The sequence below is a fragment of the Macaca nemestrina genome, chromosome 7 (genome assembly GCF_043159975.1).
Source record: "Macaca nemestrina isolate mMacNem1 chromosome 7, mMacNem.hap1, whole genome shotgun sequence".
Taxonomy (NCBI): Eukaryota; Metazoa; Chordata; class Mammalia; order Primates; family Cercopithecidae; genus Macaca; species Macaca nemestrina.
This window is the reverse complement of record NC_092131.1, coordinates 81,773,766-82,031,330: the sequence shown is the minus strand read 5'-3', so window position 1 is coordinate 82,031,330 and position 257,565 is coordinate 81,773,766. Positions and strand designations below refer to the sequence as shown.

The window sequence follows — 257,565 nt, the reverse complement described above, 5'->3', positions numbered from 1 at the left end:
TGACATCAATCAAAACAAAGGAAAGAAGATATTTTAGGAAACGAGGGGGTAGAGGAGCACTCTCTAAATGTCTTCTTCTCTAGATATTCAAGAGCAGAATAAAGCATTCCTTTCCTAACAAACAAACCTCACTGTCCTTATAGCATGTTGTCTCTCAGATTACTTAGAAAGTAAAGGCCACAGTTCAGGACCCGCACTTAACATTCTGTGACCAGTAAATGCAGTCATTTCCATATTCCATTTTCTTTCTAATGCAAAGGGGCTAAGAAGAAAGCATGCCATCAAGCCTGGAGCACACAATCTACCACCCTTCATTCTCATCCTATTAGCTAGGTAATGGTGTTTGTTATGTTACTTTTATGATCCTACATGCTTTATTATTCCCATTCCATCATATAAAATTGAGGTGATTACTGTACTTACATTTTTTATCTCATTTTTCTCATTATTAGGTTGGTGCAAAAGTAATTGTGGTTTTTTTCCATTACTTTAAATGGCAAGAACAGCAATTACTTTTGCACCAACCTAATAGATATTATAAATGTTCCCATTGGGATAACAACTAGATTTTGAGGCCTATTGAAGAATTTTGTCCTTTTCTGTGACCTGATTGGAAGATGGGAGATGAAAGGATGCTGATTTGAAAGAGAGCAATGCACCTGGTATGCAAAAAGAAGAAAGGGGGAAAAAGTACTTTTTGTTAAAAAAATATATATATATTGTTCTGTTCTTGTGCTTGTCTTTGCTGTCCAGCATGCTACACGCAAAAATCATATAAAACAAAGTATCTCCAAAACACCAGTCTCCATTGCCCACGTGACTCTTCATGGCAGTTCTTAAAAAATTAGACTTTAATGGAGAATAAAATACTTCACTTTGCAATGCATGAGGTAGAGTGTAGATGGACTGAGTAAAGATGTAATAAATCTGTGTAATTTGTTCTGCCCTTGGAAGGAAAGCTCTCTATTGAAAGTAGAAGATATTAAGTCCCTAATCTCAGAGAAACTTCACTATTTTTCATTAAGAACAAAGATATGTAAAGGACAAAGTAGGGTGCTTACATCAAGAGATGGACTATTTGTTCCTTGTTAATTGTATTGCTCATTCCATCAGCATAATTAGGCACCTTTCAAAATGCTGTGGCTGAGCCTGTTTTGGTCTCATGATGACCGAAAGGAAAATATGGAGAGAAAAGGCTGAGGGAGAAGATAGACTTGCTATGTCAAGCTGGAGAGAGAGAATGAGAATGATACCATGATTTCAAGATATTGAGCACTGATTATTTTTTAATATTCCAGGTCATTTGGCAACACTTGTCCTAGCACTACCAATTGGCTGCTGCTACCTTGCTTTTATTAAATAGTAGCTATATAGAGGGAAGTTCTTAAAGAGAGATGCAATGGATCCTAGCATATTACATACCATGCAGTGCCTAACATCATCGGAGAGCATTATCCTCCAAACAAAACACATTCCTAGACATGTCACTTTGCATGTGGAGAACTTGATTTTGTTATTTTTAATGGAGTAAAATTTTGATAATGAAGTTACCTCTCTCATATTCATCTGCTTGCTATTTTCCTTTTGTTTTGAAGCTTTTAAGTGAACTTTTTCTTTTTGTAGAATCTTATCAAAGTGGAAAATATGGCAGTGAAGGAGTCAGAAGATATGGGTCTGAACGGGGCAACATGCACCGAAATCTCTTCATGATGGAGAATTTCCCTCCCCGTTGAATTTACTTCCCACTAATAAAAGAAAGGAGGATGTAAGGTCATTGAAAAGTTGATTCACAAGAAAACATTTTACTTTTAGTCACTATCACATGGGTCACACGAAGAAGTGGAAGAAGAAAGTCTGCATTCCCTGAGTGCCCTATAACTTTCACAGAACTGTTTTCCAAGTGTCTGTTATGTAAATAAACTCAAATTAACTAAATTGATCCAATGATGCATATATCATAAACAGAAAGAGTACAGGAAAATGTCCCATTCTGTGCCCTGTGTTTCCCCATCTCGGAGGCCAAACTTTGCCCTTGAATGAGCACAAACACCTCATATCTAAATGACTCACTGTCAGATGCTGGCTCCAAGTCTATTAGATTATCATCATGTCGTCTTTGTTTTTGGCAGTGTTTGAAAGCACCTCTAGCAGCTTTATTTGAACACTGTTTTCATACCTAAAAGCTTGAATCTATAAAACAAACACACAAACATTTATAGACATCTTTATATCACTTCAAATTGTTGTGATTAGTGTACACACTTTGAATATTATTACTTAACCTCCAGCTGATGTTTAAAAAGTAACACTTTGGAACAAGGCATTCTCCAAATGTTCTATTAAGGATGCTGTTTATTTATATCAGTGTATAGAAAAGTACAGCTGTACAAAACATAAATCAATGTCAAAAGTAAAAGGCATTAAAATTCATAAGGTTCATTTTCCGACATCCAGAGCAAACTGTAGCTGAGAGTTTGTCACAGACTTAACATCAGCAATAAAATTATATAACTGCTGATGTCACATTCTTTGAGGTACACTCAAAGGCATCTAAAATTTTATAGCTTGGTTTTGCTTATTTTAAAAATGAACATATATTACTCTTAATTTTGTTTCTTATGATACCTAGAAGACCTGAATATAAAAACAGCATCAGAGGAGAAATAATTTGCAGTCCACAGAGTTTTAACCAACATTAAAAAAATACATACATATGCATCCATTTTGCTATTGATCAGCAAACCACAGGAATTAGTGTTGGTTTAACATCTATTAAGGGAAACAGTACTTTCTATCGCCAAATTAAGAAGGGTTATTACTGAGTAAGGAAGAACTAAAAATGAGTCTTGCAGCTACTGATATACACTCTCGGTTAGCTAATATTTTGTGTTGGCTTTCAGTTAGGAAAGCTAGTGCCATTTGCCTCGTGATTTCTGAGATCTTGATTTCTTTTTAAATATTTCTCTTGTTTGGGAGGGTATTTGTTTTTCCTGTTATCTGAAAATGTTATTTTTTCCCTTCAGGTTCAAATTTCCTTGAAGGCAAGGACCATATAGCCACATCTGCATGTTCCCAAGAACCTGGAACACACTTGTTATTGTTTTCTTAAGAGGTGGAATGGTGACATTTGAACAAACACAGACAGTGAATAACAGTGAGCTGTTACTGTGGAGGTAGTCTAAGGTATATCAGCACATTTTCGAGTTCAAAAAGGAGTAATAGCCACCACTGCTTACACTGTCACTGTGGACCAGATACTGTTCAAAACAAGTTACTCATGGAAACTCTAACCATCTCAGCAGTTTTACAAGGTAGGGACTATTATAATTCCCATTTTACAGAAGCAGAAACTGAAGCACAAGGAGCTTTTGTAGCTTATCCAAGCCACACCGCTGGTATGTGGTGCAGCTGGGATTTGAGCCAGACATTGTGGTTCAAGAGTTCATTCTCTTAAGCACCACTTTATATTACCTTGCTCAGAGATTCACGAGTGTCCAATATGAGGCAGGAATTAAGTATTTTGATCTCCAATGTCTTTTCCTAAGACAAAAATCTAGCATACATTTTGTAATATACTAAAAAGTATATGTTCTTGCACTGGAAAGAACTGCAGAATAATTTTTCCTTTGGAAGATGCACATACTATACCCATTTCCTTTTCTCATGGGACTGTTAATATTTTTGTGAGAGGTTTTATGTAAACACATTATACACATACTTGAAAAGCTATATTTCAGTGGCAAAAACTTCGACTTTATGTGTGAAATTACTAAGGCCTCACAAAGAACCTGAATTCAAACGCCTTTCTTAAGCACGTAAGAGAGACAATAGAATTTTGGAGGAGAGAGAGGCAATTCACCCACAGTCATTACATAATTAGCCAAAGCAGGTTTCAGTTTTTTGTTTCCTCCATTTACTATGTAGCATTCACAACATACAGCTCTGTGATTATTAATGTAGTCATAACGCTCCGTTTCTTATTCTCCTTGGCTCACATCTTCATAAAAATGACAACGAAGGAAGACTGCACAAAGCACAATTCCCTTGTACTAGGGCGCATCCTGCGGCTGCATCCTGCGCAGGAGATGGACATGAAGGGAACTCAGCTCCACCAAGATCCGCCTGCATGACCAGACCCCGATGCGGGCATTAGAGACGCGCCCGTGGAATGCAGCCTAGTCTGACTGAGAACAACGCTGTGAATACAAATGTGTCTAAAATGGCTGACTCTGTACAAGAGTAAATAAGAACCTTTCCAGCTTTTCATTTAGTCACAAGATCAGGAGGTCTCGTCACCCCAAACAGAGTAGAGAATTGAGGTAGTTTTCCAGCTGAGCCAGGCAAAGTAGGAAGATGGGGGAAGGTGACTTTCCCAGCAAAGACCTTCCTTTTTAATGTTCTTTTTAAAAGAATAGAGCTCAGACTGAACTAATCCCCCGTGAATATATGCCTTAGGAAATAGTTTTTATTAATAGCTGAATATTTTTACTTTCCTACCCAGGCACCCAAATATTAGGCTTATGGTATTTAGTTGCATGCATATATCATTGTGTCAAAGAAAAGGGGGGAATCCAGCCGTAATAAAAAATAATTTATTAACTTTTCCAGGTCCTATAAATGTAATAAGCTACGGGTTTCTGCTCTCATTGCAGATTTCTTTTAGAAGTATATTTATAAATATGAGCTTATAATATTTGTGAATAGTTTATCGGTAAATACAAAACAAAACATCTCTGATGCACATAATCCACAGAAACATGGTTCGGGTGACTACATGTCAGTTAGCCATGCTATTTGTTTTGTATCATTTTACTCTCAACCAGTTCATTTCTTTCCCCAAGAGAAATAGCTGAAGCTGGTTTATACTGCTCCATAAATGTTGAGCATTGATGTATTCATTTTCTGAACACAAAATAACAATGAATTTTTGTCACCCTCCTTTTAAATCATACTCCCTGTTCTTAACAGTATGTTTTATGTTGTTGTTGTTGTTGTTAGGATGCAAGCTTATTTTATTCTTTTTCTCAATAATAATAACCACAAAGTATAATCTCTGTATAAATATAATATTTCTTCTCCATAATTGCGCATAAACTCTATCCTACCTGGAAACTGCAGCAAGCAGAAGAATCACTATAAATGCTGGCCTCAGGGAATCTACGATTTCTACAAGATTTAAGGTAGAAATATTCAGAGGCCACGTTACTCAAACAAGACCAACCATTTTTTTGTTAGTTTTTTATTTTTCTTTTCTGCAAAATATTACCTAAAGGTAGCTCTAAGCACTAAGGGATTGAGGTTTCTATTTAGTCTACAACTGAACTAACAGGTTTTTGCTACCTGTGGGTATCAACTTGGGATTTCAGTTAGTTAAGCAGTTTTGGATCTAAAATAAAACACTTAAAGGACCAGTGAAAATGTAGATGGCAAGAAATCTGCAGACTGTGGACCTTATTTATTTATTTATAAAATTTACTTTTATTAGAACAATTTTAGGCTTACAGAAAAACTGTCAAGATAGTATAGAGAATTCCCATATATTCTGTACTTAGTTTCCCCTTCCTGTCTGGCTCAAACCCTATCTGTGTCCCTCCTTTTACATAAATGTAATAAAACCTAGACATTGTTATATTTCCGTGTTTCCTACTGTGTCTATAGGTGCTCATTGATGCTATGCCCTAACAATTATATATGTATTCTATATATATACACATTACATGCATAATATACATGTATATATTACATGTATGTATGTGAATGTGTTGTAGATATGAAAATTGATATTTTGTATTTTAAACTGGGGAATAGAAATCTATAGCACTGCCCTAATAATGCCATCCCACTTGGCTTAAGAAACCAAGAATGGCTTTGAGAGGTGAGAGAGCCCAAAGAAAGCTGGAATCTGTCCAACTTCTGATGAAATTTGACCCTCTAGGGGGAACCACCAATAGGGTAAAGGATGCCACCTCTACTATGAAACCTACACTACAGGCTGCGCTCTTTGCATTAATTCTGTATGTATTTCTAAGGATCAAGGATAGTGGAGCATGGTAGAAAGAATTTTATGATATTATGAAATGTTTCAGCCTCTTATCTTTGAAATATAGGGCGGGGACTAAATAATCTTTAAAGTCCCTTCTCAGTCATAATATCGTATGGGGCAGAGGTAAAAGGAGTGCTTTATATGGATAAAGAAAAATTCTCATCAATCTGGATCCTTTTGTCCTGTGCATTATCAAAAGAAAGACAAAAATATAGAATTTGCTCTAAGCCATGTTTATTCTAAGCTAATATAAAATTGAGAAGTTTGATTAAAAATCAAACATGTTGAAAATACTTAAAAGTATAATGGGCTGTGGAGAAACATTAGAGATTTTTTCCTTAAAAAGAGGTAAAAGTCTTTGAATAACATTTACTTAATAAATGATTTGATGTTTCTTTCATCAAAATTATTGTTTACGCAATTGTCTTTTCACTATGCTGTTCTTATATTTCTTCAAACATTTTTTGCCTATTGAGGCACTTTAATACGAAACGTCTTTGAAGACTTTTCTGAAAACATCATGGTTTATATGCAAGAGACAAATTTAAACATTTTCTTGCCTTTTCTTCAACCTTACTGAAGACAATAGCTCTGAGTAATATCAGCCAGAGGGTGTTCTATTTCTCCCTCACCATTTGTCTGTGTTATTTTCCTATTAGGAAAATAAACAAATTCCAAAACTTTTGTTTCTGTGTCCAAGACCCTGACTGTGCAACAGGGAGCATTAAAAAAATAATTAAAAAAAAAAAAAAAAAAAAACCTAACTGACAAACAAAGTTACCCTGAGGATGTTTGCCCACTTTTATTTTGTCCTTAGTCTGGTTTTACGGATCTGTAGTCTGAGCTTCCACAATATAGTTAGAGGCAGCAGAGGTACTATATGCATGATTTTTACTTGTACCTATTTCCCAATTCCAACTGTTTTTAATATATTCTCTTGATAAAAGTTTATCCCTTCTTTTCAGTCAGGCTTTTGCCTGATTTGATAGAGAGTCCCTCTGGCTCATGTTGAAATTGAAATGTATATCTTATTGTTTGCCTATATACCCAGATGTCCAGGCATCGAGTTTACTTTAATAAGTGAAATATTGAAAATAAACATAAAGCTTTGGGGATGCAGTTGCAAGGGACAGGATCAACATTACTACATTGGAAATGGTCAACATAGGACAGGAAATTGCTATATCTCAGGAGCAGATCCATGGGCTTCCCTGAACACATCTCTAGTGATTTTTTTTTTTCTCATTTCATAAACTTTTGACAGGCTCTAGGCAGCAAATGTTCAGTATAATAAAGTAGCACAGCAGTGTTGTAAAGAAGAAAAAACGTAGACTTTGGGGTCAGATTTGAATTTTAATTCAGGTTCTGCCATTTGTAAGACTTTGTGATTTAACCTCCCTGAACTTAACTTTTCTTACCTGAATTTTAATGTGCACCTTGTGGAAACATGGTAAACATGAAACCAAACAACGCACTGAGGAGATATTAGTAAGATGCAGGCAATATGGTAGGCCTTAGGACTGTAACAATGAGTAAGAAAGACACTGTCTCTGTCTTCATGGTATTACAGTCCAATGGGGGGGGTTATAATTCATAAACAGGCAATTATACATTGTGATCTACAGGAGCTGAGGTAGGAGTATATGGGAACGTAAAATAGGGTTAACTAACCCAGACCTGAGTGATTAGCAAGGTTTGTTGAATGCAGGCAGTGATAGCTAAGCTGCTAATTAAGAGAAAGTAAGAAATACCCATGTATTTATATAAAGTCCAGCATTGTACTTGGTTCATTATAATAGTTCCATTGACATTTCTCTTTACCTTCCCTTTTTCTATGTTACCTGAAGTCCTCTTAACAGATCCTACATAATGAGTTCCATTCATTGATTTTAAAAATATTTGTTGAGCACCAATCTACTGAGCCTAGTACTAGTGACTAGGGATGTGCCTGTAGACAAGGAAGCAATGCTGCCCTTTGGGAGTTTACTATCTGATGGAGTCAATACACCAAACCCTAGAGACAATTACCATTCATCTGGAATGTGTAAATAAGGTTAATCTACTGGGTTCCTTAGAAAGTACCCAAAGACATCCATAATTTGAGAGCCACTCTAAGAACCACCAGTGATGGAACATGACTTAATGCACTGACAACAAAGATTTTGATCTATGTTTTAAAAATATCTATTCTAATTTTTTTAAAGAACAATGTTAGAAGGCTTAGAAATAGTAGCATCCTATACTTCATTGCTTTCTTGGCAAACATGGGTACAATTCAGCCATTTCCTGGAATCATACTCATTTTAAGGGGAAAGTTAAAAATAAAATTAGGGTAGTGGGTAATTTTTTATTATAGAACCTTTTTTTTTTTGTACAGATACAGCTAAAAAAGGAAAGAAAGACTATTTTCTTTCTTTCTTTTTTTTTTTTTTTTTTTTGAGGAATACCTATTCTGATTTTCTAGGTATATTAATTTGCTGCAATTCACTGCAGAAGCTAATTTTTATTTTTTGGAATTAATTGAGCTGAAAGCTGGACTCATGACAGCCTATCCCCTCAGTGGCCAGCACAGAAGCTGAGGACAGACGGCCATTTCAACTTTACTAGCCTGACATCCTGCATAATCAATGCATGTCAGCCACAAAGACTGGCTGCCTATGCTTCTGCCCATTTGCAAGTTGGCTGAATGCCCACTCACAAATTGGGATGCCAGTTCCACTAGGGCACCAGTGTCAACAAAAGATCACTTCAGACAAGAAGCCTGCTCAGTTTTGCCAGAGCCATCATTTTGTTTAGGAAACAAAGAAAAAGATTTAAGGTGGTTAATCCCATATTGCTGACAAATGGCTATACACATCCCATCATACCTTTGGCCTTAAGGGACGTTTTATTTAATGACTTAATGTAATCTTCTATATCCTTTAAATTTGATTTTCAATGTCTGCATTTCAAACGAGGCAAAAAGGAGACAGTATGTCAATCCTGAGAGTCTTTGGCAATGTCCATTTTCTTTATTCCCATTATATGCATTAGAGATAGAAAGAGTAAGCAAAGCATTATTACATGCAAAATGTCTCTAGACACTAATTAGAATGGTGAATAGTGCACCTAACAAAATGCAAATATATTCTTTAATATTCAATTAATACAGCAAATATTAGTAAAGTGCCAGGCACTCAGTAGAGATTGGTGTCTCTGCCTAAAATCTCTTCTCTTCCAATCAAGCCTGCACACTTGCTGTCTTATTAATCAGTCTCACTAAAGCATGGTTTCCATAGTATTAAACCCACACTCAAAATACTTTCAAGGTTTGCCACTGACTATAAAATAATTTCAAACATTTGACAGAGAAGTAAAGACCCCTTGTTGAAGACCCCTCATATTCTGGCCGAAATCAAAGTGTTTATTTTCATAAATTCTTGTAGGCTCCCATAAAACTAAACTGATTATTCCAAAATTTTCTCCATCTGTGTCTTGACCTCATTGCATCTTTGTATTACCCTATCCTCTCTCTACATGTCGAAATTCTTATCATCTTGGCAAAGATCAAAAGTCCCCTCAGCTTCCCCTAAGTTTTTTTCAAGTTATATTATGAGGCAGCACCAACCAGGTGCTTTTACAAAAGTTTCCTTATTTAATCCTCAATTAAAACTAAAAAAGTAGACATTATTATCCTTAATTTTCATATAAGCAACCAAATACTGAGAGAAGCAGAGGACTCACAAGGTATCCAATTGATGATTGGCCATGTTTATGCCTGAACACAGGCTGTCAGAGTTCTGTGATCTTCCACTATCAGGCTTCCATCTTCCTTACGGAGCCTTCCCTATCTTCATCCCCTACAACATGTCCTTCTTCTGAACATTTATAAGATTTAATTCATGCCATTCTTGAGATTTTAATTGCTTTATAACTTGTATTATTCAACAGTTCATTAAAGATTTAGTGAGCAACTCAATCATTTTAATGGAAACTGAGGATGATAATAATGGCAAGAAAAAAAAAGAGAAGGAAAGGAAGAGAAGAACAGCTAGTCGTTTCTCATCTCAATATATGTGTCAGAGCTGTACTGAGTACTTTCATAGACTGTCACCTTGTATCAGTATAACAAACCTCAAAGAAGGTATTATTATCTTCAAAATAAATATGAGTTGCTGCCTTATACTAGAAGTGGAAAAAAATTAGTTGGAGCTGAGGGAACTTTCCAACTTTACCAAGATGATAAGAATTTCAGCACTTAGAGAGAGGATAGAGAAATACAGAGATGCAATGAGATCAAAGCATAGATGGAGAAAATTTTGAGTAATCAGGTTAGCTTTTATGAGATAAGGAAACTGAGGCTCAACAAGGACAAGCAAATTTCCCGTTTGTGTAAGTCACATAGTTATGGGTGATGATTCAAATCTATTCATTCTTTAATTCATTCAACAAAATATCTGACTGCCTGCTCTGTGTCAGGCTCTCTTCTAAGTGCTCAGTACCCAAAAGTGAACAAAATAAGCAAAACTCAGTCTTAACGAGGAAAGTGATCCTAGTAGGGAGGATCAGCCAGTGAAATTGAATATACAGTATGCAAGATGACGAGAGGGGGCATAAAAGTTGAGCAGAGTAAGTGAAGTCAGAGGTGGAGATTGGATTTGCAGTTCTAAATGTCATGGTCATTGAAGGCTTCACTGAAAAATGAAGTTTGAGAAAAGATATGAGGAACTAAGTGTAAAAAGGAGAAGGGCATTCAAGCAGAAGGAAGAGTCACTACAAAGGCACAAGGTGGGAGCAAATTCACCAAAAGTAAAATGGATAAAAATAACACAACCTGGAAATGTATTAATTTGCATGAGGAACAGGTTTCCTCAGCATCCAAAAACCAACAAACAGACAAACAAAAGCTTGCTAAAATGTTAAATACTATTTGACAGCTATGTGTCAAGTACTCTTATAAGGGATTGACATGTATTTATGTTTAAGGCTTACAAGAAACCAATGAGGGAGGTACTATTATTATTACCACTTGAGATGAGAAAATGTGGTAAGGCACGATTAAGTAGCTTACTCTTGGTCACACAAGTTTTACAAGCTGGAGGTGAAATGCAGATGGAGTTTATTTTGCATATTGATCAATATATAAATATATTGCTTATATATTGATCAATATATAAACATATTGATTGTATTTATATTGATCAGTATACAAACATATTGATTATATATTGATCAATATATAAACATTGATTATATATTGATCAATACATAAAACCTATTGATAATATTGATTATATAAGATATAATTATCAGTACATGTTTATACATGAACACATAACTAAATGCATATTTTATGTATATACATTTTAATAACCTTTTATTACATTTACATTGCCAAGTCATATCTAAATTTACATGTAAATACTTATACCCATATATATAAATGTAAAGGAGCTGTAGCAAACTGATTATAAAAATTGTCCCAATAGTCCACCCTTCCCTTTGCAATATGACTTCAGAACTTCTACCAACAATAAGGAGAGTCGAGCTTTCCTGCTCTTTGGTACGTGCTTTGATAAACATAATTCAGTGAAATTGACATTGTGCTATTTCCAAGTCTAGAACTCAGGAGACCTTACACACTTTTCCTTTGTCTCTTGGAATGCTGGTTCTGATATGAGAAGAATAAACTTTGGTTAGCTTGCTGCAATATGAGAGATCATGAAAAATGAGACAAGTCATCCAATCGGAGGTCATCCTAGATCAGCCAGGCTACAGGAAGCTGACCCCAAAAGCCCTGTCCATTAAGGACAGATACAAAAATTAGCTAAGCCCAGCTCACATGAGAAGTATTGTTTCATTGTTGGAAAATGAGATCAGCCAAGTCCAGCGCACATGAGAAGTATTGTTCAGTTGTTCTGTAGACCCATAAACATGAATAAATTATTATGTTTATGTCATTAGATTTTGAGAGGTTAGCAAGAACTAATTAATATAGGAATTTTTTTTGAATATTGGAATTAGAGGGATTTTAGCATCATATCTGTTTTTTTATTTGCTTATATTTTCATCAATGAACATTTATTATATCTCTGAGAAAAGTTGAATAAAATTCCACAGATATGTTCCAGTGGTGGGAACTATAAATAATTTCTTAAAATATACTTTAAATAAATATGTACTATTTTGAAAATATATTCACATCTCTACAAATATTAATCATGCAGCTTCTATGCACCAGCATTATGCTAAATGATGGGACTAAATAGTGAAAAAACAGCTCCCTGAAAAATTATTATCATGGCAATGACTGTAACCACAAAAATACACGTTTCTTCCCCCCCAACCACCACCCCCACAAAAAAAAAGTCACCTTATAAGAAACCCAACCCAGTCTTGGGGATTCCGATTTAAAAATTAATTTTTAAAAAATATGTGTGGTGGGAATAGTGAGGTGATGGTGTCTTAGAGAATGTTGATGGAGAGGCTACTGTAAAACAAACAAACAAAAACAAAAAAACAGGGAGTGGGTAAGGATGGAAAAAAAACTTTGAGTAGACAGTAGGATATTTGGAGGAATTCATTTCAGATGACATAGATTTCAATAAAAATCTTCAGGGTGCAGAACTTCAAAAACAGCATATTAATAACAGTATCTGAAGAAGAAAAGAGAATGTGGAAGGATGGTATTTGACTAGAACTCTAGATCAAAATGTTGACAGATATTTTATGTGATTTTGTCAGTATGGCTAGAAACTTTTGCCAAAAAAAAAAAAAAAAAACACACAAAACAAAACAAAACGTACAAGCTCAGACCATCTCTCAGACAGACCACACCAGGAATGCACTTGAGTCCAGACTTTGGTACAGTCATTCCCTGGTACCACCTTTCCCACATTATAGAGCCCTTTCATCGAGTGTCCAGCAGTCCTCTTGGTCTCTTTTCTTCTTTCTTTTCTTCCACCTCACCCTTCCCAGTGTCTCAGCTTCAGCCTGATGCTGTATGTACCATGTGCAGACATTCAGTTTCTACTTCATGCTGCTGGCCCTTGAATTCAAGTTAGTTAATCATATTAGTACTATATCTTCCTTCACATTTTCCCAAGGAATGGAGTTTGCAGGGGGCAGTTTCCTCTTCCTACTGTTATGTGCTACTGCTAGCATACTTCTGAAGCAATGTTACAACATTCGCATCACACTTGGAGAGAGAGTAATGACGGGGAAGGGTGACAATAGAAGCAGAGAAACAAGTATTATTCCTCTTGTGGGAATGATTAAAGTGGTCAACAGAGAAGAGCACCCTATCTTTCCATGCCTATTAAAGGAAGACTTGGGACATGTCCTCTCCTGGTTATGGGTGAATCCTATACATTTTTATTTGCTTCTCCTTTTTGTGCCCACATACAACATTATGAAAACGGGCGAATCTCCTTTGAGTAAGTCATTGTTTATATTATTGGTATCCAAAAACTGGTCTAGTACTAGAGTGGAGCGAATTCACTTTCCCAGGTGCATAGCAAATAATACTTATTCTAATTTTTTTTTCAGCTTGCGTTTTATTTTTCACCGTTTTCCCCTCTGTAACGCAGTAGTGAGAGTAATAATGGAGTGTGCCTACTCAAGATTATGTCAGGGACTATTCAGAGCTAAACACAGACAGTGGGTGCTATGGTTTGACTACGTCCTAGCCAAAATTCATGTTGAAATTTAATACCCAATACAACAGTATTAAGAGGGGGTGCCTTGATTAGGATTAGGCCATGATTGGGATTAGCACCTCGAAAAAGACCTAGAAAGAACTAGCTAAGCCTTTTTTGCCCTTCCACCTTCTACCATGGGAAAGCGCAGCAACAAGAAACTATCTTGGCAGCAGAGAGCCTTCAACAGACATCAGTCTGCCAGCACTTTTATCATGGATTTCCCAGCCTCCAAAACTGTGAGAAAAAAAATTTCTGATCTTTATAAATTACCCAGTCTCTGGTATTTCATTATAGCAGCACCAACAAACTTTAAACAAGTCACTAAACTGGGTTAATCTCAGATTCATGTGAACAGAAGGAGAGAAGCAGAATGCATATGAACAGCAAGAGAAAATGGACATCTGGACCACTTCTACTGTGGTGAGTAACCTCTGGTGATAACTGGATGCCACAGATTTAAAATAGCCAGAAGCTCCATTGGCATGTGTAAACTCTAAGCTGCCATAAGGCACAAAAGAGTTGTACCAACCAGACAACAACAATCAAAGGGGGGTTGGAGGTGGAACAACTGAAAGCGACTGGAAGATCACTTTTATTAAGAGCTGGGTGGCCACGAAGAAGGAATCTAATTAGTGGTGAGGGATTCACTTCTTTTAGGGCTGTTTGATGGGAAAGAAGCTTCTAAAGAACTCTTGAAAACTTACAATTATACAGTAAGATGGACAAATATGAAGGTTTGGATGGAGTGGCTCATTCTTGTAATCTCAGCACTTTGGGAGGCTGAGGTGGGGAAACCGTTTGAATCCAGGAGTTTGAGACCAGCCTGGGCAATATAGTGAGACTCAGTCTCACTATTAATTAGCCGGGTATGGTAGTGAATGCCTGTAGTCCCAGCTACTCAGGAGGCTGAGTGAGCCCAGGAGGTTTAGGCTGCAGTGAACCATGTTTGTAACACTGCACTTCAGCCTGGGCAACAGAGAGAGGACCTTTCTCAAAAAAAAAAAAAAAAAAAAGGACAAATATTAGATTCAATCCCACTGGCAAAATTAGATCCTAAGTGCAAGTACATGCAGTTTCATTTTACTATTCTCTCTACTCTCTTGTGTGTTTGAAAGTTTTCACAAAATGTAAATGAAAAATAAACAAATTATTAATCAATAGTAGCTAACAATAGCAAAGAAAATCTGTCAGTTTCAAAATGTTCTCAGTGGGGCATCAAGTGGACAGATGTACTCCTCAAATCCCCACCGAAGTGGTATTTTTTTCTTAAAATAATATTCATTGAGAAATACAAAAGCAGCCCCCATTTTGAGTGGACCCACTTCTATAATAGAGTATTGCTGCTTTTTCTGTTAAACTGGAGGGTTTTTTATACATTTTAGCATATTCTCTGCAAATATATTCATAATTTTTTCATAAAGAAATAGCATGAGCAATACTGGTTTTCAGATGAGCTATCTATGGAATTAATCTCTCAGCCTTTTAGAAACCTATCGTGAGAGGCCTGCTTCCTCTTTTTAATTTGTGATCTTTCCTGAGACTCTTATACAGAATGTAACTCACTTGTGTACACTTATATGGAGTGATAAAGAAAGGATTGTTACACAACTAGATATAATTTTGCATCCACTAAGTCAAAAGGTGAGACATTTCAGATTGCTGGCAAATTTATCATTGCTCCTGACATTGTACATAGTTTGAATAAGAAGGCTCTTTTTGCTTCAAACTGTTTAAAAAATGAAAAAGGAGTTAGCAAGACCAAAGCAAATATTAATTCTTTTCTGTTTCAAATCTTTTTCAGGCATGTATTGATTCTAAACCAACTCAGCAATTTAATTAGAAATACAAGATTTTCTCTTTCCCTTAGGTTCAGATCAAATTTACCATTTTTTCCCTTATATTTTCTTATGCTGAAACTATAAACATCAGCAAAGGCCTGAACTCCCAGGTATCCTTTAATTTAATTCTGGTGTAGTTATGATCTAAATATCAGAGATGATAACCCAACTACTTTGCTCCACCTCAACTTGCCCCAGGGCAAATGATTGGTGAGGATGTGTGCACAAGGGGAATAAATAAAGCTGAAACTCCACAGACTCCACAACCATCGCCACTCCCAGTCATTTACCGGTATTTTCTTAGAAAATCTACCTGGGGAATGATGAATGAGGCATTTAGAATAATTTCTATTCATCAGTCCCAATAGATCATTTTTGTTTCTTTGTAAACACAATTCAATTTTTTTTAGAACTCTTAATTAACAGAAAAAGAAAGGAAAAAAGTTGATGAAATGAATTCAAACAGATATTCAATTTTGAAGCAAAATATAAAAACATACTTGATTGTATTTGGGGGTGCTCTAACTAAAGCTGGGCTAATTACTGTGGGTTTTTGTTCAAAGGCAAAACATTTTATTTATCATAGCCTAGGAATTCATAAATAGTAGAGCAGGGAACATATTTATCTAGTGACTTGAAATGGCAGAAGGAACTCATGGTCAAGGAAGGCAAGGGACTCTTGGGTTGCTGCCAATAGGAGGCTGTGAAAGGCCGGAAAATACATTGGTAACTGGGCGTTTGCATCCCCTGGATTCAACACGACCAGATAAAAGCATATGACTATCCACAGCAGTCAGGCCAAGAGACCGGAAAAGGGGAAGAAGGTTCCAAGTACAAATTGTACTCATTTATTTAATCCAGTAAGCCAATCAGACTATAATATGTAGTGCATCTTTATTACTTCCAGATGTGCATGTATTCTTCCCCACGTTGTCAACATGATGTCAGATCACAGAGGATTCCAGTCTAGTGACTGCTTCTTGCTTGTAGTAAACAGTAACTGCATAAGACTGTTTCACCAGCAAGTACAAAGAGGAGAAAAGGACATTGCTCAGAATCCTACAACACATTAAATATTAATCCTATAGCCTCACGGTTAAGAAAGCAGACTCTGAAACCACATTTCCTGGTCCCACGTCAGAACTCCAAAATGTCCTACACTTAAGCAAGTTAACCAAGGTCTCTTTGTCTCAGCCTCCTCATCCGTACAGCAGGAAAAGTCCTACGAATACACCACACAGGATTGTTCTGTGGGTTAAATGAGCTGTTACAAACAAGGCCCTTAGAAGTGCCTGACTTACAGTGAAATTTCAATAATCGTCTTTATGGTTATTGCAAATCCTCCTCATCACTTTTGTTCTCCTGCCTCTTCCTTTCAGATATCAAACTAGGGAGGTGAAATGCATGAGACCTCCTTCCCCAGCAAAGATGAATTTCACAAACTTTAAAACATCTAAGTAGATATTATGGTTCTCCAGGATTAGGCATAAAGAAAAAGAGCCTAAGAAATAATAGAGACTTGAAAAAGCACAAAGAAAGCCTCAGGGAGCAGAGAAGCCTGGAGGCAGAGAGAGAGACATCCTCAGTGCCAGCAGGAATTAGAAAATAATATAAGGAGAGAAACAACTGCCTAACCAGGAGCAATGTGGAAGGAAACCTGAACCATCCGCATGGCACCAAAGCAAAGGCAGTTGTTATTTTTGCTTGTTTATTTTGAAGACAGTTTTTTTTTTTTTTTTTTAAGTATGAGTGAGAGTGGGAAGGGGTGAAGTAAATTACTAACTTTTGGGTTTTTTCTTACTCTTATTTATTTCTGTTTGAGAATTTGCTCCCCATTATAATTTTTCAGGAAAATAATGGCCACCCTCCAAAAAAACCCACACAAACAAACAATTCCCAAACCTGAAGAATGTTTGCAATTGACATATGGACAAGACAATAGAAGAAACAGCACAGGAGGTCACAAAGCTGGAATTTCTCTCTTATTAAGCCATAACTTATAAAGTAAATGAAAATTGAGCTCACATTGCTCTTCCTCTATTAGTTATTTTCTGGAAAGCACTAGGGCAGGAAATTTTAGCAACTAGTTTTTTTTCTATGTCAGAGAATATTCAAAAAAGTTTATTATTACTTGCTTTACTTCTCTGTTGAACAATAACCAATGATATTTACATCCTTCCAAATAATTACCAAATATCTCACAGAACATCTGGAATTCTGCAAAACATGACAAAATGAACGATAAACTCAGAAAACTTCCCTAAAATGAATCAAGCCCCTCCACTCCTGTCAAAACTGTTTACAAAATCTGACTTTCCACCAGACATAGCATCTCTTTTCATTTTGTTTTCCTTAAAAGAAGAATTTTAGAATACCTTTAGCCAGTGTGTTTTCCATGTTTTGAAACAGAATTCCAAATAAATTTCTCATGAACTAGAACCTTTATCAGGCACTTGTAAACACTCCACATGTTGACTGATCTAGTAATTCACCCATGACTGATGGGCCATTCTCTACAGTTCATTTGTAGCTTTTCTATAGTTAAATTAATACTAACTACAAACTTAGCAGTTACTTGTAATGCACGTTATCTTTTCTCTACTATGCCCTCAATACCTTTGAAAATCTCACACACGGGATAGAATTATATAAGAGGTTCAGGACTGTAACTCCAGAAAGTATGCATTCAATTGTCTGAATTATGCCCTAATTCTCTTTCTTTCCTAATGCTCTATAAATACTACATCCCTGTGAAACCAATCATTTTTTAAAATACAAATGAAAAGACATGTGAGGAATGTTTCGTATTTGTGTACTTAAATAAAATATTTCTCCTTAGCATCCTGCATTCTTTCATCAAGAAAAGTATTTAGTCAAAATAAAATTTTACATCACTAACTCCCTCAGCAAATAAACTACTTTTAGATCCCCAAAGTGACTTTTACTACCTATTTTTAAAAATACTCTTTGACGTGATAAAAACTGTATCTCAAAGGAGCAAGGGCAAATTAGCCTTTGATTAGAAAGCAAATAAATCATCATTCTTTCTTTAAATCATCGTCCGTAAGTAAAAATTGATGTATACATTAAGATTTTTAATGTATTTTTCTTGAAAATAATAACAATAATGTGAAACATATATTTTATAGTTATGTTTATCCATTGAATCCACTGTGTCCCAAACACTGTATGAGGCATGGAGTCTCAAGAAATGAATAAGATCCAGTTCTAGGCACTGGTGAGTTTCCAGTATCACAGGAGAGAGAAAGAAAATCAACCATCACCATATGGTTTGATTAATTCTGTGCTAGGGGAACATGTGGGACATCATAGAAGTGGGGCACTCAGTTCAGCTTCAGGAAGAATTGGGGGTGATTCAGACCAGTTATACAGTCAACAATTACTCAGCACTTACTGAAATATTTTCCTGGAAACAGGAAAATGTTCTTTAAGCAGAGCCCAGCAGGCTTTTATTTAGTTATCTACATAAAAGGTAACTATATTGATAATGAGGGAGTACAGAGATTGAGAGAAAATTATATGCAAAGGCATAGAGGAGAGAATATGCAATGTTTAGGAGACTCTAAAAATATTATCATGGCTGGATAATAAAGTGGTATATACAAGAAGAGTCACTGTATGCATGTTCTTTGATGTCATCCTAAGGATTCTGAAGTTCATCTTGAAGGAGAAGGTCCAGATAAGCCACTTATCAATTTATTGCTGTTCAGCTCCAAATCCACCCTTCTTTTCCCTGCTTGTGATATTGGAGCATTTTTCTTATGCCTTATTACTAGAGGATGCTAGAGGGTGATAAAGGGACCCCGTTCCCACATTCTGGTGTACATTTTTATGGCAGGATTCTGACTACTTCCGAGAATGGCTGTCTATAGAGTCCAGCCAGAACATCTCAGCGAACTTCTCTGTCATGCAGTGGCCCAAGTTCACACCCTTCTCAGTGAAGACTGAATATCAGTCATGGTAGGGGCACAGGACCTCTTCCAGATTTGTTCTTATTCTACTTGAATCTTCTTAGCAGCGGCCACTCCCTATCCTCTCTAGATCTCCTAGTCCAATAACTCTAATCCTCTGTTATGGTTAATAAGTCTTAATATTGGACTATTTTTGTTCAAATTACTGTATTTATGTTTCCTAATTAGTTTCTGAATTGACTCAGAATTGGTACTGAGAGAGGTCCCAGGAGATAGATCTGCAAGGATATGATCTGGGAATTGGTTTGGTTTTGCCTCTGGTCTTGAGCTGAGTGCTGAGCTCCTCAACAATGGGAAGTGGATGTTACTAATCTACGGCATGCAGTGGCATCACAAGTACTCAAGTTGTCACCTGTGGTTGCTTGTGATGAGGTGCCAACTGAAGCATGTGCATTGGGAGTCCAAATAACTGCAGCACTTGACCCTATGACAGTAATCCAAGGATTACTAAAGAATTAGGGTGTGTGATGAATTCTCCTGAGTGCACTAGAGTGCTTAGAGAAAGACAATGACAAGCTCAGGTCCTTTAACTGTCAGTCAAGGTTTGCGAACCAGAATCCCTTCTTAATTATAGGTATTAGATGCTATCACTGAAAATCAAAGGTAACATTTATTTGTGTATGGTTTTATTAATATTATTTACAACAACAGTTGAATTCACAATATCACAAATTTCTTTTGTGAATGTTAGGATATTGGTTGGGAAAGCATGAGACCTTAAAAGTCTGACTTGTGATATATGGTTGGACTCAAATGAAACTGACGTTCTCTAATCCCAAATCGCTTTGAATCTTCTTTGCCGGTGAAAGTAATTGCCCTACCTCGTCAGAGGAGACTAGCTTTTCTGTGCTTAAAAGCCCTGTGATCATCCCACCTGGATCAGATATATTAAAAGGGGATACTCATTCTCCTAAATACCCTCCACCTTGCAAATTTCTCATGCTGCCACTGGACCCACAAGTAGGTTGAAATCTCAGCATGCTCAAGGTGGGAGAGGTACATGCTATGATTGAGGATAAAATAGCTTACAAACCAAATATGTTACTAGACTTTGCTTACATATATTGGCAGAAACCTGAAGAGTATGGGAGTAGATTCTAAGGGTGTTAGAAAAGACCAAGGAGAGTGAAAGGTAATGCTAGATCTAACTGAATTAATTGATATATCTGTACTTACTAGAGACTATGGATTTAATGTGTTAGCTCTCAAGCTGAAGATGGCTCTAACAGCTTAATTGGCTGGTTAGCTAAAATTTGGACTCAATGATGACCAGCTGTTAATGAGCTCAGACTGCTCTGGTATAAAGTATAGGAGGGAATCTAAAGTCTTGAAGATACATGTGCAACCTGCATACCCATCGGCAGCTACATTCCACAAGAAGACCCGGGAAACATTTCTTCATTGAAGCATTGAGAAATACATTAGAAAAGAGAGAATCTGCATCATGTAGAACTCTATGGATGTTCTTTTTTATAGAATAGGTATGACCCTAGGGGTGGGACTCTGATTAATCCCTCAAGTTTGAGGGAAGATATTGGTGTAAGAATGTAGGATAGAATGTAAGTGGTAAGAATAGAAAGAAATCAAATAGTAAGTTAGGCCTGTAATGCAAGTGAAAAATTTACAAAAGCTTAAACTAAGGTAGGAAAAGTGAGGATGGAAAGAAAGAAATGGATGCAGAAAGTAATTGGTCAGTAGACTACATACTACTTAGACTTCCATCTAACATAGGAATGAGAAAGAATGAGTCCAATCTACTTCCACTTTTCTCATTGTCATTAGATGATGATGGGAATCATGTTATGATTCAGAATAATTTGAAACAAAAGAAGCAGAGTGTTTTAGAAGAAAATTTGTTTTGGGATATTTTGAGCTTACAAATTTAGGTAGAGTTGGGCAATTGTATATGCAGATCTGGACATGAGAGAAATCTGAGCTCAAAAAAGAGTTGTAAGCATAACTACTGTGTAAGTCAAAGCCTTAAATAGATGTGAGATCATTTGGATAGACTGTGTAGAAAGGACAGAAGAGAGGGCAGAGAAGAAACCCCAAGGAAACTTGTATTTAGCGGGTGGGTAGAGAACAAGAAAACCAAGAAACACGGAGAAGGGGCAACCAGAAATGCAACTGAAGAAACGAGAGAGCTCAACATGGGGTCACCAACAGTGAAAGCACCACAGAGATGCCTTGAAAGAATATTGATGACCTTAGCAGGTCACAGAGGACAGGGGACTAAAGACAGATTTTAGTGGGTGAGAAGTGACCAAAAGGTGAAGAAGTAGAAATGCTGTGGTAGACACCGTGCCCACACTAAAACTATTCTCAACCTTCTTCTCCCTTACCCATCTCCACACTATAAGCTATAACACCAAATATCTACTCTCAGAATCTCCTTTGCAAATAGGGATCATTGCTTATAGGCAATAAACTCTAAAGAGAAATCTGCTGTGAGTCTTTAGGGATATTTATTTTTTCTCTTAAAGATAGTCACTGAAGAGGAAAGGGGACAAGGTATGGAGGGTGAAGAGCACTGGCTATATTCCTACTTATGTATTTGAATTCAGCTGTGATGTTGATGCTGTGGCAGCCGTGTAGCATTATGAGGTAACAAATTTACATAGTAAACGAATCATGTTAAGGATGGCAAAATTGTAAGATGGAAAAAGAGTGTCAATCCTTAAGGACACAAGAGGCCAATACAAGCAAAAATTTAACTCCAGATTTTTTGGTTTGTGAAAAGAATAAATCCTTATTTGTTTTGCCTTGGCTGTTCAGGTTTTTGACAATTTGCAGTACAAAGCATTCCTAGAGACCCTCTTAAAAATCTTTTTTTGTGAGAGTAAACAGGACAGCAACTGGGACATAGGACTTGAAATTATGGGAAGGTGTTTTGCCTTTTTTGTTTGAAGATTTGGGTATTTGTTTACATTTTATTTTTTATTTTAGGAAGAAATGTATCTGGGCTAACTTGTAAGCTGAAGAGAAGAAATCAACAGAGAGGAAGAAAATGAATGTATAGGAAAGCAAGATAATGCATGATGGAGAAAAGTCTCAGATAAGACTAAGTGATGGACAGTAAAGGTAAAGAGATTAGCCTCATATAGATAGAGAGAAACATCTCTTCCTCTAGGGTACAGAGATAAATTTGGGGAAAAAGTAGGAAAGAAAGGCAAAGGGAAGCTGAGAGAATTGTCATTTTATTACCCTGTAATAGTTCCCAGATCAGCCAACCTTGCTATTCAGTTCTACTCACCCTGCCTAGAAAGTCTTTTCCACTCTGCCCAGGATCCAAACCAGTTCCAAAAAATCAAATCTCAGTTAGACTAGGGATGGATTAATTTCTCACACCTCCCTCCTCCCCACAAGCTACTTTGCAGTTTAGTACAGGATTTAGTACAAAAGAATAAATCTACTAGTAGAAATGAAGGCAGGCATTGGGAAAAGTAATTTCAAGGACCTTCAATCCAGGCCTATAATAGGCAGTGACCTACTTACCCTGCAGGTAAGACGAGTCCTGCCAAAAGACTCAGCATGTGCTTCTGTACTGTCCAGGAATTTAGAAAGGTGATGTGAGATCCCTGGGCAAAAGATGCAGTGTCAGAACAAGTTTGACTTTCATTATTTGTATCTCTGGGTTATCTTTGGCTGCAGTGATTTAGTATTCTAAAATGAAACCTCAGTAGGACTATGTAAAAATAAAACAAAATTTAAAAAACCTGACTTTTTGTCTACAATGAATGTGGGAGCAAAAAGTCAGCTACTGCTGAACTTTGCTGCTCACCTCAATTGAGTCACTAAGTTTGCACACTACTTATTGACCTTGAGGTTTAGCAATTGCAAAGGCTGATTTGATCAAAGATGGAACAAACTGTCTTATATTCTGACCTCTAGTAGTCACTTTGTCTCTTTCTAGATTTTTAGCATCATAGCAAATGACCCAGTCTTTCACATAGCTGGTAAGTTCTCCATTGTAATTCTCAGGAGCAGGTTTAAAAACAATGCAAAGCTTCAAGCCTCTCCTCTTGGCTGGTAAAGAACTTTCAGGGAACCAGAATCACTGCTACCATTCACCCTCCTATCCCTGGAATTGGCTTCAAAGGACTCTGTAGCCTCACATTAAACAGGTCTTAATACACAGCTCTTGCAAGAGGGTTCACATGATCTTATGAATTATTATTCATGGATGGGCTGTTTCTAAGCCAATTTAAGGGCATACTGTACTTTACAAAGCCAAAGCTCACACCCTAAGCGTCTACCCATTCCATTCAATTCTAAGCATTATTCAGTGCTTATAAAGAGGAAAAAAAAGTAGTGATGACTCTTTATACCCTTATTATAGACTCCAAGGAATAAGTGGGTGTTTAGCCCCATTTTAAGAAGGCAAAGAGAAAGCTGTTAAGTGCCAATTAGTAAGTTAACTTTCTCAGATATAGTGCCAGAGCCATCACAACCTCCCCTGTACAAAAAGGAGAAAGTCAGAAAGCCGAGCATGTGATATGAGAAAGTTTTCCTGAAAGGAGATGTGGATATTACTAAGGACTGACAATGTTGAATTCTGTCTGAGCCCTGTGCTCTTGGAAAATAGCTACGGTCAAGAAGTGCTCCCACGCTTTTGTGTTCTAGGAAATGGCTTCCTCTAAAGAAACACCCTTTCCAGGATGACTTGGAGAAGACTCTCACAGATGACCACCTTGTTTACCAATGACAAGGATAGACACAGACCCTCCAAATTCCCATTCATATTACCTGAACTGTTTGTCCTCACTGGCCAATCTGGACAAAATACCCAGTAGCCTAATTCATTCCAACTTCCAGGCTTCTCTCCTCTCCTCAGGACCCTGAACTTTGAGCGACCTTCAGCCTGTGCCTACATGGGAATATGGAACAGTGCCTCCTCAAAGACCCCCTCCCGAAAATTAACTCACTCTAAATGCATTCTCTCATCAACTGTACAGTCACACTACCTACTTGTCCCACGTCCCCCCGTCATAGTTCTTCCTAGCCTTGTTTATTTCTCCCTATAAAAAGTCCTTGAACACATGACCTTCGAGATGCTTAGAGACCTTCTTGATTGAGCATTTTCCCTATTGCTTAAGCCCCTCCTGCTTTTGCAAAGGTCCTTCTCCCGCATTGCAATAATTGTTTCAAATAGTCTCTTCTTACCTACGTCTAGATTTGTCTTTATTTGGCAAGACTTAGTTTAGTTGGCTTCATGTCTTTCTTCATAGAGAGCAGGTTAATCTGCAACCATGTTGCTAAACTAAAATCAAGGCCCAGAAAGGTGAATAATCTGAGGGAGCATACTCTACCTCAAAACTCAAAGAACTTTGCTGTCTGATATAATTTGTGACTAACTTTGTACTGAAAAAGATAGTACGATATAACCTGTGCATGTTATGAAGCTGTCACATAATACAAAGCAGGGGGAGTGAGGAGACAGTGTGATAAAGTGTGTCACTTAGCAGGGCAGCATGATATAGAGAGAACCATCCGTGGCCTGCAGATCAGGCACCCCACGTTCCTGTCCCACCTCTACGAAATGACCTTTGGAAGATGACTTATTCTCTTTGGGGCCTCTGTAATTTTATCTGGAAAATGAGGGGATTGAACTTCATGATCTCTAACCTCCCTTCCAGCTCTAGAAGTCTATGATTCTAAAACAATTTAGAGTAAATCATAAAGATAAACCTTCAGGCAGTCAGATCAGCAAAGGTGACTGCAAAGAGGGCTACATGGTGTTATGGCCAGGGCCGTAATGAGATTTGTAATTAAATATAACAACATGGGGTCATAATCAGATCTCATGCTTCAGAAACCACATTAATCATGATAGGGATCAGGCAGGTCACTCTCCCCAGAACGCAATGGGGACCTTGAAAAGGAAGTGAAATGTCCCTTTCCCTCTCTAGCACCAAGCACTATGCTTTAGAGGGAGAAAACCCAGGCCGGGCCAGGGGACTCAAGCTTTAATTCTGCACTGCACTTTAGTTTCCACCTCAGTATATGAGAAATTTAGATCTATGCTCTCCAACTTTCCGAAAGTATCTCTAAAACATAGAGGAAGCTATTGCCCCGAAGCCTGCCAAAACATGTCAAGTTTTTATTTTCTTAAAAAATGAGTTAAGTATTTACTCCTACTCCATATTCTATTTGAGTCTGTCTCAAACTTAAAATATTTAAAATAATTTATCACACTATAAAACTAATAACCCATGAAGACTCTAAACTTTGGCTTGCAACTTCAAGACACCGAACTGAGATGGGTGGTAGGTATCTGCAAAGAGCAGATGTAGGTGTACCCCGGCTAGACCCTTGTAGAATTGATATTCTATGATTCTTAGAAATATTCTTACTTTTGTACTGATCTATCTTTTATTAGATCATAAACTTTGGTATGTGTGGCCGGGGGTTCAGTGAGAGGGCATTGGGAAAACAGCTATTGGTTAGGATGATAAAAAGGGAGCAACCCTGGAAGAGTGAATGCCAGAAAGAAGCCCTTTATAATGAAAATGTTGATTCCTAGGAGAAGGGAAAAAGAAGGAAAAGCAGACATAGTGAAGCTTCAGACTCCTTGGGGCTCAGATCAAATGCAGCAGATCCGCCAAGCCTGAGGCCAGCCCTGAAGGACAGAGACAATAAGATGGCGCAGCCTAATAAATGTCACAAACCCCGCTCTGTCTGATTCAAAACTAGCATTTTACACAATGCAGTTCCATCTATATTTAAAATGATGTGATTTAGACACATTTAGTTCACGCATTCCCCTACTCATACCATTAATAAGGCCACTTTGATGGCTCACAACGAGCTACAGCTAAGATCTAGCCCTGCAACTACCTAGGTCTGTACCCATGTATTGAAAGACCCTGTTACGAAAGTGAAGTGGTTGATAATTGAGCTGCCCTTCCATGGGTCATCTCAGTGTACCCTATGATTATCTGAACCTGTTCTCCCTGCCTTCAAGATTATTACATCATCTACCCCTCCGATTTAAAACTTACTTAGGACCCACCTTAAGATAGGGAAATGAAGTTGAACAAGGCACAGTTCCTGTCCTCTAGTAAAATACAGAAAGTTGAACAGCTGATTACAAGCAGTTCAATTTAATAGAGGTATAAACTCCTTCTACTCTTGCCTTAACTCTGGAGCAGAATTAGCAAAAACAAGATCCTTCTGGATGCTTGCTTCTGTGAGAAGGTGGATGCTAGCTTAGATTCAGCCTGAAGCTCCTGGGGTGACCCTGGTACCTTATAACTGTGGAATCTACTTCAAACTGCCACAAGCTAGACATCATAGAGATACTTGGGAGCATTGCAGTCTACCAATAATTTGATATTCATTGGTTGAAATATTTTAAATAATCCTGGTACTACTTGAATGTGTACAGTATTGTTCAGGAATTGGTTCAGTATAAAAATTGATATAATGTCACCTCTGTCTCCCAGATTTTAAGGTCAGGATTCAGCAAATTCAACCTTCCAGAAGAGCCTTTAAGTTTGAAGAGAAAATGCTACCAAATCCAGTGAAAACAGCTATTGCAAAGATTATAGTCTCCTGAGATACAGATGCATTGATATAATTTTACATACTGTATTGGATAATCTTGGTATTTTCCTAGGTGGAGCAGACAGAATAATGGTCCCCCAAAGATACCGATATCTTAATCCTTGTAACTTGTGAATATACTATGATACTTGGCAAAGGGGAATGGAGATGACAGAGGCAATTAAAGTTGCTAATCAGCTAACCTTGAGATAGAGTGGTTATCCTAGATTATCTGCTGAGACCATCATAATTACAATGTATAAGTGGAAGAGGGAGGCAGAAAAAGGAGAACTAAAGAAATAGAAGCATGAAAAGCCAATATTGCTGGCTTTGAAAGTGGAAATGGAAGATAAAGAATCAAGTAATGGGGGTGGCTCCCAGAAGCCGAGGAGTAGATTATTCCCCAGTGCCTCCAGAAAAGAATACAACCCCCACACAATTTGACTTTAGCTCAGGAGACCCATCCAAACTTCTTAGCTCCAGAACTGTGAGTTAGTAAATTTGTGTTATTTAAAGCCATTAAGTGTGTGGTACCTTGTTACAGTAGCCACACAAAACAAATATACTAGTTACATTGAATAGAGAGAAAAGCAATTGAAGCAGCCAACAACAGCCCAGGTAGAGAATAGGGAGTCATAGAAACCAGAAGCAGACCCACAGATGGCTGAAAAGATTGCCTAAAGAGAGAAGGGACTAAAACCACCAATTAGGAGAAAATCATACTGTGGGGAGACCACAAACCACAATAGCCCTGAGAGAGAGAAGAATGTGGAACCACAAAGTAGTCAACCACAGAGCAATGGGAGTTCGTTAAAAACTAAACCAGTCCTGGCCTAAAACAGCTGCCTCCGAAGGCAAAATTTAATTCTAAGGTTTACTGTCTTATGTTCCTAAAACTGATCAAGTCAGCATGAAAATGTTAAACTGCATTCTCTATGTTCTTAGAAGGAAGGAAACTGTAGATTATTTAGAGTTATTTTCTCTTAGTTGCCAGAACCAGCAGTGTTTCTATGTCTTATGTATGTTAGCCTGACTATGATTCTCAACATTTTATCTGACCATAAGCCATTTGCATGCATAAAAACCAAACATTAACAATAAGTTATTCTTAGTGTGGGGACCCACTAGAAAAAAAAAAAAAGTAAATTCAAATGTCTGTGAAGGCAAGGGCATGTATAGCTTGAAAAATATCTTTGGTTTCCACGACATCACTTTTTCTTAGTCATCTCTTTCCCACACTGACCATGTCTCATTTTTCTTCCCCAATTTCCTTTACTCATTACATTTAGGTTCTCCCAAGTTTCCTATCTCCAGATTTTTTCTTCCTTCTTCTCGCTATATGCTATGTAAAATCTACCAAGCTGGTGTCTTGGTAGCCACCTGTACATGACGACTACCTGTACTTCACTACCCCATACACGACGATGTTCCCAAGCCTTCTCCCTAACTCAGAATTTTCTTCTGAGTTGCTGATCTGCATTTCAAGCATTTGAGTGCCCAGTAGCATGAAAAACTAAAAATGTGCCTAAATAAAGCTTATAATTTCTACCCTCATTTCCCTTAAAATTCTATCTAGTCCTTTATTCTTTACTTCATTTAATTGGAACACCAGCCATTCATTTGCTCAATTCTAAGAGCTGGACAGTACGTCTCTTTGAGCTGCACAGTCCTGGCATTGAAACTACTGGTAGCAGAGCCCTTTTCTTAGGACTTACATGCACTTTATGATGGCACTGTTGTGACTATTATCACTGCTTAACAAACATTTTAAAACCAAGTGACCAAAAGCAACATTGTATTATGACCATCTATTCTTTGGATTGGGAATCTGGAAAGAGGACAGTAAAGACTGTTTGTCTGTCCTTCATGGTATGTATGGCTTCAGGAAGATTCAGAGCTGGGGATAACTTAATAGCCCTGTGCTGGCACCATCACGAGGCATCTTCATTCACACTGTAGCTATCTTTGGAAAGCATAATCCGCAACAAATATCACACTTTTATGAATCTTTACATACCTGTGGCATTTGTCACATTGAAATTGTTACAGAAATTTATACTCATCACAAATTTTAAATTATGGCAATTATTGGAGCCATTGCCAGGTCTTGTCAATTGATGCATTCATTTAAAAAATACATATATATTATACAGTTTGAAAAATATTTTGATAAATATTTTTTACTTTTTTTTTTTTTTTTTTTTGAGACAGACTCTCACTCTGTTGTCCAGGCTGGAGTGCAGTGGCGTGGTCTCAGCTCACTGCAAACTCCACCTGGAGGATTCAAATGATTCTCCTGCCTCAGTCTCCCAAGTTGCTGAGATTACAGGCACCCGCCACCAGGCCCGGCTAATTTTGGTATTTTTAGTAGAGACAGGGTTTTGCCATATTGTCCAGTCTTAAACTCCTGACCTCAAGTGATCCACCAGCCTCGGCCTCCCAAAGTGCTTGGATTACAGGTATGAGCCACCATTCCTGGTTGGTAAATGTATTTTTGATGTATTCATTGTAATCTTATGTAGGTTTTTTTTCTTTGTACTTAAAAACATTGTTTTTAGAAAGATTCCTCAGATAGCCAATGGAATTTAGGCACAATAAAATGTTAATTCTCAGTGTTACTTGAATGAGTGAATAAATGAATAGCAGAAATAAAATATTGCCATTTAAGTGGTAATTTCTAGCTAGGTAAATTTTTAAAACGCAGATCACTGCACTTCCCAAGAATGCTGAACAAAATGGTGATACTCTTTTGGGCTAAAAATGCATTTTATTTTGTCTGTTTGGGTTCATATTTCATTAGTGTTTAGGAAATCAGTAAGTATAATTAGGTAAAATTAAGCAATAATTAAAACAATATATTATGGTTTCTGTATTATAACACTCTGAGCAGGTCTGATTCCATGCATCGAATCAAAATAAACAAACAAATGAACCTAGAGAATGTTCCTTTAGTCCTGCCTTTCCCATATGAGTTCTATAAAATGCTGGTTCTCTTATATATGAAAATAAAAGGAAAGAAGGAAGGAAGGGAAGGAGAGAGGAAAGAAAGGAAAAGAAAAATGTTGGGGTGTTTGCTGGTCAAATTAGATGGAGAAATACATGATTCAACCAAGCATAAAATATTTCTTTGTAACTGGACATTCATGTTGATGGTGGGTGTCTGAGAAGAGAGAAGACAGAGCACAGTGTCTTCCAAGCCTTCCTTCTCCTGAGCATCACGTTTTATGGAAAGACTGGTCCAGTCCAGTTTCCTCATGATGCGCCTACAGAAACCAAGGTCCAGAAAGGCAAATGACATGCCCAAGGACAATCAGCTGTGAAGAGCAGGGCCAAAACTGGAATCTGTCTCCTGGTTTCCAGTCAAAAGCTGTTTCCACTTTCCCACCATGCCAAATAATTAACAGTGCAGGTGCCTCCTTGCATAGAACAGAGTAATATCAATAAATCAACAATGTCCATATGTCAGTTGCAGACTGATTGCTGGAATAAGTAATCTGAACGGGCAAGAATGATGAAACAGAAATAATCCTTCGTAGTTTTTCTGCCCAAGTAAGAGCTACTGGCTGACATATTTTAGGTATGTAGCCTCTCTTTGAGCAACATCTTCTTTTTTCCTTCCTCTATTCCTGAGATCCCTATAGGATTTGTGGTGGGATGAGATTTGGGGGCTTCAAGCATGTCACTTGGCAAGATGCAGAGCAGACAGCCAGTTATATGGCTGCACAGAAAGCGAGCAGTGGTAATGAGTTTCTCCTCTGCCTTCTGAGAAGTCAAAGATGAGAATATGACCTGAACAGCTGACTTGGAGTACCATCCTGCAAGATTCATTACCTTTAGGTGTGAAGTGTTGCTTTGTTTTGTTTTTCATTCACATCTACAGATTGCAAAGATTTTCTTCTCCTTTCTCCTCTTGAAATAATCACTTCTGTCCAGGTGCGGTGGTTCACACCTATAATCCCAGCACTTTGGGAGGCTGGGGTGGGTGGATCACTTGAGGTCAGGAGGGAGACCAGGCTGGACAACATCGTGAAACCCCATATCTACTAAAAATAATACAAAAATTAGCCACATGTGGTGGCACGTGCCTGTAATCCCAGCTACTCAGGAGACTGAGGCAGGAGAAACGCTTGAATCCAGGAGGTGGAGGTTTCAGTGAGCCAAGATCACGCCACTGCACTCCAGCCTGGGCGACAGAGCGAGATTGCCTCAAGGAAGAGAAAGAAAAAGAGAGAAAAGAAAAAGAAATACCAATTTTAACATAGTAAAGCACAGAAGAAACCTATGGGATTGTTAATTTGACTTGTGGACAGTCTGTATATTTTAAAAATTGCACATCCTGACATCCCGAGGGCAGCCTCCTTCCCTTCTTTTTTTTTTTTTTTTTTTGAGACAGAGTTTTACTCAGTCACCCAGGCTGGAGTGCAATCTTTGCTCAATGCAACCTCAGCCTGCTGGATTCAAGCGATTCTCCTGCCTCAGCCTACCGGGGTAGCTGAGGTTACAGGCACCCTCCATCATGCCCAACTAATTTTTCTTTTTTTTTTTTTTTTGAGACGGTGTCTCCCTCTGTCACCCAGGCTGGAGTGCAGTGGTGCAGTCTCGGCTAACTACAAGCTCCACCTCCCGGGTTCACGCCATTCTCCTGCCTCAGGCTCCCAAGTAACTAGGATTACAGGTGCCCGCCACTACGCCTGGCTAATTTTTTGTAATTTTAGTCGAGAAGGGGTTTCACCATGTTGGCCAGTCTGATCTTGAACTCCTGACAGGTGATCCACCCGTCTTGGCCTCCCAAAGTGCTGGGATTACAGGCGTGAGCCACCCCGCTGGCCCCTTTTCTTCTATACCCCCTGAATCTAACTTATGCATAGCTAGTAAGAGCTTAAGAACTGAGAACTAGCTAAAGAAAATGAGGCTTCTAGGTAAGGTACAAAAGAGGATCAAAGATTCAGAGGCCATGAGAGAAGAAGAGAAACAGGTGGTCCAACAGAGAATCTCCACAGCCCTGAGACAGTGGAGGCAGCCAAGAGTAAGGGAAATAGGGTGGAGGGTCAAGGGAGGGAGCTGAAGAAAGGTGGCATGCAGACTGTTTGAGGCCTACGTGTACACACTTGAATGACTAACAAAATAGGCCATTTGGGTTACGAATTGCATCGCCCCTTCCTTCCAATTATGAAGCACAGTGTTAGAATGACGGTATCTTGTCAAGGAAATGGTATGACAGTTTTCAGATACTGCAGTCATCTCATTCAATCTGTTCCATTCTTTGCTTCTACTGCAGCCACTTTTCTTCAAACTTTAATAGTAAAGGAGTATGTGATTGGACTGCAAGGTAATTGTCAAGGGACTCTTAGAAATTCTCCTCAGAGACAATACAAAATAGTCGACCACATCCCAACAGAAATACCAATTTTGAAAAAGATGTGTGGAGAGGAGGATAGTGAGACAATTTGAAAAATAAGCTAAATTAACTGACAAGTTTCCTGGCCCCAAAGAAAAGGAAGAAAAAAATCTATATATACACACACACATACACACACACACACACACACACACACACACACACACACACACACTCCCCAACTAAAAAGAACATAATCCCTAAATGTGAAAGCCATCCAGCCCACACTGCCGGGGTGAAGGGGAAACATATTAGCAAAAACAATAAAGAAAACGATTCTGAAGTGCTGACTGTTCCATAAAGTAAGTGAAAGCAGAAAGCAATTCAGGTATAATTTTCTTGAACAGGAAACAACAGCCAAATTTTTATTCAGAGATAATCCGGTCTCTACGAAATCCTTCTTTCACAAAATCTTCTTTTCCCCACCTTTTAAAATGGGTGACTGGGAACTATCCTTCTGGAGAAACTCAGCAAGATTTTTCGTTTTGCCTTTTTACAAAGGAAGTCAGCTAGCTCAGAAACCGCCCCGTCACTGACGGGGAGGCAAAGGACTCCCGGCGGCCAGGCCCTGCAGCTGCATTGGTGGGTCTCCATTTAGTTTGTCCTTCAAAGTCCGGAGAATGATTATTCCATAATTCTCTCACCTGATTAATTCTTAACTATGAACATAATTACACTCTCCAGAAGGTAAATCGGTCTTATAAATCAGTCGTCGCTGACAGTTCAGTATGCGCAGCGCGAACGCCCGGGGTTGGGGAGCTGAGCTGAGGGTGGGTGTTCGCCAAGTCGCCAGTCCCCTGCGCCCCCGCCCGCCGGTCCCTTCTCCGACCCGAGACCCCCGCCCGCCGCAGCCCGACTCTGGGGCGTTCGGGAGGCGGGCCTGAGGTTTGCCTAGGACTCGAGTTCTTTTCAAAGGAAGGCGAGAGGGAGATGGGGAGAAGGAGACTTGGCGATTTCTCTATTAAAGTCGCGCTGAACTCTAGCCTTCTGGCAAGCCGCGGCAAGCCGCCAATTTGAAGTGTGTGAGCTTTAATCTGCTCCTGGCCTGATGGGCTCCCGTGTCCACAGGGAGCTGGGAGGCATCCATTACGCCGGACCAAGGAGATGGAGCGTCTAGGAAATATGTTAATGCCGGAGCCCTCCCCGCCGGCCCGCCCCTGCCCTTGCCAGTCTGACAGCCTCGGAGAAAGTGACATTTCGGGAGAGTGTCACTCCTAGCAGGGCTCCCAAAATTCACTCCTATTCATTGCATTAAACATATGTTTTAAGACTTCAGTGATCCATTCATTTGTTTAAAATATGAGGTTCTTTTTGTTTTGTTTGTATTTGTAAGTCCAGGATGGGTGGGTTTTGTGCACAGAAAAACCCACTTAACTTCGTAAACAATGGCTTCTAAATTAACACATGAAATATTAAAGTTATACATTTTAAAATTAGCTTTTCTTAAACATCTGATTTCTACATATAAATCTTCTATTCAAAGTATAGCACATTCAGCAACAATTTTTTAGGAAGGCTGGCTAATATTTGGTCCTACTTAAAAACTTTTTTTAAACCTCTTCAAACATTTTAAACCGAATTTATCAATTGAGTATATCCTACTGCCTATTTAAGTTTCTCAACTATCTGATGGACAAACTTTCCTAGCTACTTTAGTATAATAGCTTTTACAAATTAATTACATAGCATGGTGAACCCCCAATTCTATCAAATGTCCAAACTGAAAGTACAGTTGGTAACATGTGAACTAAAATGACAAGTATGAATCAATTACCCAATTAACATGTTTAACTGGAATGACAAATTTACCTGTTATTCTAATAGGTCCAATTCTCTTCCATACCATGATACTTAAAGTATAAAATATACTCATATTTCTTAATAATAAAATATCGATATTACATATTTGATTTCCTTAAATATTTCTACACTTATTTCTAAATCTTCCTCAAGCTAACAAAACATCTTTTTCATTAAGAAAACTAAATATAGTTTGGTGATTGTCTTTCTAAAACGATGGCGTCAGCTTGCTGAGATTTCTTAAATAACGAAAGGATAACAGTCATACTTAATGGTCTGCAATCCTGATAGGAAATAAGGAGTGCTATTTATAGTAGCTATAGCAATAATTCCAAAATCTAAAGAAGATGGCACATAGCCCACATCCTTTGGTCTTGAATCATAGCATTACCTAATTTTCAAATTAGTTTAGTTTGCATTTACATTCAAACTGACTATAATACTCAAGTGAATACTTTCATATATTTTACTTCTAAGTTATGTATGCCTTCCAGTTGTTTAAAAGTTTAGCCTAAAGCTACCTCCTTACATATTTTAAGTTTGGCCTAAAGGCTTCTCCATACATAGTGAACTGTAACCTAAGTGGAGATGTAAGCAGACTGATACCTACTCTTTTGTCAATCACTGAGTTTCATCCAGTCAAAGGTGGCTAACAGTTCAAGCCCATATTCAAATAAGGCAAATGTCTAGGTGTGCCAAATCTGTTTCTATATCTCACTGCCATTTTCTGTACCTAACTTTCCTTTTTACTGTTAAAAAATGTTTTTTCTACCACGTGGTAGCGCCAGAGTCTCTCTGAACCTATTCTAGTTCTGGAGCTGTCTGATATGGGAATTGTTCTCTGCTCCATTAAACTATTAAACTTAATTTGTCCAAGGTTTTTCTTTTAATGCAGTCTAAACCTATAGTTTTTAAAAGACATTTTAAAAAGGCTTTTTAAAAAAATTATAAAGAACTTCAAACATACACAAAATAAACAACATATTATAATGAAACCCTGATTTCTCCATGTGTCAATCACTGTGTTCCAATAACCATGGTGAATCCTGCCCCATTCATACATTTATCCACTTTCCCCTGCGCTGCTTTATTAGGAAGCAAATCTTAAGTACTTTATCCTTTTATCTGCAAATGAATAATGAGGATTGCTTTTTAACACAATCAGTTACCATCACCACACCTAAGAAAACTGACAAATTTAATATTATAAGATATCCAGTGTTGAAATTTCTTATTCTTTCATAAATGTGAGAAAATTTGTTGTACAGTTTATGTGAATCAAGATCTGGACAAAAAAATCCACACCTTGAAATGGTTGATGTTTTTTAAAATCTCTTCTAATCTGTAAGAACCTCGTCTAACCACTTTTTCTTGAATTTGTTTATTGAAGAAATTAACGGTTTGTTCCGTAGTTTCCCTCATTCTGGATTTTGCTGATTGAATCACATTGGGGTAGATTTACATATTCTTCATTCTCTATCTTCTACAAATTACAGTTTTCATAAGACTACTTTATAAATATTGTATCCATCCAAATAGAAGTGCATAATGCCTACCTCTTTGTTCCTCTCTCTGTTCCCCTCTCTCTCTCTCAATTTCTATGTTACTAGAAACCACAAATGACCAGTGCCTAGATCCATTAATTCTTCTGTGAAAAAAATTACTCCTCATCCACTATTTGGTTACCTAGTGGTATAGTTTGCATAAGAAAACAAGATAAGCCTTTAAATTGTTACTTTATTTACCAATTTTCAAACTATTGACTCAGTATAGTAACATCCTCCAATGATGATCAATTAATTTTGTGTTTGCTTTTTCAATATGAATAAATGAATTTAAAAATAAAAGACCTGCACGCTGGGCCGGACACACAGGACATGCTTCCGGCAGAGCTGGCTGTGATGCATGTTCTGTTCCATTCAGCATGTGCGTGTGTGCAGGACCTGGCTCGCTTCGCGCTGAGATGGCTGAGCAGTCAGACAAGGGCATAAAATACTACACCCTGGGAGAGATTAAGAAGCACAATCACAGCAAAAGCACCAGGGTGATCTTGCACCACAAGGTATGTGATATGACCAGACTTCTTCATGAGCATTTCTGTGGGGAAGAAGTCTTCAGGGAACAAACTGTAGGTGATGCTCCTGAAAACTCAGGATATCATGCACTCTACAGATGCTAGAGAATTGTGTAAAGCATGTATCATTGGGGGGCTTTATCCAGATGACAGATCAATCACAAATCTTTCAGAAATTCTTTTTACTACTGTTGATTCTCACGCTAGTTAGTGGACCAATTGGGTGATCCTGACCATCTCAGCACTCACCGTAGCCCTGAGATATCACCTCTACATGGCCATATCTCAGAAGCCCATGAAAGAAAAGACTGCTTTGGACAAAGGAGAAAAAAAGTCAATGTTAACTACTTCGACTGAGAGAAAACTTTACCTGAAATAACAATTTTAATATGTCTGTTTCCCTTTCCTCTTACATTAAAAACAAAAGAAAAAGAACTGTTTTATTCTTTCCACTCTTGAATAAGTGTGCCTTCTTACTCATCAACTTTATTTTGATCTTTCTTCACTACGTAATTTACTTATCGTAAGTATGATCTTTTAAAAATATATCTGGCTTTAAAAATACACAAAATACGTAAAAATGAAAGAGGTACATAGCCCTGCTTTCAGGTGGCTTGTTCTCCAGTGAAAAGTCATAACTTCAAGTTTGTGCAGCCCATCATTCTATGCTTCCAAAGTCCTGATTTTAGGAGATGGTTAACAGGAAGACATCGAGGGAAATAACCTTTATGAAACTTTCATATCTTGTGCTGTAGAAAATTTTTAGAAATATATTTAAGATTGTTGTGTTTGGGTAAATAAATGACAATTTCATTGGTGATTGTTATGTGTCAGCATTGGCTCAAAGTATTTTAATTGTATTACACATATTAACTCATTTAGTTCTTATATTGCTGTATCATCCCCATCTTACGGATAAAGATACTGAGGCACAGTGTAGTTAAATAATATGACCACTTTCATCTACTGTATAAGTAGAGAAGTTGAGCTTAAGATTCAGAGACTGAGCCCATAACAACATGTTTTGCTATTGAAACTTACTTCGGTGTAGAAATTTCAAAAATGAAGTAATTCATCTATATTTTGAATAGCAAGGAACTTAAATCCCTGCACAGCTTTGAAAAAACAAATAAAGCAATTCACACAGACCAAGTACCAGACCAATCAAAGAAATTATTTCTAGCAAAAGAGAAAATATGAGATTATTTAGACATAAAATATGGAACTTTGACTTTCGAAGGTACAGAACTAAAACATTAAGAACTTTCTGAACTCAAAGACATTTGGAAACCAGCAAGGTAGGGTGGAAAGTTCAGTCAGAATCAAACATACCTAGATACAAATCCAGCCTTAACCACTTACTAGCAATGCATCCTTGGCTCTTACTAACAACCCCAAACCTGTTTTCTTTCCCTGTAAAATGAGAAACACAATAATCTTAAATCTTAATATCAATCTCTTCAGTTATTTAGTAAATTGCTAAATGGCTTCCTATAGGCATTCAATGAATGGTCATTTCTGATTCTTTAACTTATTCAGTGTTTTAATATTTCATTTTACATATTTTTCAGTTAACCACTTTTTTTAAACTCTTCTGTGTAAAATTAAATGAACTTGAATGAGTCCCTGGATGTAAGCTTTGCTTCTTTTAACCAAAGAATAATTATTTTTGTCATCTTAACCTGGGCTAATTCTTTCAATTTCTGCTGAATCTCCTAGGAAATAGGTAGGGGAAAAATACTAGGCAATATAACTTTCATTAGATGACAATTTGGTGTGACTATAGGGAGTACTGAGCAAAGGGGGAAAACTAATTGTATAGAGAAGTCTAATTCAGAGAAAAGAGGCCTGTTTCGAGTCCCTTCATCAAAATTATGCAGTGATACAAGAAGAAACTTCCATGTTTCAAAGCAGAAAAAATGGAAATGTAAGTTTTGACACAGTCAATAACAGAGTTACCAAATTCACTGGCCAGTGGTACACATGTGCAATTTATATTTCTTAAATCACATACACATTGCTATCATTGGTGGATGTATCTGTCCCTCCAAAATCCCTGTGTTGGAACCTGATATCCAATGTGATAGTATGAAGAGATGGGGCCTTTGGGGAAGTGATAGAGTCATGATGGCTTCGTCCTCCTATATGGATTAGTGCTCTTATAACAGAGGTTGAAGAGCGCACTCCCCACCCTGCTCCTTTACCCACACCTTCCACCATATAAGGATGCAGCAAGAGGAGCCATCCAGAAGCAGAGAGCAGCCTTCACCAGACACTGAATCTACTGGCAGCTTGATCTTGGACTTCCCAGCCTCCAGAACTGTGATAAATAAATTTATATTGCTAACAAATTATCCACTCTTAGTGTTTTGTTTTAGCAGCATGAATGGGCTGAGATACACTGAGACGCACACATACATGGCACACTCATTTGCAGTTCTCTATCCTCTAAGTAATGGCTAGTATTAGAATGTTGACCCTTTGCTCCCTGTGCTAGTCCTATGCACTTACCATGGGCCACTGGTATCAATAGCAGTCCTTAATGCATTTTCAAGCCAAACATGGCAAGTCCTTAATGCACTTTCAAGCCAAAAATCCAGAATATATGAACATTGGGCATGAAATAGTAGGATGAGACCAGGATGGACACTGTGCCTACTGAAGATAATAATAAGGATTTGCTCAAAACACTCAGGTGCAAGAAATGACACATCTTCTCTATTAAAAAAATAAATCAAACTTTGTGTGACTCTATGCTTCCTGTTGCTCAGTTACAAGATACTTAATTCCTGCCAGAAAGCTTGAAGAGAAGGTTTTTATTCTGAAGTCCAGGGTTTCTACTGAGATTCCAATTGTCCATGTCAATAATGACAATAGTCAATTTAGATGAAGGAGACTCTACTCCGTATTTGTCTAGTTTGGGCTGAGGAGATTTGTCATTATTCATTCATTTAATGGATATTTACGGAGCACATACGATGTGCTAGGCACCATCTTGGAGATGAGTATTTAATAAAACAGACAAAAATCTCTTCTCCCATAGAGATTGTCTTTATTCTCTATTTCCCTCTGTTCCCCCCACCCCAACCCTGCACCTCTAGAAATTAAGTAAAGAATAATCAATGCTAAGGGGAAGTAGTGAAGCAGGGAAGACACACAGAATCAGAGTGAGAGGTTGACATTTTAGAATGAATGACCAGGGAAGGCCTCACATAGCAGGTAAATAAGACTGAAGGAAGTCAGGGAATTAGCCATGTGGCTCTAGGGGAAGAGCAGCCTGTACAGAAGAAGCATAGAGCTTGAAGGCTATGAAGAGGGAGCAAGCCTGACTGTCAAGTACTTGGGAGGCTGGTGTGGCTGAAGGGAGTGAAAGAGGGGAAAAGTGATAGGAGGTAAAATCGGATTTTAAAAGCATTGGATAAGAGAGAGTCATGCAGTCTCTAGGCAGGGACCCTTAAGGTTCTGGAATGAAAGTGGGATGTAAGTCTCAGTCACCCACTCACTCTCCACCCCCAACAGTCTCCCCATTCCAGCAGTTCTGCCTGAAGCTCTCCTTCTTTCTCATGGGTCAGCTTCTCCACTCAAAGTACCCAGTCCATTCTTGCTCCCACAGGGAAGGCAGGGCTCAATCTCAGTTAATCAGGCTAGAACCCTAAAGAAATCCTCTGTGAAGTGCCAGACTCCTCTGTTTTCTGCATGAAGGGAAAGGGCCATTTAAAATGGCCCAAAGCAAAGAAGATTAGATACCCAGACCTAATCCCAAAGGAAAAGGAAGGGGAGGTAAACATTACTCTCTGTGGAAGTGAGAACACAGAAATCAGCATCTCACCAAATTTTTCTAGGGCCCTGGGTACACGGCGGACTCTGAGGACAGTGTCTGCTATACAGAACGTCACTGACCATGGCCTATGGTAACTACTGATTTACTCTCTATGTCACCATCTTTGAACTGTCAACTCTATGGGGGAAAAGACTGAGCTTTATTTAATTTTCCATCTCTCACTACTGAGACATAACTTGCAAGGTCAGTGCTCACCAAAATGTTGTTAAATAAGTGAAATAAATGAATGACAGGAATAATCAATAAATATTCATGTGCTTTGTAAAAGAACTGATTGCTCATGAAAGCCAATGCAAAAGAGAAGGCAGCCTGATATGGCACAGCCCAGCTTGAATGACCACCTCCAAAGTATCATAAGGGGTACTGTGTCAGAAACTACTGGTTGTTCCCCAGTATCCATTTTCTTCTTCTTATAAAGTCATATAATTTTTAGCAGGGCCCAGGAACACTCAGAAAAAAAAAAGTATTCTCAGCATCCCTGGCATCTTAGTGTGACCTGTGGCCATGTTCTGGCCAAAAGGATATTTGGATGGATGTGAAAAGTATGTGTGTCCTTCAAGGAAGGAAAGTGTAGCACTTCACAGTGGTTGGGATGAGGATATGCCATGAGCCACTTTGGACCATGCTGAATGAATAGTACCCTATGGCTGACAAAGCAAAGGGAGAGGAGACTGTATCTCTAATACAGTGAAATCTTTAAACCAGCATTGGACTTCTTATGCCTAGACTGTAAATAATCATTATTATGTTGGATCTCAATTACAGAAAGTGAGTCCATATCCTTATGAACATTGATGATTATTCAGTTTCCTACTTCATTAAGATTGAACCCCCAAGCAGAGCTTCTTGCTAAGGTAAGCTGAAAATAAACATTGAGAATGTTTAAAAGAATTTTAAAGCCATCAAAATGAATAATGATTTAGAAGAGATTCTGATGCTTTTGTTCTTAATTTGCCACAAGAGAACTGGAAAAATATAAACTCTGAGTTCTGTCTCATATGAATTAAAATACACTACCGATTATACATTCTGCAATTCTTCTTCAATTTGGCAAGATTTGTTGAGTTCATAAAAAGCAATGTCCATTTCCCCACTCTACCTCCTATTTGCTTTTATTAAACAGCCCTGTGGATTTGTGTTGACACAGAAAACAAAGGCAAGGTCAAACATTATGTGGTAAACTTAATCAGTATGAAAAACCAGGATAACTCTGAGTCTGGTAGATTCCATAGTCTAAATATTTTTCCCAATTTATTTCTCCTCTGCCACCCCACTGCCAGTGCCTCTTAGTTTCCTTAAAGTAAATTTATTGCCTCTAATCCCAGCTCCTTCCAATTAAGCCATTGAAAATCAGAGTGCTTTTTACAAAATGGAAACCTGACGATATACTTTTGCTGCTCAAACATATTCTAAAGATCCCTAAAATCTTCAAGATAGGGCTCTAAATCCAGAAAGAACAGACTTTTGTGATCTGGTCTCTGTCCCCTCATCTCCTACCCTATTGATATACTCAGTATTCCACAAATTTCTTACCGTTATTTCCATCTTCATGTTTTTATGTGTGCTCTTCCAATTGACATGAGCAGTATCTCTCCCAGTATGTCTTATGATAATTTCCTATTCTTCATCCCCTTTAAAATGTTTCTCAGATTTTCCCATGGTAATCATTCTTCTAGCCTGCTCTCAATGCATCCTCTCAATACCTATGCAATGGAATTTAAACCGTACTGTTTGTTTCCTCTTCACTAGCTTTTACTTGCTCTTGAGGGAAAGTGTCATGGGTCTATATCTCTCCATCTCTGGCATCTCGCATCCTTCCTGCCATAGAGTAGCCACTAGGTAAATGCCAGATAAATGAATGAAACCTAATTATACAACCTTTTCCCCATCTCAAAAATATCTTCCATTTTTCAAGTTTGTATTTTGACTTGAAATATGTGGAAAATTGACTCAACTCTCCCTTTTAACTCAACACTGTTAAGTCAAACCAGGACAGTTCCAGAAAGGACAGAAGGCATCTACAAAGGGCCCCTGCCAACACTGATCACTTAACCAACTGAGAAGGGTGCCTGTTTGAAGGCAGAGCCATTGCCTTTACTATTACAGAAACCCAAATTGGAACAGAAGGATTTATGTGAGCTCAGAATTCATAATAATGACTGTTAATAACGCAGCAGAGGAATACAATCAAAATTGTCATAGTTACATGCAAAATAACAACTTTAATTGGCAAAATTAAACTTCTAATAGCCAAAGCTCTAGCAAGGTGGCTGAACTCCTTTTGGAGCCAAAGTGACTTGGATAATAGAAACTACATCTGATGTATTTTAAGGTCTTCTGTTACCATATGTGCTCCACTCGCTGTGACAGATGGGTATTGATATTTTTTTCTCAACTGCACAAAAGCTAGCTGAAGCATATGCAAAACTCTTAATGGCATTAAAGTTTTGCCAATTAAAAACATGTTCAAGCATTTGATACAGTACTTGATACCATGTTTTGCAAGTTCCATTCTGAATTTTAAATCATGATTTTTATTACATTGTTTGTCAAGCTAGTGTGACTAAAACAATTATCACATGGGTCATTTTTTAGCCATTTTACCATTTTGGCACCTGTCAGAATTAATGATGAAAAAGTAGTAGAGTCACTAAAGAGTTACAGAAAAAATAAAATATTGTTACAAATAATGTATATGAAAAGCAACCATGTTGCATGTTTTCAATGTGTCTCATATATTACTAGAGGTAAGCAGATTTGAGGGGGATACAACTACACCATTAACATAAAGGTAGCTCTCTCAACTGATTATTCAAAGTTATTTCTCTCTTCCAAGTAACCACAAAACTCAGAGCAATTTCTATTGGATGAAATGATTTTAAGACATTGAAGTTTTCTATATTGTCTTAGTTAATCAGTTTCTGTTTTCTGTTTGTTTGTTTCATATCAGCATTTTAAGGGACTTTTAATTTGCTCCCTGCTCCTTCAGCTGGGCTGTAGATATAGTTCTCTCTCTGGATGTTTGAGATCTTGAGAAAGACATTTTACCTTTTGATCATACTGTTTTTGCAGTATCTATGAGTATGTATTTAAATGAGTCAGTGGACTTTCTCCTAAAGATAGTGGAAACTTTCAAATGGGTACACTTGCTTATGTCAATATGGGTGCTTGTGTTTTTGTTAATTGATTTCATAAACTTCCCTTTACCAATCTGCTACCTCTTTTGTAATGAAGTCAAGCAGATACTAGTGGAAAGGAGGTAAAGGAGAGGAAAAACAAATCAATAAGGAAGTTTCAAAATGAGTTAGTATTAGATTGATTTTAAATTCCTCCAGAATCAATCAGGTACACTTATTGAAGAGATGCTTGGAGTTAATTCAGTTAAGGAAACATGATACCCCAAAGAGGTTACATCCATAGTTGCCTCAGAAACAACGGACAGACTCCAGGATTAGAACTGCCTACTGATTCCTATAGTGGAAATAGTGCCTTTTTTCACTACAGTACAGGACACTACACAGCACTGCCTGATGGACACTGCTATTCTGCCTTCCAAATGGCACAATCGCTTTCTGGATCTATACAATGCCTATCTGTTACCTGGGGGCAGATAATCCTGATGATAGGACCCAAAAGCCATCTAAATCCAACAACAACAACTATAAGAAGGGGGCATAAAAGTATCTGGTTAAAAAAAGATTGAACTTTCCAGACTGGGACATCACACTGTTCTCTGAGTAGGTTTGGTGATGTTTAACATTTGTTAGGGGGAACAAGTGGCTACCCTCCAAAATCCGTTTACTGCAATGATTAGACATGAGCAGAACAAGAGAGGGAAAAGGGGAACAAAGTTTCGTGTTATCCAGTCTCGTACCAGTTTTGCAGGCAATGTAGACTCAGTACCTCACTCTCTGCTCCACGATGCACATCACTGAGTTGGTAAGCTAGAGTTTTTATAAAGATCAAGAGAAATTTTCATTTCATTCTAGCCATGGAAATGCCGCCAAAATCTGAAAGCCTGAACTCTGCAGGAATGAGAGAACAGTTGGCTTCTGCATCTGAAATAGACTCTGGCAATGGTGTGAGCATGTAGCTAGGTCGCATTTTGCAAAATAGAAGCCATTATCTTTAGCATATCAACCAGACAGAATTAAATTGTAATTACATGGAGACATCCAAAAGCAAGCTATTTTGTCTTCAGTTAAATTCAAAGAAGTGTAATCGAGATTACCAATTTGAAAAGAAGTTTAGACAGGCAATAAATGTGGCTAGAAGAAACATGGAATTAGAAATTTAAAAACCACAGTCTGAATTTTAAAGACTGGTAAATAATATTTCGGAAACCCAAGTAATGCGCTATATCAAATTTTTACATCCCTAGATTACGGAAAAGAGATGTGAATTTTCTGCAAGTTTCACTGATTTGTTAACCAACTTCTTTCCTTATCACAGAGTTTCATTTGCTTTTTAAGAAGTAAATATGAAGATACTCATATTCCTAAAATGTTGTAAAGAGTCATATACTGTTAGAAAATCGCTTACCCAAAGAAACAGATTAATGCCACTTTACTCTGCAGTCCTCTTTAATATGGGAATTAGGCCTCTGCTGTGGGAGAAAAATATTTTTAGAATAGATAAAAATCGGGTCAGTTACTGAGGAGACTGAAAAAAATAGCCTGTATCTATTTAAGATGGCCAAGAAAAAAAGGTAAAGAAAAGTTCACCCACGAGCACATTTCCCAATAATCAAATCATTCCTGAGGGAAACTTCAGTGGTTTTCTGTTTCACAACCACTTGATTAGATTCTGATCAAAGGAGCTAATAGCTAGTTAACTTTTAAATCTTAGTTTAAAATTATAACCCACCAGACTTGAAAGTAAACTGCAAATTAGGGATTTTTGTTTTGTTTTGTTTTGTTTTGTTTCCACCTCTTTCAGCAATCTGATGAAGTGGTCGTTCTGGCCAAGCTAAAAGGGGAATCAGCAATTCCCCTTCAGAGAAGCCCTTTTTCTCCTTTCAGTGCTGAAGATGAGCAGCCTGGCTTCTTCCCAAGGTGCGTTGCAACAATAAAATATGGTGGCAAAGGCATTTTCATGAAGATTCTTTACGAAGTCCAGTTAAATATGTGTAACATACATACATGAATATAAACTAGTTAGTCGAGAGACAGAAACTAAATTCACCTTGAAAAACAAATGAAATCAGGTAATATGAAAATATGAAAGATTCCAGAGTAATTCTAGAGTAATTTTAAATGCCGTGTTATTCATTGTATGGCTAATATGAACTTCATATCCAGAAGAAATTGGGGTCTAATGATTTCCATACACATTTATTTTTGTAAATGTCACAAATATGGCAATGGACAGAGCAATGTCTGAACAATGTGCTGACATTTTCTCCTAGTTCAGGTGCCTCTCAGCATCCTCCACTTTAGTAGCCTCTGTCCAGAGCCTTTTAAATCCAACTGTACAAATGAAGAATTTGAATGTTATTTCTATCAAAGAGCTTGAAATCTAAGAACAAATACCTCCCTTTCTGCCACTTAGGTTACACAGAGACATATATTTGGCAACACTTTGATAGATCCAGGCACCGTTTTCCTTACAGATAAATAACCCTAACCTCCCCTTGACTAACCTTTTATAATTCATGTTTTTTTTTCTTCTATTTATTCCTCAGTTTCCATTTGCACTCCATAGCAAATCCAAGTTACTAAATGCAGCCAGAAGGCCTTCCATTTATCACCTCTACCAGGTCAGTCTGAATGTGTGACAATTTATAATGCTACCTTTAACTAAACAGTGAACATTTGAAAAAGATAAGGCAGCTGCCAAAGCTGGCCATTATCCAAGATAGTGAGATAGTCAGTAGGAGAAACTTGGGTTTGAGAGTATCTTCCAGGAGCAAAATTTCCTATAAGCACTGGAAAGAAAAACCCATGAGATGTGTATGTCAGTTCACCATGACTATGTAAGCCTTTCTGAAAACAAACCAAGCAGGGAACTAAAAGCAGCCAGTTTTTTATTTTTATTTTTTGTTCATATTCGTAAGTCTATCAAATAGCTTAGCTAACAAATGCATCGACTCCTCCTCTGGCTTGGGTTTGCATTACATTTGGCCTTCACAAATACTGTCCAGATGTTGGCTAAATTGTGTCTGCTTTCAACAGAAGGTCAATAAACTGAGAAAACTGGCTTTGTGTTTTCTACAAATTTATTGATCCAAATCCTAGTAATGAAATTAAACCACAGTAGGGATAACCAAGGCTTGAGATGGAGGAAAAGAGCCGAATATTTTTCTCTTGTCTACTCCAAGCATAACTATAATCTCTCCACAAATTAATTTACATTTTGGAGAGGGCCAATGGTTGTCAAGGAAGAGAAGAGGAAGAAGAAAATGATGGTGGGGAGATTAGGGTGAGAAAAGAACAAAGAGAAGGAAGTGTGAGAGGCCAATAAAAGGATGAGATGCAAGGTAAAACTAGAACAGGCTAAATAATAGTGGCTACTCACCCTCAAAACAATTACATAGGAGTTCCACTGCTCCTCATGCCCCACTGTCGCACATGTACACACTCTATAAGGTGTAAGACTGCAATTGATGTAAGTAAAGTCCTGTATAAGTGCCTGTGTTCCATTTTCTTAACTCCTATAGAAATAATCAGGTGTTTTTCTCACCTACGATCTCAGTGCTTAGGATTCTAAAGCTTGGTCAATGAGTCAGAGAGATGTAGTATCGCAAGACATTTTTGGGCGTCATGTAATTATCATTAAAATTGTCCTGATTCTTTCAGATTACCAAGGAGTTATTCAATATATACTATCTTATTATGCCAAATGTCATCTTGCAAAGAGAAATGTACCATGATGTAATAACTAAGACACTAAGAACATCTGACTTGGCTTGAATTTGGTTTTTAAAGACTTATAAAATACATACAAAAATGGAAAAATATTCAAATTATTCACAGATAGTCATACTTTGTAATGACTTTCTTAATGTAAAATATATATGATGTAAGTTGCACCAGGCTTAAAGAGATAGTATGTGGAAAAGATGATAAAAGTGTTATTTTATATTTGATTTATTTGAAGATCAGTCTACCACAAATTTCATTATCCTGAACAGAGATTGAAACCAGAATTACATGAAGAAAACCTTTCAGCTCAACTAAAGGAGTCATAAAATGCAAGATTTTACTCATAAAAACGTCTTGAAGCCAAGAGATTGCATTCGCTTAGAATTGCTTGAAACACATGACAGCCAATTAGAAGCAGGAAAAACCCACAAACTGATAGAAATGAGAAATAGCTGTTTAAAGAGAGACCTAAGGGGAGAAAAGAAGGAATAAAACTATAATCTGGGCTTCTCTGGAGGAGAAGAAAATAACCTCAAGACCCTTAAAGGTTTCTGAAGAATAATGGTTTTTAGTGCATTTTGACAATATTGAATGATGAAGAAAATATTTGATATTATCAGTTATATTAAAGGAAAGATGACATTTTGAAAATAGTTTTATTTTAAAAACTATCAAAATACACTGTTGATGCTTAAATGGGTGAAAATAGTGAGATAATATGAATAGGTATGAAAGAAAAGGAAATGAAAAGAGCAATCAATCAATCAGATATTAGAGGATTACAGGTACCGAATGCAATAAGTGAATCCAAAAATGCCTCTTCTCTTGTTTCACTGAGAAGAGAACGTCCTGATGGAGGCAATCTTAAGTACAATATCGCTTTGTATATAAAGCACACATTGAATCCAGGGAGGAAGATCAAAAATGAAAGTGGGAAGAGAATGCATCTTTACTCTGTTGAAAAAAATTATTATCCCCTCCACAAGAGAAGGAATGCCTGGTTGAAAACAACAGTAGACTAGAGGAGAGTGCAAACAGTTTGGAGTGGTATGAGATGAAGCCTGAGATGCCAAGTAGACACAAGACCTTGCAGAGTCTTCTGGGCATATTAAGGGCATTTAATCTTAATCTCCTAAGTAAAAGGAACTCACCAAAGTGTTTTAAACGGGGAAGTGACATGACTAAATATGAATTTAAAAAGGCTTATTCTGGAAGTAGAATAGAAAGGGGTATGGGATTCTGGGAAAGAATCCAGGAACAAATGGATGGTTATGGTGGCAATGGAATGGCAATATGGAAAGTGATGGTGAAGGATTGAATAATGTAGCTTAAGTGCAGAGAAGAGTTAAGAATGTGCTTATGTTCTGAGGTAGTAAGTAGTGCCTCGTATTAAAATAGTGGACATAGAGATGAAGTGAATGTCATGGGTTTAGTTTTGGATGTGATGAGTTTAAGGAAGCTTTAAGACATCCACGAACTAATGTAGGCTGTTGGACAGACAAGTCTAGAGCTTAGAGAATGAGTTTGGGATAGATAGATAAATGTGTTCTAGATACAGAACCACAGAAATATTGACTATGGTTTTTCTTAGGATGACTCTTTTCCTTCTGTACCATAATTCAGTCACAGTCCAAAAGGATAGTAGTATTTTAGCAGTCTGCTTAGAACTGGCAGCTGCTATTACATGAAACAATCAGAAAATCCTCTAAACTGAAATAAGAATTCACCAGGATGAAATGCATCTCCATTCTGATGAATTTTAGGTTATATTGCAACTGGGAATCTATAGACCTGTGAGAAAATTTATTTTTTTGGAATCTGATATGGTACTTTATTATCTCTTTTGGGCCCAGTCTTACATGTCCTATAGCAGAAACCACTGTTTGTTGACCCAAGGATTTCTTATCCTTCTTTGTTAATAGAACCAACTTATTTCTATCTTCAGGGGAAGGAGACTCCCTCTCTACTTCTTGCTTAGTCTAAGGCAGTAATTGGCTTAATAATGCTTTTTTAAACTCCTAATATTTTTTACCATAACTAATGAAAATAAAAACCACTCAACAAGCTTATCGTTACATATTCTTAATGTATATTAATTCAAGAAACACTGTGTTCACTTTGTTCCTAGTGTGAGATAAGTGTATAGTAAGCCCCATGAGGCAGGACTGTGCTGTATTGGCCAATGGCCCTCAATAGGCACTCAATGATTGCTACCTGAAAAGAGAATGACCAAGTGGGATTTCTGCGTAAGAAAACTGAGGCTTGTCATTCACTTTAGAAAAGAATCTGAAGGCTTCTGGAAAATATTTTCTTTCCCTTGAGAAGCAGATACCAGTAAAAACTATCTGCATTTTATATTTCTGGACAATACTGTGTCTGTATTGACACCAAAAACTGCTGCATTTATTAAGTTCTAGCCTGAAGATAAAGGTGACACAAGGAAGCAGAGTTAAGAGAGTCACAAAGAAGGGAGCTGGAGCCCCAGCTTGGAGTCCCATACCTGTGTAAGCTGCCCAAGTGAGATAATAAATTTCATTATTGTTCAGGTCAAGTTGAACTAGTATCCTGTTATTTGTAGCCTTAGGCATTCTATCTTACAAAGTACCATTTCTACTTGAAAATAACACACTGTTAGGCATGACTAACTTTGTGAATATGTCAGATGACATCTGGTTCATGAAACTTATCCCAAAGTTTTGGAGAGAGTATTCCAGTGTGCTTTAAACTATTAAAACCAAAGAGCCACAGTAAACTGGAAGAGATAGGAATTCTGTGTCTTATCAGACTTTTCTTTCATCATTTTTACGCATATGATTTATCAAAACAGTTGAAGGAACTTTCAGGGGTTTTTTTCCTGCAAGGATTATCAGAATTAGCATCATTATTATAGTAAACCTGCATGATGTACATTATCATGATGTACACTAGTAAGATGAGGTGGTCAAGGTCCCTATAAATCAAATTATGTCACAGACCCCATCATAGAGTATATTTCTCCATTGGAAGCACAGTAATAGTATTCATCTGCCCTGCCAAGTGAAGGCAAATTTTAAGGATTGATAGACACACAAATAAAGGGGTTAGTGAAATCAATAACTATGTCCCAAGTGTCATGATTTTTATTAATTTAGAGTTAAGGAAATTATTTCCAGAATAGAAGCAGCATTAAGGTCAACCTTGATTACTATATTTGTAATCCATGGCTGTTCCTAGATGCCATCAAGCTTTCTGTATTAGCCAACATGAATTTAATGGGAAGGTGATAGAAATCACTATGTGCAACAGATTTATTTTTTAATGGACCCTGTACTCCACCCCTCTCTGTAGCCACACTCTTTGCCATATGACTTCATAATTCTTATTAAAGATACATAGTTGCTTTTCCCACTCTTTAGCTCTGGGATGGTCTTATGACTTGCTTTAGCCAAAAGAATGAGGCAGAAATTATGGTATGTCAGCTCTGAATGTAGGTCTCAAGAGAACATGTATATCTCTGCTTGCTTTCTCTATTGGTCCTTTCCATTAAAATATGTTTGTGCTAGCCAGGTGGAGGATGAGACACATGGAACAGAGTTGAGTTGCTCCAGTCAACATCCCAGCCTAAGCTATTTTAGATCAGTCCCAGACATGTGAGTGACCATAGCCCAAATCAAGAGTCACCGAGCTGATCCATACATTTTCTTGAGCTATGCAAGCTGACATCAGCTGAACTCAACCAGGGCAATTGAATCTCAGATTCATGAACAAAATAAGTTACGATTATTACTTGGCACTGAGATGTTGGTGGTCATTTATTATAGGGCATTATTTTGCCAAAGGTTAATGATACTCCATGCTTCCCTTTGCAAGCCTTTTATATTAGTGATGATTTCCACAATACACCATGATTATAGAATTTGTTGTTTTTGATTCTATAATGTAGTACTCTACTTGTTATGCATGGAGATCTTGAAGATCCTTCTGTTGAATCTTCTTACTGTAATAGCCCTTATCTTAGAGGTCAGTTTGTTAGAGGGATGATAGGGAGATTCTGGTAGTTGCCTTTAATTTCCAATCTCAACTCTCTCCGTACTGCATAAGGCCTACAACCTACTGATTGTGGCAAAGGTATCTCAACTCAACATGTCTGTAACTATAGTCATGATTTTTTAAGTAAACTTGTTTCTTATCCCTTATTCCCTGTCTCAACAAGTGTCACTACCATCCTTGCATCCTTTGCTCAAGCCTGGAAATGAGTATCATTTGAACTCTTCATCCATCTCGAAATCTAGTTAATCATAAAATGTTATGGATCATCAAAAAACAAACAAACAAAAACCAAAAATCTCTTTGCCTCTCTCCACATTGAATGCACTACCCTAGTCTGAATAACTTTAACCCATCTGAGTTACTACAACAGTCTCCTAACTCACTAACTAATGCAAATAGGTAATTCAGTGGAAGGATGTGGCCTCACCACTCAAAATCAAAGGCAACATTTCAGATACTAGCTCAGGAATGACAGGAACCAGAGCAGCTCTGGAGATCCAGGCAGTAGACATAGCAGTGACTTGTCCTTGGGTAGCACAATAATGATATTCATCTGCTCTGCCTTTTTTACTTCTTCTTGTTACTCTATTCAAAATATGAAGCTAAGACAGAGAGTCTGACTGACTTATCTTAGGACACATGCTCACCACTGCCTAGAAGAATGCAAGGCACCTAAACTGACTATTCCACCTAAAAGGAAACTAAAACCCTATTAACAAAAGAACAAGAGACCAAATGCTGCATGACCAAACAACAATATTGTCAATTCCTCTGGTAAATCTGATTTTTCTCAAATCTTCTCATTTTGTCAGAATTTCTGTAAAACTGTGTTTATACCTTTATCACAGAAACCTGGCACTACAAGAAAGCTGCAAATGGGTGTCGCAATTTGACATCTTCCAAGATCATTTTCTAGTCTTATAAACAGTTTCTGCATGTTGACTGCAGAAAGACTCCCTCCTGCCTCAAGGTCATATGATGACTCTGTTTCCTAATGTACATCTAACCAGGACTAAGATTTTATCCAGCCTCACTTACATCCCCATAATTTTCCTAGTGAGCAGCGTTGCCTCTGTATAGCATGGATTGTTAGCTTCCCATTCTGGAATATGGAATGGAATCTTGTTCATAAAAATCTGATAATCAGTTCTCAACATCCTACACATTCTATGCAGGTTTATGGAAACTCTTTCTGCTATAGGTAAAGAAAATGTGTTGCAAGAAATGGAAGCCCAACTCAAAAGTAGCTCAAATGAGAATGCAGCAGATATGTGTGGATGTAAGAGTTAGAGGAAAGATTATTGTAAGAATAGATATATGATTTCTCATGGAAATGCTGAGTAATCCGAGTTCAGAAAGTGAGCATCAAGCCAGCCCATTGGACCTCAGCAGCAAAAATGTATAAACTCATTCGTGTGCTTCACTAATATATCTCAGATGCTCCACACATGTGTGCCAATTTCATCTTCTATCAACTGAGGCAGACCTTGATGTCCCTTTCCAAATTACTTAAAGATAAATTTGGCTGGTTCAGGGTTTTTTGTTTTTTATTTCTCTTTTGTGTTTCCTTCCAAGGTGTTGCACAGTCTATAGATGAACCACTTTAGGCCAAGTGTCTATACCTGATTTAGTCTACCAGATGTACAGCATAGGCAGAAACACTTCACAGAGCTCTAGGAGGTGCAACTATGGTAGACACTGGTGATTGCCTTCTCAACAGCCATTTCTTTACTAACAGTCAATGTGCCCCAAACAGGAAATTTTGCTTGAACTAAGCTAATCACAGTGTACTTTGACAGTAGCTAGCTTGGGCATGTGATCCAGTTCTGCCCAATGAGATGTAAGGGGAAGTCTTCCAAGACGACTGAAGAAGATGTTCTGTGATACAAGGAGATCCTAATAAAGAATTATCTCTTTGTTCTTTAACTACATGTCGCAAAAACTGTAAGATCTACGGCCAAAAAGGGAGAAGTCTGAGGACTAAAGTGATATTTCGATCATATTGAACAGAGCTTGATTTTTGATAATGTTTTCTATTTACTGACTTAATCTACAAGTCTTCTACCAGGACACTTCTTGTTATATAAGACAATAGTCCCTATGTTTAGCTACTTTTAATTGCATATTCTATTTCTTATAGTTTAAAAATCTTGTTACAGCAGAATTTCTGTTTTCTAGGAGCCTGGGTAGGAATGGAGCCCTATGACATGTCTAATGCAGCAGGATTAAAAAACGGTGCTTTGTTGTATGTCTACCTAATTATGATTATCTCCACCTCTTTGGAGATGCATGCACACCAACATTTTGGATTTTTTAATAGGGGCTGTAAATGATTAAACCATTCATTAAGATGAAAATCATTAAACATAATTATTAATGTCTTCTAAAACTTAATCCCTAATCTTTACCTTCATTTCCTAACTCACTTCTCTTATTACTATAAGTGAAGGATATGTACTAAATGTGATATTCTACAAAGTCTAAATATTAGATGCTGACAAATTCTGCTGTTGAATTTATTTTATCCAGTAGCCTTTGAAATCACCTATATTTTTTGTCCAGATTCAGAATGCTAGTGAGCATCAGAATCATAAAGAGAAGATTCTTATGGAAATATAGGAGGTTATCATGTCCTCCTTAAAATGGTTACCTTCTTTAAGACAGTATCTTCACATTTGTACAGGAGTTATAGCAAATTTTAAATTATATTAAAAAATTAAAGTGCAAAAATAAGAAAATATTGATTATCTTTTCTGTCTTATAAATGGAGAAAATGACATTTTAAAAAAGTTATTTTTCTGAAGTATACAAGCGAATTTTCAGAACCTCTTTATCTTATAATGTTTTGCAATGAATATTTTCTGAAGTAATGTATAGTGGTAGATAATTGCAGATGAGTCCCATTAGTTTTTATTATTCATTTTTTGGTCCAGGTTTAGGAGCATTGCAGATATATTTTGATTCTCCGATTTTTATTTATTTCTACCAATTCACCATCCTCCTCACTACTTCCCTACTACCACACAGAGAGGTATCTTTTTAACTTACATAAATTTATCTGTAAAAAACAATTTTTTAACCAAATGTGTTTTCTGCTCTGATAGGGGTGTGGCCATTGCCTAGTTTACTTATTTAGAACCATATACATACATGGAATTGATGAGTGAAAATAAGTATCCCGAGTTAAAAATCCACTTTAGTAATTTGATCAAATTTTTACTAATATGGTAGCCCCACCTCCCACTGTAAATAAATAGAAAACTGTATAAATAAATATTAAATGCAATATTAAAGTTGCTTTTTCTATATAACTAATAAAAAGCAAACAGGCACAACACAATGTCAGGGCTATACCTGAACCCCCTGTATACAGAATAAAACAGAGAAGAAGTGCTTTTTTTGTGGAAAAGGTAATTACAACATTTCTACCCAGTATCTGAAATGGCCCAGGTAAGCTTGCCTAGAACCAAGGGTAGGGAAAATATAGCTTCCAAGAAATTAATACTGCAGACCAGCAGTGCACATAAGTCTGAGATTCAAATTTATTATATCTACTTGATTTGGTCTGGCAAAGACTGCTTGGTAGTCACCCAACATTCATTCTCCTCTTATTCCTTACAAAAAAACAAAAAACAAACAAACAAAAAAAAAACACCTATGTTAATGGGGTTGGGAGTGTTCTCAGTTAATATATAAATTTTTCAGATTCCCTTGCATCTAGATAAGTTCTTATCACTTATACTTATCATTTATCACCTGATAACTTACCACTTGCTAAGTTCTGGCTAATTATCTATAGTCAGATGTCTTTGAAGTCTTCTTAAATGGCAGGTAAATCTATTCTTTTTCCTCTCACTTTCTCCTGCTTCCACACTTAAGAACAGATGACATAGTTTGACCTTTAAGAGTCAAAGAATGTAAGCCGCGTACAAGGCTGGTGAAATGGAAAGAAAATAAGACCTGAGGACTTCAAGATGTAGAGTTAGCACAGACTTCCCACTTAGAGTCCTACTTACAAATGAATTTTATCAAAAAAAAAAAAACCTACCTTTATGTCTAGGTTCTCTAATAATAGCAGCAAAATCAGTTACCAATTATTTTATATCAGATTAATAAACTGAAAAATTTACATAAAAGTCATTCTTAGACCCTTACCAAAAGCAAAATAGAACAGCTTTATAGGAAAGCATTCACTATTCTGGACACCAAAAGTTTCTGAGCATGCACACACACACGCACACACACACACACACACACAGAACAGAAGATCTACTAGGAGTCTACAGTCTACTAGGAGAGAGGGTCAGCAGGCAAAACAAATAAGAAATTGAGTACCCAAGACCTGATACTTATACAACAGTAAAATTATATAAAAATTTTAAAAGTTGTAATCATATAGAGGTTACAAACAGAATAAAAGCCATAATCGAAGAAAGCAACAGTATTATTTAAAAATGGAGAGTTTGAAACACAACCAAAGAAATTTGAAATGAAAAACTTAGCCACTGAAATAAGCATGCTTACACAACACACACACACACACACACACACTAGAGAGGTTAAACAACCAACTAGTCAAAGCTAAAAGTATATTAGGAAAGGATTTGGCATGTAATACAAGCGATAAAGAACGGGGAACATGACAAAACCAGGAGGAGAAATAGAAGAAAAAATAAAAAGGTCCAACATATATTAATAGAGTTTTTGGAAAAAAATGGCTCAGGAGAATTATTGAGATGCAACATTTGAAGAAATATTTGTTAAGCAAGTTCTAGAATTAAAGCAAGACCTACTGAAGTGCTCAAAAAAAGCAACATGAAGACACAGTAGAAAAATGTAAAACTACCTAGCTATAATGTTGTGAAACAGCAGAACTTCAAAGACAAAAATAAAAATATTAAAAGCAACCATAGAAAAATGCAGAATACCTAAGTAAAAAATCAGCAAATCTTGGAATAATATCTTCTCCAAAGTACTGAGGAAAATAATTGTCAGTGTGGACTCCATTACTTAAAAACTATTCAAGAGGGTCGCACACGGTGGCTCGGACCTGTAAACCCAGCACTTTGGGAGGCCAAGGCCGGTAGATCACCTGAGGTCCGGAGTTTGAGACCAACCTGGCCAACATGATGAAACTCCATCTCTACTAAAAATACAAAAAATTAGCCAGGCATGGTGATGGGTGCCTGTAATCCCAGCTACTCAGGAGGCTGAGGCGGGAGAATCGCTTGAACCCAGGAAGCGGAGGTTGCAGTGAGCCAAGATCGCACCACTGCAGTCCAGCCTGGGCAACAAGAGTGAAACTCTGTCTCAAAAAAACAGAAAAAAAAAAAAAAAAAAAAAAAAAAAACTATTCAAGAGGAAGAAAAAAAGTTAAAACATATTTAAATATAGACTAAGATATTTTACCATTCACAAACTTGATGAAATAAAAAATTTAGGAAAGAGATAATAGAAACTAGAGAGATAGCTGGTTGCAAGAAGCAAGGTAAGCAAACATTGATTAAGCAAGATTGATAAGCATGTTAGTATATCTAAATAGCCATTGGATGTATTGCTACTGCTAATGACTAATTTGGTAACCTTGTAGGGAAAATGAAGATGTGAGATCCAAGCTGAAGCTATTTTTCAATTGCTTGGAAACAACCTAGAGATAAGAAATTTGGACATTTTAAAGTCTAGTATGATTACTTACAAATTTAAGAGTAAACACACACACACACGAAAGAAATATAAAAGCGTAATATCTATCTTCTAAATCAATAGAGAAAAAATATAAGGATAGAGAAAAAAATAAAATTCAGGCTGGGTGCAGTGGCTCGCACCTCTAATCTCAGCACTTTGGGAAGCCGAGGCAGAGAGATAGTTTGAACTCAGGAGTTCCGGACCAGCCTGGGCAACACAGGGAAACCCCGCCTCCACAAAAAATATAAAAAGTAGCCAGGCACAGTGGCGTGTGCCTGCAGCCCCATTCACTCCAGAGGCTGAAGAAGGAGAATCGCTCGAGCCCCGGAAGTGGAAGTTGCAGTGAGCCAAGATTGCGCCACTGCACGGCAGCTGGAGTGACAGAGCCAGACTCTGTCTCAAAAAAATAAAAAATAAAAAGAAAGAAAGAAATCTAATTCATTAGAGGTCAAGAGAGAAATAAAAGGAGCAAAAAATTAAAAGCATGACAATATAAAAAATTATAAAATAAGATGAAATGGTAGAAATATTTCAAATACATCTACAAGCACAATAAATATTAATGGATTAAGCTTGTCTGTTAACAGATTCTCAACTTGAATAAAAATAATATGAATATTAAAATGTATTAATTTTATAATAGACACATAAAATAAATGACAAAAAAGATTGAGAGTAAAGATCAAGGAAAGAGATATACCAGAGAAATAGTACTTAGGAGAAAGATGATGTGGCACTATTAATATTGGAGAAAAATAGGCTTTAACATTAAAAAATTATTCTCAAATATGAAGGTGTTATTACTTAATAATAAAAGAACAATTTACCAGAAACATATATCAATTCGGAACTGTATGCAACTTACATTATAACTACAATATATATAAAATATTGATTGACAGAATTTTTAAATTAATTTTAAAAATTGACAAGTATAGCTTGAGCGATCACATTCAGGGCACTGACATGTCTGGGAAGAAATGAAGGGAATAAGACTGGAAAGAATACAAGGAGCCTTCAGTTCTAGTTTTAACTTTTACTTTAAAAAAGCGATCAGAGGCAGGGCATGGTGGCTCATGCCTGTCATCCCAGCACTTTGGGAGGCCGAGGCGGGTGGATCACGTGAGGTTGGGAGTTCGAGACTAGCCTGACCAACATGGAGAAACCCTGTCTCTACTAAAAATACAAAAAATTAGCCGGATGTGGTGGCACACACCTGTTATCCCAGCTACTTGGGAGGCTAAGGCAGGAGAATTGCTTGAACCTGGGAGGTGGAGGTTGCAGTGAGCCGAGATGGTGCCATTGCATTCCAGCCTGGGCAACAAGAGTAAAACTCCATCTCATAAAAAAAAAAAAAAAAAAAAAGGCGATCAGAAGCAATGTGGAAAATGCTAGCAGTTTAAAAACTCTGGATGGAATACATAAGTATGTGTTACATTGTTCTCTGTAGCTTTCTATGTTGGGAATACTTCACGTACTTCAAAATTGTATTCAAAATATAATGAAACTAAATATTGTTTTCAATATCACCCTCTGAATTGAATTTTTAGTCTTTTTTAAGTCTTATTTTCACACAATTGTAAAAATATATGCTACATTATAAAATAGTCTAGTATTCATCTCCTATGTTTTTTCCTTTTTCGTATACCTTCTTTAAAAAATGAGAACATAGCTCGCTACCTTTCCTTGGAACTTTAAAAATTGTTGTTCCTTTCTTTGCTCCCCTTTTCCTCCTCTTCTTCCTTGCTTTTCTTCTTCCTTTATCTCTTCCTCCCTCCCTTGCTTCTTTCTTTCTTTCCTTCCTTCCCTGCCTTTTCCAAAGGAATTACAAGAATTCAAACTCTAAATTTTTCCCTAATTCTTTTCATAATTGTTAGAGTTCCCAGATAAGGAACAAGAAGGCCAATTAAATTTGAATTTTAGATAAACAATAAATATGTCCCACATATTGCATAGAATATACTTATAATGAAAAGTTATTTATTTTTTATCTAAATTTCAAATTAATTGAGAGTCCTAGGTTTTTATCTCAGAATTCTGTTAATCCTAAAGACTTTATCATAATTGTAGTTTATTTTCATGGATCATCTTTCTCACAAATATTCCCTAATTCTCAAATATAAATACAAAATAGATCTGATAGCAGGTCTTCTCATCTTAAATCTGATGAAAAAGACTATCTATCAAGGTAGACACTATTAAGCTATATACTATCTATTAAGGATACTAGTATCCTCGTACCAGTACTGTTATTAAGGATGCAATTTTGACTGGTTTAGACACAAATTAATTGGATCTTAAGTACAAGATTGCCAGAGCTGGTTTTAGGTCCTTGTACCTTTGTTTGAAGCAAGTTGTACAAATACTGTAAATTTTACTTTTTAGTCTTTGCAAGTGAATTAATTATTTGGCTTTTCATCTAACTTGGCTTCAAATTTTCTCTAAAAGAATAATTTATTTCTCATTTGTTGAATTTGTCTTGTTTTGTCTCTTTCTCTAAGGAAATAAAAATCATATCTCAGATTATCTTTAAAACGTACCATGGTTGCATTTTCTTTCAGTCAGTTGATTTCAGAATGTGATCTTCCAAAGGTTCCTCCTTGGTCCCTTACCATCTATCTTCCTAGCTGAATTCTTTCCTTAACCAGTTCTCTTACAGAGATTCTTGGTTACTGAGCATCATGGAAAAGAAATATCACTGAAAGATTTGAATAAGAGCAACAGAATAGGGAATCATTACCAATTGATTCAATGAACTAAGGAAAGACCGATTCAAAGAACAGGTACAATAGTTGTCATATGAAGTATCAACAATTTGCAAAGAAAATAATAGCAGTCCTTAAATGGCTAAACAGAAGACAAAAAACTAGCTTTGGGGTTCTGTATCTCTCTTTCCAAGTGAATCATTTCACCTTATTTTTGTAGATGTGTCTTGTTATGTGCCTTTCTTAAAGAGTACCACTATTTGCTTTAAATTGCCTATAACTTAAGAAAAATAGAAATCACTACGTTAGAGTTGTGGTTTCCTGTATGCTGCTTCTCCTTTAAAATATATTTTCTTTTTGCAATAAACAAATGCTTTGGTCTGAATGTTTGTGACCCTCCCCAAAATTGTATGTTGAAATCCTAACCTCAAGGTGATAGCTTGGGAGTCGGGATCTTTGGGAGGTTATTAAGTCATGAGAGTGGAGCTCTCATGATTGGGGCAGTGTCCTTATAAAAGAGACACTAGGGGGCTAGTCCGTCCCGTCCACCATGTGAAGACACAGAGAGAAGGGGCTGTCTAAGAACCAGGAATCCAGCTTCCACCAAACACCAAATTTGCCAGCACCTCGATCTTGGAATTCCCAGTCTCCAGGATTGTGAAAATAAACTTTTGTTGTTTATAAACTACCCAGTATATGATATTTTGTTAGAATAGACCAAATGGAGTAAGACACCAAATAAAATAATAAATTTGTTACAAATAATTTATTTTCAAATTGGTTTTTGTTTATGTAGACTAAACAGTCTAAAATAAGAACCATATGGTATTTGTTATTCCTGTGTTGTTTTTCTTTTTGCCTTTACAAATTTCTAAATCTTGTTGTAAGATCAAATGTATTTATAAATAAATTAAAAGAAAGGAAAGAAAAGAAAATAGAAAAAGTAAAAAAGTAAGCAACCACTTATAGTGTATACGTTATATATAAAATAAAATTTTTATAAAATTACATATACTGTCTATTTTGGATTTTTTTCTTAATATATGAAAACCATTTTCCTTTTCCATGAAATATTTCACCACATTTTTTCAATAGTTTCCTAGTACTATATTGTCTGTTAAAAAATGAAAGCTTGACTTTTTTGAAAATTTCTTTATCCTTTGAAACTGTGAGCTTTTATCTATAAAATAGAATTTGTGGGGAGAGAAAGGCAACTAAGGCTGAGCTATGATGGAGTGTCTATGAAAAAGAGTATGTACTTGTCAGTGTAACTAATTCTACTGAGGACTAGAGGACAGTCACAATGTGAAACTATGTTTTACAACTCCAGGGATAAAAATCAGTGAAAGGAAAGGTGAAAATGATGAAAGTCAATGTGGTGACACTGTTAAAGATTTACCTCAATGTGCCTTTGTTGGTAGAACTCACTGTGCCCTCTGCAAACGGAAAAAAAAAAAAATTGATTCCCTTTATTGCACTCATCTGTCATAGATAATACCCTGTACAAAAAGGTGGAAGGAAGTGGTGAACTTATAATAAGTCTGTGTACACACATACAATAGGACGGCAGTCTGGAAACCCAGCAGGCCTGGGAAATGAGTGGCTGTCATAAAGAGGACAGTGACACTCAACTGAGATCAGTAAGCATGAAGCTCCAAAGAGAGGGGACAGCCAACTTGATCTTTCTTTGTGTGCACACTGTTGAGTATGCCACATGCACCTTCAGACTTGGTGGGGCGTCACAATCAATTGCCAGACAAATGCAACCCACTCTGCCACCAATAGGAGGAAGTAAACTTGTTGTAGCCCTTTAAAGCAGTCCACAGAGAATACATCCCTCCTGTAATAATGATAGATGGAGCCTGCCTCTGTCTGACCAAGGGAGTATATTCCAAAGCTACTGAGATCAATGCCTGTGTGTCAGATGTTACTCTTAAAAGCAAAATTTCTAGAAATTTGTGAAGACTAATTCAATTAGGCAATGTCTATAACTTTTTAGCAATCATTACAATAAAGGGACCAGAATGGTTTTTTTAATGAATTTCCCTTGTTTTATTCTATTATGATTCAGAAAGCACTGATAGTTTTATTTTTCCCTTTCAAACTCTGTATATTGCATATGTACTTACTTTAATGGCAATAAGTTATGTTAAGAAGTTTAACTGCCAGACAGTAACATCTAGCAATGCTAATGCATTGTCTGGTAAATGAAGTAGTGCTAAATTTTCAATCTTTAAATATTTTCTTTCCCTCTGGATGGTCAACTTTTCAGCCTGTCTTAGTCTGTTTGGGCTGCCATAAAAAATACCTAGACTGGGTAATTTCTAAACAACAGAAATTGATTGCCCCTAGTCTGGAGACCAAGAAGTCCAAGAGGCAGGAACCAGCAAATTTAGTGTTTGGTGGGGGCCTTTTCCTCATAGATGGAGCCTGCTTGCTGAGTCTTCACATGGCAGAAGGGAAGAACAACCCCCTTGGCCCTCTTTTATAAGGGCACTATTCCCATTTATGAGGCCCTCATGGTCTAATCACCTCCTAGAGACCCCAGTTCTTAATACCATTGCATTAGGTATTAGATTACAATATATGAAAATCAAGGGGAGGAGAAAGCATTCAGACCATAGCACAGCCTGTCACCTAATACTCATGTGTATGTCACTCAGCACTCCCACCTAAATCCCTACTAACTCCACTTTGCATCATTCTGAGACCCTCAGGCAGTCTGAAAACCTCTGTAGAGTCTTCATAGATGTTTCATTCTCTTTGGAGTCTTCATACATGAACAGACCAAAAGGTGGATATCTGAAATATTTTGCAAAAACGGAATGGTGGGCCCCTCTCTTTAAATTGCTGTCATCTTCTCCATCATAGAAGCTGCTTACTCTCCTCCATGTCTTTTTGATGGGTAGAGATTCACTTGATCTCCCTGTGGAGGCTTTCCTCAAGGAAAACAATGTATTCCTCTCTGTGACAGCCCAATATCATTGACACACTGTAATTAAGATATTCCATCATAATTATTGATGAGGAAATACCTGATTTTTCAGAACTGCACACTCTATTTCTTGTACAAACCACGTTTAAATGTTCAAGCCTGTACTCCACCAGAAAATTTGACCATTTAATACACTGAACATTCCTTGACCTTCACGTAGTACAAAGCAAGCCAAAGAGTCTGAATTTACAGTCACACAAAACAAGATGACAAATCAGATATAATTTTCTTCCTTTTGTTTTTGAGGAAAATGTTTAAAATTCTAAAAGAAAGGTGTTTGGGGAATGCTGTTGTCAGAGAAGCAACAGAGGATACATTTATCCAACCTATCATCAGGACAGGGCTCCTTAGAGAGGCTGGTATAGAGGCAAGGTTTTGATAAGGGAATACATGTGGCTCTGTAGACAAGGATTAGAAAGCTATTCTGAACATAAAGTAGAGCCATCCTTTGACAGGAATAAGAGAAAAGAAATAAAAAGGTGGCGAGGGTGAATGGTTTCTCTTTACCCCTTGAAGCTCTCATTGTCCACCTGACAAATCATATCTATCCCATTTTCCAAAGCTCTCCTCAAGGCTCAGGAAAACAACTGAAATCAACTCACATTATTGTATCTGTCACACAATGAGCCTCTCTTTCCCCCTAGATTGTATCTTACAGTTTATGCAAAAGCTAATTTAAGTTTTGAACTGACTAGTTGGAGAACAGGCATACTTCGTATTTTGTGGGTGTGTATATCACATTTGTGAACATACTACATGTTAGGTCATGTGTACACATGGGCTCTGGGAAAGACAGGGCTTATATATAGTACTCTGAATTTTTAGTAGTTTCTGATATTTTCTGATGATGTAAGTTTGGGGCAAGTTATTTATTCTCTGCATGTCTCAATTTTCTCCTTTGTAAAATAAAGGTAGTTAAGCTTATGCCAAGAATGTTGTGAGGATTAAATGAGATCATGTTTGGGCAGCCTTTAACACGTTGACAGATAGTTAGCTATCGATAGATGGTATTTTTATTATTGTTGTTTTCTTGTCAAGATGGAAATTCTCCTCTCTTAAGGAACTTGATCATGAATGATGAGTTCGGAAAATATAATGGTGGGTTCATATTTTGAACACCAATTATTCATGACTTTGGAAAAGCTACTAAAATGTACCTGCTTCTTCCTGGAAAAGGATAAGGTCAAGATATGTAGTTTGAATATGTGGAAATAGGTATATATATATCATCTAATATTGTGAAATTTTTATATTTCCAGTTGGTTCCTTGATAATTTTATTATTATAAACCTGGAATTAGGACTCTGGATATTTAGTAAGTACCCATTAAATAACAGTACTTTAACCTTCAAGAAAAACAGTTTTAAAAAGTGACTTTGATTTAATAAATTGGAATTTCCCTTTCACACTTTGCACACGATCAGTGATCCTGTTTCCCAGATGCTTTGCAATCAGCCCCTTGACCAGGAAGGCGTTATTACTGCTCAGTGAAGTTTGATACAGGAAGACTATTTGGACAGTTTGTGCTTCATTAATACAAGTTTGGTTTGTGAAATCCCCAAGCCTTGTTTTACAAGTCTTCAGATTAAAAATTAATTACAACAATTATCAACAAATATAAAAAGTCAAGAAAATAATGAAAGCCCATCTGTCTGTTTGGCTTTCGAAAGCATAGCACAGTGGCAACAACTGAAAACTACCATATTTTACAGTAAGTTCTAAAAGTAATCCACCATGTATAAATACTCCTACTTCTTTTATAAAAAGCAAACTAAATTATTTCTCAAAACAAATGAACTTTTCATCTATTTGCATAATGCATTCTTATCTCTTAAATAGAAACTGGTCATGTAGCTCACAGAAATTCCCTGGCATAGAAATTTTTGAGATCGTTGATTATTGTTCAGTCCCCATTTGAAGATATCTTGTGCACAAGTACAAGCAAAGCCCTCTCAAAGACTGCTTCTATTGTCATTAAACTTCTAGGACATTTTGACTGTATGTAAGGCATTATACATATGTGTACATGGGAGGAGAAATATGCTAAAATAGATCATTTACATAAGATTAAATCTAATTATATTTAAAATGATCATTCATTGACAAAGAGTGATAATGTGTTCTTTAAACCACCATTGTTTTCAAACGTATTTTATCTCTGGGTATCATACATTTGTCATACATATAAAACCCATGAATATCTAATTTTCCTTTAAATAAAATGAAATAATAAATACAATAAAGATACAACTGAAGAAATAACTCTTTTGTAGTCAGAGAAAAAGTAAAATTTTTCAAATCAGTAATTTCATGGATTTTGTATTTATTGCCAAAATATTCTACTTCCCCAAAAGAAATCCTTTGAATATTAAAGAGATGTAATTAATGAAAAGGGAAACTAATAAATATGTCAGAAACAATTTACTATTAGTTTGTATGTATTCCAAATGTCTCAACCAGAATTCAAATTAACTTTCAAAATTAGATTATTAAGTTCAAAAAAAGATTGTCCTCACAGTTACAGAAAAAATTACCACTGGTTTCTAATATCTAGAAATCTAACAACTTTTTTTAAAGATGTTGGCTTAATTTTCAAAGAAATTTAAGTATTGATCAGTGTAACATCCAATTGGCTAAATATGAATTAATTTTCTACATGGATCAAATATAGACTTTTTAACTCACAATTAATTTACAATAAATATTACCTAAATTGAAGTTTTAAAAACTGAATGGTACAGTGTTAAAGAACTAGTGAGAAAAGCAAAAGAATGGCCAGAAGGTAAATAAGTTACCCTGAAAAATCCTCCTGCTAAAATACAACCATAGTTTGGATAAATTAAAACAAATTTGGTTTTTAACAAATTGCTGTGTTTGCTAAAATAATGGAAATTTCTAAACTGAGAAAAAGTAGCTAGCTGAAACTTGAGCAGAATCAATAAGCAGTAGAGGTAAATGGAGCAGGGAATTTTAAGGGAGATTTACCTTGAGGCAGATGCCTTCATCCGCTCTGTCATCCAGGGACTATGCCTTAGGGCTCTGGCAAGATTGGGGCAGAACTTGAAACTCTTGGTTAATCATAAATTCATTGAAAGGAGCTAAGTGGTCCCATACCAGTATTGAGCCAGGAACTTGCAGAATGCAAAACTTCTATAAAGTAGAAGGTGTCCCATTTATGCCCTCAGAATTCCTGCGAATTAGGTTCAGTAAGACATGAATCCACAATGAAAATGAAATAAGCAAACATAGAAATGAGCATCTATAAGTGATGGTCAACAGAAATAAAGACAAACAGAATTAAGTAACCCTGCCCAGGCATAGTGGCTAACTCCTGTAATCTCAGCACTTTGGGAGGCCAAATCAGGAGGATTGCTTGAGACCAGAAGTTTGAGACCCGTCTGGGCAACATAAGGAGACCCCATCCCTACAAAACAAAAAAAAACAAGTAGCCAGGTATGGTGTTGCGCTCCTGTAGTCTCAGCTGCTTGAGAGGCTGAGATGGGAGGATCACTTGAACCCAGGAGGTGAGGCTGCAGTGAGTCATAATTGCACCACTGCACTCCAGCTTGGGTGACAGAGTGAGACCTTGTCTAAAAAAAAAAAAAAAAAAAAACAGATAATGTTTGATTTTGATTTCAGAAGTTAAAACTGAAATGGAATTAAAATTATTAAAACTACCTGAAACAATGGAAAGTTTGAATAGTTCTGCAGTCATTAAATACATTTATTTATTCAATTAAAATTCTACCATAAAGAAAGCCCCAGACCACGGGGATTTTACAAATAAAATCTACCAAACTTTTGGATAACAATAACAATTTCACATGTTTTCCCTCTAATTATAGAAAGAGGACCCTCTCAACTTGTTTATGACATAAAATAATATAAGGAGAAGATTAAGAAGAGAAAAAGTCACCCTCATTCATGAACACAGATAGAAAATATTTAAAAGTTCTTTGCAAATAAACCTCCATGGTATATTAAATGAAGTTGAATTTACACCAGAATGTTTTAGACTGATAAGATTTCAAAATATAATGCACCACAAGGACAGAATATAGGAGAAAATTCAGAAGGCCATCTAAATACCTATAGACAAAACATTTACAAAATTGAACACCCTTCATTATAAGAAACATGTTTACAATGCAAAATGGAAAAGAGAACATTCTCAATCTGATAGAGGGGCAGACTAAATATCATTCTTTTTTTTCCTTTGAGACAGAGTCTCACTCTGTTGCCCAGGCTGGAGTGTAATGGTGCAATCTGAACTCACTGCAGCCTACACCTCCTGGGTTCAAGAGATTCTCCTGCCTCAGCCTCCCGAGTAGCTCATATTACAGGTGTCTGCCACCATGCCCGGCTAATTTTTGTATTTTTAGTAGAGATGGGGTTTCACCATGTTGGCCAGGCTGGTTTGGAACTCCTGAGCTCAAGTGATCTGCCTGCCTCGGCCTCCCAAAGTGATGAGATTACAGGCGTGAGCCACTTCACCCTGCATGAATATCATTCTTAATGAAGAAATCACAAAGAAAAATGTTGTTAACATCAGAAACAATGCAAAAATGCATCTTACTATCACTTCTATCCAACACTGTACAAGAGGCCTTAGACAGCAAAGTAAGAAAACAACGAGAAAAGACATAAAGAATGAAAAGAAACAAACAGAAATAAACTTATTTCCTAATTACAGATGTTATACCTGCCTATGATTGTCTACATACCAAATCTAATCTACAAATTGATATAATTAATAAAAGAGCTGCTGAGGCCTCAACAAGGTAATTAAATATAGACTGAATAGAAAATATAAATTGCATTTTCTATGTACTAACCACCAATAATAACAGAATAAAAAACATCTCTATCAGATTCTTCAGTAACTCACTCATAAATCTTATTCTCAGTAAAAATGTCTTTGATTACTTTATTTAAAACTAACACCCACTACCCAGATCACTACTACCAAGATCACCACAATTCTGCTTCCCTGTTTTTTCTTTTTGATAGTTCTTTTCACTGTTTTATTTATTTTGTGTATTATTCATCTCCCTCAGCTAGAATGAAAAGTCTATGAAAGAAAATTTTTTTTTCTGTTTTCTTTCTTAATGTTTTAAATGACTCTTTCCTGGGACCCAGCACAGTACGTGACACATAACAGAAATTCAAAAAGAATTAGTTGAATAAATGAATATATATACAAATGTATATGCAGTATTTATAATATCAACAAAATATAAAGTACCAACTAATTTTGTAGCAAAAGATGAAGAATCTTATAGAGAAAATTATACAATTTCAAAAGTAGACATACAAGTGATGATCTATACCAAGTTTACAAATAGATGTTCTCAATATTGAAAGATATAATGAATGTCTAAATGAATCTTGTAGATTCAAGGCAATTTTAACCAAATTCCAGCAGCATTTTAAAGAAATGTGTCTAATTTTAACATTTCCACGAAAGATTAAAAGCTTATGAATAGCCAGAATCCTTCCAAAGATAAAAGAGGACAGAAGATGATACAGGAGCTTGCCTTTTAGATTAATACTTTTAGTAAATATGTCTTGTGATGAATATAGAAAAGTTGACTAGTAGAATAGAGTAGATAACTCAGAAATAGCTCATTACATACATGGAATATTAAAATCTCACATGTGATATTAGAAATCACTGTAGAAAAAGTGAACTATCCCAAAAATTGTGCTGAAACGTTGCTTTTCCAAATTGAAAAAATACATAAAACGAGACCTTTCTGTTTTCATTATACACAGAAATATATTCCAGAAGAATTATAGATATAAATGTGAATGACATATTTTAATACATATAGAATCATATATAGGAAAACACATTTTCACCTTTAAAAATGGTAGTTTGTTTTTTTTTTTTTTTTTTTTTTGAGACAGAGTCTTGCTCTGTTGCCCAGACTAGAGTGCAGTGGCATGATCTCAGCTTGCTGCAACCTCTGCCTCCTGAGTTCGAGCAATTCTTCTGCCTCAGCCTCCCCCATAGCTACAGGCACATACCACCATGCCCAGCTAATTTTTGTATTTTTAGTAGAGATGGGGTTTCACCATATTGGCCAAGCTGGTCTCGAACTCCTGACTTCGTGATCTGCCCGACTCAGCCTCCCAAAGTGTTGGGATTGCAGGCGTGAGCCACCGCACCCGGCCCTATAAATGGTAGAATTTTTTAAACAAACCCACAAAAACTTTGAATATGAAAAATATTTATGAATGCAATATAAACCAACAACTTCTGTTTATCAACAGATACTACAATTAAAGTGATCATTTATGTCATATATTAAGAGAATAAAATTAATAACCTCATACATGAAGAATTACAAATCACTGAGGAAAGACAATGTTATAATAAAAAATAAAGGACAAAAGAATTGATAGCCATACTTTAGTAGAGGAAACAATAATAGTAAACAATCAAATAAAAGGATGCTATACCTCATTAGTAATCAGAGAAATATAAGTTAGGATGCAAAGCAGATAATATTACACTCACTAAAGAGACAAAATGATAAGTATTGTTAGGTTATTGTTAGGTTGTGGAGTAATGTGAATTCTATTTTAGTGTCAATAAATACATAAATTGGTTTAATAATTTTGAGAACTAGTTTAGTATAGATTATTTGGTAGATTATTTGGTTCCTGGGACCTAGAACAGTATGTGACACATAATAGAAATTCAAAAAGAATTTGTTGAATAAATGAATACATATACAAATGTATATGCAGTATTTATAATATCAACAAAATATAAAGTACCAACTCATTTTATAATTAAAGATGAAGAATCTTATAGAGAAAGGTAGACGTACAAGTAATAGTATAGATTATTTAGTAAATTTGATCATATCCACACTCTAGTACTCATGAATTCCACTTCCAGATATGTGATCTAGAAATCACTTGACATGTACCATAGACATCTGCAAAAATATTCATAGCCTTATTGTTAATAATAATAACCCAAACTTCTATTGACTGGAAATCAATAAACTGTGGTATACTTAGCTAATAAAATGTTATAAATAAGTTAAAGAAGAGATAGTTATAAGCAATAAAATGGATAAGTCTTAGTAACATAGTGATGAGAGAAAACAAGTTCCAAAAGACTACATACAATATGATACCATTATTATAACACTTTGTCTAAAGTAAACATATTTAAACTATGTATTCTGCAGCATAACTCACATATGTGGGACTACAGAAGGTCTAGTGTATCAAACAGGGAAGGAGCATACAGATGATGCGATGGTATTAGTGATGTTGACATTTAAAGTTGGCTGATAAATTATTTTAGGTATATTTGAAAGTTTTATTACGCTATTATATACATTATCAAATATTACATAGTATAAAAGAAAATATAAACAAAACTCCAGTAAAAAAAAAATATATATTTTTCCAGTATTCCAACAATTGGAAAGTTACGTAAATATTTTTATTTGTTAACATTTTCTAAAAGATACCAAACATCAAGTTTTAAGAAACTTTATTTTATTATGGGATATATAAACTGTGTAATAAGATAAAAGTTGATATCTCTCTATTATTTAGACATGATTAAAGGAATTAGAAATGATTTATTGAGTCTTTTAAAGAAAAATATCCTAAGGAAGACATGATTTCATCACCAAAGTTTCACCTTATGAGTTATGGAATACCTTAGGAAGATCACTGATTTTAAGATAGTTGTACATATATTTTAATAGAAAAATGAAGTAGTACTGGAAATCAAAGTTAAGAAGCAATGTGGGGATTTTCTTTAATAGCCCCTTATGTTTTTGTAAAGGTAGAAGGATTGATTGCATTAAACATTTTTATTATTACTGGTTGCTGGCATCTGAAATGGCCCCATTGTAAGATAAATTCCATAAAACTTTGGAAAAACAACAACATAATTATAAAAGATATGTGCAAATGATCAATGAAATAACAAAGTCAATTATTCATACATTACACAGAATCAAAGTGCATTATCATATGCAGCAGAGATTCCCAGTATCTTAAGTTGCAGGAATGACTCCAAAACAAACAAATACTGTGGAAAAAATTTACACAACAAAATCATCATACAAATGCAAGTAAAATAAGGTATCTCTCAGCTATACTCTGTGTAACTTATACTTTGTGACCCTTGGTCTCCTCTTTCAATATAATCTTGAAGCTACAGGAAACCAATCTTTTATTTCTTTGTTATGAAAATCACACCAAACTAAGCTTTTTTTTTTTTTTTTTTTTTTTTTTTTTTTTTTTTTAACCAAACAGTAAAACCAGCTTTCTTTATTTTAATTCTGTCTTGGTACAACTTCCTTCCTTTATCACATAGACAGTGGGTTCTATAGCAACCTTTTCCCCACCTTTTGAATGATTGAGCCTCTGGGTCAAAGAGTTGCTCCTCTTGCCAGATCCACTCCAATTAAGAACCATGGCTCTTTTTATGAGCAAGGCTCTTTGTTATGTGAATAAAATGGTGACACTATAATGTAACTAATAGATGATATTTTATCATACACGGACATTGAGATTGGGCTGGAGAGAGAACAGACCAGAGTAAGAGAATTTTAGAAAGGATGTCATGTTTTGAACAGAATACAAGATTATGTTTCATAAAGAGTTCTTCTTAGGGTACAAGATATCTCAGAAGATGAATAAAATAAAGAGAAAACACAATAGAAAAACAATCAAGCAATAGTTGTGCAAGAAAAATGTAAGTTCCAATTCACAGCATAATAAAACAAAGTGTTTACATTGTCAGTATTTGTAAAAAAAGAATTCAGTGTGCTTTAATGCATATTATCTTACCTGTAGAAAAAAGTAAATGGAAGATTCCTTTCAGATTTTTTTTTTTTTTTTTTTTTTTTTTGAGACGGAGTCTCGCTCTGTCACCCAGGCTGGAGTGCAGTGGCCGGATCTCAGCTCACTACAAGCTCTGCCTCCCAGGTTTACGCCATTCTCCTGCCTCAGCCTCCCAAATAGCTGGGACTACAGGCGCCTGCCACCTCGCCCGGCTAGTTTTTTTTTTTTTGTATTTTTAGTAGAGACGGGGTTTCACCGTGTTAGCCAGGCTGGTCTCGATCTCCTGACCTCGTGATCTGCCCGTCTCGGCCTCCCAAAGTGCTGGGATTACAGGCTTGAGCCACCGTGCCCGGCCTCAGATATATTTTTGATAAAGCATCACAAAGGACATTCAATCAGATTTTGAAGAAAGGAACATACTAAAAGGCAAATATTTATGCATTCAGAGGCCTGCTCCAATTTTTACAGGAAAAAGGAAATATAGATAGTAATGGAAATTTTATTTCCAAGAAGAGAAACGTATAAGACAGAAAAAGCACAACAGAAGATTGATTTGGGAGCAAGGAGGCAAAATGAACTATAGCAGATGTAACATTGAAAGCTTCTTCCTCCCAAAATCTTGGATGAAGGAAGACCAGAAAGAGCAACTTCACAACAGGTACCACCAGCCCTTTCTAACACTGGCTGTATGTACTTCTGTAAAAATGGCTATGTGTCAAACAGTGGAGAAATATAATCATTATTTTTAGAAATTTTTAGACATTTTCTATTTCCTAGCTGACTATCATAATTTATTTCCCACAGGGTTGTTCATCATCCATAAAAATGGTGTAGGATTTGTGAAGCAATCTTGAGTTTCTATCCTATGGGACATTTTAGTGTAGAACCAGAAGAAACGTACAGTGATTTCAGTGATTTGATTTGATTTTCCTTTTATTCAACCTGGAAAAGAAAACTATTTGTTGACAAATTGTATTGAAGACACTTAGCATAGAATCATAATTGCAAGGGCTTTATTTTTAATCTCCTGAAAGCTTAAAAATTTGGAGGTCGTTTGATAGCTTAAATGCTATCAATTAGTCTGTGGTGTTCAAAAAGAGACAGCCAAATACTGCAAGGGAAATGGGGTGGAATGGGGGTTTACTAGAAGAATGCAGCTGAGAGTAGATTTGATTTTTGCTGCATTGTGCTGTAGACTCTGTCAGAAGTAGATCTTTGTATTTTGCCTGAAAAAGCACATAAATAGCTGTGACACTGGAGATTAGAAACGAACCCCCATTGCTGCTAAAGTGTTAGTTTGGATTCATATGCCAGGCAGATTATATTCCTGTAATTTTTGTATGAAATGTTGAGCCTGAGAAAGCAAGTTGTTAGCAAGGGATTTTTCTCTAGTCCCATGGAACTAATATTCACAGGGCCTTAAGTAATTTGCATTTGCAAAATTAGACTACGTCAATGCATTATCAGTTGACTGGTCTTTTTTTTTTTTTTTTTTTTTTTTTTTTAAGACAAGAGTCTCGCTCTGTCACCCAGGCTGGAGTGCAGTGGTGCATTCTCAGCTCCCTGCAACCTCCACCACCCTGGTTCCAGCCATTCTCCTGTCTCAGCCTCCCGAGTAGCTGGGATTACAGGCACTTGCCAACACATCCAGCTAATTTTTTGTATTTTTAGTAAAGACAGGGTTTCACTGTGTTAGCCAGGATGGTCTCCATCTCTTAACCTCAATATCCGCCTGCCTCGGCTTCCCAAAGTGCTGGGATTACAGGTGTGAGCCACTGCATCTGGCCTATTTCTAACACAATTGCCAAGCTGCTTTTACCAGTTGAAAATAGTAAAAAGTTAAACAAAACCACAAATAACATACAAACATAACTGAGTGCAGTGCCACATGCCTGTTGTTCCAGCTACTCATGAGGACAAGGTAAGAGGATCTCTTGTGACCAGGAATTTGAGCTCAGCCTGAGAAACATAGCAAGACCCTCATCTCTAAAAAAATTAAAAGTTAAAATAAAAAAAAATACAAACAGAACAATGGAACAATGACAATAGAGCGAGTTATCTATTTTCTATTTTCTTCTGCTATTTTTTCTCAGAAAACTAGGGATAATTCAGGAAGATTTTCCAAATTTCTGGGTGTTGAATCTATGTCAATCAAAGATGGTGGTACTTTGTGTTGTATTTATTAGAATCTTATTCCACTGTTCCCACAGAGCTTTAAAACAAGAGAAAGAGAACAGAGTAAGCAAACTTGCGCTTAAATTCTGGCTTTGTCTCTGTCTCTTCTCAGCTGGAGCATCTGGGATAACTTTTTTCTCTAAGCTCAATTTTCTTATTTGTAATGTAGGTGTATTCATCTGTTCTTATGCTGCTACTAAAGAAATACCCAGGACTGGATAATTTATGGAGGAAAGAGGTTTAATTGACTCACAGTGCAGCATGGCTGGGGAGGCCTCAGGAAACTTACAATCATGACAGAAGGGGAAGAAAATCTGTTCTTTCCATTGCAGCAGGAAGCAGAAGAATGAGAACTGAAGGAAGGGGGAAGCCCCTTATAAAAACTTCTGATCTTATGAGAATTTACTGACCATCATGAGAATGGCATAGGGGAAACCACTCCATGATTCAATTACCTCCCACTGGTCCTTCCCACACCACCTGGGGATTATGGGAACTATAATTTAAGATGAGACTAAAATAGGGACACAGCCAAATCATATCAGTAGTGTAGTAAATAATATAGGCTAGATATGTAGCCACTGTATTTTGTGTACAGTAAAAGCTGATATATACAATGTTTTTAGGCTTAAAATCAGTGTGCTGTGTTAAATTTTCTATTAGGGTAAATACAATACCTTCTTAAGATCATAAATACTCTAAGCATTAAATGGGAAAAAATGATTAGAAGCTAAAGACAGACTAAGATGTATTTGGTTGCTAATTGGGTGGTATATGTCTAAGAGTGATATTGTCTGGTTAATTTCAGTATCAATTGTATGGCTGTAATAGCTAATATTTATTGTGTACTTAGTCCTTTAAATGTATAATGTAGTATAAATTAAATCAACAAATCCTCAAAAGAACCTTAGGATGTAAGTACTATTAATATCTTGTTTTCACATAGGAAGAAATGGAAGCACCAAAATGTTAAGTAATCTGCCCTCAATCTGGCAGCGACTGAGTCCATGCTTGAATTCCAATCCCAGTAGGCTGGCACCAGTCTGGTAACAACCATGCCCTATGACCTTTCCATGTATTTTTCCCAGTACAGATTAGATGCATATCGATGATGTACAAATTGAATAATCACACTTCAGGTGGGTTCAAATTAGGATGAAGATTAGGGTTACATCTAAAATGAAGTATTTTCCATATATTGCTATGCTTCAATTTCTGGTGTGGTATCAGCAAATGTTTAACAGTCACCTTTATCGGTTTTTAAATCTTATACTAATATTGAGCCAAAAAGATGAGAATATATTTTTTTCTGATATTTAAGAGTTCACAATTGGGAGGCAGGGTGTCTCACATCTGTAATCCAAGCACTTTGGGAGGCTGAGGCAGGCAGATTGCCTGAGTTCAGGAGTTCAAGACCAGCCTAGGCAACATGGTGAAACCCCATCTCTACTAAAATGCAAAAATCAGCCAGGTGTGGCTGCACATGCCTGTAATCTCAGTTACTCAGGAGACTGAGGCAGGAGAATTGCTTGAACCCAGGAGGCAGAGGTTGCAGTGAGCCGAGATTGTGCTGCTGCACTACAACAGCGAGATTGTGCTGCTGCACTCGCTCTGTTGCCTAGGTGCAGAGCAAGACTCTGTTTCCAAAAAAAAAAGTTCACAGTCGACTCATTTACTTTGAAGTCCTTGGGGGATTAATAATTCCCCCTTGAGCTCAAGTGAAAGTCATGCTACTTATGCATGAGTGTCATCAGGTAATATTTAGTCTGATTAACTGGTGACTGAAAGGCTGATGGATAGGAAGAAGGAAAGGGTAGGGAAAGGGTGGGAATGGACTGTACCCATTTCGAAGAAAGGAAGATGAGAAGAGGGATGATTAAGAAAGGATCCTGGGAGTAAGGCATCCATAGGCGAAAATCCTGGAGGACTTGGACAACATGATATTTTGGGACATGGTCAGTGTCCAGCAGTGTTTTATGCCAGGACTATACTGTATGAACTATGTACAAGATATATAGTATGCACCCAAAGACCAATGGGATACCACCACCCCCCAACATGCCAGTAGAAGGAGCCCACCATTTGAGGAAGTTTGAGATCAGTTATCTCTCATTACTTGAGAATATTAACTTTTCCAAGGGAAGACATTTCTTTCTCTTTTCTCTTCTCACTTTTAAAAAAAGAAGACGCGCACTTTCTTGATGGTTTATATTGAAAAAATCACTTAACATCACCCTCCATGCCCTACCTCATTCTAGCCCCTGCCTGAAAAATCAGAATGAGCTCCCCAAAGTGGGGGCATAAAACAGCGTTTAGTAAAGCCACCTTCTGAGGGGACACTGAAAAAGGAAATCAACAAACATTTTGAATGGTCTTTATGTCAACATTCATAAAAGAAAACTAACTAAAATTAACTAAGTAAAATGTGATAGCCTTTTAAAATTAAAATTCTAACTAAAATACGATGGTCTTTCCTATGTCTTAGCACCATCATTAAAAATGGGAGTTTGGTCTTAGCAAATACTCAAGTTGAAAGATAAATGGTAAAACATTAGTGGTCTCAGTATCTAATGATAAAAAACCAAGACCAAATAATTAATGCCACTTTAGTACGACTATGTTCTGGCCATTGGGACAGAGCTGTTTAATGGTCTAGGGAGACAGCAGCTATGTTTTAGATAACAGAAACACGGGTAGTACCTTATTTGTATGTCATATTTTCCATTTCAGACTTTTTTGTTATTCATAGTTGGGTTAGAGTATGATCCTAAGATTTCAATCAATGTTAAATGTCTCTGAATAAGTTAATTTGATTTACAGGGGGTGGAAATGAAACAAAATTAAAGATCTGATATGGTTTGTCTATGTCCCTACCCAAATCTCATCTTGAATTGTAGCTCCCATAATCCCCCTTTGTCATGAGAGGTAATCAAATCATAGAGGTGTATTTTTCCCTTGCTGTTCCTGTGATAGTGAATAAGTCTCATCAGATCTGATGGTTTATAAAGGGCAATTCCCCTGCACACACTCTCTTGTCTGCCACAACATAAGATGTGTTTTTGCTCCTCCTTCACCTTCCACCATAATTGTGATGCCTCCCCAGCCATACAGAACTGTGAATCCATTAAACTTCTTTTTATTTATAAATTACTCAGCCTCAGTATTTCTTCATAGTAGTATGAAAATGAACTAATATGCTAAATTGGTATGGACAGTGGAAGATATCCAAAAACATGGAATATTTTGGAACTGGGTAACAGGCCGAGGTTGAAACAGTTTGGAAGGCTCAGAAGAAGACGTGGAAGATGTGGGAAAGTTTAGAGTTTCCCAGAGACTTGTTGAATGGTTTTGACCAAAAAGTCCAGGAGAGGCAGTCTCAAATGGAGTTGAGGAACTTACTGGAAACTGGAGCAAAGGTGATTCTTGCTATGTTTTAGCAAAGAGACTGGCAGCATTTTGCCCCTGACTTAGACATGTGTGGAACTTCGAACTTTAGAGAGATGATTCAAGGTATCTGGCAGAAGAAATTTCTAAGCAGTAAAGTGTTAAAGAGGAGACTTGGGTGCTCTTAAAGGCATTCAGTTTTATTCATTCACAAAGATATGGTTTGGAATTGGAACTTATGTTTAAAAGGGAAGCAGAGCATAAAAGTTCAGAAAATTTGCAGCCTGACAATTCAACAGTAAAGAAAAACCCATTTTCTGAGAAGAAATTCAAGCTGGCTGCAGAAATTTGCATAAGTAAGGAGCAGCCAAATGTTAGTGCCAAGACAATGGGGAAAATAATGTCTCCAGGGCATGTCAGAGGTCTTCACAGCAGCCCCTCCCATCATAGACCAGGAGGCCTAGGAGTGAAAAATGGCTTCATGGGCCAGTCCTAGGGCCTTGCTGCTTTGTGCAGTCTCTGGGCTTGGTGCCCTATGTCCCAGCCATGGCTGAAAGCAGTCAATGTACAGCTCAGGCAGTAGCTTTAGAGGGTGCAAGCCCCAAGCCTTGGTGGCTTACGCATGGTGTTGGGCCTGTGGGTGCACAGAAGTCAAGAATTGAAGTGTGAGAAGCTCCACCTAGATTTCAGAGGATGTATGGAAATGCCTTTTTCTTTATAAATTACCCAGTCTCGGGTATTTCTTCATAGTAGTATGAAAATGGATGAATACAACACACTAACACAAACCAATGCAACATTCTGACCTTAGACAATTGGTTTTTTAATAGCATAATAATAATCCTCAAAAAGCAGGAAGGCCAGTTGGTTGCAGTTAGTCTTGTTTATTCTGAGTTCTGTTTATAGGATACAAAATGCAAGGAGAATTGGACAATTATCCATCTGATTTGATCAGTGTAGACAGCCAAACCAGTTAATTCAGCAGGGAAATAGAGCCCTGACTAGCTACACTGATCAAATCAAGAGAGTAACTGCCAGATCTCCCTTCATTTTATGCTGAGTAGATGCTGCCTTGGGGAATGGCTGAGATTCAAAGGCTCTGACTGTTTGAAGTCCCCCTAAAGTCTGTTAATTGGGACTCTTTGGACAGTTACAATTGTACAGCCTGGGTTGGTTGGCTAACCAGTTCTCAGACACAATAAATTCAGCTACCTTAAAATGGCAAAAAAAAAAAAAAAGAGATCTTTATAAAATAATTATTATAATAGACTGATTTTACTGTTAAAAAGGAAATAAAACAAACTTGCATTTGGAATAGTTGTAATTCTTTCATTTGGTAAGGCAGCTGGGAAATGTAAAAATGAATTTTTCAGTTCAGAGTAGTGTTTCATGTCTGAGTCCTGTAAGCACAGGGTCACATGATAATTCCTTCAGTCAGCACCAAGGTTTATTAATATTAGCAGTTAACAGAAGACTAAACAACAATTTTGGGAGTACATTCTAACTTTATCCCTAAAAATTAATATGGTAACATTTTTCAGGAACATATCAAATTATTTTTCAAAGAAACTGTCTTCTTCATAAAATAACAAGAAGAGAGAGTGAGCAGACAGTGCTGGGTAGAAGTCAACAAAGTTAAAGAAAGATGTTCAGGGTGAATGAAACTAACAGAATTCAATGCAGGTAGTTGACGGGCCATATGTCTGAGTTTATTACCAAGAATAGTTAATTCTAGTACAAAACACAGATTCCAGTCAAGAATTGATTAGACTCTTCTTTGCATATTTGGATGTTCACACACACACACACACACACACCCACACACCACACACACGCACTCCCTCTGTTGCACTCAATTTTATGCCCTCATTTCCCTCAATATTAATACCACCAAAACAAACACATATAGTAGTTATTTAATTAAACTCTGTAAGTCTTCATGCCCACTAGATTATTGGGACAGAGGAATGGGTAACTTTGATATAATCTTTCCTGGATGATTTCCAATGGAGGTGGTATTTCTGTGTACCTGAATAGTAAATTAGTCCCTATTACATCTCAGAAGGCTTGATCAGAACTGAATCCACTCCCATAAAATAGCAAAATCAAACAACTATGTTTATTCATTTGCAGTGTAGTTGATCATCTCCTAAAGACTATGGGACTAATTCAACTTCACCTAGAATCTGGATATATTTAAGTTATTTCCAGAGTTTCTCAGTGTCAAAAGGAGTAGAAAGAGAAGCAAGAAGAACCGAGAAGAAAAATGGAAGGAAGAGAAGGAATAAAGGAGGGAGAAAAGGAGGGAGGGAGTCAGGAAAAAATAGACAAAGTAAGAAAAAAAATGTTAGAGAAGGGTAACTTCTCATAAAGGAACAAATTAACCATTCATTTCACCAAATGTTTATTGAGCACCTATTAAAATTCAGCATTGCTTTAAATATATGAAGCATATAAAGGATACAATAAAGCATAATTTATACCTGTCTATATAGTATTTATTAGCCATACATTTTCATTTCTTTAATACAACAACCCAGTGAAATTATTATTATTACCATTGTCATTTCATAGATGAGAAATTTGCAGCTCAGGGAAATTAAATTGCTTGAACAAAATTGCTCAACAAACTTGCTTACAAAGTTGATTAAAAAATGCATCCTGATTTCAAGGAACCTTCACAAAGAATTAACTAGCAATGAAACTAGTAACACTATGGCATTAGGAAATCTGACACTATGAATGAGTCCACTATGAGTATGGACTTACCAGCAATAAGATTTCAGAAGCAGAAAAGATCCGTAAATATTTTATGCCAAAGCCAGGGCTTGAGGACAAGCAATAGAAATGTCTGGGAATAGGATAAGCAGATAAAGCATAGAAACCATTTTGGTTAAGAGAAATACTGTGAGCAGAAGTGCTGACTAGTTCCAAATTTATAACACTGGAGGAATGATTTGCTAAAGTTTTCTGGGAGTGAACGGTAAAAGGAATAAAGGGTTAAAGAGATTGTGCTTCAATATCTAGGTGATGGATAGGCATTAAAAGTTTTGAGCAGGGAATGGACATGAAGAAAATTGAGTTTGGGAGAAGGTCAACTTGGCCACAGTCTGCAATATATATTTTAAAAAAGAAAGAGATTAGAGGCAGAAGTATTTGTTAGGAGACTACCAGGATATGTTTCCCTAAAGTAATCGAGACTGCCCTGAGGATATTTCCCTAAAATAATGGAGTTTTCCCTGTAGGCTTCCTCAAGCAGGGATGGAGGGTCAGGGAGGATAATTCAAACTTACAAAATTATAAAACTAGGAGTTTATTTTATGAGATTATTCCACCTATTCTGTAATAGTTTATATAAGAAATATCGCATTTATAAAGGCCCCGAGAATTCACAGGTATTATGAGGGGAATCAGTATTCATTGTTAAAAGGTGTGGAAGAACTGGTGGATGAGGAAAGAATAAAAAAACTAAAGCAAGGCAGCACTCCCAGCTACTCCAAGGCAGAAGCAGGAGGATTGCTTGAGCACAGGAGTGTGGGGATAGAGTACACTATGATCACGCCTGTGAATAGCCACTGTACTCCAGACTGGGCAACATAGGGAGATCCTGGAAAAAAAAGAAAAAAGGAAAAAGGCAGGAAGGGAGGGAGGGAGGGAGGGATGGAGGGAGAAAGGGAAGGAAGGAAGGAAGAAAGGAAGGGAAGGAAGGAGGGAAGGAAGGAAGGAAGGAAGGAAGGAAGGAAGGAAGGAAGGAAGGAAGGAAGGAAGGACGGAAGGAAGGAAGAAAGGAAAAACTAACTAAAACTAGAACAAAACAAAGAAAATCCTGCATTTAACAGTGTAACTGGTGACTGAGAGATGTGAGAAGAGTCTGAATGTAAAATCCCACAGAAGGGGAATCCTTTCACCAGAAGACTAACAGAAGCAAATAAAGGAGCATGACATGAAGACCACAGGGTATGTGACCTGACACCCAAAACTATTGGAAGATGGAGTAGGCTCCCAAGGGAAGCTGAGGAAATTTCATCAGCCAGGACATTTAAGGTGAGCCCGAACAAAGCTCCAACCATCTGCTGAGAGAGTAGCTAGGCCTCTGCATGAAAAGACAGGATGGTTGCACATTCTGCAGATGTATCCCAGAACTTTAAGTAAAAAAAAAAAAAAAAAAAAAAAAAAAAAAAAAAAAAGACAAGACAGGATAGTCATGTGTCTCATTCCACCTCTAATATATTTGACTCCTCATTGGTTTAAATTGAACATGAAAATAACATTTCTCATGCTGACAGCACTTTTCATGTCTCCCAAACAGGTAGAGTACTCTCAGACATATATACCCCTTTCCTCAATCCTCATAAATGCTGTTTACATTTTTATCACCTTCTCAAAGCCTCAAGCATCCCCCTTATCCTTTACTGTTGACCTGGCCACCTATACCTATATTCAGAAAATTAATTTCTTTCCTTCTTTCCTTCTTTCCTTCCTTCCTTCCTTCCTTCCTTCCTTCCTTCCTTCCTTCCTTCCTTCCTTCCTTCCTTCCTTCCTTCCTTCCTTCTTTCTTTCTTTCTTTCTTTCTTTCTTTCTTTCTTTCTTTCTTTCTTTCTTTCTTTCTTTCTTTATTTCTCTCTCTCTCTCTCTCCCCCCCCACTCTCTCTCTCTCTCCCCCCACACGTCCCCTCCCATTTCTCAAACACAAACACACACACACACACATTCCTTACTTACTTCCTCCTTGTGGCACACACTGTTGGTTACTTACCCAGTCATCAATCATTTTCATGCCTACAGAATCCAAATTTTTTCAGGGGCTGGGTAGTCTCAGCCCAACACAGAGAGGACTCATGCTGCAGCCTCAGTAGGTAACTCATGGTTGGTAAATGCTATGATCATTCAAATTATTCTTCCAAGTGATAGGTTTAATAATGGACATGGGTCACAATTCTGGTCAAAGATCATTAGCAGAAGTCTGTTAGGAAGTTTCTGGAAATGTTTCCCTTGTTCTTCAAAAGGGCACAGTTCTAACTCAAATTAAGCTATGTGTAATAGGATAACCAAAATCTAACAAACCCATTGACCTCTTTTCAGTCCTTATCCAACTTGGAATCTTCTGGCTTGGACTTGCTTGCCCACTCCCTCTTTCAATGTCACTTGCTATTATTCTCTTATTTTTTCTGTTTCCGAATCTCACGATCCTTTATGACTTTTTCCTCCTATGCTTATTCTTTGTATGTTGTTGCTTATCAGATTCCATCTTTTTTATTTATTCCCTTCTTTCTACTTTCCATGACCTTTTTATTTTTAAAAATTATTATGATTATGATTATTATGTTTATTATTTGAGACAGAGTATTGCTCTATCATCCAGGATGGAGTGCAGTGGTGCAATCTTGGCTCACTGCAACTTCCACCTTCTGGGTTCAAGTGATCCTCCCACCTCAGCCTTCCAAGTAGCTGGGACTACAGCTGGGTGCCACCACACCCAGTGAATTTTTGTACTTTTAGCAGAGACAGAGTTTGCCACGTTGGCCAGGCTGGTCCAAACTCCTCTCCTCAAGTGATCTGCCCACCATGGCCTCCCAAAGTGCTGAGATAACAGATGTGAGCTGCCACACCCAGCCCTTTTCATGCTCTTTTAAGGTGATCATCTACATATCCCTGGCTTCTACAGTGATTATATTCTCATTCCTTCTTTCTTGAGTCCTGGATCCATACTTCCTTCTAGTTACCAGATATTTTAACGCAGATTTCATGAAAGTAACCCAGTTAATCTTTAAAATAAATCCAAATTAGATCTTCCTATTGCTATTTCCAGGTTAATTTTACAACACGAATAAATTGGAAACTCTGGACTTATTTTAGACTTCTCCTTCTCTCTCAAATCCCTGCTTCCAATCAGCCAACAAATCTTATAAATTCTGGCCAAATTGTTTACTGAATCTCTTTATGTTTTGTTAATATTAATGCTGCTTTTCTTTTGGTTGAGATGTTTATTTTCAACGTTAAAAAGTGTGCCCTAAAGTAACAGGTTCAGACTCTTCAAGGTGCTGATGATGTTGCTGAGACACAATCCTATTGGAAGTCGAACAGAATCATATAACACTGATGTTATCAGGGTCTTGTTAATTTCATTCATGGTATAATCTTGAATAATTACCTTTTGCCTCGAGAGTCAGAAGTCTTCAGTATGGTAAACAGAGATTTTTAATTTGATAGCCATTTTATCCACACAGTGCTCTGAGATGATCATAGACACATTTTCACTACTGTATTCTACAATTAATCAAGATCAGGAGGCATATGTTAAGCAACAGCTGTTTTCTGTGAATAAAGTAATAAAGCACTTTTATTCATACAACAACATCCTCCCTTCCTGCTGCTGTACCTTTTCTACATCACAAGCCCCAAAATAACCCTCAATGATATAAAAATGTATTATCTTGTATAAACAAAAGAAAAGTCATTGAGCACATCTTCCTCTTATATGTTATACACATATGCCAAGAAATAATTACAACTCTGAATATCAGTGGTGTAATCCAACAACACATTCACAATCCTGGAAGACTAGCCTATTTTATATAGAATGTTCAAGTGACATTTAAATCAATCTCATACAGTGAGAAGGAGAAAATAATTCTAAGTACAATGAACAAATAGGATAACAACCCTGAAGTAGGGGTGATCTTGTTAAAAAACAGGAAGAGGGTCAGAGTGGCCACATAGTACATCATTAAGAAAGGGGCAAGGATGAAAGTTTAGGGAGGAAGACAGGAACTCCTTTAGGATCTTTTGGCAAAATAAGAATGCGGTGTTTCAAAGTAAGAGTGTAGCAGGGGTGTCGTAGGACAAAATTTGTCTTTTAAAGGTATTATTCTAAGCTGCTTTGTGGAGAAGAGACTAGAAGAGGGCCACAGAGAGACAATTAGGAAATAACATACAAGACAAATTAGAATAGTTCAATTTAAGGTCAAAGCAGTGGAGGTAGTGGGAAGGGTTTGGATTTAGAATAACATTTTTTTTTTTTTAATTACAGCCACATTTGATGAACTGCATGGAGTTTAGAGAAGAAGATAAATCAAGGATATTTCCTAGTTTTCAATCTCATAGTTCAAGTCTGACTGGAATTTCTTACAAAAATCTCAATTTCAATGTTTGAACTCTGATCTGTTACATTCTTTCCTAAACCAGCTCATCTTCCTACACTCCGTTTTCCAGAACAGGCTATTCTATGGATCCATCTACTCATGTTAGAAACTTGAGATAGATCTTTGACATATTCATTATCCCCGACATGTCTGTCACCATTAGCACCCCCTCTAAATCTAATCAATTACCAAGCTCTGTCAATCCAAATTCTAAAATATCTTGAACCTATCTAAGCCCTGTCAATCCAACTTCTAAAACGTCTTGAACCTATCCACTTCTCACGTGTCTACTAAAAGCATCCTGGTCCAAACTACAACTATCTCTTTCCTGGAAATGTAGACTAATTAGTTAATTTACCTGCATCTGATCTTCAACTGCATATATTAATCACACAGGAACCAAAATGATCTTGTTAAAAAACAAAACTCATTCAGAATATTTTTTAAAATCCTTCAGTGGCAGCCATTTGTTCTTGAATGAGATCTAAACTTTTTTTTTTTTTTTTTTTTTTTTTTTTTTTTTTTTTTTTTTTTTTTTTTTCTGGAGACGGAGTCTCGCTCTGTCGCCCAGGCTGGAGTGCAGTGGCCGGATCTCGGCTCACTGCAAGCTCCGTCTCCCGGGTTCACGCCATTCTCCTGCCTCAGCCTCCCGAGTAGCTGGGACTACAGGCGCCCGCCACCTCGCCCGGCTAGTTTTTTGTATTTTTTAGTAGAGACGGGGTTTCACTGTGTTAGCCAGGATGGTCTCGATCTCCTGACCTCGTGATCCGCCCGTCTCGGCCTCCCAAAGTGCTGGGATTACAGGCTTGAGCCACCGTGCCCGGCCGAGATCTAAACTTTTTTAAATGGTCTACAAAGTTGTGCAATATCTAGCTACTGTTCACCTCTCCAGCACTACCTCATGCGACTCTGCCACCCACCCCCAATGCTCCAGTCACATGGACATACTTCAGTGACTTAAAGCCCCATACCCCTTCCTGTCTCAAGGTATTTGTGTGTACAGTCCTACCTTCCTGCCTGAAAACTTCACTAATCACACTCTCCCTTAAGATCCCAGGGTAAATGTTGTTTCTACAGGGAAGAAATTGCTATTATATGTTCTCCTAGCACCCTCTATTTTTCCTTTATCACACTATTAACGATGGCAGTTATCTTTGTGAACATCTGTTGAATACCAGTGTGTCTCCCAAATCACTCTAAGTCCTATGAGGAAAGAAAATGTTCCGGCTTACTTTGCTATTGTCATTTTCTTCTCTTCTTCTTTATTAACTGTTTCTATTAAGTATATAACAATATTGGCTTTTAAGTCAAATGAAAGTCATTGAATATTTTTAACCAGGGAACATTATGATTCAATGTGTATATTAGAAGTCTAATTCTCCAATTCCTCTGTGGGGAATGGCCAGGTAATCTAGATGGAGTGTGGTGGTGAGGAAATTAGAGACAGGTGAGGAAGTAGGGAGGAATGAGTCTAAGATAGGCATGAGTGGTGATGAGTATGTGCAGGAGGAGTAAAGGGTAGGTACAAGTAATCACGAGGAAAGATAGTTAGGCAAGATTTTTTCATGACAATCTAATATTTCCACTAAAATCTGACCATGAAGGCAAGGAGAAAAATGAGAAAATAGTTTAACAGGGATGTAGAATCAAAGGAGGTTATAAAGATAAAAGATGCTAGATTATGTCTTCATACTTCTTAGAAATGATCTATAGAGAGGAAAAGTCTGATGAAGTAAGAGTCAAAGAGGGTAACTTAAAAAGCAAGTTCCTTAAGCAGGTGAATGAGGATGGGACCCAGAGTACAAGTGGAGGAATAGATTCCTCCATAAAGTACATGCAGCCAGCTTCCCTGTCACTGGAGGGAAGGAGAAGGTGGTTGCAAGTGAAAGTTAAATTTGGTGATAGAGAAATGAAGCCATTTGCATTGATGTCTTCTAATGTCTCAATTAAATATAATGTGAAATCACTATTTCAGAATGAGAGAGGAAACGTATGGAAGCTTTGAGGAGAAAAGATATAAATAGTTTTGTGATTTTTTGTTGTTGTTGTTCCTGACAGTAGGAAATCTACTAGGGAAACATACTTGGAATTCCAGGCAGTGTTAACTGACTGAGGATTGTGAATATGAATTTAGAGTAAAATTTTTCTTTTTCTTTTTTTTTTTTTTTTTGAGACGGAGTCTCACTTTGTCGCCCAGGCTGGAGTGCAGTGGCACCATCTCAGCTCACTGCAAGCTCCGCCTCCTGGGTTCACGCCATTCTCCTGCCTCAGTCTCCGAGTAGCTAGGACTACAGGCGCGCACCACTACGCCCGGCTAATTTTTTGTATTTTTAGTAGAGACGGGGTTTCACCGTGTTAGCCAGGATGGTCTCGATCTCCCGACCTCGTGATCCGCCCGCCTCGGCCTCCCAAAGTGCTGGGATTACAGGCGTGAGCCACCGCATCCGGCTAGAATAAAATTTTTCAACAGATAATTTTTTCCAGCAAGATTTTGCTGCTTTTGTGCAGGTATAGAGAAGATAGTTAAGTCTATTGAGGGTGGTATGTTAGAAAGTGATTGCAGTAGGAAAGGAGGATGACAGAGTTGAGGGCGTCCATAAAGAAGACTTTATAATGATGTTATAGAAAAAAATGAAAGCAGAAAGATGTCAGTAGGGTCAATGGATTGGAAATCTGGATGAGATAAAAAATTGCTGGAGTGAGAGAGCTTGAATAAGTAAGCAGGAGAATTCAGGGATAATATTGTCAGAATTGAATGTTTGATATTGATATTGAAATTTAGAGGTGGTTCAATTTCTCATGATGACAAGATGCAGGGTATGGCAAAGAAATGGGTGAAAAGGATGCAGTGGGTGAACAGTAAGCAGAAATATGCAGAGTGCAAGGTATTGGATAGATCATCCAATTGCATGTTGTGATTATGAGAGCAATGACGGGATTTGGAGCCACAAGAATGGCTGTGAACCAGGATCAAGGTTTCAAGAAAATAAGGAAATATCCCAAGTCTGACACAGCAAAGAGGAGACAGGAAAAAGAATATAGCCATATTGCATGCATGTCAAAGAAAGAAGCAAGTTTGTTTTGTTTCATTTGTATCTTATTTGTTTTGTCTTATTTTGCTAGAGAGTAGAGAAGTAGTGGTCTGGAACTAAAGTGTACCAGGTAAGCCAAACAGACATAAATTCTGCCTTGGTGGAGCAAATAATTAAATAAATAAGTCTATAAATTACAAACTCTCACAAGTGCTATGAAGAAACAGTACAGGCTACTGTGACAGCATGAAACACAGTGACCAAACTGATCTGTGGAGTGGGGGTAAGCCCTGATGATGTGATATTTGAACAGAGATCCAAAGGATGAGAGGGAGTTAGGGAGGCAAAAGATGATTGAGACAAAAGGTAATTGAGTTTTTAGGGTAGGTATCACAGAAAAACAAAAGGTCAAGAGAATGAAGGGACATTTTGCATTGAAAGTGACAGACACGATGGATCAAGGAGAAATCTGAACCATCAGGAGAAAACGAGTTAGTCTGGAAACTAGGGCTGGCACTAGATTTAAGGAGAGGGCATATGGAAAGTAAGCACATGAGAAAGCTATTCGAGACAGGAGGTTGTAGCCAGAGATTCTTCTTCAGAAGTATGAAAGTTAAAGATTTTCATAAGGTCAAAGATTTGTCCCTATGAGTGGGTTGTGTGAATGAAGACTTCAGATGGATGAAGCTCTATATTCATTAATGGTTTGGCTAAACTGTTATACTTAAAAATAATATTATAATTCAGATGCAAAAGTCTCCAATAAATCTGGATACTAAGTGTGAAATTACAGCAAAAAGGAGGGAACAAAAGAAGTCTTTTGTATGAGGTTGAAGGGATATATTCTGGACAAATTATGTAAATTGCACGATATTTGAAAATGAACCTCAGTTTCACTGCATGCAAAGTAGGAATAATAAGCCCTGTCCTGGATAGCTTTTGTGAGGCCAGCTATAATGTGAACCATGGCAGAGTACCCAACCTCTAGAAGAAAATAAAAAGATAGTTATATCAAGTATCATATTAATGTTAATCAATATAAATAGTTACTGGATATATTATTTATTATCTAAAGAAGGCCTCTCCTTTATTTAGCAGCCTAACAAATATAGAATTTCTATACTTATGTGTATGAGAAGAAAGAGAGCAACACTAGGAAGAATGCCTATCATGTGGATCGTCAGTAAGTTTCAAGGACATGGGTAGTTACAGAAGCAGAGCTGATATTACAACAGGAGCAGGGTGGGGTAGGAAGTGTAAGAGAGAAAGAGGGCTCACAATTCTTCAGTAGTGCCCCTCTGAAAGGTACAGCCCTAGGAGGCTCATCAACCAGCAAGTGTTGTCATTTCCCTGTCAAGAACTTTAAAGGGCAAAAGACTTTGCACAAAGTGACGGATAACTCAATAGCACAGACAAGACCAAAGATCCATGGTCATTGTTGCCTCCTTTACTACTGTATCTACTGGACCATATAGTCTCTCTTGTAGGTGTTTTGTCATTGGATATGATATCTCCATTCTTTGTAATATGAGTGGTTCAAACTGAGGTTCTTGGGTTCAGAGTCCCAGCAAACACTGCATATCATGGCATTCTTTCCTGTAAAACTCACTGATATGGTTTGGTGCTGTGTTCCCTTCCAAATTTCATGTTGAATTAAAAATCCCATTGTTGTGGGAGGAACCTGGTGGGAGGTGATAGGATCATGGGGGTGGATTTCCCCCCTGCCATTCCCATGATAGTAAGTGAGTTCTCACAAGGATCTAATGGTTTAAAAGTATGTGGCACTTCCTTCCTTGCTCTCTCTCTCCTGCTCCACCATGGTAAGATGTGTTTGCTTTCCCTTCTCCTTCTACCATGATTGTAAGTTTCTTGAGGCCTCCTAGTCATGCTTCCTGTTAAGCCTGAGAAAGTGAGTTAATTAAGCCTCTGTTCTTCATAAATTACCCAGTCTCAGGTAGTTCTTTATAGCAGTGTGAAAGCAGACTAATACAACCAGCATGTTGTGAGCTGAGCAAAGAGGTGGCCAAGCCATGAATTAGGATTGTAAATACCAATCAAGAGAGATTACTGATCAGCCCAGTTCTCACATATTCCTCAGCCCTGGCTCCTCTGCTGTGGTACTTGGAACCTCACAGTCACTTTGGGGTGATCTAGCCATAGTTACAAGCCCTTGCCCCTCACCTGGAATTTTAGAACCCTGAACTGGAGGATAGCCATAATTCATAGGGTTACTGTTAGAGACAACAGCTAGCTTATAAGGTAGCACTCTCCCTTTTATTTGGAAGCCCACTTTAGGCAGAGAGTAGTGACGCTCCAAAGGCAGCATTCACTCCTCCTGTCTGTAATATCCTTAGCTATTATCGCAATGAGTATAGCATTTTAGGGGGTAACCCACTGATACAGTCGTGCTTGACTCTAAAATGTACAGTAATGAACTGCAGCAGCTACAGTGCACTAAATCAAAGATTCCTAGCACAGAGGCAAGGGAATGGGAAGGGTAGTGCCTCCTCTCTGTAAGTAGATTCTTTGCCAGGCAGCTTGCCTGCTACCTTAAAAGTAAAATCCTATTATACCTGTGAAACCGTGCTGCAAAGGGCAGTGTCAGAAAACCAACACAAAGGAATGTGGGCAAATTCCTGGGATGGTAGACCACCAGGCAGAGCTTTCAGGGACAACAATTATCCCATCTGTTGAATCTCTTGAAAAACACTAAAAACGTGCAGGTCATTGCATACGCCCTGGGCAGTCACCAATGTGTTTTGGGCAATCCCTAAAGGCCAATCAGAGTGACAAAGCCACATATATTGCAGAAGCTTTCACGTTTTTAGTCCAGCTAAAGATAAACGTAGATTGAAAAACAAAACCAGGTTTTTGTAGACCTAAGCAGAAGATTTTAGAAAATTACTGTGATTTCTACTGAGTTTATAAGAGAGTCCCTATGCAGTAATGAACAGGGATGATTTGGAGCTAGTAGAAAGTGAGAAAGTAAAATTACTATTATAGACGCTCTGGGAGCCCTGACTATATTAATGCAAATTCATTTTGGAGGTTGCTAAATTATTTACATAGTTGTGGAACTTGTAAACTTATTTCCTTATTTTCTTTATTAGGGTTCCCTGAAAATCAGAGGGGTAGCAAGCAAGGAGAAGTAGGTCAGAACTTCTGGTTACCATCCATATTTCGACAAGGTAGAACGAGGAGAAGTCCCCAGCAGGGTGACCCAAGGAACCAGAAGGATTATAATCATCATCTTTCTTCTTCTATGCCTTCCCTTTGAAATGTTCAGTAGTCCAGACCACAGTAAAAAGGTGAGGCAGAACAGGATCCAGCTACAGAGATCATATCTCTGCCTTCAGGGAAAAGAGGAGAGAAGTAGCCAGGTAGGAGCATAGGACAAAGAGAAAGAGAAAACTTCTCCAAGCAGTAATCTTCCCTGCAGAACAAGGGCCATGAAATTGCTATTCTGCAGAAAAATCCATTTTCTTTTTTTAACAGAAATCATCTAACCTCAAGGTTAGAGATGAAAGCAGGAGAGAACTGTCTGTTGCTCTCTTCCTTCACCAGATTCTCATCTCAAAATTATTATTCTATCCTTCTTTTCTTCTCTCTCAGTGTTTAAGCTGATTTGTTAATAACTTGTCAAGATGTCGCCACTAATGGTCAGAATAAAAAGCAGGTTATTAATAAGCTTTACCCTTTTTAAAGTTTCCACAAATTCACACAGAAACATGATTACTTATGCCTAAATATTTCAGATTATAAGTCAGTTGTCCACTTCACAATAATGGCTGATTTGTAGATGGTCTTTCCTACTTTATCTCCAATGCCCTTATTGGCCCTGAGGGTTTTTCATAATTTCTGCCAATTATTTCAGGTTTTGTTGTCCAATCATATCATGGGGTTATATAGATTTCATGAGGAAGCATCCTGAACTTTTTCTTCTGGTAAACCTAGTCATCTTTCTGGACTCACTTCTGGCTCCATCATATCTCTAGCACACATCTTCGTAACATGATCTCTGTGAATGCTGTGATTCTTGGACAAGAGCTAAGATCTTATTAATTGTTTCAGCTGTTTTCCAGGATATTTTGTCACTTAATTTATACCACGGTATTGTATTTCTTAGGTGTATTAGGTTGTTTGAAGATAGATCAAAAAGCTAACTTTATTTTATATTCCTATTTTAACAAAGCCATCATGACATGCTTCTACCAAGTTTAGATCTTTAAATTGCACATTCATGGTATGTTGACTACAGTGTAATGATGCTTATTTTTAATAACACTAGGAAGATAACTTCAGGAAGTTCATATTCTGTTCTTTCATTTGCATTGAAATTGAATAATTCTCAAGCTGACTAAAATGAGAAAGGCTAATTTTCTTCATGAGCAATGGACCGTAAACAACATTTTTATAAACCACTGTCTTGGATACAGAATACCATGAGTTTAAAAAATAGTCTTCACTGCTGAGGAAGTGGGTCATCATTATTTCTCTTATTTCAAACATATCATTGAGAGTGTTATTCAGTAGAGTACATCGATCTGCAGCACTGTAACCAGAGATGTGGTGCCTGCCCTCCATAAGTTTATGATGGGCTAAAGAAAGGGTGCACACAGATGATGAAGCACAAATTCCAAAATTTAGTTAGGATTATCTTGTGAGCTAAGTGGTAAATCTCAGAGACCAGTAACTCAACCAAATGGGAACTCCAGGTCTCCTAAAGCCCAGTTATACTCTCAGATAGCAAACCAAACTCAAATGAAAATAAAGTCCTTAATATTTAAAAAAAAAAGTAAACTGTAAATTTTTGGATAGCATGTTCACATGTTTAAAAATAAAATAATGTAAAAATATATAAATCAAGAGCTCCTATTCCCATTTCATCTCTATTTCCTCCTTTCTCACTCACTCTATTAGTTAGCACTTTGATTCGTTTCTTAAATATTCTTTCAAAGTTTTCTTATGCAAATGCAAGCAAACTCAAATATTTCACCCTTTGTTACACAAAAAATAGCATACTATGGACAATTCTTGTACTTTGCTTTTTCCACTTGATAACATATGCCAGAAATCTTTAAGATCAAGATATAGAGAAATTGTTATCCTTTTTACAGCTATGTATTATTCCACTGACAATTCATGGAATGTGTGGATGTGCTGGTTTATTTCAACGAGATCCAATCTGGATTCTAAGTTACGGTTAAAAATATAATCCTAAATTTTGTTAGGTAAGGCATTTACAGCAACCACACTTCTTTGGTGTTTCAATGATTGTGGAAAAAAATTGATTTTTGAGGCATAAGGAACTTTTCCTTTTATCTGGGCTCACTCAAAAGTCAGCTTCAGAAAGATAATCTAGACATCTCAAGAAGTTGACACATGCTGGTCATTTGGTTGTGTTTGTAAGCAGACTACTTTTTCTCTAATCTGGTTTAATCTTGCTGTGTTGGTACATGTACACACAGACACAATGCATGTACTCCTTCGAGTCTTTAATTCACACATATTAAGGGGAAAGGTGATGGGTGATTGGTGATGTAGGTGGTGACAATCCCTATGAAGAATCAAGGATACCGCAGTTCTTTATTTCTCCCCAAAGCAGCTGGCATGTTGAAGTTATCAGACCAAATCAGGCTTAAGGGACATTAAATGTCAGGAGAGCAGACCTGCTATAGAAAGCTGATGGGAGCTGCGGGAAACTTTAGTATCAAATGTTCTCCTGTATAATAATAGGCAGCAGCATCAATCTCAGAAATGCTGCGACAAATGTCAAAGAAAACCTTCCCTGTATATAGATTAAAGTTGCAGATAAAAACAGAGGACCAAATCAAAGCCCTAGTGTTCCTTTTTTGAAACCACCCTGCCAAAAATGCAATTTCTGAGTTATCAAAAAATAGAATCTCTCAAACAGCATTCATAAAGTTTCACATTTTGGTTTTATCACAGAGGCTTATATTGAGAAAATGCTATTTCTTCCTTCCCTCCCCTTTCAAGGTTGAAGCAGCATCCTATCTTCTCTAACAATGTTTACTTCAGAACCACAAGCTCAGAGACAAGCAGCACTGTGTTTTGCAGAGCCAGAGCGCCACATGCCAATGTGTGTTTGCCATTTCCTAGGAAACCCCTCTTTTCAAAAGGATCCAGGAAATAAACTTTTTCAAGTGACCTTATGAAGCCAACATTTGTGACCCCTGAATAAGATTTCATCCAGTGAAGCAATTTAGATTGCTCCATAAGTACAATGGAGTGTCAATGGAGAAATCTCAGTGTAAACGCCTAAACAGAGTTTAGATTAATAAGGCTTGTTTTGGATGTGACAATTCAAACATTTACCATTAAGAATTTGATCTATCAAGTAGACGGTTAGGCTGGGAAAACGTCCCTTTTTTTTTTTTTTTTTTTTTTTAAGGGAAGAGACAATATTACAAAAAGAAATTTTCATCAGCTATGGTTAAGGCACACACACACACACACACACATACACACACTCATATATACATGCAAATACAGACATACACACGTGCTTAAATAAATAAGCTGTTGCTCTTGGAGGATGCCTGCTGGGATAAGGTTAGCAATTTGCCACAGAGTTCAGAGTAGGGAATGTCTGGGAAACAGAGTCAGTGACTCTATTCTTTCTACCCTTTTAGCTACTAAACATGACCCTGTCATGTTTCCCTGACAAGTGATGTTCAGCATAATGTCATCTCCCCTTGACCATCCTCAAGAATGTCTTGCTCATTCATTGACATATCTAGACAACTCTGCTTATGGAGGGGCTCTCTGTACATCTTTTTGATAACCTGCATGTTTATTATAGAAGACACAGTTACAGGAGTTTTCAAAATAGCAAAGCATTTATGTTTAGAGAGCTTTGTATTTGATTTTCTTATGTTTCTCTGAGCTATGCTATTCATTTCCTATGCAATCTTGGGAATCTCTTAATCTTTCAAGTGACTCTGTTTCCCTTCTGAATACTGTGTGGACAGTTTTTTGAAGATAAAGATTCTTGATATTATCACTGAGATCAGAGTGGTTTCAAAGGCTCCTCTCTTCATCTTTGATAAGTGGTCAACAATTGATACCACTTATGAAGGATTTCTTTGCCATATTCTGTCTCCCAAGTTGCTTGCAACTTGGATAATTGTTCTTAGGGCCGTCAGGTTGGCAGTGATACTTCAGATATCAAGTCTTTAAGCAAACTATTCCTTAGCTAAGGGATGCTGGGCTTAATATCTAGGTGCAAGGATGATCTGTGCAACAAACCACCATGGCACATGTTTACCTATGTAACAAACCTGCACATCCTGTGCATGTACATTGGAACGCTCAGGAACAGAATAGCTCTTTTTACAAATCAGTAGCTTCTTAGTACCTGCCTAAATTTATTGCCCCTTTTCCTCATATTATGTACAATGTCACTTTATAGTTTCACACTCTACATGTAATATTAATCTGAATTTATATCAAGTAGTTCCATTACTTTTGGTCCTTAACTTTATTTCTATAGCCCCATTTCAAAGATTTGCAGGTTTCCCAAAATTACATCATCAGTGTCGTTCAAAGCAAGAACTCATTAAAAAAGAAGCTCAGGCTGTGCTTCGTCTTAGCCAGATATCCTTCCAGTTTTTCCTCTTCTAGATAAGAAAAAAGAGAAACAACAAATTCAAGGCTTTTTTTTTTTTTATCATGGAAAAATATATTGGTTTTACACATCTTCCAATTCAGGCAAAGTTTTGTGGGTGATGATACATTTCACAGCCTTTTCCTCCACCATTCGATTTTTTATTTTTCCCACTTTAGAATGTAAGCGTCATCAGGGCAGATATTTTGACCTTGTTTTTTCTCCATGAAATATTACAAGCAATTAGAGCAATGCCCAGCACATATAGATACTCGGTAAGTATTTGTTAAATCAATGAATGCCTTTCTCCTGTAGAGTTTTCTTCATTTAAACCAGCAGGTTCTCAAAACTTTAGGGCCGAATCTTTTATTCATTCATTCCTGCATGCATAAATATTTACTGAGTGTCTGATAGGTGCCAGACATAGTTTTGAGGCCTCCTGTGATGTTAGTATGATGTTCATGGAACTTTCATTCTAGTGAATCAGCAGACAACAAACAAGCAAGCAAATAGATAAAAAATAAAAATTGCAAAGTATGATTGGAATTAAAAAAAGAATAAATGGCTGGTCGCGGTGGCTCACGCCTGTAATCCCAGCATTTTGGGAGGCCAAAGCAGGCGGATCACTAGGTCAGAAGGTCGAGACCATCCTGGCTAACAGGGTGAAATCCCGTCTCTATTAAAAATACAAAAAATTAGCCAGGCATGGTGACGGGCGCCTCTAGTCCCAGCTACTGGGGAGGCTGAGGCAGGAGAATGGCATGAACCCGGGAGGCAGAGCTTGCAGTGAGCCGCGATCCTGCCACTGTACTCCAGCCTGGGTGAAAGAGCGAGACTCCATCTCAAAATAATAATAATAATAATAATAATAATAATAATAATAATAATAAAGTGCTGTAACAGAGAATAATGGGAGTGCTTATGGTCAGACTTTCAGGAAATCATTTGTTTCTCTCTTGTTTTTTTTTTAATTTTGACCTTGGGATATTAAATGAGAGTTCCCCCTTTTTTTCCTGAATCTTCTCAATAAAATAGACTGTTTTCAAAAAAAGTTACAGACTAGTTTCTTCACTAAGGCACAAACTTTGTGAGCCATAAAAAAAATCTTAAATTTAAAGGACATGAACTTAGTTATACACTCTAGATTAACTTAAGGGAGATAAATAGCGCATCTTAAAATAACTGTATCTTTATGCAATAAACAATTTTATTAGTCATAACAATGGTGTAAATAGAATTAAAAATGGCAAATTCTATAATGCCACTCAAATTGGTGTTTTTCCTTTTATTGTTCAGATTCTCAAGTAAAGTTTCTATTTGTTCCTTTACTTCTTAAAATGGCCCACGTCCCTCATTCCTCTACAATCTGAATTTCATCACCTTACAATAAGTAACCTTTCAATAATCACTGTCTCCCCTCAGCATAATACCTTTGAAATCCACCCAATGTGTTGCATGTATCAGTAGTTTATTCCTTTTTAATGCTTGAGTAATATTCTATAGTATGGAGGTACCCTGTTTTGTTTTGTTTCATTTTTAACAATTCATGCATCAAATGAAGAACAACTAGGTTGTTTCCAGTGTGGGGTCATTACAAATTAAGTTGTTATGAGCATTCAAGAACAGATTTTTGTGCAGATAATTTTTCATTTTTCAGGGATAAATACCTAGGAGCTTCTGCTGGGTTATACGGGAAGAATATTGTATACTTTTTAAAGAAAATGCCAACCTATTTTCCAGAATGGTTGTACCTTTTTACATTTCCACTGCCAGTATATGACAGATCCAGTTTCTCTGCTCACCTCGTTGGCATTGTATTGTGCTGTCAGGATGTTTTAAATTTTAGCTCTTCTAAAAGGCATGTGGCAATATCCATTGTCGCTTTAATTTGCATTTCCCTAACAGCTAATGATACTGAATATATTTTCATGTGTTCATTTGTTATCTTTGATGAAGTGTGTAGTCATGGCATTGCTCATTTTCTACTTGAATTGTTGATTTTCACTGCTGTTTTTATATTTCTTTACTTATTATCCATATGTGTCCTTTGTCAAGCCTCGTATGTATGTGGTTCGCAAATATTTTCTTTCAAGGTGGAGTATCTAGTATTTTCATCCTTTAAACAGGATATTCTACAGAGCATAAAGTTTTAATTTCGATGAAGTCGAATTTATGGATTTTTTTCATTTATGGACCATGACTTTGATGTCCTAAGAACTTTTTTTCACCTAACTCTAGGTTTTGTAGATTTTTATTTTCTCCTGTTTTCTTCTAAAAGTTTTATAGATTTATCATTTGCTTTTAAATCTATGTTTTATTTAGAGTTAATTTTTGCGTAAGTTGAGACATTTAAGTGCAAATGAGGTTTTTTTTGTTGTTGTTGTTTTTTCTGTTTTGTTTTGCCTATGGACGTCCAATTGCTCCAGTACCATTTGTTGAAAAGACAATCGAAGACAATCTTTCCTTCACTGAATTACTTTTGTAACTTTGCAAAAAAACTTTTTGGCCGCATTTATATTGTTCTACCTCTGGGTTCTCTGTCCTGTTCCCTTAGTCTGTGTTTCCATCCCTCCATCAATCCTAAATCATGATGATTACTATAGCAATGTGATGTCTTAAATTTGTATACGGTGATTATTCTCATTTCATTTTTCTTTTAAAAATTGTTTCAACTGTTATGGTTCCTTTTATATTTTTAAATACATTTTAGAATAACTTGCCTATGTCTACAAAAATTACACTGGGAATTTTATGGAAATTACATAAAAAACTATAGATGAATTTGAGGAGAACTGAGGTCTTTACTATGTTAGGTTTTCCAATCTATAAACACAATGTATTTCTCCACTTATTTTGAACTTAAAATTTCTTTCATTAACACTTTACTTTTCAACATATAAGTCCTGTATATAATTTATTATATTTTATCTAAATATTTAAATACTTGAATAATTATAAGTGATCTTTTATAATGTTTTAATTATAATTTCATAATTAAATAATTTTAATTATAAATTTATATTAAAATTTTTGTTTATTGCTAGTATGTAGAAATATAATTCATTTTTTATATTGATCCTGTATCTTGTGACCTTGCTGAACTCACTTGTCAGTTCTCGGGGGGAATTTTTTTTTTTTTTTTTTTTTTTTTTAGGTAGATTTCTTGGGACTTTCTGCATAGACGATTATGTCATTTTCCCATAGGGACACACTGAATCTTCCTTCCAATTTGTATTCCTTTTATTTCCTTTTCTTTCTTCATTCTGCAGGTTAGGACTTCCATTACCATATTGATTAAGAATAGGAAGAGAAGAAATCTTCCCTTGCTCCAGATATTAGGGGAAAATATTTAGTATTTTGCTATTAAATATAATGTTAGTTGTAAGTGTTTCATATATTTTTAAATCAAATTTAGGAAGTTCCTTTCTATTCCTACTTCGCTAAGAAAATGTATCAAAAACGGGTATTGAAGTTCATGAAAAGTTTTCTTTCTCTATCAATTAATATGATAATTGGACTCTTCTTTATCTTGTTGATGTGTTGGATGACACTGGCTGATTTTTGAATATTGAACCAGCTTTGCACTTCATTGTGGTGTATAATTACTTTTACATGTTACTGAATCACTTTTGCAAAAATATTTTGTAGATTATTTTTGAGTCTGGGTTCATGAATAATATTCATCTGTAGTTTTCTTTTTTGTACAGTTTTTCTGCTTTTGGTATCAGGCTAATACAGGTCTCAGAAAGTGAGTTGGAAAGTGCTCCTCTCCTATTTTATGAAAGCAATTGTATAGAATTGGTATTAATTCTTTAAATATTTGGTGCAATTCTGCAGTGAAACCATCGAAGTATATCTAAGATTTCTTCTTCTGGAGTTTTAACTCTATAAACTCAATTTTTAAAATAATTATTTAAATTATTTCATGTTGGGTAGATTTTTTTCTTTGTATTGTATCCATGTTGTTTAGGTAGAAGGATTCATTTTATATCATATATTCCTACATAGCTCCGAAGAGATACCGCCTTTAATTTTAAGATGATACAGATTTCACCTTTTAAAATTGTCTAGAAAGAAAGTAGAAATTCTCTCCATGAATAAAACCTTCAGAAGTAAACCAGGTAAAATATTGGGAAAACAAACCCTCTCTTGAAAACAGAAGCATTGTTAACAAAAGGTTTGAAACTAATGAAATACATTTTGCTGACAACAACAACAACAAAAAAACCTCAGTGAAAAATACCCTGAATTATGAGCACTACAATAATCACAATTTTAAAAAATCTACATTTCTCTTAAAGACTAGTTCCTATTTGCTGGGTAGTTTCTGTAAACATATATATGATGTCTATTGGTAAGCAGTACCATGAATATCTCACAAAATTTGACTTAGAAGACCCTAATAGGTAAAAGATGGATACCCAACACTGGTATAGGAATAGGTCCTGGGGTCCTGCCTAGGTTGTTCATCAAAAGCTCATAGAATCAAAAATAAAATAACCTAATCATCACAATTTGTACATTCTTAAGTAAAAACAAATAAAATTTCTTGAAAAGTACAGAAGCAGCGTTAGTCTAAAAAGCATCTGGTCCTCCTCTAGATGCTGTTTTGTTAAAGTCCTGCAAACAGGACCCAGATTTACATAAACATTTGAAAATAATCAAAGATCAGAGTCAGCTCAAATACCAACTCAGGCAAAGGTCAATTTCTCTCTTCTTTGCTTCAGCTGAAAATCAAAAAGGACTAATTTTACTAGTATCAAAAACATTTTCCCTCCTTAATAACCCATGTGACCAAGGCCAAATCAAATGTAATATTTGCTTTTACATCAAAAACAAAGTGAACTTTCATAAATCAGATTTTATGCAGTCTATAGTGTAAAGAACCAGTGAGAGAGATTTATCTCAAAATCCATAAATTGAATGCAAACTCACAAAATAAATTAAATCAAGTATGAAAGAAAATCAGCATCTAGGTTTATGGGACAATAAATATGTAAAAAGGTGGAAAAATAATACAGCAGGGCAATCAAAACCTCAAGCAAAAAGGGTAGCAAGGAATGTGTCATGAAGAAAAAAAAATGAAGTGAGATGAGAAGAAAATTGTATTAGAATAATTTCTGAAAGAATGGAATTAAAATAATTTTCACATTGAATTTTTACATAGAAATGGGGAAATAGCATGACATGCCTTGCAATATTGCAACAGGGGTAAAGTTTCTGAGCAGTGATCTCCATAGGGCAGGGTCCCTTATTTGTCCTCTGGAAATGAAGCTTATTAGAAAATGACTTTATAGCAACTGTTATTTCAAAAACATGCTTTGCAAAAATACTACGGTTGAAGAAATGAAAACTGTTCCAAAAGGAAGGTGACAGTTACTATTAGCTGGCTGTGTATTACCGAAGTTTTGACTTATGCTATTGTTCTGACAGATGCAGCTAAAGTGGCAAACCTTATCATAGTTTATAAGGAAACCCTATGGAACAAGAAAAGAGCCTGAATTGCCAAGATAACCCTAAGTAAAAAGAACAAAGCTAGAGGCATCAAGCTACCTGATTTCAAAATATTCTACAAGGTAACATTACCCAAAACAACGTGGTACTGGTACAAAAACAAACAGACCAATGAAACAGAATAGAGAACTTAGAAATAACACCACACACCTACAACTATCTGATCTTCGACAAACCTGACAAAAATAAGCCATGGGAAAAGGATTCCCTATTTAATACATAGTGCTTGGAGAACTGGCAAGCCAGATGCAGAAAATTGAAACTGGACCCCTTCCTTATACTTTGTACAAAAATTAACTCAAGATGGATTAAAGACGTAAATGTAAAACCCCAAACTATAAAAGCCCTAGAAGAAAATCTAGGCAATGACAGTCAGGACATAGGCACAAGCAAAGATTTCATGATGAAGTCACCGAAAGCAATTGCAACAAAAGCAAAAATTGACAATTGAGGTAATTTAACTAAAGAGCTTCTACACAGCAAAAGAACTATCATTACAGTGAACAGACAACCTACAGAATGGGAGAACATTTTTGTAATCTGGTCATCTGACAAAGGTCTAATATCCAGAGTCTACAAGGAACTTGAATAAATTTACAAGAAAATACAAAGTCCATTAAAAAGTGGGCAAAGAACATGACCAGACACTTCTCATGACATTCATGTGGCCAAAAAAAAAATTTAAAAAGGCTCAACATCACTCGTCATTAGAGAAATGCAAATCAAAACCACAATGAGACACCATCTCACACTAGTCAGAATGGTGATGATTATTAAAGTCCAGAAACAACAGATGCTGGCGAGGTTGTGGAGAAAAAGGAACACTTTTACACTGGTGGGAGTGAAATTAGTTCAACCATTGTGAAGGACGCTGTGGTGATTCCTCAAAGATCTAGAGGCAGAAACACCATTTGACCCAGCAATCCCAATTCTGGGTATATACCCAAAGGAATAGAAATCATTCTGTTATAAAGATGCATTCATGTGTATGCTCATTGCAGCAGTGCTCACAATAGCAAAGACATGGAATCAACCCAAATGGCCATCAACAGTAGACTGTATAAAGAAATGTGGTGTTTATACACCATGAAATACTATGCAACCACAAAAAGAAATGAGATCATGTTCTTTGCAGGAACATGGATGCAGCTGGAAGCTATTATCCTCAGCAAACCAGTGCAGGAACAGAAAATCAAATACCTCATGTTGTTACTTACAAGTGGGAGCTGTGTTATGAGAACATATGGACACATGGTGGGTAACGACATACCCTGGGACCTGTCAGTGGGGAAGGGTAGGAAGAGAGAAAGCATCAGGAAGAATAGCTAATGGATGCTAGGCTTAATACCATGTGATGAGCTGACCTGTGCAACAGGTCACACTTTTACCTCCGTAACAAACCTGAACATTCTGCACATGTACCCCAAACTTAAAATAAAAGTTGAAGGAAAAAAAAGAAAAAGCAAGGAAGCCCTCACAACATCCTGAGAGCATATATCTTTAAGGAAAAATGTATTTAGTGGATGTGTGTGTGGTAGCACTGCAGAGGAGACTGGTGATACTGACGATATATAAGACAAAAGAAGAATGTGTAGTTTAGTCATTTTATGGTGTGTGTATTTGGAAAGGGGGTGGAAAGAGAAAGGAGAAGAGAGAAGAAGAGAAAAATTAAGTGGCCTTTGACACTGCCATTCTAGACTCCAATTTTCTATGGCAATTAATATCTATATTAGTATGGCAATTGCAAGACAACATTCGTTCAATAATAATAATAACAGTTAACATTTTTGAGCACTTGTCAAATGATAGAATGTGTGTAAACATTTTTGAAACATTATTACATCTACTTCTCAACCCTACAAGGTATGCCTTTATAGATGATGAAACTGAAGTCTTAAGGAAGTTAAGTAGGTTGTCAAAGTTCACACAGCTAGTAAATAGCAAAGTTAAATTTAAAAATCCCCTTTATACCACTGTACTATACTAGCCTAATATATTTGTTGGCTGTCATTTAATAAATAATCTAAATTACTTATTAATGTTATTTTTTATAAGAATGAGGGCTTTTTTTAACCCATGTAGATTAAAGGCGGTTTCAGAACAGTAATCAGACTTACATTAGCTTTGTTTCCTTATTTTTAAAATAAGGTTATACTTGATTGCAATCTTCAAGACTCTTTCAAGATCCACCACTAAGTAGTCTAGATTTATACTTTGTAAAACACTCAGCACTAGGAGAGCTGCCATCACTATAATAGGTGCTCATAAAGTATTTGAAAATGGTTGTTTAATAAATGAATAAATCCTCATTTAAGGAAATGAATGTCATAGTATCAACAATCACTGGAGTCTCCATTTGGCTTGAGTAACTTAAAACATTTAAAATGTGCTAAACTTAGTAGTTTTAAACTTCATAAATGAATGAATCTGAAGAGTATTTTATCAGATGCCTCTTCCAATTATTTTAAATTATACTACTTTTTAGCTTCCTAATTTTTAGCTTCCTTCTGAGTTCAATTTAATATCTCCAAGTCCACCTAAGATTCCCAGTCCCACCTAACATTTTGAAAAGGAAATAACTCTCAATGATTATGGTATTTCAAATTATATTATTTTTATTATCATTATATTTTGAATCACAAGAATTTTACATAATGAGATATCATTATGAGATATCATTACATATGAGATATCATTTCAAATAGCAATGCTGAAAATTCCAAACCATTCTCTGTTATGCCAATGTATAACATCTTCACATTTTATCAAATATTTTTAAATCACATAATATTTCCCTAAAAACATTTAGGCATGAATCATTTTATCCAGTACTCTCATAATTCAGTAATGAAAGCTCTCCCAAACTATGCTGACTTGTTAGTCTTATATTCTATCTTTGATTGTGAGAGAAAAATACATTTACAACTTTAAAAATTTCTGACCACTTATTTAGGTTGAATAAGCATGTAGCAAATTCAAAATTGCACAATTTTATTTATTTGTGCCAAAATACAATTCAAAGATAGAAATAAGTGGAAAGTTAGGTGAGAGGTTCTGGGCAGCAACAGGAACAGAAGGACAGAGGTCGTACTCATGACATTCTCTCATAAAGAACAAAGTTTTAAATTTTAGAATAAGTTCTTGAATAAATATTTACCAATAAAGCAGCTACATCTATAACCATATAGATGGATTAACAACTTCTTAGGGTATTTACTATTGTGTGGAAACAGTAGAGGCATCCAAATATGTATGAGTCTTGAAAATTTACAGAAGTTGTGTTACAGAGATCAACCAGCTAATAGTAACTTACAAAAGACTTAAGGCCCTACCTAGGCACTTGTTTAGGCTGGAAGAAATTGAGAAATAGCATATATTTATATACATATATTTATATTTGTATATAAATTTATATTTGTATTTGTATATTTATATTTGTATATAAATTTATATTTATATTTATATATTTATATTTATACAATCATTTATATTTTGCCACTTAGATATATTTTACCATTTGTGAGATACTGTCGACTTCCTTAAATTCAAGAAGCTTTGGTTATAGCTATGTAGAGATTTTTAACTCTAGGAATCACCAAATATTCCCATCTAGCAAGTGTAGCCAGAGTTGAGACACAGCAATAATCCATGAAGAAACAGAGAAGTATGATTCAGTGAAATTGATCATTCTATTACTGTAAGATATTGCAAATACCACAGGACTGAACAGAATATGGATGACAAGCAAATAGAAATGCCAAGTTACAAAGTGGAAAAGGAAGTAGGACCTTGGGGGTCTGTGATGTTTTAGGTCTAGAGAAACCATGGGAGGAGACTGAAGAAGTCAGCAAAACAACGGAAGTATTGTACAGTGTTGCAGGTTGAAGTAGCCTAGTGACTGACCAAGTTGGGTACTTTAAGCATAAACACATTGGTTACCCAAGGATTAAACCAGACACACCAAGAAATTATGTTTCTGTCCCCAAAAGCAGAACCCACATAATTCATGGCAGTGAGAAACAAAGTTGACGCTAGATCTCAGTGTCAGAAGACTGACAATGAGGGAGACTGTCCTTAGTAATCAACAACCATAACCGTTTCACAAACTGAAGAGATTTGATATTCATTCTTGCCTATACATCACCAAATTCTGGCAGCTTTCTCATGCCCATAAAGTTAAAGGTGCAGCAACACAAGAATCTACCTACATGTAACAGGTCATTTTGGATTGCTGAGGGGGAAATTGCTGGAAGTCTGAGAAAGAGGAGACAGCGCCCTTGTGGATTTCTCTTTGAGTGGCAGCAGCTCCCTTGGTCAATACGAGTTCCTAGGTTCAAAATCAGAGGGATTGACTTTGCTAGTTTACCACACCCATTAGTACTGACACTGCTACTTTGGGAAAATTCTCTATAATTAGAAGCATCTATGTATGATTGCAGTGCCATCAGTTTATATAGGCTGGTAGTCTTTTCCAGCTCTTTTGGAAGTTTGAAATATACAATAAATTATACATCAGTAAATACAGATTCATTATGTAATTATTTGAAAGCATCTGAATGATGCTGAAGTCCTGGGCACTGTTTTAACTTTTTCCCTTTTAAAGATCTGCAGTAATTAATTTTGACATCTTGACTTGCTTTTGCATAGGACCAATGCACAGGCTCAGCTTTCTTCTCTAACAGCTCCTGATAATGTGGGAGACTACTATATTTCAGGAAAAATTTTAGGGAAAGTTTGTTGAGGTTGGGCCATCCAAGTCAAACAGCAGACACTGACATTCAATTATCTGAAAACTTTAAATAACTTCACATTCTAAAAGGCTTCTGATACTATCACACAAATGAAGAAAGTGTTAATTGGTATTAAAAAATTAGAAAGTAGCAGGCCAAGGATCTAGCAGGTCTTTCAGGAATTTAACCTAGTCTGGAACTGATTCCTTATATTTTTACTGGGCCATTTTATTTATCGAAACCTAGGCTCCAAGAAACCTACTTCCTAAGCTGTTTTCTTAGAAATATGCCTATCTTCTGTAAGAAAATCTTTTGGGATGAGAGCTAAGAAAATGAAAGAGAAAGCAGGAATCAGAAAGCAAAAAAGACATAAGTGAATCAAAGAATAAATACAGAATCAGATAAACAAAACAGTTGAAGTCTGGAAAATAAGAAAGCCCAAGCTAAAAGAAAATCTCTTTGCCAATAAAAATCCAAAATAAAACTCCCAAGGCTTATTCTGAGATTCAAACATAAATATTACATCTGTGGCAAGGAGCAGAGCATTATTAAAATTTTAATATTCTAACACAATTTCTCTCTTCTTCCAGAATACCTAATTCCCATTTCTCTTATTACCTGCATTTGAGAAGTACATTTTTTCTAAGTCAATTTACATTTTTATAAAAATGATGTAAAATACCTTTTCTTTTCTTTCTCTCTTTTCTTTTCCTTTTCCTTTTTTTTTTTTTTTTTTTTTTTTTTTTTGAAACAGGCTCTTGCTCTGTTGCCCACACTGGAGTGCAGTGCCACAATCATGGCTCACTGCAGCCTCGATTTCCTGGGCTCAAGTGATCCTCCTGCCTCAGCCTCCAAAGTAGCTGGAACCACAGGTATGCACCACCAAGCCCTGCTAGTTTTTAAAAAGTTGTAAAGACAGGGGTCTCCTTGTGTTGCCCAGGTGGGTCTCAAACTCCTGGGTTCAAATGATTCTCCTACTTCAGCCTCCTGAAATGCTGAGATTATAGGCATGAGTCACTGGGCCTGGCTTAAAATACCTTTTCTTAAACATTTGTTGGAAAAATGTTTTAGAGGAGAGGAGCTTTAAGATAATAAATTGTGTTTATAATCAATCAAAAATTTCCTTTTCAAGTGAATAGATAATACAAGTTAGATGTGTCTACTGGCTATTACATCAAAATGATTAGAGATGGTGAGAGGGTACTTTGGAGGAAGAATACTTGGCTTTGCTTTTCAGTAGTTGGATGATGCCAGGTCTTTCTAATATTTTAGGATTTTTTTTGTAAAATTAGAATAACAGTAAATTCTCATGTTAGGTTTAAATGAGGTAATAATTGCCTACTATCTGACAGGCAGTAAGTGCACAATGAAAGCTAGATGTTAATATTACTATTGTTATTATTATCATTGTTTGTATTATTGACATGGTTAAATAGACAATGCTTTTCTAGAGAAAAAGGATAAGTATATAATTTTGATTCCTCATATTCTCCACTGATTTACCACTGAATCACCACATCAAACACTGTGATTAAAAAGGCAGAAAAACCTGGAATGAGAATGGGGAAAATAAATTTGCCTAGCAACTATTTTACTAATCAATATTTCCAAATTTAATTAATTGTACAGGTAGAGTGAAGCAGTTGAAATTAAGTAAGGCTTTTTTTTTCATAAATCGATTGTTTCACTAAAATTTAAGTTCTTTGAGAAACTGTGTGTCTCATGGGACTAAACATGAGACTTACATGGCAAGACATAATGGGACATAGAATGATTGATTGTTTCCCAAATTCAAAATCCTCTCAACACTTTAGTAACATCAAAGTTAAAGGAAAAAAACAAAATCCCCATAATTAAATTTTTATTAGAACTAAGATATTCTCTAATAGAGATTTTTTTTACCTGGTAAAGTATGAAATACTACATGCATCTCCAAATGAATTGCTTCTTTGGTCACATTTGCCTATGAAATTGGGTATATTTAATTTGGATAACTTTATTTCCTGGGAGTTCTGCTCTAAAAACTTTCTAGAACTGAGAAAAGACATCTATTGAGATGTGAAATAAAATACAGAGAAGAAAGACAATAAAGATAAAATATATTTGAGAATAAAGGCAGGAAAGTAGACTATGATAAGGATGACAAAGAAGATCAAGGCCTAAAGATAAAAGGTCATTTTGTTCCAGACTTAATTCATATTGCATAAGTTAATGGTAAAATTCCAAACCCATCTGTAGGCATATCACAGACATGCCAAAGGATATGGCAGATTTTTAATCAATGGAATTCTAATATGCGTTAAGCTCTATGCTCAAGTTTAGATCATTTCAGATGCAAGATATATTTCCAGCAAGATCTCTTACCAAAAGCAAAACATCTGCTAAGAGCTTTCCATTTTTGCAACACCTTCTTTCAACAGTTTCTATAATTTCCAAAAAAAAAATACTAAGCAGAGAATACAGCTAAATGAGAACAGCTGCATGAATTCAGTTTTTGAATCTATTCTTTCATTTCTCCCTTCTGCCCCCATCACAGTTCTTAACATTATGTGGAATAAAAGAGAAAGAAAAAGTAAACACAAGTGAGATTAAGAATGTATTTTATACCAATATCCTTTAAGCTAAATTTTTTGCTCTAATAAAAATAAACAGGACAATTTTAATGAGTCACCAGTTTTCTAACCATTTTATAATTACATAGTTTCCTACATAAAAACCATCTGAAATACATAGTTCCAGTAGATTTTATAGAATAGAGGGAATTTGTAGGTGAGGAAAATGACGTACTTCCTAAGGACCATTTGGCAAGTCATTAACATCTGGGAAGGGATGCTCAGAATTCTTGATTCTCAAGATCATGGCTAAGTTCCTGATTGCTGGTAGAGAAGTTTCATGTGGCTGTCTGCTATGGGCTGAATTGTGTTTCCCCAGAATTGACATGTTCAAGTCTTTAACCCCAGTTAACTCAGAATGTGACTGTATTTGAAAACAGAGTGTCAAAGAAGTAATAAATAAATAAGGTCATTAGAAAGGGCCCTAAGTCAATATGACTGGTGTCCTTATTAGAAGAAAAGATGAGGATACAGCATACTCAGAAGGAAGACCATAGGAAGATTCGGGGAGAAGGTAGCTATCTACAAGTCAAGGAGAAGGGCTTCAGAAGGAACCAGCCCTGCTGATACTTAGACATGATCTCAGACTTTTAGTGTCCAGATCTGTGAGAAGTTTATTTCTGTCGTTTCAGCCTCCCAGTTTGTAGTACTTTGCTATGGCAGCAGTAGCAGGCTGGCACATGTCAGGCTAGTCAATTCTTAGTTTTTTAAAGATCAATGATAGTACATAGATTAGCCAGATTCTTTATTTTTTTTCTATTTCTATTTTTTATTAATGTATTTCCTAGAAACTGAGTAGAAATAAAAAGAAAAACGAGTTTAGTAAAAGATTTGTTGTGGGGAGATGATTTAAGAAAAAATATCTATTGTTTTCTCTCCTTGAATTCCACCTGGGAAAAGTTAGGTGTTCTCTTCCCTGTACTCCTATTATGGCACTTGAAGTATTATATTATAGCTCTGTTCTAGATTGTGAACACTATGCAAGTAGGAATTCTTTTTATTTTGTATGTCTATAGATGCCCCCATAGTATCTGGGACAGTCCTAGGACCTCGAACAGCTCTTGACACATACTGGACATTCAGTAAATGTAAAAGGTGTTCCATAAATATTTTGTGAATCAAGGGACACTAAAACAGTGGTAATTTCCCTCTCTTTTTTTACTGATGCAGAAACAGAGTTTAAGTGACTTTCCCAAGATTACCTTAATTTTGGCTTTTGAAGCAGCCCAAGAAACCACATTCTTCTTTTCTTGACTTCCGAATGCTTAATGCAGGCAAAGGAACCTGAAAACAGAGAATCGAGTATCACCTTCATTATTATGACTAGACAAGAATATGATATAGAAGTACAACAACCACTATATCAACCACTAGAGACAGCAGTATAATAACCACTAGAACATGGTATAGTGGTATAACAACCGTAAAATTAAAGAGACAGTCTTAACCAGGCACAGACAAAGATTGATTGGCTGGAGCTCTCACCATGTGAAACATACAGCATGTGGGGATGGGACAGAAAGCCTGTTCCTTGGCAGCTGGGTCCCAAAGAGGGGAGAAAAGATGAGAGGAGGGGGCTTTGAAATGGATGAAAAGCATAAGCCATTTCACTTCTCCTAGAGAGGAGTATGCAAAGGAATAAACAATCAGAAAAGTTGTTCTAGTGAAGTACCCTCTGCAGGAAAAGAAACACCAAAAGCCTAGAGTAGGTGTTTCCCAGCCACCTCCTTTCCAACCAGTTTGGTACGCCCAGCACTCAGACGCAAGGCTTCTGACAATATTTGCCTTCTCAGAGTGACTCAGCAGAATCGAGGATAAAAAGAATGTCAGCCTAACCTGAGTTTGGGCCTCTATCTGGAGTCAAACTGAGGCTATGTAATCATCAGTCTTTCACAAACTTTTTGTAGCCCTAATATAAAAGCTATATTATAAAGCTCCACATTTGGCACATGGTAGAAACCAAATAAATAGTAAAATGTTCATTTTGTAAAAATACTACCAAAAGAAACAACCTTGGAGAATTTCTGATTTGGCACAAACTTGAAAAGGAAGAGATTTGAAAATGAGGGCTGGCATTAAAAGGAATGAGATCATGTCCTTTGCAGGGACATGGATGGAGCTTGAAGCCATTGTCCTCAGCAAACTAACACTGAAACAGAAAAACAAACATTGCATATTGTCATTCACAAGTGGGAGCTGAACAATGAGAACACATGGACACATGGCGGGGAACACCACACACTGGGGCCTGTTGGGGTGGGGGCAAGGAAAGAGAGAGCAACAGGAAAAATAGCTAATGGATGCTGGGCTTAATACTTAGGTGAGGGGTTGTCTCTGCAGTAAACCAACATGGCACACATTTACTTATGTAACAAACCTGCGCATTCTGCACATGTACCCTGGAAATAAAAATAAAAGTGGAAGAAAAACAAAGGAAAAAAAGAGAATGAGGACTGGGAATGAGTGAGATAGAGGTGGAGAGGGAGTAGGGAAAATAAATATTTTTCCTAAAAGATTTTCAGCTGTATTTGTGCAGCTGCTTTCTGTTTTCAGAAACAAAAAGCAAGAAACATTTGTTCTTTGGGTTATCAAATATTTTTTCCAGTTAGCCCTCAGTACAATAGTAAGGAAATATTGCCTATTACCAGTGGTGTGCTAGCAAATGTTAAACAGCTGGTTCTTAGGGTAGGAGAAACCCTGATTTGTGGTATTTGCTGACTTCTGTGGTATAAATATTCAAACCATGATCCATTTCAAGCTCCTGTATGACATAACTCAGCTCACAAAATTCCTGAGAATTTAACAATCAGCTCTCACAAGTCAGTACAAGCCAAGTTCAGGATACCACTGCCAACAACCAGATATGCCAGGGAGAGGAAAGCTCCACTGCAAAAGGAACAGGTTGCCACCGAAGGTCTCAGCTGTGTAATAAACCAAGTAAAACAAGACTCTGGAGTCTACAGAATTAACCAGGAAACACACAGGTCTCATGCTTTGTTCAGGACATGGACTAAGTTCTGGCACACTTAAGGACCAGATCTAGGCTCAGGCTGTGGGGCAGTCTTATAGCCCCATATGATTTTCCATTTTCAGATGTTTGAGATAGGAAATGATTATAAAAAGTTAGAAGGAGCTACACAGGGACAGAAGCTCTCTCTGCCAAAAATAGTAATATTGATCTCAGTTACTACCTTAATCCTACTAACTAGGAGTTTAGTTATTATTTATCAACTTCTATGTTTGCTGGATGCTAAGAAGAGTTTGACAGAGATAAGGAACTTCCAAGGTAATTAGTACAAATATATACTGAACAGTTCCCCTGACCACCTACTGTGAGTGATAAAACTTATAATTTATATCCAGTGTGTGTAAAATGACTAAATGCAAGCATCTTCCATGTATTAAAGGCTTATATATGCACAGAGGCACAGTATGAAACTTAATTGTAATAGTGCTTTTTTGGTTCTAATTAAGTCAATTGTGGATCTCTTTGTGGGTGCACGTGATTTTCCTTAGGTAGTTAATTAGAGGCTGCCAATTTATACCTGTGTCTGACTGAGCACAATGGAGAGGAGGAAAGATAAATTAAGATTGGAAAAACGTCAGATGGCAGAAGAGATTACAAATGCTATTAAAGATTTAGCAGTATGAGGGCATAATGGGCTGCAAACTTTTTACAGTTCTTGGACATTTGTATACTAAACTACTATTCTTATACTTGGAAACATGATAAAGAATACAGAAGTTAGTTGAGAAGAGAGTTTTCGCCTCCTTGTAATTTGATAATGCACTATCTTCCTAAACAGCAATGGATTTTGTGTGTGCTCATCTTGCTTAGAATATGGTCAATAAAGTCCTCTTTATTTTTTACAAGTCTTTGTATTTAGCCTTCCTGACATTTACTTTTAGGGATTATTCTACTCTTTCGAATGCCCACCTTCCATCTTTTACATAGGTGCCTTCTAAATCCAAACTTGTCAGAGATTTCCTGTGCCGTTACAAGGACTTATATAGGTGCCTGTGAAGGGACATTTTAAGAGGGTTTAGACTTGTGAGTTCCTTCAGGTCACAGAGTCACACTCATAAAACCTGAGCTTTGGAGCTAAACTGATGGGTTCAGATCGTAACTCCAGCCTGGTTGCCTAAGGATGCTGTAGCAAGTGATTTAACCTCTGAATTGTCATTCTTCTTTTGTGATTTGATGATGATAATATGTTGTGATATAATACCTGTGAATTTTTAAAAAAACATTAAATATTTTTGCTTAACTATGTAAGTACAGCTATAGCTCAGTATCAGGAGCAAAGCAACTGCTCAACAATTATTAATATCCACCCTTCTGTTAAATTTTTCAGTCTATATTTCCACAACCTAGCACTATTCAACCTAGAACTGATAAAATATCTGATATGATAACGACATATCCTTTAATAATCAATTGACAAATCTCTAACAGTCTATTACTTAATATTGCTTAGAAGGAAACCTAAGGTAGTAGTTTCAAATTTGAAGGAGAAAGGGTGTCTGAATGCCTGGGGGGATTTTGCAAAGATAAATCCTCCCCCTCCACAGCCACCTTCAAAGGATCAACATTGATCTAGGATATCAGTTCTACTAGTTGTTTTCTCAGCCCTCTGAGGAAAGAAAAAATTATCAACTAAGCAAGGCAATAATTTATAAGCTATTTTGATTGTAGCAGAATGCAGCTTTTGAGTGTGAAGCTCTGAGTGCTGAAGTTTATGCTACAGCAGAATCATATTCATTAAAGAAGGATCACATATGTCTCCACAAATAATTTATAGATGTTTTTTAATTCAACGTTATTATATTTTCCACTTTTATTATTACCCAAATATCTCTATCAGGTCTCTATCTTCAGGTATTTTCAAGGAAGCATGCATATGTGTGTTTGTGTGTGTGTGTGTGTGTGTGTGTGTGTGTGCATGTTTTAATGTATTCTCCTTTCCTGTTCCTTGGATCTGCTTTTTAAACAAAACATTTATGTTTCTGCACTATGGTCAAGTGTCCCAACCCAAGATTTTGTTGCTACCTACCTGATGAGAATATTTAGCATATTAAACTTAAGGCACATTTTATAACTTATATTGTACATTGACATTACCCTTCTCTGAAGATATTAATGTTGCTCTCGAATTTCTTCTTTTATTCTTCTGAGAAGCACTGCTCTGCTCTTTTTATGATATAGCCATTTTATGATATAGCCATTTACAACTATATGGTAAGTTTTACAGTTTTCTCTAGTTATTTTTCTTCATTAATGATTTGAATGCCTTCCCTTCAAATTCTATTTTAAAGTTATTTTGATCAGAACCGTATTTTCCAGCCAAACAATTTCTTTTTAAGTTTATTGTTTGGGTATCCTCAGTGATAATTCAGAATACAAAATTCTGATGTTCTAGGCTCTTCTCAACATTCTCATTTATCTACTAAAGTCACAACCTGAATATAAAAAAGGAAAGAAATTGAAGTCGTCTACTTCCTTCTCATCTTTAACTTTCTAATTGGACTTCAAATTTACCAGAGAAATAAATGAGAAAAGTTCTCACAGTATCATGTAAATCTGCTAACCTGACTAGAAGTCCATTTGTAAAACTAGAGTTTTACAAATTTCCCTGGGCTCTCCAGCAAATCTCAGATATATGTTCAAGGAATACTACGCTCACCTTTTAACAAGTCATCTCAGGACTGAATGCAGAGACCTTTGTGTGCCTCTGCAGGGAAGACGTCTTTTGATGTCAGTACCTGTTCATTCCATTTGCAAGTCCCTGTAAACCTTCCTTATTATTTTCTGATTCTAAAAAACAGACTCAGTGGCTCAGAGCTTCTTTTTCTTCTCCTTAGCCACGTTCTTCCATCCAACAGCCACTTGACACTGGTCTTGATTGTTTTTCATCTTCACGGAGGAAGTTGTTTTTATTCTGCCTTTTTGGATTATTTATCACATCCTATCTGGAAGTAAGGTTACTTGCACTTATAAAAAAGCTGCAGCATGGAGGATGGGTCTCCTCTCTTTTATCTGCTTATCTAGCAGGCCGACTTACTCATATTCATAACAGTGGGATTATAAATCTTGGGATTTCTGCCTGAGTCTCTAGCTTATTGGAAGGTTTACCCCACTTGTGAATATTTCTTAAACTTCTGCATAAAAAAGGAAGTGGAAATATGTTTAAATCTCTTGCCTCCCAACCAAAAAAAAAAAAAAAAAATCACACCACATACACTGGGGAAAGTATTTGACAGCAGCCAACCACTCCATCAATGCACTGAGGGAAACAGGAAATTTGCCTCTAAAGACTGGTCACTTAAAAATAGATAAGATGTTGCGTTATGCAGTTTATCACTGGCACACAGCCTGGAATCTAAAAGAGATACGGCTGTGGACAACTAACACTTCATTAAAAATTGAAAACATATTACTCACATTAGTGGTGAGTTCCTTTTGAATACTTATCCTGGGTGTATAAATTCTATGATAGTGATCCCACTGAAGCAGACTGGGGTACATTTTGCAAACCAGGGAAATTACGTGTGCTTTTTATGATATTCCACTCTCCCACCCCAGTTACTTATAAGGTAACAATAACCAGGAATTTGAAGCAATGATTTGGAAAGAGCACTTACGGCTCTGAGAATAGCCAGACTAGCAAGGTTACAGACACCTGATTTGCAGATGCTGTTAGATTTTAAAGAAGCTTTTTAAGAGAAGCTTTCTGTTAGTTGACATGCATTGCCAGAGATGTGATTTTTCTCTCTTTTTCTTGGCTACTGTTTTAGGGTTTATACTTGGCATAATCTAATCTGATATTAGCCAGAAAGAGTACTGAAGAGAGAGACTTTGCACTATGAACTCAACAACAAAATAAAAACAATAGCAGTGTCTCAGGGCTGTTTTCTTTGAGATTTATTGGGCCTTATTAAATTTGGAACCAGTCAAGAAGAATATAACAGCTGTTGTGAATTTCAAACAAAGGCAAAACAGTCTCTTCTCTGTTTTCCTCCTTTGTAGTGTCCCTGTAAGCTGGTGAACTCTCTGGGCAGGATCTGTCTTACTTATGCTTACTCACTGGAAAGCATGTTTACGTATAAAACGTGATATCAGTAAGAAAAATCCAGGAAATTTGTTTTACTTCTCATTTCAGGGCACTTAGGAATAGCTTATAAAAAGGAAGCTGAACTATGAAGCTTACAAAAACTGATTTCCACAAAGCCAAATATTTTGGAGCTGTTTTCCATGGTATTTCTTCTCTCCTCCACGCACCTAAATCTTTACTAAAGAATTCTAAGAACAGATTAAAAATTGCAGGAGTGATATGTAGAGATATCAGTATTAATTTGAGCTTGTGCCTCAGGAAAACTGAAAATGCTAACGCAAGCTCCTGGTTATTTATGTGAAAGCAAAGCCCAGGATGCAATATGACTTTGAAATAGTAAACAAAACAACAGACAAAAAAACCCTCACGGTACAAATTGTTTTTATTTTGAATATTTTTTAAAAAGGGAATATTCGGTATGTGATCTAAGATCAAATGGAACTCACCTATAATTTTAGCCAAAGAACATGTTCTTAATTCTATTAGCACATGTTCCTTTTTAGTAATGTCTTTTCAGCAATAAATTCAAGAAGTTTAGTCTAAATATGAGAAAAATGAGTTTATTTGCCACATGGGGTATCTACAATTGTTTTTAAAAAGGGCAAGAGGACTTGAAGTTACAAGTGGAATCTGACTACAAGAATTAGTACTCTTAAACTGCAAATCAGACCCCGCATATTGTGATGGTAAAAGTAATCAAAGTCATTTCATTAGACTTGTTTTTTAGGAATATTTAGGAGATGTTTTATGTTTGAGTTTATTTTAGTGCAATCCTATGGGTGTTGTGTCATTGTGTCAGTCAGGTTCCAGTCAGAAGACAGACGTCACACCCGTTATTTTATTGTATTTATTTTTCTTTTAATTTTTATTTAAGGTTCAGTGGTACCTGTGGAGGTTCGTTATAGGTAAATCTGCATTGAGGGAGTTTGGAGTAAAGATTATTTTGTCACCCCAGTTATAAGCAAAGTATCAGATAGGTAGTTTTACTATCCTCACCCTCCTCCCAACCTCCATCCTCAAGTAAGCCCCAATGTCTGTTATTCACTTCTTTGTGCCTATGTATTCCGGGATTTAGCTCCCATTATAAGTGAGAATCTGTGGTATTTGGTTTTCTGTTCCTGCATTAGTTTGCTAAGGATAGTGGCCTCCAGCTGCATCCATGTTTCTGCAATGGACATAATCTCATTCTTTCTTATGGCTGCATCGTATTCCATGATGTATACGTTCCACCTTTTCTTTATCCAGTCTACCACTGATGGGTGTTTAGGTTGATTCCATGTCTTGGCTATTGTGAAAAGTGCTGCAATGAATATTGATGTGGATATGTCTTTATAATAGAATGATTTACATTCCTTTGGGTGTATACCCAATAATGGGGATTGCTGGGTCGAAAGGTAATTCTGTTTTTAGTTCTTTGAGGAATTGCCATACTATCTTCCACAGGGCCTGAACTAATTTACACTCCCACCAGCAGTGTATAAGCATTCCCTTTTCCCTGCAACCTCACCAGCATGTGTTATTTTGTGACTTTTTAATAGTAGCCATTCTGACTGGTGTTAGATGGTATCTCATTGTGGTTTTGATTTGCATTTCTGTAATGATTAGTGATATTGAGCGTTTTTATATGCTTTTTAATCACATGCATGTCTTCTTTTGAAAAGTGTCTGTTCATGTCCTTTGCCCACTTTTTAATGTAGTTGTTTCTTGCTTATAAATTTGTTTAAGTTGCTTACAGATACTGATATTAGGTTTTTGTCAGATGCATAGTTTGTAAATGTTTTCTCTCATTCTGTAGGTTGTCAGTTTACTTCATTTATAGTTTATTTTGCTGTGTAAAAGCTTTTAAGTTTAATTAGATCCCATTTGCCAATTTTTGCTTTTGAAGATTTAATATAAATAATTTTTAGCCTAGGTATTAGGTAACTGTAAAGTTAAGAAGAGAATGCTGAGGCATCAAAGAAATTGTAATTGCAGGAAGCAGCTACTACCCCTAGGATTGTGGGAGAAAGCAGATGAGGTTAGCATTATTAAAAGTTAGAAGTTTGGAGGAGGAGGGCCACCAGAGAAAGGGGACTAAGAATCTCTGAGGAGGGGTGTCCAGCCATCTGGTATTGATATCGCCAATATTCAGAGGAGAGACCCTGTGTAAGTGGAATCTAGACTTTGAGAAGGGAGCACTTGCCAGCTATGCTGATATCTTTGAGGGTGTTCAATAAAGCTGCTCTGGGGCGTTTTGGAGAAACAAAAAAATTAAATACTTGTGCTATTAGAAAAACTTTTGCTTCCAGGGTGAGGAAACATTGCTAGGGTAACAATAACAGACACAGTAAATAAATTCAGAAATAGAAAATGATCAAGAAGGAGCTTGTCTCTTCCTCCTTTCTCCTCCAGCCTCCTACTCTCTGTCTACTCTTTGTCCTACTGTACTCTCTGTCTCTTCAAGTCAAGTCCAACATGAAGTCAAATAACAAAACAGAAATGCAGAAATTGCAAAACAGAAATTTGGCTGTGTGTCCCCACTGAAATCTCAGGTTGAGATGTGATTGCAAGTGTTGGAGTGGGGCCTTGTGGGAGGTAATTGGATCATGGGAGTGGTTTCTAATGGTTTGGCCCCATCCTGCTAGTGCCACCTCATGATAGAGTTCTCACAAGATCTAGTTGTCTGAAGGTGATAGCATCTCTACCTTTGCTATCTCTCTCTCTCCTGCTCCACCATGGTAAGACATGCTTGCTTCCCCTTTGCCTTTTGCTATGATTGTAAGTTTCCTGAGGTCTCCCAACCATGCTTCCTGTATAACCTGTGGAACCGCAAGTCAATTAAACCTCTCTTCTTCATAAATTACTTAGTCCCGGGTAGTTCTTTATAGAAGTGTGACAATGGACTAATTCAGGGATATAAAAATAAAACGCCTTACTTTTTATCCAGATAATGACCAGATGGCTCTAAAGTTTAGTTTTATTATATTTAAGAAAGAAAACACATTTTTACAGAGCCAAAAGTGGGCATATAGCCAGAAGTTACAGAATAGTTTGGGAATTTTCTATACTTACACTGTTTATATCTAAAGTTGCAGGATACTCTGTCTTCTTGATAGATATACTTCTACTGGCAGAATAAAATCATCTTGAAATGATATGACAGATGCTCGACAATTCAGTCACACACAGAGGTTCACACTCCAAAAGCAATCATAGAAACTTAAAGCGTGATTCATGCTCAAAGATTGTAAATATCCCCCGATTTTGTGACTGTATTTCCAGCAAATAACTCTGCAATTCTTCAGTATCCATGGTTCCATTGATTGTAGGAAAGTTTAGCAATGAAAATGAATGGAATCTCCAATGGGAACTGGCCCAATTCGCATGAACCATTCAAGTGTGAATGTACTCACTTCCTAGAACAAATCAGCAATGTTCTTGTATTTTTCCCTTCAGTTTCAACTTTATTGTGTTGAACTACTCTATCATATTGGTAGAAAATAAAATTTTGTGAACCATTGGTGAGCCAACATGTTGGAGGTCTCAGAGATATCTGTTTCTAAAAAGTATCTGATCTGAGAAAGCAGCTCAATGAATCTCTACATCAAGTTTCAGTGAGTGTGTCACTTATTAAACTATTGCCTCTCAGCACCAAAACCATGTGGCCATATTCAACATTGGGATACTCAGGCTGGGGACAGAGAGCCAAATCATATCATTCCACCCCTGGCTCCTTCCAAATCTGATGTCCATCTCATATTTCAAAACACAATCATGCCTTCTCAACAGTCCCCATCAACAGTGATTCACAGGACCACAGACCATCTCAAACTTCTAAGGCTAGACAGGTTTCAGAATTCAGAAGCTTTCTGATTTCAGGAAAATACTGTGGCAGATATATTCAAATGATATTTACTGAGATCAATATAGTTATGTGTCAATGCAAACTAAATTAGGATTCATTACCTTTTATTACCAGATGAGTTACAAGGAAACGTTTTAATTTTTGGAACATGTAAGGTTTGGGAATTATGAATAAAGGTTTCAGACTTGTATGTTATTGGCCATTGTCATAAATAAACTACCTACATATCAAAAAATTGCTATTTCCAATCATGTAACTTTTTTGACTTCAAAGTCAAAGAAAATTTTATAAATGTAATTTTTTTTATATACTTTAAGTTCTAGGGTACATGTGCACAAGGTGCAGGTTTGTTACATATGTATACATGTGCCATGTTGGTGTGCTGCACCCATTAACTCGTCGTTTACATTAGATATATCTCCTAATGGTATCCCTCCCCACTCTCCCCAGCCCACGACAGGCCCAGGGATGTGGTGTTTCCCTTCTTTTGTCCAAGTGTTCTCATTGTTCAATTCCCACCTATGACTGAGAACATGGGGTGTTTAATTTTCTGTTCTTGTAACTGTTTGCTGAGAATGATGGTTTCCAGCTGCATCCATGTCCCTACAAAGGACACAAACTCATCCTTTTTTATGGCTGCATAGTATTGCATGTTGTATATGTGCCAAATTATCTTAATCCAGTCTGTCATTGATGGACATTTGGGTTGCTTCCAAATCTTTGCTATTGTGAATAGTGCTGCAATAAACATACTTGTGCATGTGTCTTTATAGTACAGTGATTTATAATTCTTTGGATATATACCCAGTAATGGGATGGCTGGGTCAAATGGTATTTCTAGTTCTACATCCTTGACTAATTGCCACACTGTCTTCCACAATGGTTGAACTAGTTTACATTCCCAACAACAGTGTAAAAGTGTTCCTATTTCTCCACATCCTCTCCAGCACCTGTTGTTTCCTGAATTTTTAGTGATCGCCATTCTAACTGGTGTGAGATGGTATCTCATTGTGGTTTTGATTTGAATTTCTCTGATGGCCAGTGATGACGAGCATTTTTTCATGTGTCTGTTGGCTGCATAATGTCTTCTTTTAAGATATGTCTGTTCATATCCTTTGCCCACTTTTTGATGTTGTTTTTTTCTTGTAAATTTGTTTGAGTTCTTTGTCGGTTCTAGATATTAGCCCTTTGTCAGATGAGTAGATTGCAAACATTTTCTCCCATTCTGTAGGTTGCCTGTTCACTCTGATGATAGTTTCTTTTGCTGTGCAGAAGCTCTTTAATTTAATAAGATCCCATGTGTCAATTTTTGCTTTTGTTGCCATTGCTTTTGGTGTTTTAGACATGAAGTCCTTGCCCATGCCTATGTCCTGAATGGGATTGCCTAGGTTTTGTTCTGTGGTTTTTATGGTTTTAGGTCTAACATTTAAGTCTCTAATCCATCTTGAATTATTTTTCGTATAAGGTATAAGGAAGGGATCTAGTTTCAGCTTTCTACATATGGCTAGCCAGTTGTCCCAGCACCATTTATTAAATAGGGGATCCTTTCCTCATGTCTTGTTTTTGTCAGGTTTGTCAAAGATCAGACGGTTGTAGATGTGTGGTATTATTTCTGAGGGCTCTGTCTTGTTCCATTGGTCTATATCTCTGTTTTGGTACCAGTACCATGCCTTTTTTTTTTTTTTGGTTACTGTAGCCTTGTAGTATAATTTGAAGCCAGGTAGCATGATGCCTCCAGCTTTGTTCTTTTGGCTTAGGATTTTCTTGACAATGCGGGCTCTTTTTTGGTTCCATATGAACTTTAAAGTAGTTTTTTCCAATTCTGTGAAGAAAGTCAATGGTATGGCATTGAATCAGGAAATTATCTTGAGCAGTATGGCCATTTTCACGATATTGATTCTTCGTAACCATGAGCATGGAATGTTCTTCAATTTGTTTGTGTCCTTTTTTATTTCATTGAGCAGTGGTCTGTAGTTCTCCTTGAAAAGGTCCTTCACATCCCTTGTAAGTTGGATTCCTAGGTATTTTATTCTCTTTGAAGCAATTGTGAATGGGAGTTCACTCATGATTTGGCTCTCTGTTTGTCTGTTATTGGTGTATAACAATGCTTGTGATTTTTGCACATTGATTTTGTATCCTGAGACTGCTGAAGTTGCTTATCAGCTTAAGGAGATTTTGGGCTGAGACTATGGGGTTTTCTAAATATACAATCATGTCATCTGCAAACAGAGACAATTTCACTTCCTCTTTTCCTAATCGAATACCCTTTATTTCTTTCTCCTGCCTGATTGCCCTGGCCAGAACTTCCAACACTATGTTGAATAGGAGTGGTGAGAGAGGGCATCCCTGTCTTGTGCCAGTTTTCAAAGGGAATGCTTCCAGTTTTTGCCCATTCAGTATGATATTGGCTGTGGGTTTGTCATAAATAGCTCATTATTTTGAGATACGTTCTATCAATACCAAATTTATTGAGAGCTTTTAGCATGAAGGACTGTCGAATTTTGTCAAAGGCCTTTTTTGCATCTATTCAGATAATCATGTGGTTTTTTTATTTGGTTCTGTTTACATGCTGGCTTACGTTTATTGATTTGCGTATGTTGAACCAGTCTTGCATCCCAGGTATGAAACCCACCTGATCATGGTGGATAAGCTTTTTGATGTGCTGCTGGATTCGCTTTGCCAGTATTTTATTGAGGATTTTTGCATCGATGTTCATCAGGGATATTGGTCTAAAATTGTCTTTTTTTGTTGTATCTCTGCCAGGCTTTGGTATCAGGATGATGTTGGCCTCATAAAATGAGTTAGGGAGGATTCCCTCTTTTTCTGTTGATTGGAATAGTTTCAGAAGGAATGGTACCAGTTCCTCCTTGTACCTCTGGTAGAATTTGGCTGTGAATCCATCTGGTCCTGGTTTTTTTTTTGGTTGGTAGTCTATTAATTATTCCCTCAATTTCAGAGCCTTTTATTGTCTATTCAGGGATTCAACTACTTCCTGGGTTAGTCTTGGGGTAGTGTAAGTGTCCAGGAATTTATCCATTTCTTCCAGGCTTTCTAGTTTATTTGCATAGAGGTGTTTATAGTATTCTCTGATGGTAGTTTGTATTTCTGTGGGGTCGGTGGTGATATCCCCTTTATCATGTCTACTTGATTCTTTTCTCTTTTCTTCTTTATTAGTCTTGCTGGCGGTCTATCAATTTTGTTGATCTTTTCAAAAAACAAGCTCCTGGATTCATTGATTTTATGAAGGGTTTTTTGTGTCTCTATCTCCTTCAGTTCTGCTCTGATCTTAGTTATTTCTTGCCTTCTGCTAGCTTTTGAATGTGTTTGCTCTTGCTTCTCTCGTTCTTTTAATTGTGATGTTAAGGTGTCAATTTTAGATCTTTCCTGCTTTCTCTTGTGGGCATTTAGTGCTATAAATTTCCCTCTACACACTGCTTTAAATGTGTCCCAGAGATTCTGGTATGTTGTATCTTTGCTCTTATTGGTTTCAAAGAACATCTTTATTTCTGCCTTCATTTCGTTATGTACCCAGTAGTCATTCAGGAGCAGATTGTTCAGTTTCCACGTGGTTGAGTGGTTTTGAGAGAGTTTCTTAATACTGAGTTCTAGTTTGATTGCACTGTGGTCTAAGAGACAGTTTGTTATAATTTCTGTTCCTTTACATTTGCTGAGGAGTGCTTTACTTCCAACTATGTGGACAATTCTGGAATAAGTGCTATGTGGTGCTGAGAAGAATGTATATTCTGTTGATTAGGGGTGGAGAGTTCTGTAGATGTCTATTAGGTCTGCTTGGTGCAGAGCTAAGTTCAATTCCTGGATAGCTTTGTTAACTTTCTGTCTCGTTGATCTGTATAATGTTAACAGTGGAGTATTAAAGTCTCCCATTACTATTGTGTGGAAGTCTAAGTCTCTTTGTAAGTCTCCAATGACTTGCTTTATGAATCTGGGTTCTCCTGTATTGGGTGCATATATATTTAGGATAGTTAGCTCTTCTTGTTGAATTGATCCCTTTACCGTTATGTAATGGCCTTCTTTGTCTCTTTTGATCTTTGTTCGTTTAAAATCTGTTTTGCCAGAGACTAGGATTTCAACCCCTGCCTTTTTTTGTTTTCCATTTTCTTGGTAGATCTTCCTCCATCCCTTTATTTTGAGCCTATGTGTGTCTCTGGACGTGAGATGTGTTTCCTGAATACAGCACACTGATGGGTCTTGACTCTATCCAATTTTCCAGTCTGTGTCTTTTAATTGGAGCATTTAGCCCTTTTACATAATGTAATTTTTAATTAAAATCTGTAGCATGTTTGTATGTGAAAGGGGAAGTTAGTTGAGAGTCAAATATATGAAAAAAGTAAAAGTAATAGATGTTTTAGGAACATGAAAAATGAAGAGGAGGGAGTTTTATCTATTTTTTCTTTCAACTAGAATTTACTAAGTGACTTCTACATGCCAGAATTGTGCCAAATGTAGACATTCCCAAGAGAAATAAAGCATAGTTCTTATCATCTAGAAGCCATTAATATAGCTTTAAAATGCAATAAAGTATACAAAATAATCCTACAATAAAAATTCATAAAAGTACAGTAGAACAGAAAAAAGGAAGTAATTGCTTCTTTTCCAGAAAAGAGTCAAAACATTTCATTGACAAGATGATGCTTGAAAAATAAGTAGCTATTTTTCAGGTTGGGATTGGGGAAACTGAAAGGAAGGAGAAGATTACTTTTAGACAGAGGAACAATTTGAGCTCATGCACATGATTGTGAGACTATGAGTCACAAGAAATGTTTTAACAGCCTAGATGGAGTTATTTTAATGAGTATCTGTACAAAAACCTTTGAAGTGCCTACTATGTGCCATATACTATGTGCTATGGTGGTTATTGGGCACGTGTTTTCCTGGAGCACTTAAAATGTGACTAGTATAACTAAATGAATTTTTATTTTTAAAATGCTTAATTCACTTAACAATAGCAGACACATTATATTTTAGCAAATAACATGTTTTTATTAAATAAATTGCTTTTCAAACCACCTGGAGAAATCCCAGTCCAGGATTATTGCTATCATTCTGGTTTATGCATGTACCAGTTGCTCAAGGTACCCCTGCTCCAGCTTAAACTTTCAACCTTTCCTGAAAAACTGGATTTAGGCTATTGGATCTGTCACACACTAAGGTGACTGTAGTTTTGCCCCTCCCCTGGGGAAACACCTAGTGTGTTGTGGTGTATAAAAGACCAGGACCAGGCCAGATTCCTTAGTTCAAGTTACACTCCAAAACTCCCCAGGGGATCAAGATGAAGTTAGACTTCACTTGGAACCATTCTTACTTAACTTTTAAACCCTTTCCAACTTGCTTTCTCCACTCTCTTACAGTTTTCTCTTAAGCATACTCCCTTAATAATTCTCTTGCTCCCAAATGCCCATCTCAAAGCTTACTGCTAGTAAATCCAACCAAATAAAATGTGTGAAATTTGGTATAGCTACAGGCGATCCAAGAGGAGATGTTAGATTAATAGCTGGATCTTAATTTGCATGCCCAGAAATGAGATCTGGGCTTGAGATACAAATTAAGTCAGTCAAGTAACCATGAAAATTTGGCATTTAAATTTAGGAGAATTTATGGCATCTTTTGACAAATTTTCAAAAGACAAAGAGAAGATGGAACCCCAATAAAAAGTTGTTAGGTAAAGAAAAAAGAGCTAACAAAGGAGAATGAAGAGTGACAAATGAAACGGGTAAAGAATCAGAAGATGATAGTAGAATAAGAAAGTTAAAGAGGGATATTTTCAAAAGGAAGGTGTGGTCAATGTTACAAGTGCAGTTGGGTGGTCAGATAACAGACAATCCAAACAACAATGAACAGAGAAGGCACTATTGGATAAGGAAACATGCCGGTTATTGGTGGCATTTTTAAAGGTAGGCAAATACTGTTTGCAGGAAAAGGTTTTGGAGAAATTGACCATTTAGGGAGGAGAGAAGTGGAGTATAGGAGATTGATTCCATAGAAAGAGATCTCAAATGTGAAAAAAAAAAAAAGAGTATATAACAAAATGAGTCACAGTTTTTAAGAAAATCAGGAGATTTGGGATCCAGAGCACAATACTATACTGAAACAGAGCCCAACGGAAAATCATGACTCAAGGAAAAGTATAGATTTGGTGGTGGGAAAATTGGGGAGACTCCTCTGTTGGCTATTTTAATGATATATGAGAGGAAATTAGTAGCTGACAGCAGTGTACAGGAGGGCACAAGAGAGGTTTGAGTAAAGATGAAATTTCAAAGATTTGGAAGGTGATTCTACTTTCAAAGTTAACAAAATTGTCCAACAGTATGCAATGCCAATTTGAGATCTGAATTAATGTGCTAATCAAGTAAAATCAGTTTGTCTGGTAGTGTGTTGGTATGATTAATCTATGTTGGGTATTTTCTAAGAAAGTCCAAACACAGGAAATGAGGAGTAGGAATAAAAATAGGAAAAGGGAAAAAAAGAAATAAAAATCAATGTAAATCAATTTATGATAGTATAGGGAAAAAAATTGAGCTATTTCATATTGTATGACTTATATTTTCCCCATGAGGGAATAAGTGGTCTAAAAATTGCTAAATGAATTCCATTATTAATATGAAAGAATAGATTATTGCTAAAATAATTTTATAATTAATGTTAATAAAATGAAACATACTGACAATATAATGTAAAATAAAAGGGGTAAAGCACGGCTGCTTATATAGTTAGAACTCCTTTATTTAGCATATGTATAGATAAAGACCTAGAAGAAAATACACCAAAATGTTTACTGAATGATGGGATTTTATACTTTGCATTTTTATCTATGTTTCTGGAAACTCTTGCTGCATTAAAACTTACCCACAATTTAATGGCATAAAACAACAACCATTTGATTATACTCATGATCCTATGGGTCAGAAATTTTGGAAAGGCACATCAGTGGTGGCTAGTATCTGCTCCATAATATCAGGTACCTCATGTGAGGAGACTTGAACAATTACAGGTGTCTGGGATGTGTTGCCTAGGTCTGTATTTCTGGGTCCTTGCTATGATTTGATTGCACATAATCCTCCAAAATTCATTTGTTAAAACTTAATACAGAATGTGATAATATTAAGAGTTGGAGTCCTTTGGATAGTAATTTAAGTCATGAGGGTTTTACTCTCATGATTTCATGAATGGATTAGTACTCTTATAGAGGAGGTTGAATGGATGTTCCAGGGCTTTTTCTTCTTTTCATTTTTTCCCTCCACCATGTGAAGACACTTAATGTGTTGTGGTATGTAAAAGACCCTTCCACCACATGAGGATGCAGCAAGAGGCACCATCATGGCAGCAGAAAGCAAGCGCTCACCAGACACCAAATCTGCTGATAACTTGATCTTGGACTTCCCAGCCTCCAGAACTGTGAGAAATAAATTTCTGTTGTCTATAAATTACCCAATCTGAGGTATTTAGTCATAGCAGCCTGAATGGACTACACAGACCTGTGATGCCTACTTTTTCATATGGCATCTATTGGAAATGGAATATCTAAGACGGCTCTCAGGCTCACATGTCTAGCACCTAAGCTACAATGGCTGGGGAAGCAAAGGACTTGCTGCTATTGATCTCTCCCAAAGTGGCCTATCCTCAAGTGTTGCTTAGACTTCCTTACAGTATGGAAATCACAGAATAGCCAAGCTTGTTCTAGGAAACTAGCTTCTTCCAGAGTAATTGTTATAAGAAAAAAGACAATAGAAATTGCCAGTCATCTTAAAGGGCAGGCTTGAAACTGGAATAATATTACTTTGGGCATATTCTGTTATTTAAAGCAGTCACAGACCAATACAGAATCAAGGGAATGAAATAATAGACTTTACCTGTCAATGGAGGATGATATGTGCATAGAAGCAGGGGAGAAAATGATGGTTATTTTACAGACAAGGTAAGAATTAAAGCATTTTAAGCAGGCAAATGATGAATTCAACTTTCATTTCATGAAGAGATATTTTATTACTCTGTAAAAGACAAGTCAGAGGAAAAGAAAAATAGAACTGGTGAGAACATTTAGTAGGGTGTTACAGTAATGTAGACATGTGATAATGATGGTCTGCAAAAATGCAGTGATAGTAGAGATATAGAGAAGAGGATAAATTTGATGAAAGTCCAGTTTTTCTCGTGGCAAATAAGTCTCCATAGTTCTTACTTCTATCATATGGATTCATGGCTCTGCACTCCAAGTCATCCCTTTATTTGAAGAAATGGCCTATGTTTACAGATAAGTAACTGTCATAACTAGATTTTTGCCTTCAGAAGCTTGGAGGTCTCAAGCATTCTACTCATTCTAAAATGTTCTGTCCTTCAGTCCCACCTGATGGTATATTTACCATTGTAATTTTCTGAAAATCACTGTGTATTTCCTATAAATATTATTAGGATATTTTCCATTAGACAAAAGCCACATCCACAAAAGTCTTTAAAGCAGGCCAATCTCTATCTTGTGCCAAAAATCAAGGTACTATAAGATAACATCCTTAAAATTATTAGAAGACCTTTTTCTAGTCAAGAGAGTGTAGAAGGCATGCCCTTAAGATATTCAAAAGTTATTTTCTGTCTAGTTGAGGGAGCTTAAGAAGCATAGCTTTAAGGATGACAGGACTTTTTATTCATCTGAGTCACTTTACAAGATATTGCCTTAGATTTTTCTGAAGTCTTAAGAAGTGATCTTACTGCTTCACACTTAAGATCTTCATTCTGGGGCTATCCTTATTGGTAGAACCCTGAATTTGAGTTTTTTCTTGAGTCCATCTCTTTCTTTGAAAGGTTTTTAATGAGAAAGGCCAGGGATGAGACACAGTTTCATTTTCTAGTCCAGCAAGTCCTGACTCTCTTTTATTTCCTCTAAATTCTGTTTTGAAAAACTAAACAGTTTCTTCTTTAGTTCACCTCTCTCTTCATATACTTTATCACAGGCAGATAGAATAAACAGGCTGGCTCTTTCAACATCCTGCCCAAAAATTTTCTTAGCTAGATCTGTGTGGTTGTTAGGTACTCATTCTCTTTTCCATGTTACTACAGGTAACTGTGTTGCAGACTTCTACCACAGCATAACAAAGGCCATCTTTTTACCAGTCTCCAGTAAAAATTCTCTCACAGTTCTTCAAGCATTTATTAAGATTCTCCTTAAGATCTTTTCCTCTTTTCCATGCTGCTAAATCTCAATTCCAAGGACAGAATTTCAGGTTTTTGTTTTGGCAGCACACCACTCCCAGTGTCAATGACTGTTAGTTACATTTAGAGTTCAATGTTAAAAAGCATAATATTATATGAGTAACACGGAATTGGCATTTATTATAGGGATTAGACCTTACATAACAGTTGGGAGTTCTGAGGAAATAATGGTGAGGAAAGGGATGGTTGGATGTTCACTAACCAAAAATCACAAAGGAAAGTTGAAAAAAAAATTGTCTGAGGGAGGTTGCTGCCTTGGCATCTGATGGTGTTCCAGAAGTCACTGTAGGTCAACAAGGAAGAAAGATAGATACAGAACAGGGAAGAGCGAGGACAAACTGGAACATATGGAGACTAATTGGAACCCGCAACACAAATAGTAACCATAATCTCTCTCTCTCTCTCACCATATCTAACCCCAATGTTACAAATGGCCTGCAGATAAAGCTGGTGCAGATTGCTATAAAATCACACACACACACACACACACACACACACACACACACACACACGTGACTCAGGACCCAGAGAAGCTGAAGAGGGAGATCCGGCTGCTCCACACTGACCAGGTGAATCAGCTTGCATGAACTGCAACAGCACTTACAGCCCTACACCCACTTGGAGCACAGGGTTCAGTACATATTTTTTCTATAAAATGCAACACAGTAAAAACAGTTTAGGCCTTACAGACTGTATGGTTTTTCTTGTGGTCACTTAACTCTTATCATTGTAGCACAAACATGGCAGAAGATAGTACATAAACAATGTGACTGTGTTCCAGTACAACTTTATTTACAAAACAAACAAACAAAAAAAAAAGCAGTGTGCTGAATCTGGGCCATGGGTCACATTTTACCAACCATGCTTTAGACTGCAATGACTACCATTGCACATTCATAGTCCAAATCCTGCTCAGATTTACCTTGTAGCCCACTCTGAACTTGAATCATACAGGGAGGAATATTTTGGAAATTATAGTTCCACGTTAGGTATGTCGATGCAGTACAAAGGCAACAAAGCATGTTCCCAAATTTCTGCAATTTTCATGCCTCACTCCTATAGTCAACAACAACAGCAGCAACTCACAAACACCACAAAAATACACTAGTAGTATGTAGGTAGTGCCTATTCAGGCCTTTAAGGCCAAGAGGGTTTTGGTAAATATTAACTAGCAGTCACATGCCTTGCAGGATTGAGGAACTTTCATGAGAATGTCACAAGGATGATCAACTCCTTCAAAGGACTTAATGTCTTTCACAGGATAATTCCCTCTGGAATAATCAACTGAAAAGGTAATCCTCAGTTCAAAGATTTTTGGAGGATTATATTTTACCTCATTCTGTCCCATATAATGTGTATAATTCAGAGTTTTTAAAAAATAATTTTTTAGTAGTACAACCCTTTCTTCAGATGAAATCTTAATCAGAAGTGGGAATAAATAAAACATAAAGCAGCACTTCTACTTGGAAGTGTAAAGAAATAAGAAAGATAAAAGTTGAACCCCTCTGGTTGAAACAGAGACCGAGGAGTATTTGCATTACAAAGGTGGCTATTCACTACAGACCTTACCGTTTTTCTTTTTTATATACTTTAAATTTTAGTACATTAAGGTACATCTACAGGTTTTTGTAAGCACTATCCTCAGCTTATACTGTATACAGAAATCTCTTTCACCAATGAGTACAGGTAAGAGAAAACAGGTAAGGAAAAATACAAAATACAATTTCGGGGGCAAAAGTGATTTGAAGTCTAAAGAAGAAAGTTGTCATAGTTTTTCCTAACACTAACATCATCATTTGTTCTGATAGCTAAGGCTACCTTGATATCCTGGGAGACCAAGGTAAACATCTTCTTTTATCCAGATTTTTATTATCTTGAAAAAAGGTATCAATTTTAATGAAATCTCTGCAAACCATTATTCCTTGTAATCCCTAGACACAATGGGTACGTTAACAACATTGTTGAAACAAGAACCATCCTTTTTTGAAAATGTTTCAGATATTGCTACAGAATGCAGACGTTCTCCTGAAAAAGCTCCTAAAGATCTGAAAATTATATCCCCACATCCTCTAAGCACTGAGTAGATATGCAAGACAATTTGTTTGATTGATAGGAGAGAACTATTTCAAATGCCAGTGGGTAGCCTTCCAGGGAACAAGACTACAACAATAATGTTTTTCCCCCTACTGCTAATGGCTAATCCTGGCATTGAGCCCTTGGCTGCTGCTCCCCAACGTGGGCATCCTTTTAGGGAATGTGCCTGCCACAGCTTGCCTCAGATTGATACAGTGTCAAGATGCAGAGAAAAGAAATAAGTTTAAGAAAGAAACAACTGGACTCTATCAGCATTGTGTTCATTAGTGTGCAAGGTGGAGTCAGCTGGAAGGACAAATAGCTTTTTTCTCAGACAGAAAGTCCATTTGTTCACTATGGCACATACCAGCTTCTGAAGACGAAACAGCCTAACGTCCTAACTCCCATCTATGTTTAAGAATAGAACACACTTCTCTTTTACAGATATTTTTGTTTTTATCTTTCTGAACCTTGATCTTAACAGGAATCCTCAGAAATCAAGGACAACAAAATATCTTAAACCAAAGTGGAGTTTATCTACTTGTTCATACCCTATGCTCATATAGTTGTCTGGACCCTAAGATGACACTGATGATGGCAGCTGAGATCTAAATGTACAAACATGGATTAAGGGAAAATGCCCTGCTTCATGATTCAACAGCATATGAACAAAGATTGCCCTTTGCCTCATAGCTATAGTTGCTATTTGAAAATCTTGGTGTGCAGGATTTGACTGTGCCTCTTAGGCTTAGAGTTGGCTTGAAGCCTTTTCTTGAAAAACCAAAAATAAATATAATAACTGCCACCCAAAGTGGTAATGTAACTCAATAAAGAATATGATAAAAGGGACTACAAAAATCCTTCTTCTAAAATGGCTAGTTTTCTAAAGGAGGCTATGCAATATTTTCTACATATTGATATGATGAGTGTAAGATTAAACTTGGGTCTGTTTTAACAGACACTAATCAGGCAAATTTAATACATGTTTCCAAAAAATATAATATTATACATTTCTTCAGAGTTTCAAATATCTGCAAGAAATTGTTAAATAATCTAAGGAAAAAATTAACTTTTCAAAATAATATTTTCTAGGTGTTTTTAAAGGTTAGAAAATTGGTACTTGTCAAATAAGAATAGGTAGAAAAATCAGAAACATGCACATCACTCAAAACCATTATAATATGTGACTCTGGCATTCTTCCATCCATATATAATTAAATTACATTAGGCATTTATTGAGGTACACTATATACCCAGCATTGACCTAGATGCTACAAATAGAATTAGAAATGACATTTATTTGTTGCCTTCAAAGTGGAGCTCAACATTTAATGGATGAAATAGAAAGCATCAAAGATTGAATGCAATATTAAAATTCCTGTTTGGTTAGGCTCACTTGGTAAACCATACCATGGACAACCCACATTTGTTATTATGGTACATTTGTGCTAACATGTTAAAAACATCATGTGATAAGTAATATACAAACAATGTGAACCAAGTGCCTTGGCAATGTATTGGTAAGGCTTTCCAAAAGTGAGAACAACTGAACAGGGGCTGGCCCAATGAATAACATTTACTCAGCTTAGAAGGAAGAGAGGAAAAACTTGGAACTGCATGATCTATGGAGATGTGAGAGTACGTCATGTCTGAAGAAAAAAAACCCATTGTTTAGAAATATATAACAGCAATAAGGGAATGTGAGGTTAATAAAAGATTACAATCATACCATAAAGTAAGACCAATTTACTGATATAATAAATTGATCTTCTGAACTTTGTGGTTCTATAATTGACAATGATACAGTTCTTTGTTCCATTCAGAGTTTTTATTTGCTATCTCAAACTCCAGCATGTTTTATTTCCATTTCACAATAAAGCAAACCATAAAGGCTAACCTCATAGCTACATATCCTCATTAATATATCATAAACTTTAGCATACATTCTGAAGCAAAGCATAGCATACGTTGAAAAAAATAGGAAGAATTTGAAGACAACAGTTCATGGACCATTATAGTGTATTTCTGTTCAAAAGGTTAAAATAAAACGAATATTAGGTGGAGGCATCTTTGACTGGGATAGCAACAGTGAAATGGAAAAGAAGTGACAAATAAGAGGAGCACTTTGAAGTAAGAATCAAAATTAGTGTAAAGAGAAGTAGATGTCCTACATTCCAAATACTGGGAGAACAGAATACCACTTGCCATTGGGAAAACTGAGAGAGATAATGTTGAGATGAAGTCATCTGTGTCTACTGTTTTGTCACTTGCCAATCTTTCTTGCTTGGTGGCTTCTAGTTAGAAGGAGGCACTGGGGGAAAAATGGAAGGTGAGTTGGGGTAAAAGATGCTCTCTGTCTCAAGCCTTCCCTTCGTCAGCATCTTTCAGCACTTCAGTATACACAGGGCAGATTCTCTCCTCAGTCCTAGAGCCAGTGTATCATACCCCTTTAGCAATCTTGGACCCTGGCTGCCCAGATCTCCCTTGGCATCTCTAGCACTGGCTTTACAATACTTGCTCTGTGGTTTCAGAACTGACTAGGTAGTGCCTCCCTGAGTAACAAGCCCTTGCTGGCACTCCAAGTAGCACAGCATGGGGTGTTCCCAGCCTCTTATAATGCCAACCCTTCTCCCTTGTTACCCCAGCCTTAAGGATTCTAAAATAGCCGTATCCTACATAAATGTCTGGATTACATCACCTTCCTCTTTTTGTTCTTTCAGCTCTACAACAACACATTTGTTCCTAGTTACTTATATTTAATCACCTCTGTTTGAAAAACAAAGCACTATTTCTCCTTTATTGACTAGACCCTAAGTTAGCCAGTGCTTGTTACCGACAGTGGACCATGGAAATAGTCACCAAGATAGGATTCTTAGAGTGAGTTGCTGAGCTGTGTGAGTTTAAATGCAGGGATGTCATAAATTCCCCTAGAAAATATGAAACTAGTAATACACAGCAAGTACTGGAATAACGATTTCTTAAATTATTAACTGAGATTACTTGAGAGTAAACTGCCTACAAAAGGTAACAATATGGGAGAATAATGGAGTGCTGCACTTAACTATTATGGTAAGGATGGTGATTTTAAATACTGTGGGGTAAGGTGTTGCTTCTGAACAGCTTACAGAAATAAAATTTAAAACACAAGGCTTTAAAATTTCCACCACAAGGTGTGGTCAAAAAATATCCATAGTGGCCCTACAAGAACAACTTATTTATTTGTTTTCACTACACAGCAGGAATGGCTGAAAATCAGGTTAAAAATCTAGTTGAGCCAGATGCTATATTATAAGCTGAACTCATACACTTGCTAAGTATGTTATTTGAAAGTAAAGGTGTTGATTGGAAAAGAAGATACATACTAAGACTTCAAATGGGGATGTTTGGATAGTTGTGGAAGAATCTGAGATATGTGAGCATCTTTGGCCAAGTAAAACAAATATCTCCCTTGAGCAATAGCAAGATGGCCCAATAGGAACAGCTCCAGACTGCAGCTCCCAGTGACATCAACACAGAAGGTGGGCAATTTCTGCATTTCTAGCTGAGATAGACAGCTCATGTCATTGGGACTGGTTAGACAGTGGGTGCAGCCCACAGAGGGTGAGCAGAGGGAAGGTGGGGCATTGCCTCACACAGGAAGCAGAAGGGGGCTGAGGAATTCCTTCCCCTAGCCAAGGGAAGCAGTGAGGGACGGTGGCATGAGGAACAGTGCATCTTGGTCCAGATACTATGCTTTTTCAACGATCTTCACAACTTGCAGACCAGGAGATTCCCTTGGGTTCCTAGGTCACCACAGCCCTGGGTTTCAAGCACAAAACTGGGCAGCTGTTTGGGCAGACGCCAAGTTAGCTACAGGAGCTTTTTCTTCATACCCCAATTGTGTCTGGAATGCCAGCAAGATAGAACAATTCACTCCCCTGAAAAGGGGGCTGAAGTCAGGGAGCCAAGTGGTCTAGCTCAGTGGATCCCACCCACACATTGCCCAGCAAGCTAAGATCGACTGGCTTGAAATTCTCACTGCCAGCACAACAGTCTGAAGTCAGCCAGGGACATTTTAGCTTGGTAGGGGGAGGGGCATCCAATATTATTGAGGCTTGAGTAGGTGGTTTTCTCCTCACAGTGTAAACGAATCTCCACGAAATTCAAACTGGGCAGAGTCCTCTGCAGCTCTGCAAACCTGCTGTAGCCAGACTGTCTCTCTAGATTCTTTCTTTCTGGACAGGGCATCTCTGAAAGAAAGGCAGCAGCCCCAGTCAGGGGCTTATTGATAAAATTCCCTCTCCTTGGGACAGAGTACCTGGGGAAGGGGTGGCTGTGGGCACAGCTTCAGCAGACTTAAACGTTCCTGTCTGCTGGCTCTGAAGACAGGAGCAGATCTCCCAAAACAGCACTCAAGTTCTGCTAAGGGACAGACTGCCTCCTCAAGTGGTTCCCTGACCCCCATGCCTCCTGACTGGGAGACACGTCCCAGCAGGGGTCAACAGACACCTCATACAGAAGAATTCTGGCTAGCATCTGGCAGGTGTCCCTTCGGGACAAAGCTTCCAGAGGAAGGAACAGGCAGCAATTTTTGCTGTTCTGCAGCCTCAACTGGTGACACCCAGGCAAACAGGGTCTGCAGTGGGCCTCCAGTAAACTCCAGCAGACTTACAGCAAAGGGGCCTGACTTTTAGAAGGGAAACTAACAAACAGAAAGGAATAGCATCAACATCAACAAAAAAGATGTCCATACAGAAACCCCATCCGAAAGTAACCAACATCAAAGACTAAAGGTAGATACATCTACAAAGATGAGGAAAAACTAGTGCAAAAAGATTGAAAATACCAAAAAGCAGAACTCCTCTTCTTGTCCAAAGGATCACAACTCCTTGCCAGCAAGGGAACAATAACCAGTTAGCATGTTAATGACAGGATCAAATTCACACATAACAATATTAACTTTAAATGTAAATAGGCTAACTGCCATAATTAAAAGGCACAGACTGGTAAATTGGATAAAGAGTCAGACCCATCAGTGTGCTGTATTCAGGAGACCCATCTCATGTGCAAAGACATACAATGGCTCAAAACAAAACTGGACAGAGAATGAGTTTGACGAATTGACAGAAGTAGTCTTCAGAAGGTCGGTAATAACAAACTCCTCCGAACTAAAGGAGCATGTTCTAACCCAAGCAAGGAAGCTAAGAACCTTGATAAAAGGTTACAGGAACTGCTAGCTAGAATAACCAGTTTAGAGAAGAACAGAAATAACCTGATGGCTGAAAAACACAGCATGAGAACTTCGTGAAACATACACAAGTATTAATAGCTGAATCAATCAAGTGGAAGAAAGGATATCAGAGATTGAAGATCAACTTAATGAAATAAAGCATGAAGACAAGATTAGAGAAAAAAGAATAAAAAGGAATGAACAAAGCCTCCAAGAAATATGGGACTATGTGAAAAGACCAAACCTACATTTGATCGGTGTACCTGAAAGTGACAAGGAGAATGGAACCAAGTTGAAAAACACTCTTTAGGATATTATCCAGGAGAATTTCCTGACCTAGCAAGACAGCCCAACATTCAAATTCAGGAAATACAGAGAACACCACAAAGATACTCCTTGAAAAGAGCAACTCCAAGACACATAATCCTCAGATTCACCAAGGTTGAAATGAAGGAAAAAAATGTTAAAGTCAGCCAGAGAAAGATTGGGTTACCCAGAAAGGGAAGCCCATCAGACTAACAGCAGATCTCTCTGCAGAAACCCTATAAACCAGAAGAGAGTGGGGGCCAATATTCAACATTCTTAAAGAAAAGACTTTTTCAACCCAGAATTTCATATCCAGCCAAACTAAGCTTCATAAGTGAAGGAGAAATAAAATCCTTTACAGATAAACAAATGCTGAAAGATTTTTGTCACCACTAGACCTGTCTTACAAGGACTTCTGAAGGAAGCACTAAATAAGGAAATGAAAAAGCAGTACCAGCCACTGCAAAAACATACCAAATTGTAAAGACTGTCGACACTATGAAGAAACTGCATCAACTAAAAAGCAAAATAACCAGTTAGCATCTTAATGACAGGATCAAATTCACACATAACAATATTAACCTTAAATGTAAATGGGCTAACTGCCATAATTAAAAGACACAGATTGGTAAATTGGATAAAGAGTCAAGACCCATCAGTGTGCTGTATTCAGGAGACCCATCTCATGTGCAGAGACACACAATGGCTCAAAATAAAGGCATGGAGGAATATTTACCAAGCAAATGAAAAGCAAAAAAAAGCAGGGGCTGCAATCCGAGTCTCTGATAAAACAGACTTTAAGCCAACAAAGATCAAAAAAGACAAAGAAAGGCATTATATAATAGTAAAGAGATCAATGTAACAAGAAGAGTTAACTATCCTATAAACATATTCACCCAATACAGGAGAACCCAGATTCATAAAGCAAGTTCTTAGAGACCTAAAAAGAAACTTAGACTGTCACACAATAATAGTGGGAGACTTTAACACACCACTGTCAATATTAGATCAATGAGACAGAAAATTAACAAGGATATTCAGGTCTTGAACACAGCTCTGGACCAAGCAGACCTAATAGACATCTACAAAACTCTCCATCCAAAATCAACAGAATATACATTCTTCTCAGCATGATAGCAAACATATTCTAGAATTGACCACATAAGTGGATTAAAACACTCCTCAGCAAATGCAAAAGAATGGATATCATAACAGTCTCTCAAACCACAGTGCAATCAAATTAGAACTTAGGATTAAGAAGCTCACTCAACACCACAGAACAACATAGAAACTGAAAAACCTGCACCTGAATGACTACTGGGTAAATAGTGAAATTAAGGCAGAAATAAACGAGTTCTTTGAAACCAATGAGAAAAGAAACACAATGTACCAGAATCTCTGGGACACAGCTAAAGCAGTGTTCAGAGGGAAAGTTATAGCACTAAATGCCCATGGGAGAAATAGGGAAAGATCTAAAATTGACACCCTAACATCACAATTAAACGAACTAGAGAAGCAAGAACAAACAAATTTAACAGCTAGCAGAAGACAAGAAATAACTAAGATAAGAGCAGAACTGAAGGAGACAGAGACAAAAAAAGAAAAAAAAGAAAAATACTTCAAAAAAATCAATGAATCCAGGAGCTGGTTTTCTGAAAGATTAACAAAAGAGATAGACTGCTAGCCAGACTAATAAAAAAGAAAAGAGAGAAGAATCAAATAGACACAATAAAAAATGATAAAGAGAATATCACTACTGAGCCCACAGAAATACAAACTGCCATCAGAGAATATTATACACATCTCTACACAAATAAACTAGAAAATCTAGGAGAAATAATAAATTTCTGGACACATTCACCCTCCCAAGACTAAACCAGGAAGAAGTCGAATTCCTGAATAGACCAATGACAAGTTCTGAAATTGATGCAGCAATTAATAGCCTACCAATGAAAAAAGCCCAGAACCAGATGGATTCACAGCCGAAATCCATCAGAGATACAAAGAGGAGCTGGTACCGTTTTTTTTTTTCTGAAACTATTCCAAGCAATAGAAAAAGAGGGACTCCTCCCTAATTCATTTTACGAGGCCAGCATCATCCTGATACCAAAATCTGGCACAGACACAACAACAAAAAAAGAAAATTTCAGGCCAATATCCCTGATGATCATCAATGTGAAAACCCTCAATAAAATACTGGCAATCCAAATCTGGCAGCACATCAAAAAGCTTATCCACCACAATCAAGTTGGCTTCATCCCTGGAATACAAGACTGGTTCAACATATGCAAATCAATAAACATATTCCATCACATAAAGAGAACCAATGACAAAAACCACATGACTATCTCAATAGATGCAGAAAAGGCCTTCAATAAAATTCAACATCTCTTCATGCTAAAAACTCTCAATAAACTAGATATTGATGGAATATATCTCAAAATAATAGGAGCTATTTATGACAAACCCACAGCCAACATCATACTGAATGGGCAAAAGTTGGAAGCATTCCCTTTGAAAACCAGCACAAGACAAGGATGCCCTCTCTCACCACTCCTATTCAACATAGTATTGGAAGTTCTGGACAGGGCACTCAGGCAAGAGAAGGAAATAAAGGTTATTCAAATAGGAAGAGTGGAAGTCAAATTGTCTCTGCTTTCAGATGACATGATTGTGTATTTAGAAAACGCCATTGTCTCAGCCCAAAATCTTCTTAGGCTGATAAACAACTTTGGCAAAGTCTCAGGATACAAAATCAATATGCAAAAATCACAAGCATTCCTATACACCAATAACAGAAAAACAAAAAGCCAAATCATGAGTGAATTCACATTCACAATTGCTACAAAGAGAATAAAATGCCTAGGAATATAAATTACAAGGGATGTGAAGGACCTCTTCAAGGAGAACTACAAACCACAGCTCAAGGAAACAAGAGAGAACACAAACAAATGGGAAAATATTCCATGCTCATGAATAGAAAGAATCAATATCATGAAAATGGCCATACTGTCCAAAGTAATTTAAAGATTCAGTGCTATCCTCAGCAAGCTACCATTGACTTTCTTCACAGAATTAGAAAAAAAAACTACTTTAAATTTCATATGGAACCAAAAGAAAAGCTCGTATAGCCAAGACAATCCTAAGCCAAAAGAAAGCTGGAGGCATCACACTTCCTGACTTCTAACTATACTACAAAGCTACAATGACCAAAACAGCATGGTACTGGTATCAAAACAAATACATATAGATCAATGGAACAGAACAGAAGCCTCAGATATAACCACACATCTACAACCATCTGATCTTTGACAAACCTGACAAAAACAAGCTATGGGGAAAGGATTCCCTATTTAATAAATGGTGTTGGGAAAACTGGCTAGCCATATACAGAAAACTGAAACTGGACCCCTTCTGTATACCTTATACAAAAATTAACTCAAGATGGATTAAAGACTTAAACATGAGACCTACAACCATAAAATCCCTTGAAGAAAACCTAGGCAATACCATTCAGGACATAGGCATGGGTAAAGACTTCATGACTAAAACACCAAAAACAATGGCAACAAAAGCCAAAATTGACAAATGAGATCTAATTAAACTAAAGAACATCTGCACAGTAGAATAAACTATCATCAGAGTGAACAGACAACCTACAGAATGGGAGAAAATTTTTGCAATCTATCCATCTGACAAAGGACTAATATCCAGAATCTGCAAGGAACTTAAACAAATTTACAAGAAAAAAAAACAAACAACCCTATGAAAAAGTGGGTGGAGGATATGAACAGACACTTCTCAAAAGAAGACATTTATGCAGCCAACATACACATGAAAAAATTCTCATCATCACTGGCCATCAGAGAAATGCAAATCAAAACCACAATGAGATACCATCTCACACCAGTTAGAACGGTGATCATTAAAAAGTCAGGAAACAACAGGTGCTGGAGAGGATGTGGAGAAATAGGAAAGCTTTGACACTGTTGGTGGGAGTGTAAATTAGTTCAACCATTGTGGAAGACAGTGTGGTGATTCCTCAAGGATCTAGAACTAGGAATACGATTTGACCTAGCAATCCCATTACTGGGTATATACCCAAAGGATTATAAATCATTGTACTATAAAGACACATGCACACATATGTTTATTGCAGCACTGTTCACAATAGCAAAGATGTGGAACCAACCCAACTGTCCATCGATGATAGACTGGGTCAAGAAAATGTGGCACATATACACCATGGAATACTATGCAGCCATAAAAAAGGAGGAGTTCATGTCCTTTGCAGGGACATGCATGAAGCTAGAAACCATCATTCTCAGCAAACTAACACAGGAACAGAAACCAAGCACTGCATGTTCTCACTCATAAGTGGGAGTTGAACAATGAGAACACATGGACACAGGGAGGGGAACATCACACACCAGGGCCTGCCAGGAGGGCTAAGGGAGGGATAGCATTAGGAGAAATACCTAATGTAAATGATGAGTTGATGGGTGTAGCAAATCACCATGGCACATGTATAGCTATGTAACAAACCTGCGTGTTCTGCACATGTATCCCAGAACTTAAAATATAATAATAAAAATAAAAACTTCCATTACTGAATATGAAGACTAATCATCCATTGCTTGAAGATCTTGTAGCAACTTTACTAAAGGCGGTTGCCTTGCAAAGGGATAACTATTTTCCTTGCAATAATCTCACCATCCATCATTACTTTCATACCCATAACTAGAATCTGATTACTTATTCCCCAATGAGAACAAGTACAAAATCTGACCCAGGAAGAGATAGCTTGAATACTAAAATATTAGCAAGATTTATCTAATTTATATCAGCAGACACCTGAGGAATATGGATAGGAATAGATTCTAAGAATGTTAAGCAAAAAAAAAAAAAAAATTAAAAAATGGAATACAATATTGCATTAGGCCAAAGTTTTTACTCTGGGTGCACTTAACTGAGACACGGTAATTAATGTGTTGGCTTAAGCAACTAAAAATTGCTCTGATAGTTGGCTTTGTCGGTTGACTAAAGTAGGGCTCAACAGTGATCCATATTCAATGGCCTATATTTAAAGTTTGGATGATGGAACTTCCATAACATAATGTAGGGGGAGGAATCTCAAAACAGGCAGATGAAAATATTAGCAGGGATTTATGTATGTGACCCATCCTATTTCCAACTATTTCTCTAGAAGACCCAAAAGGCACTCCATTTTCTTAGGCATTGAAAAATGCATTCATGAGAGGAGAACCAACATGAGTGGAAAACTCTGTGGTACCTGTTCTCTGAAGGTTAGGGATGATAATGGGTGATATCTCACTGACCTGAGTTCCCTAATTTCAATGAGCAATATAGGGCCTCAAGTGCCAGAGACCTAATGCCTTCAAAATATGAGCACACTTAGTGTAACAGACAGAGGGGAACAATCAGATAGCAATCAGACAGGTATCTGTTTTGACAGGGATCATTGATGGTAGCTAAATGCCATGGTGTCCTTAGAATGAAATTAATGGATTAATTGTCAGTTAATTAATTTATATCTGGAAATTAATTAATTGATATCTAGAAAAACTCTAGGAATCCCAAATTCTACCGTGGTTCACTAGTCAAAGCAGGAAATGATGATGTTGGATGATATACGGAATTCTGGCATGGATTTTCTTCACAACGTGCTTAGGTATCCATGGTTATTTCCTCAGTTCTAGGCTAAATAATTCTGATAGGCTGGTAGAATCCTCACACTGACACCATGACCTGTGGAGTGAGACACACCAGAATAGTAAACCTAAAGCAACATCATATTCTTATGGAAATTTCCAGGATTATTGCCATCATAAAACTTGAAAAATACAGAATTGATGATACTTACAAACTCTCAACATTCTCAGCTGTGCAAAAGGCAGATGAGCATTGGTGAATATCTGTGGATTATGACAAACTTAATTATGTGGTGATTCCAACTGCAGCTGCTGTTTCCTATGTGGGATTTTAGATATGGGTCAGGCCTGAGGAAATCAATGCAGAAATTGACTGTGTTGTTTTTCTCTATGCTGATTATAAAGAACCACCAAAAGCAGTTTTCTTTCACTTATGACAACTCTTTGTCATTATCTCCACTTCAAGGACCTTAGACACCTTGACACTGCACAGATATATTAGTAAACTCAGCGGTATCTACCTGAATTAAACTATAATTGTTGACCTATTGTATTCTTTGGAGCAGCTGAAACAACATTGGATAATCCATTTTTTAAAGGTTTGGTAGAAAGTGAAGTCATGTGAGATACTAAATTGGCTACTTTATTTTATTCACAGAAATTAGTATAATTTTTCTTGCTTTTTACTGATTTTTGGTAGATTATACATTTTCACAAGATCATTATTTTATTATTTTGTATCTTTAATTTTTATGTCTATTATGGGTACAGAGGTGAATTAAAGTCTTCTGTTTCTCTATCTCATAATTTTTGTTTTATGAGGTTGAGATATTTGGTTCATGGATATTCAGCACTACCGTTTGCGAATGATTCTCTTTAATGTTATAAGGTGCCCTTCTTTAATGTTACAAGGCCAGAATTCTGCCTTGACAAGTAGATACCAAGCATCTCCATTTTTATTTTTGTTTGCCTTTGTCTTCTATAATTCGGCAATTTTTAGTTCTCAACCTTTCTAAATTGCTTTGTTTTAGCTAATTATATATAGATAGAAAGTGTATTTCTACATATTCATATAGAGTGTTCTGCTTTATTGAAGAAATCTTTCTGAAAATACACGAGCTAAGTTCATTTGCATTAATTGATGTAAAAGATATTTCTGACCTTATGTCTACGGTGTAATATCACATTACTTTTTTCTTCATACAATTTTTTAAAAGACAAATTAGTGGTCTCATTTCTTTGCTTTATGTTTTGTGTGTAGTTCCTCTGATAGTCATGAAGGTTTGACTTTTTGACAGTAATTATTTATGTTTTGAATAATAATAAAATAGTATCCCATTTTTAGTTTTGCTTTCTTCATCTGTTTTCTACTTTATAATTTTTGTCAATATTAACTTTATCAATACTTACATTTGTACTTTTAAATACAGCTATAATTATATTATTTTTTTCAGCCTTGAATGATTCTTTTGACTTCTAGCTAACAGAGTACCTTTGTAATTAGTGTACTTATCTCCCATTTCCTTTCTTCCTTCGTTCCCAATTTTAGTTAGCTGTGTGATTTCCACATATATAGGCATATAACTTTCACATTCTATTTTGTCCTAAATTTCATATTTGTCTGAATCATGGTTTTATAGTTACATATATTCCATGCTCCCCATGAGTTGTTTTGCTACAATTTCCCCCAGCTCATCTCTGGGTTGAAATTAATTTTCTTGTAGCTTCCTCAACAAAGACTCTTTGGAAAATGATTCCTTCATTCTTACATGTTCAGCACTGTTTATCTTACATGTTCAGCATTGTTGAATAAAAAATTCTTGGCTCACAACTTCTTCCCTTGAGTATTCTGCAGCTCCTTCTCCACTGTCTAATGCTGTGGCAAAATCTATGGACAGCTTTATTTTTACCTGCTAGTAAGTGTCTTGTTGTTTTTATGCTACTGCCCAAAAGAATCGTTGTTGTTGTTGTTGTTGTTTTTCTTTTCTTTTCTTTAAAGTCCAGGAAATTTACTAGGCTTGGTCCCAACATTTAATTTTCTGGGTCAGTTATTTTCTGGATGAAATGGGCCCTTACAATATGTATATTCAAATTTTTTGTCCACTTGTTTTTTGTTCTTTATCTTAGGAAAGCTGTTTTGAGTTATATCTTGAACTTATTGTTTGTTCCATTGTTTTGATTTTATTTTTTATACACTGTAGCTATGCATCATTTGGATATCTGTTGCTTATCTTCTAAAATGCCTTTTGCTTTCTCATCCTTTAAAACTTTTTATTTAATTCTGTGTTATTTTGATTTGTTAGCTAGGCTGTTTTAGGAAGCTTTTAAATGTATTTTTGTATCTATGAATTATGTCTGTCCCCTAGTTTTATGAAAGATAGAGATTGTGGGACTTTGTTCATTTTTTTAAAATTGTTATTATTTTTAACTGATTTCCAAGGAAGAAAGATGGTGTCTTAGTTTCATGTTTGTATAAGAAGGTCCTCTAAGTATTCAAATTAAAATCAGAAACAAGATTAGGCTGCCCTCTATCACCACTGCTTAAAGTTTTACTGTAGATTCGGGCACATAGTAAAAAAAGGGGGAAAAATGTCACAAAGATTGAAAAAGTAGAAATAAATTATCATTCTTCACAAATATTCACAAATGTATGATATTCTTTTTCACCAAAAGGAAGAAATATATTATTTTTCTACATAGAAAACCCAAATTAATATATAAATTATTAAAATTAATGAATTATAAAATAAGCTAGCCAAAATATCAATATAGAAATGTCAATTGTATGTCTGTACCACAAAAATAAACAGTACAAAGTATCATTCAAAAAGTCTGCAGTAGCCACAAAATATTTAAGGTACCCAGGAATAATTCTGAAAAGCTATAAAGCAGTAAAAGACTTATATGGAGAAAAATTGTAAAACTCTGTAGAACAATATAAAAGAGATGCTAAAAGGAAATTGTATGCTCTTCATGGTTAAAATGATTCAATACCAAAATGAGGTCAAACCTGCCACAGATTGAGCTAAAGATTTAATATGATTAAGGGCATGGCTGGATTTTATAAGGAACTTGATAAACTAATAGTAAAATGTATATGAAAAGGAAAAAGAGTCCATTAGCGTCAAGGTGATCCTGAGGAAGGAGAAAAGGGTGAGTTGCCCTACAAATTACAAAGATATGAATTTACACTGACACGGGAGAGTATGATAATGGCATAGGGCTAGACAAAGGCAGGAAACATGACTGTGTATATACATTTATTTTATGATAGAGGTTGCATTGTGAATCACTGGGTAAATAAAAAAGTATTCAATAAATGAGGCTTAAATAGTTGATTGTCCATAAAGGAAAAAAAAAAAAAAAAGAAATCTACTGGACTTCTACTTTAGTTCCAGATAGATTAAGACTTACATATGAAAGTATAACTTTTTTTTAAAAAAGTAGAAGATAATACAGAAGAATATTTGTATAACCTTAGAATAAAGAATGACTTCCTAAATAAGACACAAAACTACTAACTGTAATAGAAAATTAAACTATAATTAAAATTTAAAACGTCCATTCATCAAATGACATCATCGAAAGAGTAAAACAATAAGCCACAAACTGTTAGAAAAAATTTGCACTCATTTAGCCATTAAGGATTTATTCTTATAAATCAATAGAAAGGGATAATTCCTATAGCGACATAGACAAAGCAAATCACGGAAGACTACAGACAGTATACAATCACTTCTCATAAAGCTCTAAAACAAGCAAGAGAAAATAAGTCCTGTTTGGGGCTACATATATTTGAATAAAAACTTTTTTTCATGAAAGGGAGTAAAAAAATTCAAATCAGCATAGTGATCACCTCTAAAAGGAAGAAATGGAGATGGATAAAGTAGGAGTACATGGATGAATAAATTCAAGGATTTTATCATTTTTAAATTCTTTATTTGGGTAACAATTTAATTTTTTTGTAATTGTTTAAGGAAATCTTTAAAGATTTTCTGTATGTTTTATAACCAAATTTATATCCTTAAAATCAAGTTGATTTTGGAATTATAATGTAAAAACATAAAAATGCATAAATCATAGATAGATAGGTCAGCAAATTATCACAATGTGATAATATCCATTAACTACCACCCAAGTTAAAAAATAGAACATGGCCAGGCACAGTGGCTCACACCTGTAATCCCAGCACTTTGGGACCTCAAGGCAGGAGGGTCGCTTTAGCTCAGGAGTTAGAGACAAGCCTGGGAAAAATGGTAAGACCTTAAAAATTTAAAAATTAGTGGGTGTGGTGGTGTGTGCCTGTAGTCCCAGTTACTCAGGAGGCAGAGACAGGAGAATCCCTTGAGCCCAGTAGTTCGAAGCTACAGTTGTGATTATGTCACTTCACCTCAACCTGAGCAAAAGAGCAAGACTTTGTCTCTTGAAAAGAAAGAAAGAAAGAAAGAAAGAAAGAAAGAAAGAAAGAAAGAAAGAAAGAAAGAAAGAAAGAGAAAGAAAACATTATCACGCACACACAAACTTTCTTACCACCTTCACTTTTTTTCCATAGATAACCAATCTCAAATATTCTTTTGCAAGAGTGAAATTTTACATATAAAATATCAGAAAGAATTTTAAGTAAAGAGACTATGTTTCTGTTTACATCAACTGTTTATAGGAAATGTTCATCTTCCACCAGATAAGAAATCGTATATAGTAAGGAAAGAAGGGGACACCTACTCTGCTTACAAATAAAACTGCTACACCCTCACAGCCAAAATGGTGGTAAAAACTAATACAGTGCCCTAACATTTCCCAAGAAACTATAATGATAGTTTAGGCCCAAGAAAATCCTCAGATCAGCTCCAAAACACTTTCTACTTGAGAGTTCATCAGTGTTTGAACACAGTTGTACTGTGTCCCATAGTTTTCTCTTTTTTGATCTATCTATGAAAGTCCCTTTAGCCATTCTTTATGCAAGTTCCATTGTTTGTAGAACTGTGCCATCTGGATGTTTCCCTCTGGGTATATGGCAATTTGAAAATGCCCATCCTAAAACATGGTGCCAAGAACTCAATCCAATATATCAGCTGTGTTTTCACCATTGCAATATCCAGTGGGACTATTACCTTCTTGGCACTACACTACTATTAATGTATCATAAAATTATACTGTATTATGCTGTATACTTTTTTCTTATTATTTATTTATTTATTTATTTAGTTTTTGAGACGGAGTCTCGCCCTGTTGCCCAGGCTGGAGTACAGTGGTGTGATCTCGGCTCACTGCAACCTCCACCTTCTGGGTTCAAGCGATTCTCCTGTCTCAGCCTCCCAAGTAGCTAGCATTGCAGGTACGTGCCACTGCACCCAACTAAATTTTTTTATTTTTAGTAGAGATGGGGTTTCATCATGTTGGCCAGGCTGGACTTGAACTCCTGACCTCATGATCTGCCTGCCTCGACCTCCCAAAGTGCTGTGATTACAGGCACGAGCCACTGTGCCCGGCCCTGTTTTTTATGTAAGACTTGTAACTGTACTTACTGTTGTAAACCACCAAGTCCATTTTCACATAAATTCTATCATGATTTTTACCTCTTATTGTGTTCTTATTTCAATAATCAACTTATTTTCTTCTGTGTTTGGCCTTGTTTCATTGCATTGTTAGTTATCATTGATAGTTTAGCCTTCAGAGTTTTGGTTTGGGAGACAGACATTGAATCTTATACCTGTATGGTGACTGCTTTATGTATTATTTTATTTGTGTAAAGTCTGCTAGGATAGGACTGGGATTATTGTTCTCATTCAAATATTAGAGAAACTAAAAACCAGGAACATAGATAAACTTGCCCCAAATTTACGTTTATTAAGTGGCAAACCCTACACCTGAGCCAAAGCATTTTGAAACAAAGGTTTCTTTTCACTGGCCTAGACTATCTCAAACTCGATAGTTCTAGGCAAATAAAATTGAGCTTTAAAAAATCTCATTTATAATAAGGATCTAGAATGAAGAAATATGCCCTGAGATGAGAGTAGTTTGAGGACAGAGCTTGGCAGAAGCAAACTTGAAGTCATTCCACTTTCATAAGTGCTAACAAAATTGGTGATTCCAAGAACCATGCAAAGAGAATTCTAATACACATTTTGATAGGGTACACCACAACACACATGTCAATGGAAATAATTAGATCATCCTGGATTCAATTGAGGAAATTGTCAAAGGTTCACAGCCCTCTTTACTTGTAATGCAACACACATGCTGATGTTTCTAGCCATTGCAAAAAAATAAAGTAGGCTGAGGTTAGGAAGTCTCTTCCGGGTGTACTGGAAGAAGGCCTGCGACATCATACATCAGATTCCTCAGAGGCTGTATTAAAAGGACCACACAACAGGAGTAGTGTTCTGTAGCCTTGTTCAGAGGATATGTCTGTTTACAAAATATGTAACAAATAAGGTATTCAAATATCTCAATTTGGAGACTTTACAGCAGATGGGTATGAATGATTGTAATGATCTTCAGATGTGACTTTATCAGTCATCATGGAACCAAAGGTGACAGGTGGTTCTTTAAGTTAAAGAAATCTAACTTGAAAACCAAATTGTAGTAATTAAAAAGAATCGTAGTGCACTAGAAAGGCCAATAAATAGACACCAATGTGTGCCCTTGGTCAAGTTATTTCTCCATTCTGCATCTCTGTTTAGCATTTGTAACATTAAAGTGTAAACAAAACTAAGCAGAGTTATTTTTTCAAAGCAAAGCTGCTATAAACCTCACAATACATGCAGATAAAACTGATGTAAAGAGGATGGAAAGACAATACCTCCATGGAATGCTAAGGTACAAAAAATAAATAAAAACTGAAAAACTACTGGAATAGTTTCATCTAGCTCTAATATCACACTGCTTTCAGTAATTGAGAGTGAGTTTAAGTTCTGTAAGCATTCTATAATTGAGTATGAACTAGCAAAACCATCCATGGTTAGTGTCAGATTTGTATTCAAAAAGCAATCTCTGGCAGGTATGTGTATTGAAAAAAACACACAGCAGGCAGATTGGAAACTTCTGTCGAAGAGGCAGAGACCAGGACCTGAACCGAGGAAGCAGCTTGTCCAGAGAGATAGCCTACCTTTCCCAAGAGTATTTATTCATTTCACTCATTGCAATGCTCCTCTATCTACCGTGTGTGTGTGTGTGTTTCTCGTATTATCGGCAAGTCTCTAAGCCAGATTTACAAGTTCATGATTTCTTCTTGGCAGTCGGGGAGCTTTAGTGCAGTTTTAGGTCCACAGAAAAATTGGAAGGATGGTTCGGAGAGTTCCTATATATCCACCCGCCCCCACACATTGGTAGCCTCTCCATTATCCCAATCCCTCACCAGAGTGGTGCATTTGTTACAATTGATGAGCCTACCTTGATACATCATAATTACACAAATCCCACAGTTTACCTCAGGGCTCACCATAATTTCTTTTTTAAAAAATCCTAAAATCAAAAACAGAGATAACATATATTGCCTTAACCTGAAATTTCAGTAAACACCATGGCTAAATACAAAATTAGCTTCAGATTCAATCAAACCTAGTTTCACCAAACACATCTGACATTTTTTCTCCTAGAAAAATGGATTCCTTCATTGTTTTATATTTTTTAAAGAATCATGAAAAAGCAGAACCAAACATATTTTGATTACCTCTCTGATAACCAGAATTTTCAGTTAACAAAAATATTCTAATTTTGATGGCTTAAAAGAGAAACAAAAGAGAGAGAGAATAAAAGTTAGGATGTCCCAGCTCCATTCACATTGAGTTTTCTGCTTGGTTTGAAACATAAACACACTCCAGCATATTAACTTGAGCCCTCACTGTTTGCGTTTTCATGATGCCTAGAGGAAACAATCGGAGCCAGGATTTGGCCAGAACTTACATCTGTGAGGTCTCAGCGATTCACATACACCAAGCTTCAGAAAAGACAAGAGGGATCTATCTCCCCATCAATTGCCAGGAGCATTGGCAGATCCTGTTTAACACCAGCAGGACCACCTGGACCCCTGAGAAGGCCCATTTAATTAAGACATTAGCTTCTAACATACTGAACAAAGCTTCCTAAATTCATCCGCTGACAGTGAAATGCGGAATTCCTCACTGAGACATGCTGAAATCCGATTTCAGCTCCCTTTTGTGTAGAGCAACCTGCACTGCGTAAAATGTCAGCCTACCCTTGCTAACTTCGTTAGAGGGAGGGCCAATAACAACACTCAGCTGATTATAAAAGAAAGTGAAGAGACTCTGAATGATTATAGAATTCTTATAATGTGCATAGTGTTATTATGGCACTCTGCCCAGGGCTCGTCAAAGATAAATGAGGTTTGAAGAGTAGATTTTTTTATGCTAAACTTAATAGACATTCCCTTTCTTTTCTTTTCTTTTTTTTTTTAAACTGGCAAGGGAATGGAAAAGACATCAAAGCAGTTTTCCTATAAATCTATACTAAAATGAATTTCAGAGTCAACTTTTCTGCTTTTATTACTTATCGTGTTTTTATTTTTGGGGGAGCTGAAAGGGAACATAATTCAATGTCTTCCAAGTTGCTTTGGAGAAATGTAATAAATCCAATATATATGGAAAAGTTTATAGAGGTTTTTTTTGTAAGATACATACAACTCTAAGATCTTCCTCTGATATTAAAATTGTTTCTAAAAATTTTTCTTCAAAGTTTTTCATACATATTTCACTAGATTTCCTAGACACTTAGTAATTTATTATTCTGAATTCCAGTGACAGGAGAAGAGGTTTAATATTTTGACTATATGAAACTGTTGTCTTTTCTAAAATGCTATTTCTAAAATCCTCATCCAAACTTTAAAGTACAATAACATCTCTCATTTCAGTTTCTATAGCTAAGAATTCGGAGAGAGTGTCCATTAATATTGCAACATCAGCCTCTGAATGTGCTCCTTGTGTGTGAAATTATATTTTTATGACACTTCTCTGGTTTTGTTTGAATCAGCTCTATTGAAAATCATCATGAACCCAATTTTTATTCAGTAACTGCCTCTCAATACACATTACTCTTGTAACTGTTAAAGATTTGTTGGTTCAGCTTTTCAGGCAAGGCTCTTTGAATGCACAAGAGGTTTGCCACAGTGTGCTTATGACTATGTCAAAGTTAAACAAATGCAAAGTTGCTTCGTTTCATCAGTAGTTAAATCTCATTACAAAACAATACTTTAAGAGAAAGTTCAAAGTTTACAGTTCTGAAAAAATGGGACTTAGCTGTAGTGACATAGTGCTACTTCCAAATTATTAAGCTAAAACAACTATGGATTCCAAGCAAATTTTCTCTGGGGGGAAGGTAGCCTCAGAGCCAAGATAAACCCTTCTGACCAGAAAGTCTTGAGTAACGATTCTAATTTTTCCACTGACTGAACACTGGGTTCATCACTTTATAAATGGTTCACAATATATAAAATAAATACAAGCTACCACACACAATTAACACCTAAAATCATTAGCCCTCTTTTATCTGCTATACTCAAGAGAATGTTGTTTGTACTAATTGGAAGAACCATGGGTAAGAGACAGACATGTCTCCAGGTTTTCTTCATTTACCTAAATTGCAGTTGCCTTACACAGTAGGAGGTAGAAATTAGTAGACATGGGTGAAAACAGTAAAACTCCAGGGCTTTACATCAGAAGCCAAATCATAGCACAGCAAGGAAAATCTTAAATAGATGTTAAGGAATTGAAAAACAGGTATGCCTTTGAAAGCCAACCTTTCCTAAATGTGCAGGAAAAAGGTTGACAGACATTCGGTGGTGTTAATGGTATTGAAAAGATCCCAAATTTAGAAGACTTTTGCAGATGTGGCTAACAGGAGTCTTTCTCTGTGGACTAAACACAGTATTTCACAGCCCTGGCTAAGTATTAGAATAACCTGGACAGCATGTGAATTAATTGATCAGGGTTGGAGAAGGATGTGGTTTTAAAGCTCTCTAGTTAATGCTAATGTGCAAAGATGGGGAAGAAAACAGATTGGAAATAGTGCAGACAATTTTCAAAATGTTCACATTCAGAACATAAAGTTTGCAGGTTCCCACCACCTCCACTACATAGAATAGCATGCCTTTAAAAGAAGAAATAGTTTGGGCAGAGTCCACGGAAAGAAAATGATTGCATCAGTAGACTGAAATCTGTTGAGTAGTAGTAGAACCTCTCCTTTTCATGTAATATCCACCACACATGGCAATGTTACAAAATTTAATACATTAAATTAGATAGGCAGGTAAAATATATTGCTTTGATTGTGTCTGTAGCTTCTTCAAGACAACATCCCCTGGGTAGCAGGAAAAAAAAAATAATGGAAGTGTAAGCTTAGTCTGATTCAAAAATCAAATTTGTCCTCTTATAGTAATGTATTTCTTAGAGAAAAGAATCTGTTTCACAAATACCTTCCTTATTTCCTGCTTTATTTCCCAGGATCCTAATCAAACATCACATGGCATGTACCTGTGAGTTTTCATAACATGAAACAAAAGTAGACGAGAGCTTGTGTCATCCTGGTTCCGCAGGCATGCACGGATAGTATCATCTGGTCTATGGCAGGACAATACACTGTCTGCTGGTTCACTGGATACCATGCTTGCTTTGATGTTCGCCTATGACCAGTAAACCTTCTGATGTTACATTGGCCAACTCAAGCGGACTTGACTTCTTTTTCAACCTTGCTTCTTGGGGACTCTTCAGTATCTGCCACATCATCCACACAACGTTATGGTTTCATGATCCAGCCCTCCCTCCATCCAATGCTGTTAGCCTCAACTCACCCTGCCACACATTTTAGAAGGTGGCAATTCTGCCATCTCTTTATCTTTTTCCTGAAAAATATGATAATTTGATATTCAAAAGATATCTTTATATACAGTGTGGAATGATAGACAGTGTGGAATTTCAGTCTATGGTGGGAGGGTATGGAAGGGATGAGAAATTACTTAATGGGTACAACATACACTATTTGGGTGATGGATACCCTAAAAGCCGAGATTTCACCACTACAGAACATATCCATGTAATAAAACTACATCTGTACCCCTTACATTTATACAAAAAATAAAATAAGATGTCTAGAGTTGGAATGAAATATAATGGCATTCAGATATACTTGATACTGGAGGGCTCTAATTTCATCACTTAGCTGCAAGCGTCCCTCACTCATCCCTCATTTATTCCTGTGTTGACTCTTTTTTTAAATTTTTTTTTAACTTCTCCTCTGCTTTTCCTAGAAACTTGAAGATATAAAGCCTGATCAAAGTTTATCCAATTGAGTAGGAAAAAAGCAAAAAGAAATTGCCTCAGTTTTTGTTTGTTTGTTTGTTTTCTCTTCCACTTCACTTTCTAGTTCAAGGGTCAAAGAACCACGTCAGGACAAAGCCAAAAAAGGTCGGTGTGCTTGAGACCCCAGTCTCTATATGAGGAACGAAAGGTTGCTGAAGAAGTGAAAGGTGCAAAGTTCGAAATTCAGAAGCTACCACATTGTTGACCCGTCTGGATACTTAAAGTTATTCATTTAGAAATGGGGGAATTTGCTTACTATTTTCTAAAAATTTTATTTTTGGAAGAAGTGGAACTTGTAACATTGAACACTAAAATCAAATGACTATTAGAATGTTCAAGACTATAGCTCTTAAAACGCTAAATAGCAGAGAAAAAAAGCTATAGTCCTGTAACTGCTTATCTGTGTAATATTAAATGGTAGTTTTCTAAAAATATTCATTTAGCCTTTCAGAATGCACTTACAATTTTGTAAGATAGGTATATAATAATCAATGCACATGTATGTGTGTGTTGGGGAGTGAAAGAGAGAGAAGAAATTTATTCTGGCTGAAGAAACAAAAGCTAGATTGCAAGATCACTCAATGAGTCAACATCACAGTGCAGATGAAAATTCTACATATTTACTTATTGAAAATCACCCTAGGGTGCAGACTGGAGCAGTAGGAATTAATTAGATTACACAAAATAGAACACCGATGACCAAGAACAATTCAATTCAACCGAAGATGAATTTTTAAATATCTCTCATTTTGCATTCCAAAAATGAGTATAAAATCCATTTGCCCAACTAACGCAAGCAGCTAATGTCTTTCATTTTTGGGGCTTTGGTCAGTGACTCCATTTCTCCAGCTATAATTTAGAAATTCTGAGAAAAGAGGTTCTTTTCTCCCTCACTGGACCACAGAACAAAAGTATTGATAAATGTAAAATACCATTTGACATTTCACCTTTCCCAGATAAAATTATTATATATCATGATATATATTTATGTATTTATGTATAGATATGTGTGTTTGTATGTTTTTATATCTCCAAAATACTTTATGACCTGAGTTTGTGAACCTCTCCAAGTAGTTCCTACGTGCCATGAACTTGCTTTACCTCTAGACTGTCTATAGTTCTATGCTGAAAATATTTTAACTGTGAAACTAGCCACAGAAAGTTTACAAAGCTACCAGATGTTTCCGTTTATCATTGATAGTGACCTGAATGAAGAGTAAATTGTACTCCTTGTCAGATTCTGCCTTTTGATGTGTCCAACTCTATCTCCCATTCACCAGAAAACAATCCTAAGGGAAAGACTAAGGGAGGAAATAAGAAACAACATGACCACAACACGTAATATTGCCAAAGGGTCCGTGAAGTTTCACAAGCATACTATTGTTTTCCATGTCCACCGAGAAAAAAAAAAAAAAAAAAACACCCAAAAAAAAAAAAACACAAAACACACACACAAAAAAAACCCCAGCAATATCTCTCTGTCACAAAAATATATATATATAAATATGGTTCAGCATTGTGGGAGATAATTTGATCATCAAGTCAAGAAAGCAGAGGAAGATCTGAGTCAGGGGAGTCATGGTTTCTCCATCCTAAGAGATTAACTATTAGCTCAACTGCCCTTGAAAGAATGGATTTAGATAGGTCAGATGTTTCCACATCACAGGAGGGAGTGTGAATACAAGGCCTTGAGGTCATTTCAACAACTCTTTCCCACTATTTTTATTATCTCATTAATCCTGCCAATTTCCTTATGAGGCTTTCATGTGGTATTATTAGATCTATTTTGCTGGAGGGAAAAACCCTAGGAAAGGTGCAGTGAAATGATGTGTTTGAGGTCATGTGAGTTATCATCCAGGCCTGGAATTAGCCACCTATGCACTTTTCAGACTGATTTTAGTGTCTGTGGCCCCTCTCATAACAGAAGTCATGGTATGCTTGGACTCTAGACCCAGTTTTCTCCAAGCGGATCTATTTTTTTTTCCCAAAAATACTAATGTATTAGAAATTAGTCACATATGAGTAAACCTCATGCATGGCTCCCTAAACCAATTAACATGTCAGCTCTAATATACTGTTAGACAAATAATTTGAAATATTTGCAAAAGAGCAGCATGAGAATTTAATCTCCGCAATTAGGCAGGGATCTCAGTTAACTTTTGATATGTCTGAGAGAGCTCACAACTAAGAAAGTACCACCATGTTTACTGCCCCTTGTTTGTGTCAGGAAAAGACAATGCTGGGATGCTCCAAAAGTTCCAAATCCTAGTACTGGAAACAAAAAAATGTAAGAGCTCTTCGTGGCATCAGGTTGACAAGCCAACCAGCCAATCCAGAGAGTTATCAAACCTGGTCCTAAAGATCACAGAGGTAGAAGTTGCTGATTCTTTAAATTGGAGATTCCAAAAGGTGGCAAACTGTTTTCCTTGGGTCTTAAATTAGTTTCTTCTACTATAATTACAGCCTGTTTATCTTAATCCTGTGAAATGGAATGATTAAGGAATCTATAATTTCATATATAGCCCTTAAAAAGAATTCCCAGTATAAAGAATCTCAAATTCCTTTTCTTCATCAAAGATATTTCCCATTTTATCATTTTGGTGATGAAAATCTGGAGCTTACAGAAAATCTGGAATAAGTAGTTCATGAAATAACTGATTTTTCATTGTTTGCCTATAGGGCTTCCTGGGCCTGAACGGGTAATTGCCTAAAGGTCAGAATTAAGGGAACTGAAAGGACCCTCATATTAAAATACATCTCTCTCAGCATTCTCTTACAGTGCTTAAAATGGCCATGTTATTTCTTTTGGGTAAGGCATAAAAGTATCTTGTCAAAATGAAAATACCATCTAGAATGATTTTAAGAACTCAGCTATTAGCTAGAAGTTATTATTTATTACCTAGATAATTATCTAGTTAAAAAGTAACTTAATCATATGATTTAGAGTGGGGTTTTTGTTGTTGTTGTTATGAGATTTCATTAACTCTAGTTACATTCCAGCCACTGAAAATGTGGGACACTGTACAAGTATATTTGGAGGAAGGTCAGAGAAGATTCAGCACACCCACATGGAAATTTCCAGGAGGCTTGAGTTGAGTGCCAGTGTGTATATTATGACTGCACCCAAAGGGAGGTGAAAGACTGATGAAAGAGGAATAGGAAGATTTTGAAAATAAATTCACTGACTTTATTCTTTTGCCTGGAGTTGGCCCTAATATTATACAACTTTAACTGAAAGTGCGAATTCCACATTGTACAAGGTGAAAAAGAAACTCACTGTTCTCGGTGGTTTTCTTCGCTTTGGTTCCAATATTTATAGAATTGTACCAATAGAGGAAAAGGAACCAAATTATTTCCCCCTTTATTTCTTTTCCTCTATCCCCTTGTCTCTTTCCTCCAACCCAATAATTTTTTTTTCTTATCTCCGACTTCCAAGTCCACAATACCCCTGCCAAACATACACACTTTTTATAACTTTACTTTCTCTGGCCCACATTTTAGCCTAGGACAGATTTAAATTTATTATCAGAAAAATAGGTCAATACTGAGGGAATCTACCTACTTCAAAACCTAAAGCTAAGTCCCCAAACTAAGGTAAAGGGAACACACATCCAAAAAATCCCACCACAGAGTAAGCAGACATCATTCTCTTGGTTTAAACTTCATTTCTTATCTCCCTATTTCTTTCCTTCCTTATTGACAACCCTTAGTAGTTTCAGAGAATAGGGTTTTCTAAAATATTTTGAAGTATAAAGTCAGCAGTTTTGAAGGTAAAGCAGGAATGTTTCAAGGCAAACAGTGGAGCTCCTTCCTCTCCCATTCTTCCATCTAGCTAAGACAATTTGATTCAGGAATCTAAGCCCCAGCCACATGCTTGACCCAGTGTTCTATCACCACATTCTGGGCAAGGCTACTCATTAACTGTCTTTCTGTGCTAGCTGGCTGTGTTTGCAAAGAGCTGTCAAGATGGGACTTTCCTGGTTCCTTATTCCTTGACTAAAGTTGACCTTGGACATTCTATTAATTACTCCAAAGAATAATATGTGAAACAATAAACAGAAATAAAAGCCAAATACGATGTGTTCTTTAAAAAAAAAAAGTGCAGTAGGTCCTGTAATAATGTAATAATGTTGTTTCATTATAATGTTGTGAAAATATATAGATTCCCAGCTGGGAGCCACTGTCTATGTGGTCTGCACATTATCCTCATCTCTGCACGGGTTTTCTCCAGGTACTCTGGGTTCCTGCCACAAATGTGCACAGTAGGTGATTGGGGGTGTCTAAATGTTCCCAGTCTGAGTGAGTGTGGGGGGTGTTAGAGTTCACCTAATGACAGAGTAGTGTTCTGTACCAGGTGGATTCTCGCCTTGAGCCCTGAGCTGCTGGGATAGACTCCTGCCACCCATGATCCTGAACTGGAAAAATTGGAAAAAGTATTCTTATTTGTTTTTATTAATCTTTCTTAAATGTATGCATAGCTCACATTTATTTCAATGTTTAATATTAGAAGTGTTTTGTTCTTTATTTAAAAGTTTAATGACTTTTTGTGAACAAAAATATGCCATAGGAACTTAACCTTTGTATCAATTAGCCTGTGGTAAAATTAGTTCTACTATATATATACACACATATATATATATATCAATTCAGTTAAAGTCACAGTTTCCAAGAACCTACTGATGGCATAAAGTAGGGCCTTTTTGTACACCATCAATGTCAACATTACCCTTAATATTGACCACTGCGTGCTGACCACTGCCCCCTTAATGGGCTGACCATACCATAAGTGCTTGTCCTGCTTTCTCCATTGGTTTCTTTGTATTATGTACATTTTATCAAGCATCGAGCCAGACTCAGCATGTGCAGTCCCTCACAGGGAATATTTAGCCATCTGTAGCAGCCATGAAAGAAAGTGAAACTGCTAAAGAATGAAAGTTATTTAATAACTCAATTAACAGACAATAAAGGAAAGCATGGGTAGAACAAATAAATAAACATTGCATTAATGAATGAGCTTTTAAATGACCATCTTTATTAGTTTCCCTTCTCATCAGGGCTCATTATAAATTCCATCTGGAGAAAGACATAATGGGGTGACCATCACCAACTTAACTGATGCCAATGATGAGGAAAAGCCATCAAAGGCAATAAGCCACTGTTGCGTCCCCCATATCTCTCTAAGTATCTAGCAAATAAAGGTTGTTCAGCACCAAACTTTGGAGTCATTTTCTTTTACTTTCCCTCTCTCTCAGGCCATATCCAGTCCATTAGGAGATTCTGTTGGTCCCAGCTTTTGATTAGATCCATAATATGGCCGTGTCTAACCTTCCAACCACTGCCACCCTGATTCACATCACCATCATCTCTTACGCGGAGTACATAATAGCTTCCTAACTTACCTCCTTGTTTCTCAACACAACACCTGTGATGTGTTCTTAAAACAAGGTGCAGTAGGTCCTGTAATAACGTTGTTTCATTATAACGTTGTTGAAAATATATATACACACACAAAATATATATATAAAACATATATAAATATATATATTTTATATATATATATATATGAGTGAGTATGGGGAGTGTTAGAGTGCACCCAATGGCAGAGTAGTGTCCGGTGCCAGGTGAGTTCCCGCCTTGAGCCCTGAGCTGCTGGGATATAACAGGTAACTCAGAACTTCTTATTGCTCTGTTTCCAACACCCCAGTAGATTTCCACATCTTCTAGAGTACTAGCATCAGTCCTTCACAGTGATTCACAAGGCTCTTCATCATCATGGAACTCTCCCCTCCCCAGAACAAACTGCTTAACTTCATATCCAGCTGATCTCACTCTTGCACACTCTGCTGCAGCCACCCTGGCCTTCTCACTGCTCCTTGAAAACACCAGGCATGTGCCTAACTCAGAGTGTGTATCCTGGCTGTTCCCTCTGCCAGGTTCCCTAAAATACGCTCCCCCAAAACCTGTACATGGTTAACTCTCATACGATCTTCAGGCCATTGCTTAAGTGGAATTTTTTCCATAAGATCTACACCAATCACCCTGTTTAAATTTCAGTCTCCCACCCCCAGGCCTGCCAATACCCCTTTATCATCTTTTTTTTAATTTTTTCCTCATTATTTGGCAACTACCAAATTACTTTCTTATTTATTATATTGTTTCATCTCTTCCTTCTACTGCCAAGGGCTCCACAATGACAGAGATTACTGTCTTTTTGTGCTTATATGTTTATAGCAAGACTTCTGGAATTTTGATCGGGATTACGCTGAATGTATGAATTAATTCTGGAGGAATCTTAACAGTATCATGTCTTCCAGTTTGTGATTATGGGCTGTCTCTCCATTTATTTATAACTCCTTTACTTTCTCTCAGGAACGTTGTGGATATTATGAACTATTGGCTATGTTCATCAGTACTTCCATATTGTTGTAGTTAATAGACCCACTACTAGATCTTATTATTTAATGCATTAATAAACATATGTATTACTACATCATATATTTATTCTTTATATTTTAACAACTTAAATATAGTTGGCTTATTTAAGTAAAAGCAGAGTAGATGTACAATCCCATACAAAGAAAGCTGTATTTACATTACTTATGTTCATGGTTCTAAAGTTGAAAAGAAAATTGAGATTATTTTGTGGTATCTACTGCAGGTGCTAATTCTCAGATTTGCTTTCTTCTTGTGGGAAAACCTTCTACTAGGGGATCCCTGGTGATTAACTATACATACATAGCATATATCTACACATATGTACCTGTCACCAGCATTTCTTACCATAAATGAGTTTCCTATCATTCTGAAATATACAAAGATGCCTGAAACGTTCTTCAAAAATTTTCGTAAATTGAGTAAGAGTAGGAGCTATTTTCTGTGTGAATTTTTTTTTTTCTTAAACCTTTCATAGTCCTGGTTTGTTTATCCTCAGAACTTTACTTTACTCTTCTCCACACTCCTCTTTAAGTTCTAATTGTAGACTTTTGCAGCTTTTTTGCTTATGAATTGCTCAAGTCGGCTGTCAGGTAAAACTTCTCAATTTAAATTCTACTTTTAAACATACATTTTCCACGTCTGATTTTTTTTTTCGCTACATTTCTTAAGCAGCATTTAGCAGGATGTGTATTGATGTGTGTGCAGTGTAAATATGTGCTTTAAATGACTAATGTTCCTGGATGATCCAGGACGTATAGAGAGATTAGATACCACAGCTTAGAAGATCATTTTTCATAATTTCTTGGAACTATAGTGTGTGGGCAGGAAGACTGGAGCTTTTTATCTTCCACCATGTCATACAGCCATTTAAAACCTTCAGTGTTTTTCAGTTGCTTTGATTTTACACTGGGTCCAAGCCACACGTAGATGTGCCATATATTAAATGGGACAAATTACATGGAAAATGTAAATCGAGGATATGGCCACACCTATGGTGAAGATGATCAAAGTTTTTATTCTAACCTTTTACGTTCAGAGAATGTCAAAATCTGTAAAAAGCTCTCATTTGAAGAAAGATGTTCCTTGTCCTTCCTCAGCTAAAGATGATGACATTTTGAGAAATTTGATTTAAAAAAATTAGTTCAGTAAGTATTATCACTACAGAGAAGCAAAAGCCATCTTCTGATGGTAAACTTGAGAGCCAGTCAAATGTCAACCGATCCAAATGGCTGAAAATAAAATGTGAAGATGAAAAAACCTTGTTGAACACATTTTACTTTAAATAGCTGCCAAGAATAGGATTCTTTTAGGGGTGACTATACCCACTCTGTGGACAGGAACTGCGCTCCAGACATAAGAGACCTATATATGCATTTCTCCTTCTGCTAAGGGAGGCTTAAAGGCTAAATACCTCTGGGCCCCTTGACTTGCTCTTCAAGACAGACCACTTCCAGGGTCCATCAATACTGCAACCTTTCTGTCATCAAGGGTGTGTGCTGCAGGATCGGAACATCTGGGCATGGCTACTCCAGCACAAAACACACACACATACACACAACCAGCACCACACACACACACACACACACACACACACACACACAGTGTTCTTATTACTAGCTAGATGCAACTAGTTAACTTGTCCCTTCACTAGTCATGCACTACATAATGACACTTAGGTCAATGACTGACCACACATATAACAATGGTTCCATAAAATTATAATACTTTATATTTACTGTACTTTTTCTATGTTTTGATGCACAAATACTTGCCATTGAGTTACAATTTCCAACAGTATTCAGTACAGTAATGTGCTGTACAGGTTTGTAACCTAGGAGCAATAGCCTATACCAGATAGCTTAGGTGTGTAGTAGGCTACGCCATTTGGGTTTGTGTAAGTACACTCTGATGTTTGCACAACAGTGAAATTGCCTAAAGATGTGATTTAAACAATGCATGGCTCTATTGCATTTATTTTTCTTCTGGAGAGCTAGTATTTTTTGCTCTTGTTCAAATTCAGTCTTTCCTCACTGGCCCCCAAACCTATCTGTTAATTCCAAGTTGAACAGCTCTGTCTCTCTCTCTGCAGGACCCAACCTTGACTGGGTGCTTCCACTTCTCAATCCTTGATTCCCCTCAAACCAATTTTAATCAAGTTTCCCTACTCTAATTTTTTAAAATGATACTTCAAATATCAACACTCTGCTGCAAATCTCACAGAATAATCTAGTTTCTCCTATGATGATTGTTTGCTTGTCATATTTTTACCTTTAAAGAAAAAAAAAACCTCACACTAAAAATCAATTGGTTCTGAAAATGATAATAACCTCTTTCTTCTAGAGCCTGTCACATTTTAACTTTCTCTATTTCTCTATTTCTTATTCTACGTTATAAATTTCTCGTTAAAAAATGCCAAATATAGACTTCTCACCTTCATTGTCTTTAAAACCCAATTAAATTACTATTATTTTTCTCATATCTAAAGAGTGTTATATTAAATCTACCTAGGAGTAGGCCAAGGTGTTCGCCAGGTCATGCTACCTGTCTTCAGAAGTTGAAAATGTATTTCTGGTTTTGAAAACTAGTCATTCTTTAAAATACTGTTAAAGTGCAGTGTACTTAAAAGAATCTCAGAAAAACCTTTTTGTAATGTGAATTTTACCATCTAATTATCTTCCTTGTGAATTCTAATCTTAATAAATTGAGTCGTTGTAAAGCAGGTACCACCTATACTTAATCTTTATGTCCTCAGGAAAATATTTTGGAGCACTGGAGACAAAGGCTTTATGTTCTTTAGCTGCTGTGTTCTGCCCGCCCTGTAGACCAGAGATCTCAAATGTTTTGGTCTCATGATTCCTTAACATTCTGAAAAGTATGGAGGATTCCAAAGAGCCTTTTTATGTTGGTTATATCTATTAATATTTACCATATTACAAATTTAAAACTCAGAAATTATAAGGATATTTATTAATAGCTTAAAATAACAATAAACCCATGTTATGTTAACACAAATATGTATTAATGAAACAACCATATTTTCCAAATGACAAAAAATTAGTTAGATGGATTTGGTTCCACATTTTTGCAAATTTCACTAAAGTCTGGCTAACAGCTGGATGTTCACACGTGCATCTGCATTCAGTCTGTTGTGATATCACACTTCATGTTTCATCTGCAAAACTCAACTGCACACTTCTTAGAGACTAGGAGTGGAAAGACAAGTAATATTACAAAAAAAAAAGTTTTGACTAGAACCCCCTGAAGGTGTCTTAAGAACCCCTCAAGAGTCCTCAGATGACACTTTGAGAACTGCTGCTACAGAGTCATAGTATTTGTTCTAATTAAGAAGTAAAAGTTAAGTAGAGTGCGGAACAATGGTGGAGATGGTAAATGCAGAAGAGTGTAATGTGTCTAACTGAGAAAGGACTAGGTTATGTCAGGATGGAGCAAACCTGCTGACCATTAACTGGCAGAATCATAATGAGATTTTTATCTTAGGATAAGTTACAAACAGGGTTGGAGGATTTATTTGGCATAAGGGCAAGATGTGTGGTAGGTGATGGTAGAGTAATCTAGAAAATTTAAGTGCGTCCTTTCTTCTTTCTCTGCAATTCTGTGGGGAATGAGCATCACCTTTTCCAGCAAAACCTATCTAGTCTTAAATACCACCGTTTTACCACATTATTATACATAGTCTTAAGGACACGTCTCTCAGCTCCAAGCATCATTCTGCTCCCTTAGTCCCAATCATATAAGGAAGAGACACTTGTGTTGCATAGTAAACACAAAAATCAAGAACAGCAACAAGAAGTAAGCAAACAAACAAGCAAAATATTGACACAAAGGTCATGTTTATAACCTTGTTTGTGGAGAAGAAAACTCAGGGGTATCATTTTTATTAAATTTCTGTTCAACAAATTTCTTCTTAACATCATAGTTTTTTATCACCTTACTTATTCAGTTGCTGTTTCAGTCGTTACTATGAAAACAGAAAACACCTAAACAGATTTATCTCCAATGGAAATCAGATGTTTTCATGGGAAGGTGTGCCTTTTCTTCACCCTTTGATCACCCTCTTTGAGGGCCTCTGATTTCAGGCCCATACTGTTGAGGAAGAGAGTACTTCCAGGTTTGGAGATGGAGGCAGGGGCTCCAGTAATGAAGCAGGTCCTGCTTTCAGTAAGTGGGCGCCACTTTCTTCCCATAGCTACTTAAAAGCTGTAGGGAATATAGCGTGTTTCCTACTAAGTCCACTTGCCAGTCCTGCTTTTTTAATTATATCTTTAGAAATGAGTTTCTCCACTGAAACAATGGTCACTTGGAGCATTTTTTTTCTATTGTCTTCATAGAATGATTACTTTAAAAAAAATAATTATTATTAGAGTCCTTTGTGTGCACGAGAAATAAAGACTGAGACAGAGTGAGAGAGGAAAGGAAGGGCAATTTTGTTGTCAGGATTAAGAATCTGTATAATGGCTCAAGCCTGTAATCCCAGCACTTTGGGAGGCCGAGACGGGCGGATCATGAGGTCAGGAGATCGAGACCATCCTGGCTAACACGGTGAAACCCCGTCTCTACTAAAAAATACAAAAAACTAGCCGGGCGAGGTGGCGGGCGCCTGTTGTCCCAGCTACTCAGGAGGCTGAGGCAGGAGAATGGCATAAACCCGGGAGGCGGAGCTTGAAGTGAGCTGAGATCCGGCCACTGCACCCCAGACTGGGTTACAGAGCGAGACTCCGTCTCAAAAAAAAAAAAAAAAAAAAAGAATCTGTATAAAAAAGATCTACTAAACCAACTTACCAAGGCCATGTTCTGGTTTGGGCTAAGAGAGGCCAATCTTTTGTTGAACAGCCTAATGTAATAAATTGCATTTGAAGGGCTTTAGATTTCTGTACAAAGTTTTCAACCAGATCTAATCGGAAGTGCTACTCACATAGCCAGGAGCGTTCTAGAAAACAGAGCAGTGAATTAACACTATTTTTTAAAGTCAAGAAGTCTCTTCTCCTTTCAAAGGAGAGTTTTTCATAAATTAGCTTCAACTGCCAAACATTATACAGAAAGTCCTTTTATAGAGACTTTCTCCCTTGACTTTCTAGTCTTTCCCCCTCTTTCCACACTATCTCCACTCCCCTTTCCTTCTCTCTCCATTCTCTGCCAATTCTTCACTGCACTCCCAACCATCAGCTGTGCAGGAAGCAAGAATTGTATCATAAGTGACCTATTAATCAGCAGTTTCCTGGATACTTTTGCGGAAGAAAGCAGAGTTTTGAAAGATCTAGGCTGGTTTCCCATCAAATATGAAAATGTTCAAGATGTATCTGAAGCTTGTGTTAAATTAAATTGAGGCAATGATTATGTTATATCTGACTGCAAAAAAAAAAAATCTTTCAAATGTCTTTTTCCCTAAGCTATGGAGTTTTTTACTTAATAACACTGGATTTACCAATGTATCTGCTTAATCTTAGCAACTGGCAGTGTAGACATACCCATATTCAAAATGACCCTCTTAGGCAGAGTCATTTAAATGGGGGATAGTAAACTAATCTTTCTTTTTATCCTCCCTCATTCCCACCCTGCACTACATCCTCCTCAAATACTGGAGCAGTTCCAACAGGTGTCTTATGAATATAAGAGCCAGGGGTAAGACGTCAGCAGTTTAAGTTAGCAAAATAATGTTTGAAAATGGGAAGTAATACATAAAAATGAGAGATTGTCTCACAGAATTTTGTATTTTCCCTTCACAATATTTGCATTGTGTGCACAGGGTTTGCAAAATAGAAACCAGAATATTTTGATTAATCACACAAAATATAAGAGATGGCAGACTTTGCCAGAGGAAAACTGAATATATGAAACATTCAAAATGTGTGACAAAACCCCCAAATATTGATGTATCCTCAATATTCTCAGCACGTCTAGATTTTGAATGAACATTTTATTTTCTTGTCAGTGATTCAGAATTTCCATCGCTCCTGTTGAGCAACGAGGGAAAATCATGCCAACTGGGAGAAAGCTTTATTTTAAGGTTGAAGGCATGAAATAAGCACTAAGAAGACAATTGTACACCTGTTTTCAAGAGTAAAAAGGCATCTCGAATCTGCTTTGCTTTTGAAAATTTGGCCAAGGAGTGTATTTCAAAGGCCCAATAGCCCATAACATTATTCCCAGGGCTCTGTGCTCTCTGCCTAATTGGGCTTCCACACATTTGCATAAGCATGATACTTCATGATTAATGCATAAGACCCAGCATGGAGCCCTATATCAATTCGTCTGTGGAGGCTTTTCCCCCCACTGAAAACAATCATTGTGCCTAAAATATAATCCATCATATTTGTAGGTATGACTGCGTTGCAGAATATCAGACTACATAAATGCCATCACAACACCTTTACAGAATTGTAAACCTCTTCTGTGTAAGAAAGTTTCGTTTTAAGATGCCCACAGCACTGCTGCCTTGGGATCATTATTGATGCCAGAAAAGGTTTATTTACAACATGAAGTGTCAAGGCAGTAGATTCTTCCTGTTTGGCACAGGCACTGAATAAAAAGGGTAGATTATGAAAATAACCACCTTATGATTATTTGTGAATTACAAAATAAACTATAGCTCTCCCCCTTGGCACCTTCAAACACCAAACATTGGCAAGGATGACTTCCAGAATAAGGGCTGCACAAAGGTGAGGGAATGCTTAGTAAAAAATGCTGCGAAGTGTTGAACTTCAAAAATGAAATCAGTTCTAGCTGAGATGGGTTGTCACATAATTAAGGAGTGCAACTCTCGGTGAGAGTCCAGGTGTTCCAAATAGTGTCGCTTGTACCTTCCCTGCTGGCTGAGATGCTTAATTAGGCAGGAATCCATTCCCCACAGGGGGAGATGAGAACTTGGAGTTCACCAACAGATCTCAATGTGGACATAGATACAGGAGACCCTTTAAGAGATCTCTTTCTGAAAGGATCTAAAATGATTTTTAAATGATTAAATAAGTCATACATAACTATGGGAAAAAATTAAACCATCCGTAATTTTTTGAAGTCAGGATGAACAATCATCCTCCTCTCCCATACCACTTCCCAGACGTGACCTCTTGAGTGAGGTGTATATTCTTCCAGATATTTTGTTATTTTGTAGGTGTATGAGTATGTGTGCGTAATCTTTATAAGTTTGAAAAAAGCCTATGTAAATTTCTCTGACTTGTTTTTCTATGTCACGTAGTTCATAAACGTTTCCCACAATAGTACATTTATGCTTCTCTTATTCTCTTTAATAATTGCATGATGTAATGTTGTATGTATTACTAACACACAAAGATTCTCCTACCACCCGAGGTTTTCTGTTTGTTTGATTTTTAATCATTATGAGCAACACTACATTTTAGATTGTACTGTAAGGGCAGAGACTTTGTCTTGGTCACTGCTATATCCCTGTTATTTAACATAGAAAAGGTCACGTAGTAAGTGTTCATTAATATTTGTTAAATGCATAAACGAGGCCGGGTGTGGTGGCTCACGTCTGTAATCCCAGCACTTTGGGAGGCTGAGGCAGGTGGATCATGAGGTCAGGAGTTCAAGACTAGTCTTGCCAAGATGGTGAAACCTCGACTCTACTAAAAATACAAAAAACTTAGCTGGGCATGGTGGCATGCGCCTGTAATCCCAGCTATTCAGGAGGCTGAAGCAGAGAATTTCTTAAGCCCGGGAAGCAGAGGTTGCAGTGAGCTGAGATTGCGCCGTTGCACTCCAGCCTGGGTGACGGAGCGAGACTCTGTCTCAAAAATAAATAAATACATACATACATGCATACATACACATATACATAAATGAACTCTGCAGGGAAAATCCCAGCTGTGGTATTTCTTTATGTGATATCTGTATAGAACTTGCCTCTTTACCTCCAAAAAGTTTGTGCTGTTTCATACTCTCTTAAAGTGTAACAGGATTCTAGATTGATTTAATTTTTCCCATTGTGATGCATGGGAAAGTATGTTCCATTATTTTAAATTGAATGTCATTAATTTTGAAGAATGTTGGGAATATTCCTAGACTATTAGACATTTGTATTTCTTTCCTTTTGACTATTGTTCATGTATTTTGCACATTTTCCTGTTGAATGGTTAGTCTTTATCACATTAATTTCAATGTACTTTTCTGAATATTTAAGGACTCAATCCTTTCCCTTGGCATGTGCTTTACAAATATTTTTTGCTTGGTGTAATATTTATATTTTGACTTTATTTATTTAACGATCTGTCTATCCATCCATCCATGCATCCATCCATCTTGCCTAACAGAAAAATTTAAATATGTTATTACATCAGTTATTTTCTTTTAACGTTTCTGGGTTTTATGTTTATTCTTAGAAAAGCTTTCTTCACTCAAAAAATACCAACTAGTTCACCCACGTGCACTTCTAATATTTATAATTTTTATTTGTCTTTTTATTTTTTTACAAAGTTGGAGTTTGTTTTGATATGAGAGAGAAGTGTCTGGCATATTTAAACTTACATCATATGAGTAGCTAATTATCCTATTACTGTATATTAAGAAGTGCATATTTTCAAATATTTGAAATATCAGCTGTATCCCATATTAAATTCTCATGGGCACTTGAGTCTATTTTGAAATTTCTGCTCTGTTTCATTGTCAGCAAGTCTATTCTTGCATCATTGCCATACTGTTTTAATTACTATAACATTTATGGTACATTTTATATTTGGATACAGCTAGTCCACCCACATTACTTTTCTTTTTTCTCTTAGTACTTCTCAAATTTATATTCTAGAATTGTTTTGTCAGAGTCTAAAAACAAAAAATAAAATAAAAACATGCTGGTATTTTGATGGGAAATTATGTTTTTTGTAGATTAAGTGACAAAGAATTCATATCTATGCAATGTTGAACCTTCTAACCAACAAAACAAGATGTGTCTTTTCATATCTTCAGTTATTTTTCATGCCCATTGCCAGGGTTCTCAAGTTTCCTTTATGTAAATTCTGTACATTTTCAAAAGTTTATTTCCAACTTTACTTTTCTCTTTGCTTTTGTTATTGAGATGTTTCCCTTCATACTAATTATTGTTTTTAAACTAAAAGCTAATTATTTTATTAATTAATTTTGAAACCACTCACCTTACTAAATATTCATATTGTTTTAAACAGCTCTTCAGCTGATTCTTTGGTGCTATAAAAGCACATTATCATAAAAAATAAACTTGTCTCCCCCTTTGAAAAATTTACACCTGCTATTTCATTCTCTTGTAGTCCTTTGACATATTCATATGATAAATGATTTTGGGATGAGCCCTAGTTACCCATGATTTATTACTTTGAAAATTATCCATTAAATTCTGTTTTTATTTTAATACTTTATATTGCATTTCACTTTAGGTTTGGCATTGACATTCATTAATAAAACCAGCTTTCGGTTTTATTTTTACACTGCCTTTGTCAGATTATATGATCAATTTTAGTGGGCTTTATAAAAATAACTCAAAAGATTACCTTCTGTATCTGTCAGACTCCAATAAGAAGAACAAAAACCACTCAGGGTATTACAAGCAAAGAAAGACTTAAAATAGAAAATTGGGTTTCAAAATATTTGGAAGGGATAGCAGGACAAAAGAGAGAAGTTAGTTTCATCATGAGTTTAAGACCGACGGGAAGCAGCTGCAGTACGTGAAGGGGAGACCTCTATGCACTTGTGGCCGTCAGGGCCTCTGCAGCCCACATCCCTGCCACTCATGAGCCCTCTCACACCAGATTTGGAGCAGCCACCACTGCCAGAGGCAAAACGTGGCTTCTTCACTCCTTTTCCTTCCTAATCTTGCCCTAGCACCTCCAATAGGCAAAAATCACCAGGACCCGGCTAACAAAAGCCCTCTTTCCAGACCCTCAATATATAGAGAATGCAAGTGATCAGATAAGGAGCTGGATACCAATAAACAACAGCTGGCACACCCTTTCTTACTTTTCTGGGATCATGTAGATAATATTGAAAGTATCTATTGCTTCAAGATTTGAAAAACATAACTGGGAAAACATTTGGACTGGTGCTTTTGTGGGAAATTTCATATTCTTAATTCTTTTCCATGGATAGATTTTTTTCTGGCTTTTTGCATCTAATATTTAGCGAATTATATTTTTTAGAAAATCATCCACTTCAGTAGGTTTTCACATTTATTTGCACAAAGTTGTACTTTATCATTTATTTTCTATTTTTCTGCATTAGTGGATATTTCTCTTTTCTAATTCTTTTATGATAGGTAAAATAATACCTTCCTCACCCCCAACACACACTCCCAAGATACCCAGGTCCTAATCTACAGAATGTGTGAATATGTTATGTTACACGACAAAGGGACTTGGCAGATGTGATTAAGGCCCTAGACCTTGAGAAGGAGAGATTTTCCTGGATCATCTTGGTAGACCCAATCATAATACATGAGCTCTTAAAAGCAGATAATTTTCTCCAGCTGGAATCATAAGGATGTAGCAGGAGGAATGTGGCAGAAGTGAAAGTGAGAGAGACTGAAAGAAGGCAAATGATGTGACACATTGCTGCTGGTTTGAAGAGGGAGGTGGAAGGTTGACAAAGAATGCAGGAAACCTTAAAGAGCTGAAGAAGCTGGACTGACAGCCAGCAGGGAAACAGTGACCTTAGCCCTACAACCAAAAGGGACTCAATTCTGCCAACAGAGCTTGAAAGCAGATTCCTCAGAGCTTCCAGATGAGAGCAGGTTGGCAGTCACCTTGACTTCATCCTCACGAGACCTGGAGCAGACCAACCAGCTGACCACCTGAACCCCCATACTTCCGACCTGCAGAATTGTGAGATAATACATTTGTGTTGTTTTAAACCATTTTGTGGTAATTCGTTATAGCAGCAATAAAAAACTAATACATTTTAATTGTATACACGCTTGTGTTCTTTCTACTCTCTTTCTTGATTACTTTCGATAGTTTTATCTAGTTTATGGTTTGGTTTTGATTTTTCAAATCTCCAACTCATATTTGTTCATTGATTCTGTCACAATTTTTTCTACTTTAATAATTATTGAGAAACCATCTTTATACAAATATTATTATATCCTACATATCCTGCTATGATTTGCTTCCCCCCCTCCCATATTACTTTTCCTAAGATTTATCCAGTTCTTGCAGTAGATGTAGTTTATTCCTTTACACACGTTTCTAGGTTTCAGTAGAATATCTACAACACAAGGCATCCATCCATTCTGTTCCTGAATGATATTTGGGTTATTTCCAATGTGTTTGTCTGTTTGTTTTGCTTTTGCAAAATGTACTGCTACAAACACGATTATATGAGTCCCGATATTCATGTGCATCATTTTCTCTAGAGTGTATTAGAGAAATGGGGTAGCTTTGCATTTATGAGGTAATGCAAGCTGTTTTCCAATATGACTATACTGATTTATATTCCCACCAGAAATGTCTAAGAGTTCTGATTGCTTCAAACCTTTGCCAACACTTTCTTTAAGATGTCTTTTGATAAACAGAAGTCCCTGGTTTTATTTGAGCCAAATATGTCTATGGTCTCCCTTTTGGTTCTGCCCTTTTTGTGTCATAGGATCTTTTTCTTCACCTAAGATATTAAAATTATTTGTGTTTTATTTTCAAATTTTATAATTTTGTCACTTTATATTTATGTTTTTAATCCACTTGAGATTTGTTTCTGCATAAGCAAAAGGCTGGAGTCCAATTTCTTTTTTGTATGTTTAACCAATTATTCAAATACTATGCACTGAAAAGTTCATTCGTCATGACTGCATGTGCAGTCCACCCTGTCATAAGTAGAGTTTAGTTATAATAGATTGATATGTTCAGGGATTATCATATGCCAATATTACATGGTCAATATCACATGGTCATAATTACTGTAGCTCTGGTAAGGCAAATAATTATTCATCCTTTGTTCCTCTGTGTAATTAAAAAAAACAAATAAATAAGGCTGGAGTGCAGTGACACAATCATGGCTTACTGCAACCTCAAACTCCTGGGCTCAAGTGATCCTCTCACCTCAGCCTCCAAAGTAGCTGAGACTATAGGTACACACTACCACACCCAGCTAATTTATTTATTCATTTATTTTTAGTTTTTATAGAGACAGAGTCTTGCTATGTTGCCCAGGCTGGTCTCAAACTCCTGACCTCAAACCATCCTCCCACCTAGGCCTCCCAAAGTGTTGTGATTACAGGCGTGAGCCACCGCTCCAGGATGTTGATGTAAATTTTTAAATTATCTTGTACATTTTCACATATACAGGAGTATGCACATATCTGAACACATACACATTCACAAAAACTTGAGGTTTGTTGTGGAATAACATTAAATATTGAATCTACAATTCAGATCGCTTTTTATCCTTTAAAAAGATTTTCTAAATTTAAAATCAATGTGTTTGTTTGTTTTTTGGTGATGAGGGTTGGGGGAGGGGGCTATTCTTAAAATTTAGTAATCTCCCAAGAATGATTTATGCTCTCTGTCAATAGCTTTCCTTGGTATAGAGGAAGACTTTTTGATCCACAGGAGTGAATTTTCTTTCACTTTATGGGAGTTTTCTATTACATCTTTGGAAGGATTCTATTTTAATTATGTTAGTCTACACTTTAGAGAATACCATGTATTGATGGATTTAATCTCCAGTTTCTGGCCTCCATACATATTATAGCCTCTTTATACTTCTTTTTTTTTTTTTTTTTTTTTTTTCTCTATTTGCTATTTTCCTGGGAACTTCCTCCCTGTTACTGATTTGATTTCTACCCTCCTTGTTTTTGTACTGCCCTATTTCTAATTTTTAAATAAATTCAGTAATGGTGCTATTTTTGCTCCATTGTTTTTAAATTTACTTACAGACATCTATGTTTAATTTGTACTATCTTCCAAGTTGCTTATCTTTTTAACTTTTTCTTCCAGTTATTCAATACTCATGTTAAATTTGATAGTTCCTAGCATTTGCTTTGGAATTTTTTTTTTCTGTTTCCTGTAGCACACTGTATTAGTCTGTTCTCATGCTGCTAATAAAGACATACCTGAGACTGAGTAATTTATAAAGAAAAGAGGTTTAATGGACTCACAGTTCCTCATGGCTAGGGAATCCTCACAATCATGGCAGAAGGCGAAGGAGGAGCAAAGTCACATCTTACATGGCAACAGGCAAGACAGCTGTGTAGGGGAACTCCCCTTTTTAAAAGAAAGTATCAGATCTGATGAGACTTATTTATTATCATGAGAATAGCATGGGAAAAACCCGCCCTCATAATTCAATCACCTCCCACTGGGTCCCTCCCGCAACATGTGGGAATTATGAGAGCTACAATTCAAGATAAGATTTGGGTGGGGACACAGCCAAACCATGTCACACAGGTTCTTCTAGGATAGTCACTTGACCTGCAGTCTTTGCCATTTCTTTCCTTTATAGCTGTATGTTTTCTCTTTCATCACATTTTGCATATGTTTTATTCAGAACTTCTATAGTGCCTATTGATTATCCTTCTCTAACACCTTTTTCTTTGCTTTTGAAATACATAGTGTTCTGCTCCAGGAGTGGGTTGTTATTCTTTTTAACCAATCAGAGCATTTCCATTTCATTTTTCAGTTACTGATCAAAGGGTTTGTTCCATTTAACTCAATTTATAACAATTAATTTTGGAAAAATGTTTCCTGGAGATTCCAAATGTAGAATATTTCTTGGAATTCTGAGAAGGCTACAACAGCCCTCTCTTTTATTGTGGAGAGAGTTGTGCACATGTGAATTCTGGAAATCTTATAGCCACTTTGCTACCATCACGGAAGACTTACAGATGACACTGTACAGAGCAGAATTGAGTTTTTGATGACAAAGTTGAACCCCAGAACAAATCCATCCAAAAACCCAGCACATCCCTAGAATTTTCAGTTAATGAAGCAATGAATTCTCCATTGTTTTAGTCTGTTAGAGTAGGATTTCTGTTATTTACAACACAGAGAGTCCAACTGATTTAACTGTTTTTAGGAACTGTAGGTAAATGATTCTTACAATTCTCCCCACCTTTTTCTTGGTCCTATCTATACCCTCCCATTATCGGTTAAACTGAAGGACTCTGGATGATAATAGTTCATGTCTCTCTCTTTCCTTTTATTTATTTATTTATTTTTTTTGAGACAGAGTCTCTCTCTGTTGCCCAGGCTGGAGTACAATGGTGCAAACTCAGCTCACTGCAACCTCCAAGGTTCAAGCGATTCTCCTGCCTCAGACTCCTGAGTAGCTGGGATACGGGTGCGCACTGCCACACCTGGCTAATTTTTTAGTAGAGATGAGGTTTCACCATGTTGGCCAGGCTGGTCTCAAACTCCTGACTTCGTGTTCCACCCACCTGGGCCTCCCAAAGTGCAGGGATTACAGTCATGAGACACTGCACCCAGTCATGGTTCATGCCTTAACACTGCTTTCTATTGCCTATTGTTAAAAAATTTCGGACTCTGTGTGTGTGTATGTGCACATGCATCTTTTTAAATATTATACATCATGTTTGAAAATTTGGATAGTCTCCAGACAATATTTTTTGTTATCTGTCCCATTCAGCTAGAGTAAAAACATAATGTCTCAGTCTAATCCAGGACCGAGATTACTTGAGGCTGGATTTCAGACTTGGTAAACCTCAGTATGCCTCTGCTTCACCTGCCTCACACCATCACCAAGGGAATGGCACTAAGACACCATGATCCTACACCTCACACTAGGCCCGACTTCCAACATTGGGGAGCACATTTCAACATGAGGTTTGGAGAGCACACACGTCCAAAGATGTGGACAAATGTCCACAGATAACTATTTCTCTAGGGATCCTAAATAAAAGTCTGAGATATTTACTAGGTTCCTCCTCTTTGACATATCCTGAACTTTATTTTTTCTCTTCATCAGATCATGAGACTGCCAATAATCCCACCTTGTTTCCCAGCATGTTTTTGTCTAAGCTCTAACCCTAAGCAGTTTAAAAATTTATCATGTGGAAAAGCAGAGGGTCAAGCTTACTTTCTAGTGCTTCTCTTCACTATAGTAATTAGACTTTCAAATCCTGGTTGGTTTGACAGTCCTGAAATCCAAGTTTTGTTTTTTCAGCACCAGATTGTTGCCAAAGTTCTACAGGGTTTTTTGTCTTTTAGAAGGATCTCCCCCTCAGTTGTCAACTGCACACCTAGCACCAAGAGTCACCTAAATTTCAGAATGCACAAGCAAAGCATAGGATGTTTGTTAACTTCTGATATAGTTTGGATATTTGTCCCCTCAGAATCTCATGTTGAAATTGTGATCCCAACTATTGGAGGTGAGGTCTAGTGTGAGCTATTGGATCATGGTAGTGGTTCCCTCACGAATGGCGTAGTGCCATCCCCTTGGTGACAAGCGAGTTCTTGCTCTATTAGTTCACAAAAAGTAGGTTGTTTAAAAGGAACCTAGCACCTCCTGTCTTGCTCCCTCTTTCGCCATGCAATGCACCTGCTCCCCTCTTGCCTTCTGCCATGATTGAAAGCTTCCTGAAGCCTCACCAGAAGCAGATGTCAGTGCCATGCTTCCTGTAAAACCTGTAGAACCATATGCCATAACCTATTTTCTTTGTAAATTTACCCAGTCTCAGATATTCCTTTATAGCAATGCAAATTAACTAACACATCTTCTTGGTGTGATTATGGCTTTTCAAGTACTAGCTGCCTCCCTCAAATGCCTTCAAACAGTTGTTTATACTATTTTTTTCTGATGTTCTAATTGCTCTCAGTGCAAATTTTTGTTTGATTGCAGATACTCTTTCACAGTTACATATGCAAGTCCCAAGTCTGAATTTCTCAGAACTTCCACCTTCTTACATCATTTATTTTTCCAGTTTTATCTCCCACTACTTCTAATATCATATGTGAAAAATTTAGAACACATTTGTCATGCAATTTTAGTACTAAAAGAGCATATCCTCTGACACAAGTGTCTTTTTCTCCAGATGAAGAAACAGATACTCGAAAAGACTTTTCTCAGACCACGTAGCAGAGTTGATACCAGAGCCCAAGTTCACTTCCTCCTGCATAGAAGTGAGCAGAACAAGGCAAAGAGCAAAGCAGAAGAACCCGGAATAGCAAACTTATCTTCATGTTTCATATAAAGAAATATTCCAACTCCTTTTCCCAGTGAATAAGACTTACTGCTTTCTAACATACACTTCTTCCTGACACCACACTTCTCTCCTAGCATAAACTATGACATTTTCCCCAAATTATTAATTATAACTGTCATTTCTGAGCCCAGAGCCAGAGATAATCATCCTGCTGAAAACCAAGCTGGTTCTTATACTAAACATGAAGAAATGTGGGAAAACATCTATAAACCACCCTCCAAGCTATTTTAGTCAAAAAGAAACCTGTGTATCTCAAATTTGAAAGTCAAGCTTATAGGATTACAAGCAGAAACATCATCTCATTTATTGTCTAAGGACATCTTTTGAGAGCGATAGAGAATGCTATTTATAATTACTCTACAACAAGAACCATAAACCATTACTAGTCTGGGCACCCTAGCTATCGGATAATTTATTTCTGAATCACAAAAACAGTCCTTCTCTAATATTTTCTTTAAAATCCAATCACTTTCATATGTGAAAAAATTCATTGCTAGAGAATGCATTTTTAAAGAATTAACAGACTTTAACTTTTAGAATAATTTTAGGTTTATAGAAAAAAATAGCACAAAGTACAGGGTTCCTACATGCCCCCTGATTCACCCCTCCCCATTTTCCCTTATTATTCACACCTTGCACTGGTGTAGTACATCTGTTATTATTGGTGAGCCAGTATTGATACATTATTATTAACTAAAATCCATAGTTTACATTAGGATTCATTGTGTGTTGTACATTCTATAGGTTTTAACAAATGTATAATGACATGTATCCACTGTTACAGTATCATACAGAAGAATGTCACTGCCCTAAATATTCTCTGTGCTCTGGCTATTGGTCCCTCCCTCCTGCCAAACCACTGGCAGTCACTGATATCTTTACTGTCTCTGTAGTTTTGCAAAGAATGACATATGGTTGAAATCATCCAGTATGTATGTAGCCTTTTCATACTGGCTTTTTTTCCAGGCATTTGTTTTTTAAATTTCAAATCCTTGGTGTTAAATAAGAACACATTATTATGAACCGAGAAGTGATTATTTTAAATCATACCATACCATTTAAAGATTCCTGTGCAAGAGCCGGGTGCGGAGGCTCATGCCTGTAATCCCAGCACTTTGGGAGGCTGAGGCAGGTGGATCACAAGGTCAGGAGTTTGAGACCAGCCTGGTCAACATGGTGAAACCTCATCTCTACTAAAAGTACAAAAATTAGCCAGGTGTGGTGGTGGGTGCCTGTAATCCCAGCCACTTAGGAGGCAGAGGCAGGAGAATCATTTGAAACCTGAAGGCGGAGGTTGCAGTGAGCCAAAGAGATCATGCCACTGCACTCCAGCCTGGTCAACAAGAGCGAAACACTGTCAAAAAAAAAAAAAAAAAAAAAAAAAAAAAAAAAAAAAAAAAAGATCCTGTTCAAGAATTTAGGGAGAAAGGAGAGGTTTCTTAGAAAATATACAAACCAAAGCTCCTAGAGGGAAAAATTGATAAATATTTTTACTTTTAAATTAGAAACATTTATAAGACAAAGTAAAAAGACCAGCCACAAAGTAGAAAATATTTTTTAAACTTATAAAAGAAGACTGTAATCCAGAATATGAAAATGCTTTTATATTTTTTAAAAGACAACCCATTAGAAAAAATATGGCAAAAGTATAAAGAAACAGAAAAAACACCTTGACTTGTCAATAAAGCATTAAAAATGCTCAACCTTACAATAATCAAGCAAATAAAAATTAAACAATGAAATATCACTCCATATCCATTAGTTTGGCAGAAATAAAAAGACTGTTAATATTATGAAAACAAGGGCATTGGAATATGAACGAGAGTATAAATTGATACCACCATTTTGGTGAGCATTTGAAATTCTCTTATAATGCTGATGATACTCCCTAAGACCCAGCGATTTCATGTCTTAGATATCTACTTTAAAAGTCTCTCTAATGTATGCCAAAGGAGACAGAGAGGATGTTTACTGTAGCAAGGTTTGTAATAGGGAAAAAGAGTAAATACTGAAGTTGCCCTCAATTAGGCAATGCAGTGTAGCTTACTCATACAATGGAATACTACATAGATCCATAAATAAATTAAATCTTTCCATCATGATATTGAGTTGGAAAAAGAAAATTGCCAATTAAAATATATAACATAATGCTATACACACACACATTTTTTAAATACCTAAATAATAGTATTTGTTATACAAGGTTAATAAGCAAGGTGTAAAAACATGGGAACAATATATTACAAGTTCAGGATAATTATGGGGTGAGAGGAGAGTAAAGTAATGAGACAGAGAGACTTAAGTAAAAATATCAGACAGTACTAATTTATATATTTAAAGATAGAGATGTGAAATGCATTTTGCGAAATATCAATAGCTGTTTAAAGTAACGGTTGACAATAACTGTCCATCATATTTTTTGTGTTTTTTTGTTAGTGTGGTATTTCTCATATCTAAACACTTAAACAGTTTCGAAACATATAACCTCTTTTTCTCTTAAATTCCCTGCAAGAGCTATTAATTATAGGAAAAGCTCATTGCACAATATGATATGCAAAGAGAACAGAGGGTATTATTTGGAAAAAAAAATAAGTCATAAGATCTCAATTCCTAGTTCTTGCACTTACTGAACATGAACCTTTAAGCAAATCACTTCACCTTGATAAGTCTTAAGTTTCTCATGTATAAAATGAGGACACACTATTCATAATAATGCTAATATCTACCACAGAATTTTGGAAGCATCAAATAAAAAAATACATCTGAAAACACTAGGTAAACTGAAAGTCAAAAATAAACACTAATTTCCATTATTGCTATTGTAGCGTTTGAGAAAAATACAATTAAATTGGTAAGTTGTATCTTTTTATTTATTCTACCTGGGTTCTGGCTGAGATGTTTATGATAAAAGAAATGACAAAAAATAAACAACAGGATTAATAAAAATTAAATATAAAAGGCACATAATTTACCAACTGTAAATATAACAAAATAAATTATACATATGTATAATGTAGTGTATGTAACAATATATGCATATGTAAGATAAGATAAATAAAAATTATCCGGAGCTTATTGTAATTTTAAAATCAGAATGTTTTAAAAATAATTTCAACTTTTATTTTAGATTCAAGGGGTACATTCACAAGTTTGTTACACGGGTATGTTGCATGATGCTGAGGTTTGGGATAGAAATCACCCAGACAGTGAGTATTAACCAGCAGTTAGTTTTTAACCTTTTTCCCTCTCCCACCATCCCACCTCTAGTAGTCCCCAGTGTCTATTGCTGCCATCTTTATGTACATGAGTACTCATATTTCACTCCCATTTGTAATTGAGAACATGCAGTATTTTGTTTTCTGTTCCTGTGTTAATTTACTTAGGACAATGGCCTCCAGCTGCATCCATGTTGCTGCAAAGGACATGAATTCTTTTTTAAGGCTATACAGTATTCCATGGTATATATGTGCCACATTTACTTTATGCAATCCACCATTGATAGGCATCTAGATTGATTCCATGTCTTTGCTATTGTGAATAGTGTTGTGATGAACATATGAATACACGTGCTTTTTAATAGAATGATTTATTTTCTTTAGGATATACACTCAGTAGAAGAATTTCTGGGTCAAATGGTATTTCCGTTTTAAGTTCTTTGAGAAATTTCCACACTGCTTCCCATAGTGACTGAAATACACTTGCAACAACAGTGCATAAGCATTCCCTTTTCTCTGTATCATCACCAGTATCTGTTGTTGTTGACTTTTTAGCAACCATTCTGACTGGTGTGAGATGGTATCCCATTGTAGTGTTGATTTGCATTTCTCTGATAATTAATGATGTTGAGCATTTTTTTATGTTTGCTGACCACTTGTACATCTCCTTTTGAGAAGTGTCTGTTCATGATTTTTGCCCATTTCTTAATGGGGTTATTTGCTTTCTGCTTGTTGAATTGCTTAAGTTACTTATAGATTCTGGATTTTGGACTTTCGTAAGATGCAGAGTTTGTGGATATTTTCTCCCATTCTGTAGGTTGTCTGTTTATTCTCTTGACAGTTTATTTTTACTATGCAGAAGCTCTGCAGTTTAATTAGGTTCCATTTGTCAATTTTTGTTTTTGTTTCAATTGCTTTTGAGAACTTGGTCATAATTTTTTTCCTAAGGCCCATGTCTAGAATGGTGTTTCCGGATTTTTCTCTAGGATTCTTATAGTATGAGATTCTTATTGTATGAGATCTTCTATAGTATGAGATATTTAATCCATCTTGAGTTAATTTTTGTATATGGTGAATGGCAGGGATCTAGTTTCATTCTTTTTTTCTTTTTTTTGGAGACAGATAATTTAGACTCTTCTAATTATTTGCAAAGCAAACACAAAAGTTTTAAACATATATTTCCTGTGTTTAATTAGATTCTTTATATTTTAATGTAAAATAGTGCTACAAAAGTTAGTTTCTGACTTTCTGTCAGATATAAATGGATTTTCATTATTTATGTATCATAATGCATGTCATGTATAATGTTTTGGATATGTAAGTAAACACAAATAAGAATATTAAGATAACCTGAAATGACAGTTATACTCTGCAGTACTTTAGATTTAATGGTGGATCAAAATGAAAGTTATAATAAGATAAATTTTTAAGAAGAAAAATTAATTGATTCAACAGGAATCATTAAAAGAATATATTTTCTGGCATGACATCCAGTTGATTCTACCTTTTACATTTTTCTTCACCACTCCCATTCTACTGCTTGGTTCTGGTATCCTCTGGGGCAATGACCTCAAAACTAGGTGTGTGAACTCCAGGAGTTTCTATGATGAATTCCCGGAGTGTGGGAAGAAAGCACTGCATTGTCGATTTATAGTTATTTTTACCTTAAAGTTAGAAAACAATTGAGCTATACATTTATGTAAATACAAATTTATCTTCTACCCTTTCTTAGTCTGCACATCAGATGTTCAAATATCATGTCAGGTTGTCAAAGGAATCTTTCAGAAGGAGTGCGAGTTCTACAACATGGAGGACTGATGTTATACCACATCTTTATTTACTTTGAATTTTTCCTAAGCATCACAGTACTTAGCGAGTAGATTTCCACATTAAATTATTTCATTTTAACAAAATCAGCTCTCACTGGGTGACTCAGGTCTTGAAAGGATTACTGCAAAAAAAAAAAAAAGGCAAAAAACATAAACTCATAAACTAAGGGTAATCCTGAAAATGCAAGCACAAGCAAACCTAAGCCAATGGAAGCACAAATCATCCCCCTGTGTAGAGAGCAAGTTTGTTGTTAGCTGCATTATGAAGTATAAACAATGAAAATCTAATCATATCTGACAAACCTTCAGAAACTTTTGAAATCATAAAAACCCTTTGAAATAAAGATTTATACCCATATCTTCCCAAAGTGTGTATTATGCCTTGAAATTCTAGCTAATTATAGTAAAAAGTAGCATAATAGAAAAATATTTTTTTTTCAAATTCATGGCATTCTTTTCCAATTTTTATTTTTATGAGTTTTATGGTATATATAGTATATTAGTACAATACATGTTCATAATTCATAACAAGCCAACATGTTTTGGGCTATGTTGCATCAAGAGTTTTATTCTGATGTTGTATGATCAAAAGTTTTTCAAGGTGATTATACTTAATTGCTTCTCCTGCCTTACACTGTTTCAACCAATCTCCTACAGTGCAAGGAGGGTGCTTTCTCAAATCAAAATTTAACCATGTTAACTTGTTCCAAAACCTCTCAATGCTACTTTGCCATCTTCTAGGCAACACATGCATCTTGGGCTTAAAGAGCCCTTCATAATCTGACTGTTTTCATTCTCCCTGCTCCTCTATCTTCCCCTCCTCACCAAGCATTCTTGGCCTTGCCCTATTCAATTCCTGGCCTCTTCTAAATCACTCCACATTCCCTCACACTACTAAGGCATTAGACATGAATGTTCTCTCTCTTTAAATGCCTAAGAATATATCCTGTAAAACACCAGTTCAAATATCTCCCTGTAAAGCCTCCCTAAGGCAGAATGAGACCTCTCTCCCCTAAGCTTCCCCTAAGCTTCCCCTGCACCCATGAGTGCCTCTATTGGAGCATCATCACAACATCCACGTTCACCATCATTTGTGGGGCACTGTCTAAGGCCAAGCAAACATTGTGCTAGATTATAAAATCTGTTCTGTTATCAAAAATAAAGCAAAGAATTAACAAACTCAAGGTTACCCAGGTAATAAATGATAGAAAAGTATTTAAACTCTGATTTCTATGACCCCGAAATTCCATGCACTCCACTGTTTCTTAGCAACATGATTCCTATTATACTCTTTTATGTTCTCACTGTGATACTCTGAAGGTATTCATATTTGCATCATCAGTGTTTAGCACAGTATCTGGCATATGATGGGCACTAGACAGTTATTCCATTGATAAATAATTGAATGGAGGAATGAATGACTAGGGCAGTGAGAGAGTATGAGAAGTGAAAAGGGAAAAGACTTTTGAAGACTTAACAATTTGCCTATCATTTGTAACTTCTAATGAGTGGAAGTGAGTCTCAATTACGTGGGCATAGGGAAAAATAAATAAATGTTTATTTTTAATTCATATTTTTTATTTTATTTTTAATTGATAAGAATTCTATAAATTTGTGGGTACAATGTAGTGTTTTGATATATGTATACATTGTGGAATGATTACATCAAGCTAACAACATATCCACACCTCACATACTTATTATTTTTGTAGTGAGAACACTTAAAGTCTACTCTTAACAATTTTTAAATACACATTTTTAATTAAAACTTTTTTATTGTGGTTTGATTCTTGAACAAGTATTCAGTGTACCACTGAATGAATTTTTTACATATATACACTCACACATATTCACACTCACTCAGACACCCACATTTGAGATGAATATAATAGAACATTTCTAATAGCTCAAAAGGCTTATTCCTGCTCCCAGCCAATATCCTCAAAGGTCACATCTGCTCAATTTTGTTGCCACTGAATTGTTTCACTTGTTCTTGAGCTTAGTACAAATGGAATCATACAGTATGTACCATTTTGTGTCTGGCTTCTTTCATTCAACATTATGTCTGTTAAATTCATATACACTGTTGCATGTATCAATTGTTTGCTCTTTTTCAGCTCCCAATCACCCCATTTCCCCAGCTCTAGGAAACCACTAATCTACTTAGTCCCTATAGATTTGTCTATTCTTAGCATTTGATGTAAATGAAATCACACAATACGTCGTGCTTATGATTGGCTTCTTTTACTTAGTGTGTTTGCAAGATTCATTCATGCTTTTACTTAGTGTGTTTGCAAGATTCATTCATGCTTTTACTTAGTGTGTTTGCAAGATTCATTCAGGCTGTAGCATTTATCAGTGTATTTCTTTTTACTGTTGAAAAATAACTCATTGTTTAAATATACCACATTTTATTTATCCATTCATCAGGTAATGGGCATTTGGGTTGTTTTCACCTTTTGGCCATTGCAAATAATGTTGCAATAGAGATTCATGTAAAATCTTCTATTTGGAGAGTAGACATATGTTTTCGTTTCTTGTGGGTGTATACCTAGGAATAAAATTGCTGGATCATACGGTAAACTTTATGTTTAACTGTTGGAGAAATTGCCAAACTGTCTTCCAAAGTACCTGTACTATTTTATATTCCCACCAGTGGAGTGAGAATTCCAGATTTTCTACATTTTCACCAATGCTTGCTTTCTGTCTTTTTTATTCTAGCCATCTCAGTATGTGTGACGTGATATCTCACTGTGTTTTTATTTACATTTTTAAGAAGGCTAATGATATTGAACATCTTTTCATGTGCTGGATGGTCATTTTTTATCTTCTTTGGAGAAATATCTATTTAGATTACTTGCCTACTTTAAAAAAATGGGTCATCCATAGTCACTATAGCCTAGCTATGGAAGCAATCTAAGCGTCCATCAACAATAGATAAATGGATTGAGAAAATGTGGTATAAATGCCCACCGTGGAATACTATTCAGACTTTTAAAAAGAAGGAAATTCTGTCATTTGCAACAACATGGATAAACCTAAAGAACAATATGCTAAGTCAAATAAGTTAGGCACAGAAACACTGCGTTATCTCACTTATATGTGGAAACTACAAAAGTCAAATTCATAGATGTATAGAGTAGAATGGTAGTTGCCAGAGGGTGCTGGGGTAGGAGAAAGTGGGAGACAGGAGAGATGTTGGTGTCAAAGTGTACAGTTTGAGTTAGACAGAGGATATAGGTTTTAGTGATCTATTGCAGGACACGGTGACTATATTTTAATATATTTTAAATTAAGGCATCATATATATTAAAATGGTTGATTTGAGATGGGAATAGAAATCAATTAAGCAGTCAATAAGCCTTTCTTGGATGCCTGTTGTACAGAAGTAGACCCAAAGCATGAGAGAAGTAATGGTTTAAAATATAGGTTTAAAATAATTTACTGTACTTTTCTTCCCATGTCCTTCTATTCTTTTTGTATGTGTATATTCTCTAAACAAAATGTTTGGTCAGAATTTTATAACATTAACGTAGTACTTTCCACTTACCTAGTAATTCACTATTGTTTCTCCTGCTTGTGCCTGCCAGTTCCTTTCTTATTTATTCAATTGTGGTTTAATAAAAAGGAAAACAATATCTCTGCTGTTAGTGAGCTTAAAATCTAATGGTTTAGTTGGTAGTAATTAAAGACAATAAAATTAAAGCCTAGTATTCTAACTGTCTTGGTCACAAAAAGAAATCCTCTGAGTATTCAGAACTATGTCAATGGAACCTTTTGCAACTGTACATTTCTTCCTTTAATCTGATGTTCACTTAACCATTCATTCAACAAATGTTGACTAAGTATTTATTGTGTATATAAACTACTCAGACACTAAAGAGACAACAGTGGCAAAGCCAAGCTTTGCCTTCATAGACTGTATGTTTTGGTGGAAGATAGACAAAGTTTTGTCAGAGAGTCAAAATTGGGAAGTGAGCACTTTTGCCATTATTGTAAGTTTATTTTCTCCTTTTTTAAAAGTTGATTTATTTCTAACCACATTCTATTTTATGTTATTCCCATTTTCTGCTAATTACCTATTAGAAGTTTAGGTGGTAACAGTTCTAACTATCTTTAGTATATATTTGATTTTTAATAAAGGCTCTTATGAAATGAAAGCTACAAAAATTAGAAATGTATGCACTAATCTCTGGTCCTAGTGGATACTTCAATGTATGTGGCTTGTGATTCTGTAGCTCAGATCTAAATGAGGGCTCTGCTGATAATTGTTGCAATGTGAAAGTTGGGAAGTCCCAAAGCAGAGAGGAAAATGGAGCAGAGAGGAAAATACGAAGACTAAGGGGAAGCATTTAATTTCTCTTCTCCCCAATCCTCCCTGAATAACAATAATAAAATAAATGTTTTGGGATACTTGGAAGTAGGGAACTCAGGAGAACAGGCCATAACTCCCCACATTTTGGGCTATGTATGTTCTTGCCAAGAGTCCAAAATAAGAATTGACAGTGACCTAAGCCAGTGTGGAGTCAGTACATGGAGTGAGAAGGTGAGTGGAAAGGATTCCAGGTTTCCTCAAGGGAGAGAGGGTGTCAAAAAAAGACTCAGGCCTGGCTCGGTGGCTCATTCCTGTATTCCCAGCACTTTGGGAGACCGAGGTGGGTGGATTGCTTGAATCCAGGAGTTCAAGACCAGTCTGGGCAACATGGTGAAACCCCGTTTCTACAAAACAATACTAAAATTAGCCAAGAGTGGTGGCATGCGCCTGTAGTCCCAGCTGCTTGGGAGGTGGAGGTGGGAGGATTGTTTGAGCCTGGGAAGTGGAGGTTTCAGTGAGCGAAGATCACACCACTGCATGTCAGCCTGGGCAACAGCGAAACCCTGTCTCAAAAAAATAAAATAAAGGCTCAATGGCAAGAGTGGCCCTGGGAAATCACAGCTATAGACATCAGCATGTTTGTGCTGCCCCACCTTTACTTTGAATACCAGGATCCTCCACCTACCAGCAGCTGTGCTAGCCAGCACCTAAGGTTCTTTAATGAACTCGAGACCATCCTACGTGCTACTGCTCTGCCCAATGAAAATCTACCTGCTCTGCATCTTATGATACCAGAATTTTCCTTAGCTTTCTTCCACATTCAGAGGATCTGGCAAACTGTCCAGAAAAAAGTAAACGTGAATGATAACAAGTTATCTCATTCAGGAACATTTTCATTTGTGACATTAAAAAAAAATCAGTCTCTGTTGAGTCAGCTCACATTAGTGAATAAAGACTGCTGGTGGAAGTAAAGCACAGACAAGGGTCTTCCTCAGTTCTCAAAATGCACTGCATTGGTAAAAATTCAGGCTTCTTACGTCAGACCAGCCTTCCTCCGGAATATGATCAGTAGAAAGGGAGGAAAATAAGAGAGCAGTCAGAATACAACCTGGAAACCAGTTCAGATGATGCCTACTGAATAACAGCGAGTACAATACACATATTTACAGTGTACCCATCAGAAATATTGTGCACCATCTGAGATGGTTTATCTTTCCATGAAATAAAGGACAAACTGTACCCATTTGTCAATTTTCTGGACAAAGTTCATATGGAATCTGGTGATTATGACTTAGCTCTGTCAATTGCATTTGTATTCATGAAGGAAATTGCAGCTAAATTGGTTTCTGCAACTCCTAATCCTAAGAGCAAATATTGTTGCTAAGATGTGCACATTACCTCATTCCCACAGTCCAGAATAGATTTGGCACATTTACTTAGAAACAAGAACACTGCCTAGGGCAAAATTCTAGCTCAAAGACAATCAGGTCCAGTAGATGAGGGGATCACTACAACCATCAAGTAGAAACGTCAGATTAAGTAGAACATTTCTAACCCTCACAGGAATCTTATGAAATATTATTATCCCCATTTTTCAGAGGAAGACATGGTGGCTCAAAAAGTCAACTTACTACTAATTGAACATACAACTTATTACTTGAGTGTGTGAACTCACACAGCTCCACAAGGTAGCATGACAATATCTCATCCACCTAACTCAGGGGATAAAGCAAGATAACACAGGTAAAAACACTTGGAAAATTAAACTGCCTATACTGATGATAAGAATTATTATTTTGTACAAACTTTCTTGGATGGGAACAGACATTAAAATCTTGGTCATGTGCAAAATTGTTCTTAATTTGAGAAGTTGTTCAACCCTGTTTTTAGCCCCAGGATTCTCTGCTTCTATGTATGAAGTGGGAAATGAAATATAGTCATGCAAGAGGCTATTTCTTTAATTTTCTGGATTGTCACATTCATTCAGCATGAAATTTTGCATAGAAAGTCAATTTTGGAAAGTTCCAAACTTAATTAGATCTTGCAGTTTTGTGATCTTCATTATAATTATCAAATACTGAAGAGCTAATAAAGGATCAACCTCTGGGCTGCAGAATAACCTAATATATTCATACCTCAATGACATCCTGAATTAGAACTGTGGGCTGATGAACTCCAGTGAACCAACCAGCCAACCATAGTTGGCAAATTCAAATTGCAACACACAACTGAGCCTTGATCAGACCAAGATGAATACATGATATGTAAAATAACCCAATAAAGTTTATCAATAATACATGGGCAATCCAGATGAGACATACACTGGCGTAGCAAGTCTAATTAAGAGCATTTCTGTGATAAACTGAAGCTCTACCTTCCGATATCATGCAATGATTCATTTGAGTTTATAGTAACAAGAAGAATGAGCAGTGGGCATCTTCTTTATTAGTGATTCTTCTTCCTGATACTTGCAATTTAACCAAATAATACATATCACACTTTTAATATTTCAAAGGATGTTTCAATACCCAGACATTTTTCTTAATGTAGATTCTGTGGAGGACAGGGTGGTGAATTCTGGATTATTTCTTTTGGTTTTTTGTTTTTGTTTGTTTTATCTTGTCTTTTTAAAAAATTGCTGCAGATGCTTTTCAGAAGCCTTTCCATAACTGTTTTGGACTAGTAGTATCTTAAAAATAAATGCTACCACAACAGAGCCATGATTTTAGCAATATTAGAAACCCCATTAACTCCTTCAGGTCCTTAGCACCTTGATTTAGTATCGCCTCTACAATTATCTCCTAGACTCTTGCCAAATTTAACATTTGAAAGCCAAAGAAGTAACACAGATATTGCATAGGAGAAAAAATCTAATTTAACTAAATATATTGGTGTATATTGGTAGCAACTTTGATCCTAATTTTGTGGGGAACTTTAAAGATAGAAGCTGGGGGAAAACCCACAATTATTTAAAAATGTACCTCTTTTATTTTAGAAGTATAGACTTTACATTTTAAAAAACTGTTGCATTCAAATCCCTTGCATGAGTTTCTGAGTTATGCATGCACTAAATGCTTTTCTAACTGTAAAATAAGCAAACTGAATTGTTTGTAATATAGGTGAACAAAGGCCAATCCAGAGCCAACTCCATATTATTTTAAGCCTTTCAGGGGTAACTGAAAGGAAGAGGTTAGAAATTCTTGAGGGCAAGGGTCATCTCATGTTCTTTGCCTGTACATGGATAGAGAAAGTACTGTGCCTGAACTGTTGTTTGATTCTGTGAGACAAACATGGTTTATTTTGTGTTGCTTGCATTTGTCCGTCTGTCTATTTGTTGGAAGCATTCAATTTTGTTTGAGAGAATCATTTGAGAGTTGCTTGCAGAAGCTAAAGAAAGGAGGAAATATTGAAAGGGCTGCTATGAGAAACTTTGAGAAACTCCAGGCTTTGAGAAAGTCAGATGCTGAGCACAAGCAATATTGTTTTGCTTCCAAGAAATAATGTATGCCTCAGATTCAGGTGGAGGAATGTTCTCCCATCTGCACAAAAAATCCAGCTGTGTGTAACACCTTGATGAGTGGCAATTTAGAAAGAAAATAATAAAGCATTCTTGGCATAGACACTGGTGATCTCATGAAAGCAATATCAGAAATGGCAAAAAATAGAACTTTTGCTCTTTTGAGAGAAGATGACTTTGGCCAAGGGCATATTTGGTAGGAGCATAAGAACATGGCATACCTCCAAGGTGAAAGTCATAGGTTTATTGGCCTGTGAGCAAACATGAAGGACCAATGTGGGCACTCCTCTAAATATATGGGGGAAATTTGTTGATAGGAGGTTATGAAATTAGGCAATAAATGTACTTGGGTTTTGAGTGATTGTAAATTAATGCTAAAAGCAAGTTGTAATATTATTATGTAATCATAGACTGGTTTAATTATTGATTTCAGACTGGGTTTTTGACCAGTCTTCTATTCATTTTTACTTAAATGAAGGAAAATTCTAAAAGAAGGATAACCTGTTAGGCCAAAGTAATTGTTTATCTATTTCTTCCAAAGTATGACTTTCCAGATGTAGTTAAAATGCTTTCCAGAGAATGCGTCTTCCATTTATAGTCACATGTTGCTTAACTATAGGGATACATTCTGAGAAACGTGTTGTTAGGCTATTTCATCATTGTGTACTTACACAAACCTAGATGATATAGCTTACTACACACATAGGCTATATGGTATAGCCTATTGCTATATCTAAGCTACAAACCTGCACAGCAGGTTACTGTACACAATACCGGAGGCAATTATAACACAGTGGTAAGTATTTATGTCTCTAAACATATCTAAACATAGAAAAGGTACAGTAAAAATATGGAACTATAGTCTTATGGGACCCTTGTCATATATGTAGTCTGTTGTGAACCAAAACATTGTTATTGAGGCACATGACTGTAGTTAAAGGTGTTTCACCTTTTTATGAATAGGCCATAAAAACAGTTGTTTTGTTGTATTCAGCCAAAATGATTTGCTTGCAATTTCTTGAGCTGAACTTATATTTTGCACTTTTGCTGGAAACAATGTTCTTCTTTACATCTGTCTATCCAAGCCAATTCTTACTTAAGATTTCAATTTAAAATTCTAACTCAATAAAAAAAAACTCCCAGGGCCAACTGAGGACAAAGCCCTTCTCTTTCCTCTTAACTCATTCATTTATTTTTTCTGTATATATTTACTGTGGATGACAATGTGCAACTCATCTATTAAACACTCACTTATGCTTTTGGATTGTCAGTTATCTTGGTATGTGTCTTGACTTTGTCCCCTGTGACTAGGATAAACAATCAGGAAATGGACAGTATTTTACGTATCTTTTCTCTCTGGTTTAGTGCCTAGTTTCTTCAACGTAGCAGGCTTTCAATGCATGTATGATGGATTTGATTCAGATTCGAATCTTGAAATAAAAGAAAATGTCAACTGAATTATATTCCTTTAACAAGGGCTGAAAGACAATATCATTGATTGAATACCTGTTGTGTGTCAAGGCGTTTTCATAAATGATCTCTAATCTTTATGATGGTCCACTAAGACAGAATTTCAGTAGTCCTCAATGTGTCTGTAAGGAAAGAGATACTGTGAGATACTGTTAAAACATTTCTCTGGGATACTCTGCTGGTAAGTTGTAGAACTGGCTCTGAAACTCAGGCTTATCCCCTTGAAAACCAGGAGGGTATTCAAGTGGGAAAAGATTCTGCCTCTGCAGTTGTCACCCTAACAATTTCCTTTACAGATGATCCAACAGACATATATCTTAATATTATTCAGAAAATGTCATATTTGTCCAACTCTTTTTTGTTCTTTCACCTTTGTGTGTTTCCTTAGCTAAGATTCTAATGAGATTAATCTTTTTTAGAAAATTGAAATCGACCAAACAATAAACAGCACTTTCAGGCTGTAATATAAAAGCTACTGAGTTAATTATTTTTATTTCAAAAAGAAAAAAGCTTTATTTAATTGCAATTACATGCCCAATAATGGAGTGTTTTCTGTGTTGCTTTGGTGTAAATGCTCACCAAATGTATCAAAATATTATATCTAGGTATTTAATTTTTAGATTTGTTAGAATTGCTTTGAAACTGCAGAAACACAGGAAAATATATAATTAAGAAGTATACATTGAAAAGAAGCAAGACACTAAACTGATTTTCAGAGTGGCTGCTGTTCCTTATATATGATAATACAGTAATAGGAGGGAGATCAAGGATAGCAAGAATCTTATCAACTCAAAATAATTGTTTATTACTTAATGATACTTTTACTGCAGCATTTGTAATTATAGATTATCATTTTAGTGTGTTTCTTTATAAATGACGACTTTTTAAACGATTTCTCTAACTGTTGCCAACAACTACAAAAGCTCCCTTACAGACTTGTGAGGCCTTGAAAGCACCTAGAGGAGATGGGCTATAACAGGAATAAACTTGGTAAGTGGGAGAGGGAAGTGATCTACAGTCGTAATAATGGCATCTAACGAGGCACAGAGAACTATGGCTCTATTCAAGTGGGTTTTGTTACTGAAGGACTATGACTCAGTGGGTAAAACTAGAAAATACGTTTCTCAAGGTCAGTGATTCTTAAACGAGGGAAGAAGGTGGCATGTTGGAATTGCCTGGGGATATAGGGGACATTTTCCTAGCTATTCTTAGTCCTCCAGAGATTTTGGTACGCCCACCTCCCTGCCAGTAGCTATTCATCAGTAGCTATTTATTGTCATAGTGATTCGCTGTTTTTAGCCCTCTGGTATGTTAGAGATATAAAAAATATATAGCTAATAATTGCTAGTCTAGTCACTGGGGAAATGTGTAGCAATATGGGCAGTATAGGTAGTAGCATCCACATAGCAGGAGATAATTCTGGTTTGAAGTGGGTCTATATCCTTAGTTCATCCCCTAAAGTGGAAGAATTGGCAAAGATTAATAGGACACTGGGCCAGAATGAGAGGACTCAGGCAAGGATTAGCTTTCAGCAGTCTGTTTCTCAAATAACAGAGGGTTTTTTTTTTAATTTATATACAAGGTATTTATTAAAGTATTAATTTAACAATAAAACCCTGCAGCAACCTAAATGTCTAACTATAGAAAAATCTTTAAATAAGTTATGTCATATTTATATGATGGCATGTCATTTGTTTAAAACATTTTGTTTTTAAGATTATTCATTGAGAGGAGGCAGAGCAAGATGGTCAAATAGAAGCCTCCAGTGATTGTCCTCCCTGCAGCAACACAAAACTGAACAACTCACCATAGGAAAAAGCACCTTTATAAGAACCAAAAATCAAGTGGGCAATCACAATATCTGGCTTTAAAATCATACTAAGGGAAGAGGCAGTGAAGAGGATTGGAAAGACAGTCTTAAATCGCCTATAGCACCCCTCCCACATCGCCCAGAGGGTTTTAAAGGAAAAGACTGAGGATCAGGGGCTTTTACCACAGTCTTGGGACAATTTAATTTCCAGCTCACCAAGTTCTGGGAATGGCATTATAATATATATCTGGACTTGGTTGTAAAGAAATAGATATAACTGAATTCTATAAGTTGGGAATAGCCAAGGACTGGAGAAGGCAGAAACAGAGATAAACAACATATAGACTTGATTATGAATCATTACTATGACAATACAAAATCTATGGGTGTAAAATATTATTGTAAAAATGTGTGTTAGGGAATAAAATAATGTGCACTGTCATTGCCTCTGTGCAAAACTTCCCTGGAGGTCCCAACCAATGCAAAAAGATTACAAAAAAAGTAGAATGATATATCAGGATTCAAAAAGAAAAGTGATCAATTATTCTTTACAGACAAAATGACTTTCAATATAGAAAATCAGAGATACTCTAGAAATAAATGATTAGAAATTATCAGAAAATTCAACAATGATACTAGATACAAGATAATTATACAAAGAGCAACTGTGTTTCTGAATGCCAGCAACAATCAGATAGGAAAAAAACAATAACAAGTATTTGTTCATGAGAGAAAAAAAATAACCAGCTATATAGAGAAAAATATTAACAAATAAGGTGAAAAACATGTATGGAGAAAATTAGAAACTTATATTTAAGGTTGAAAAGATAAATAAGTAAAGTTCTTCACACACAATGTCATGAAGAGGTCAATGTTTTCCAAGTTAACCTCAACATTAAAAAAAAATCCAACCAAAAATTCCAAAAAGGAATTCTATATTTCCTGAAGGACACAGTAAAGCCAAGAAAACTTTAAAGAAAAATAAGATACGAGACAGTTGAGAACTCTTCTGCCATATGTAAAGACTTATCATAAAGCCTTAGTAATGAAGACAAGTTTGTATTGGCACAGATGTGAACAAATAAGCCAATGATACAAAGACAAACTGCCCACAAACAAACTCTACTGGGATGAACAGCCAAATTCATGCCCACTCAAAACCACAGAATGCAACCTTGTTCAGAAATAGTGAGCAGTTGTAAATATTAATGGTTAAGTCATACTATATTAGGGTGGGCCCTAATTCAAAGACTGGTATTCTTATCAGAAGGCCATATGAAGACATGGAGACACACAGGAAAATGGCACGTGATGATGGAGGCAGACACTACAGTGATGCATCTGCAAGCCAAGAATGTCAAGATGGCCAGGACGACCAGAAGTTAGGATAAAGAGAGGCTCTGCCAACACCTGAATTTAGAACTTCTCACCTCCAGAACTGTAAGACTCCAGAACTGTAAGACAATTTCTGTTGTTGTAACTCATATAGTTTGTGGTAATTTTTTGACAGCCTTGGAAAACAAATATACAAATGTGTACATTAGAAATTTATACAGGGCTGCCACATTGCATAGCTCCAAGAGATGCCATTTACATTATATTCTATGTGCTCCAGAATTTTGCCATTCATCTTGAATATGATGTGAATGGTGCCGCTTGGAATTGTGCAGAGCAGCAGTCTTCTTTACCTAGGAGAAAAGAGGTAGTACAAATTACTGGATAAAGGACTAATTTTTCAATGAATCATGCTGGAACTAAGGGCTAATCAGGTGCAAAAAGGATAAAGTTACAACCTCATCTCATGTCATACAAGAAAATTAATTCTAGATGGATTGATGGCCTATATAAGGAAATAAAAACTGAGAATTACTTATTAAGCAAAACCAACACACACAAACGTTTTGGTAAGATTGACTACTTTGAAATGTAAATTTTCTGTGTAACAAAGGACACCATAAACAATTTAAAAGTACAAGGAACAGAACAGGACATATTTCCATTATGTATTCTTTATGAAAAATTGATATCCAAAATATTTAACTCCTACAAATCACAAGAAAAAAAAACCAGTATAAAAGAAAAGGAACCCACAAAGTATATGAACAGGTGTATGAGGAAAGCCATCATATTTATGAAAATATTTTAACTCTGTTTATAATCAAAGAAACACAGATTTAAATACATGAGATTCTATTTTATGCTGTGAAGATTAGGAGTAAAGAAGAAGTCTGAAAATACTAATGGTTTTTGCAAAAATATGGGTACATGAGAATTCTCATACATTGCTAGTAGAGGTGTGTAAACTGCTACCCCTTTGTAAGGCCATTTGGCAATATCTGGTAAAGTTAAAGATATCCATTCCCTATAATCCAGTAACCATTTTCAATTATGAACCCTAGAGGAACTTGGACATGGGCACAAGGAATCATGCAAAATGTGTTGATCGTGTACCATTTTTAATAGGAAAATTTTGTGCATAATCTGTGTCTATCAATAGGAGAATGTATAAATAAATTGCTTTATAATTATATAATTAAATATTTATGTATTCTATATGTAATCATTGTACATCTATAAATAAACTAGAACTACATTTACATTAAAAATCTCTAAATAATAGCATACATTTTTTAAGATGTGAAAAATACCTGCTGTATAACATCACCACGTAAAATTTTAAATCTCACAAAATAATAATAAATATTGCAAAAATATATGTTGTTTTGAATAAATACATATGTCGTGATGATTTAAACAGGGACTATAAGAATACAGTGGCCGGGCGCAGTGGCTCACACCTGTAATCCCAGCACTTTGGGAGGCTGAGACGGGCAGATCACGAAGTCAGGAGATCGAGATCATCCTGGCCAACATGGTGAAACCCGGTCTCTACTAAAAATAAAAAAAAAATTAGCAGGGCATGGCAGCGCATGCTTGTAATTCCAGCCACTCGGGAGGCTGAGGCAGGAAAATTACTTGAACCAAGGAGTCAGAGGTTGCAGTGAGCTGAGATTGCACCATTGCACTCCAGCCTGGGCAACAAGAGGGAAATTCTGTCTTTAAAAAAAAAAAAAAAAAGCAGTATATACTAAATTCAGGATAAAATTCACTTGTTGGAAGACGAGAGAGGAATGAGATGAGGCACATTTAGTCAAATATATAATGTTTTGATTATATTTTTAAATATAAAGGAAACATGACAAAATGTTAACATTTATAAACTCTGGTGTTGGGCAGTACATGGATATCTTACATATTATTTCCTATTATTTTAGTAGAGTTGAAATATGTGGTAAACAAAATAGAGACAAAGAAAGCAGAAAAAAGGGTCAAGGAGAGAGGAGAAAAGAGTTGGAGATGGGAGAGGACAAGGAAAAGAAAATAAACATGGTCTTGGAGACAAACCACCTGCATGCTAATTGTGGCAGGCAGTGTGGTTTAGTAGAGGCAGCTTGGCAGTGTGCTCAGGTAAATTTATTTAATTCTAGCTTCTTTCAACTTGGACAAGTTAACTATTTTAGGACTCTATTTACCCATCAATAAAATGGATGGGTTAAAATGTAACTGAAAGTGTTCCGTGAAGAATAAGCAGAAGGAAATATGTAAAATGCTCAGTGTTGTGCCTGCTGGGTATTTACTGAGCCTGTCATGGATAGTAAAGCCCTCTCTCTCTTTCTTAAAGCAGTGAGAAACAATAAAACCTGTGCAGAAAATGTACTACCTTAACTCACTGGGTGGAATTGAATTCTTCCTTCTCATGAAGTTTTTTTTTTTTCTTCTTCTCAGTAAAAGTAATTTTGAAAGGAGATTAAATGCCTTTGGCATAGAGAAAGATGCAGACTATGGAGAAAATTGCAGGGCTTCAGTTTCCACCAAACTATCCATTAAAAAGGTAGGTGAGGAAGTTCCCATGGTTCTGCATTTAAGCTCAAGTTGCTTATTTAGGGGATCATGGTTCAGGCCCTTCGCCCTTAGTTGTTAATGACCTTACATTGAAGTACTGAATGGAATACGCAGTAGGGTCAATTGCAGACTCAATGACAAGAATTAACGTGCAAAGCTCCCTAATGAGATTTGTGCTTATTCCTTGTGGTTCAAGGAACACTGTGGTTAATCGTTTACGGCCTGCAGGGTCAATCCGCTTGCAGAAGCAGAGTTAACTTAGACATTCCCTGGGCTGTATAAACAACCCTGTATGTAGTTGGAAGCTTAACCCTCCTTTCATCATGCCAGAAAATCCTTGGACTGCTGCCATGGTCTGATATTTATGGTTCTATAAGCATTTGACTCTGAAAAGTCTCTTATTCTGGAAAATGGCCACTGGTCAGTTGCTAATGCACAAGTGGTAGAAGAAAACGTCACCCTTTAAGGAAGAGAACGAAGGGAAAAACTTATGAGAATAACAGTGTCACGTCTACCAACAGGATAAATGTATATGCGTGTTTAATACATACACATGAAAACCCTATATGTGTATTTCTACACAAAAATGCTAAAATGGTAAAAGAAATGCTTTTAAAAATTTAAAGTTACCAAAAAAAAACCCATTTCCCTTTTCTTTCTAGAAAAAGAGAAAAACTGTGGCATATGGTATTTATCAAAGTAGTGGAATAAAAGAGCCAAAACTTGTATAGGCTTCTGTCCCAGTATAAACTCACTTTCTCTAGCTCTCTGGGCAGAAAGGAACCTTGAGGAGTTCTTTGATCTATTTACCTCTTCTCTGAACTAAAATGGCTTCTCGGAGCAACCAAACAATTGTTTATCCTATTTGTTAAATGGGAAATTATTTAATAAACATTTTTAGACATAATGTCTCCATGTCTAAAAACAAAATTTCTGTTTTTAAATCCATTACGACCCTTTCTAAGGATTTTTAAACGAAGCATAGAGAATCACATATCTAATAACTGAATCAGGAGTAGTGGTTACATACATTTTCTAAATGTCCTGTCTCCAAGGTAACCTGTTTTTTCCTGACAGGCTGGAGGCGCTAGAGAGAAGTGAGATGAGGGAGACAAGATGAAGTCACATCCGAAGATGAGGTGGCCACTGGCTGATGGATCGATTCCGACAAGAATAAAACAATTCATAGAAATCAATGTCACCGACCCACAGATGCATCTCAGAATTGATGCCAAACACAAGGGTTGAGTTGCAACCACTGCACTGTTTCAGTAACACTAGCACCTCATAGCCAGATTAGAAACTACCTATTAAAACTGAATCGTATCATTAAAAAAATCACCCAGGGACCTTCAGAATGTTAGCCTGATCTACAAAATCCAGGCAGGGGATAGAGAAATCAGAGGCATCTTGCTGGAATTTAGTGTATCTTGCCAGGAGTTTCTGATGTTATTCAAGGAAGAGATGGTATCTCATTTCTAGAAGCGCTTGAAAATACCCAACTTGCCTGCACAGGAATGCTCTCACCTGGGGAGTGGCCCAGGCTCAAACAGAGAAACAGAGCTGACTGATAATTGCAGGCCCATTCAAGGTGGAAACCACTCCAAACCTGGGTCAGCCTTGCACATTCTGTGTTGTAGAGGTTACAAAATACCAGGCAGAGGCGTCTGAATACCAGAGCTCACAACAGAAAGAAACTCAGTTCTTCGCCCAATAGAGCCCAGCAAATAATGAACTTATACTTGTTGGTCCTTTTCTGCCTCTATCTCCTTCATAATGTAACACCTCATTCCTACCTTTATTACCACCAGTAGCATGAAAACACACAGCTCCCAAACTGAAGGAGCTGTAGCATCTTGAAGACATCTGGCCTGCAGAGACAGAATGCTCAATAACACCTGTTCATGGTTACCGAGAAGTCACTACATGTTGAGCACTAGGCTACATGTTAACATTTAAGAACTATAACATCCTAATGAGTGAATGTTAGTATAATTATTCCTATTTTAAGGTTAAGGAAACTGAGGTTAAAGAAGCTAACTAATTCAAAGATATGCGACGAGTAAATCGTAGATCTGGGAATCCAACCTTGGGAGTCTTATCTTGAAGTTACATGCTCTTAACACCACATCCTGCTCTTAATACCATAGCCTACTGCCTAAGATTAACTGAGATTTTGCCACTTGCTAGATGGAGAAACTTGAGCCAATCATAGGCTCTCTGAATGTCAGTTTTCCATAAAATAGGATAACTATCCATTCTTTTCTCCAAAACAATTTTATGAAGTCTCTTTGATGCACTAGTCTAATTACTGGGATACATAATTGAACAAAAGAGAGAGGGGGAAAGGTAGAAAGATTTTTTTTTTAAGTTAGAGAAAGATACAAAATAATTTTTTAGAGTGTAAAAAACAAACCGTGAATAAAATAACTGAGGGAATAGTAGAACATGGTTGTGCATGATGAGTATCAATTTAAACGAAGTGGCCAGAGAAGCCCTCTCATGAAGGTGACATTTGACTCACTGAGACCTTAAAAATACAAATGTCCCCTACATGTGAAGCCCATTTCTAGCAGTGGGGACACCATGTGCAAAAGCCCAAGGAAAAGGAAGAAGCAAATGTGACAGAGTCTTCAAGCAGGGAAGTGAGGAGAATGAGGTTTGAGGGCTCTGGACGTAAAGCTGGGGAGTTTGGACTCAAGTCTATCCTATTCTATTGATTAAAAAATTATTTGTCAGTTGGGTGCAGTGGTTCGGGCCTGTAATCCAAGCACTTTGGGAGGCTGAGACAGGAGGATCACTTGAGATCAGGAGTTTAAGACCAGCCTGGGCAAAACAGGGAGACTCCATCTCCACACACAAAATAATTTTTTTTAAGGCCAGGAAAGGTGGTGCACGCCTGTAGCCCAAGCTACTTGGGAAGCTGAGGTGGGAGGATTACTTGACCCAAGGAGTTTGAGGCTGCAGTGAGCTGTAATCATGCCAGTGCACTGAAGCCTAGGCAGCAAGCAAGACCCTTTCTCTCTCTCTCTCTCTCTCTTTCTCTCTCTCTGTCTCTCTCTTTCTCTCCATATATAAAAATATATACATATATATTTATATATATGTATGTATTTATAGCCTAAATTTATTGGTTTATCAGTGCAAACAAGGAAGACTAGATTCCTGTAAACAGTTATGAAAAGTCTCCAATGTAGAAATCTAGCAATGTAGACACTGAGTGATGATGAGGTGTGAAAATAATTCGGGAAAGCTGACGTTTTAGAACAGTTATTCTGATAGGGGTGGAGGAGGTTTATGTTGTTTGTTCTGGTCCTTCTCTCTTTCATTGCAGGGCATATGCAAACTGAGGTGGTTAGTAGTGAGTGTGCATCTTATTCCGAGGGGGAGCCTGGAAGATGTTGTGGCGCTCTAATGTCAAGCTCTTAAAACCTTTGTTAATTCATTTAACAAACTTTAATTAAGTGTGTTGCAGTCACTGACACCAATTGTCCTGGTATTTCTTCCTAATGGTACCCCAGCTTTTTTTGTGACACCAAATGTTGACCCCCAAACAGCGTGCTCAGTTCCACAATTTCCCAGCCTCCTTTCCAAGTAAGGAAGATCATATGCCCAGGTTCTGGACAACAAGGTGCCTGGATATGTGACCACCCAAATCTCATGTTGAATTGTAATCTCCAGTATTGGAGGTGGAGCCTGGTGGGAGGCAACCGGATTACGGGGGTGGTTTCTCACAAGTGGTCTAGCTGCTCTCACCAGAGTGAGTGAGTTCACGTGAGATTTGGTTGTTTAAAACTGTGTAGCACACTCTCCCTCTCTTGCTCCTGCTGCCGTGTGATGTACGTGCTCCTCGTTTGCCTTCCGCCATGATTGGAAGTTTCCTGAGCCTCCCCAGAAGAAGATGCCTCTATGCTTCCTGTATAGCCTGGAAAACGGTGAGCCAATTAAACTTATTTTCTTATAAATTACCTAGTCTCACATAATTCCTTATAGCAATGAAAGGATGGCCTAACACAGTGTCAATGGAAAAATCTCCAAAAAAAAATAGGCTTTCTGATATAAAAATGCCTTGCAGACCTTTAACTACAGGGGATGCAACTGACGGAGGCCCACAGCTGCTGTATTCTGAAATCCATTTGGGGCTTTCCTAGGAGTCTATGCTTCCTTAGGGTGCTCCCAGCCGACCAATGTGGCAGGGACACTGAGGCACGCCCATTCCTGACAGATGAGGGATTTCTCTGACAGGTGGCTCTGCTGAGGACTCCATGACAGTCTTGTGAAACTGGATTACAGTCTAAGATACATCCACATGGTATCGTTTGAAAGTTTGTTCCCTCTAAAACTCATCTTATAGTTTAAGCCCCAATGTGCTAATGTTGATAAGTGGGGCCTGGTAAGAAGTGTCTAGGTCATTAGGGTTCTACCCTCATGCATGGTTTAATGCCTTAACCAAAGGGCTTTCAGGAGTGCGCTCTCTCTTGGCTCTTCCCCTCCTCTCCATGTGATGAACAATGTGTCTTCCATGCAGAAAATGCAGTGTTCACCAGGCCCTCAACAGACACCAAACTGGTGAATGACTTGATATTGGACTTTCCAGCTTCCAGAACTGAGCCAAGGCATTTCTGTTTATTATACATCACACAGTCTCGAGTATTCCGTGAAAGCAGCACAAAACTAAGCACCACTCAGCCTTCCTCCCTTGTCTTTCTCTCAGAGTCAGATTTGCACTGTGGTCTGACAAGTCTTCCAGCCTCTCCTGGTCACTCAGTATTTTCCCTGACAGACATTTCATACTGTAATTTTTACATGTTCGTTACTATCTTGGCCTCTGCTTCTCAGAGAAGCTGAACTAACACAAGAAGCGTATCATTTATATAATGTTATTTTAAAATTCCCAAGGTATATTAAGTGAAAAAAACAAGGTTTACAAGAGTATGTAAAATGTGCTACCTGTTGTGTTAAAATGAAAGAAAAATAAGAATATGAATGTATGTTTGTTTTATATGCAAATGTAATTTGGATTCATATGTATAGGGGTGAGTCACAACAGAAACTGGAAGGCAGGTAGAAGACAGGGAGATATATTTTAACTCTATATCTTTGTGTACATTTTTAATTTTAATGAAATGATATTACATATATAATTTTTTAATAAAAGATTCAAGGTTGTAAGAAACAAATACAGACTTTCTGGGTTCTGGTTGCTTTGGAACTTGTGACACATATTCTCAATAAGGCAATTTAAGAGTTAGAAAAGATTTTCTGTAAGTCACAATAAGACATCAATTATTCAACTTGGTTACTTGCTGCAACCCTAAAGCAGCGACACTCCTTATGAAGCTGTGAAAACTACTTAACACCCTTCTAACAGGATTCTACCACCACTCGCGGCACACACAGCCACATCCACAGAGACTCCATTCAGAATTCAAAACTAACATCTGAATTGATTCCTGCCTAAATTTAAATTCAAATATATGGCTATACATCCCAATTCTAATCTACAAATTCTAAAGATGACAGGTTTATATAGCACCACAATGACTATTGCAACTTCTACTCTAGAAGGTGGTTGTTTAATAAGGCAAAATGCTGTTTCCCATGCTGAGCACATCATTTGGAGCTGTAAGATCAGCTTTCATTTACCCTAAACCAGCTTGCAAGGTTATGATACTTATAAGAATGGAAGCCAAATTATTAATAACACTTTATTAATAGGTTCAATAAAGGCTTTATTAAAAAATAGAATGTATTTCAGAGGTAGACAGTTTGGAGAAAAAACGACATATGATTTTCTGTGCCATTTCACACTAGGATTGACAAAAAATTATTTGACCATGATTTGGGGAAAATGTAACTTGCAGTATTGTCAAGCAGAAATACTTCAAAATTTCAGAAATTTCAGAAATCCATCCATTATATTTCGGAGAACACTGAGATAGTTTTAAGAGCAATGGTGTGGGAAATTGAGATCATACAATTTCCCTGTATTTCAAGCTTCCAAAAGTTATCTGTCATGTCTGTAAACATGAATTCTTACATTACAGAGTATATGTGTTCTATAAGGAAAATGTTATCCTCCAGAGTCCATTCCCCTACTAACTCTCATGAGAACTTGAGCGATATCTCAGGGATAGCATTGGGAGTAAGGGCTATTTTTTATTGAGCTCCACCATGTTCTAGATCTGTGTTAGGGAATTTAAATGTATCATCTCTAAATTTCATGACAACCCTATGAGCTAGGTATTATTTTTCCTTTTTCACAGTTGAAGTCCTGAGATCCATTAACACAGATGAGGCAGAGCGAGGGCTCAGACCCAAGGTGGTCTGCTGTGAAGCTGATGCCCTTTGCCCTCTGTGAATTGTCTCACAGCACAGACAAGGGGAAAGAATCTTTCGCTGTAGCCTTCGCAGAGCATATGACCTGCTAATCTCGATTTCTTACTTGCGTTTTATTCTCTAGATACAGAATTCACTCATCTATCCTAAAGTTGTCCAAATAATTGTATTTCCATACGCTCCAAGTATGGATGTGTGGCAGGCCTAGGAAGCCACACAGGAGAGCATTCCTCTTTCCATGCCACTCAGGTCATATTTTACAGCCAGACTGGGACCAGTGAAGGTGAGTCTCGCTCGTTGAGGGGAGACTCCACTTTGTAGGGAAGACAGCTGGCCCTGTGTTACTGTTCAATGCTGGACCTGTGGTACTTTAAGAGTAGAAGTTACCCTGCAGTGAGTTTTTCTCTGCCAATACCAGGAGACATGCCATAGCAAGGCTGTTCAGCACAGGTGAGCATCACCATGGTCCAGCTCTGGTTAATGTCCACCAGGCCTTCCAAAGAAAACTGAGTTCATATGAGCTTAATAGGAGCTCCAGAGAATTAAAAACTTAGGAATCAAATACCTTAGAATTCTGTGGTCAAGTCAGGACACTGGGTACCACTTTATATTATTTATTTTAATGTTTTATTAAACTATACAACACATTGCTATGTAGCAGTGAAAAACACAATACCATAATACAGAAGATTTGTTCAATATGAAAAGTAAAAAACATTACTAACAATTTTTTTGTATATCCATCTTGAAATGTGTAATCGTATATAAAGGTATATCCTCTTTTGCCCCATGTGTGATTATACTATTCTCATTATTCTGCGTCTTGCTTTTCATGAACTGTGTCTTTGAGATTTTGCTCTATGTATACATAAAGATTGCATCAGGCAAGGTTGCCAGTTGTAAGCAACAGAAATCTAGCTGACTGAGGCATAATGGCATTTATGTAAAGTATCTGGGGAGCTTTCTGAATGAGATGGCCTGCGAACAACAGCTGGAGACCTCACAACAGGAACTACTTCCAAACTTCTTTCTTGAGCTGCTCTGCTAAAGGCACCACCTCTGAGTATGGCCACTGCTGCTACTTCCTCAACTGACATGACAGTCACTGACCCCAGATGCTGCTGCCAGAAACATTGCCCCTGCTACCCTTGAAGGAAGAGCAAGCTGCCACCTCTGTCACCACCCTGATGGGAATGGATTTTTGCAGCCCTTGATACTTCACATCACAAGTTTCCAATTTAAAGTTTGTGGCAGTTCATTCTGAATGGAAAAGTCTAAGACCTATGCCCATGTCACAGTAAAGGGAAGCTTTAAAAGTGAGTTTCCAGAATTTTCTCCTTCTGTAGTAAATGTGGTCCTGACAACTAAGGCCAGAAATCTTCAGATATAGTCATAGGTCCAATGTTGTTCTTCCAAATAAAAAAGGACAACCATCAAGTAAAGAGATACCATATTTTTTAAATTGGTACATGTCATGTAGCTTTAATATGAATCTAATCAATCCCTAATTATAAGTCTAAATAGCACTTCAATAGGCATCCTTGTAGATAATTTTGCAATTATCTCCACAAAATAAATTCATGGAAGTTACCATTCAATGACCATCAAAGAGCATGTGCATTCTAAGTTTGATAATTATTAATAATTGTTACTCCTATGACTTCTAAAATATTGTTCCAGGCTGGGCATGGTGGCTCACAGCTATAATCCCAGTACTTTAAGACACCAAGGCGGGCAAATCACCTGAAGTCAGGGGTTTGGGGCCAGCCTGGCCAACATGGCAAAACCCCATCTCTACTGAAAATACAAAAATTAGCAGGTGTGGTGGCGCATGCACCTGTAATCCCAGCTACTCAGGAGGCTGAGGCAGTAGAATTGCTTGAACCTGGGAGGCAGAGGTTGCAGAACCTAGATCACACCACTGCACTCCAGCCTGGGTGACAGAGTGAGACTCCATCTCAAAAAGAATAAATAAAAAATAAAATATTGTTCCAACGCACACTCCCATGTAGTAGTGTGGAAGCGAACCTCACGCAGCATAACCTGGTCAATAGTGAATTAAATGGGTTAATTTTTGCCAATCTGATCAAGAGAAAGTGGAAACTTGCTGATCAAAATTCAATTTCTTGAATTATAGAGTAGGATTGGCATCTATTTTTCATATCTCCATTATTTTCTATTAACCACTTTGCTATACTTTAATATGAGACTCCATTGCCTATTCCTAAAGTAAATAGCTGACTTATTATGATGCGGGACAGGAAAGCCTCAAAATTGGGGCCTACCCCAGGAGGGTTCTTGGATTTACCCAGGAAAAAATTCAAGAGCAAGCTGGTGGTGTTAGGCAGCAAGATTTTATTCAACAGTACTGCTCCTTACAGAGCAGGGCTAACTCACAGGCAGTGCGCCCAGAGTCAGCAACATATGGGTTCTTGGCAATCGCACTTATACTCTAGTAAACCTACTTTCAATTACATGCAAATTAAGGAACAGGTCAATGCAAATTGAGGGATTGGTTATTTAGCACTTTCTTGGAAAGGGATGGTAACTTCTAGGTCATTTTTATGGGAAGGGGTGGTAACTTCTGGGTCATTGCCATGGAAAGGAGTGGTAACTTCTGAGTAGTCGCTATGGCATTTATAAACTGTCATGGCACTGGTGGGAGTGTCTTATGCTAATGAGCAGTGACAGCAGGTAGAGATCAACTTCATCACCATCTGTTGGTTCCTGTTGGTTTCTTCACTTTATCCTGTCTGGACCAGATCCTGTTTTGGTCAGCAGAGTCGTGTCCAGAAAATATGTCCTGGTCTCCTACCTCAGTTAGAGTTAATTTCTATCCTGAAACTTCATTCCATCATTGGGAAGTTGCTAAGTTGCTACCTTCAAGTCCCACAAAAGGACACACACCTTTACTGGTGAAGATCTTTTTCCCAGATAATTGTTTTAAGTCAGTGTCACCAAGGACATATTGATTTAACATCAGGGACTACTTGTATATGTTAAAGGCCAGGTTAGTGGAGAACAGTTGGGGAAAGAAGGAACATAATCCTTCTTTTGCTGAGTCCAATATTTAATACTACAATGACAGTAGTCCTGCCCAAAAGGAAGGGCCTCTTTCATAAAATCCCTTCATCAACCATTACAATTTTATTTCCTTCCAACCTTCTCTTGAAGTGGGGAGATTTGGAAACCCAAGTCATTCAATAGCAGTATCTACAATTTAGCATTTTTCATCATGTGCGTTGGCATCAACAAAACATGTAACGTGGGGCAAATGGAAAGAGATTACTTGGCTTGCTTAAAGTGGAATAGTGTTTGCAACACACACAAAAGCATCTAGACTGGATGAGCACAGATCATAGATGGGTGTGCTTCAAGTGTGCCCCGCCCCGCTCTGGCCAGCAACATGAGCATCACCTGACAACTAGAGCCCACTCTAGACCTACGGAATTCAAACCAACTCAATAGTCCCATAGACAGTTTTTGTTTTTGTTTTTTGGATAAACATTGAAATTGATCTTTCTGGTCTTAAAGCTTGAAACTTACATTTGTTTATCTAAGTTCCTTCCTCAAGAAAGGTCTCTCAAGCTTCACAAAAAAAAAGGATCAAAGAACTGAATTTCATCAATCATGGCATCCAGACAATAAGATGCCAGACCCCTCATTCATCATGATTGTTTCATTGTTCCTCTCTAGTTCCTGTTTTCTTACACATTGCTACATTCTTTCCCTCCTATATAAACCCGAGTTTTAGTTGGTTAGGGAGATGGATTTGAGACTGAGCTCCCATACAGCACCCAATTAAAGCCTTCTTTCTTGGCAATATTGGTCATCTCAGTCATTGGCTTTCTGTGCAGTGAGCAGCTGGACCTAGAGGACCTAGACTTATCCCCTGGTGTTTCTGCAACAGAATCAGAAACAGGGCGGGATATGGGTCCTGACAATCTACTTCAAGGAGCCTTCCAGATAATTCTAATGCAGGTTACAGTTTGAGAACTGGGCAGTGTGAAGAAAGCTGTGGCGGTTCAGCTTTTATCCTTTATCTGGCAGTCCCTGTCAAATTTCTTCTCTCAGGAGAAGACATTAGAGGAGAATTTGCTGCCCCACAAAACAGTCACAGGTAATCCTAGATCCCTTGGATAACCTGTCCTATTCAGGAGTCAAGGAAAACTGCTAAAGCAAATATCTAGAGCAAATTTTACTTTCAGCCAAGCTTTTGAAATTTTTGCTGTGATTTTAACTCTGTCATATCTAATGTAAGAAAGGAGCATTGCGGGCTTCTATGCTTACACATAACAGACACAACTGTGTCCATCAGTAAAATCACCACCTACAGAGCATAGCTGGCCAAGGGAAGTGAAGGATCTGCCTTCATTAAGTTTGCTCACTGTGTTGCCACTATATTTCTGGACTCCCCCTTATCACAGTGTGACATCCATTTGCACACCACATTTTTCCAGTGACTGAAAAGTGATCACTGCAGCTTGGCATCCTGCACTGCAATACAATCATTTATTTCTCATAGCACTTTATCCTGGACATTCCCATTGAGCATAAAGCCTTTGAAGTCTATGGTGCATATAATTCATCCGACAGTGGATTGGATTGGAGTCCATCTAAATAAAGCCCAAGCCTGAGGAGGCATCAAAATTTCTCTTCCATAATTGGCAAGTGCTATTATGCTACTGGGCTATTTAAAAAAAAAAAAACAAAAACAAAAAGGCATTTACTTGGCCACATATTTTATTGACTTTTGCTATAATAAATATTTCTTTACTTTCGAAGAATTTTTTTAATGTCTCAAAATTTCCATCTGCCCTAACAAGCTCTCAAACTTTGCCTCAGTTTGTATTTAGCAATATGCCCACTAAGAAAACAAGGAAATGTTTGTAAGAATTTCCTCAGGCTTTTTGACCTATGAGGATTGCTTTGGTTTCCCCTGAGCTTTTCTGCCTAATTTGTGTAAATCCTTTTTAAATTGGGGTTCATTTACTTAATGTTAGATGTTTGCAATGACTTCCTAAAGCTAATTTCAAAAGACGGGCGGTTCCAGGAGACAGCTGCTTCTCCAAATGGACTTATGAGAAAGAGAGGGGACAGGAGAGAAATTATGGAAACACAGAGACCAAGGACTTGAATTTATTACAGCCCTAACGTGGCAAGCACTGAAATAGTTACAATAACAACCCTTAGCTTTCAACTTCTTCCCCTTTATAGACCCTAAGATAAGATTTGAAACGTTCTGCCTATGTCACTATTTTTAACTCCGTGTTACAATATAAGTAAATCTGGCCTAAGAAACACCTGGGGTAATTCAATAATAAAGCAGGACACAGAAGATGCTAACAGTTGGCACCAGGACATAAAAAACACAGAGAATATAAAATGTAATAGCAATTGCAAAATGTAATACAATTGCATGAAAATGCAATTAAATCAGGTTGGATAAATAGCTTCCAGGATATAGTAGTAAGAAGAGAGAGTTCATTTCAATGAAGTGAAAATGGCAAAAAACTGAATAAATAATTTAAAGCTGGAAATGAAAAAAGTTCCGCGTGGAGTTTAGAAGACAATTGAGCTCATCTGACCTTGTGCAAGTCAGTTAACCTCCTGGGGCCTCACTTTCCTTGTTAGGAGAAGGAGGAAACAGGAAGGAGCATTAGACTACTAATCTCAAAAGTCTATTCAAGTCCTCTCCCCTCCCCTCTGTTCCTCCCATCCCCCTTCCCAGCCACCTACCCCAGACTCTCAAGTGAGTGGTAATATAGGGCATCAATGCAACATTAGTGGCTCTGGAACAGAAAATGCGTATATGCAAACTGTAAATTTGGGTTTCATGCAAAGCAATTATTTTGATATGCTCAGATTATTTGTCATTCTTTATAAAAACAAAAGATAAGAATAAATGCCTGCAATGGTTGAATTTCCCTATTTTCATCTTTCTCTGGCTACAATTTTCCCTTATCTGGGGTTACAAAAAGGCATACTGATAAAACAGTCCGTGTGGATAATGCCATGCTGAGGTTCCAGGCTCAATCATTCTCTCCACTTTTCTTCCCATCTGGTGTTTTTCTTTCACCTGATCCTCCAGGGTAGAGAAGTTAGCTGCGTGCTAATCAGTAGGTAGGGAAAGGAGAAGCGTGTGTTATTGTGAACTGGATGGATCATGGATCATGGGTCAATCAAGCAAGGACTCTAGTGAGAGCTGTTAAAGAGTTAAGTCATTTAACCATGAAGACATATAGAAAGAAAGCAATGCCTTCATGCAACATGTAGACACCAGTCAATTGCAGAGACCAAAGGGGAATGTTTTGTTTATCACGCTTATTTATAAATCCCTGGGATCTTGAGAAAATCAAAGAGGTATTTCTAATTTCCATGTTTGACTTTGGGTTTCTTGGCCTGCAGTATAATATAAACAGTTAGTAAACTCTGTGTTCTTCATTGTCAGCTGAGGATACATATCCCACCCTTCTCCACTCCAAGTCATTTATCAGCAAACGTGAATGTTAAAAAGTATCATTGGGATGGGTGTAGTGGCTCATGCCTGTAATTCCAGCACTTCAAGAGGCGGAGGCGGGCAGATCACTTGAGCTCAGGAGTTCAAGACCAGCCTGGCCAACATGACGAAACCCTGTCTCTACTAAAAATACAAAAATTAGCATTGTGGTGGCGCATGTCTGTAATCCCACCTACTCAGGTAGCTGAGGCATGAGAACCATTTCAGCCCAGGAAGTAGAAGTGGCAGTGAGCTATCACACCACTGCACTCCAGTGTGACTCTGTCCAAAAAAAAAAAAAAAAAAAAGTGTCTTTGTAAATGAAACGTTATTGACCATGACCAGTAGTTTAATGATTAAATTTATGATTGGAAATGAATCTATTTGTTAGTTATATGATGATTATAATGGTGGACTGTTTAACAGCATTAATAATTTCTCTTAGTAGGAGAAAAATAGTTGATGTACTGGTAATTTAAGTTACTATAACACTACGGCAAAGAGATTAGATGTTGCACTCTGTAGTCAGACTACCCGGGATCCACTGCTTCCCAGATATATGACCTTAGGCAAGGTATCTCTGTGGGTATTAGTGTCCTCAAATGTAAACACTGAGATAGAAATGTCAATAGCAACAACTATCTCATAGGTTTACCCTGGATTAAATGAGCTACCATAGGTCAAGTATTGGAAACAGTCCTGGAACACAGTAAGTACTGTATATGAGCTATTACTGTGAGAAAGAGGCTTTAGGAGGAACCACTAACAGCAATAACAATGGTCTTTATCTTAATTTCAAGGCACAAATAGCCTTGAATTATGTGCAAAAGTCAGAATTGCAGAGTATCTATGTCTAGTATTCTGTTTCCCTAGACAAATACTCCCCACCGCACTTAGACTATTTGAAAAGGAATTGGAAAAGGATCCCTATGAGTGTATGCTATGTGCTGTAGTTGGTGTTCTGTTTGTGGGAGCAAGATAGGGAAGTTATTGCATACTTCCAACAGAGGAAACTTGAGCTTGTCTAATTATTTCAGGATAACTTTTTTTTAAAGTCAGATTATCAAAAACAATGAGTTAATCTTACAGAAATACATGGCAAAATGTAGCTCAGGAAGTAGTCTAGCTTTAGACTGCAAACCAGAGTGAATAAACAGTAGAATACTTATTCAGAACGGAACAGCAGTCTGTAAGTCTTTTTTTTTTCTCATGACTCAGCTCCTCTGACTCCAACGTCTCTCTGTTTCTACTTTTTCCAACTGCCATTTGGTAACCTTAAGTATTTCTTGTACTCATGCTCTTCCAAAAGGATCTAACTGGTTCAGTCAGGTTTTGTTTTTATTTGTTGCTTTGTTTTTGTAGGAATTAATGGAGCCACTGAGCAAAATTCCCCAAGCCAATGTCTTCATAAATTCCCATCTAATCCATTCATAGTCTTCAACTGAAGAAGCAACCCTGGTCCAGTAAATGGCTTCTTGGTTGCATTGTTTAGAAACAAAGAATTTAAACCAAGTCGTCCCATCAAATAACCATTTGGACTCACAGAAATTCAGTTAACCTTTGGGGACTTTAATTTCCTCACATATGATGGCAGGAAAGTGACCTGAATAACGTCTAATACTCTTTATAACTCTAAAATGTTATGATCCATTTGTTCCCTTAAATTACCTTTTACTAAATGGTTAATGGCTTTGAAAATAAACATTCTTTAGCTTGTGTACTTTTAACATTTTTTCTGTCTTCAAAGATTTATATTTCCTTTATATTTAGCATATATAAAAGCAAATATTATAGCATGAGTTTGCTCAGTATACCCAATAAACCAAAAACCAGGGTCAATCTCAAATCTTACCAGGTAAATGTCCAATTGGGTTGCTACTGTCATTGTCCCAATCTTACTAATATTTCCTTTTCTGTTATTATCAGGAGGAAAGGGTAGATAGTACAGAAATGGAATCCCCTCCATTTTTCCATTAAGGATTTCCCTAAGAATCTCTTTCATGTCAAGTATTCTCAGGGTTCTGTGAAAACAAAAGTGTTTCCTCTGCTCAAATAGAAGGATTTGACTGAAGTTGACAGGAAAGAGTGCAAGGATCAATCAGAAATGTTTACCATAATAACACTATAAAAGAGTTGTGACATTTCAACTGTATAACTGCCAGTGTGACTTTGGGTCATTGAAAATACGTTAGTGAGAACAGGCTAGGTCATGCTACGTTAACAAGCAACACTATGATCAACAACAAAGGTTGGTTTCTTGCTCAAGCTACATACCTATCATAGATCAAAAAGGAGGCTTTGCATATGATTATCGTTTAGACACCCAGGCTAACAGTAGCTCCCACTGCAAACATCACTGTGTATATGCCAAAGAACACAGCAAGACTTGGAGGTCTTGGACAATCAATTAAATGCTCAGTCCTGAGTTGACACACATCATTTTCCTTTACAATGCATTGTCCAGAACTAGTCCCATGGCCCCTACATCCACAAGGGAGCCAGGAGGTGAAATAAACTCGGTATTTAGGAGGTAGAGAGCTGGAAATAATCAGAAAGCAGTACTGATGAGTACTCTAGAATATTACCTTAACGATAATATTTAGATACTACTTTCCTGGAGGTATCTAAAATTTAGGGTCACTGGAAGTCCTATCCTTATGCCTAGGAGATTTTCTTTGTATTAAATAAACCAGTGCTGAAGAGACCAAGGTCTTGGGCTCTATCCCTTTAAAAATCATTTTCATTTATCTTCATACTATCCTGGCCATGGCTAGAAGCCCTCTTTAACTCTAAACAATCCAGACAACCTGTATAAGACAGACTGAAGCCAGATAGTGATAGATTGGCTTCAACAAGTATCACAAATGGAAACATAGCACCAACACTTGATCCACAACTACAAAAGTATTATCCAGTTTGCATTCTTCATATAATGCACAGCACATTTGAATCATCTCACTTTTGGAATAAATCCATGCAAAAATGCATTAGGAATAAAAGGTGCTACCTTAATAGGCATCATTACTTTGGTATTCCACACATATTATAAACAAACATTTATATTTTTCAAATTGAAAAAGAAATAAGATATGCAACCACATTTTCTGAGCTATCATCAATTATAAGAAAATATTGAAATATTGTTCACCTTCTGTGCTTAACCCACAACTCACAAGCACCCAAATATTTGCTGTTGCATTCAGGGTTGAAAGAGTAGAAAGTGAAGGACGCTCATTTTACTGGAGTGAGCAAGTATAGGTAACCCTACCTCTTAAGCCTGAGGAAGCTGAGGGGCCAAAGAAAGATGCTGACAAATCCATTTTTCTGAGAAAGAAAATATTTACTAGGAACCTATGAACTGAAGCAATGTCTCAAGTGGCTGAGGGAGGGTGGATCCCTGCACCGACTCTCCAGAAAATATTCTTTATATAGCAAGCTTTTAGGGTAATGACATGTGCAGCTGATTATGTCTCAAACTATTTTGCACAAATATGATCACTGGGGAGGATAAAGATAAACATCTTTATGAGGGGGTATCTGTGTTAAAGGTATTGTTTCTTTATGAGGGGTTATCTGTGCTATAGGCATTATTTAAAGACCCTGCTGCAGAACACCTATCCAGGAGTCAAACATTAGTCCTCATGGTGATTTTGTTTCAAGAAGGCATTACTCTTGCCAGGCACCATGCTGTTTCCCTATGCCCAAGAAAGATATTCAATTAACATGATCAATATAGACATTCATATCAGGTATTGCAAATTTTTTAAATCTACATTGTGATCTCAATTATCTGGATTAATTTTCCTAATTAATTGCACCTATAGATTAATTGCTCATCTTTTTTTTTTTTTTTCATTTTGTATGGTCTTTATGAAATGTGAGTCTAGTTAAAGTGCAAATTTTTTTTCTTTGTAAGGAAATGGTCCAGGCTAGACGGGAAGCACATTTGTAGCTGACTTCAATGCCCTGTCTTTAGAATTCCCTGTACTTTATCCGGAAAGTCCTCCTTTCCTTGAATTCTAGTGGGACACTTGGCATTCCAACTGGCTGCAGGGAGAGGTGGTTTCTGATAGGGAGTATTGAGCTCTTACATTCTCTTGTCATCTTCAACTCCAACTTCAACTTCAACTCTTGTCAGCTTCAACTCTTGTCAACTCCAATGTGCAGTTGGAGATAGAAACTAAAGGTCTCTTCCAAGGTAGAAAGCAACCTTGCTCTTTGCTCCAAAAAAGGATACTACTTCTATTTTCCAATGACGTTCACTATACAAACATCCTTGAAAATATAGTTCAGAAAAAGGCAGTCTGTAACTCTGCTCACAAGTCATACAGACAAGTGAGAGATTTATGGATAATTACCTCTCAATACTATTTCTTAGAAGAATTTAGATCTAAATATCCTTGGAGAAAGACCACATCAACTTATCTGCATCAAGTTACTGTTGTCCAATTTTAAAAGGACACTTACATTTTATTCTTTTTCTAAATCATCTCTGTCTTAGGAAAATCTAGATTATGTTGCAATAACAAACAACCTCTAAAATCTCAGAAGTTTAATGAAAAACATTTTAGTTTTACTGACACCATTCTATACAAGGCTCTTTTATACTGTTGCTCCAAAAATAGATATAATTTTACCTTGTTATAGATGCACCATATACAGCACTATCTCCTCAATGGCTCTGGCATCAGAAGAAAGACTCATACATGGACTTTTCACTGCCTTATCCTGAAAATGACATAGGTCATATTTTATTAGCTAGTGCCGGTTACATGGCCAGATCTAATGTAAAGGTCCTGGGAATGTAGGAAGACTAATGGAATGCCGAGTGAGCATTTCTCTCTCACCACACTTCATTTGGACTTCCAACCATTCTTCCACTTTGTGTTTTTAGGAACAATGCTAATCCACTTCTTGACTTAGATTACTAGATCTGTTTTGTCTAGATTCACAGGAATCTTTCTGATGATATATTCACTCAGTCCTCTAGAACATGAAATCAGAAACCTATCCCCTAGCCTTTATAACATTAAGTGGCCTTGTCATTCTTTGCACAGGCAAAACATACTTTCTACCAAGGTGAAAGAAAGGTTGCCCACTCAGAATCTAAGTTTCTTATTGGTTTAATTGATTGTGGCTGTTATTGGGCTTCCAAAATAGATTACAAAAGAAAAATACCAGGACTCTGGGAGTCCTTAGAGTGATGGAGGGAGAGGACACAGGTAAGCCAAAAACTGTAAAACAATAGTGTATGGTATTTGCTATGATTTAGGTACGCATGGGATATTTGGAAAGCTCAGAGGAGGAGGCATTTAATCTAGATGAGGAGGTTCCAAGAAAACTTTCTGATTTTTTAGGGAATACCTGAATTGATATTTGAAGTACACGTAATAGCTAAACTTATTTTTTTAAGTGAAAGTGGCTGGAAAATCATTCTAGAAATAAATAACAATTTACCCAAGGACAGAAACATGAAACAGCATGGCTCTGTTTTTAAAACAATGTGAACTATTAAAGGATTTTAAGCACAATGAGAGTTTTGTACTATAAAGATCATTCTGACAGCAAATTAAGGGATTGGAAGGAGGTGAGACTGAGCCTGTAGCAGTGTCAGGAGGCTTTCACAATATCCCAGACAATAGTGCAAGTATAGATAGAAAGGAGGAAATTGATGTATACGATGGTAAGCAGATAGACTATCAGAATGTGATAATTAAGTGGACATTGGGGATGAGAAAGAGAGAAGGCTCAAGTGTAACTCCACAAACTTCAGAGTTATATGGAAAAATATAAATTTTAGGATGAAAATAAAGTTTATCCTTTGATTGGCAGCTGTGGACCATAATGGTATACCTTCTGATCTGGAGCTCAGCGGAAGTCATGGATCCAGACAGTGGAAATTACCCTGGGAAAGGGAAATGAAAGGAGGAGAGAGGGGTGAAGTCAGCAACATGACAACATCCTGAGAACAGCCACAACATAGGTGTGCCTCTGTTAATAGGATATGCAAGCTTTGTGTCCACCTATAAGTTGAACAATGTGAGCTTTAAAGAAAAAACAAAATCACCAGAACAATTTCAAAATGCTTTGCCTCACCAACTTTCACCTTCTAAGCACATTCAACATGAATTCAGTGATGAAGAAAATCACATATTTAAAGTAAGTGGCAAATTGAAAGCATATGTTAGTCACCAGCAAACACTAAATATGTTTTATACTTCCAAATCTCTTGTCTTTACTGGTGCACTGCTGGAATAATCATGATAAACCTCACAAAACTCCCAGGAGGTAGGAAATGAACGTGGCAGTACTCGGTGGCATCCTTGTAAATAAGAACAGATGCTCATCCATCCACAAAACCATTTTGTGCCAGACTGCCTTAGGTCACGGGGTGGTTGAACATAGGAAATCCCAGTCTTCTACCTGTCCCAGCTCAATGAGATTGGCATTAGATGTAACTGCTGTTGAACCAACTGGAGTCAGGAAATCTTTCACATAGAACAACACTTTGGGATATTAGAATCTTGCCAAGGAGCTCAAAGCACATCTGAGTCATTGATTCACTAACTCCCAGGCAGTCCTTGCGGAATAGGAAATGGCTTTGCATACAATTTTAGAAGAGCTGAATTCTTAAAGTCAGCAAATTAGTGGCCAAGCCCGAATCCCAGTAAAGTCCTTTTTTTACTAAATGCAAACACTTGGCACTATCACCTAAGTGCATAAGGAGGTCTTGGAGGATGCATCCCTTGGAAACTCCCTCAGTGAGCTCAGTTATATCTCCAGTTTGCTTGGTACAGAGCCATTTTGACTCACCACCTAAAAGCTGTAGGGAGGAGAGGTGGCCCAGTCTCCACTCTATTCCTCTTTCTTGTCATCCTCTCAAGAACTGCTGCTACTCCTCTCAGCCTGGTTCCAAGCCAGAGACCCTGCTGTTTTTATTGGAGGCAGAAAAAGAGTAAGGAAGAGTGATAATTCCCTTCAACAAGTACCCTGGGACATTCACTTGTTGCTTTGGCATAGTACCTCTTGATATTTTGAGCTTCTACTTCATTAAAACGAGAATTTTGATTACACTGCTCTGCCTCCTAGGCGTATTATGTGCTTCTTTAAAGACTGATCTAAAGGCATTTGAGCTCAATGACTTCATATAGTTTACAAGTTTTGATAGAACAGAACGTTCTCAAAAATATGTCTTTCAAAAAAATCACTTCTCCTTTAAAAACAGGGGGGTGGAAATCACAGCAGTCATTATCTGTTTCTACTCAGGGTTGAATTGTTCTTCTGAGAGTCTCTTCCATTGTGCTTTTAAATATTGTATTATGCGACATCAAATCCTGTTTTAATGCAACATATTGATTCTCTTATAGGCTAGGGTATTATCGTCTTAAACAGATTCAAAGTAAATGATTAAACATAGCTTATGCCATTGCAGTCGCCAGCAATTTAACATTCTCTTCTGATTGGCATGTTTAGTGGCTGGCTGCTCAAGTGGTGAAGGATAGAACATTTTATACTGGTGGCTGTGAAATGAAAGTCAAAGACAACGTAAAGCCTCTCATTGCCCCCTTTCCATAAAATAACTAACACATATTAATTGTAAAAATACAGTAGGCTTAGTTCCTTTAGGATAGGAGGCTTATTTCTCCACCATTGGTATAGCTAGAAAAGAAAAGAGGAGAAGGTAAAAACACTCTGCTTTATTCATTGAATTTTTGAACAAGGGCTAGGGCTAAGCTGGTGTCCGGCAACCTGCAACATGTCTGTGCTCAGTCAAAGCATACCTTTTCTGTTGTTTTAGAAAGCACAGCTCTGTGGGAAAGCATTTTGGTAAGAATTGAATTTCCTTACCGGTATCATCAACATGTAAAATGCAGCCAGTGTTTGTATCATAGAAAACTGCTAAATAGAGAAGATCTGGGAGGGAAGAAGAGATCAAAGTTCTGTTCACTTGCTTATACGGAAAGTATGACCTAAACCGGCCCTTATGTGAATGACACTGTCACCTGTCCTACAGAGGATACAAAATCCAAAATGAGCTCCCTAAGGTACTAGGAGGATTGGAGACTACTTATCCATGATAGATCCTTGGGAGCCAGCTGTGCAATGGGGCTGGGTTTCAGCCCTCTTCATGCTGGTCACTCCTGGGACATGAATGTCTCTCAGATTTCCCAGGAGGTGCAATAGTGGAGGCAGGAGTAGGATCAAGGGCATACAGGTTTTAAAACTTGAAAGCCAGAAGACATCACTACATAGAAGGCAAAAAGCATGTTGAAAAGAGACTTTTTACTCAAGGTGGAATGATGCATCTTTTTGACCCTTTCAGAATTATCCTAAAGCGGGTATCCTAGGAGGGGCTGCTCCCGAAGGATGCACTGTGTTAATGCAGTACACTTCTTCTATTAATGACTTTTGATATATCCTCTTATTTGTTTTCTCAGTTTACATTTGGAAACATAAAGTTTTGATTAGTTGTGATTTGGCCACAGTCACTCAGTATGTCCTTGGTAGTGCTACGGTCAGACTCCAAGCTGACCTTCCAGTGAGCTTCCCATTTCACTGGCATTTCCATTTCAGCCCTTTACTCTTTGGCTGAAAGCCATCTCCTTTTATCAAAATATACAACCCACTTTAGATATTTCAAAACAAACATGATCACAAAGTCAACCTCAGTGGTGAAGTGAAAGAGATAATAAATGGTTTCAAAAGGGTCATTTCCAAATTAGTAGGAGATTTAAGAATTGGGGGAATAGAAGGAAGCAGCCAACCATTTCTAAGAAAAGAGATATGCCCGTCCGTGGACAGAGTGAGGTGGGATGGAGCAGTTGTCCATCCCTGAGAGTGGAATATCCCCCTAGGTGGTCAGAGGTGGGGTTTGTGACAGAGCGAGGAGAACAGTCGGGAAGAAGTTGACAAGTGTCAGCCCGGCACAATTGATTTTCTGATGAAATGAGGCTTTCCTACTGTAAGATGTGTGTATTTTTGTTCAGTGGGCTTTTGAGATGAGAGCTCTAAGGAAGCAAGAGGAAGTGATATCCTGGAATAAGCATTCTGGGGAAGCATGGTTAGGTTTAGACAAAGGCTATCTGCTTTAAAAAAAAATAGATTGTATTATTATTCAGGGACAGTGAGGCCGACAGGTCAGAAGACTACTGCCATTGAAAAGATTATTACTCCCAGTTCCTGTGGGGGGTAGGGCAAATCATGCCACCCAGGGTCACACTGGGAAGCACCAGGGTCAGTCAGGAGGCAAAGGAAATGAGGGCCAAGTATGGGCACAAGCCTCGACTGTGGTTTCCCTAGGAAGGAATGGGCCGAGCAGGGTAAGCTGGTGTAGGATTGAGTAGCCTGAATAATTTGCGTAGGCTCTGGAGTATAGGGACTTCTCCAGTGTTCTTGTTGGCCCTGGAATGATTAGAGGAGAGGAATAGTGGCCAAGAGTATAAATGCCTGATAGAATAGGCGATGGGTTGCTGGGTCCTAGATTGGTTAGTTTGCGTATGAAAGGCCGCAAAGGAGTGAGTTTTTTTGCTATCTCTAGAAATTGACTTGCCTTAGGAGGGTCAGTCTCTCCAGGGTTGGCAAGGTTCCAGGAGTCAAAGCCTCAGAAATACAGAAAATTAAAATGTGATTAATACACCATCGAAGGGTGATGTCCCCAAATTAGAGAAGGAAAGAGACTCCTTCCTTGATATGATATTGGTATCATACCAATAAGTGATATCTTTGTGAAAAGGAAGTGCTTCATCTAATTGGATATGTTTTGAGAGGTGATAGTATCCAGGAGAGTGAGGGCAATCCTGGGAGTGAAGAGGTTGCCCTGGGTAGGGTAGGAGTAGCCATCTGCAGGAGAATGTCCCACAAAGAAGTGGCATGGATACTCTGCTGAGGGCGCCAAGTGCAGAGGGAAGTTGACCCAAAATAGGAAATGATAAATGGCATGACGGATGAAATCATAGCTCTTTCAAATGGAAAGTAACCACCTCCTACAAATAATAATCTTGAATCTGTAGCCTAAAACAACTGGAGCATCACATTCCTTTTTTTTTTTGTCTGGTGTTACAACCAGAAAAGCAGTGGTTTCAATTGGTTGAGAAATGCAGCATCTACACAGAGCAACACAGCAGGCCTGCTTATCTTTCAACTTGTACTGTTGGGTTTACGGCAATATTTCCTGCATCTTAGTCAAAGAATTTTGCTTGTCCAGTGTTGAGCTGTTAGAGGAAAATTGACTTGTCTATTTATTTTTAGCAAAATTAGAAAAACAAGCTGGGGAGAGGGGCTGTTCATTCTCTCAACCCCACCTCTCTCGATACATTTCTCAAATTGCACACTCCCTGGGATGGTTTATGACAACAGAATCCCCCCAGATTTAAATCTAGACCTGAACACTTGAAACCAGGCTTGTGGTATTGGAGAAGTGGCTTTCAACCACCTTGTGAATGAGAAGTGGCAGCCAGCAAAACGCAACCATGAATCTACTCGCAAATCATGAAAGCTGTTAACTTCCTCATTTATTATGTTAGAGGCTTAGGGGAAAATAAAAACTGCAAGGTGAATTGCAGTCAAATTTCTACTGCACCACTGGAAGTTACAATGGTGGAAGGTGGGGGTAATTTTCAGCTCTGATGTTCTGGTAGAGCTGAGTGAAGGGAGAGGCAGGCTGAAGGACTTTGAGTCCTGGGCCATTCAACCCAGTTTTCATAACTGAACAACCCACTCCCCCACTAGAAAAGTCCTCTCCTTAACTGGGCTATAGCTACATTCTACAGATAATGCAGCCACTGGATACTAAAAGCCACTAGGTGGCATTTGTGATTTATTACTTTGGAGGCTGAGATTTTTCTCCACTGATCCTTTGCTTAGACTGAACAAGACATTTAACATTCCTAAGCATTTCATTCAAGAAATGCATAGTTGGTTCTCTTTATCAAGCTCAAAAGGGATGGGGGAGGCGCAGTGACTGGCTTGAGAAGTCGAATTTCAGATCATCTACATTCTTCTGCAGGTCCTCTGTGACCCCACACCATCAGCTTACATAAGTAATTACTTGTCTACAATTAAGCTGTAAATAATGCAATCACTCCATTCTTGTCCCATCACTCCAGTCCCAACCACAACAAATAGTGCTAATCACATACTTATTCAAGTGTGTAATTATTCACAGTTAAACTTCTGTCACTTTCACCCTGTTTGGAAACAGCAGAACACAACCTGTAATTAGCAAATGTGGCTCCAGGCACTTTTGCTTGGGAGTACGCCAGGGATTCAGCACCTAGGCACTCCTTTGATCTGGAAGCTGGCAAGGCGCCTCACCCTGAGGCCAGAGTGCTATCAGCACTCTGCAAGTCACTGAGATCAATGAATATGTCAAAGGCATCTATCCCAAATCACATATTACTTCCCTTTCTCACTGTGGTTTCTGCCTTTAGTATATATTTCATAGACTTTCCTTTTCTTTTTGAACCCTTTGACTCCAGTTTAAAGGGTTACCAAAAAGGTCTCCAAGCCCCTGTGTTTTCAACTCCAGTTAAAAATGAAAGTCCCAGAAGTCCTGATTGATGGTCCTTGTTCTTTCTTAACTCTGCAGTTTTCTTGAACACAGCACAATGGAGGAGGAATGGCCTTTGCTACCTCACCTGGACCACAAGTTAGAAGGAAACCAAAGACTTTAGTCCAACCCTGTGTGAACCACTTCCCCTCAATCCCCAGCTAAACCACCCTGCATGAGTACTCTAGTTGCAAAGGCGACCAGGTAAACTTCTGATGTTTTGTAGTACATCCATTATATTTCATCAGAGCAACAACTCAGCAGCACAGCGCCTTCCCGGGGAGAGGTAATAGTGTCTTCTTAGGTGGAAAGCAGGATTCAGTAGCCAGCTTCTTTCCACACAGGGAGGCCATAGGCCTTGAGCTATGAGGTAGTTCTTTTCATGAAAATATATTGGGCCCACAGAAAAGAATAGTGAGGCATAAAGGCCCGGTATGTACAACCATGAATTAGATTTTTATTTGCATGTCTTATTAAGAATTATAATTTCTTGTTTGAGGAAATGTTATTCTATCTTCTTTAAGACCTTCGATGACAATTACCTAATGAAAATAAGTTCACATATCTAGCTAGTTTAATGTCTTCCTTTTCTGATATATCCAATTAAGACAGAGCTTTTTCACTTCAACCAAATGTGAATGCGCCTCACAGTAGAAGGGTAAACAGAACTGTAGTACAGTTCTTTGTATAGAAACATGAGTTAGCTTTTGGTTCGAACAATAACAAAACCAGTTTTTGAAATAATATTTAGAGGTCTCGAAGAGAAGAACAGCTATGCAAGCTTCTCCATCAGAGAAGATCATCCTCAGAATAGAAATCTTCCCAGGGTAGAAGGTGAAGTATGAGCAATGTAGGGATGTGCCTGGCCAACTAACTTAACCAAATGAGCCAAATTAGCCCTGGCAAACAGCGCAGTGACAGATGTGTGAGCCAGATTGCCAAGATGTTTTTATTTTATAATTTTTTAAAGATGAAATACTATGACTGCTTCTATGTGAGCAAAGTGGAACAGTGCTGAGTAGTATCTGGTGATTTTGATTAATACAGACTGACAAGCAATCTGGAGGATTAGTTAAAAAAAACAAACCAAAACAGACTTCTATTTTCTCCAACAGCAATGATCTTCAACACAGCTTCACTGATAATAATACTGATGATTTTTATTTTTTTTAATTGACAGATAAAACTGTATGTATTTACCATGAACAATATGATGTTCTGATTTTTAAATCTCCACTTAATGTAGCTCATTTGAACAAGCAGGACTCTTTTTTTTTTTTTTTTTTTTTTTTTTTTTTTTTTTTTGAGACGCAGTCTCACTCTGTCCCCCTGGCTGGAGTGCAGTGGCCAGATCCTAGCTCACTGCAAGCTCCGCCTCCCGGGTTCAGGCCATTCTCCTGCCTCAGCCTCCCGAGTAGCTGGGACTACAGGCGCCCGCCACCTCACCCGGCTAATTTTTTTTTTTTTTTTGTATTTTTTAGTAGAGACGGGGTTTCACTGTGTTAGCCAGGATGGTCTCGATCTCCTGACCTCGTGATCCGCCCGTCTCAGCCTCCCAAAGTGCTGGGATTACAGGCTTGAGCCACCATGCCCGGCAGGACTCTATTTTTTAAAACTAATTTTTGAAAGATCTTAATATGCAGTCCACTAACATAATAAGATGGCAAAAACCACCTGCACTCTTGGCCTGGAAGATGGGTGAAAAGATGCTTCACCTGCACTGCCCTGTCTGCCTTCCCAAGACTGCAAAACTTTTAAAAAACTCATTTCCTTCCTGACTTCAGGGCACAATATGACATTTAGTCAGAAACTGCATGTAGATCTGTATCTGTATATGCTCTATATTTCTATATTTATATCTATATCTGTCTACCTATTTACCTACCTGTATATCATTGGACAACTAGAATGCAAAAGTCATATTCAGCCAAAATGTAACACGTGAATCAATCCACTTCCTGTCATGCCCACTCTCACCACCTTGGCCAGGGCTACTGTCATTTGTCATCTGGCATCTGGTCTTTCTAACTCTCCTCTCCTCATTGGACACTCGCATTCCTTTTTTTTTTTTTTTTTTTTTTTGGACAGAGTTTTGCTCTTTTGTCCAGGTTGGAGTACAATGGCACGAACCTCAGCTCACTGCAACCTTGAAACCTCTGCCTCCCAGGTTCAAGTGATTCTCCCTCCTTAGCCTCCCAAGTAGCTGGCATTACAGGTATGCACCACCACGCCTGGCTAATTTTTTGTATTTTTAGAAGAGACAGGATTTCACCACGTTGGCCAGGCTGGTCTCGAATTCCTGACCTCAGGTGATCCACCTGCCTCGGCCTCCCAAAGTGCTGGGATTACAGGCATGAGCCACTGCATCCAACTTCACATTCCTTTCACGGCATTCTCCTCACAGCAGGGACACTGATTTTAAAATATAAATCTGATCATGTCACACTTTGGTTTAAATGTCTCCAGTGCTTTCCTTTGCACTTAGAATACACCTTGCCATGACTTTCAAGGTCCACCTGATCCTGTACCTGCCAGTTCGTTTCCCCATCTACATTTTGTAATCCACTCCCAGGCCAGCCTCACTAGTCTTTCAGTTGTTGAGGTATGCCCAGAATTGTACACACTTTGTGTCTTCACCTTGGGTTGCTCTTCTCCAAGCTCTACCAACAGCCTCAGCTTACATGTCTGGCCCTTTATGACTGTCCTGCGTAGAGTAGGTGGTCCGTTCTACACCTTCAGTCTCAGCCCTGTGACTGATTCTTTTATGACACAAATCACCATTGGTAACCAGTCTATTTGCTCATTATGTATTGGTACCTACTAGAATGTAAGTTCTTTCAGGCAAAGTAATGATCTTATTCACTAATGGATCTCCAGTGCCCGTTCCAATACCCACTCTATAGCAGATGCCCCTAAAATTATTTGTTAAACAAATGAATAAATAGAATATAATCAATCAAAAGGCTAAAGAATGCAATGTGGAAACTGCCTTGTGAGAGTTCTTTGAGTAATTGCAAGTAAATAAAGGCAATGAGTAATACTTTTCCTCTACATTTTATTTTGAAAAACTTCAAACATACTCATGAAATAATTTTATATGAACACCCCTCAGATTCAGGCATTAGCATTTTATTATGCTTACTTTATCCTATAACTGTCTATCCATCCCTCCTTCTACATTTTAATCTGCCGGATTAGGGGTGTCTTTCAAAGCAAATTGCAGACAGTGTGCATATTATTAACTAGAATTTAGTATTTGTTAAATTTTTTCTTTTGGTTTATAGTTTACATATAATGAAATGCATAAATTTGTGCATAAAGAAAATTTTCACTTATTTTTACTGAATGCACACAACTTTGTAACCCAAATTTCTATCCAGATCAGAACAGTATCTATGCCCTTTAATAGCTGATCTTCAATTGCAACTGTTAGAATTTTTTCCACCAGAAATTAGTTTCAGTTACTCTAGAATTTCATATGAATGGAATCATGCAGTATATATTCTGTTGTTTATGGCTTCTTTCACATAAATAGAATGTTTCTGAGATTCATTTGTGTTGCTGCATATATTAGCTATTAATTTCTTTTTACTGCTGAGTAGTATTTCATGTGTAAATGTACTATAGTTTGTTTACTCATTCTTCTTTTGATAGATGTCTAGTTTATTCCCACTTTTGAGCTATTATGAATAAAGCTTCCATGATCACTCATAAACAAGAAATTTTGTGAGGATAGTTTTCATTTCTTTTGCAAGAATACCTAAGAATGGAATCATGAGTTATAGGTAATATTCACTTATAAGGCATATGCTTAGTTTTATAAGAGATTTCGAAAAGTTTTTCCAAAGTGATTGCACAATTTTATTTTCCCATCAACAATGTATGAGTTCCTTTACAATCTTGGTAACACTTAATGTTATCGATCTTTTTAATTTTAGCCATATTCATGGATGTTAAAGTGGTATCTCATTGTGGCTTTAATTTGCATTTCTCTGATGACTAATAATATTAAGTACTTTTTCATGTGCTTATTGGCCACTTGGTATGTTTCATTTTGCCAAATGTTTGTTCAAATATTTTTTTTCATTTTCTATTGAGTTGTTGGTGTTTTTATTATTGAGTTGTGTGATTTCTCTTTTCTTCTGTTGCCCAGGCTGTAGTGCAGTGGCAAACATAGCTCGTGGTAACCTCAAACTCCTGGGCTCCAGCCATCCTCCTCTAGCTTCAGCCTCCCAAGTGGCTGGGACTACAGATGCACCACCACACTCAGCAAATTTTTAAATTTTTTGTAGAGACAGGGTCTCACTGTGTTGCCCAGGCTGATCTCAAACTCCTGGCCTCAAGCAATCCTCACACCTTGGCCTCCCAAAGTGCTGGAATTATAGGAGTGAACCACCACACTCAGCCTGATTTCCTTATATACCCTGCATATGTGGTATGGAGTCCTCTGTCAGATATGTTTTGCAAATATGTTTCCCCAGTCTGTTGTTTATCTTTCTTTTTCCTAAGTGAGCTTTTTGATGAACAGAAGTTTTTAATTTTGTTGTAGTCAAATTAATCAACTTTTTGTGGTTATTGCTTTCTATAACCTAAGAAACCTTCCCATATCCCTAATTCCTGAAGATAGTCTTCTATATTTTTCTCTAAAAGATCTTATCTTTAGATACACTCCACCTTGAAATAATTTTTGTATATGGTGTAAGGTAGGAATGGAGGTTTTTGTTTATTTGTTTTGTTTTGTTTTATATGGATATCTAATTGTTCCAGCAACATTTGTTAAAAAGACTTTTCTTTCCCAAATGCCTTATTTCAGCATCTTCATCAAAAATCAAATGACTATCTAAGTGTGGTTTGATTTCTAGGCTATCTATTGCATTCCTTTGATTTATATGTTGATCCTTATGTCAGTACTGTTCTTGATTAATGTAGCTTTATAGTAAATCTTAAAATCAGACAATTTAAGTCCTTTGACTTTGCTCTTTTTTTTCAAGACTGCTTTGATTATTACAGGTGGTTTGTATTTCCATATCAATTCTGGAGTCAGCTTGTCAATTTCTACAAAAATTCTGCAGGGATTTTGATTGGGATTACATTAAATTGGGGACAGCACTTCTTTGATGCAATTGTAAGTGTTCTGAAAGGCATCTAACCAGCCCTCTCTTGCTCACTGAAGGGTCCCATCAGATTCCCCTTAAAGGTTATTTGAATAAAAATGTGTAATTGGGTTTCTCCTACTATAAACAATAACTACTATTTTAAAATGTACTTAAGGGGCTTTACATTCATAATATTATTTAATCCACATGCAAAACCAAACCCTATAAGTGGTAATTTATTTCTTTCAAATTACACATGAGATGCCCGAGGCCCAAGGAGTTTAAATACTTTGCCCAAGGTCAGACAGCTAGGAGGCAGAATTTGAATTCAGATGCCTCTTACCCTGAAGATTAAATGTCCAAGGAAACTGAATTTTATTATCCTTTATTGTCCATTATCATGTGAGTGCAGGGATTTGTATCATCTGGGATCCATATACTAAAGGACAGGTAAATGAAACAAGGTCCTTTTGTGATGTTGAAAGAAGTAATGACCTTCACAGAGAGAGCCTGTGCAGATTTATCTTTGGATACCCAGGGTCAGAGCACACCACTGAGGACCAGAAACTGGAGTGATAGGGACAGTGAAGGCAAAGAGACTCTCTCCCAATTTGGCCTGCGGAGGCCCTGACTGGAGGATGACCATCTAAAAACAGCTTGTTCTAATGCCTTTAGCTGCCTGAGAATATTTTTATCTTGAGAAACTTACAGGCGATACACTTGGCAATAGCTTCAGGGCACTGATTCCTCCTCCTTCCCTCAGATGAGCTCAGGGCAGCAAAGAGAACATAGAGATTCACAAATGAGCTTTCTTTGTAGGGCACTGTCTGCTTTGAAATTCTTCATTAAATCTTTTTCACAAATAAATTGCCCAATGTCCACGGGGAATATTTCCATCTTTTAATCATATGCAGTTTGAATTGACTCTAGAGTTGCAGTGTACGTGGCAGGGTTAGTGTGGAGGGCCTGGACGGGGCGGGGGAGGGGGCAGAGCTTCAGAAGCCCAGCCCTTGCAATCTCTTTTGAATGTAAGTAACAAAAGGAGGCCCCAAAGGGAGCAATTGGAGTGAGCCCATATTTCGTAATGTGTTTAGCACCCGTTGTGGCTGGATTTTTAAAACCGTGAAAGTTAATTATGCACCTCACCTATTGGTTTAATATTGATTCCAGAAGTGAAATCTTGGGGTTCAACTTTCCTCACACAGGCTGGTGAGCCATGCTAGATTAATAGTTTAAATAAAATGTCAAGTATCGGATTGCCATGGAAACATTAATACAAAGTGGACCCAGTGGCACTTTGTGCTGTAGAATTACAATGATATGAATTACCTCGGTCTCCAGACACCTTCCGAAATGGCCAGGGCTGCATCCCTGAAATATGGGTCACTCAAGCACAAAGGAAGAAATGGTGTGGACTGCTCCTACTCAGTCATGTCCCCATGCGCACAGCTATGAGTTGGGCAAATGCCAGTTTCTTTTAAAAGACAGGCGCAGGTAATGCACGCAGATGTTACTGTTATGTGGTTCTCCCTTCTCGTGGAAAAACCAGTGAGAATGGGGTGCCAGCTTTAGTGGTCTTCAGTCTTGGGGGAGGGGAGAGTGTGTCCAGAGTGTGTCAGTCACCCAGGGGTGAGAGCTCAGGAAGGCGCAGCGTGCACTTTGGGGCGTGCTCCAGGACCTTGCTATGAAACACATGTTCCAACTGCCTCCCCCCGCCTGATTAGCAGAGCACTGCTGATTATGTTATGCAAATGATAGGAGATGGATTTCACATTTCCCCCAGCCAGGCTTTGCACAGCTTTGCATTTATTATCCCCCTTTAAAAATACGGAGTCCTCAGAGAAGGGGAATGGCTTGTTTTTATTTGATCGCCAGCAGAGTTGGCACAGACCTGTCAAGCAATCATCCTGGGCTGTGATCTGCAAAGCTGCCCTTTGTTGTTCAATTCCCCCCACCCCCTAGATTGTTTACAAGACACACAGAGACATCTGCATGCCTCAAAACAAGTTATTTCCTGATTCGGCACAACTTGTCAGCCTGGGTGATGAAAATGTTACAGCATTTGCTGACAAGCCATCAGATAAGCCTGCAGTTACGTCCCCAGCACCTTGTCCTCATTCATGACTCAGGATGGTAAACATTAGCAGGTCCTGGTTCTAGATGATTGTGCAATCAGCCATCTGCCCCTTAGCACTTCTGATAGTGCTTTCTCCTCAATGGTGTTTGTCCATCACCAGAAAAACAGTGACTAGATTTCTCTCTGTTTGGAAATAGGAGGATTATGCTTGTGTTTGCTGCACTCCCAGTAAGATCTAGAAATCAAGGTTGGGTCTTTTGATTTTAGATAAAAAGTCTTGAGTATCCACAATTTAAAGATTTCTATGCCCCTTGTCATAGTAAGATGTTTCCTTCCATTCCTTCTGTATCTGTGAAAGTCAAGAAAACATAGTATAGCTTTCTATTAGCCTTTCTTCTCTCCACCTCTCTTCCTCCCGGTCGATTCTGCCCCCACCTCCCACCCCCGGGAGGAAATAATATAATTTGTATAAAATGATCCACTGGAAATTAATGTGGCAGAGATTAGCTGACATATCCAACTCCTCCTCCAGAAGAATTTATATGATGATTTCTCCTGATTTACAAGACACAGCCTAGCAACAGTATGAGCTCATCGAAGTGGGGAAAAATGGCTGCTTGTCACAACTTGGTAAGAGCTCCACAGATCTGGTCAAATGGAAATAAAACTCTGTAGCTCCAAAATGGTTTATTAAATCAGAGATTTATAATTGCTTTGCAAATAGCTACTCGCCACCTACCTCTGGTGAATCACAACTCTTTCCAGACATGTGGCATAGAATACGGATACACACACACACACACACACACACACACACACATCATATATAAAAATATATATGCACACATACACATCATATATATATACACACACACACACACATCATATATAAAAATATATATGCACACATACACATCATATATATATACACACACACACACACATATATATATACTCGTACATACATGAGAAGCGGATATTATCTCCATTTTTTTTTTTTTTATCTGAGATAGAGTCTTGCTCTGTCACCCAGGCTGGAGTGCAGTGGCGCGATCTCAGCTCACTGCAAGCTCCACCTCCCGGGTTCACCCCATTCTCCTGCCTCAGCCTCCTGGGTAGCAGGGACTACAGGCACCCGCCACCATGCCTGGCTAAGTTTTTGTATTTTTAGTAGAGACAGGGTTTCACCGTGTTAGCCAGGATGGTCTCGATCTCCCGACCTTGTGATCCACCTGCCTCGGCCTCCCAAAGTGCTGGGATTACAGGCGTGAACCTCCATGCCCAACTGTTAGCTCCATTTTTTAGATGGAAAAAACAAGACAGAGAAAGTTTGTATGACTGTTTGGGTTGTAATGTAATGTAGTCAGAATTCAAATACAGGTTTGTGTTGATTCAGTCTATGGTTTATACACCAGTGAGAAAACTTGTAGTTTCCAGTGGCAGCAAACCCAATGCAAGTTGATGTAAACAATAGAGGGAATTGATTGTCTCCCATAACTGAAAAAGCCAGAGGTTAGCTTCACTGGAAGCTTGCTCCAGCAGTTTAAATGACAGTGTAAAGGCATAATTTCTTAGTCTATCTACACTTATGTTTCTTAAAGGAGGTTTATCCTCAGGTTCCACATTGTGGCAAAGCAGCTCTTCCTCTCCCAGAAGGATGCCACAGTGCTTCCCCGGTGGTTCTGGATGGCACATCTTCAACATGCCAATCAGAAAAGAAAGACTGATTTTTAACTCCCAGAAAAGAGGAAGCTCCTCTTTCCTAGAAATATCTTCTATTAAGTCATATAATCTGATACAATTACATTCCCATCCTTGAACCAATCCCTTGATTAGGGGAAATGGGCCAATCAAGGCTGACATCTAATATTAGAGGTGAGAATGCCACAGAAACCAAATGGCTAAGAATGAAGGAGAGAGATACTGTCCCCCAACACTTGTGCAAAACAATAACAGCAAGACAAAAAAACAAGTGTTTTCCTCTTTACCCTTCTAATATGTGATAGAGACAATGAAGCAAAAGACATCTATGCAATGGACTTAAGAGCACACGTAAAGCACATTCAAACATGGAAAGTAAAAAAGAGCAGAGAAAGACAACTGAAGGAGTTCTTTAAGTTCGATAAGAAATAAACAAAGGCAAAGTTCCAGAGCAGAAAGTTTAAGTAGTTTTATTATTGTCAGTAGCGGGTAGTTGCTTTGTTTTTCGCAGGAAATAGCCAAGAGTTGTAAGGAAAAGCTGAAGTGCAAAAGTGGAGAAATCAATCATCTCTCGGGGAAAGAATATACATACTCTTCACTGTTAGAGAAGTAAGAGAAATGATTTTGGTGGGCTAAGTGATATATACTGAAAAGCTGAAAAATCTCATTTTCAGATTATATGAAATATCAAACTGCTGTAGATTTTGAACTGAAAATTAACATGTTAAAATGTTCTGGTTGAGGAAGATTTTCTATTCTATTCTGCATTACATGGGCTAGAGTGCAGAAGTGATCAATGTAAGGAGAAGACAAGTGGAAGGAAGGCGAGTCAGTGCCTGGGAGGTGAGGTCATCCTCTGCAAAAACATGTTAGGCACATTCCACACCACGAGTCAGGCTGTGTGCTAGGCTCAATATTAGGAGAGAGACACAAAGATTAATTATAAATAGACACTGTCCTCACAGAGCTCACAGTATACAAGTGGAGGTAAATGTGTAGATATCAATCACAATCCAACATGGTAGATAGTATATGAAGAGAAGAAAAAAATACCATGGGGTTCGCATGAACAACAGACTCAACTAGAGAAATTCACGGAGTCTCCACTTGAGCTGGGTCATATGGAAGTGCAATAGCCTAAATTAGCATGATGGTCTTGGAATATAAATGGTGGGTCATAGCTCAGCTATTATGTTTCAGGGGATGCAAGTTGATGAAAGAAAGAAAGGGACAGAGAGAAAGGAAAGAAAGAAGGAAGCAAAAAAAGAAGGAAGGACAGAAGGGAGGAAGGAGAGTGAGGAGGAAGGGAGGAAGGATGGATGGAAGGAAAGGAAGGAAGAAAATACAATTGCCTTCTTACTTGGTTGCGTTTATTTGTTCTGTGGTTAAATAATCTAGGCCTTCCACTTTTCGTTTTTCAAACTTTCTGTAGACCTGGCCTTAAAATGTCATCAATGATGGCAGAAAATGAGAATAGATGAGCTAACATTTACATTTAAAGTCAGCAAGAGAATGTGGTTGGTTAGGGATAATGTAATGGAATTAGTTTGCACACATTTTTTATCTTTCTACCCTCAACCTATGTTATATGGTAATTTTTAATATAATTTATGACATCACCTAGAATAAAGGGATGTTTTTTAAAAACTGAAATATTGATTTGGCACTAGGAATGAAAAACACATACCAATTAATAATATTATTTTTATAATAATATTATTTTCCCACTAATTGATACTCTGCCAAGACATGAATGTGTGCTTGTTAGAGAAAGGGAAGATGACAAGCTGTTGTTTTAACCTTGTAGAATAAAAGCATTATAAAGAAACAACTTCAGACATTAGTGATTTCATCTGAGAATTTTTCTCTGCTATGATTGAGAAATGTCACCCTGTCAGGAATTTCGGAAAGTGAATGAGAGGTGAGGAGTAGAGGACTAGTAACAATTTTGCCTAAACCGGAGATGTGTCATTCCCTAGCTCTGGAGTTTCTTGTATTCCTATAAATATTCACTCACTGTAAGGTGTAACTAAGAGACATATACACTGTATTTATGTCCTACTGAACCCATCACTTACTAATATAGCAGTCAAGCAGTGCCAGATTATACTGTTTCCTCTTGCACTTTATGGCTGGCATTGCAAACTTTCTGTTCTCTTCTGTCCACAACTCATTTCTGTTCAATTATTCATTGAAGTAGGCTCCCCTTGAAATTTGGAAGAAATTAAATGTTATATTTGCATTCATACCAAATTAATTAATCATGATTAATGTTCCTACAATGAATACAAAAGGAATTAATCATAATTAGAAACATACTGAAATGCGAAGCTCAGAATCTGAAGTTTCTCCCACTTGGTATGTAATGTAGAAACCTTGGAAGGATGTCCAGCTTCTTTGTCCTTTCTTCTGTTTTTGTGACTGTTCTAGGCCATTTACTAAAATTTGTGGATAACAGTGTTCATAAATAAAAGGAGATAGTGATCGTACTCCTCCTGGGATTCAGGAGCAACTCCCTTATACAGGTGGTAATCATAAGCCTTTAGACGAAGAATTGGTGCACTCTGGCCCATGAGTCAAGTATAGCCTACTGCCTGTCTTTGTTTGTCATTTGTGTATTGTCTATGACTGCTTAGATACTACTATTGCAGAGTAGAATAGTTGTAACAGAGAGATACCATACGGCACAAAGCCAAAAATATTTACTATCTGGTTCTTTACCAACTAAATATTGGCCAATCCCTGCTTTATTTAAATGGGCATAGTAGAACAGACATCTCATTTGTGATTGTTTTTAATTACCTTAACTCTTTGAGGATAAGGGCACTTAAGTGGTTCTAACGGAAATGTCCTTGAAGACAGTGATTCTAAATTTGCCTACCATGCCATGCACAGCATCCAGCACAGTACTTGTCACATAACAGGCCCCTTCTATATAAGTGAATGAATAAATGAATGGATAAATGTATACTCCATAGTGCTTGAGCATGGACTTTATTCTACTTTAATGCCGAATTTTTATACCTATGAAATAGGGAGAATTTTTTGTTGTTATGTAAAACATTTTTTGATATTGACACAATTATATAAAATATTATACAGTTCTACAGGACTTAACTTTTGCATTTTAGTTATTCAGCAAACACATGTAGTGACAATAATGTGCTAAGCATATGTACTTTGCAAATATTAATTTATTTAGTTCTCATGCAACCCTTGACTATAGAGTTTCAGATGAGAAAAATAAAGCACAGAGATGGGAAGTGACTGGGTCAAGGTCATACAGGTACTAAGTTTGGACCTCATTGCAAATGGCCCCATCAAGAATGATCTGTTAGTGCTTAGTGTCTCCAAATCTCCAAATGTACATATGAATTCAGCATGTCCTTTTTATAACATGGCCTAAACTGGTCAACAGATATCCTATGGAAAAATGCATTTAGTCCTTCAAGAAATATATTATATCCTATTAATTCTTGAGATGAAGATTTCAAGATTAGATAAGTAGAATTTCAGATACTCATTGAATCTATCCATTTGATTCACTTTCAAATCAGTTTTAAGGGCATAAATAAATGAAGAAAACATAAAAATATGGGATTCCCTATATCAGCCAATTCTCAATTTCAAGCAGCTGTAAACAACAAAATTAATGAGGAAAAACAATTTCCTAGAAGGATAGTAGGTGGTTCACAGACTTGACCCCTGAAAAACCAGGCTCCAATAATGAGTGGGAACTAAGGGAGTCTGAGTATCAGGGGATGAGCTAATCTCTGAGCAAGATAGCTGTCCAGGTGGGACATACTCAGGTTCTATGATTCCTGGCCATGTTCCATTTCCCTAAATATTTTCTGAATTGTCCATGTATTTTTGCATCACTACCTCAAGATTTAAAAACCTAAATAGGTGAAAGTTGCATTTCTTAGCTGCCCAGTGGATGAAGAGCAAACGTAACTGCTTTTCTATCACTAAGCTTCACTGAGGATATCTCAAAAATGAGAAGTGGTTAGATACTGGGCAGCCAGCACATACACACATGCACGTGCATATGTGTACATATACAGACACATATATATCCATACAGATATGGATATCACTAACATGCCTCACCCCTACTACTTAGCTTTCTGTATTTTTCTCTATTAATACAATAATTTTCAAAACAATTTCCCTTTCTCTAGTTCTCTTGTCAATAACTAAAAAATGAAAAATTTTAAATGATGATTACAATTTCAACAAGTTTGTTTGTTTGTTTGTTTATGTGGCAGGAAGTTTGGATTTTGGAATAAACTTTAAGCCATTATTTTTAACACAGAGAAAATATGTTAACTTTATGTGGATTAATCATAAGTTAATGGGAATCTACAATTACTCCTAAAGTGGTTCTTTATATGCAGAGAAAAGGTCTGTACTTATCACTTACTTTACTGGGAGCAAATGTTCAATCAGTATCAAATATTTAAAAGCAAGGAGCTAAACAAGGGAACTCACAGATGTGCTAAAAGTATAATTCATACTGTTGGTGCAGAATTAAAACCTGCAGTTCAAATTTGCATCTCATTTGACTTTTTGTATTTGACATTGGATTATATGTCCTTATTTCTTCTTTCATTCATTCAAGAAAAATTCATTGAGCTTCTCCTAAGTGCCAAGTAACATGCATATAGGAGACCTACTAACAGCCACATTCTGGAAGCAGAAAGCACTGCTCTTTGGGAAATTATAATCTACATAACTGTGGTAGACTCTCATCTATCAAGATTTTTATTGTACTTCTTAAGTAAGTACGATTAAAGATTTTCTAAATCAAAAAAGTGTTTTATAGAACGTTATTTTGTGTCATTCAAATAACCCCAAAATATGATAGGTTGATAGAATAATGGTTGCTAATAAATCATGTCCTTTGCAATGCTTCTTGTCACTCCTCTCATCAAGAATGTTATCATTTTCCCACCTATTAAATCTGGGCTAGACATGAGAGTTTTGTTGACCTGAAAGTGGCAGAAATGATGATGTATACATTCTGAAATCTAGGTCTTAACAAGCCTTGCTACTTCCTCTTTCATTATCTTGGAACCCCGAGATGATACCAGATAATAAGGAAGCCCAGTTTACCCCATTGGAGAATGGATGGCCGCTTGGAGGACAATTGGGTGCCCCAGCAACAACCAGGGGCCAACTGAGAAACCTGTGAGGGATGTCATCTGGGACCTCCATCCCCAGCCAAGCTGCCAGATGATTGTAGCAATGTGAGTGATCTCAGGTATGATCAGCAGAATGGCTCACCGAAACCTCAGTTGTGTAAAATAATAAAATGTTGATGCTTTAAGTTACTAAGTATATAGATGGTTTGTTTGCTAAGCAGCAATGGACAATTGGGATAGGAAGTATTTATTAAATATCCGTTACCACTAAATTTACTATTCTTGGATTCAGCTTCTCTAATCAGATCCAATTTCTTTATATTCATCTATAATTGGCCATTTCCTCAAGTTGGGTAGAATTTACCTACCTGATGAAATTAAATATTTCCAATGAGGATTATACTGGAAACACTTTGGTTTTCTCTTTGTATATTTACCCTTTTCTCTTGGCAAATAATCACGAAATTTTACATAGTCACAATAATGGAGATTTAGAGAAAATATTACACATTCATTTTCATAATTACCTAGAGTCATAATTCCAGGGAAGTAAGGATACAGGCAGAAAGAAACATCAATGACACCTTTGGATGGCATGACTATAACTTCCAATGTGACTTGAACATTTGTAAGTCTCTGTGCCATGCCCTGTTTTTAATGACATGAAGGCTGCTTGTGTATTCCATGTTTATACCTTCCACAGCATAAATCACAAATACCCACAAAGAACTCAGATTTTAATAAAAGGCATCAAGCTTTGTTTAACAAAGAAGTGTTTTTATGACCTGCTAAATGAGTTGCATAATAATCACACACTTATGAAGACAAAAGAAAAAATTAAAAGTATACAAACACAAAAGCACTTTCTAAATGTAACCCCCCCTTTACCCCCTTCCTCCCATATATCTCTATATATTCTCATGCTCAGGAAATCCCAGTAACTCTGTCCTGGTCTTCAGCCAAACAAAATTGTTTTCTGGGACAGTATCTCCAGCCCTTTCCCACCTGAGTTTGCACCTGAAGTAAATCTCTGCATTCCAGACCACTTGGAGGAGTGGGTGTGAGCATAAGAAATCACCAGAATTATCTTTTTCAGTGCTGAAGGAAAGACTGTTTTGCTTTCTGTAGGTAAACCATTGGAGGATTATTTCCTAAAATGCTCCTTATGTCCTCTTTTTGTTTTAGAGCAGAACCATTATCATCGTCTGATCTGCATTGGAACATCTACACAAACTCAAGTACCATGAGACAGCGAACATGTTAAGCGTGTTCCTTCCTGTCAGCTACATGAGAGAAACCAAAAATAGCAATTTTTCTCCTGCACTCTTGTCTGACAGGTAAAAGCTTATTAAACAGTGCCTCAAATTGTCTCATGGAAATTAGGCTCATTTTTCTAAAATTGAAAAGATCCACCCAATCTTGCCTTATTACACAGCAAGTTGATAGGCATATTGAGATCACACTTTTTCTTTTCCAGCAAGATGAAAACTCAAGGTTTATCACTTTTTCAGCTAGAGGTTATTAGAAATATGAAGAACAGTTAAAATAATTTTAAAGTTATGATATAAAGAAAGAATATAAATTTCAAGCATGATCTTTTAGAATTCAAATTGTTGACTTGAACTGCATCTCAGAATTTAATACATCCAGCCTCAAGGTAAATACTGTTAAGCAAGCTTGAACTAAGCTTAGCAGAGTTTAACATGCTCAGTTATATTTGCTTAAGAAGAATTATTTCTAGCTCTTCTTACAGATATATATTTGCTGCAACTCTTTAGAGCTTTGCTTCTCAGTGCAAGTCCTATGCCTCAAATAAAGTGCTCATTACTCTATCTGGGTAGGGAGGAGGTACTGGTGCCTTTACTATCAGGATAACTAGGGAAATATTTTTTCTCAGTAATCTGCATGAATCACATTTAATAGGATGAGTTCATCTTTCAAAACCCACTGTATTTGTGATAAACAATAGCTTACTGGATGTATCCAAGCAACAGCAACATATTCACCATATGTATCAAAATGACCAGAAGGAAATATTTAAGCTACCTTCAAGTACATAATACTTCCTTCTATAGATAACACTGATCAGATATTTTCCATCTTCTCTATGAATAGTGTAGCATGCAATGGGCTTATACTCTAGTAAAGGAATTCAAGTTAGACTTTCCTCTTCATAACAAGTTGCTGGGTATTAGAAATAGGCAATAAGGGAAACTGTGTGCAATGGGATGTAAAATGTTGTCTTTCTCTTTCCCTTTCTCTTTCTCTTTCTCCTTTTCTTTCTCTTTCTCTTTCCGGAAAGACACAGATAGACATCTGTCTGTGTCTATCATGTACTTATTTGTTTAATCTTATCATTCAACAATTATCAAAAATTCAGAGGAAGACATTACTTAGGAAGAACTGCTTGTAGAATGTGAAGTTCTTTATGAAAAAAATATTCATTCCTCCAGATTATCCAGTTTTTCTTTGTGATCAAACATGATCTGGAAAGAGCTAGGTACTGGAGCACGTGCAGTTGCCACCACCCCCGCCTCCCTAGAATTGTTTAACTAAATTATACTTTGATGTGGTGCTATCGCACTGCATAAGAAATTAGTCTCATAGCAATCCCTACTGCAAGGATGCTATTGAGATTGTTTTCTACTGTACACATTCTACTCTTTATGAGGACCCATAAGAGGAATGAATTCCAGGTCTTAGTACAGGATAGTTCTACCTCCTGCAGTGATTGGTATTCACTGTACTGGACATAGTGATTGTGTAACTGAAAGGTTTCCCATTTTATGGTGATGCCTAGAAAACTTAGATCCAATTTTGTGATACGTGTGTGTATATATTATAAATACATTGAAGCAAACTTTCTAGCTTATTTTATTATCTTTATTCATGTTATTCTTTATTTTTACTCCATGGTTTTAAGTTGTGCCATTTTCTTATAATAATATTAAATAAAATAATAACAACTTTTACTTATTGTGTGCTTATTACCTGCAAGAATACTTGCTAAGAGCTCTATATATAGCCCATAATTTATTAATAATTCTTATAAAATGCTCATAACAATTATCTATTTGTTATATATTAGGGGATAGAAAGCACATTTTAGTATTTCATTGATCTGTTAGTGGAGAAATTGAGATTTCTTTAAATATGTTCTCTCAATAACAGAAAACCTGTGAAAAAGAGTCTAGGTGCTAATCCTAGCAATCATGCTTTATGTGTGTCATCTTAGTTAAAATCAGGAAACCTGTATGTCATAGTTACTACAATAAATACTATTAAGTGTCAATACTACTTATTTATGATAAGGACTATTATTATCCTTGTCATACTGATGAGGAAACATGCACAGAGATGTTAACTTGCTGTTGATGAAGAATCAAAGTCTGTAAAATATTTGAAGAGATTTATTCTGAGCCAAATAAGAGTGAACATGGCCTGTGACAAATCCCCAGGAGATCACTAGAACATGTGACCAATGTGCTTGGGCTACAGGTTGGTTTTATACATTTTAGGAAGACATAATACATCAATCAGTACGTGTAAGGTGTACATTGGTTCGGTCAGGAAAGCCAGGGCAGGGAGGGTTGGGGGTCTTCCAGGTCATAAGTGAATTCAAAGATTTTCTGATTGGTAATTGGTTGAAAAAGTTTATTTTAAGACCTGGAATCAATAAAAGGGAGTGTATGGGTTAAGATAAGGGGTTGCGGAAACCAAAGCTCTTATTATGCAGATGAAGCCTCCAGGTAGCAGGCTTCAGAGATAATAGGTTGTAAATGTTTCTTATCAAACTTATAAAAGTGCCAGACACAGTTAATTCTCTACTGGATCAGGAAAAAGACCTGGTAAAGGAAGAAGATTCTCTACAGAATGTAGATTTTCCCCACAAGAGACAGCTTTGCTTGGCCATTTCAAAATATGTCAAAGAAGTATATTTTGAGGTAAATACTTTGATTTTTTTTTAGGATCTGCCATCTGTCATGTGATGCTACGCTAGAATCAGGTTGGAATTTGGTATCTTCTTGCTACAAAGAGTCTGCTTTGTTTTAATGTTAGTGCTGGTCAGTTGTGACTGACCAGGCTGAATTCCAAAGGGAGGAGGGTATAATGAGGCATGTCAGTCAGCCCTTCCCATCATGGCCTGCACTAGTGTTTCAGGTTGACTGTGGAATGCTCTTGGCTAAGACGAGGGATCCATTCAATTGGTTGGGGGACTTAGAATTTTATTTTTGGTTTACATTTTCCAAGATCCAAAGCCAGTGTAGAGCTGAAATGTGAACCTAGGTAGTTTAACTCCAGACTCTAGGAAGATAAGCATGACATTATCCTGCTAGAATTTTATACATCCCTGTGAGCCACCTTAAACTCATCCTGGAACTGGTAGGGGGTAATCATATCTAGATGCCTACATGCCCACATCTGTGTATATATACCTATCTGCCATTTTTATCTCTTCTTGTATGGAAGTGATCTTGTTCAGTGCTAAGGTGAAAAGAGTTTCTCTACATAAGGGAATAGGCAGTTCCGCCTGCAGTCTGGGGAAAGGGCTAGATGACTCTTAAAAGTTCCTTTCTGCCCCAATTCAACTGGGTTAAATGCTCCTTCAGGACGGAGACTATAGAGATACGATTTGAACAGTAATAAGCCTGAACTGCTCTTTTCTGACTCGTTAGTGTCCCTCCGCTTTTCATGAGTCCCAGAGCTGGACAACTTTCATGTCACTGGTGTGCCTCTTCATTAACCAAGAATGACTTCATTTCCTTTATAATGAACTCTGCTCTGCTCTTAGACCACACCCACTGGTCGCTTAACCATGTAATGGCTGGCTGTGAGCAGCTCTGTTTTCAGGTTCTGAACTTTTACACTAGGGATGGGGCTTTTAGCCCAATAATGCACTGAGGCACGGAACCTAGTTCTTGTTAACCTGCTAGAGAATGGCGTGTGTAGGATTCTGTGCTTCAAATCTAGGCCATGTCAACAGGGTGATGAAAATTAATAAAAGCTGAATTAACGAGTACTTTTGGTTGCAAGTAAGTCCCAAGTAGGTTAAGACAAAAATAAAAATAAATAAATAAATAAATCCACCAATGTCATGCAATGCCCAAATAAATGAACTTGGGTTTTTGGTGATTCCATGCCAAGACTCTTCTGCCTTTCTTACAGACTTACCAGATACTCAGCAAACCTCAATGAGTCCAGAGTCTCTTATCAAAGGATGGAGACAGGCTTTTGTTTTGTTTTGCTTTATTTTGTTTATTTGTATGAGAAATAAAATGGAAATTAATTTATCAAGTCAATAGTTGAACTTTGAGGATGCAAATACTTACTAGACTAGAAATAGGTTCTTTAGAGGTACAAAATTATAATTTTATTCTAGTAGTATAGAATCTGCCATATCCCAAATAAACTGTTTAATTAGCTTTTGGTGGATATTTCCTTCCTATCATCCACACGAGGTACAATCAAGAAATGTCTTTGAAGTGATCAGTATTTCAAATTATTGGAGAGTTGGCTCTTCTGGAAAATCCGTAATTCTCTTCAAGCATTGACTTCTCCGTTACATGGGAAAGTCAAGGAGTGCATGTCCTTCCAGCACCTAGGCTGCATTCTTTCCAAGGGACTGATGTAGGATTACATTAACTGGGGCCACGTGCTTTACAATAGAAAGGACAAAGTATTGTTCCTTCTCACACTGCCCTTTGTTAGTAATTGACAACTTCCTTGTTTTATGCAGTTATGCACCACATAAAAGCTTACAGGATCGTATTGGAATAACTATTTACCATGAAGGGCAATACAGTATATGTTATGTGCTAGGTAAACACAGGGACTATGGACACAGACTGCCTGAGTTCCTCTCTTAGTTCTACTGCTAACTGTGATCTTGGGAAGTTTTGTAAGGCCTCTATGCTTCTATTTTCTCCTAAGTACTCACCTCCAAAGATAAAATAATTAAATCTGTGTAACATGCATAAAGTATTTATAAGTGTAATAAGTGCCACATTCATGTTAGCTGTCACTACCAACAGTAAGTCTTTACACAAATACCCTTTGAACACTGGCCTCATTCCCATTCTCACAGCTTTTACCTCCTGCAGATGCTCATCACCTCACCCATCATTCTGTGATAATTTACTCCAAACTGGTCTCTCCATCCCTCCTCCTTTTGAATCAGTCTTCCATATAGATTTCTTGTTAATCCTTCTAACATACCACTTTGCACTGCTTTCAATCAAAAATCATTTTCAGCAGGGTAAAGTTTGCTTTTCTTTGCCTGACATTTAAGACCCTCTACAATTTTCCCCTGCCTCTTTGTCACTTGTATTTGCAACAATTTCTTCATTTCACTGCACCATGTGAGTGACTGTGTCTTTTGTGGTAGAGATAGAGTGGAGATAGAGGGGGACTAGCTGAAAGGAAGAGGTACAATGGGATATTCATTATTTCTACTTAATAAGTCAAGACTTCTGAGGTTGCTCTAAGCAAGACCTGTATTAATGTTGAAACTTAAGGCTGGACCACTCCTGTGGAATCCAGGAAGTCTCTGTGGATGGTGAGGTCACAGTCAGCTCTGTGACTTGTACACTGCTTTTGAACTACCCTGGGTTGTATAATGCTGGACTGAATGGCATGTGATCAGTCAGCAGCTTTACCAAATGCTTTCTTATTCAGTAAAAGGGAACCACATCAGCTGCCGTTAAAACTGTCCTGTACATTACCTTAACTTCATACAATGCATAGTTTTAAGAAATATTAAACAGGAATGAAAATAAACAATGTATTCTTTTTTTTTTTTTTTTTTTTGAGACGGAGTCTCACGCTGTTGCCCAGGCTGGAGTGCAGTGGCGCGATCTCGGCTCACTGCAAGCTCCGCCTCCCGGGTTCCCGCCATTCTCCTGCCTCAGCCTCCTGAGTAGCTGGGACTACAGGCGCCCACAACCGCGCCCGGCTAATTTTTTGTATTTTTAGTAGAGACGGGGTTTCACTGTGGTCTCGATCTCCTGACCTTGTGATCCGCCCGCCTCGGCCTCCCAAAGTGCTGGGATTACAGGCTTGAGCCACCGCGCCCGGCCAACAATGTATTCTTAATGGGTTTACAATATCTCTCATCCCTACTCCTTTTTCACTTTGGCTATCTGAAGACAATTTTTTTTTTTGTCTTCTAATTAAGCAGAATAGATTCATTTCCAACTCTGCACTCTGCTATATCTTCTGATGGAATTTGTGCATTGCAAGAGACAAAGTCATTGATATGATATTGATCTCATTTCGCATCTGCAAAGTGTATATATGAGTGTTGTGTGTTGAATCTCTGTGTGTGTTTCGGTTAAGTTTTAGAAATTTTTATAGTTGGCAGGGGCTCCTCTCTATGCTTCTTGCTTGTCTTATTCTGCTCCCCATGAAACTGATCAGGTTGCCAAGTTCTTACTGACATCAAAGCAGTCTCCAGGCTCAGATCATCTCTGTGGGATGCAGAGGAAGAGGAGAAATAGCTTTTTTCCCACTCTTTCCCGGAGAACACTTCTCTGACCGAGTTCTGAGTAAATTCTAGGGCTTATTTGACAGTTTTTTTTTTTTTTTTTTTTTTTTCTTTTTCTTGCTGGGCAAGCTCCTAGTGAAGTCAAATATTGCAGCTGACGTCAATCGGCTTGTGTCCAGGTGCTGGACTATGCTCGGCAGAATCTCAGGGCAACAGATCCATCCCCCTTGGATCTTGATTTTTATAGTTCCGTTTTGCATGATGTTCTTTAAAAGAGCAATAAAAATGGTAAACAGATTACAAAACACAAGCCACCCATGCGTACATTCCTTTCTCCTGAACTGAAATGAATACAACGCCAACCCTAACAAAGGTTAATTAATAGCACAGCAGAGATTCTTATTTTACAAAAATTCCTTCTTCCCACAGGCTGCGCAACTAGGCTCTTGCCAGTCCTGTGTGTTCCTTAGCCACAAATTTATTTGTACTTATTCTTCACATCTGTGCCAAGACTCTTGATTCCCTACAAACTTTCCGTGTGGAGACACACGTAAGTGTGAGGCTAATAAAATTATGAAGTGGGTATCCTTAACTTTCAGGTCCAGGATTTCCCCACATTTTGATACATTCTTACGTGTTTTGGATTTCTCCATTATTTTGCCCTAGAACCCACTGGGCCCATGCTGTTCCCTGGTTTTACAGGCTCACTAGTGAAAAACAACAAGGCTTTATGCTCCTAATCACATCTCTTCATAATCACCAAAGTATGCACTACTTATCATTCCCACAGATCCTCACCAACTGATGTGTCATCATTGGTGATGAGTTTGTGTTTAAGGAGAGTTACCTAGGGAAATGTCTGTATATGAGGCAGTTTATGGACTGGAGAGACATTTCTGGCTCCTAGTTTTGAGTGGGGGACACACTCAAACATACACAGACAGAAAGGTGACATTTGGGCTTAATATAATCCATGTACATACAAATACACACACAGTGAGCAAGGTAACCTAGACCCTTGCAGGATTTTGACTCCCTGAGAGAGCAATCAGCATTTATGTGAAGTGTAGGCATGACTTTTGTGTGTTTTCATATTTCAAGTGGAAATAGGGAGCCCACTATTTTTGGAAACTCTGCTTAGAATCTCTCTATCATGGAACTTCCCCTGGAGTACACTGTTGTGATGACTTGACCCTGAAATAGAAATGTGACCTTTATAATCAGCAGACTCTCTGGTGTCTATTTCTTGATATTCACAGTTGCTGGTCAATGATGCTTTAAAATATAGTAAATGCCTTTAAGTGATATCATCACATGGTTTTAGAATTTTAAAGTATCTCAAGGACCACTGATTCCAAGCCTGTTTATTCTATAGCTGAGAGACCTACGACCCAGTTAGTGGGAAATCTGAGCCTGGAACCAAGACCTCTTTACTCCCCATACAACACTCTTTTTTTTTTTTAATTATTTAATGCAACCTATTCTTATCAGAATTTTTATAAGTCCCTCCAATTATTTTTTAATCCTGTGATAAAAAAGTTCTGGGCAATTTAATGTTGCAAAATTCACTAATTTATTTCTCTTAAATGTTTTGAAACATATTAGAATATAGTGTGAGTAAAATAAAGCAAAGCAATGAAGTAAATTACTGCAGTTGACAACAGGAGTGTAATCATGCCCATTATGAATTCATTGTTAATGCTTTATCCTTGCTCTTTCAGATGTGCCATTGCCAGCGCATGCATAAAAGTGAAAAACTGCCTTTCCAACATGAACTGAATGTGTAAAACTAACTAGACACTATGCAATGCAGTTCAACTTTTATGGAAGATACAATGTACATAATTACAGTTAGACCTAAAAGTTAAGATCTTCCTCTTTGCTATCTTTATATTGTACCCTATCCCCAAACCAATTCTGCTCCCATTAGGCTACTTTCCTCACTGTACTATATCCATCTCTAGTGCTGAGATCTTGGTGTGTGGTTTTTCTCAAACTGTTGTTTTTCTAACCCTAAGTCTCGTGTGTCATCAAGTTCAAGCTCAAATCCTACCTCCCCCTATTAATTCTTTTCTGTGACAATTAAGCCTTCCTTTCATTTAATTCACACCCTTGAGAACATAAATTTATACCTTGATATTTTATGCATAATTATATTTAATCTAATATAACTTGCTTATTTATGTTCATGTAGCTAATGCACTTAGATTGCGAAAATTTTCATGCAAAGATTATGTGTCTTCTCTTTTCTCATAATACCCAACACTATGGTGCAAAAATGGGTACCCAAAACTATTTGTTTTTGGTTAGCCTATGATTAAATAAAGGCTATGTGACATGATACACAAACTTTGCTACTCAAAGTGTGGTCCATGGGCCAGCAGTTCCCTAGGAACTTCTTAGAAATGCACAATCTCAGGTTCTATTCTAGGCCTGCTGATTAAAAAAAAAAAAAAAAAAAAAAATCCAGTGATGTGTAAAGTTTGACAGGCAATAGCTGGTTGGAGAGACACTTTGGTGGGTCCCAGACACTGAGTTCTGGCCTACATGATGCGAGCATCAAGTTTTCCTGTGCAAAGAGGGAGGTGTTTCCTTGACATTTGTAATCATCAACTCCTTAGAGAATTTGGTGAAAGCTTTGAACCTTCTTTCAAAAAAATGAACATAAAGTCATAATATTTTACACATAATTTATGAGCTTAAAGGATACTTTGAGCCTATAAAGAGATCATTTATTTTTCTCCTGGAGTGCCTTGTTATGTGTTGTGTATTTACCATTGAAAAACGGGAGAGATCTAATTGGCCTTTCTGCAAGAGGATAGTCTTTGGTTTTTATATTATGTGTTTGGATGGGTAATAATAATCACATGTAATGTTGCTCCTGTAGGTGAGGTGGCAAATATTATATGTATAAGCTAATGTATCCATGAAAGAGGCCTTCATATGGTAGATTTTATTCATTTCAGTAACACAGTATGCTTTGATTTAAGAAATCAAGACTATCTTTCTAGCTAATTGTGTACTTAATTTTTTAAAAAATTATCTCTTTCTTTCTCTTTCTTTTAATCCAAGCAAAGAGTCATACTTTCTTTTCATTTATTTTTAAAAAGTCCTTTGGGGTGATGATCTGAAATGCTCTTAATTATCAATTAAATTTTCCCCAAGTAGATTGTTAAAAGTTTAGATGATCCCAATTAGTAAGAACCTCACTCTAACAGCAAGAGTGAAGTTGGCTATTTTAAGTTTTCTTTATCATATGAAAAGAAAGGCTCAGATAGCTCAGATCAATGTTAAATTGGAATTATGTAAATAAATGCTAAAAATAACAGACATAAAAATGTATGACCAGTGAAGTGGAAGAAGTGGGCCTTCAGTTTTAAGTTTTTCCAGATACTAATAATATTCATTTGAAAATATTATGCCCCTGTTTATCCTAAAGGGAGTTCCAAATTAATGTCTGCATTGGTATTTTAAAACTGTATTATTTTATATACTTTACTAGTGCTTTTTTCTTGGGAGGAAAGATACCCACACCTGTATTTAAAGGCAACTTATATTTGTCAAAACAGAAACACTTGAAATTGAGGTTACGGTATTAGAACTATTTGGACAAGGCATCTGTGAGCACACTCAGAAGACACACAGCCCAATACTCCTCTATCAGTGAAATCTTAAAAGCAGTGTGCTAGAAAATGTGGATAACTGAAAAGTACTCAGAACTTCTTAGAATAGATTATGACTCAGGAACAAATCAATAGTTTAGTAGTTTAAAAAAAGTGAGCTCTCACTAGCATGAATCAAGTATTGGAGGGAAGAGCTATATGCTGGCACCAAGAGCTGGCTTATAACAGTGAGGTATGCCAGATCATCTCTTTTGTTATGAATCTCCAAAGCAAGTTTTAGGCCCTTTCACATTCTTTGTTACAGAGATACTGGGTGCACGTCAGGGCTGAAAGGAATCAGGGATGAATTCCACTACATTAGATTCAATGTGTAGAGTGAGGTACACTTCCTGGTCAATGAGGAAAAGGGGGGTTAAGAAAAGAAAGGATCAGGAGTTGGTACAGTGAAGAAACATTCTCTATCCTTAATAATTTGTCTCTCTAGCCGGGGAAACAAACACATACAGAATGAGATTAAATAGTAGCATTTAAAGATGTTAATCCTTGGGTAGACTGATGAAAGCAAAGAAAGGAAGTTGCTTTTTTTAAAAAAAAAAAAACAAATCATGTATGCTTTCATTTCTTATTCTCACCCTATCGCACTAGCTAGAGGTCTGTATTTTGATAAGGATAAAAATCTTATTAAAGAAGTGAGTCTCTATACCATATCACCCATAGGTTAGCAGGGGCTAAGATATAATTGGAACAGCTGATTTTCATGGAGTCCCTGAAATCATGTCACTCAGGCAATCACCTCTTCAGTAGTGGAGGCCTTGGTAAAACAATCAGCAACTTGGGATATGAATGTCCAGGGTGATTTTTTAGATAATTTTGAAAAAGCTCAACCAACACTGGCCTTGGTGAAATACATAATCAGATGAAGTTTAAATGTGGTGTGTTCCCAAAGACAGTCCTACTTTAAAATATGGTTAGAACAATTGGAAGGAGAGGTGAAGAAAAATGTGTTGAAAACCGTCTTTTTGTTATTTTTATTCTTTCTTCTTAATTTTCTCATGCTCTTATTAGATCAGAGAGGACTTTTATATATGAAATCTAATACAGACAAACTTCATTTTTGTTACTTTTTCCTTAGTGGAAAGAGTTGTAGAGTGTCACGTTCAGGTGCTTGGGAAAACATGTGGGTTTAGTCTCAGGAGCGGCATATTCATGGACACATAGAGGGGCACAAGACACACTGGGGCCTATTAGAGGGCAGAGGGTGGGGGAAGGGAGAGATCAGGAAAAATAACTAATGGGGTACTAGGCTTAGTACCTGGTTGATGAAAGAATCTGCACAACAAACTCCCACGACACAGGTTTACTTATGTAACAAATCTTCACATATACCCTTATACTTAAAAAAAAAAGAGAGAAAATTTTAAAAAGAGTAGTATCATGTGACATGAGTTGTTTGAGACAAAGTCATTTTTCCTTGTTTGTATCATAGCAGCTTGAGGGTAGTTCCAGGACAAAATCAAAAGAATACGATCATTTGATTTCCCACTCAGTCTTCAGTGGATCCTTAGACCCCCCCAAAGAGAATTACGTTTCGAGAAAAAAAAAGCCCTCACTTCTCACTTTCTCTAATCTGCACAATAGCTTTCTAAACATTGTGGAAAATAAAGTGAGATTTGCAGACAGTAATGACAACAGTGATGATGGTGAGGATAATTACTATGATGACAATAATGCTTAGTACTAAAAAGTCAACATCAGATGAGACTGGGCTCATTCAGATGTATTTGTTCCTATTCAAACAGAAAAGCCGGGCACAGTGGCTCATGCTTGCAATCCCAGCACTTTGGGAGGCTGAGATGGGACAATTGCTTGAGCTCAAGAGTTCAAAACTAGCCTGGGCAAAATAGTGAGACCCTGTCTCTACAAAAAATGAAAAAAATAAAAATTAGCTGAGTTTGGTGGCACACTTCCGTGGTCCCAGCTACTCAGGAGGCTGAGGTAGGAGAATCGCTTGAGCCCTGGAAGTTGAGGCTCAGTGAGCCATGATCCTGCCACTGCACTCCAGCCTGGGTGACAATGAGACTTGGTATCTTAAAAAAAGAAAAACACCAAACAAAAACAGCCAAAATACAACTGATATCTGAGAAAGTAAAAGCCCAGGAGGTTAAAGTAATCATTCCTCTACCTTTTATTTGAGAAAGAAAGCAAATAATAATAATAATAAAAGTCAACATCAGTGAAACAGAATTATAATAGTTATAGCCTCTGTCATATGAATCCTAAATTGTTTATGTCTGTGTGGCATGTTGTTATCAAAAGCAGCAATTACCATATGAGCAGTAGTCCTGATATATACTGGAGCAAATTTACTAAAAAGTTGCTAGTAAGAATTCAGTATATTCCAGCTGTTTTAAAAATTTCTCCTTGGAAAACTAGGCTTAGAATCAGGGAAGGAGGGGAAATTTGAAGGTAAATTAAGTCGATAATAGGCTACTTTAGGATAAGAAAATCAGGAAGAGGTGGGACTGAGAAGTTTGGACTACAGATTAAGTAATGACAAATGTTCTTAGTGAAATCTCAAATGAAGAGAAAGGACAGATCACATTTGGTTAACTATTTGTAATCTGTAGGTAGGTATCATGGCCTTTAAATTAATTTCTGTAACTAAAACATAAAATACTATGTAGAGCTGGAGGGCCTCTTAGAGATCATTTAAGCTCTCTCTATAGAGACCAGACGTTAAAGCTCAGAGAAGTTAAATAATTTAATGACTGTCGTACAGTAGATTATCAGCAGAGTTGGGGCAGGAATACCTGCATCCTAATTCCCCTTTGACAGCTCTGAGAGAAAAGTGGGTTTTCAGAGGCTTCAACTCTGTGAACAGCTTAACCAGAATGTGACACATGGACTGCGTGAATTGCTGCTCCCACCAATATGTACAACTATTGGGATGTAACATAGTGCTGGGGTTTAACATTTACTTGTCAACATCAATTTTTTTTACTCACTGTTTATTGTGCTGCTTGAAGAAAGCTAAACATTTTGTAAACAATACAGTTCATTTTTCTGAAAGGCTATATACAAGTAAAGTCACTAACTGGAATTAAAAATTGTAAACTTTATTTTTACAGTGAATTGCTTCCTATCTTTTGCTGCCGTGCTTTCTATCAGCCACATAGAGAAATGGAAAAAGGTCTGCATGTCCCAGTGTGGCTTTTGTTTGTACATGCTAAACAAAAGTCACTCCAGCATGAATTCTAAAACCTGGATCTGTTTCCCTCCCCTACACTGGAGGGAATGTGAAAGTTGTGAATGTGAAAGGATTCATCTGTCTTTTACAATGACAATTGGATTCAATACCCTTAAACATGTTTTGGTTTCTAGGTTTGTATTTTTTTGTTTCTAAACATCCTAGTTCTTTTACTTGTGTCTCCATGCTCTTGGCCTCAGAACAAAATAACTCACACTGTTTTCAGACCAATTATCCTTCTGGGCTAGATTCTGTAAAAATTTTTTATTCTTTTTTTAAACACTAATGAATAAACCTCAGTGAATAAGTTTTACTTTTTTGTTAATTCCCTCATTTCTTCATTTATTTAACTGATAAGTTAAGCATTGGCTCTATGTTAGGACCAGTGTTATCTGGAGCTGTGAAAATGAGTAAGACAGGGTATCCCGCCTGGGGCGGTTGCAAATGCGGTGGAACAGAAGGTCATTTTAAGGGAGTGTGTAGTTGCTCTCTGTGTGATTTACCTCATCTGGTCTGACATATACTGTAAGCACCGTTAGTATCCTTTATCAATAGGATTTATCAATCATGATTTTCTTTTGACAACTTCTTAACCTATTTTCACTTCTGTAGTACTTCAGAATAGAGGATCTTCTATTAGTTTACTACCTCCTTAACATACCTAGTCCTAGAAAAATATATATTTGCCTCCCTTGGGTCAGGTTCCCTAAGTCCAAACAGCATGATCCTAGTTCTTTAATGCAGGAACATGATATTGATTTGATTACACTATGAAGGTCTCATTTGATGAGCTCCCCTTAGCTCCGTTTTGCTCCAGAGCCTTACTGTATTTATAATGTTCTTTTTTATTTTATTTTATTTTATTTTTTTTTGAGACAGAGTCTTACTCTGTCACCCAGGCTGGAGTGCAGTGGCATGATCTTGGCTCACTGCAACCTCCGCCTCCCGGGTTCAAGTGATTCTCCTGCCTCAGCCTCCCCAGTAGCTGGGATTACAGGCATGCGCCACCACGCCTAGCTAATTTTTATATTTTTAGTAGAGACGAGGTTTCACCATGTTGGCTAGGCCGGCCTCAAACTCCTGACCTCAGGTGATCAGCTTGCCTCGGCCTCCCAAAGTGCTGGTATTACAGGCGTGAGTTACCGTGACAGGCCACATAATGTATTTTAGATAAGACATCCCTCATTCTAATAAAGAGGAGCTTAAAAATAATAATGTCTTATAAATTTTATTCTTTATACTAGATATTAACTCACAATCAGTACTACTGCTTTGTAAGTTTCTAGTTCCTGTCTGAAATGTGCAGTGTCAGCAATGTACGTACAGTGAAAAGAGGGAGTTTTTAATTTATTGAAATATGGTAGTAGGCTGGGCACGGTGGCTCATGCCTGTAATACCAGCACTTTGGGAGGCCGAGGCGAGTGGATCACGAGGTCAGGAGTTCGAGACCAGCCTGACCAACATGGTGAAACCTCATCTCTACTAAAAATACAAAAATTAGCTGGGCATGGTGGCACGGGCCTGTAATCCCAGCTACCCAGGAGACTGAGACAGGAGAATCACTTGAACATGGTAGGTGGAGGTTGCAGTGAGCTGAGATTATGCCGCTGTACTCCAGGCTGGGCGACAGAGCAAGACTCCATCTCAAACAAGAAAAAGGATGATATACGGTAGCAACTGAACATTTAAAAATAGATAATTAACCAGATATATTAGTTGTTATCCACAATGAGATCTCCATTTCTTTTTGCATTCATGAAAGAAAAGAAAAAATAAGGAAAAACAAAACATATGGCCATTTACAAATATTTGTAAGGAGGGAGAATCTTAATAATTAAATTCAGAATAAAAAAGGATAAAAACAGATTAAGAAAAAGAAATAAAACATGATGGGGAATTTAGTAAGATTTAATAATAATTTATATTCAAAAGAAGATTGGGGAGGTTGAGAAAACAAGATGTTGAGGAAAGCAACCTGTTATAAAAGGATTTATAATTTTAAGGGGGCAGGGAATGGAGTGAGAGATATGTATTTCTTTATCAAAAATGCAGGTTTTACTTTGAAATTCAACTATGAAAGCAGTTTGAACATATGATTCTTACATGTTATTCTCAAACAAGTCCTTCCTTCTTTCCTTCTTTCTTTTCCTCCCTCCCTCCCTCCATTCCCATTCCCTTCCTTCCTTCCTTCCTTCCTTCCTTCCTTCCTTCCTTCCTTCCTTCCTTCCTTCCTTTCCTTCCCTCCTTTCCCTCCTTCCTTCCTTCCTTCCTTCCTTCCTTCCTTCCTTCCTTCCTTCCTTCCTTCCTTCCTTCCTTCCTTCCTTCCTTCCTTCCTTCCTTCCTTCCTTCCCTTGTCCCTCCCTCAATTCCTTCTTTCTCTCCTTCTTTCTTTCCTTCTTTCTCTTTATATCTTTCTTCCTATTCCATGTTGATCAAAGCTCAGATACTTCATTGTGCACCATGCATTCCACACAAGGCAGGAAAACTGAAGAGAAATCAACTGTATTACCAAGAAGTGAAATCTCTCTTGGGAAGCAAAAATGCATCAGGAGACCTCTTAGTTTCATGTCTTAGCAACATAAAACCTCTAAGTGGTCTTTGGCAGGATTTTACATAACCTAATGAATTAAAAAAAAATGAAAACTTATGCTTAATTAGGCTTGACAAGAAATCAATCATATTTGAAGAACAAGTAAGTCTGATTTAAATACCAGGGAGGTCTCTAAGAGTAGCCAAATCTGATCCGCTCCTGTGAATAGGTCAAACAGGTAACTGTAGCTGCTATCCACAATGTCAGAGCCTTGGATTTCACTGAAAAAGTAAATTCAGAAGAAGTCTATTCACTCTTGAAAATCACTCTTACTACATCTTGGCCATGCTTTGAATTATTTGTAGCATCATTCTAATTGCTCCTTCTTGGGTTTTGTTACTATCGGGTGCAAGAAAACATTATCAGCCCAAACGCAATGTAAAGAAAAATATGTTGTGGAAAACAAGCACAGCATTATACAATATTGGATTGAGCATTGTTTTGTCTTTCTGACCTTCTTACCATTATTATGGATTACATATTTTTATTTCTACCTCACTTATTTTACTAACATCTCTGAGAGGTAGAGAGATTGTATATATTATCTCTCATTTTAAGGTAAGTAATATATTAGATAAGTTCTCCAGTAAAATTTCAAAAAAGGCAGTCTGAAGCTTTTCTCAGTTCTGTGACCCAAGTAACCAAATATAAACTGAAACTCAACCACCAGACTATGTATCAGCCTCTATTCTACATGAAATCTGCCTTTATTCTGCTTCCAGAACAAACCATGTAACTTTGCGCAAATTATATAATCACAGTCTCTTATCAGTTTCCTCATTTACAAAGTCATTCACTCCTTCAACATCTGTTTTTCTAATAATATGTTTTAAAGTGTTCTTTTCTAAGATTCTACAAACCTATGTCATTATATACTTTTTCTAATTAAAAGTTATTTAATAGAAAATAATAATTTAGTGACCTTTAAGGGACAGAGTGACAGTATATGTGTTAGCAATACTAGAATAGTGAGCCTGAAATTATTCCTTAATATTTGCCAAGAATCTTAAGGTTTTGTAATTAGAACATTAAAAACTCTTTTAACTCTGACTTCTATAGAAAACCATAGTAATACCTGATTTTAGGATAATTTTTGCTTTAAGTAGAGGATTTGCTATGAATATAAATGAATTATTATAATAAGAGGTATAAACCAGCAAGAAATGTCATCTGTAGAATATTCTCACCTGTATAAACTTAGTCCAAGATTATAAAATACACAATAGACACTAATCCCTCTTAGGATGAATATCCTTTCTTCAACTTTCTAGGGACATCTTCAAGCTGCTTATGACTTTACCTATTAATATTAATAGAATTCTTACTATGCTCAAAGCTCAGAGACAGGGCTATTGTCTTTAAGGAGAAATATTACTATATTATGGTTTTAATAGATTTTGTTGACCAATAGGCTGATAGTTAGAACCTCTTTGAAAGTGACCTCCTGCTGATACTTTAATTTCTTAACTTTGTAATAAATTCAAAATTAGGAGACTTTGAAAAAATATTAGGGTGCCAGAAAATCCTCTTGGGAATAAAATTTAGAAAGCCACTACATTTTACTGCCATAGAAAATCCATTCTTATGAAAACAGAAGAAAATATGACTATGCTGTTAAAATATTCTAAGAAAAGTCACTCATGAAAAAATGGTATTGCATATTTCCGACAGTTAATCTGTCCCTTCCACTAGGAGACTTTTTTAAAATTTAATTTAAGACTGTTCCAACTTTTTCTGTTCTAGTAGAAATAGAATACAACAACTCACCTGACACTGCCCTGTAAAGTTAGAGCTGGCTATTAAGTTATTATCAGCCATCTCTTCTCCACACTAAGTTCCACGTCATTTCCTACTGGGATTTTAGTTCTGAATTATTAGCCAATTTTGATTTAAAAACTTTTTGGAAGCTTTCTATGTCATATTTTAATGCTAATGAATTTTAAAAATATGTCCTATAAAGATAAAATAAGTACTTACAATAAATAACAGCAGGTGGGGAAGTAGGACAGAAAAAGAAATGCAATTAACTCACAAGATACTTCAGAGATAAGTACTAGAAGAGATATTGGGTGTATCACTGGAAAAGGCTGGACCCGCTAACGTTCAAGAAGGCAACTGGAACTACTGGGCCCACGTGTTAGAAATTTGGCCTAGACTCTAGAAGCTGTGTGCAAACAGATCACTATGAGTAAATTCCTCAGAGACTTGTCACCATCACAGTTACAATAGAAACTGTTATATTAAGTATCATATCCCCACCACGTAGGAGGTGGGGATCTGTTTCGACAGAGGCTTTCCTCATCAATTGTTCCAAAAGCAACAGGAATGCAGTAAAATGAAACATGGCAGAATTCCAACCTAATTTCCTTTTACTCCCAGATATGAATATTCACTGCAACTTGAGCCAAAGCCAAATGGATGGTGGAAGGGAGTTTCTTAATTTAGGACTTATCTATTAAAACAATAAACATAGTTTCTACAACTCAGAACCTCACAGTGTTTGCAGTTAGGGATATTTTTATGACATCATCATATCTTCTTATCAGTATCTTCAAAACTTACTTGTTCAAATCTTTATATGATCATAAAATATTGTCTTCAGAAAGGCCAATTTTTGTCACTATAATAAAGACCACACACATATTTTGTTCCATTATTTTCCTTGTCCTCAGTGGTCTGTTTCATACTCTTGGGACTTCACTTTGGTGATTAGATGATTGTTTATATTGTCATTGAGTGTGTGATTCAAAGCTGATTCTTGGCAGATGCTAGCTAGTGTGACCATATATACCAGTTTTCTTGGGAAATCCAGGGTACATGTTTTATGCCATTGTTGTTATTCACAGTGCACCCTTTGAGTTGTGGAAGTGGCCTGGTTTGAATAATACATTACACAGTCACTCTACTATTGTTTGTTTCTTTCTTCCTCCCCACTGTGATGGCCTTCTACATCTATGATTGAGGCCCAAGGTGAAGGGTCATTATAGGTGGTGTGGTTATTTGACTAGGTTCTGTCTGACAATCAGCACCCTTCTCCTCTTTGCCAGTCATCATGCTAAGTTGAGTTCTGATATAAGACGCACACTTTGGAATGAATCTTGTCCCTGGTGACGTTCTTGATTAAAGAGTATGGAAAGAGACAGATAAACTCAGGATGGAATTTAGTAAGCAGAAAATACAGAAAGTATGAACGAGGCAGATTATGGAAAGATTTGGAAAAAAAGGAAATAAAGTAAGGACAAAGCAGGTAAGAAATATAATAGTAGGCACTTCACAAAGAAAGTTAACAGTATTGTTCCTTTTCCAATATTTCTTTTACTACCACTTTTCTAATGACACATTCCTCACACTTCCCCATTCAGATAAAAGCAGGTATCACCTGCGCCAGCATTTTGTATTTCTCTGCAAGGTCTTTCTTCTGGAGCTACTGTTCTTATTTACTTTTTGGTCCTTTCTCTTGTTGAAATTCTTCAGATTCTATTTATTCAAATCTCTGCCTTCATTAGGTCAGTAGAATAAATTAATTTGCATAAAGATGAGAATGGCTTCGTGTGACTTTTCCAATAAACTTACATTTTAACAGAGACTTTCAATGTATTCTTAACCTACCCAGGAGTGTCTTATGTTGGGGACTGTGGCGGTGATAAAAGGGGAAAATATACTTTGAGTCAGTGGGCCGTCACCTCTAATTTATACCCGAAGCCTTCTGCTTACTCCACATACTAATAAGCTGCTCCTCAAGGTCCCTGCCAGTCCTGAGTCTGTGTTTACTAGTTCTCAGTGTTGTGGCTGACACTTCATGTTGTTGTTGGCTTTTGAAAGTAGGACATTTCTTCCTTCAGTACAGATAACTCTAATTATTATTATCTGCTTCAGTGTGTAAAAGTCATCCCCACTCTGTCTAGCTTTAGAAAATGCAGCTACTCTTCTCAATGCGTACCTAGGTTTCATGACTGTTGGAAGAGAGTACAACTCAGTTTGTGCCATTGTAAGGATAATTGTGAAATTAATGTAGGACCTTACATAGTAATTTTCATAAAATTTCTCTTTAAATTCTTCTGAACATAAGAACACTGAATGCAGATTTTTCTTTTCAGTCTTTTCCAGTCATTTCTTTTCTGGATTATAAATGTGCTATAATGAGTATTCAAAACAAGCTTTTTAAAATAAAAGCAGTTTATCAAAATGAACATTTCCACAATTAGATTTTATGAAAGTGATATGGATTACTGGAAAGCAAACTAGTGAGGATCAGGAGGTGTGATTCCAGTCACAACTCTATCATGTCTTTGTCATGTAATCACTAACTAACCTACCCCCTCCAAAAAAATCACAAGCCTGCTTAGTCTGATGCCTTTCCCCTCTGCTAGTGTTCTAGTGTTACCTCCTTTGCGTCTTCCTATGTGTTTTGTGATTATCCTACAGAAAACCTTTATTATATCAAATACCACAGTATAATATAATCCTTGGTCTCCTTTCACATTTCCTTCAAAGCTCGGACAAGACCTTTTTCTTGTCCATCTTAATAAACCCAGGGTTTTGCCTAGCATGTTGCAGGCATGTAGTGTTTATTGAATTAAAAAATATAAATCACAGACAAAAGGATCAGACTCTGCTATGCATTCCTGTCCTTATCTACAGATAGGGACTAACGTACCATCTCTGGCTCTTCCACACTCACAAGAAGAAGAGAGTGACTCCCTGAAAGAGGCCTTGCCTTTTGCAAGTAGTCTTCCCTAACTCCCCTGTGCAAAGTTACCTCTCTCTACCTCTGTCCTTTGTCACTTCCTCTGACTTTATGCTGCTTTATTCTCTTCATAGAGTATTTTTTGACCTCCCCACTCGAATATTAGCTCTATCAGGTAGATGTTTTATTTGTCTTGTTCTCTCCGGAATCTGTTGTGCACTTTAGAGAGATATGCACACATAGCAGGTACTCAGTAAATGCCTGAGTGAATAATGGACTTCTATATGTGACACCGAAGAGACTCTAAATAAATGCAAATATTTTAATGTGGCAAAATTACTATGAAAATTCAACACATTTTTATCATCACTAAATTACACTGAGATGTCTCCTTTGCTTAATAATAAGAGAATATGCTAAATAAAAAAAGAAAAGGTTTTGTTTGTTGATTTTTTTCTTATTTAATTTTGTGACTATCCTTTCTTTAGAAGGATTACAACCATCTGAGCCTTTTAAAATGCAACTTCTTATTTTCCTGAAAATTTTCCGATTCTTTCTGAAAAGATTAAGGTGCATTTCTTGAATTTTTTTTCAAAGTTGGAAGATACTATTTTATATGAGAAAAATGCAAGCTTGTGTTTCAAGAATTAAACATATATTCATTTTTATTCAGTATGAAGATCTTGACTTGGTACTTATAGTAGTGGATTATGGCATGAAAGTAGTTTAGGGAATAACACTCAGATGTAGGTGATTTCCTTTATTTCAGGGATGATGTTTTGTGAATCCAAATGTGGACACCCATATAATATGTAGAATCAGAGTTTCATAGTCTGATTCTAAAAGGAGATTTTTAGTATTGGGCCTTCTGTGCCCTCTGTGTTTTAAGGACACTTGTGTAAAAACTTACCATCGTAGATGTGTGCTGCTGATTTGAGACTGCCATGGAGTAAGTAGTGTTTCACCCAGTCATTTGTCATGTTTATTTTCACTTCTGATCAATGAGGATGTGGTTCAGAAACATTCATGAGAACATGAATATCACAATTATATATACACGGTATTTGAACATATTCATACTTAGGAATGGAACTATCATATCATATCTGTTCATGCATAATGAGGACTGCAAGCAACGTTTATAGGAGGTGAGAGTTTTGTATTTTGTGGTATTATTTAATTTTAATACGGTCATTTTACAGGCTACTGACAATAAGCAACCTCTGCTATCTCCTCCCCCACAGAAATAAAGAGCTGTTAGAAACCTTTTAACTGTGGATTTCATCAGGAATCAGTTGTTCAAATTCAACCAGGAGATTTTATCCTACCACACTTCATCATTATTCAGCAGAAATAATCATTTAAGACTAAATTGGAGCCAGGCCTCAATCAGTCATACTTCTTGGAGTTGGCTGAAATGTCGTCAAATGTGGGCTTGTTTAATACAAAAAACAAAAAGAAATTAAATAGATAATATATGATTCTACAATGGGTCCTACATAGTGCAAATTTACCATTGTCTATGTCTTAATCTGAGCCAAGGGAATATCCGATAGTTATTTAAAATTTTATTAAGCCAGTGGTGGATATTTACTCATTGCTTGAAAGTTGGGTCTCTATAATATATTCTAGAACATAAAGATTGTAATCCAAACGTATTTTAACTTACCTTCTCAGGTTCTGGATTATTTCTGAGAACAGCTGATCTGGGTAGGCAGCAAACAGGTTAAAAATTTAAATACATTACACATGTAAATATTATCATTGCCATTGTTGCTGAATCATGGTATATTCTTCATACAAACTAAATGCTAAGTGACCCTCATGCATTTGGCATTAAATATTGATATTAAGCATATGTGTTATCTGAATTTTAGGTAAAACATAAAGATTCACATTTAAAATTAACCTCTTTTTTAACCTTTTAAAAATATGAGGAAAATTATTTTTAAGTATACTGTATAGTACAGTGTTGGGGTATATCTAGGTATTGGTATATTTTAAACTGGTTGATATTCATATTATGAATATACACAATATAATTTTCATTTTTTAACTCAAAGTAAATAAAAATGTAATTAGTTTTTATTCATTATTATCTTTCTTGGTTATGTTGAAAGCCAGGATGCAATAATTCCAAATATTTAGAACCTCAGATTATCAAGTTAGAAATAAAATTTGTGACTAAGTAAGAAATATTCTGGTTCTAAATCTGTTTGTTCTAAACATCCTAAGTTTGGGAGTGACAAAAATAAAACAAAGTTATCAATTATCCATTAAATTTCATTAATTTGCATCCCATCCTAGCTTATATGTTGGCAGAAAAATGGAATATATGGGATTATGTGCATTTATTTTTCAGAAATTTCACTCAATCTTTATACCAAGGGATGAGACTGGTCTACATAAAGCATTCTTGTCTGTTAATTTTGTTTCCCTGTTATTTTAAGTTCAGTTGAACAAGTTCAGTCATATTATTAAATAAAAGCAAACTTTACTCTTCTTTAATTTCAGAGTCTTTTTTTTTTTTTCTCTTCAGACTTCTATAAAAACAGTTTAATACTTACAGCAATGCATATTTTAGAGAAACAAACTTACAGGCTAAATT

General features: G+C 36.9%; 4 long non-coding RNA genes across 9 annotated transcripts in view; 2 read left to right on the top strand and 2 right to left on the bottom strand.

Moving 5' to 3' along the window:
• Nucleotides 1-2,183, bottom strand: part of LOC139364106 (uncharacterized) — a 19,869-nt gene extending 17,686 nt beyond the window's left edge. The window contains exons 1-2 of the long non-coding RNA XR_011625386.1: nucleotides 2,071-2,183; nucleotides 1,552-1,745 (exon numbers count right to left, since the gene is read on the bottom strand). This is a non-coding gene — a long non-coding RNA (uncharacterized lncRNA). The remainder of the gene's footprint in view (nucleotides 1-1,551; nucleotides 1,746-2,070) is intronic.
• An 11,847-nt stretch (nucleotides 2,184-14,030) lies between these two features.
• Nucleotides 14,031-100,633, top strand: LOC105477891 (uncharacterized). 3 transcript variants are annotated; one of them, XR_011625978.1, is made up of 4 exons: nucleotides 14,031-14,142; nucleotides 40,976-41,064; nucleotides 45,894-45,968; nucleotides 53,281-53,420. It is a non-coding gene; the product is annotated as an uncharacterized lncRNA (long non-coding RNA). The 3 variants fall into 3 exon arrangements; XR_984976.2 differs by lacking the exons at nucleotides 14,031-14,142; nucleotides 53,281-53,420 and adding exons at nucleotides 39,768-40,280; nucleotides 100,107-100,633; XR_984975.2 differs by lacking the exon at nucleotides 14,031-14,142 and adding an exon at nucleotides 39,768-40,280.
• Nucleotides 100,634-108,556: 7,923 nt separating this feature from the next.
• LOC139364105 (uncharacterized) lies at nucleotides 108,557-222,015 on the bottom strand. 4 transcript variants are annotated; one of them, XR_011625385.1, is made up of 6 exons: nucleotides 221,947-222,015; nucleotides 213,615-213,666; nucleotides 212,399-212,489; nucleotides 192,615-192,708; nucleotides 189,247-189,332; nucleotides 168,888-169,524 (listed from the first exon to the last, which is right to left on the bottom strand). It is a non-coding gene; the product is annotated as an uncharacterized lncRNA (long non-coding RNA). The 4 variants fall into 4 exon arrangements; XR_011625384.1 differs by lacking the exons at nucleotides 168,888-169,524; nucleotides 192,615-192,708 and adding an exon at nucleotides 108,557-108,813; XR_011625382.1 differs by lacking the exon at nucleotides 192,615-192,708.
• On the top strand, nucleotides 185,640-197,030 carry LOC105477892 (uncharacterized). Its single transcript, XR_984978.2, has 3 exons — nucleotides 185,640-185,966; nucleotides 194,807-194,912; nucleotides 196,001-197,030. It is a non-coding gene; the product is annotated as an uncharacterized lncRNA (long non-coding RNA).
• Nucleotides 222,016-257,565: the final 35,550 nt, after the last annotated feature.